The sequence below is a fragment of the Maylandia zebra genome, linkage group LG10 (genome assembly GCF_041146795.1).
Source record: "Maylandia zebra isolate NMK-2024a linkage group LG10, Mzebra_GT3a, whole genome shotgun sequence".
NCBI lineage: Eukaryota > Metazoa > Chordata > Actinopteri > Cichliformes > Cichlidae > Maylandia > Maylandia zebra.
Genome location: NC_135176.1, coordinates 22,874,136 through 23,133,992, shown reverse-complemented (window position 1 = coordinate 23,133,992; position 259,857 = coordinate 22,874,136). Strand labels below are relative to the sequence as shown.

Below are 259,857 nucleotides of genomic sequence, written 5' to 3'. Positions count from 1 at the left end.
ACCCTGAGAGACGAGAAACTGAAGCAGAACTGCAAGAACCCAGAGACTGATGAAAGCTGTACAAAACAAAGAGTACTGAGCAATTTTGAGTGTTCTGACTTAGAATGTAATGAGGAAAATGATAGAAACTAAATAATAAGCAACATGTCAATCTCTGAATAATGTGGATAAGTTGGTTGCAAAGTGGCCCATAAACAAAAACACAAATTTAAGCAACCAGAGCATTTTCACCTGTTTGACACATGTAAAACAAGTTAGCTTTTGTTTAATCAAGCTGAAATAGAAAGGACTCTGATTGCTATATGTGGTAATCAGTACGTTATATGCAGTGAGGTGTAAGGAATGTCAACATTAGATTGAGACAAAAGATTGAGAATAAATGGCGGAAATTATTGACAGTTGTGGGATTGCATTAACAACTTGTTTTTTTTCTTTGATAAAGAGTTCTGGAGGACGTCCATTTTTTCAGCTGCTTATCCAATGAAGTGTTGCAGGAGGTGTAACCTATATCTGACTTTGGGAAAGAGGCAGCATACACGTATCCGTCACAGCAGAATAACAGATAGACAGAGACACACACAGCCTGCCCTATGCCGTATGGTTTCCCCACTCAGAAGTTTCCCCTGAGAGTTTCACATTAAAAGCTACAGATGAGACAGTGATGGAAACAGAAAAAGAGCTGTGGTTTTTAACTGTCAGTCTCACACTTGGCTTAATTTGTTATTGCCTTTGTTGTCGGTGAGAAACTTGAACAATTATATGAGTGATGTTTTTTTGTCTTTTGCTGGCAAGCCCCGAACACTCACACTGCCTTTTGGAGAAGAAGAGGAAAACTGTAATGCCCACACTCCACAATTTTTATCAAACATTTTGAATCCAGAGGGGATTTTAATATAATAAAGGTCACAATAATAGCATCAATAAGCAAGCTGTTCTTTAGAAACAAATATGGTCATCAGAAATGCCAGCCCTTATGAAAATTAAAAGGTAAAACAAAAATACACCAGTGTCACCAAAGAAAATACATAACATTGTATAACTTCACTAATCTAGTATCACAATTTGTGAAAATAAATAAATAAATGAAAGAAATATCTATAAAATAAAATAAAACTGTAGCTTTCTGGATCCTTTTAGATTGTGTGAAAGCTAAAAATAATTTCATGCATAAAAATACAGCATTCACAAAAAGTCAAATAATTTATATGTTTGTGTTGTTCTTAGATCAAGATTGTCACAATAACCGTCTATATCTTGTTTCTCCTAAGGACCTGAATTGTTGAACTACTAGTTAAAGCTACCTGGCTTAGAACAATATCGGTCCCCCTGACCGCAGACAAAAAAAAAGAATAGATAAAAAAAACCTCCAACAACAAGAACAGAACAAATAAACAAAACAAAAGGAGCATAAAACTTTTGAAAACCCTGTTAGTATAATTAACCAAATGTGAAGCCATACTTTTGGTCTGATAATGGCAGAAAACACCAGCACCACAAACATGATTGAGTGAGGTTCGGCTTTGCAGCTTTCCTAAATAGACACATAGCAAATATAGCCACCTTTTGTGGTCTGACAAAAGGGGCTAAAAACTAAAGCATGTATGACCAATTTGTACTGTACAGTTGTGGGAACCAGTGCAAAAGCTCCTTCCTTAATTCTTATCAGAGAAGAAGAAAAGAGGATAACTTTAAATTTTGGTATCGATCAGATACCAACTAAATGTGGGGCCAGTATTCCCCACACAATGCCAAAAACAACACTTTTAACTTAGAAAAAAAGTTAATGTAGAGGAGAGCAGTGTGTTATGACCTATGAGTTGATTCATGATCGATTAGCAAATTCTGAACACATTTTAATGATCACTAAATCACAGTGACTTTTACTATTCACAATAATTGGTTATACTTTTGAAACTGGGTTTTGTGGAAACCTAAAATATAAATGTGCCTATTTCTAAACAACTCTTCTATAAATCAAATTGAGATCACATTCAGTACAACGAGGTTTACACATACAATATTTCTTTGTATTTCCCCATAAATAATTTACGCAGTTAGGTTGGCAACATACTGAACTTAGAGGATAGAAACAAAGTATTGATTCTATCATGCTACTATCAATCCAATACCAATACCAGCATTGGTATCAATACTATTGATATTTAGATTGATCCGCCCATCTGTAATGATCAGCCTTCTGCTTGTAAAACATTCACAGTGCAGTCTTACACTGCCATATAGAAAACATCCCCTTTTGAATGCGGTAAGTGAAAGCTTATAATTTTAATCCATGCAGTCTGATCTTGATTAAAACTAACTAAAAATCTGTAAAAATTTATTTAATTAAATTATAAATAATAATCCATGTATACTATTTCATAGAGACTGTATAACTTTTAATTTGTGAAATCAACCTTTTATGCAGTGTGGCAAATGTTTAAATAATACAAAGAACAATTAGGGCATTTGTTAAGAATAAACTAATATTATTGATCATTTTGAGAATAAAGTTGAATTTCAAGATCAAAGTTGAAATTCTATTTTGAGAAAAAAAGTCAAATTTGGTGATTACAGGTGTTTCAGGACAAAATGCCATGACTGCTATATACATTCTACAAAATGCCTTGTGCAGATGAATTAGTGAAACAAATTGATCAGCCGTCTTATAGTGTATTGTGATACAACGTACATCCTCTTCGTTGCATGAGGTTGCAGTCATCGATATTCCTGCATCTGTCCATTGGGAGGCATTTAATTTGTTATAAATTCATTCAACTCTTCCACGTTTGTGTGTTTTTTCCTCTTTCTGTCATACTTATCACCACACTTTGGTTATGTGCTAAAAGAGAAATAATTTTATGACCAAAAACAGATTATGAAGTAGGATTTTACTAACTCATCTACACAAGGCATTTTATAGAGGGTATAGCAGGCGTAGCAGTTTGTCTTAGTCTCCACATTTTATCTTTTTTCTCAAAATAGAATTTTGACTTTAATCTAGAAATTTTCACTTTATTCTCAAAGTGATCAATAGAATAAGTTGAAGTAGAATCTGTAGAATAAACTAGGGCAGGCATACCTTCCAAAAAAATGTGACATGATTCTAAAAGTTTACCTCTGTGTTACAGAAACAATGATTTTCATTTACATCAACATCGCAATTCTGGCAACAACAGCCCTGGCAAAAGGTATATTGTACTCTGTTTTCAATACAGAAATACTGATTGAATTTGTAAATTTGTACCAGGTTTTTTTTTATAGAATCAGTTTCATTTTAATCCATACAATCCTTACATAGAAAATTTTTTGTGTTTTTGTTTCTTTTAGGATCAGTTGAATGCATTTTCTCGGAATCTCCTGGAACCCATTGTTGTTTTGGAGCCGTAGGACAGTCGCTAATTTTTCATGTGTCATATAAAACTGATACTTCAATTGTAATCGTGAAGGATAACAAACACAGGGTTTTAAAAACTGACAATCATGAGACTGTGTTTTTAGATCATGAATATGTAAATCAACCAAATGGGATCAATAATGGAACACTGAAACTGGTCAAAGCCATGAAGAAACACTCTGGATATTACCAGTTGGAAGAACATGACTCTAATGGAAAGTTACTGAAAAAAGCGAATCTATGTCTAAAAATACATGGTAGGTTTTTATTTTATTCCTTTGTTTGCTTCAAACTCAAGTTAATCATTATTATTAATTTACATGAATGGCTTTGTTTTATTAAAAGATAAAAAAGCAGATATTGTAAACCTAGTACATTAATTGTATAGTCATTTTTAATTTTTTAATTGAATATATATATATATATATATATATATATATATATATATATATATATATATATGTGCGTGTGTGTGTGTGTGTGAATATATATATATATGACTAGATTAAATCTTAATTCGATTAAAATTCGTTATTGCTTTAATCTTCAAATCTGCAAAAGCAAAAATACTTTACTGCTTTACACTTCACTGCACAGATTTAAAAAGTAACCTAAATATATATGCAGGATACAGTAAAACAATATTTGAGAGAAAACCTGAATACTAAATCAAAATTTGAGAATGGTCTGTTATACTGAATATGGGGGGAGCAAAGGCTGCAGGTTCATATTTGAGTTCTGTCTTTTAGAGAGTATTAGTTCATGTTATTGACAAGAAATGTAAATCTTAATTAATTCTTGATGCAAAAAAGTGTCAATGCCAGAGGCAAGAGAGAATACTACTGGTATTCTTTTGGCATTTGATCCCTGTCAAGGAATAAAAAAGGGGGTATTTTATGTGATTAAATCAAACTGTCGAAATCCTTTGTCTTTTTACTGTCAACAAATTCAATAAACTTGAACTTTAAAGATTAATGAAGTTTAGGTAAAAAATCTATGCATGCTTCCAACCGAAACAAACAATAGCAAATAATGCATTTTATTTTGTGAATTGGTGAACAAGAAACCCTTGAAACTTTTTAAAGGTTTTAAGACTTTAAACTTGTCATGATCTGCGGAAACACAGATTGTGAGTAGTGAAATAAACGACCCAAAATGCAGACTCACAAACCAAATTTATTAAGGCTGATGTCCAGAACGAAACTTAGGCAATCAAACAAAAGCAAAGGGAGCTAGAAAACCACTAAGAAAAATAAACTGGAAAACTATAACTAGAGCTGCTAGAAAACAGGAAGACAGATGCTAGAAGACAGGGAGAAAGTGACTTAATGATCCGACAAGACACAAGGGAGACTGAGCCATTATAATACAGAGAAGGGTGATACAGAGAAGTGAAGACACATGGGAACACAATTGGAGCAAACTAGACATAACAAGAAATAACAAGACAGAGGAAGCAAAATTAAACATAACACACACCGGACAAGAGACTGTCATAGCCACACCGAACGTGACATTCATAAACAGACATGATAGACAACACACTGGGAACTCACAGGGAGGACACAACGTGAGTTCCCAGGAAAGCCTAAGAGAACTAAATTAAACAAGAACTAAAAACTAGAACTTAAGTAACAAAATACAGAGTCCCTCTCAACTGAACATCAGAATCTCGATATTCTGCAAAAATGAAGTCAAGACAAAACCCTTATGGCACTAATTGTAACATATCTTTGCATTATTATATTATTGTCTTTACCTTACAATATAAAGCACCTTGAGGCAACTGCTATTGTGATTTGATGCTGTATACATATAACTAAATTAAATCTGGAAATTCAAATTTTCAACCCTAGAATGTTATTCATATTTGCTTATTGTTATTATTATTATTATTATTATTATTATTATTATTATTATTATTATTATTATTATAACTTACATTGCTGTTTTAAAAAAAGATTTCCCCAAATGTGAGATAAATTAAATGTATATTTTTCTTAATACTTGATATTTTCCTATAAACCTTTTTTGTGACTTAAAAAATACAGTGCACATTAACTTATACGATATGCGTTATGTTTGTGTTGTACACTGCTTACAAAATATGATTACATGTCTTCCAGCTCCAGTGTCAAAGCCAACATTGTCTCAGACATGTTTGTCACCAGAACAGATGAAGATCAGCTGCTTCTCTGAGGGAGATGGAGTACAATTAATTTTGAGTTTGGATGGTCAGATACTTATACAAAGCAATGACCACAACCAGTCCCTAACCATTTGGACAGCCGAGTTTCCAAATGTTACCATCATCTTAGATGGAAAGCTGACTGGAAACTTTATGTGCGAAGTTTGGAATAATGTCAGCAGAGATGAAACCGTTATTCCCCTGGCAGCCTGCAGTGGTAGAGTATTTAAACGTAAGATTTTCTGGGACAACACTACATATTTTCTTTCAAAGGGAAATTGGATTTGAATTTATATGGAGTAAAATAAATAATTTACCATATGGTTTTGGTTGTCGCCTGTGAATTCTTGTGGGAAAAATTAGTACACATCTCCTGTGACTTCAGATGTTACTGTATGTTGAAGAAATGGATGGCAAATGGAACTATTTGGAAGCATTTTAGTATTTTGGAATTTGTCATGATATTCAATATTGTTTGACATTTGCTTTTGCATTCTAGGTTCTGTTACAACCTTGACAGTACCTTTGGTAACCAATGTCATCATGCTGTTTGTGGTTCTGATTCTGGTTATAGAACATTTTTGTAAGAAAGCAAGACCGACAACTGTTAATGAAGGTAAGTGAAGTATCTAAAACCTTGCTTTGAAAAATGTGGTTTTTTTTAAACAACATAGCTTCATCCAAAGCACAATACACTTTTTGTTTATTTTCCTCCGCAGGTAACTTTGGCACTGATGTTATCTAGAGTGATTGCAAATAACAAATGAAATAAAACCAACTGAGGAAAATCAGCTGGGAAATGATCCAGCTCTGACCCTGAAGTGGTTAAGTAGTTGTATGGATGGGTTTGTTTTTTTTTCGAAATTTTGTTTTGTTATTGGTAATTACTCTAAAATTTAGCAATTTAAACAACTAAAACGGGTAACAAGGATGAATAATGTTTATTGTTGTGGACATGTATTACAATATTACCATCAATTTACAATATTCATTTGCAACAAACACAAATGTTAGCACGATAGGAAATATCAAATGAAATAAACCCAACTCAGGAAAATCAGCTGGGAGAGGATCCAGCCCTGACCTTGAAGTGGTTATGTAGTTAAGATGTATGGGTGGGTTTTTTCAAATTTTGTTTTGTTATTGGTAATTACTCACAAAATTTGCTGTGGACATGGTCTGAAAGTGTTGTCATACTGTGACATTAGAGTTTTCAAGAAAATCAGTGCTCGTGTATTAATCAATACTATCAATGTACAATATTCATTTGCAACAAACAGTGTAATCTTTTGCCACCTCCACCGTTTGTCACCGTTGTAGAGAGACACACAGCTCCTCTCCTCACTAACAGCTGAAATAGTTAACGTTCATAACAGTTAATGTTCCTGTAAAGCTTCTGTTTCAACAACACTGAAGTATTAAACAGTTATCATGAATGTCAACCTGGCGGCAACATTAACATTAGCTATTAGCAGTTATCGGATAGCCACATGGGCCAAATGTTATGGACTGGAGGTCATGGAAAGAATATTGAGCAATGGCAGTGCAGATTATGCTATGTCCAGAGCAGATTATGCTCTGCCACAGCATGCTCAGCTGGTTCTAATACATGGAAAACTGGCTAGCTGCTGGTTGCTGGCTGTGCAGAGTAGCACTGTAGCCGATCTGAGCAGACAGTCCAGACTGTGCCGAACTATTCCAAGCAAATAAATGGTAAGCTCTGGAGCAGTGCAGTGGCATTTCTTATCTTGTTTTGGACAGCTGTGTGGTCCATTTCAAAATAGCGCTTTTCAAGGCACCCAAAGCGCTTTACAATACCACTATTCATTCACTCTCACATTCACACACTGGTGGAGGCAGCTACAGTTGTAGCCACAGCTGCCCTGGGGCAGACTGACAGAAGCGAGGCTGCCATATCGCGCCATCGGCTCCTCTGGCCAACACCAGTAGGCAAGTAGGGTAAAGTGTCTTGCCCAGGGACACAACAACCAGGACAGAGAGCCCAGGGATCGAACCGGCGACCTTCCGGTTACAGTGACAGAATGAGTGCTTATTTTTTTCAAACATATGTTGTTTTTAAATTTTAATTCATTTTAACAAGTAACACCACACTTTATCCAAATTTTATTTAAAAATTTTCCATAATGTTCTCCTTCATTAATAAATGATTTAGATATTAGATATTGTGTTATTTGTTACACCCTTTGTTTATTAGTAGGCTCTAAAGTATATTTTCTTTCACTAGCTCTAATAAAATAATCTAAATAATTTGTAAAAAGAACTAAAAAAAAACCTCTTAAACTTTATCCCAAATACTTATTTGGTTGAATCTAACTTGTAAACTGAAAATTAATAACTTTTAAGAAATTAGTTTTTTGTTATAAGTTTTATTTTTGCAGAATGGGATACAGATCTTCAGTATCACTATTCTACTATTGTCTCTACAGATGTATCTACAAATGCATGCTTTTCTTCCCCATATATACACATATACATGTATGTATCTTCTATAATATTACTAAACCTTTATTTTTTATCTTTGAAACAAAAAGATGAAAGAGTTTTTATACATGAAAAACAGGGGATCCTACATGTTGCTAGATGACAGGCTGATCTTGTATTACTAAAAGGCATTTTTGTGAATTTACAGCATTTTGCCTCATTTTACTGTGGTGTTATTTTGTTTGCGTCTCTAGTCTGTCCGTAACATGAGGAGCTTTAATGTTCAAAAGTAAACTCTGCATATGCTTTTTAATTTTTTTAATCATTCAGTCAATCTTAGTGTAAACAGCAAAATCTCCAGTGTTAAATTAACACTAGAGAGTGTCTATATGGGTCCACACCTCTGAGTGTAAAATACAACACTGTTGAGTGTTAAATTAACACTTTTGACAGTGTTATATGTTTAAAAGTAACCTAGTCAGTTTTGAAGATTAACAATGGCTAACACTGAGCAGTGCTGATTTTCTAACACTGGAATATTTCTAACGTTTTGAGTTATTTTCCAGTGTTAGAAAACCAGCACTGCTCAGTGTTAGCCATTGTTAATCTTCAAAACTGACTAGGTTACTTTTAAACATATAACACTGTCAAAAGTGTTAATTTAACACTCAACAGTGTTGTATTTAACACTCAGAGGTGTGGACCCATATAGACACTCTCTAGTGTTAATTTAACACTGGAGATTTTGCTGTAACCACATCTCTTTCTCTTACATTCTATCAGTAGATCTGTGTTGTATTGTTTCATCGTAGATCAAAATAAACACCTGAAGCAGAGATAGTGTGAATGGAACAAGTTGTGGTTTAAGCACACATCGCACACAAACACGTCTTTGGTTTTCATGTCTAATGTGAAACTTCCTGTTGGCATCTTCTACCAAACTTTGGTACACTAGCTGGTACAGCATGCCACATAGCTTTGTTATGTTTTCAGGATTTTGCAATTTTTTGATTCACAAGTAATGACATTACTGTAAAGGTCTGTAAAGAAACAATTTTAGGGTCAAATCTGACTGACAAATTAACAAAACTCATAATTATAGTGTTTTATATCCGATTGCCTCAAAGCCTTACGACATCCTCCAAACTGTGCACTTGAACATATAAAAGTGATGAGCACCTCTTTCGTTGAATTTTGAGTGTTTCACTCAACTTTGTTACATCTGTGGTGTTTCCGGTTCAACATGACCGCCATAAGAAATGAATGGGCCCACTTTTACAACCTGCTGAACAACCCACTGAATGACCCATAGGAACCCTGGCCACTGAATAGAGGGAGTCACATAATTAGGAAGGGAGAGATTCAAGGATTCAGGTAAAATGGATGGCTACTTGGTCCATGAGCCACGTCAAACAGCTAAAGGGTAGCTTTAAAAAAAACAAACACCTTTTTCATTGGATTTTGTATTCATATACATTCCATGGCACATATGGCAGGATAAAAGCAATAAAAACACAAGACACTCAAAAAACAAACAAACAAAAAAACCAAAAACAGTACAGGTTACTGCGTACATTCCCAAATTTAGTTACATAGTTTTCATTACCTCACTCTATCTCCACTTCGTCAACTTCCCCATTTTTTAATAGTTCCAAAAAACATCTTCCAAATGTCAAAAAATTCTGAAGGTCTTTTCCTAATCACCTGTGCCCAGACTGAACTGTTGCTGAAGAACTCATTCTTCTCCCTTAAGAGAGGCATCAAAGTGGTAACACACAAATCACAAAACCAAGGAAAAAAAAGAACTGGACTAATAAGGAATCCTGACCTGAATAATGACCAAAAAAGGACAACTGAAATATTGAGCTCAATAGGACTGTTTTTGGGGTTATTTTTGTTATGTTATGACGCTGGATGCAGTGGATTGCGAGTCTGGCAGCTCAGATCCGGTCCTGGCCGACACCGCCACCACTCTCACTGGCGTGCGGAAACAAAGAAGTGGAGAGCACAAAACACGGACTTTTGGCAGAAGACACAACACAGGAGTTGAGGGAACGCACTGGGATTTATTGTATTAACATTCTCCACATTGCCATGGCCTGCCACGGAGACCATGACAGGGTGGAAGTGCCTGGTGCCCAGCAGGAGCCCACACCCATTCCGGCTCCCTGGGGGAGGGCCGTGGAGCAACCACCGTGTCCTTGACTTGCACAGCTGGCTGGAGAAGGAGGTCGAGATGAGAAAATTTGCTGTCCATACAGACAATATTGATTTGTAAATGATTAACTAACAACCTTTCAACACAAAGCTCTTTATTTGTAGCAAAGTTCTACAAGAAAGATAACTTTAAATGTGCTTGTGCTTAAAGTGCTTCACTGAGCTGAAATTTAAACTTAAAACATCGCAAGATATATTCAATTGAAAAAAAAAAATCAAAAGTCCCTCAAAGTGTCAAAGGCTTCACACTGAACATTTCAATATCTGAACAGCTTGATATCTTATGGACTGTCTTCCATTGCAGCCACATGCCCCTCAGATGGCCAACTCCTGTAATTTGACCTTCTTGATCTTTCGCCTTGGGTGAACCAGCTTGCCACACTCTCTCTAGCTTCAAAATCTTTCAGACTTGGCCCCTCCACACTTATTCTTATCAGGTCATCCACTGTCTCTGAATGAAGGGATGTTCTTGTGTCTGATTTAATTCTTCTGTGCAGAGAACCCTCTTTCACATACCGAAGCTGAGACAGGTAGGGCCAGCATAATGTTTACAAGATGCAGGATCAGAGAGAAAAATAAATTCAAGAGATTTATTTAAGCAGTGTGTTACACAGCAAAACTCACACAATCTTAGGAAAGAACACCAACAAAAACTGACCTTGTACTCTGAGCAGTACGGCTCTCTGCTCAACATGAGCTCCCAAAACATCCTGGCAATTAACAGCTTCAAACTTATAAACTCTTCTTTTGCAAGCTCTGTGTTTACACCATTTCTGAAAATGATGTGGATTACACAGCTAATCAGTGTTCACATGAACAAAATATCTACAACCAGCACACATGATATTGTAGTAATCCACCAGCTACCTTTTCTTGACTGTGGAGAAGTGATCCAGGAGAAATGCAAGGTCATCAGCACCATGGTCCACTAAATCTCTTGGTTCTCTGGGCAGCTATCATGATTGAAAATGTTGAAGCAAGTGACAGCTTTGGTTGTGGCTGACTCAGAAGCACTCTCTGTTGTCAGAACGAATACATTTTAGTAAATGAAAATAACAACATAACAATCCTGTTAACAATAATAACAACATTTCTTATCTACATGTATTTAATACACTTGCCTAGGAGACTACTGAATCTTGCTTTGAGATTTTTCACAGTGGATTAGATTGTTGCATCCATTACTTTTTTAAGTTTAGTGGAAGTAACACCATCTTTTGCCACCTTTGAGTGTTATTGTCTGTGCAATGCATAAACCATGAATAGGGATTGTGAGTTTGATATTAGAAATATTTGTACAAATAGACAAAAATAATAATAAAGTAATAAATAGTGTTCTCTGTTTATATAAAAGACACAGCCACATGTAGGCCTACCTGGAATTTGTAGATTGCCATTTCACCCTCTTCATGCTGCTGCCTCTATAAAAAAAAATCAACAACGTAAGAACAAATTAATCAACAGCTTTTCTATATAAAAATGTCTTCAGCTGTTTTTAAAAGAACCAATGGAGTTTGTACAGCGTAGAGACAGTGGAAGAGAATTCCACAACCGTAGTACCACTGTCTATAAGCACTTTGAATCACCTTGTTGTTGAATTGTGCTATACAAATAAACTTGCCTTGCCTTGCCTTGTCTGAAAGGCCCAATCACCACGAGTTTTAAAACGAGTGCGCGACCATAAAGCTCAGGAAAATGAATGCGATTTCAGTAGGTCAGATAAATATTGGGGAGCTTGACCATGTACGGCCCTAAAGGTTAGAACTAAAATTTTAAAATTAAACCTAAAACTTACAGGCAACCAGTGAAATGAGGCTAAAACTGGAGTAATATGAGACCTTCTCTTGGTGCTTGATTAAGAGACGTGCTGCAGCATTCTGCACAGTCTGAAGACGATTTAAGGATGATTTGTTAAAACAAGTAAAAAGACTATTACAGTAGTCTAAACGGGAAGAAATAAAAGCATGAATAAGTTCAGACTTTGACACCATTAGTCTGAGTTTTGAAATATTAAATGATAAAAACAGTTCCCGACAGACAGTCTTGTTCTTGCAACCATCTCCTCTGTGGTCACCAGCAGTTGTTCCAGGTTGCAAACAGCCAGTTTAGGTATAACAGTGCAGTATTATTAAAACAGTTGAAGATGACCACAAACACAATTCTAATTTACACATCCTACTTCATCTCCCTTACCTGTGGTAGGATAATATCATTCCTCTGAAGTAGGAGGCTAAACTTACTAATGCCACTGAACACATTTACAATAAAATAGCAAAAGGCCACAGAAGTGGCATCTTCCATTGATTTCTTAACCTGTATGATACAACAATAAAATTTAGTCACCTAGAACATTGATGATCAAGATTCTTAAAAAATATAAAGTCAATAAAAATTGCGTAAGTGGCTGTAATGAAAAGAATATTCTGAAATAATGCACTGAACATTGTAGCTCGGCCTGCAATGTCTGCATTGGCAGAGGAACCTGCCAAATAGTCCATGTGGTGGTACACAGCAAGATGATGTCATCATTTTAAAAGGAAACAATTCTTTGTTCTTTTGTTCTGGATTGACTCGCTGCAATCCTTTTAGACTCAGGACTTCTCATGTGATCAGTGTCCCATATAAGTGAATTTCTCCCAAGCCCATTATAATCATGGAGAAACACACTTTGCAACTGTTTTCTGTAAGAATATTTCATAGCGCTTTAAATTTCAATCTTCCAGGCCTGGTTTAAAGAGCTGATTGTTAAATCATGGACTCACAAAATATCAACATTTATCACCGGTGGATCACACCTCTCAGATTTTCTTATCTCAGTGCACTGTAACAAAAACGAAAACAGACGTAACCAACAAAATACTATTAAAATAACACATACTAGGGCCATGCTTGGACATGTCCCGTCTCTTAGAGAACGGGACATGTCTCTCTCTTAGAGAAAGAACACAACCCAAAGCTCACTGATAAAATCAAGCTAGCGCCAAGCAAAAACCCAAAAATCAACCAGAAATTCACAGAAAATTTTTTGCTTCTCCTGGGACAATATGGGAACAAGAACCTCAGGTGCCGTAACACCTTTCGTTCCTCCTTGAATTAAATCTCAATCACAGAAAATGCCGTACTCCGACCTAAAACTTACTCTATTAATTCATCATTTTCACTCTGTGCCACTGTTCCTCCCCAGGGCTATGTGAAGCACAATAAACAATTCAATCAAGGCCTTGAGCCATAAACAGACACCACGCACAGACACTGTTTTCATAACCAAACTGTTTTAGACCTTATTCCTTAAATCTACATAAATGTCCTCTGGGTGTCATAAAACACATTCTAAGTAATCAATGGCTCCTCATAAAAATTATGTATTGGGATGTTTGTGTGCAGCATTTTGCATATCAGCATAAGCATTTGTTAGCAAAGCATTCTTCATTGCATCAGCATGTGTGTGTGTGTGTGTGTGTGTGTGTGTGTGTGTGTGTGTGTGTGTGTGTGTGTGTGTGTGTGTGTGTGTGTGTGTGCATCACTCTTCATTGCACAAGCGTGTGCATGTATATGTGTGTGCATCACTTCTCAGTGACTCAGCATTTCAATTTAGGTGTGTGTGTGTGTGTGTCATTTCTCACTCAATCAACGAGTGCACATGTGTTCATGTGTGTATTTCACTTCATTCTGAATCGGTGTGTGTGTAGACGTGTGTGTGTGTGTTCATCACTTCCCTGTTCTGGTGTCTTGGGTAAAACAAGACACCAGAAGCGTGCCCTGGGGTGCCCTGGGGTCCTGCCCTCCTCCTTTTCAGTCTGTTTGCGACCATTGCTGCTGCTGCTGCTCAAAGTTCTGTCCATCCTGGTTCTGACCCCAATTGGGGCAGTCCTTTCTCCAGTGTCCATGCTCACCGCAGGTGAAACCTGCATCTTCTTCTGTGTTTTTGTTCATTCTGAGGTGCCTTCTGACCTCAGTTGCTCCTCCTGTCTCGGTCACGCCCTTTTTGCTGCCCGATCATCCGTGTTGGTCCATCACTGTCCTGCACCATGTTAAGGTAGAGTTGTTAAGGTCAGCATTCCTTTGCTCGGCCTTACTTTTCATTCGGGCTTGGCGGGCGTCTCGTCACAGCTCTGTCAGCTGAAGCTGTCTGAGAATTTTCCCCCGTGTAGTGAAATGGGCCTTGGTTTTAACGCTCTCCGTCTCTGCTGCATGAGATCGCTTTCCTGCAGCATTGTTGACATTTTCAGGTTGTTGTGGTGTGTCTAGCTGCTGCGGCATTTGGTCAGGGTCACGTCGAAGATGGTAGAGGGGAGAGCAGGAGTCCAGGTAAGCCTCGGCTTCCAGGGCTGGCAAAGCAGCCTGTAATTAAACATAAAGAGAAAGAACAAAAAACAAAACAAAAACAAACGAACAGGAAAATGATGTTGTGTTGGCTGTGTTACAAAGAGAGGGGAGAAACACCGGGACAGGCCCTGTGTCAGCCTTCTCTCTTCCCCCCCCCCCCCCCCCCCCACCTTTTTTTTTTTTCTTCAAACAAGGCATTACCTTACAAGGAGCCTTTCTCTTACATTTCTCTGCTTGTGTGTGTTTTTGTTTCACCTTTTGTTGTGATGCTCCGGACGCCTTCCCAACCTCCACAAGTCTGTTGGCCCCAATTTTATGTGTTAAAACTTCTCTTAATTTCTCCTCTAATTCTCTCCTCGCTGCTGTCTTTTCCACAGCTGCTGATTCTTGCTGGGTGTGGTTACCACTACTATACTTTTGCTTCAGCCGCTGTGCTTGTGGGGGCAGTTGGTCCAGGCCCGTAGCCACCTGTATTAACACACTAAGAGATTTATTTAATATCATTTTCATCACTGTTAAATAGACCAGCAGGCAACACGCCCAGCTTTTCAGTGCAGACTGCATGCCAGTCTCCCAACACACTCCTCTCTCTGCTTCTCAATAATTCTCCACTCTCCCTCCATTTCACCTTTCTCTACGTCAGATTTAAAACCCAACATATTTCACACCACTACTCACCTCTTACTGCTTTGACTCCTCTTTTTCTTTTTTTTTTAAATTACACCACAGAGTAATACACCCAATTCTGCCCGTCTATCTCTATGTGGCTCCAAATTCCCTCTTTATTTAATTTCACACTCGTCAGGGGACAGGCAAACAGCAATTTCAACCACTGAAGCGAGGAATTCAACCTTTTTATATTTCACCTATGATAGAACTCAACCTTAGATGTGAAAGCATTTTCTTGTTCTATTCCAGAATAAATGTGAACCTGTGATTACACGGCCGTTCCAGTGTTATTCTGTAGCTATGCGGGGGTTCTCACATCCCCAAGTCACCACCTCGGCACCCAGGGGGGTTGCCACACCATGAACAAACTTAATTTCCACAGGTACACTAGGCGTCAACCTTTGATCTTAAAGCATTTTCTTCGCACTAATGTCCCCCTATTCACACATCAACCGTCACTGTGACTGTGTTCACGCTTCACACACAGAAACACACCCAAAGCGCGCCTCCCACACACAGCGCGTTTCACCAACAGTGAGACCCACAGAGAGCGCTTTTCATCGGCGGAAAGTTACACAGAAACCTCTAAGCTCAACTGTTAGAACTCTTCCGAAGCACAACCATACACCAGGTACCCTTTTCACTGCGCTTATGACCGCCACAACGGGGCAAAGTCGCATCGTAAAAGTGATGCACGTCCCCGATGCTCAAAACTGACACCATAAGCCAGCGTCTGCTTTACTTTTATTTCATACCAAGTAAAAATTTTTACTTATTAATTTCATGACCGCAGCCCTCGATGCACAAACCGACACCATAAATCACCGTCAAACCTCTATTCAATGTGCTGAACTCAGCAACCCCTCACTGCTGCACTTACGGCCGCATCACCAGAACACGGCCGTATCATAAACCAAAACCTACGGACGTGTTTCGCTTTACGCGTTGCCAGCGCTTAACCGCACCGTAAGCCAGCATCTGCTTTTCCTTAATTCTATACTTATTTTATGACCGCATCAACGAAGACTCAACCGACGCCATAAACCAACTTCAAAACCTCTATTCAATGTACTGGACTTATGACCGCATCTCCAAAAGAGATTCTAATGTATTATTGCTACAGAAGCCAGTCTTAGACAAAGTTAAATGTGGAAGGTAAAGTGGGCTGCAACTAGCTCAACGTAGTGTATTATTAGTATTCTTGGTAGAAGCAGTTTATCTTAACACACTGGAATTCAGCCTCAACTTATGTTGTTAGTATCTTGCGCCAAAAACCAGACACCGACAAATTTAATGTGAAAATACGTGTAACTCAGCGAACAGATTAATTTGGAAAGCCCAATATGCACATTTGGTATTTATAATACAACAGGCTGTGCTTACCTTTTTATATTTGGACCGGTCCTCTGTTCGTCTCGCCTCACGATCTCACCGCAGGCCAAATCTGCCCCTCCTCAGCACACCAAAGATCCGGGTCACCAGGCACCAAGTTGTTGAAATCTCCCAATTCTTTTAATCTTTGGGCTGAAGGAAGGACAATACTCGGTGTATAAATGCTCAATCAACAATCATTTATTTCCATACAATTCAACACAAAGAGCATTAAAACGTCCAGACGGGAGAGATGCTGACAGAGGGTTAGCCGCATTTCTCAACATGGTGGCAGATTTCACAGCTTCTTATACCCTCTATCAGAATCAGAATCAGAATACTTTATTGATCCCTGGGGGAAATTATTTTTTGTTACAGTGCTCCATTTTAAACCAACATTAAGACAAGACAGACAATACGCTAACTAAGAATAGTACAATATATACATATATATACATACATACATACATAAGTCACTTATAAATAAATATTTGGAAAAGAAACATGTGTAGTTGTAGCAGCAAACATTGTGTTAAGTGGATGCGTTGTACAGGGAGATGGCCACAGGCAGGAATGATTTCCTGTGTCGTTCAGTGGTGCTTTTCGGTAATCTCAGTCTCTCACTGAACGAGCTCCTGTGACTGACCAGCATGTCATGGAGTGGGTGGGAGGTGTTATCCAACATTGTCTTTATCTTGGACAGCATCCGCCTCTCCGACACCACCTTGAGGGAGTCCAGCTCCATCCCCACAACATTGCTGGCCTTACGGATCAGTTTATTAAGTCTGTTGGCATCTGCGACCCTCAGCCTGCTCCCCCAGCATGCAACAGCATAGAGGATCGCACTGGCCACCACAGACTCATAGAAAATCCTCAGCATTTTCTGGCAGATGTTGAAGGACCTCAGTCGCCTCAAAAAATAGAGACGACTCTGGCCCTTCCTGTAAAGTGCTGTGGTGTTTTTAGCCCAGTCCAGTTTATTGTCAATGTGTACTCCAAGGTATTTATAGTCCTCCACAATGTCAACACTGACCCCCTGGATTGAAACAGGGGTCAAGTGTTTCCTGGTCTTCCTGAAGTCCACGATCAGTTCCTTGGTCTTTGCCACGTTGAGCTGCAGATGATTCTGCTCACACCACGTGACAAAGGAGTCGACCACAGCCTCTAGTGGCCCCCACCTAGTCGTAAAAGCCTAAACATTCACATTCTTTCTCTGTTACGGCGCCTAAGTTATGACCTCGGCTCCCTGTCTTTCTGCTCTCTGTAAAGGTGGGGGTATGGAATGTGGTCTGTCTCTTCTATTATCGGCACAAGGTCCTCTGCACACAACATTCTCTTCATGATTCAGCAGTATGAAATGTCAAGAAACAGTGTAACACATTCAACAGTGTCAAATAATACAGGTCAATCCAATAGATATAATGATTTTCACACTCTTTTAAGTCAGAACATAATTCAACTACTTTAACTACAGATATAAGATAGCATATGATAACAGAATAATCTCACACTACCCTGGTTTCAGAACAGTCTCCACGGCCCTTGAAACATGTGGGAGCCACCTCATCCCCTTCACCCCACTGGGCATCAGCACATTTACTCCCAAGTCAACCCCAATGACCCTGAGCTCTCTCGTATCGTTTTAGCCCAAAATCAGTGTCTTTCAAATCAAATGGAGAAGGTCATACAACTGCCTGATCATTGAAATGTCCCTCTGAATTGACAACATATTATAACCCCTCAGCAAATATGTCATTGGCTCATAATCCCCATGATAACCAATTCTAGCGGATACTGACGGACATTCAAGAAGTCATCAGTTCACCTTGTGATACCGCTACACTCTTTAATCCTTGGACAAACTTCTCAGCCTCTGCTGTGGTTTCAAACTCACGTATTTGTCCATCAGACAGCACTCTGAGTTTAGCTGGATAAGTTATTCTGTAGCGTATGTTCATCGAACTCAGCTGTTGTTTTACCCTGTCAAAAAACCTCCTTCTGTGGTGTAGCTCTGCCGATAGATCACAGAAAAACAAAATCTCCCGCCTGTCATGCATAACTTTGCCTATGGGCCTGGCTGCTCGCATCATTCGGACTTTATCCCAGTGTTGGGTCGATTAGAATGTGTCCAGTCAGGCAACCTATGTGCTCTTTCAATGTAGAGTGGTGTCGGAAATGTTTCAGGTCCCAGAACCTCAGGGAGCCACTTCTCCAGGAAAGCCACCGCATCATGTCCTTGCATTTTCGCCGGCACTTTGGATCAGCGAGAGCGGTTTTCGAGCTTGTCAAGTTTATTTGTGTGTTTAACTAGCGCATCAGACTTGTTTTTCTCTGAGTTAATTGTGTCTACTGCGTTGCTAATTTGCACTTCAGCTTCATCCATGCGTGCCGAGAAGTCCTGCACATCCCTCTTAACATCTTGAATTGCTTTCAAGACCACATCAATTGGAAAAGTCATTTCTGATCTAGTCGAGTGGCAGAGTAACATTGGGACTAGCATCATCTGCTGAGTTAGCTTGGCTGCTAGCATACAAGACGCCGTCTTCCTCATTTGGAGAAAAGTTAGTTTAACTTTGTTATGTGCCTTCTTCGCCAGCATATTCTCGCAGGTTACAATAATAAATCTCCACAGGTGTTAAATTTCTACTCTTTCTGGAGTTAGAGTAGAGATTTTCAGGAGCTCACAAAAAGTGAATTTTCTCATTTTACTCATTGTTGCTAAACACTACATAAAACCTATTATTTGTCCTGACAATTGCCCTAGTACTAGTGAATGGACTGATTTCTTAATACTCTTAACACAAAACAAAAGAGACCAGAAACACCCACATCTAAATGCTAAATTCAAAAGCCAGCCAGTAACCTTGTTAAACGTGGTAAATGACTTTTACATTTTTACATGAGGAGGAAATTGTGTTTATTTATTTATTTTTTTTCTAAAAATAACCTTTATAAATTCCTATTCCCAATTCTATGTGTCTCCTCCCTTTGTCTCCCCAGTCTGTCTTGTTCCACCAAGCATGTCTTTCTCCCGGATTGTTAATGGATTATCCATTAACTATCAAACCAATTTATATCAACTACATGCATAACATGTACAGTAGTTGATATAATTTCCTTTTAGCATAGTACCTAAATGTTGCTTTACCCATGTTGGCTGAGTAAGACTAGACTTCATATTAATCAGTGTACTTAGCTAACACCTCTACTAATAGCCAAAATGCAGTTTATTGTTGTTGTCGCTGATGCTGTTAATGAGTAATGAGCGATTTTTAGTGTCTGCATCGATTTTATCATTAATCATAGTGCTAATGTACTAAAACAAAGCTTTGAAGGAAACTTGCTGTGGCTAATAAAAAAATGGAGATGAAAGTGAAAAACGAGAAGGATAATTTTTAATGAAAGGGTTAAAAATCATGTTTATTTCTCATATATAGCCACTTGGGGCGGTGGCTCAAGAGTTGGGAGTTCGCCTTGTAATCGGAAGGTTGCCGGTTCGAGCCCCGGCTTGGACAGTCTCGGTCGTTGTGTCCTTGGGCAAGACACTTCACCCGTTGCCTACTGGTGGTGGTCAGAGGGCCTGGTGGCGCCAGTGACCGGCAGCCTCGCCTCTATCAGTGCGCCCCAGGGTGGCTGTGGCTACAATGTAGCTTGCCATCACCAGTGTGTGAATGTGTGTGTGAATGGGTGGATGACTGGATATGTAAAGCGCTTTGGGGTCCTTAGGGACGAGTAAAGCGCTATATAAATACAGGCCATATATTACTACCTATCATAAAGCCTGATCTTGTAATAATAAATAATAATAAAACAAAGGCAGTTTTGTGAATTTACAGCCTGTTTCCCCTTTTATAATGGTGTTTTTTTCCTTTAGATACTAGACTTGTACATAGCACTGCTTCAAATCTAAAAGTCAGTATCGCTAATGCCTACCTTGACAGTCTAAATGAGTACATCTGAAAATGATGTCCAGCACATAAGGAACATACATGCTAAAAAGTATTCTATATAAGGGACTGTAACCACATCTCTTTCTCTGTCATCCTGTGTAGCGGTTCTGTTGTTTTTGTATCTATGTAGATAAAAATAAACACCGTCGTTTGTTACCGTTGTAGGACAGTAAGAATGGAACAAGTTGTGGCTTAAATAGATCCTATCATGCATTGTTTTTTCTACTGTCTACTTCCTGTTTGTTTGTTTTAGCAAACTTTGTTAATGTTGCTGAGTTCACATGCAGGACATGAACCCCCTCTTATACACCTAGAGCATAAGACAACTCTTACTGCACAACACACAGTTGATGCTTTGTTGTTATATTTAATATACTAATATGCAATCAAGCACAGACTCAGGGTAGCATGGTTTTGATCATCTTTTCTCTCCATACATTTTTCTTCTTCTAAGTTAATATTGGTTTCTGTCCCAATAATTTGTGTTAGTAAAACTATGTCCAGTTGGTTAGTGATCACCAATTTTTCTGTCTGTATCTGGAAGTCCCCAATCCCACAGGATCTTAGATGGGTATCCTCAACCACCCTAAGGGCGCATCCCATTTTGACCTTTGGTCTTCTAGGCCATACTCGCCATGGTATTTTTCCTGTATACCATGCCCGCCAGTTAGTTATGATGTTCCATGTATGCCATGCCTGCTACAATCTTGTATCCTGCTGTTATGTGCTGGATTGTTTCAGGGGCACCTTTGCATAGCCTGCACCTGGGGTCTTGTCTGTGTGGTAGACCCCAGACTGTATGGATCTTGTGCTTAGAAATGTTCCTGTACTACATTAGCCATGATCTTCTCTTTCAGGTCAGCTGATACTTTGATCAAGTAACACTTTGTCAGTTTCTCTTGTGAAGACAGGTAAAACTTTAAGTCTTGTCAAAGTCAAACTAAACAAAGTTTTGTTAAAAATGCTTGTTCATCCAGTCATTCCCTTGTCTCTGTTTTGTAAATACATGCTAGCAACATTATGTCAAGTTGAATTCCCAGTAAAAACAAGAATGGACATGATCTTGTTTCAAAAATATCTTTGATAACCATATCAGGAATATCTTACTATCTGATTTGGATATCTGTGTTTTTCTCATTTGCTCATGGCTCAGAGTCCTTCGGCTATTTTTCTTTGCAGAAAGAATAAAAGAAAACATAAAGATGCTGTTGGAAAATAACTTTAATAATAATTTTGCAAAACTGATAATAAAGAGAGAGAACCATTTCACAAGGCTTTTGTAAAGTTGTGATACTATAAAATGATTACCCACTGTTTCTGAATACTACATGAATATTACAACAGCCCACTGTCACCATAATGACAGTAACACATTCAGGACTTTAGTAGAACTGCACGAAAATAGCTGCTTCCTCAATTATCTCTACACAAGACAGTGAGAAGACATATATACCACCCAGCTGTCAGTGGGAAATTCACTGTCCGTTCTAGCAACAAAAAGGACCTCGTACTTTAAATATGGTGAGTACCTTTTACAGTTTTGACTGTTCCAATTACAACATCAATTAACAAACAAACAAAATTCTAGTATTTCAAAAATGCTAATTATGGAGATAATCCACAAATTATGAATAACATTATCCATATTTCTATATTATTATTGCAAATATGAAAGTGGTTTTTTAGACAAAAGTAAACCTGAATCTGGTTGACTGAGTATTAGGGCCACATTAAGAAAAAAAAATGTATTGATCATTTTAAGAATAAAGTCGAAATGTCAAGAAAAAAGTCCAAGTAGTATATTGAGAAAAAAAAAGTTGAATTACTAAGGGGGAAAAGGGAAAACATATACAAATGTGGAAGAGTTGGCTGGAAAATGACCAAGGATGTATGTTATATCACAAGACACAATATATCGGCTGATCAATTTGTTACAAACTCAAACTCATCTACACAAGATGTTTTGTAGAGGTATGGCAGCTGTAGCAATTTGTCTTGAAAAACAACTGTTTTCTCCACATTTTGATTTTTTTCTTGCAATAGTATTTCGACTCTTTAATCAAAATAGAATTGCAACTTATTCTCAAAATTATCAGTAATATATTTTTTTTAATGTGGTCCTAACGCTCGTAGTTTGTCCGATATACATGTCACTATTGATAAGAGTTTGATTCTGCCATGACAGAAAATGATATTGACCAGCATGATCATTGCAGCTCTGACAACTGCTCCTCTGGCACAAGGTATGCTTCAACAATTACAAACTACTATGTCATTCATCAAAATTACTATAAACATTAAAAAAAGATACCAATATTTAATACAGTGCTGTATTATGTAACGCCAGATAACTATGTCTTTAATACTGATACTCACGCAGCATTGCCTCAGGCATTTAAAATATAACGAACGAATGAATGCAAAAATTAATACATACATAAATAAATAACTTTCATTTGCAGTTGCTGTTATTCATTTTTTAAAAGTTATCCAAAGTATCTGGTTTTCAATTTAGTGAATAGTTGCTGGTATTCATAAAGTATATCACAAGTAACTAAAAACAACAGTTTTCCCTTTTTGTATTTTTAGGTTTTTACTTTTCTTTAATATTTTTCTTTTTTCTCTCTATAGGGTTTTCAGAGTGTAATCTAACTCAGCCTAGATCCCATAAGTGTTTTGGAATATTGGGACAACCACTCAGTTTTTACTTACCTACTAGTCTAAACACAATGACCGGATTGAAGAAGAATACGGATATTATTTTAAGCTTAAAAAATTACTCCTTACTAAATATAAATGAAGAATACAAGAGTCGTTCTACATTCTTCACAAATGGAACATTTATGCTCAGCAGTGCAACAAAAAATGATTCTGGAGAGTACACGATGGAAAAACACTCATCTAATGGTTTGTCATTGCACAAAATAATTGTAGAATTGGACATACTAGGTAAGACAACAATTCCCATTTTCTTCATATAATATATGTGTAACAGCAATAATGCATATGATATAGATTTACTGTAAAGGAGAAAATAAACAAATTTCATTACAAATGTCTTGATGCATGCTCACCGTTTTCAGTGGGAGAAACATTTGAAAACGTTCTGTCCAGATGAACAGACTCAACCCTTTGGGGTACATTACAAATCCCCATTCGTTTTAAATGTTTCCTGCCTAGATTAAAAATGTTTGTTTTCAAGCAGTTTGTCTAAAAGTTAAAATTTGCCACCTGCATTTTCTTTAGTGAGTTTTCAAAGTCCCTGGAAGCAGAGTTTCTATAGTATTTTTATATCAATTATTTTGATGTAATACTACTCTTTATTTTTTTATACACTTAATAACTAGTTGCATAGATGACATATACAACTGCTGTGTTGCATCTTTTACTGTAGACAGCTCTTAAACATACTTTGTAAACTACAGTTATGCAGTACATTTATCAACTAATGTCTCTAAAGAAGTAATTTGTTTAATAGTTTCTAGTTCTTCTAGGCAACAGTTTCCAGTTGGCATCACATTTTTAAGTGACTATATATATTTTTTTCAGCCCCTGTGTCAGAACCAGCTATATCACAGACATGTTTGTCACCAGAACAGAAGACAGTGAGCTGCTTCTCTGAAGGAGATGAAGTAGAGTTCACCTTGTCGTTGCATGATAACTCATTGATACAGACCAGACCCAAGAAAACAGACAAACACAACGTTTTAAACATTACCATCAGCTTACATGGTCAGCTGATGGGAAACTTGACATGTATTGTTCAAAACAATGTCAGCAGAGAACAAAGAGTCATCCGCCTTAGAAGCTGTACAGGTAGAGTCATGACATTTTATTTTATCTGAATATCTTTTAAAATATATATTTTTTTGGTTTGTGTATTTTGTTGTAGCTATTTGGTATAAGTGTGTGCTTTGATTCATTTTACAGAAAAAAAGAAAGAAAATGATCTAGCTTGCATTTTTAGTTTATAGATGTTTACAGTATTATGCACCAAATTCTTTTTTTTTTTTTTTTTGTTTATTTTAGTTTATTTTATTTTCACTTACTATGCACCAAATTCAAGTATGCATCTTGGGCTTGAGGTCGTGTAGCCCTCTAAATGAGAGTACATTATCTCAGTTCCTTATTAATGTTGTTTTTTATATCTTCTAGATACAGTTTCTCACCTCTCTGTTGTGAATGTGGTTGTGGTGACAAGCATTTCCATTCTACTTCTGGTTTTGGCCCTATTTCTTGGTATGAAATGTTTCAATAAGACAACTAACCCCATCACCGTTAATGAAGGTAAAATATACATGTTCACTTAATGTTCTTGTCTTTATAAACTAGTATAAAAACCTGGACAGTTTTCTTGACATTTCTGAAAACAATAATAATTAATACAAATATTTGAAAAAAAAAAATAGAAATTGGAAAGTGTGCATTTATGTATTGGGAATATGTACCTTATTTTACCATTCTGTATAATGTAAAAAACAACAAAACAATATTATTATTCTTTAACTATGCATAGTTAAAATGTCTTTTTTTTTTTTTTACTTCTTTCAGTTGATGCAGAAGAGGAGGTAGTCTACTCAGATGTCAGAGTTAAGCAACAAACAAAGAAAACAACAACCACTTCACATCAAAATGCAAATTAATTTTCTAATGAAACATGAGAAAATTAAATTACATATATTTTCTCTGTACATAGCAAATGCTTAAGGTTAAACCCTGGCTTCTCTCCTTTCCATGCAAAATATCACTGGGTGAAATGCTAACCCCAAGGTGCTCTGTGATGCATCGTAGTATGAATCTTGTGAATGGAAAGTGCTGTGTGTGAATGAGGCAACTTGTATAAAGTGATGTGATAGAGTAGAAAAGTGCTATATAAGAACCAGCACATTTACCTTGTTTTTGTTTGTTTGTTTTTGTTGTTGTTGTTTTTGTTTTTTCACTATTTTTCCCTATTTACAATAGAAATGTCTTTAACCCCCCCCCCCCCCCCCCCCCAAAAAAAAAAAAAAAAACAATGTGTCCACAGTAAAGTGAATAAATAAATAAATAACACAGGACATTTTTTCTTTTTTTGGTAACAAAAACTTTCTGCTTTATATTTATATATATACACAGGGGACGCAGTGTTAATGGAAGTTCATTCACTTACACCTTTCTACACATATATCCATGCATGTTTTTGCATTAACCAGGGTTTCTATAAATATAACAACAGAGGTTGTGCACACTGCACAAGCAAGATATGGCAGGAAACAAGTGACACTTGAATTCTGTGGTTACTGCAGAACGTGTTTCTGAACATGAAAGGATGGCACTGCAATGTGTTTTTTTAATTCAAAATTGAAATTTAAACACAAAATGATTATCGGTTGTTCCTGTCAGAGAACAGTGTATTTAAAACGAGATACAAAAGGCCAAGTCAGACAGAGAGCACCATGACTGCAACCCCCATATATGTCCTGTCTGCTCAAATCCAGATAAATGCAATCAAATCGATTCGCCAGCGTTTCATAATACAGATGAACAATGACTCAAAACATATAGTCAATGCAACCCAGGCCCTTATTAAAGCAACGAAGTAGAATATTCTTGTATAGCCAAGTCAGTCACCTGACCTTAACCCAATTGAGCATACATGTCACTTGTTGATGATGAAACTTCAGAAAGAAAGGCCCACAAACAAACAGCAACTGAAAGCAGCTGCAGGAAAGACCAGGCAGAGCGTTAAAAACGAGGGAACCGAGCATCTGGTGACGTCCACGAGTTCAAGACTTCAGGCAGTCATTGCCAGCAAAGGGTTTTCAGCAAGTATTAGAAATTAACTTTTTTTTCAGTTACTTAATTTTTGCAGTTGCTTTTGAGGCCCTTTAGTTCCTCACATGTTTATACAATATTTTTATTGCATCTGTAATGAGAGCTTGAACTTTGTAAAAAAAAAAAAAAAAAAAAAAAAAAAGGAAGAAGAAAAAGTTAAAAGGTAAAATCTCTCTCTGATTGTGTAATAAAAGTATGAACATGTATCACACATTTGATTTCCATGTGTGACAACTGCAAGTGTCCAGAGTGAGGACAGACTGAGGGACCCACTGCTGCACATCATCTGTGAGGCTTTGCACCCCTGATGATCCACCAGGACAAACTCAGCAGTGTGTGAGGAAGAGGAGGAGGAAGAGCCAGCAGCAGCTGACAGATGGAGAGAATAGACAGACTGTTCCCTGTCTGTGAAGGACTGCTAGGAAAGTTTAACTGTCTGTGCTGAATCAGTCTTATTAGGTAATGTTCAAATAATTTTGTCGTCCCAGTGTTTTCAGTGTGGGAGAAAGTACTCAGGACCTTCAAGTTACACACTATGAAAGGCAGCAACAAGTTTAATATTCAGAAACCTAAAGTATGTACCAGCAGCAGAATGGAGCTAAAAATAAATGTTTGTTTCAGTTCTATGAAGCTTTGAGTATTTTGGATTAGTAGCACTGCTGTGTTTGTTGCATCATATTGCTGTAATTGTTTATATGCTTTATATATTCTGAGGTAAATTGATCTATAGTGTTACATCATATTTTATAAGGATGTTATGTGTTTGTATACTTTCTGCCCAGTTTGACCCATTTAGCAGAAGTCAGCCTGTTTAAGGCTCTGATATCTATTCTGTATGACTTAAAGCAGTTATGACATGGTCTGATTTTCTCACCCAATAAAAGAATATTTCATATATCAGTCTACTCTTCATTCTATCAGACACAGTTATCACAGCTCGTACATTTGCTTTTTACACATATATGTAAGCATTGAGCCAAATTTAGTAATGCCAACATATTGAAGGAACATTTGTCTCATATATAATACATCTATATTATATATAGATACTTGAGTGTCTTTGAGTGAAGATTTAAGGTGATAGGACATATGAATAGCTGCAACTTGAATCTTTACTGAAGCTCAGTATTTGACACAGAGTTCACTCACATGAATTTCACTCACATGTGCTGTACCAGTGTACCTGCACATTTGATTTGAGAGTTCAAACTCACTGCTGTAATAACTAATAATGATTAATATAATAACTATAATATTGGTCATATCATATTTACACTGACTTTAGTCTCATGAACAACATTAACTATTTGTTATTTACTAGTACAGAAATGAAGCCCAACAATCATGTTTTACAGTCCTGTGGTCTCAGCCTCAGATACTTATTGAATCACACAAAGCCCATGTAGAAACAAACGAACAAAATATGTTCTCCTTCATTTCTGTCAACCACACGTTTCCCGCTATCATGGTTGCTAGGCAACCTGGGCAGCGAGACGGAGGCTAGACCGTCCCATTTCACAAGCCTCACACTTCCGGCCTTAGCGGTCTTTGAGTACGCGGCCCTTGAGGACCGTTGAGGCTGCGTACTTTAAGGCTGCAGACCCTGAATTGGGATACAGCCAATGAGACAATATTGATGGAGAAGTATAGAGATGGCCAGAAGGAGGTGCACTGCACCTTGGTGGATCAAGAGAAAACAGGGCACTGTATGAGGAAGAAGAGTGCCCAAGAACTACATGAGGGTGGTGCAGGACATGTACGAAGACAGTGAGACAGTAGTGCAGTGTGAGGAAGGAGGTCAAAGTGGGGGTGGGATTACATGAGGGATCTCTCTGAGCCTCTGAGGTGGAGGTATGCATCACTTATACTGTCATCAGGGTCTTTGGGATGCCATCTAACATCAGGGTTAAATAGATCCAACTCATAAAAAAGTTGATGCAACACTTTTGTTAAATCCCTTGAGTTTAAATCTAGACTTCAGTCATATTTTGATTGTTTTGTTAGAATCCATTGTGGTAGTGCACACAGCACAAACTGTTTGTCCAAAAGATTTTGAATCTGACAGTATCTTAACATTATTGTTAAGTCTTTCATATATAATTGTAAAATCTTTTGACTACCTAAAAAAATCAATTTCTGTTTCTATGTCTTTCAGATGATGCTGAAGATGACATCATCTACTCAGATGTTAAAGTGAAACAGCGTACAAGAAAAGCAACACCACGTTCAAATCAAGATGCAAGTTAGCTTGTCCCTAATGCATTCTGACCTAGCACCAGTCTTAAACCTGTTCATGCCAAGTTAGCAGTTTCAGTTAGAAGCTCTCACCAACATCTTACATATAACACTGGAGATTTAAAAAGCTGTGGTCATTATTGTTTGTGCTTTTCTTGTGCTGTGCTTTGTATATATAGCAGATAACAGCAAAGGTGAGCTGTGCCTCTCTAAGACAACAGCTGAGTCAAGCATCAACCATCATCTCATAGCTTGAGCATTTAAGCTAATATTCACTGTGTCTGTCATGACCGTAAAACAATGAAACCATGTGATACTAACTTAGTTGCACACGGTGAGAAAGTGCATACTATACACGTGTCTTGCATAACACTGGCTTGTTTTTTTTACTATTAAGAATCACAGCAGATGACAAAATGTCCACTTATTATATCTAACAATACAAAAAACATGAAAGATTTACTCTAGAAATAGTTGTAGTTGTGCTTCTATTACAGTTTGTTATTTAAGTCATGTATTTTCAGTGCATACAGCTTTTTGCTTGCAGCTTAGAGTCTCAGTATTGTATGTATCAGCCTGCAACTTGTGAATAAGAATGATTGTTTTCCTTTACTTATATTAGCTTCTGATTAGTGGTTCTGTCATATTCTGGAACAATCTGTAAACTTTAGTAGTAAATGTAAAAACAGTTTGAGAAGTTTGAGCTGCAAGAAATGCAGGGATCAGCACTCAACTCATGAATCCAGTGTTATGTACAAATAACTGGAAGCAATAAAATAAAATGGAAATTAATAATTTACTAGCTGACATGACATCAAAGCACTGAAAACACATGAAAACTCCTCAGTTACAGCTTCTTTCAACAGACTGTCTGTTAATATTAACCCTGGGATGAAGCATTACAGGCTCACCACCAGGTGGCGCCAGTACCAGTGACTTTAGCCACCAGCTGCCTAGTATGCACCAAGTGCTAGTTGCATACATACAAAGCAGACTTACATGGAGAGACTACACATGTATGCTGTAAGTACATGTTTATGTCATTTTTTAGTCTAAGTATAGTGTAGCTTTGTAAAAACTGGACTCTTATTGTTAATGCAACAACTGCTAGCTCAGTTTATGCTTCAGCTATCAAACACATATACAAAGTGACAGAAATGAGCTAACTGGTAGGTTCAGCACCTATCTAGCAGCCAGCGTGATGCACCTGAAACTGATAGTAAAACATTAAAGCAGTGTGTTGCAGATAATTTGATTCTATCCGTGTAAGACAGACAGAAAAAAATAGACTTTTTAACTAGTTTTTTTTTTTTTTTTTAACTCAATCCTGTAGAGTGAGAGGATGGCTGAGGAATGGAGAATTGCACTGGTACCGTCTTTTAATAAATCTAGTAACGTACAGAAGGATGAAGTCGATGAGCCATACCATGATGATAAAGGAAAGTTTTGAAGCTAGGTTAATAAGAGAGAAAATGACGAGTGAGCAACAGTTAAGCGCAATGCCAAGAAAGAGCACTACAGATACAGTTTGCATTCAGGGAGTTGATGTAAAAGTATAGAGACGATCGGAAGGAGCTTCACTGTGTCTTTGTGAAGTAATTTCCCAAAAAGTATAAACAACTCTAACTACACTAATATTATTCTATTACTTTTATACCCGCTCATTTAACTAACCTTAATATATTATAATCAGATCTCTCTCCTTGTAGTTTATATGATATTGTACCCCTCTCTTTCTCACTCTGTGTGGGTGTGCTAGTAGATTTTCTTTGTATTTTTAAACATAAACTTCAATCAGTCAGTGCATCTGCAACAAATATAAAATAGAAAGAGCTGTGGTTTTAACCTAACATAGTTTTAGCATCCCACATTAGGGTGTCAACCGATACTTGCTGTAGACCATGTTGATGAATTCAAATTGCAGGACGTGACAATAAAATCCCTTTAAAGGCATATAGTGCTTCATTGGTATGTTTACAGAGATTCAGAGAAGCATGCGGTATCACAGTCTGTCTAATGAGAATATAATATGGGATTATCTGGAACATATTCCATGATTTTCCATGATTTAAATGAACCCTCAATGCTGTCTTTTTGCATATATTTTAAAGCACACCTTAAAGCATTCTCTTCTGTTACCAACAGTTTAACCTTGAGATGATTTTCTGGGCTACAGTTAAAGTTATTCTTTTTAAATTCCATCCATATAGCAGCTCAAAAATGCTTGATATTAAGAACATGAGAAATAAAATGTCTGAATATCATCAAAAGTAATACTCTAATTTGTCTAATTACTATATTGACATGTTTGCATAATTAAAGACAAGTATGATGAGACACTAAATGCTTGACTAACATGACTTTAAATACATGCTTACTCATTTCTGTCCAAACCACAAGACAAAAACAGCAGCCCAAAGCCCATCATGCCTGCCGCCACAGAGAAGAACTCCAGGTGCTGGTAAGTAATGCTAAACTTAATTCTCATCGGTGAAATTACTGTACTATAAAAACAATTTTAAAAAGATTTCAAAGATCCATTGATTATGATTGTAAAAAATACTAGATGATACAAGAAGAAATGTTATGAAACCCTTTTGATTGGACACCATAGCTTTGGTGTCCACAGTTCAAACAATATGTCATAAATCTGTTGACCAGAACTACAAAATTTAAGCTTAAAGTAGCGATTTGAAAACAGACTAAGATTTTAAAAGTAGTAATATTTTGTTTGATAGGATAGCCCTAATATGGTGTTCAAAAAAAGAAATGTGGCCTCAACCAGCGAGCACAGAAAAAAACCAAAGTAAAGAATAAAAATGTTTTTCTAAGCTAGATATTTATAATTATCAGCCATATAACAATTAATATAACAATTATATTTGTTGACTTATTAAAATAATAGGAAGTTTTATACTGTGGGTGTCTGACATACAGGTACAACCCACACATATGCACACAGAACTTTAACTAAACGTTGTACTGTTGTACCGCTGGGTATTTACAGTTAGCACTTGATTCTAAACATGTCATGTTGTTCTTATTCTTCTGTTTTGTAACTACATATTTGCTAAATTACTTTATGTTGTGGAAATGTTTCAGGAAGATCTTTGATGAACATGTCAACTATATCTTATAATCTAATTTGGATATTTGCATTTTTAATCATCCAGTTCTCATCATCATGTTCATGTGCATTCTTGTCTTGGTACATGCAAATAAAAAGTGCACAAACAAAAGCAAGAAGCAGCATTGTTGATTAATGTCAGAGAGTGACTCCTGTTAATTCATTGTGGGCTAACATGAACACCCATTGAATCTGACATAAAGCTTGGTAACTGCTCTCACGGGATTAGCTGTAGCACAGGTCATCTCCTAATTGGAACATTGGTGAATGCTCCAGTCTGCAGAGTATCCTTGGACAAGATACCGAACCCCAAGTTTCTCCCAGTGTGTTTGTCAGAGTTGGAATGTGTGTGCAACTGTAAGATAGTAAGATCAAAAAATTGTGTGTGTATGAAACATGTTGTAAAGTTCTTTGAGTGCTCAAGTGGAAAAGTGCTATATAAAAACAAGTTTATTTAATATTTACGTTGAGTCTAATGCTCTGGTTGTGCTGAAGGCAAATAATGTCTTCCTCGATTTTCTTCATGAAAGGGAAAAAAGACCAGAAATATACCATCCAGGTGCCAGTGGTGAATTCACATGCCAGAGAGTAAGAAGTGATCTTCTTTTAAATGTGGTGAGTGACTGTTGTTATGGCGACATTAGTTAAAAAGCATGCAAATGTCTAGTATGTCAATAGTTGTTGCATTATTTTCCAAAGTAAGAATAGTTTCTATTTATCCATTATGTAGATAATCCACACGTTTGATAGTACACTACACATGCAAAATAATCTGATTCTGTCCAAACAGAAGAAGATTTTGATCTACATCATCATCGCAACTCCAGCAATGACCGCTGTGGCACAAGGTACACTTCAACTATTAAACAGTACATAGAAGAACAAAACAAATCTACAATGTTAAGTCATTATTAACCTCCTAAGAACTCTTTCATGGCATGCATTTTTAATTTCTCTTTGCTATTTGGGCTGATTGGGACCCGATGAATGTAAAAACAAAGAATTACCAGATTTTTATTTTTTACCTGATTTTTTTTTTTTTGACAAAAATGAGATCCACAGATGAGGACCTTCGTTTTAAATTTTAATAGTTCAGTGGCAGTCTAATGTCCTCGTAAGTGGATATCAGGCCTTGTAGAGTAAAATTCAGCATTTTGGTCTAGACAACCCAAATGTTGAATGATGTCCACATATGTCCTACGAGGTTAAAGCATTTAAATGTTTTGTCTGATGAGAGAACATTTCTCTTTGATATAGTGCTGTACAACAGTACATCAGACAACAGTGTCATTAATACTATTGCTCAAATTCCATACACATGGATTTTGTCAGTAACTATTAATCGGTTACATAGATACAAAGTTTATGGATTTCTGTTTAGTACAATTACATGATAGTTATTAATTTCCCTCTTTGTATACATTTGTTTATTCATTTTCTTACCAGGGTCTTCAGAATGCAATCTAACTGAACCTGGACCCCAGACGTGTTTTGGAGTTTTAGGAGAACCACTCGTTTTTTACATACCTACTAAACCACATATGAAGACAAGCTTGAAAAAGAGTACAGAAAAAATTTTAACCTTAATAAATGATACATTAATTAGTCTCAATGACAAATACAAGAATCGTACTACAGTCTCCACAAATGGAACATTGAAGCTCAACAAAGCAACAAAACATGACTCTGGAGAGTACAGCATGGAAACACACAGTTCTACTGACGGTGTGTTATTGCACACAGTTAACATCCATCTACATATACTCGGTAAGACCAACAACTTATTGACTTATTGAATAACATCTGTGTAATAACAATGTACATGTCAAAATGTGGTTTAGAGCTAAAACCAGAAATTTAAAAAGCAGGTAGTTACATGAACAGTTTATAGATTGCATTTATCGTTGTTCTTATTGCTGGTTATATATTAGTAAGTGAGTTATAAAATTATCATTCATTTTATGCACACATTTTATATAAGTAAGCTATGAGTAAGCACTTACATAAAGCCTGTATTGATATGTATTTACACTCCTTAGAGTAGCAGTGAATGTCATATTGCAGTTGATACTGTGTCTATATGTGACTATATGTTTGTTTTTGCAGCTCCTGTGTCAGAACCAGCTGTTACGCAGATGTGTTTGTCACCAAACCAGATGACAGTCAGCTGTTTCTCTGAAGGAGATGAAGTAGAGTTCATTTTGTCTTTGGATGATAAGTTGTTGATACAGACTACAGCCAACGGTACAGAAAACAACAGCGTTTCAAATGTTACCATTAACTTACCTGGTCAACTGATGAAAAACCTGACATGTGTTGCTCAAAACAATGTCAGCAGAAAACAAAATATCACCCACCTTACAAGCTGTACAGGTAATGTAAAATATATGTAATAGAAATGAACATGTTAAATGTGTTGTAAAGCTAAAATATATCTTTGGATAATCAAAGACATTAATAACCTGTAACATTTTTCAAAAGTAGCATAGATCTGTTTTTAAAAGTTATCTATGCTGACAAAGTCTCCCAAAGATAATTCTTTTTTTCGCAAAATTCAGTTTTGTAAAAACTAGAATAACTTACCAGGTACCACTAAAAACAGAGTTTCTGAAGACATATATGATAGTTTGCAGAGCTGGCAGTGGATGTTAAATTGCAATTCGTACTGCATACATATGTGACCACATGTTTGTCTTTCAGCTCCTGTGTCAAAACCAGCTGTATCTCAGGTGTGTTCGTCGCCAGAACAAAGGAAAGTCAGCTGCTCCTCTGAAGGAGATGACGTAGAGTTCATCTTCTTATTAGATGATAACTTGTTGATAAAAACCCAACCCAACATTTCAGAAAACCACAACATTTCAAATGTTACCATCAGCTTACATGGTCAACTGCTGGGAAAGCTAATGTGTATTGTCCAGAACAATATAAGCAGACAACAAACCATCATCCACCTTATAAGATGTACAGGTAATATAAAAAAATGTTCTACTTAGATATTCATTTATTTTATATTTTTAATTATTTTGTTTAGTTTATGTATTCATAGGCATTGTTCTAATTAAGTTATTTATTTGAGTTAAAAAAAATCAATCTTATATGTCTATAGACCAATTACCTTATAGATACTGAAGCATAAATTGCAAGTGACTTGAGGCCATTATATCCCCATTATCTCAGTACATTCTTCTTAATGTATTCAATTTCTAGGTAATATTTCTGACCACTGTGTCGTGACTGTGGCTGTGGTAGGAAGCATTGCCATTCTACTCATTCTGGCTGTGTTTCTTGGTGTCCGGAAATTCCAAAAGACTGGCACTATGACTGTTAATGAAGGTAATATTTTAAATTAACTATATTGCTGCTATCAATTTTATCTCAGTGAGTACCACACATGAATGTATGTCAAATTGTTATAAAACCTTTACAGTAAGCGCCATTATTTGTATTGCTTCTGTACAGGACCACAAAGGATTTTAGTAAAATTTTAGTAAAATAATCAATATTTTTTTTTTTTTTTTTTTTTTTTTTTTTTTTTTAACGGGGGCAGGGATAGCTCAGTAGGTAAAGTGGTCGCCCCATGATCGGAAGGTCGGCGGTTCGAATCCACTTAACGGCTACCCTGAGGTACCCCTGAGCAAGGTACCGTCCCTACACACTGCTCCCCGGGCGCCTGCTTAGTGGGCTGCCCACTGCTTCACTGAGTGAATGGGTCAAATGCAGAGAAAAACAAGTAATTTCCCCATGGGGATCAATAAAGTATCCATTATTATTATTATTATTATTATTATTATTATTATTAATATGTGATTGAAATGCTGATTTTCACCTTTAATTCAATGAGTTTTACAAAACTTTTTATTAAATGTTTAGTAATTACAGTCATTTTCTCCTCAGCTGTAAAAGGCTGATGGGTTATTGTTGTCATCCTGACAAGCAGTGGGCAGGTGGGTTTATCATTGTGATAACTCGAGAATAAAGCAATTGATATCTTTCGTGTATCTACAAAAAAAATCATAACTTTTGAGAACAAAGTGACGTGTTTGGAAAGTTAGAACATAGGTCTATCTACCTTGACGCTGAGGGTACCACTGGCCAGTGGAGGTTTTTTTTTTTTCCAGTCTCTCGTTTTCAGAGAACCAAAATTTACTAGAAAACTAAAATGATTTAAAGTGTAAGGATCAGTTTTATACTTCAGTCTTGCAGTAAGACTGCCTTCAACCCATGGCCTTTAGCTTAGCTCAGGAAAAGTGCATAGAGAGCTTCATGGAATGGGTTTCCAAGCCCCAGTGCAAAGTGTTGATGCAAAGTGTTGCAAGCAGTTGTGTAAAGCACACCACCATTGAACTCTAGAGCAGGGACGTGTTCTTTGGAGTGACACATCACAGATGGGATCAAGGTGGGGGTCAGAGAATATCTCTTGGATAGAAGAAGAATGGTATATTTGAGATGGCAACTGCAGCTCAACCTTGTACATTTTTAAGAATGTACAAAGTTGTTTGGCCACTCCTAAATGTTTTGCCATCTCTCTGGTTTATTTCTGTGCTTTTTCCACAGAATGATGGCCTCCTTTACTTATACTGACATCTACTTGAGCATTATATTTAAAATTACATCAAAAAGCTATAAAATACAAATTTAGAGCTTTGTTATGACTTTAGATATGATGTCTGCTTCATTTTTCCAGAAATAAAATAGAAACAGAACTTGGTCATGATGCTACTTTTCCATCTATTGTGTAATTCATTGATTAGAGGCTTTGTAATTAATCTTGATTAATCGCATTTAATTGCACAAGAAAATTTGCCCCAAGGCGGCATACTTTTTCATTTAAAGGGGTTTTATTAGGTGACCAAATCAAATAATAGACATGGACATTAACATTGTAAACTCCACCTCTTTTAATTTCTGGAAAGAAAAAATAGGGTTTAAACTGCATTTAAATTCAAAACAGAGAAACAAAAAATAATATCCCTGGCCAAAATTGGGCAGACTTAAAAAGAAAGTACTATTTTAAGTCCTTTACATACATTTTCAAAGTGGTATTGTCTTTAAATAATAATAATAATAAAAATTTCAAGATAAAGTGCAGTTTTTCTTCTTAAAAAAATAAGGTAGAAACGTGTGACCTGCAAGTGAGAACAGTCTCTCACATGGGACAGAAGTGGCAGGATACTTGTGGGCCAGGACAGACAGCTGTGGGTGGGTCCCTGCTTGACTGACCACCACTGCAGCAGGCAGTCTTTCTGTCGCTGATGGTGGATTCTGCTCTGTACAGACTCAGGGCCCTGTTACTCAGGGCTTCTTCATCTGAATCAGAGTCTAAAGACAATGAAGAGAGGAGGAGGCACTTTGTCTTTGCTGGCTCCTTTGTGGTGGCATCTTTACACTATTCCTGCAGCAGGGCCTCAAGGCTGGTTCAAACCTCTTCTCACTCTCCCCTCGCAACACACTTGAAATCCTTAAAGCGTGGGTCAAGCACAGTAGCTATCTTGAGCCACTGATGGTTGAGTGTAGCTACACGTTGGGATAGGTCCTTTGTGAAGGCAGTCTTAAATTTCACCATGTAGTTTGAGTCATAATTGGAGACCTCCACGGTGTGATGCAGGTGGCAGAAAGCAGGTAAAACCACTGAACATGAGACATATGTCTCACCTCCAAGAAGCTCAGTCACAAATCTGTAGTAGACAGCTCAAGAAAGTAATTATTAATCTACACAATAACTGTTAACTATGGATCTTTTTGAAGAAACAGTAACAATAAGTTAAAAAATAGTTTTATTTACCTGCATGGCTCAAGGACTGTGGTTTACCAGCTCTGATGGAGTTAAAATCACTAGCTTGTGCTTTTGTTTGTCCAAAGCAGCAAAAACAGCCTCTTGATTTTTTAGTAGACAAGAAACCATATCCACTGTTGAATTCCACCGTGTGGAAACATCCTGTATAAGTGGCTCTTTCTGTTGCCCCAGTCTTGTTTGCTCCTGGTGTAGTTCCTCCACATTAGCAGGGCTGTCTGTAATGCATCTAATTTTGTTTGATTTTCAGTGTCATGAAGCTGTTGAATTTTACTTGAAATAGTCTTCAAGTAAAAGTAGCTGGAAAGTTAGATCACCTGATGCTAACTGTAGCAAATTTTCTAACCCCCTATCTTCTACCACTGATAGTGGTCTACAGTCCAGAGCAAGCCATTTTGCGAGAGAACTTGTAAGTTTGTCTGATGTTGACTTGCACAGTTTCCGTGCTCGCTGCAACATATTTTGCATTTAGATGGTACCATAAGGTTTTTGCACAGTTTGCACAAAACCACGCTTTTTTCAAGGCTTCTGTCAGGTAGTCTTTTGAAATGAAATTTGCCTCCGATCAGTCCCAGCAACATGCTTTCTTCTGATTCCTCGCAGCTCTGATGTGTGCATCAGTGTAATTGGTATACCAGGAAATCCAACATTAACAAAAGTTCCTCTTTGCTTGAAATGCAAAGTGTGAATAAATACGTTTCCCCCCCTTTTTTTTCTAATTAATTAATCTCAATTATCGCGTTAATTTGCCACCCCTAATAATTATCCAATTTTGGGCCTAATGCCTTAAATTAAAGGTAATTAAAACTAAATGCTTTATTTCAATCACAGTTTTTTATTTGATTTAAAATCCACTGTGGTAATGTACAGAGCCAAAGCTACAAATATTGTGTCATGGTGAATGTTTGTGAAAACTTTCTTGCTACAAGTTTTTGATGTACAATATTAATCTCCCTTGATTACACAAGACACAGATTTCTCTTTCTACTTCATTCAGATGATGCTGAAGTGGATGTTGTCTACTCAGAGGTTAGACTGAAGCAGGATGGAAGAGAAACAAGAGAAACACCACCTATTTCAAATCAAGATGAAAGTTAACGTTGACTTTTGGTCAAGTAGCTAATAAAACTATGCCAGTTTAGCAGTTCCAGCTGTGCAGTTAATGTAAAGGTAAACATATTTTACAAGTACTCACTGGATTACTTTAATTTTGAAGAAAACATAAAGGGATAAAAAAGGAATTTAGAAGGCATTTAATATAATGAGATATTATATTAAATTAAATTAAATTAAATACTTAATACTTAATATTCGAACTACATTTTATTTCACATAATTTAAATAAACTACAACAACCCTGTAAAAGTTCCAACCAACATTTTACATTTAGCCTTGGAGATTGAATAAAAGGCTTTGGTCAGTGATGATGCTTTCCTTGTGTTGTGTTTAGCAGACGTGGGCTGTGCCTTTTGTTTGAGATAAAAACACAGTGAAGCACCATGGTTACTTTTTTCTGTGTTGTCATGACATTAAAACCACAAACTACATCCTGTATTCACTGAGCTGCTAAACCTCTAAACCATGTGACATTACCTAAACTGCACAGACGTCATCGAGAAAGGAAAACTGTATAATGCATAAAACACTGGCTTGTTTGTTCACAGCTGTTAATCAGAGACTTAAGAGATCTAAGATCATGAAAAGAAGCTTTAAATTTTTTTGAAGACGTTTTACCTCTCATCAGGTGGAAATTCCCAGTTATCTAACCCCTAGGAGGTGATCATTGACCCACTATTAATCATCTGCGACATGACATTAGCCATAGTGTGTAAAAAGGCGTGGGCCATTACCATCAGAGGTTTTGGATGAAACCACTGTAAGACCTTTACCCTATCATGTGACCTATTGAAGGATCTCAGGACTGCATTGTGGGTAGCTGACAGTTGGTATCATAAGCTGCTCGCTCTGTTGAAAAGGTGGTCGTTCACAGTGGACATAGATGGTCTCTTTTGCTCCTCTTTCAAACCAACCATCTGTCTTTTCTATGCGTTTTCTCCAGTGAAGAGCTCTCTGCACTGCACAGCATATGCTTTGTTGCTCGGCTTGTGTTTTGGATGACTGAGAACCAACAGAGACATCAAGCAACAATACAAAAACATGAAGGGCACAAACTCCCCTGCAGGCAGCTCTTCTAAGCAGTATTTTAATGAAAAGTGTGATTGATATGAATATCTTGTGTAAGGTGACATAAATCCATCAATAATTAATGTTATATGCTTGACATGTATGAAAAAGTCAGTAAGTGGACTTTGTGAGACACGTATAACTGTGTGCGTTTGGTCGGCAACCTGGTGATGCAATTAAAATTTTGCTGTATTTTCAAATGCAATGATAATAAATGCTTTGAAGCTTGTTGACCAACATTTAGATTTCCAGTAATATTTGTCAGGTCTTGTGATCCCATGCCAATTTTTAACTACAATAAAATCTGTGCTTTCCTCATGTTTTACATAAATCTGTCTCAAAGTGTTACATTTATTCTCTGTATGTATCTCAATCATACAAACCATTACGTTTAAGTCAAGCATAATGTAGAAAGGGACAACGCTATAATAACCCTTACATTAAACAAGAATCGGTGTTTTCCTTTACATGTATTATTTGGTGATTAGTGATAATTCTTGTGATGATCTAGTAAAAGCTGTAACCTTTAGTAGTAAATGTAAAAACGCATAGTATCAGCACTCATCACATGGTGGAGCCAAAGTTTTTATAGTTAACTAAAAGCAGGAAAATGCAGAGCACGTGATCTGCAAGATCTTGTGAAATTCACTCAGATTTAAAAGTAAATGATTTGTAAATGTGGAGACAAATCTGTAACTATGTGCACAGAAATGGCTGATTTTCTGAAGCTGCTGAGAAAAAAGACAAGCCATCAGTTGCAGCTGTCACATTTTACATGTGATTTTTGTTTCACTCCTGTGGTAGCAAATGTTTATACATAAATGTGTGTGAACAGACTTTTCTCTATCTTTTGACCTAAATCCTGAGATGAAGATCACAGGTTCGTGCTGTCTCCCACGCAGTACTTCAGAACATACATGTCAGTGTGTCTTTAGCCGACACACTAAAAAAAGAAAGAGTTGTGACTTTAATCTAATGTGGTTTTCACACCAGGCTGTTAACTGATACTTCCTTTTGCTTCTTTTCACAAACTTTTGTGATGCAGATTATATTGACAAATGTACATTGCAGGACATAAAAAAGCAAAATAAACAGTTGACATTAATCCTGTGATGAAGAGCACAGGTTCAGGCTGTCTGCCACGCTGTTCTTCAGTATATATCACCAGGTCGAGTAACAGTAACTTAAGCCTATTTTAAGACATCCACTACCCAGTGCAGTTGGTGTCAGGCAGACACAGACAGACATGCTACATGGGATAAATCATATGGTATTCAATTTTTAGGTGTGTTCATAAGTATCCAGTGGTATATCTTTGTTTAAAAAACAAACAAACAAATAAAAAGTCCTCAAAATAACATTCTTAACACAACTGGAACAGGAGCGTCTGGATTCAGTATCTAGCAGTCAGCTATAGTGATAGATAGTCTAAGGAGCTTGGAAAGAAAAGCTTCTGGACTTCTGTAAGTTGCTTGAAGACGTTTCACCTGGCATTCGAGAAGCTCCCAGATAAATGCAATAGTAACAGTATGTGACTACACCACATTTACATTCCTTGTGTTACTTCTTTCAGATGTTGCTGCAGATAACATTTTTAACTCTAAACTTCTATACAAAGAAAACATCACTCAAGTCACAGGAAAACTTTAACTTTTGCGCAAAACATTATATCTGACCTCAACTTAGCTGAAACTCTACAATGATGATTCCTATCAAAGTAAGACATCTGCAATTGATGTTACTTTCTTATTACATGAAGAGGTATTCTTCATGTAATAAGAAAGGTATTGCCTTCTTTTCTCTGGGCTCATCTTCATTCACCTTTTTTAAGCATACTGACATATATCAAGTAAATAACAACAACAATATTGACAATATTGTAAAAGCCCCAATCAAAATTTCGGATTAAACAAAGCCTTTTTTCAATAGTGTTGGTGCTTTGCTTACATTGTGTTTTGTTGAGAAGATGTGAGCTGTGCCTCAAGCATCATAGCTGGTCTTCACTGCGTTGATTGTCACAACCTTAGAAACCACAAGGTCGTGTGGTCACTGAGCTGCTAAACTGCTAAACAACTGCTGCCGTTGCACAGAGGTCAGTGTGCAACTACAGTATCGGTACCATGCATAACAATGGCTTGTTTGTTCACTATTACAAATCATAGTAGATGATCCATAATAGTAAATGCTCACATATTCTTATCAAGCAACAATACAAAAAACATGAAGGGCACATGAGGCAGCTTGTAATGACTTTACACATTAGCCTGTTTCATTGTGGAAATAGCTCTAATTGACTAAGTAACATTTTAAAATATTCTATGTGACACAAATGCAGCAGTAATAAGAATATTTGTTGATATGTATAAAAAAGACATTTGAAAAGTGACATTTGTCATTATGTCCCATTTTTGAAGTACAATAAAGATTTTGTTTTCCTCATGCTGTGTTTGTGTGTTTTACCATAAAAAACATTACAACAAAAGCAAGCACAAGAGATAAACAGAATAATGCTGCCTTTTCCTTAATACACAAGTTGATTTTTTCGTCTTCTTCTTCTTTATTTGTATTACTTTATTATTATCAATTTCTCTGTGTCAATATGTCGACATCTATAATGTTGGATAGTACAGGGAAAGAACAATTTGAGACAAGATGAAGCTTGATTTGCATTTAATGCAGTGATCAGCACTGACCACATGATGGGGCCAAAGGCATTTCTATTAACTAACAGTGTGAAGGTTTCATATTAGATACAAACAGTAATGATAAACTGACAGTGTGTTTTACATTTGCCTGTTTTTTCCATCTTTAGTGCAACATGGCCTTAAGTACATTTTGGTAAAGTGTGCTTTTCCTGTATAAAAATAGATATTCCAGTTGATAACTAATTCTTTAAAGACTTAAATGGCATCAACCATCAGTGACAGCTCTTCATGTCAGTTTTTGTTTATCAGTGGAATAAAAAAATTACCACATTTTTTTTCTTTCAAGTTCATGAAGGAAAACATCTGTCATCTGTCACTTGTTGGGTTGAAGGAAGTAACTGAGAAAGAAAAGAAATAGAACAGCAGAGTTTAATGGGTGAAGATTTTACTTGCACATAATTTCTTCAAACTCACTCTCACAACATTACTTAGACCACAGAACACTGTAGTTGAAACCACATCCTTTTATTCCCCAGAAGTTATGTAATCTCATCTATATTGAGCCAGCACTCTTTTTTTTAGTTGTTCATTTCTTTGTTTTGTCCAGGTTTTCTTAATATAGTTTTTCATTTTCTTCAATACACGTACATTTTCTCACTTCTCATGAATATCAGAGTATCCCTCAGCACTTTTCTGTTTTTTCATGTGTTTAAATGTAAAATACAATTTACAAAACTATTATATTTCATTCACACTCATCTGTACATTCCATGAAGGGACCTAGTCCGCAAAAAATCAGCATCTCCCTTAAATTCTTTGTACCTGTTGACTGAGAATTCAACCTATCTGCCATGGAAAAGGATTAGAAGATATAATTAAAATAATTTTTATTAAATTTTTCCAAAGACATTTTCTGAGGATAAGCAAAACATTGCAATGCATTGGGGGGTTCTCGTTCTCTCTAACGTCCAGCATGATTTCTACCAGCTTCCACTGGCTGAGACAGAGGTGAAGGATGGGTTTTTTTGTCACTTCTCAAGCTTCCACTGATTCAAGACGGGCTAATTGGACTGTAGCTTATAGGAAAAAACAAAACAAGCCAACAAATAAGCAAAAAAACAGGAGAAGACAAGCCCCCAGAAAAGCTCCTGCTCTGTAGGACGTAACAAAGCACTTTACCATATACAGATGACATGCACATTAATATAACCAAGCATGAGTGAGAGCAAAGTGAAATATGAAAAAAGTACTGAAGGAGAAAAAATAATCAAAAATGCAAAAATTAAAATAATAATGTAATTTTTAAAATTACATTATTATTAGAAATTTAAATACACTGCTCAAAAATTATTATGTTTTTAAATGAAAGATTATTTAATTTAAAAAAGAAAAAAAAATCACTTCCTGATCAGAGTATCATTTGTATGAGACACTGTCAGTGTGCTGTTATATAACTCAGGTATTTTTTAAGGCCTGACTTGTTGCATTGATGCCCATTGCTTTACTGTCCTGTTGGATGTGTAATGTCAGATCCCTTGTATCTGACATTTGATTGGGCATCACTGTGTTGCTATGGCATGATCCTGGTAGTTATTGTTGTTAAAACAATAAGAATAACAAATTCAAATTCAAACATTGCTGCATTCTTCTGTAACTGACAATTCCAAACCTGCACTCAGTCTCCTCATTACACTGGTTCTGAACAGACACAACATTGGAGTCTTTGCAAACTTTGTTCAAAAACTACAACTATTTGACACAAAACTGCGACAGCAAGCACAGAAACTTCAAACAAGTCACTGAAGTAAGGATTGAAAGATTTACTTTTAAACAATAATGATTAAGACCTGATCATAAGGTTGTTTTACCTTGATTGCCAGCTGTTCCTGTTTTTATCTTCATTTCTTTCGTATTTAATCACCTAAACAATGCTGTAATGATACAGTTTGATTGGATATACATTGTTGAAACTGACTTGAAAGTGTATGGCAACTGTCCTGTAATGTTACACAGAGAAACCAAATCCTGTGTGGATCTTTCTCCTGACAGACGCCTAAAATGGCTCGAGCTGTGGTAAGTTACTCTTCACTGTGTCTGTTTCTAAACATTAAATCATGTGAATTCTTAATGAAAAATACAACAACAATAATAATATGTAACTTTTTAAAGGAAAATCCACATCTTAAGAGGTTTAACTCACAAAGCAGCTCAGATGTCAGCAGTGACAGGTATGTTTGCTTTTCAATTTAAAAAAAAAAAAGGACATTAAAACATCTGTTTCCATCATATGTTGCAAAAATAATCAGCTGCTGACTTTTCTTGTTATGTGTGCAGCAAGTACTGCTTCCAGGATGTGGGGATCTTACCGCCTCCTAAACGTATGAGGCTGATGACGTGGGATCTTTCCCTGCCTCCAAGTCCTCCATCATCCCCTGTAAATGATGACAATACTGATCAAAAGTGTATCAGCGGGCTGCCTTATGATGTTCCATTGCCTCCGCGTCCTCCACCTTCTGAAAAGAAGTATGCTTCCCTTCGTTCCCTTGAACACGAGAGGTCTTATTTGATGCCTCTCAGTGTCCTGGCTAATATTCCACTGCCTCCAAGTCCTCCACCATCCCCTGTGTGTGCTGAATACATGAATCCAAAGTGTGTCAGCCCTTTGCCTCATGAGGTTCCACTCCCTCCAAGTCCTCCACCTGTTGAAGCATTTGGTCCCTGTGGAAAGAATCCAAGTTCAACAGTGTGGTCTGTAGGTGATGAAGAGGAAGAGTTAATGCTTAAGCTCATCAGGCTGACGCTTCATGATGTTCCACTGCTTCCACGTCCTCCACCGTTTGAAAAGAAATATGCTTCACCTCATTCTCTAAAACACAAGAGGTCTGATTTGATGCCTCTCAGCCTCCTGGCTAATATTCCACTGCTTCCAAGTCCTCCACCGTCCCCTGTGTTTGCTGAATACAGTGATTCAAGGTGTATCAGCCCACTGCCTCATGAGGTTCCACTGCCTCCAAGTCCTCCACCGTCCCCTGTGTTTTCTGAATACAGTGATTCAAGGTGTATCAGCCCACTGCCTCATGAGGTACCACTGCCTCCAAGTCCTCCACTGTCCCCTGTGTTTTCTGAATACAGTGATTCAAGGTGTATCAGCCCACTGCCTCATGAGGTACCACTGCCTCCAAGTCCTCCACCGTCCCCTGTGTTTTCTGAATACAGTGATTCAAGGTGTATCAGCCCACTGCCTCATGAGGTTCCACTGCCTCCAAGTCCTCCACCATCCCCTGTGTTTTCTGAATACACTGATTCAAGGTGTATCAGCCCACTGCCTCATGAGGTTCCACTGCCACCAAGTCCTCCACCTGCTGATGCCTTGCCTCAGTCAAAGGACACTCATAAGGTCCTGCATCCAGATCTAAAATATGACCGTTCTTCCCTGGACGATGAAGTGGCCTTTTTCATGTGTCCCACAGAAAAGCCTCCTGGTGTAACTGCTCTTGATGTTTCACCACGTCCACTTTATGAATTTCCACACCTTTCAGAGAAGAGATGCCTCAACTTATCTACTGTTGCTTTCCTTTGTCTGGATGATTAAAGATGTGTTTGTTGTAATAAAATAATTTTTGAGCAAATACATGTTGAGATGATTTGGTTACTTATGATGGTTATAATTATTCAAACAGCATTATTGCTGATAAACTTTTTCTACTCATTTTCTCCATGAGCTATTTAGATGTCTATTTTGAAGATCCACTCACATTATTATTAAATATGCTTATTCTCAGTAGAGTATATAGCTACATCTGAACAAGGAATAAATTAATTTCCACCAGATACTCATTAACAAGTTACCTCAACATGAACCACTTAAATAAAGCAGGCATTAGTGGAGTGCACAGATGGGAAAAAACGACTACATGCCAGCATTTACTTTCTCTCCTTGCTTCTCTACCCTCTGTGTTTTATGGGGTGACTGCAGGAGAAAAAAGGAGGGCTTTCCCTTCTGCCTTACACCCCTTCTTTGAAAACATGTGGCCTGGGAATAATTGGGTTACAACTGCAGCAGACCAATGAGTTGGCCTTGATTTGGAGAATGACTCCATTTACTTTTGTCTGACTGCCTGCTGCTCCCACAGCTGCACCTTTTATCCTCTATTCAGGATCAAGATTTTACTGAGCATTAATATACAGGACTAACCCACATTCAGGATATGAGGTGACAAAAAGTAACAGTTAAAAGTAATGGTGATTAAGAGTAACAATGTTACTAAAGGCTTTACTTTTTTTTAGTATCGAGTAATCTAACTAATTACTATTTCTATTGTTACAATGCTGTTAACATTACTAACAAGAAAATATGGTGCAGGTGTGTTACTATTTTTCAACACACAGACGGTTGAAGCTGTCTTCCTCTTACCTGTAAGAACTTTGAAGTACTTGGTTAAAGTCTTCAAAGTTCTGTCTAACTGATTTTAAGCCAGAGGTTAGACAAGTTTCTTATGGGCCTGTTAGTTTCACATTAATGCTGCAGATGAGACAGTGGCAGAAAAAGAAAGAAACTGTGGTTTTTAACTGTCAATCTCACTCTTGGCTTAATTCGTTATTATATTTGTTTGTAAGAAAGGCAAGCAACTGTATGATGCCCCAAACATTCCTACTGCCCCTTTATAGTAGAAGGTGAAAAATGTCATGCCTACAAGCCATAAATTTTTATCAACCATTAGGAATTCCATGGGGAGTTTTAATAAAATAATGGTCAGAACAGTGGCATCAAGAGGCAAGCTATTCACCAAGAATAACATGGTTATCATATACAAATACCAAACCTTAAAAAGAAGAAAACATACACCCTAACAATATCCCTTTAAATATCTGTGCCTCTGTGAATCTGCACATTGGGTCCATTTCCTGCCCGCCTGCACACAGACCAGGACAGAACGACATGACCACAACATGGACCCAGCAGACTCACGGTTTGCCTCGGAGGAGGAATAGGTTGCGCAGCTATGGGACTACTGCAGGAGCATAATCCATGCCGCAGACAATTGCAAGCAGCACATACAGGTGGTGCTCTTTGACAGCTTCCTGTCCTGCACTCCCTGTTTAGTGAGTTTTGTGAACATTAAAAAAGTGGCTCAGTCACCGGCCCAGTTTTCTGCACAGTCTGCAGTTCAGTTACCTGCTGTGATGCCTTCGGTTCAGTGTTATTGTTATTGTTGCTGAGTCACCAGCTCCTCTGACTCAGTCATCCATTTTGTTATCTGTTCAGTTATCTGCTCAGCCTGCAGTTTGGTCACCTACCCTGTCAGCAGCTCAGCTCAGCTCGTGGCACAGCCTGCAGCTCAACCGTTAGCCCACTCACTGGCTCAGCCTGTAGCCCACTCACCAGCTGCCATTAGCTCTGCCCGCAGCTCACTTATCTGTTCAGTCAAGGGTCTCCATACCTGCTGACCCTGTGTCTGCCTCTGCTGGAGGGTCCAAGGGGCCCGTCCAGCCTTCGTTTGTTCCCGCTGTGTGTTCTGGAGAACCGCATCAGCCTTCGTCTGTTCCTGCTGGGGGTTCTGGAGAACCGTGCCAGCCTTTGTCTAAATCTGCTGGATGGTCCGAGGGGCCCGTTCAGCCTTCTGCCTCCGCTGGAGGAGTCTTCCACGCAGCTGCCCTCAGGACCTGCTCAGGCCTCGATTGTAGGATTCTTTTTTTATGATATTTATGGCCCTTGGGAACCATCATTAGAAGGCATGGAATATCCTTCCACTGTTATGTCGACAACTGCCAGATTTATCTGCCTCTGAAGCAGAAAGATGCCTTCTGTATTAAATCGCTTCTGTCATGTCTAGAAGATATTGAAACTTGGATGTGCCCAAAACCTTTTAAAATGTAATTCAAGCAAAACAAAGGTGATCGTGTTTAGTCCAAGCAGACCTTGTGATTCTGCCTCTATTGATTTAGGAACCCAGCAGAGTATTTCAAACTTGTTGTTACTAACTTAGGTTTTAATTAACTGATTTTATTGTTTTAATTTAATTTCAATTATTAGTTTATTTTTAAAACGTAATTTAATGTATTGGTTTTATCTCATGTAAAGTGTATAGCACTTTGTTTTCAGCTGTGAGTTGTCTGAAAGTGCTATATAAATAAATTGCTTGCTTGCTAGCTAGACCAATTTGTACATCTGTGGGTGCAGTAGCTGCTTTCTTTAGAAGCAAAGAGGATGACCATAGGCCAACCTTCAGTCTATTAAAAATTCACAGTGCAGTCTCACGCTACCACATAGAACACATGCCCTCCTTAAATGGTGAGTGAAAGCTTTTAATTTGAATTTATGCAGGTTGATACTGATTAAAACAAGATAGAGCCTTTAAAGTTTTATTTCACAAAAGTATTAATAATCACACATGTATACTATTCTTTAGATATTATTTAACCTTTTTTTCATTTATATGGAAACAACTTTGTATGTAACCTTGTAAATGTTTGAATAAACTAGGGCGAGGACAACTTTAAATATAGTGTGACATGTTTCAAAATGTTGACGTCTGTGTTACAGAAACAATGATTATCATCTACATTAGCATTGCAGTTCTGGCAACAACAGCCCTGGCAAAAGGTACTCAGTTTAATAGTATGTTGTACTCAGCTTTCAATACAAAAATACTGATTGAATGACCTATAATTAAAAAATTATTTATTATAGTTAAAGATTTATATTTGAGGATTACGCATAGTACTTACAGTGCAGGTAGCAATTATACTGGATTAGCCTAATATTAAAATATATAATTTGTCAGTTTTATTTTATTTATATATTTGGTTTTCTTTCAATCTATATTTTACATAATATGTTTGTTTGTTTTTTCTTTTAGGTTCAGGTGAATGCATTTTCTCTGAATCTTCTGCAACTTGTTTTGGTGCTACAGGACAGCCGGTAATTTTTCATCTGTCATATAAACGTGGTACTTCGATTGTAACCACGAAGGATGACAAACACAGGATTTTGAAAATAAGCAATCAAGGGAAAGTTACATTAGATAAGGAATATGTAAATCAGTCAGACAGCATAGACACTGTAATACTCAAAGTAGGTGAAGCCTCGAAGAAACATTCTGGACATTACCAGTTGGAAGAACATGATCATGATGGAAAGTTACTGAAAAAAATTAATGTATATCTAAAAATACAAGGTAAGTTGTTTTTTGTTCGTTTGTTTGTTTGTTTTGTTTTAAACTCAAATTTTGTTGTTTTTGTTAAGATATACAAACTTTTACGTTTTATTAAAAGATTAATAAATGCAGACGTTGAAAACCTAATAAATGTTAAAAAGTCAATAAATGTTAGACATGTAATAGACAATATTTCAGACTTAACAATACATCTATCATAAGTTACATGAATTTTTGTTAATATCAGGAACTGCAGCAACGTGCTTGTGTATGCTAGTGGACTGTAAATTGGAAAGTTAACACTGAATAACAATTTAGAACCAGAACACCAGTGATGGAGTAGCTCACAGTCCATCACAATTCATGTTATTATCTGTAAAATGACAAATCTGATCTTGACATGGAGCACAATTTGGTGTCAACTTAGGTGATTTTTTATTTTATTTTATTTTTTTTGCAAATTTCACTTAAAGGCTGATTAGGTAATCACTATGTGGCGATCGTGATTCTGGGGGTTGGGAAGCTCATCTTGTAATCGGAAGGTTCCCGGTTCGATCCCCAGCTCTGTCTGTCTGTCCTGGTCCTTGTGTCCTTGGGCAAGACACTTCACCTACCGCCTACTGGTGTTGGCCAGAGGGGCCGATGGCGAGTCTGTCAGTCTGCCCCAGGGCAGCTGTGGCTACAACTGTACCAGTGAGTGAATGTGAGAGTGAATGAATAGTGGAATTGTAATGTAAAGCGCTTTGAGGGTCTCGAAAAGCGCTATATAAATGCAATCCATTATGTGCAAGTTTGATTCAATTCTCACCAATATTGTAGAAGGATGATGGGCACCTAGCCGTACCATAAGCTCATTGAGTGTTAGGCTTGATGGGCTAATAATTGATTTTAATTTTTAACCTTCAAATCTGCAAATGCAAGTATACTTTTAGTATGTTTGCTTTCCAGATTTTAAAATTATGCACATATGCAGTGTACAGTTAAACAGATATTTAAGGGAAAAGCTAAAAACTGAATTGAAGTTTGAGAATTGTCAGTTACACTGAATATCATCAACATCATAATGCGGATACCTCCTCGGCGCCAGCTGTGGGCTCAAGGCTGGAGCCGAACGAAAACTCCCTGATAAAGACTGTGTGTTTACGGTTCTTCCCATTCCATGCAAGGCCACCTGGGTTGGCTGGCAGACTGTTTACTTAGCCTGATAGGGCAGAGGACACCGTCTCAGCTGAACTAAGGATACGCACTCACTCATCCCCCCTCCCTCTCCAAACGCCTTCGATGCTTGTCCCCTCCTGGAGACCACGGCGGGTCTGGGCCCACGATGGAATAATAGTGCAGGGCAGGATGACTGCTGTGCTTCCTTCAGATTACTCCTCACCCCCTACCCAACCCTATGGCTTGTCACGTGCTCCATAATGTTGTGTTGTGCTCGCCGTGCAGAGGAGTTTTTTTGTTTCCTGTTCTCATGCTGTCCTGCCATAGGAGCCCAGCATGAGTAGAGATCTCTTTTTCCTCTTCTACTTTCCCATTGTTGTGTACTTTTTCAGTGTTTTTCTGTAACGCTGCCGATCTCCGACCTGTATTCCCATGTGATGTCTATGTTGTGTGTGTAAGTCGGGGGGGGGGGGGGGGGGGGGGGGGGGGGGGGGTCTATTCCACTGCGGGGCAACCTGCATGTGGCCAATAAAGCCTTGATTCATTCATTCATATGGGAAAAAACTAAATGCAAACACGGAAGGTTCATGTTTGAAATCTTATTTTTCTTTCAGTAATTTAATTGACACGAACTTTGAATTACTTCCTGATAAGGAAAACATGTACAAGCATAAACACTAATGGTATTTTATCTCAGTCAAGAAAATTAAAACAGGTTTATTTTTTAGTCAAGCTAACAAAATGTGTTTTCTCATTGCTCTGAAATTTGTCACGTCTATGTTTCTTTTCTTTTTTTTTTCTTTGTCCTTTTCATTGTCTCTTCTAGCTCGAGTGTCAAAGCCAGGACTGTCTCAGAAATGCTTGTCATCAGAACAGATGGAGGTCAGCTGCTTCTCTGAAGGAGATGGAGTACAATTTATTTTGACTTTGGATGGTCAGATACTTTCACAAAGCAACAATCACAACCAGTCTCTAAACATCAGTACATCCCAGTTTTCATATCTTACTGTCGACTTACATGGGAAGCTGAATGGAAACCTTAGTTGCCAAGTTTGGAATAATATTAGCAGAAATGAAACAGTTATTCACCTGGCAGCCTGCAAAGGTAGAGTATTTAAAAACTATTGTTTAACAGTTCAATAACATTATCTGATACAGTACTGTAAACCTATTCAAATGGTGGCCCGTGGGCCACATGTTCCCAGAAGTAACCTGCGAGTGGCCCTGCCTGTGGTCATGGCAGAAACGCAGAGAAAACGCAATACATAAATTAATTAATTAATTTAAAAAAAGAAAAAAATGAAATTGTGCAAATATCATTTTTCGATAGGAAATTGTTCGGCTTACTACCGAAACACAGCTGGCGAAATAATGTTAGAGAAGATTTCAGCTTTTTTGAGGAAAGTGGTCTGCATATGAAGCGTGTCTGTATGCATGTGACGGATGGGGCTCCATCCATGGCGGGTAAAGTGAGTGGTTTGGCAGCGTGGTGGTTGGCTGTTGCACCTCAGTTGAGAACCTTACACTTCATTGTGCATCAGACGGTGTTGTGCGCAAAACTAAGTACAGAGCTCAAAACGACAATGGACAGCGTCATGACTACAATTAATTTTATTCGCTCCACATCAAGCCTCCAGCACCGCTTATTCCGCATGCTGCTCTCAGAAAAGTCTGCTGAGCACCATGACCTGCTATTGCATAGTGTCAGGTGGCTGTCCAAAGGCAGGACACTGGAGCATTTCTGTGATCTCAAAGAAGAGATCACATTTTCCTCTGCAACAGCAGGCAAAAAAACCTCCAGAAACAGCAGATGTGACCATTGTCCTTTAAAATGTGTCTGGGTGAGCAAATTATTTATTTTGTTTTGAAAAGGAATTATGAAAACGTTTATTATTTTAAATGTGCTAAAAAGTTTAGTTATAGCTACCTTTTTTAAAATGGACCATTTGGTGTGCATTTGTGAGAAGTCACCAGATTTACAGGGAAAAAAGAATATATCATGATCTGCTGCTTGCTGGCTGCAAAAACATACCTGGCCCAGATAAATTCCTCAGTTTGAAAATCTGGCCCAACTAACTTTTTAATTGAATAGCCGTGCAGTACTGTATATCATTACATATTTTACTTTAAAGGAATTTAAATATATATGTGATAAAATTGTCATTGTGCTGGGTCTGTAACCCAGCGTTTATGTTTTTGGGCTTTTTGACTTTGTGTTCTTATGATGGTAGTAATTGTTTCTTAGTCTTTTTCTGTTATTGTTTAATTTCCTCGTTTAATCACTATAATTTCTGGTTCTTAGTCACTTGTTCTTTTAGTAAGTTCCCTTTCACGCCCAGTTGCCTGGTCTTGCCTTTGTATCTCCTGTGTTACTGATTTTTGCTTCTCTGTGTTTTCTATCATGTATAGTTCTGTCTCTATGTTTATTCATCTGTTTCCAAGTCGTGTCCCTCGGTCAGTCTCTTCCCGATATTAAGTCAGTGTACGTGTCAGTGTGTGCTTTCTGTTGGATTCTGACAGTCTCTGTTTGTGTGTAAATCGCATTCAGTTTTCCTTTTCAGTCTCGCTTTTCTGTATTAGTTCCAGCTGTGTTCCCTAGTGTTTCCCATGGCATCATCATCAGGTGTGTATTTAGGCCCACTGTCTTCCTCTGCTCATTGTTGCATTGTCCTGGTTCCTGTGTGTTTCCCTGAGGTACTTCGTTATTCCTGGTTAGCTCCCAGTTCCAAGTTCTTAGTTTCCTGTTTCGGTTTCGTTTTCTTGTATTTAGTGTTCCTGAGTTTTTGGTGTTACAGCAAAAAAGCCGCCCCCTTTAGTTCATCCTTAAGTATTTGATTCCTACAATTGGTGTCCCAACCTCTGCCTGCCACGCAGACGGTTATGACAAAAACAGTTTCAGCCTCAGTGTCTTCAAATTGCGGTATTGGATGTCACTTATGAATTCTTGTGGGTACAAGTTATTATACATGCCCTAGGATCTTACTGTATGTTCAACATCAGGTGGATGGAACCATGGAACAAAATATAAATAAATATCTGAGAAGCATTTTGGTATCTTTCATTTTGTCAAGATATTCAATATTGTCTAACATTTGCTTTTCAATTTCAGATTCTGTTAAAACCTTGACAGTGATAGCAACTGTCATCACGCTCTTTATCGTTGTGGCTTTGAGTTCGGCTGTAAAACAGTTTTGTAAAAAAACAAGACCAACAACTGTTGATGAGGGTAAGTTAAATAGTTAAACATTACTTGGGAAAAAAGATTTTTAAAACAATATACCTTCCTCTAAAACGCAATACACTGTTTTGTTTAATTTTCCCCCTCAGATGATGTCGACAGTGACATAATCTACAGAGATGTTAAAGTGACAAATGATAACAAATTAAACATAATTAACTCAAGAGAATCAGCTGGGATAGGTTACAGCACTAATGTTGTCTACGAAGTGGATCAGCCATGAAGAAGATGGATTGATGAATTTTTTTGCTTGTATTCCAAAAATGTTTGTTATTGATTATTTGTTATTATGTTTTTCACTGTCGAGTTATCCTAATTACTCAATGATTCAGCAATCAAAAGGACTAACATGAATGACAAGCAAAACTATTTTGTTATTGCTGTGAGTAACATGTTAACAGAGGACAAACTGAAAGCCCCTGATCATTTTTAAACACAAGATGGAGACCTATCTGCATCACTATTTTTGTTGAATAGATTTTTTTGTAACTGGGTTCCGGAGGCAGTTTATAATTTTCGCGAGGATAGGGAGATTAATCAATTACGCTGCATTTTTGACGTCTGCAGTCGGGTGCTCTCATGTTCGCTCTGTTTACGTAGCTCTGTTAGCTCTGTAATTTAGACCAGCGGTTCCCAACCCCCGGGGCCATGGACCGGTACTGGTCTGTGAGTTGTTTGGTACCGGGCCGCGAGTGTTGAGGTTCGGGTGTGAAATTTATGGTTTTCAGGGTTTTTATTCGTTTTTATTGTTAATATTTATTGTTTTTATCGTTACCTCAGTTTCCCTGTGTCTTTTCCTGTGTGTTATGAATACATTTTTTATTTTTTTTTGGTACCGGTACTGGTTTTACTTTGTTGTATTTATCCGCGACAGCTTAAAGGCCGGTCCGTAAAAATATTGTCTGACATAAACCGGTCCGTGGCGCAAAAAAGATTGGGGACCGGATTTAGACAATAGGCTGTTGACAGACTAACGTTAAAGTTCGGTTCAAAAGGATAAAACAATGCTTGTGTAGTTGTGTCGAATTGTATGCACTTGTGGGAGTTATACGGTACATATAGGTTGCTCTGTCTTTTGCAGACAGCAAGATATAGGCTATAGGCTAGTTAACCTTAGCAGAGCTTCCCGTTGTCCATTTAATCATTAGCTTAGCTGAAACTCCCCACATGGATTTGGCCAACCAAATGGAAAAGAGTGCTCCTGCTGCAACCTCTTGATCAAGTTCTGTGTGAAAGCATTTTACACTCAGCGCTGCAGATGAAACCAAACTGATATGTAACGTGTGCAAAAGTCAGATCAGCAGAGGCAGAGATATCAAACATCTGTCAACATCTGTTATGCATAATCATATGCACTTAAAGCATTTTATTCCTGGTACTGTCTGCCAACAACCCCCACCAGCACCAATTCATCATCACAGCTATGTTCTGCCCCTGCGAGTCAGTTTCACTGTCTGTTCAGCATCCTCCAACAAGGACAGTCGGTGGTTGGGGTTCATGATGTTCACAATGGTATTTTATTAGTTGTTGGTTTAACCATGGATGAGTCAGTGGCTGGTGTTATTTTCTTTTCAATGACGTTCCTTGTTACATGTTCATTGCTGGATTTATGCAAAAACATCAGCTAATATAGCATATCCATAATTAATATAATGGATATAATTAAAGAATACTTACACTATAACATTAATTAGGAGTGTAATGCAAAAAACTGGATTTTTATGCCTATTTTGAATTTTACTCGATAACAAATACAAATACTTTCCCCCCATCAACAAATACACATACAAATACTGGCTGCTTTGCACATCTCTGATATATATATATGTATGCGTGTATATCTGTGTGTGTGTGTGTGTGTGTGTGTGTGTCTATATACATATATATATATATATATATATATATATATATATATATATATATATATATATATATATATATATATATTAGGGGTGCAACGATACACAAAATTCACGGTTCGGTTCGATACTTTGGTGTCACGGTTCGATATTTTTTCGATACAAAAAAAGTGTTCATGCCTTTTTAATTTGTCATTTATTAAATTTTCACGGCACATTCTGCACCACATCTCTGTGCGTTCATCATTTGTTTGAAGCCAGCTCATCTCCTGCAACTACTTTTCCGAGAATACGTGCTTCTTTTGTGGTTCGGACTCCTGACATTTCTTTGGAGGTGGAGGAACATCACAGTAATTGCTTAAAGGAGCTTGCTTCTTCAACATCTTTAAGAGTTCTAAACAAATGTCTGTCCTCCTCCAGAAAATCTTATGTATGCAAACACGCGTTGCAACTTCTTATCTTGTGCGCTTTTTGTATTTTGACAGCGAATGCGCACCTGCGGACCACTTATGTGCAGCCGTGGTTATTTAGCTTGTCATATTGCAGCCACAGAAATTCTTTTGTCCATGAAACCATAAAGCTGCACTTTCTTTTTGCCTTATAGTCTGATTTGTCATAACTTTTCCGTTTTGTGGTAAGCTTTTCTTTGGCTGTCACTTCTTCACCCTGACCTGTCTTATTTGGCTCAGAAGAACTAAAATATATATCCTGCTGCTTTTACACACGCACTCACATAAGCTCAGCGATTCTCTGCGCGATCAACCTCTCACATGTTTAAGCTTGCTGCGGGAGATTTCACTTGTCATGTTTGCATAGTAAGCTAACGATTGATAAGACGATGTCAGAGGAATTGGTGCACAAATTATCATCACTCACCAATCAGTGCTGTCGCTCTCTATACACAATTCGTGCGATTGCAAAGTGAAAGCAAAAAACAAGAGCAAATTCAAACGCGATTTCAATATGTCACATATTGACAGTGGCTCACCGATGCCAATGACATAATTACCCAGCTACATTTCCGAAAGAATGCAAAAGCATTGACATATATTTTTCCTTCCTACGATAGCCTACGGGCAGGGCAGAGATAGATTTTGGTAGCCCGACTGGAAAAATTTTGCGAGCCCTGTATCCGATTGAGGAATCATTCATCTTTGGAAAAGAGAGTTTATTACAGAAAAATGGCTCTTTCCAAAATAAAAGCTATACTATACGCTTCTTCTGGGCTATATTCTCAGCAGCATATTAAACATATCAGGTCCCCATAAGGAGAATCATGTGCTAACGGCTGTCTAAATGACTCGGGTAAAGTTTGTAGCATGCGCGCTTGTTGTTTTTGTCTGCTTCCACTTGTCTTTGCACTAGGATGATGTCACAGTGAATGTGCAGTCATATTCGTTGTGTTCCCACTAGTGCCGGCCAACACGCTAACGAGCAAACTGCGCTAACACACTAGTTCCCACCAATGCAATTGAGCATTGCGTGGCACATCTGACATACTGCTTTACTTTTGTCCATGACGCGCTTACCTTCAGGGTCATACTTCACATGAAAACCAAAATAGTTCCAAACGCCAGATCTGAATGAGGGTGGGGGAGGTTCAATTTGCCATGTTGCAAGGAGAGCTTAACTTCTGTCTCGCTAGCTTGCCCTGCGCTCAGTAAATCTGCGTTCGACTACTCCGCCTAGGCTGCACTGTCGAGTGCAGATCCACTGAGTGCTCAACACAGACAGCATCGTCAGAAGAAAAGTTGATAAAATAAATTAAAAATTTTGTATTATTCGATACATATGCGTACCGAACCGGGCGGTTTGTCCTTCAAGCTCGGGTCCTCTACCAGAGGCCTGGGAGCTTGAGGGTCCTGCGCAGTATCTTAGCTGTTCCCAGGACTGCGCTCTTCTGGACAGAGATCTCCGATGTTATTCCCGGGATCTGCTGGAGCCACTCGCCTAGCTTGGGAGTCACCGCACCTAGTGCTCCGATTACCACGGGGACCACCCTTACCTTCACCCTCCACATCCTCTCGAGCTCTTCTCTGAGCCCTTGGTATTTCTCCAGCTTCTCGTGTTCCTTCTTCCTGATATTGCTGTCATTCGGAACCGCTACATCGATCACTACGGCCGTCTTCTTCTGTTTGTCTACCACCACTAAATATATATATATATATATATGTATATGTGTATATATATATATATATATATATATATATATATATATATATATATATATATATATATATATATGTGTATGGACAGATATATATATATATATATGTATGGACAGATATATATATATCTGTCCATATATACAGTGGGGCAAAAAAGTATTTAGTCAGCCACCGATTGTGCAAGTTCCCCCACCTAAAATGATGACAGAGGTCAGTAATTTGCACCAGAGGTACACTTCAACTGTGAGAGACAGAATGTGAAAAAAAAAAATCCATGAATCCACATGGTAGGATTTGTAAAGAATTTATTCGTAAATCGGGGTGGAAAATAAGTATTTGGTCAATAACAAAAATACAACTCAATACTTTGTAACATAACCTTTGTTGGCAATAACAGAGGTCAAACGTTTACTATAGGTCTTTACCAGGTTTGCACACACAGTAGCTGGTATTTTGGCCCATTCCTCCATGCAGATCTTCTCGAGAGCAGTGATGTTTTGGGGCTGTCGCCGAGCAACACGGACTTTCAACTCCCGCCACAGATTTTCTATGGGGTTGAGGTCTGGAGACTGGCTAGGCCACTCCAGGACTTTCAAATGCTTCTTACGGAGCCACTCCTTTGTTGCCCGGGCGGTGTGTTTTGGATCATTGTCATGTTGGAAGACCCAGCCTCTTTTCATCTTCAAAGTTCTCACTGATGGAAGGAGGTTTTGGCTCAAAATCTCACGATACATGGCCCCATTCATTCTGTCCTTAACACGGATCAGTCGTCCTGTCCCCTTGGCAGAAAAACAGCCCCATAGCATGATGTTTCCACCCCCATGCTTCACAGTAGGTATGGTGTTCTTGGGATGCAACTCAGTATTCTTCTTCCTCCAAACACGACGAGTTGAGTTTATACCAAAAAGTTCTACTTTGGTTTCATCTGACCACATGACATTCTCCCAATCCTCTGCTGTATCATCCATGTGCTCTCTGGCAAACGTCAGACGGGCCTGGACATGCACTGGCTTCAGCAGCGGAACACGTCTGGCACTGCGGGATTTGATTCCCTGCCGTTGTAGTGTGTTACTGATGGTGACCTTTGTTACTTTGGTCCCAGCTCTCTGCAGGTCATTCACCAGGTCCCCCCGTGTGGTTCTGGGATCTTTGCTCACCGTTCTCATGATCATTTTGACCCCACGGGATGAGATCTTGCGTGGAGCCCCAGATCGAGGGAGATTATCAGTGGTCTTGTATGTCTTCCATTTTCTGATGATTGCTCCCACAGTTGATTTTTTCACACCAAGCTGCTTGCCTATTGTAGATTCACTCTTCCCAGTCTGGTGCAGGCCTACAATACTTTTCCTGGTGTCCTTCAAAAGCTCTTTGGTCTTGGCCATGGCGGAGTTTGGAGTCTGACTGTTTGAGGCTGTGGACAGGTGTCTTTTGTACAGATGATGAGTTCAAACAGGTGCCATTCATACAGGTAACGAGTGGGGGACAGAAAAGCGTCTTACAGAAGACGTTACAGGTCTGTGAGAGCCAGAGATTTTCCTTGTTTGAGGTGACCAAATACTTATTTTCCAACCTAATTTACGAATAAATTCTTTACAAATCCTACCATGTGAATTCATGGATTTTTTTTTCACATTCTGTCTCTCACAGTTGAAGTGTACCTCTGGTGCAAATTACTGACCTCTGTCATCATTTTAAGTGGGGGAACTTGCACAATCGGTGGCTGACTAAATACTTTTTTGCCCCACTGTATATATGGACAGAAGCAAAAAAAATGCTTCTGTCCATCACATAAGGAAGTAATATTCAAAAGTAATATTCAAAAGTAAACTCTACATTTTTTTTTTAATTAGTCTAATTTCGTGTACTGTAACCACATCTCTTTCTCTTTCATTAGATTACTGTCTCACTGTTTTATTGTATCTTTGTAGATAAAAATAAACACCCTAGTCGTTACTTGTCTGAAGCAGAGACTGTTAGAATGGAAAAAGGTGTGGTCTAAACACACTAGCGCATGTTTGATTCTTATGTCTTATTTGAAACTTCCTGTTAGCGTCTTAACAAAGTTTGGTATACCATACAAGACATGGAAAAAAAAGTGCTTCAATCGTATGTCCACCACAATTCTGAGAAGCACAGTTCAATAACAGGAAATGAGCTCTTACTGCACCCTACATATCTCATGTTCTGTTACTATAATTTCATGATTTTGCTATCACCAATAAATGTATCACAGTGCATTAACGTATGCTTTAAAAATATAATTCACAGTTAATGAGATGACTGTCAGTGTAAAGGTCTGTAAACACCCGATAAGTATATGGTTTCATTTAATTTAGGAATTTCTCACCATGGACATACTGCAGGTGCTACTCGCACATGTTATATAACCAAGGGCCTGAGGGATGAGCCTCACCACCAACATGTGTTTAACTACTGTCAGTGGGATCATAACTGGCAAGAAAATGTCAGGAATGGGAAATAAAGTGGTTATTGGAAGGTCTAAATGTCTTAACCACCTGATCACATGCAATAAGGTGATTCTACATCAGGGATGTCAAACTACAGTCCTCAAGGGCTGGTTTACTGAAACCTTTAAATGTGTCCGTGCTGCAACACACCTGAATAAAATTAGTAGGCCATTAGCTAGACTCAATAGAACTTGACTGCATGTTGAGGTGGCAATTCAGCCAGTTGCTCCATGTTACAGCAGCTCATGAGTGAATGAACATGGTGCAATAAAAGTACTTTTAGAAGTAAATTAAAAAAAATACTTACTTTATTTAAATTTACTTGAGTAGGGTTAGGAACTGCATCTTTTACTTTAATTGGGTGTCACCCATGATGAAATCAAAACTCAATAATAATGATACAAAAATCAAAATGATAGCATTTTTTTCTGTAAAAGATAATTTAATTTTGTTTCAATTCTCATACAAAGCAAAGATCACAACCAATCATCAAGCAACTGGACAGTGGAGAAATCCAGTGTTTCAAATGTTCCCATAAACATAAGCTAACTTCAAATTTTATGTACTAATTTTGGCACCTGGCTGCAGAGGTAACGTTTTTACAAGATTTTGTTTACTAGATTAATAATGTTTTCTGACATATAACTGCATATTTTATTTCAGGGAATATACATATATAGTAAACTAAATTAGTTTTCAGTTATACATACAGCACTGTTTTCGGTCCTATATGTAAGTGTTCAAAGATATAGTGTAACACTACATATGTATTGAAACTTTTTGGGGGAATAATTCAATCAAACTGAGGGTACTGTAACTACATTTGTTTTTCTTCCATTTTATCAGTGTATCTCTGTGTTGTATTTTATCTTTGTAGATAAAAATAATCAACCTAGTGAGACAGTGAGAATGGAACAACTTGTGGTGTAAATACACTCTATTGTTCATTTGGTTTTCATATCTAATGTGAAACTTCCTGTTAGCTTCATCGAACAAGCTTTGATAATTCACACTATGTTGCTGAGTGTCATATGCAGGGCATGAAAAAAAAATCAATACCATGAAAAGACGTCTGACTGCATGGCAGAGGGCAGATACTTCATTGTAATATTTTGAGATTCTATTATTTATACTGCTACTTTGGTCTGAATAATAAATACATGATTGTACCATTAATGTAGGTTTTAAAAATACAGTCCACACTTGATGACATTAAAAAAACAGATTGCCTTTAATTAATGAAAGTCTTTTTCAAGCTTTTTTTAATTTATAATAAATGTAATTATTATTATTATTATCATCATCATCATCATCATCATCATCATCATCATCATCATCATCATCATTATTATTATTATTGACTGTCCCATTTGGCACTGTAGAAATCAGACTTATTGTCTGAATTACTGTTGTTTTAAAAGCCTGTAAAATAAAACTTTAAATAGCACTATAACTTTATGTTTATATTTAGTAATCCCTCACCATACAGGTTCTATATGTAAAAAAAAAAGACAAAATTTTTATATGACCGCTGTACACCACTGGTGATCTTAACCCTTGCTTGCTGTGTCAGGTACTATCTTACTCTAGAGCTGAATTGTCCAGCGCTGGGTGTCAGGGCTCCTGGGTCGTTGACCCAATGTTTTCAGTTTGTTCACGTTCTCTGTTTATGTTCCTTCTCTAACCCCAACCGGTCGCAGCAGATGGCCGCCCCTCCCTGAGCCTGGTTCTGCCGGAGGTTTCTTCCTGTTAAAAGGGAGTTTTTCTTTCCCACTGTCCCAAAGTGCTTGCTCACAGGGGGTCATATGATTGTTGGGTTTTTCTCTGTATCTATGAAGCGCCTTGAGGCGACTTTTGTTGTGATTTGGTGCTATATAAATAAAATTGAATTGAATTGTTCCACATGTTCATGTTTCCAGTTTTATTGTGTTTGTCATCTGTCTCCGTGCCTTATGTTCCGTTCTATTTCCTGTGTGTCTTTTTTTTTTTTTTTTTTTTTTTTGCCTGTCCCGTTTGGCTCTTTTGCCATCAGAATTGTTGTCTAAAGGCAAAGAAAGATGCCCAACGGATTTACAAATTGACCATCCCAGCCTTGCCGTAATGGTCCATTTGATTCACCTTTTATTGTTTATTTTATTTTCACTTACTGAATATGGGACAGACTTGACTGGGGGAAAGAAGGGGAGAAAGAAAGAGGGAAAGAGAAACAGCTGAGAAGAGGGACGGGGGAGAAGGGCAAAAACCAAAAACCAACAGAATGAGCAGAAAAAAAAGAAGAAAAAAAGAAAAAAAAATGCATATATCAATCACCTGGGTCACCTGCTGAGAAAGAAAAAAGAAAACAAGCAGAAGAGAACAAGAGTAATAGAATAAACAACATCACGATGATATATGGGAATATGACAGTAAATACTAAATATTAAACATTATTGTGCAGCACATAAGATCAACAGAACACAGTGTGCTATGAGGTAGGAGCCAAAAAGGGTGTAGTTTGTGGGTGTGATCACCCGTGTGTACACCTGTGAGCATGGACGCTCTTGTTTTTTTGTTTTTTTTAAAAGGTTCCTTCATGTAATGATCTGCTAGAGGGTGTGGGGGGGCCACAGCCCCGTCCTCCAGGGCATGAAGCAGGTATGGAGGAGATCAAAACTCCAGACATCCAGAGGCCCCCAGAACACAAGAGACCAAGGAAGACCAACAGAGGGGCAGCTGCGCCACTGTCCCAGAGAGAGCTGAGGAGAGTCCCAGATGAGGGCTCACTCAGCAGCCGCGGAGCAGAAGCCAGGGGGAGTTGCAGTGACGCGCCCGTGAGCCGTGCCTGAGTGACCAAGCCCCAGGCCGAGAGGCCGGGGGCACCCCACCTCCGAAGTGGCCCGAGCAAGCCCCAGGCTCCAGGCCCCGATAAGCGGCCGCCAAGGAGTGAGCCGGTGTGTACCTGGACGCCCATCCCCAGACACAAAGAACCACCAACGCACCGATGTCTGAGGGAGTCCGCCACTGGCAGGGGAAGTGGTGGTAGGGGGAGATAGGCCTCCATACCTTGGAGGGCCTAAGATGTCCCCAGAGAGGTGGCGCCTGACACCCAACCTGACATATAGACACAGACATACAGGCACACACAGATACAAACATCCATTCCCCCCCTCATGCTCTCATATGCACTTACTCCACACTCAACCAACGTGGAGACAGACATAAAGAGACGCTGTACACACGATCACACTCCCCAAGCGTACTCTAAGCCCCGGGTCTAGGTACCCTTGCCCCTGGAGGGGGGGAACTGCACCCAGACCCAGGTGGTGTTACCCTTTTCCCTGCGGTGGGGGGAGGCAGACCGCCCCGACTCCGCAGCAGCAGGGAGGCCCCACACTCCAGACCGCAGTCGGACGGCCAACTCCTCCTCCTAGCCCCCCCGCTCCAGCAGGTCGCAGAGAATGGGGGTGAGAGAAGACTCCAAACCTCCCTCCACCCGCTCATTGTAATGTTGATGCATGTGTGTTCTAAGGTGCATTTAAAACCCAGGAGGGCATGGAGCTACCTGCCAGAGAGCAGCAGGTAAGCGCATGGTCCCTCCTGCTGGCCCTCAATGTCTACGTGTATTTAACATTGAGAGGTGGGCAACGACGCCAGGGGTGGGGTGTACACCCTGATGGTACTTTGGATTCCGTGTATCGTGCCCACCCCCAAGATCCTATATGTATGTGTAATGAGAGTGTGAGTAATGTGAATGTCTGTTTCCTGTGTGTCTTTAGTTAGATTCAGTTCAGCTGTGTTCTTACCTGTGTCTAATCATCATTGTTATCCATTGTATTTAAGCCCTCAGTTTCCCTCAGTTCCTTGTCTTGTCATCGCCTAATCCGCGTTTGTGTTTTTCAGTTCAGTTAGCCAGCAATTTAGTGTTTCAGTCAGCATTAGTCTATCTTTTAAATTCTGGTCACCCTGCCTGTCCACATCCTACACCAGCCTGCGAGTCCTGCATTTGGGTCCTGTCTTCCTCTTCTCCACATTCACACAGTGATCGCCTGGGACACTCTCCATAAATGAAGGATGAATAGTTTAATATGAATAATCTTTCATATTCTGTGGAGCATACTACTAAATAATTTAAATACTAAACACCTTGCTATTTCCCTCCTGAATAGTTGAACTGTCACATTGCTTCACACTGCCAAACTGCAACTGCACTTTATGTACATTCTGTGGTATTCATATTTGTAATCCTGTATTTTTTCTATATAAGGATTTCGATTGTTTGTTTTTATTGTGGTTTATGTATATTGTTCATTGTCTCACTTATATATTGCGTGTTTTACATCGTTGTGCTTGAAAGACATTATCGTTTACTTGGCCAATAAATGCAATTCTGATTCAACTAAATAATTTAACAAAAACAGCAACAACACTAACAATAATAATACTTATTTATGTAGCACTTTTAAAAGATGGGCTATTGAAGTTAAAAAGTCCTTTCAAGATAAGATAGAAAAAACCCCATAAGAAACATTTTGGAGGAGATAAAGGTGAAACAATGTTAGTTATTGGAGAAGGTGGTGAAACACTTTTTAAAGAGAAATAACTATAATGGAGACAAAGAAAAAGGCTACACACATGCCTTTAAGAGCGATTGAAAGGATAAACGTGAGCTCACCAATCTGATCTCCTCAGGGAAATTATTCAAGAGAATGGGTTCCCCGACAGAAAAAGTCTTTTCCACTTCAGTTTAATCATCTCAGATCATTTTCTTTGTTATAATTTAAGTTGTTAGTGCAACTGAAAAGTTAATAGTAAAATTAAATTAAGGACATTACAGCTCACATAATTTATACTTATCATATCTCACAGTACAATAATATTGAATGGGTTGCATTGTTGTATTTTGTCATGTTTCTCAGGTCTTTGTCTGAATTTCTACGAACATTATTGCTAAGGATTGTCTTATTGCATTGGAGTCACACTGGGTTAAATATGTACACTTGGGTTTTAAGGGGTATTTATTATTTTCTTCTTTTTTTGGGGTTGTATGGAAGCCCCAAACGCAATTTCATTGTTCTTGACAATGACAATAAATAAATAAATACTAAATACTTAGAACTTTAAACTCAAACATCTACACAGTTTGAAAAATTATTCTAACTTACACCAGCAGTCTTTATCCAACTAATATATGACATATTTAGTTGGCAACTTGTATTGTCGTTAAAATGAGAACAAATAAAATAACGCCCCAAGTTTCTGAGTAGTTCAATGATTCTACATACTTCCTACATTCTAAGAAAACCACAAGACAAATAGAGTAGATTGCTCAAACTATCCTGCTGCCACTAAGAGGAAGGTGCATGTGAGTAATCCTACGCTTATGATTTTAAAAAATGCACAACAGCTACGATACTTTTAATTTTAAAATGATCCAAAACAGAAGAGATAATAAGAAATAATGCAAAAGACAGCACAGGTTTACTAAATTATCTTTTTAATCTGAAGTTAAATCTTGCTATTTATGTGCCACTCTGCAAACATTTTATGTTGAATGCCCAGTAGAATACAACCATGTACAAGAGTATGTATCTTTGATATCTTTGATATACATATCAACCATATCTTACTATGCCATCTGGATATTTGTGCTTTCCAGATTCTAATTCTAATCTGCCTGTAGTTTGGAATATTTTAGCTCTTCTTCTTGGTTTGATGGAAAAGAATACAAAAAAAGGAAGAAAAGGCTGTGCTTTTAATAAAAGCATTTGCCAAAGGTACTGGTGGTAGCATAGAATATATACCTGTTGTTTCTGAATACTACATGCAGCCTAGTATTTGACCCGATAATGACTACAGTACTAGTGTAACTGCCTCCTCAATTCTCTCCACACAAGACAAAAAGACCAGAAACAAGCCAATCGATGAACTACAAAAGAAGAGCCTGTATTGTAAATGTGGTGAGTGACATTTTTTTGTTTTTTTACAATTTTGAAAGGTATAACCTTTTTAAATATGTATATTTGTATCTCTAAAACTGTCTTCCAATTATATAGATAATCATCATATATCTATATTATCTGAGTGTAACATTTATGAAATTTATTTTTATTTTTTTCTTCTTCATTTTAAAATAAAACTGAATTTTGTTGTTTACTTCGCAAGGTCAATACTGAGCTGTACATCTGCACCTAAAGGATAAAGTTCCCTCTTTTGAAGATGCCAGTGTTCAGATTTTGACTGAGAAGATATTTGGTTTAAAAGAGGAATAAAAGAGGCCATTTATGTCCACTGTTAACAGTTGGTAATACTTTAATTCTATCACCACAGAAAATGATTTTGGTATACATGATCATCACAGCTCTGGCGTGGACTGCTCTGGCGCAAGGTACATTTTAGCAATTGCTGTATAGAGTTGAACAAAATTGCTATGTTTATAATTTTGATATTAAGATTCACAGCAAGTATTTTACAATAATATTTATTAACTTTATTACAGTGTTGCATTATATAATATGATGTAAATTTGTAAATTGTCTTAGACACAGAGAGGCAGGGTTTTGAAGCAACTATTTTCTAGAATTCTTAATTAGTTACTGTATTCATAAGGGTACATCACATGTAAGATTTTTACTTTAAAAAAAACAAAACAAAAAAACCCACTTCTTTTTTCCCTTTTAGGAGCTTTGGAATGCAATTTAACTCAACCTGGACCACAAAAGTGTTTTGGAGTACTTGACGAACCGCTCATGTTTTACCTACCTACTAATACACACACAAAGATAAGTTTGAAAAAGAATGCATGTAACATTTTAACATTGTCAAGTTATCCATTAAATGTAATAAATAAAAAATACAAGAATCATATTACAGTCTTCAAAAATGGGACATTTAAGATCAACAAGTCAACAAAAAATGACTCTGGAGAGTATATGGTGGAAATACACAGCTCTACTAATGGTTCATTATTGCACACCAAAAACATCTATCTGGATATACAAGGTAGGATTGAATAATTATTTTTTTTTCAAATAACATTTAACAGCAATGTACACTTTAGAAATGTGGTGTAAAGATAAATAGAAATGATCAAAGTCTTTTAATTTTTACCTGACTTGTTACCTGAAATTACAAGTAATCACAGGGTAGTTATGCCTTAGTCGCAGGTTGTATTATAAAGTTTGCTTTAAAAATAAATAACTTAAATTGAATTATTTATAAAAATGTTGTGTTTTTAGTTGCATACTCCCATTTTCACTTTCAAACTGAAAAAAAAAAAACTTACACAAGCATAATGATGATAGTTTGCAGGAATGGCACTGGATCTTTTGAATTTCAAACAGCACTGCATCTACATGCATGACTATATTTGCAAATATATCTATGTCTTTCAGCTCCTGTGTTAGAGCCAGCTACATCTCAGTTGTGTTTGTCACCAGAAGAGAAGATAATCAGCTGCTCTTCTGAGGGAGATGAAGTAGAGTTTATGTTGTTTTTGGACGATAACCTATTGTTACAGACCACAACTAAGAGTACAGAAAAACACAGCATTTCAAAGGTTACCGTCACCTTACATGCTCAACTGATGGGAAAACTGGCATGTATTGTTCAAAACAATGTCAGCAGACGCCAAAAGATCATCCTCATTACAAGCTGCACGGGTAATTAATTACATTAAATTATTTAATTCTATTTTATATCACAATTTTTAAAAAAATCTATTAATTTGATTATTGTAATTATGTCATAGCTATCTTGTGTATGAGTGTGTTTTCATTCCCTTTACTGAAAAAAATGTTCTGGAAATATGCAGTCTGATGTATCAATATTAAATACATATCTAAAGACTATGACTTCAGGTCATGTAACCCTTAAATAACATACAATATATACAAAACTTTTAAATATATACAATATATTTATATATTTATATATTTTCTAGGTACTGTTGTGACTGTGGCTGTGGTAGGAAGCATTGGCACTCTACTTCTTGTTTTGGCTGTTTTTCTTGGTGTAAAGCATTTCAATAAGAAAACTGACCCCATGACTGTCAATAAAGGTAAAAGAAACACCGCACTTAATTTTCACTTAATTTTTTTTCATTCAGTTTACAAAAAAAGAAAAAAAATCAGTTTACTTGATAATCATAAAAATACTTTTGCAAATCATAAATATGTGCGGTGGGAATATTTACCTTATTTCACCATCTTTTTTTGTTTTTTAAATTTTTCAGATCATAGTGAAGACAATATCATCTACTCAGATGTTAGAGTCAAACAGCATGCAAGAAAAACAGCATCCGATTAACACGCAAATGAATGTTGTCATCAAATATTTTTTCTGACCTTGCCTCAGCATTATGCTCTCTCTGTTTAAATGCAAGACTGCCTTTATTGTGCTCTGTTTTCCGTGATAATCTTTGTCCCATTTCTTTTAACCTACTGACCTGAATCATAAACTTTAATTCTGTTAGAATTTTGACCAGAATCTAAACCTGTCTAATCTTGGAGACTCAATAAAGTTTACTGGTCAGTAATACTTTCATACATGTGCTCAAATTGCTGATTTGCTTGTGATTTGGGGTATGGGTGCTCACAGCAAATGTGAGTTGTGGTTCTTGTTTTAGGTCAGTAATCTTCACTGCGTGGATTGTCGCGACTTTTAGATCCACAAACTATACAGTGATCCCTTTTTTTGTGCAATTTTCCATGTATTTTTTTTTCTTTTTTGAACAGCGCATTGTGTTCTGCGTCCTTATTGGCTGTAGGCCATTGTCAATCAATTTCGTGCCCTGTCTCCTGTCCAGTACAGAATGCGTTCAGGTTGTCAAATTTACATAAATCTTCAATCCCTAGCAGTGTGACTCTGAAGTGCTGTACTGTATGTTTGTAAGTTTTCTCCCCGACAAACACAACAATGTCGACAAAACGCTTTGCACCGTCAAAGGCAAACCAAAACCAAAGTGCCTTTGGCTTAATTCTATAATACTAGACTTATTCTTCTAAGAAGGTTTAAACTTTGAGAGTGTTTAAACAAGAAAGAAAAGTGTGAAAATGTTCATGCCTGTCTGAGAAAAGTGTATAAAGTGTATGTAGTGAGGGGTTTTACAGCCTAAAACATCTATAACAATTGTAAAAGTTGGCTACTTCGCGGATTTCACCTATTGTGGGTTATTTTTCGAATGTAACAATAAACGAGGGACCATTGTCACTACCTGATCTGTACTGGAAACCCGATCCGTACCACACATGTGCGAAAGGCGTCTACTTCCGCTTGAAGCATTTTATGATAGTTATGGGTCAGAGTATCTGTTAAGATGTTAACAATAATAAATATCTCTTAAAATGTTTGCAATAATGAAACATTTCAATATAATGTAGACATAAATGAAAAATAAAAAGCTAGTTATGGATCAGGACTCCCCGATCCTTACTGCGCATGTGCAGATGTTCTCTTCTTCTGTTTTGTTTAAGTCTGTAATTAGGTGCCATTCTTCTTATTTTACAGCGCTGTTGTTCAATCGGGGGAAGCTCTCCGTTGAGAGAAGGGGGACGGATCGGTACGGTACGGATCGGGTTTCTGGTACGGATCCGGTTGTGACAACCACTGTATCCCGCTTTCAGTGACCTGCTAAACCATATGATACTGCCAAAATGACAAAGAAGTTAATAGAAAGTGGTATACTATACTTTAGATGTTGTTAAAATCATGACATACATATAGCTCAGTAATCATTTGTCAAGGTTTGTGATCATGTGGCATTTTGGAAATATAATAAAAAAGTCTGTTCTAATCTTTGACACATATCTTTTGCACTGTCTTGTATATAGTAATAACTGTTTGGCTATACAAAGCTTTCAAACAAAGAACAAAGATAGTCACAATGTAGAAAGTGCTAAATTTGGACTAATCTTACCATAAAACTTGTAAATGAAAATAAGTGTTTTCCTTTACATTCATCAGTTTGTGATTACTCATTGTTCTGTGATAATCTTGAATATCTGGTAACATTTAGAAACTGTAAAAACAATTGGTATGAGAGACAATTTGAGTTGCAAGTAATGCAGTGATCAGCACTCACCACATGGTGGGGAAAACGTCTTTACAAGTAACCAAAAGCAACAGTGCAAAACTAAAGTGTTTTCTATTAGTCTAGATTATCCTTAATCCTGACATAGGCTTGTGTCTGCTATGCTGTGCCTCAAGATATACCACCAGGTGTCATGGTAGTATCCATATAATATTTAGCATGATTTAAGATGGTCGCTGTCCAGATACAATGCAAGCAAGAGTGTATGATATAGATGCTTTAAGTACTTGTTTACGTTACTTTTAGGAGTAATAAAGATTCAACGATTCTTTTATTGTCAATTTTCTACATGTACAGGACATACAGGAGAATCAAAATGCTCTAGGTGATGTATAAAAATCAAACCTGTGTAGAAGATATGTGCAAGATATGAATAAAATAAATGAATAGAGCAGCTTGTGACATGTACAAGAACATTAGTGCAAATGACCAAAAGCAACAGGTATGACCATGGTGCAAATTGCCTGGTGGATAAAGCTACTCAGCAGTCTATTGGACTGAGCCTAGATGTTGTCCTTCCCTCAGGGAAGCTGAAGAGGGAGGGTGAAAGGTGGGAGTGGTCACCAGCGATGCTTAAGGTGAAGTCTCAGGCCTTTTCCTTATATCTTGTGGGAATTAAAATGTCCATGAGGGAGGGCAGAGTGGCAGAAATGATAAGTACATAGTACATTGAATTTAAAAACTTTAACTAATAAGCTAAACCAATAGGTACAATAGCACTGAGAGAACTCCCCACAACAGGCAGGGTGTCATTGTAAAGCCATATAATGTTCTGAAAAAATATTTTTTAAATGCTTGAAGATGATCTAATGGAAACTTTTCCTAATTTGTGTGACTCTGCCCTTTGACCTTAAAGCATTATGAACTAAAATCGAGTATTTTATTATGTTTACTCATAGGATTGCAGCAGAACTGGCTGAAATTTGTGGTCAAAGATGGTCAAAGAAGATATCTGAACATTTTTCATATTATTTATTACGAGGCCGGATGTCAGAAATCTTCTAAATGTGTATATTTAATACAGTGCTGTATAACATTGCAACAGATAAATATGTCATTAATACTACTACTCAAGCTAAATTGACAGAATCTTTAAAAATCATTCATGTCAGGTATACATCAGTAATTTTAAAAATAAACAAGTTCAAATATATACAAAATATATGAATTTTGATTTTGTGCAAAAATACATGACTTTCCCCCTAATTTCCTGCTGCGTAAGGGGAGGGGAGGTCTGGAAACAGGGGCTCTTCACACACAAGGAAATCGTCACACAATTCCAAAAACACAACACACCAGCAACTCAGCTTGCCCAGGGCGCCAAGGGAAAGACAATCCTGCACACAGGAACAAGCGGTTAATCCAGCGAGAAAAAACAAACTTACTACCGAGGTTACTCAATAGTCCAGCGATGACATGTTTCCAGCCACTGCCTTAAGTAGTGGACACTGGTGAAGAGATGAGCCACAGGTGCGTGATGATTCACAGGTGCAAGGGCCGGGGGCGGGAGCCCGCGATGAGCTCCACCCAGGCGACACACGGTGAGCGCGAAGGAGAAGGAGAGGGAAAGGGAAAGGAAAACAAGAAACATATGTAGCCAACCTGGGTCAGCTGGGCAGACACGGGGACCATGACAACTTAGATACTGACTTGGCCATTGAAATGATCTCATCTCTGTACCACGCAAAAATCTTTGCCCATGTAGACGTCAGTTTACGTCCTTCTGCTTCTACTACAAGAAAAATTGTTTTTCATTACATCTATTGTTTTGTGATGAGTGATTGTTCTGGAATAATCTAACCTTTATGTAACCTGTAGAAGCAACTGTAAAAATACTTGGTATGAGAGATACATTTGACTTGCAAGTAATACAGTGATCAGCACATGGAGGGTGTGACAAGAAGCAATACAATGCTAACTACTTAATCTACAAGATATTGTAAAAATATATGTACAGGCTATTATTGTAGCATTCTTGTTTAAAACATGAATGCAGAGCTGTATACTTGTACCTCAGTCGATGTCTGTATATTCAGAACCATGTAGGAGGGAGCTCTAATTTCAAATATGTAAATGTGTAGAGAAATCTGTAAATATGAGTTTTACTACACCCGTGCTCTCTACCATGCTGTAGAGAGCAAGTAGTATTTAACACAGAACATACCACCAGGTCGCAGCAGTACCGGTGATTTAACCCACCAGCTGCTTACATGGTGGTGGTGGTGGTGGTGGTGGGGTTGTCGATGCAGTTTATAACAGAGGACAGGAGTCACAGGCCTGGGATCATTTGCTAAGGTAAATGATCTGGTTCCTACATTAAATTGTGCTTTTCTCCTCAAACACTGTCCACTCAAAGTGCTTTTATACATATTTATATTGGAGAATGTTTCTCTGACAAACCTGCTACATAACAAATGACAAATTTGTCCATTTTTTACATTTTGTTTCTCCCTAGTTTATTTCTGACCTTCTTTCCTGTACAGTTTCACTGATTTGATGAAGGTCCCACTGGGATTTTCACATATTTTGAGAGCTTACTTCATGTGTGTGTGTGTGTGTTTTTCCTTTTTGTCTAATGGCAGAGTGCCATGAGAGGAACTGTGGTACTGGATGAGGAAGTCAGAAGTATGTGATGGTGGTGCAGGAGATGTAAGAGAACAGCAAAACAGTGATAAGGTGTGCAGTAGGAGTGACAGATGAGTCCAAGGTCTATGTGGACTTTGGTGTTCAGGGTGCATGAGGGTCGATGAGTTTAAATACCTGGAGTCAACCAAAGCACTGGACAGTACACGAGTGGTGAAGAGACTGTAGGCAGGCTGGAGTGGGTGGAGACGAGTATCAAGCATGATTTATGTCAGGGTAAAAATACAAGTTGGTAGTGAGATAGTTCATTGGTGGCACTGACAAAAAGACTGGCTAATGGTAGCAAAGCTAAAGAATTTTCATTGGGAGTGAACAAGATGAACAAGATTAGAATATATAAAACAAATTACACAAGGTGTGAGTTTGAGATGCATTGGAGGAGGGATGCTGGATACACTGGACAACGGATTTTGAATATGGAGCTGCCAGGTAGGGATACTGTAAGGACAGGGATGAATAATAATTCCTGTTATATTCTTGATAAACAAATCCGTTTTCTGATAAAAAAAAATCATTAAAATCATTTATTCACCTTTACATCAAACTTGTGAACTAGAATTAGTGTTATCATTCCATGCAAGCCTTTTGAGTGACTAAATAATGCAGTAATCAGCACTTGCCACATGATGGCGCCAATGCTTTTCACAAGTAATTAGAAGCAATAAAATACAGACCATATGGTCTGTACGATATTATGGGCAATAAATGTATGCACAATTGCAATATCTGCACTTATAAGTTAAAAGCTGTATATGCGTAACTCAGTCCATGTGTAAGTAATTAGATTTGTCACACTCTGAACAATGCTCAATGTTCTCATGTGTATGAGTCTGCAAATACATATCTCAAATCTGTTTATATAAAGAATTTAGTACATTTGTAAGAATTAATGAAATTCACCATCAGTGTTTAAAGGTATATGGGGTGTTTAGATAAATATGCCCCTAGCAAGAAAAACATCTTTTCCGGCAAAGTTGTTGTTTATTTTAACAAGAAACCGAGGTTCTCAAGTGATCAATCAAGATATTAAGGAATTTAATTCTTATTATTTCTGTCTTTGTTTAATTTTTTATTTTTAGTTTGTATCAGTAATTATCCATAATTTGATGCATTGACCTGTAAATAACTATTTTTTAAGGAGAAATGTTTGTAAAATAAAGTTGCTGAATATAGCTGTATCTCAATTGCTTTTTACACAAATTTGTGAATGTAAATTTTAAATGTGTTTCATTTTCAGTTTTCTCTCTTTAGTTACGTTTCAGTACATGCAAACGTTGCCTCGTTTAAAGAGAAAAAAAGTGTAAAGTAAGTGTAATTCTTCCCAAATCTTTTTGTTAACAATTAAATAATAATAATGAGAACATAAACTTATTGTGCCTTTTAACTTGTTACATTGCATACTTGCCAGATGTAAGATGAACTAACCAAAATAGTTTACAGAACGTAAAGTAGAAGAACAGAGCTCTTAGTAAGAATAGAGTTCTTAGTAAACTGGGTTTGAATATAACTGCTTCCGTTCTTATCATAAGAGAAGGCAAACAGCAAGGAAGACCATAAAACCAACCCTCTGCCAGTGAAAAATCAGTCACTGAGTCTTACACAGCAGCGAACAATACGTGACCAACTTTTAAATGTGGTGAGTGACAGCCTGGAATTTGAATCTATGTAAGCTGATAATTAATTTAGCATTTTGGATCAATAATCCATATATGCTATTTCACTTTGATTGCCCATATCTTTTTTAATTTATTATGAATATTATGATTATTACTATTGTGTTATTTTTTATCAAATGCATTTTTTTAACTTAGCCTCACAATTACTTGAGTAAGATTAGCTAAACATAACCTTTTAACCTTATATATATTTTCTTCTAGCATTAAAAGTAATACGTTATTATAATCAAAATTTTTACTGCTGTGTTATAGAAACAATGATTTCCTTCTACATGAGTATTGCAGTTCTGGCAACAACGGCTTTGGCAAAAGGTATTTACTGTAAAGTAAGATATTTTACCTGGGTTTCAATAAAGACACACTGAATGAGAGAGTAACGCAGAAGGCAATCATTCGCACATTCAAAAAAATTGACTTAAAACAAAAGATAGAAATCATCTTGGATCAACTTTAATGTTAAATTTACATGAATTTTTTTTTAATATAAGAAATTAAGGATGTATCTCACCCCGTGGTACTTCAGATAGGCTCCTCCTCCCCCCCCCCCCCCCGCTACCCTGAATTATACATTCCATAGAAAACGGATGTGAAAGGCAATAAATTAATATAATAAATAATGTTTTCCAGTCGGTGTAAATGTTTTAAAAATGTGTTCTTTTTTGTTGTTTTAGATTCAATTGTGTGCCATTTTTCAGAATCTCCTGGAAGTCATCATTGTTTCGGAGCTGCAGGACAGCTGCTAATTTTTCATCTGCCATTTAAACCTAACTCTTCACTTTTAATCATGAAGGATGACAAACACTGGATTTTATCAAAAAAATATCAGGGGAAAATAAAATTAAATGAGGAATATGCAGATCAGTCACAAAGCATAAGCAATGAAATGCTTAAGTTAGGTAAAGCTATGAAGAAACACTCAGGATATTACGTGTTGGAGGAATTCGATCATCATGGAATATTACTGAAAAATGTGAAAGTGTATTTGAAAGTACAAGGTAAGTTTATTATCATTATTATTATTTATTTGTTTATTTATTTTTTTAAATCAAGATTTTGTTCAATCTCAGGTTTTTTAGGTTATGTTATTAACAAAACACTGAATGCACAAATTGTAAAAAAAAAACAAAACAAAAAAAGGTGAAAAAGTATTGGTGGCGAATGACTTAAGATAAACAAATGTCAGAAATGAAACTTAATGATGTCTACGCTTTAATTTGTATCAACAACTACAGCAGCGTACTTGCAGTTACTACTGAAGAATAATTTGAAAAATAACTAATTTTTAGGTTAAAACTACTGATTACCACTTTAACCTTTCAAATGATTTGCAATATTTATTTTGTTGTTTCAGAAGATATTGAAACATCCATGTACAATGTACTGTGAATTAATATTTAAACAGAAAAGTGGAAAATTGAATAAAAATTCAAAAATAAGATACACTGACCAAACAGGATTCATGATTACATTATAATTTTCATCTTAGACTTTCAACTAGTATGACAAAACAAATTAATAGTTTTACATTTTAACAGGATTTAATAATAATGTAATTAGCTATGAGACAACTTAAATTATTAAATAATTCTCATTGTTTTTCTGATTAACAAAAAAGAATAGTTCCTCTGGAACATGTTTTCTTTCTTTCTTTCTTTCTTTCTTTCTTTCTTTCTTTCTTTCTTTCTTTCTTTCTTTCTTACTTACTTACTTACTTACTTACTTACTTACTTACTTACTTACTTACTTACTTACTTACTTACTTACTGACTTACTTACTTACTTACTTACTTACTTACTTACTTACTTACTTACTTACTTACGAATCTTTCAGCTCCAGTGTCAAAGCCAACACTGTCTCAAACATGCTGGGCACCAGAACAGATGAATGTCAGCTGCTTCTCTGAGGGAGATGTACAATTAATTTTGACTCTGGACAATCACTTTCTGATACAAAGCAAAGACCAATCAATGAGCAACTGGACAGCTGAGAAATCCATTGTTTCAAAGGTTACCATCAACTTGCATGGGATGCTGACAGGAAACCTTATGTGTCGAGTTTGGAACAATGTCAGCAGAGATGAAACAACTATTCACCTGGTAGCCTGCAAAGGTAGTACATTTGGTTAACAGATTAATAAAATTTTTTGACATATCACTACACACTTTCTTTTCAAGGAATTTAAACAGGTTAAATTAAAGCAGCGGTCCCCAACCTTTTTTGCGCCACGGACCGGTTTATGCCCGACAATATTTTTATGGACCGGCCTTTAAGGTGTCGCGGATAAATACAACAAAATAAAACTAGTACCGGTACCGAAAAAAAGAAGATTTATTCATAACACACGTGAAAAGACCCAGAAAAACCGAGTTAACGATAAAAACAATAACAAAATAATGCTGAAAACCGATAAAAACCCTGAAAACCATACATTTCACACCTGAGCCTCAACTCTTGCGGCCCGATACCAAACGACTCACGGACTCAGGGATTGGGGACCGCTGAATTAAAGTATTAAAGCAAATTAAATTAAACACGTCAGCTTTCAAACAGAGTCCTGATATTCAATATTGTTTGACATTTGCTTTTGCATTCTAGGTTCTGTTACAACTTTGACAGTGGCTGTGATCACAAATGTCATCATGCTCTTTGTCATTGTGATTTTGAGTATGGTTATAAAAAAGTTTTGCAAAAAAAGAAGTCCCGCAAAGGCTAATGAGGGTAAGTAAAATAAAATAAAGAAAAAATAAAATAGGAAATATAGTCAGGAAAACGATTATTTAAAGAACATAGTTTCCTTCAAATCACAAAACACTCTTTTTGCTTGCTTTTCTCCCACAGGTAATTTGGATGATGAAATTATCTACACAGATGTTAGAGTGATAAGAGAGGCCAATTGAAACTGCATTTTCTGCACTGAAACCCAATGCAGAAAAATCAACATGATAAAAGTTCCAGCCCTGAACTTGATCTTTAGGCGGATAAGCAGCTATTAAGATAGATGGATGGATCAGTAAATACATACTAAAATCAGCATCGAACTCCAGGAAACTATGTCATATATGATTGTTCTAACCTGGGTTTTTTTATTTTTATTTATTTGTTTTGCTTTAATGTTGAATTTTGCTTTGTAGTTGATTAAAAAAAGTTCAAATTTTAGCAACCATACACAAACACACACACAGAAGATCACTTTTTAAAATCACAATATAATTGATATTAGGGCTAACGTTATAGCACTTGAGAGTTTTTGCGATTTACGTTGAATTGTGCAGCTATATGACATTTTTACTAAACCTGTATTTGAATGTTTGAAACTATTTTAGAACTTTTTAAATACTTGGAAAAGGGAGAAAATAATTTTCTTTACCCTAGATCCTGGTTTCTAATTCAATGGCCATTAAAAATGAAGTATGAGTGATGTTTTTATTGAAGGTGTGTAGGATCATTTATTTCTTTATTATTATTTCCTAGATGCTATGTAATGATTCTCAATGACTGTTCAATTTTGTGATTTTACTGCATTTTCCTGTAGTTTTTTTTTTGTCTTTTTCTTTACTGTAGTCACCAGACTTGTACATTGCACTGTTTTCAACCTAAAAGTCAATGTCTCCTGTGCAAATGACTAAACTCCCCAGTGACAGCAATTCTTATGAATGTGAAAATGCTACTTCCCACCACTTAAGGAACTTAAACGCTAAATACTCTGTATATGTGGCCACATCTCATTCTCTTTGATTCTGTCAATGTATCTCATTGCTGTATTTCATCTTTGTAGATGAAAATAAACACCCTAGGTTGTTACTATGGCTTAAGCAGAGAATAGAACAAGCTGTGGTTTGAACACACTCTGGTTTTCATGTCTTATGTGAAACTTCCTGTTTGTTTCTTTAAAAAAAAAAACCTTTGGTAATACTGACTATGTTGATGAGTGTACCAAGTGGATGGAAGAAAAAAAAAAACTATAATGGTATGTTCACTGCTTTTCTGAGAAGCACTTTACAGAAAAGACGTCTTACTGCATGGCAGACAGCTGATGCTTTGTCGTTATATTTTTAGGATTTTGTTATCAGTATCAGTAGAATAATAAATATATGAAATTTTTATATGATGTTTTAAAACATCATTTACACTTCATGATGTTACTCTCAGTGTAAAAGTCTGCAAAGCAACAAGTGAAAAGGTACAATAAGTGTATATTCTCATTTCATTCAGTATTCCCCAAATGCAGGAGTAGTTTATGAAACTGGAAAATGTACTGCAGTCGTACTGTGAGGTCCATTTTCTCCGCAATACTGGAGAACACCGGAGAAGGTATAAATCATGTTGCTGATCCAGAATCCTTCCCTTATTTTTTTATTCTTATTATTTTATTATTATAGCACTAACAATAAACAATAAGTAATAACTATAAAATAATTTATTTATGATGATTCAGTATTTCAGAATATCCACTGTGCAAGGCAGAAAGCTTATTAAATGTTTAAACTCTGGCGATACAATAATTTTGCTACTGTAAAAGCAGCATTTTTGTCGTATTTGAAATATAAATCTAACATAATCTGTGTCTTAATGTATTTTTTTTAAAATACATGTGTGTGGGTTTTTTTAATATCGTAATTATAACAATCCATAATTATGTGGATATGCATATTAGATAGTTTATAGTTACTAGGTTTTACGTGGCCTAGGACACAATTTAAAAACTGGTATATAGTTTGACGTCCACGCGTTTCACCCAAGTTGAAATGGGGACTCTGAGTCGCTGCATCTTGTAGCTGTGTCGTCTTAAATTGGTCATGTGATTTTGACGCGCCGGCGCATCTGAGGGTTAAGTGAAATACAAGCCCACCAGAAAGGCAGGGGAAAAGCCCTGTAACTTACTTTAAAACAAAATATGTTCCCCAAAATGGTGGGCAGAGCTACAGACTCACGGCACCCTCACCCAGTTAGTTAGCGTCTAATAACCATCACTACTTAAGCAGTTAGTAAAAGTACAGGTAACGTTTTGTTGCGCTGTTACACACACACAGCATTTGTTTTGTTTTAATTCTTCAGTTGCAACAAGACAACTTAACAATGTGTAGTTAACTGTTATTGTTCAGGAGCACAGGCAGGACTGCCTGATTGTAAAAACCCTTGATGATGTGAAACACAAGAGTTGAATTGCAAATAATGTAATGATCCGTACTAGCCACATGATGGGGCCAAAGTCCCAAACTGGAACTTGGGCCTGGGGCCAAAATCAGACCGCAAAGACTCCAGCCCCACTCTACTGACATGGTATGCAAATTTATAAGAACTCCCTGAACTACCAGAGCTTTTTCTCTCAAGTTTTACTTCTTTTACTTTTCTTTTTTGTTCTTTCTTTGTGTCTTAACACCTAGATGCACACATGGGGTCAAAAATGACCCCATGGGTTGTTTTTCTTCAAAATCTTTAAAATGAAAAATTGTAATATATTCATATTCCTATATCTTAGAGTGATATAATGGGACACTTGTTCCTGTATCACCATTATAACACTGGTCCGGGATCAACTTTGCAACTGACAAATCATGAAGTTGTGATGTCATAGCTTTGCAATGTGGGGAAAAAGAAAAAAAAATAGTCTTGTTTATTTAAAACTGTCTTCCGAAACAAATAGTAAGCATTTCAATTGTTTTGGTTTATTTAATAATTTATGCAATATAATAATCATGTTATCAAGTTACGTTTTCATGTTGATTTTCTAGTGATAGTTTTTAATTATTTATTATATAATGCTAAATTAAATGCTCAGACAACACTGACAGCACTGGTCAGTTGCAATGCTGATCTTGGACCAATCTTGTTATGAAGACGTAGGAACAATACTAACACAAGATATCAGATCTTGCTTTGTACGTAGTGTAAAACGTACCTTTGAACAGTCTTTCCTATACATTATTATCAACAGTTTAATCCTGAGATGATTTTCGGTGCCTCTATACTTGTACTCAATACAGCAGCTTGGAAATGCATATTTAAAAAACGTATAGGTCTAAATTAGCCAGCTACTACAGTATATGTACATATTTGTACAAGTAAAGAAAAGTATGATACAGCACTAAGTGCCTTAATATGACATCAGTGACTTTAAATAGATGCTTCCTCATTTCTGTCCAAACCAAAACACCATAGCTTGTCCCGCCCTGCTGCCACAGAGAAGGACTACTTCTGCAGGTATTATTTATTGTGAGGTCTGATGTCATAGAACCATACATAACCAGTGATGGGAATAACAGAGTTACAAGTAACAGCGTTACTAACGGCGTTACGTTTTTCAGTAGCAACTAAGAAATTACTAATTACTATATTGTTACAACGCCTTTACCATTACTAACAAGAGAATGCGGTTACTATTCTTCAACAAACAGACAGTCTTTAATTATAGTTCACTCATTTTAAAACTACTCATATAAACTCATATATTCTGTAAAACTAACAGCTCTCAACTGTTCACCTGTCATCTGCTTATCATTATTTGCAGGCCTGTTTCTATAACATTAGGCTGCCTTTACATTTTTTCTCTCTCTGTCATCACTTTTTCTTTTGTGTTTCAGTCAATACACTTGAGAGGCTCCAGTTTTACCAGTCTATTGTTTACTGCAAAAGATCTGCCATTGATGGTTTGATTAAGAGAAGTAGTTCTAAAAATGTGTATGAGCCATTGATCTTCTTTTTTGTGTGTTTTGGCTTATTATTTTCCATCCAGCAACTGACATACAGTATTTTCCTAGTTTGAATCCCTTGAGCATGAATAACTGAGCATTGTCAGTTAAACACTGAATAATTTATGTCAGTTCTTCTGAGAGAGGATCTTTTTAAGAGCATTCCTGGGCACAGTGTGCTACTCCTTAAGCAAATTCTGAAAGTTAAAATTAAATGTGTGATCCTCACATTTGAAAAAATGGAAAGAATTAAGTCTAAACCCTCAGTGAGGTCATGTTAGGAAATGTCCGACAGGAAACTACTGGTGTCACATTTTCCTGAAAAAATACCCTTTGTTATTTCAGTTGCACGGGTTTTAGTTGTTTGCTGCTTTTCCTCTAATTGGTCTCCTTTTCCACATTCTTTCAGTGGTCTTTTTTGATATATATTTGTTTTTCTTAAACCTCATTGGTAACCTGCTGTGGTATCCCATACCAGACACTAAAAAACAAAAAACAACTGAAAAAACAAATAACGCGCACCTGTTCAGGTGCCGCTGGTTTGCTGTCTTGTACCTCCTCTTCTGCTTTCTGCTACTGCATTCTCTCATCTTTCCTCTCCATTTCTTACTGGAAGGCGATTACAGGGATTGGGGTACCAGCCATTATGATTATATTCATTGCAACATTTAACATTTTTCAGGTACGCAGACCTGACAGTTTGCCCTTTGACCAACAAACATGACTGGATGACCTCATCACCAGAATGACTTTGTAGTACAAGGGAACACAAATATATCTGCAACTACTATCATCGTACTATCATCTCAACTATATTACTTTCAGTTGCAGCCAATTCTTCAATGTGTATGTTAACATTTTTTTCTGTCCTTAGTTTTTGCTTCAAGGCTGCTTTTTAAAAGTAATGATAGTCATCATTGGAGAGAATTACAGAAAACCCTGAGAGACGAGATAAACTGAAGCAGAACTGCAAGAACCCAGAGACTGATGAAAGCTGTACAAAACAAAGAGGATTGAGCAATTTTGAGTGTTTTGACTTGTAATGAATGTAATGAGGCAAACAATACAAACAAAATAATAAGCAACATGTCAGTGGAAAGCCAAACAACATTCTCTCTCTCTCTCTACCTCTCTCTCTCTCTCTCTCTCTCTCACACACACACACACACACACACACACACACACACACACACACACACACACACATGCACACGCGCACACTAAATCCAATGTAACCCAATGGATGCACGGTATCATTTGTAACTTAGGGATCAGTATTTGCTCAAAGATACCACAACATGCTAACTGAAGGATGCAGGGATCGAGTCAAACATTTGGTATATTGTCTTTGTTGCATTTCCAATTAAATATGATAGGCTTTAAATTTGCACTTTTAAATTTTCCATTTTATGACAAAGAGTATTCCATATTTTGTTATATTTTTTAAACTCTTAATTCTCAAAATTAGAGCCAACAACATTGTTTGGACCTATATTCACTAAGCTGTTTGGAGACCAACTTGAATTTAAGGCACCTGGTGTGCTTGCAAAGTAAATGGCAATAGCTAATAAATAACGCTTTTATGTAAATCAAATCAAAAATCAAATCACTTTTATTGTCACATCACATGTGCAGGTACATTGGTACAGCACATGTGAGTGAAATTCTTGTGTGCGAGCTTCACAAGCAACAGAGTTGTGCAAAATACAATAATGTAAACAAGGAAAATACAAGAATGGCTACATCTGAAACTAATAAATATATGTACAATATATAATAGTATATGCATTTCTGGATGTGTATACTAAATATTTTTCTACGTGTGTGTGTGTGTGTGTGTGTGTGTGTGTGTGTGTGTACACATATTTTACAAATTAAATAGAGTAAACAATAAATAAAATATATAAAATAAAATATACAGAGTGAGACATGTGCAAAACAGTGGCGTTACTGTACAGTATGGAGTGCATAATGTTAAAGTTCCAGTAGTGAAGCTGAGGTGTCTATGAAGTGTTCAGCAGTCTGATGGCCTGATGGAAAAAGCTGTCTCTCAGTCTGCTAGTACGGGACCGGATGCTGCAGAACCTCCTTCCTGATGGAAGTAGTCTGAACAGTTTATGGCTGGGGTGACTGGAGTCCTTGATGATCCTCCTCGCTTTCCTCAGGCACCGCTTCCTGTAGATGTCTTGGAGGGAGGGAAGCTCACCTCCAATTATCCGTTCAGAGCACCGCACTACTCGCTGGAGAGCTTTGCAGTTGTAGGCGGTGCTGTTGCCATACCAGGTGGTGATGCATCCAGTGAGGATGCTCTCAATGGCACAGTGATAGAAGGTCCTGAGGATGCGGGGGCTCATTGTAACCCACATAAAATGGGGGTACCACTTTAAGGACTGATATGAGGAGAGATGGACAGCCTGCCCAACCAATCGAAATGCACAGGTCCCAGTATGTTTTGACCAATGGGAGAGCAGTCTGCCGCTGTATGTCCCACCTACGTGCTCTGTGTTTGCTGCTATGTGTGGAGGTAGTCGCGTGCTGGCAGGAGAAAAGAGAGACTGAAGCTTTTGAGCTGGAAAAAAAGTATTAGATATAAGTTGCAACCAACTGTGTTGCACATAAGTTCACTGGTTATCAGCTACCTTTCATGTTAAAAGTAGCCACAGTGAGTAAGCAGGCAAATGCTGCATTTTTCTGGTGACTTTAAAAAGTACCGCGTGGAGCTAAACTGTTAGCCTTTGTTAGCTCTGGTTGCTATCAACTGCCTGGAAGTTCATCTCAATCTGCTTCCAGAAGTAAGGTAACACTTGAAGCGCAACTTATGTTTATTTTTCCTTCATGTCGTATTACGGTTATTAAAGAGAAAACATGTCCTGTTACGTTATTTAGAGCCCTGCATTTTCTGACCGAGAGACACTATGCCATTGTCTTCGGCCGTGATGCGCTGAGATCGGTGAGCACATGTTGTATGTCTCAGTTAGTTCATGTCTGTTTCACATTTTATCGTTGAGAAACTGAATTAATCTCAATTGTTTGATTAATAATTGTCGCATATGCGACATATATGCATATGCACTGACTTTACTTGGTTTAATGCATAGTTTATGTAAGAGAGATGTTTTATTTTTGCAAAATTGAGTATTTTTATTGCAAATTTATGTTGAATGTGATTTAAACAAAATCCTAAGTTGTGAATTATAGCTAGAACAGCATAATTAATATTTGAATTGCTCTTCTGACCCTGTCTGTTGACAGGTCAGGTTTTTTTTTGTATGCTGAATTGTTCCTGAGGTGGATTCCTCCGGTGAAATAGATGGCGAGCCTTCCCACCTGGACTTAGAGAGACTGAGATTCGCTTCTTTTCCACTTGATGATCTGCTGCACCTTGCGGTGTGGTAGGACTGTATCACTCACACTTTCACGCACAGCTGGTTATACATAAGACCACTGACTGACATTCTCTCATCCCTATTTTCTTTCACACCCTGGGAATTTTTTGGACTTTACCCCTTGGACATTTTTTATTTGGGACTTTAAATAATGAGCTGTTGTGTAGAGCATTCTCCACATGTGAAAAGAGTGTGAGATTTTCATTTGAATGTACATTGGATTTGTGTAATCTGTTCTATAAGAGTTAAGGAGTCAGGTTACTAGGGTGCACCCGAGCATTGAAACCCGAACATTGAAAACCAAAAATAACACTTGGCCAAGTCATTGCTTTAGTAGTTTGTGTTTTACTTTTCTTTTAATTTTTGTAAGTTTCCTTTCTACCATTGTAAAGTGTCTTTAACCTGTGCTTGTCAACCTTATGGTTTATGTCACTAAAGTTGGCTGGTTCTTTTGAGTTACATTCTTGTCTCTGTGTCTCATTTGAATACACCCCTGTGCTCCTATAGTCGAGCCTATTGGCCCATTGATATATTCTTTTCAACAATTCCCCTTACTGTGTTACATCATGCCGAATCTTTTCAGTCTCCTGAGAAAGAAGAGGCGCTGCTGCGCCTTCTTCACTGTTTTGTTTGTGTGTACTGACCACGTAAGATCCTCAGCCAGATGTACACCAAGGAACCGGAAGCTGCTCACTCTCTCCACAGCAGCGCCGTTGATGGTGATGGGGGTGTGTACTTCTCTGCACCTCCGGAAGTCCACTATCAACTCCTTTGTCTTTGCGACGTTGAGGGTGAGATGGTTGTCTTGACACCAGTGGGTCAGGGCGCTGACCTCCTCCCTGTAAGCTGTCTCATCACTGTTGGTGATAAGACCCACCACTGTAGTGTCGTCCGCAAACTTCACAATGATGTTGGAGTTGTTAGTGGCCGTGCAGTCGTAGGTGTAGAGTGAGTACAGGAGAGGGCTCAGTACACACCCCTGTGGAGCACCAGTGTTCAGTGTGACGGGGGATGAGGTGATGCTGCCCAGTCTGACCACTTGGCGTCTGTCAGACAGGAAGCTAAGGATCCAGCTCCAGAGGGAGCTGCTCAGTCCTAGATCCTGCAGTTTCCTGTCCAGCTTCGAGGGAACGATGGTATTGAATGCTGAGCTGTAATCTACAAACAGCATTCTCACATACGTGTCTCTCTTCTCCAGGTGTGACAAGGCAGTATGTAGTGTCAGGGCTATGGCATCATCAGTGGACCTGTTGTGGCGGTATGCGAACTGTAGAGGGTCCAGTGAGTCGGGTAGTGCAGAGCAGATGAAGTCCCTGACCAGCTTCTCGAAGCATTTGCTTACGATGGGGGTCAGGGCTACAGGTCGCCAGTCGTTCAATGAGGAGATGGTGGAGGATTTGGGTACAGGGACGACGGTGGCCATTTTGAAGCAGGCTGGGACTACAGACAGAGAGAGGGAAAGGTTGAAGATGTGCGTGAACACTCCAGCCAGCTGAGCCGCGCATGACTTGAGGACGCGGCCGGGAATCTCGTCCGGACCAGTAGCTTTGCGTGCGTTCACCTTCCTGAAGCACCTCCGCACATCCTCCTCAGACACAGTGTGCGCACTGACGTCATCCGCGGTGCGCACACTGTCCGGTCTCATGGTGTTCGCTGTGTCGAATCTAGCGTAGAATACGTTTAGATCCTCACACAGAGAGGCCGTGGTCTGCGGTGTGCTGGTTTTCCCTCTAAAGTCTACGATCGTGTTTAGTCCCTGCCACATACTCCGAGGGTTGTCAAACTGTTGCTCCACCCTGTCCCTGTACTCACGTTTGGCTGCTTTGATCGTCTTCCGGAGTTGGTAATGTGCGTGTTTGTAGTCCGATGTGTTCGCGGAGGCAAAGGCCGTGCTCCGTGCCGCCAGTGCCGCCCGAACATCTCCGTTAATCCAGGGTTTTTGATTTGGGAAGGATTTAACTGTTCTGGATGGGACGACATCTTCCACGCATTTCCTGATAAATCCGCAGACTGAGTCTGTGTACTCATCAATGTCTCTAGCAGCCACGTGAAACATTTCCCAGTCCGCGTGATCAAAACAGTCCCGCAGCGCAGACTCCGATTGGTCCGTCCAACAGTGCACCGCCCTCCGGGTTGGAGCTTCCTGTTTCAGCTTCTGCCTGTAGGCGGGCAGGAGCAGGATGGAGCGGTGATCTGATTGGCCGAATGGGGCGCGGGGGAGGGCTTTGTACGCATCCCGGAAAGAGGTGTAGCAGTGGTCGAGTAGCCAATCTCCACGAGTGTTAAAATGGATGTGTTGGTGGAGTTTGGGTGAGACTTTCTTCAGGTTTCCCTTATTAAAGTCTCCGGCTGTGATAAACGCCGCCTCTGGGTGTGCGGTTTCCTCGCTGCTGATCGCGCTGTACAGTTCCCTGAGTGCTCGGTCAGTGTCGGCTTGTGGGGGAATGTAAACAGCCATAATAATCACTGCTGTAAATTCCCTCGGTAGCCAGAATGGCCGGCACTTAATCATCAGGTACTCCAGGTCCGGTGAGCAGAAGGATTTGACCGGGTGCACGTTCGCATAATCACACCAGCTGTTGTTGATCATGAAACACACACCACCGCCTCTGCTTTTCCCAGTAAGATCCTGTGACCTGTCCGCGCGATGCACGGAGAACCCCGGTAGTTGTATTGCGGAGTCCGGTACCTTGTCCGATAGCCAGGTTTCTGTGAGGTAGATCACGCAGCAGTCCCGCATCTCTCGCTGGAATGAGATCCGTGCCCGAAGCTCGTACAGCTTGTTCTCCAGAGACTGCACATTAGCCAGTAATAAACTGGGTAACGGTGGTCTGTTAGTGCGCCGTCTCAGTCGAACCAGAACGCCAGATCTTCTCCCTGTGCGTCGGCGTTTGCGGCCTCCAGGGCCAGAGAACAAAGGCGTCTCAGGTGAGATGAATGGGGGGTCTGCAAACGGAGCGTCCGTGTTGCAAAACTTGAACTCCGGAAAGTTATAAGAAAGACTGTCTTTTATGTCCAGTAAGGTTTGTCGGTTGTACACAAGGAGACATGTGCTACTCGCGAAAAAATGAAGGAAAAGTAAAATTAAACACAGAAAAAAGCTGTTGCTTGGGGGAGCTCGCGACAAGGCTGCCATACTCGGCACCATCTTGTTCATTCAGCTAAATAAGCTAAAGTAAAAAGTACTGTACATTGTGTAGAGTGAGGTATGAAGAATATCCATCACAATAGAGTAACAGATAGACAGAGACATACACAGACCTTGCCCCAATTTAGAATCTGGAGTTAACCAAACAACCATGAATTCGGACTGTTGTCCAAAGACATTACCTATAGAAAATCTGTCCTCTGATTTTATAACGCAGTGCTACAGTGCAAGAATATCAAAAACAGTAATGTTGGTTCACCTAATGTGTGTAGCAGTTGTTGTTATTGTTGTTTTATTTAATGACCAAATTAATCTCAAAAGTAATCCAAGTTTCCACCATTCTGCTTTGTTGTGAGATCAAATGTAAAGTACTTGGTTAAATTCTTCAAAGTTCTGTCTAACTGATTTTAAGCCAGAGGTTAGACAAGTTTCTTATGGGCCTGTTAGTTTCACATTAATGCTGCAGATGAGACAGTGACAGAAAAAGAAAGAAACTGTGGTTTGTAACTGTCAGTCTCACTTTTGGCTTAATTTGTTATTATATTAGTTGTCTCTAAAAAGGCAAGCAACTGTATGAGTGATGGTTTTAAAACTTTTTTCTGGCATTTTATCAACCATTAGGAATTAATAAAATAATGGTCAGAACAGTGGCATCAAGAGGCAAGCTATTCACCAAGAATAACATGGTTATCATATACAAATACCAAACCTTAAAAAGAAGAAAACATACACCCTAACAATATCCCTTTAAATATCCCCTTAACATGCACCAGTTTCTGAATACACTGTGCAAATATGAAAAAAGGAAAATGGTTGTTAATTTCATCCATCCATCCATCTATTCACTTATCCTTTTCAAAGTTGCAGGGGGTGCTGGAGCCTATCCCAGCTATCATAGAGCAAGAGGTGGGGTACACTGTGGACAGGTCACCAGTCTGTCACAGGGCTAACACACAGAGACAGACAACCATTCGTGCTCACATGTCACTCCCGCATTCACACCTGTGGGCAGTTTAGACTAATCAATTAACCCAACCCCACAAGCTGCATGTCTTTGGACAGTGGGAGGAAGTCGGAGTACCCAGAGGGAAGACATGGAAAGACGAGGAGAACATGCAAACTCCACACAGAAAGACCCCAGCTTGGTGGTGGAATTGAACGCATATAAATTCTTGCTGTGCGGCAACAGTGGTAACCACAGGGCCATCGTGCTTCTTTGAGGGATAGCTCAGTAGATGCTACCTACTGAGCTATCCCTCAAAGAAGCACGTTGCCACATGATCAGATCAAATCCACTGAACAGCTACCCTGAGGTACCCCTGAGCAAGATATCGTCCTTACACACTGCTCCCCGGGCACCTGATTTGTGGCTGCCCACTGCTTCACTGAGTGACTTTGTTAAATTCAGAGAGAGTAATTTCCCCATGGGGAGCAATAAAGTAAACATTACATTATCGGGATTGTCAATTTTTGTAAATTAATTTTGTAAATGGAAAATTATGTGGTTTCTAACAATTCACAGCTGATCATTGGGTTTTAAGATGGACAGTGATTTTAAATTAGACACTCAAATTAGGGCTACTGTCAAGTCCAGTTTTTATCATTTAAGACGCTTTGCAAAGGTAAGACCTATTTTATCCAGGCCGCATTTTGAAAGTGTAATTCATGCTTTTATTTCATCTCATTTGGATTACTGTAATGCACTGTAATACACTGTATTTTGGAGTTAGTGTCTTCTCTCTTGTCTGCAGCTGGTTCAAAAGGCCTCTGCACGGAAGTCATAGAATGCATTTTTATTCCTTTATGACACAGTTTGACCCTGATATTACTTTTTAATTTAATCTAATGCACTGATTTTATTGTTTTAATTTAATTTCAATTATTAGAGTTTATTTTTTAAATTTAATTTAATGTATTGTTGTTGTTTTTTCTCACGTCAACTGTACAGCACTTTGTTTTCAGCTGGGAGTTGTCTGAAAGTGCTATATAAATAAATTGCTTGCTTGCTAGCTAGACCAATTTGTACAGCTGTGGGTGCAGTAGCTGCTTTCTTTAGCAGCAAGGAGGATGACCATAAGACAACCTTCAGTCTATTAAAAATTCACAGTGCAGTCTCACGCTACCACATAGAACACATGCCCTCCTTAAATGGTGAGTGAAAGCTTTTAATTTGAATTTATGCAGGTTGATACTGATTAAAACAAGATAGAGCCTTTAAAGTTTTATTTCACAAAAGTATTAATAATCACACATGTATGCTATTCTTTAGATATTATTTAACCTTTTTTTCATTTATACAAAAAGAGCTTTGTATGTAACCTTGTAAATGTTTGAATAAACTAGGGCGAGCACAACTTTAAATATAGTGTGACATGTTTCAAAATGTTGACGTCTGTGTTACAGAAACAATGATTATCATCTACATTAGCATTGCAGTTCTGGCAACAACAGCCCTGGCAAAAGGTACTCAGTTTAATAGTATGTTGTACTCAGCTTTCAATACACAAATACTGATTGAATGACCTATAATTAAAAAATTATTTATTATAGTTAAAGATTTATATTTGAGGATTACTTATAGTACTTACAGTGCAGGTAGTAATTATACTGGATGAGCCTAAAATTAAAATATATAATTTGTCAGTTTTATTTTATTTATATATTTGGTTTCATTTCAATATATATTTTACATAATATGTTTTTTTTTCTTTTAGGTTCAGGTGAATGCATTTTCTCTGAATCTTCTGCAACTTGTTTTGGCGCTACAGGACAGCCGGTAATTTTTCATCTGTCATATAAACGTGGTACTTCGATTGTAATAACGAAGGATGACAAACACAGGATTTTGAAAATAAGCAATCAAGGGAAAGTTACATTAGATAAGGAATATGTAAATCAATCAGACAGCATAGACACTGTAATACTCAAAGTAGGTGAAGCCTCGAAGAAACATTCTGGACATTACCAGTTGGAAGAACATGATCATGATGGAAAGTTACTGAAAAAAATGAATGTATATCTAAAAATACAAGGTAAGTTGTTTTTTTGTTTGTTTGTTTGTTTTGTTTTAAACTCAAAATTATGTTTAATGTTAAGATATACAAACTGTTATGTTTTATTAAAAGATTTATAAATGCACACATTGCAAACCTAGTAAATTAAAAACATGTCTGAGTAGTACTTAAAAATCATAATAAATGTTAGACATGTAATAGACAATATTTCAGCCTTAAATAGACATCTTTCATAAGTTGTATGAATTTTAGTTAATTTTAGGAACTGCAGCAATGTGCTTGTGTTTGATGATGGACTGTAAATTGGAAAGTTAACACTGATTAACAATTTAGAACCAGAATGCCAGTGATGGAGTAGCTCACAGTTCATCAAAGTTATTATCTGTAAAATGACAAATCTGATTTTGACATAGAGGACAATTTGGTGTCTACTTAGGTGGTAGTTTTGGGCAAATTTCACTAAAAGGCAGATTAGGTAATCACTATGAGCAAGTTTGATTCAATTCTCACCAATATTGTAGAAGGATGATAGTCAACTAGCCATGCCATAAGCTCACTGGGTGTTAGGGCTAATAATTAATTTTAATTTTTAACCTTTAAATCTGCAAATGCAAGAATGTTTTGGTACGTTTGCTTGCAGATGCAAAAATGCATAAATACATAAACTCTACTAGTATGCATTTGCTCTCAGTCAAGAAAATTAAAAAACTTTTTTTTAAAGAAAAGTTTGATTAAGTCAAGCAAAATGTGCTGTTTCGTTACTGTCGACAAATTCAGTGAACTTACCTTTTTTAATATTAATGAAGATGTTCAGGTCACAAATATGTACTTCAGTTAAAAAACAAACAGTTTAATTTATTTTATGACTTGGCAAACAAGAATATCTTGAGGTATAATCTGTTTAAGGCTTAGCGATTTGGATTGCATTATTATTATCAGTTATGGATTTGATTCCCTATAGATTCTCATTGCGTTCTCATTGGCGCCACTTTGTGAGTGACCACCATCACTAAGCAGCTTATCAAATATATTACATTTGTACAAATTAATTGCATGCTGTTGGTCAAATGTTTGTCCATGTTGTCTTTTTGCGATCAGTGTTGGGGTCATTACTCAAAAAAGTAATAATTACACATATTACACAAAACACCTTACTGTTTGACTTTTTACATTATTATATGAATTTTGACTTTTTTTTTTCAAAATGATCCAAAAAAAATGTTCTTAATGTGGCGCTAATACTTCTTCATATAAAGCCAAAATCACAACGCAAAAATGAAAACCAGTACAAAAAGACTTCAGAGCACAGTGATTCTACTTTAAAAACATGAAGAGGTATGAACAGAGTGCAGCCTAAATGCTCATCAGTTTGTTATTTGTTGAAGTTCAGGGTCTGGCTGGGCTGGGGTCAGCATTTCACTCAGATTTCACTCTAGATATACCCGCTGTAGACTGCACCGCTATTTTCCTCCTCCACACAAAAACTGAAATCAGCTGACTGAAGCACAAGTGCAACTGGAACCAATAATTCAGATCAATAGACATTCCAAGGAATTTGAGTACTGGGAACCGGTTCTCTACAAGAATGAGTTCTCGATTCCCATGCCGAATCCTGACAAAGGCTGAATTGGACCAAATACAGTAACATATCATATCTGATGGGATTTAAAAGTATATAGCTCTCAAACAGATATAAATTACCTAGACAAACAAAAACGAATGCTTACTCTGAAATTTGTTACCTATATTTCTTTTCTTTTTTCTTTGTCCTTTTTTTTTGTCTCTTCTAGCTCCAGTGTCAAAGCCAGGCCTGTCTCAGAAATGCTTGTCATCAGAACATATGAAGATCAGCTGCTTCTCTGAAGGAGATGGAGTACAATTCATTTTGAATTTGGATGGTCAGATACTTACACAAAGCAAAGACAACAACCAATCTCCATACATCGGGACATCCCAGTTTTCATATCTTACTGTTGACTTACATGTGAAGCAGATTGGAAACCTTAGTTGCCAAGTTTGGAATAATATTAGCAGAAATGAAACAGTTATTCACCTGGCAGCCTGCAAAGGTAGAGTATTTTAAAATCTATTGCTTACCATTTCAATAATATTTTCTGATATATCATTACATATTTTACTTTAAAGGAATTTAAATATATATGTGATAAAATTGTCATTGTGCTGGGTCTGTAACCCAGCATTTATGTTTTTTTGGACTTTTTGACCTTTTGTTCTTATGATGGTAGAAATTGTTTCTTAGTCTTTTTTTTTCAGTTTCCTCGTTTAATCACTTGTATTTCTGGTTCTTAGTCACTTGTTCTTTTAGTAAGTTCCCTTTCACGCCCAGTTGCCTGGTCTTGAGTTTGTATCTCCTGTGTTACTGATTTTTGCTTCTCTGTGTTTTCTATCATGTATAGTTTTGTCTCCATTTTTATTCATCTGTTTTCAAGTCGTGTCCCTCGGTCATTCTGTTTCTGATATTTATACAGTGTACGTCTCAGTGTATTGTATTAGTTCCAGCTGTGTTCCCTAGTCTTTCCCATGGCCTTGTGATACGGTGTGTATTTAGGCCCACTGTCTTCCTCTGCTCTTTGTTGCGTCGCCCTAGTTGCTGTGTGTTTCCCCGAGGTACTTCATTATTTCTGGTTACTCTTAGTTCCAAGTTCCAAGTTCTTATTTTCCTGTTTCAGTTTTGTTTACTTGTATTTAGTGTTCCTGAGTTTTTGGTGTTACAGCAAAAAAGCTGCCCCCTTTAGTTCATCCTTTTGTATTTAAGTCCTGCAATTTGCTGGACAACCTCTGCCTGCCACACAGGTGGTTATGACAAAAACAGATTACATTTCAGCCTCAGTGTCTTCAAATTGTGGTATTGGATGTCACTTATGAATTCTTGTGGTTACAAATTATTTTACATACTATACATACTTGCCTACTGGTGGCGCCAGTGTCCGGCAGCCTCGCCTCTGTCAGTGCGCCCCAGGGCAGCTGTGGCTACAATGTAGCTTGCCATCACCTGTGTGAATGTGTTTGTGAATGGGTGGATGACTGGATGTGTAAAGCGCTTTGGGGTTCTTAGGGACTAGTAAAGCGCTATACAAATACAGGCCATTTACCTTTTACATGCCCTATGATCTTACTGTATATTCAACATCAGGTGGATGGAACAATGGAATAAAATATAAATAAATATCTGAGAAGCATTTTGGTATCTTTCATTTTGTCAAGATATTCAATATTGTCTGACATTTGCTTTTTAATTTCAGATTCTGTTAAAACCTTGACAGTGGCTGTGATAGCAACTGTCATCACGCTCTTTATCGTTGTGGCTTTGAGTTTGGCTGTAAAACAGTTTTGTAAAAAAACAAGACCAACAACTGTTGATGAGGGTAAGTGAAATACTTACACATTGCTTGAAAAAAAAAAGACTTTTAAAACAATATAGCTTCCTCCAAAACACAATACACTTTTTTTGTATATTTTTCCCTCCACAGATGATGTTGACAGTGACATTATCTACACAGATGTTAGAGTGATAAGTCCTAACAAATTAAACAAAATCAACTCAGGAGAATCAGCTGGGATAGGTTCCAGCACTGACGTTGACTCTGAAGTGGATCAGCCATGAAGAAGATGAATGGATGAATTTTTTTGCTTGTGTACATTTTTTTTGTTATTGATTATTTGTTATTATTATTTGTTATTAGTTTTTTTTTTTTCATTATTGAGTTATCCTAATTACTCAAAGATTCAGCAATCAAAAGGACTAACATGAATGATAACCAAAAAACAATTTTGTTATTGCTGTGAGGAACATGTTAGAAGAGGACAAACTGAAAGACCCTGATCATTTTTAAACTCAAGATGGAGACAAAGGTAACCACACTGAACGATACAGTATGTTCTGTGTTTAAAGTAGCTCCTTTTAGGAAAATGGCAAGTTTGTGTACTTTGTCATACACATTGACAACACACACATTTATTTACAGCTATATATATATATATATATATATATATATATATATATATATATATATATAAATAATGACTACATTAAAAAAATCTCTTTCCCTTTCAGTATATTAGTGTGTCTCTCTGTTTTATTGTATCTTTGTAGATAAAAATAAACATCCTAGTCGTTACTTGCCTGAAGCAGAGACTGTTAGAATGGAAAAAGTTGTGGTCTAAACACACTAGTGCATGTTTGGTTCTTATGTCTTATTTTAAACTTCCTGTTAGAGTCTTAACAGAGTTTGGTATACCATACAAGACATGGAAAAAGTGCTTCAATCGTATGTCCACCACAATTCTGAGAACACAGTTCAATAACAGGAAATGAGCTCTTACTGCACACCACATATCTCATGTTCTCAAAACTCAAAATGTTCACAAAACTCGAACTAGAACACGGCCACAGGGGCAGGAATGACATGAGACACAACTGACTGGGGGAACAAAACAAAAGACATGAAGACTGTGCTAAACACCAAGGCACATGAAAAAAACTTAAGAACTAGACTTCAAAGTAAGAGAATTACTACCAGTAAACAAATTTTTACTGCTGTGTTATAGAAACTAGGGCTGGGCGATATGGCCTAAAATCCATATCGCGGTATAATTGAAGTCAAATGAACACTGAGAGTTAAAAACGGTCTAAATTCTTTCATCTATAATAAAATCATTAGCGTTGCTGCTTTACCAGGTGTAACAATTAAGTTTAACATCCAGGCATCCATGAAAACAGAATTTATTAAATTTAATGGAGTTAGAAGTTAACAGGAAGTTAGCTCGCTAGTTTCCACCTAAACATGATATAGCATGTTCTGACTGAGAGATTTTTGAAACTAATTCAAACGTACAGCTCTGCTACCACTTCCAACATAAATGAAGACAGAAAACTAAACAGCAGTGACGTTTGCAGGGTTACTGAAGTTGGACTACCTGGTATATAATGTTGTGCTACGTGATTGCTAGTGACACAGCAATGTTGCATAACATTAGCACAGTGAAGCTGGAGGATGAACGCCAACTTTTTTTCCACTCGATAAAAGTTAATGTGAGGGATTCTGGTGGTTAGGGACAAATGCAATCGCATAGCCGAATGCTATACATGGGCCAAACTTCAATAAGGAGAACAACTAAGATTATTCATCCACAATATGAGGTTAGTTATTAATATACTGCAACAACATGGGAATAGAGAATTCAACATTAATGAATCAATGTTACGGAAGTGGAGGAAGCGCAGTTTTTGGCTTTCCCCATATTTCAAAAGTGCTTCATCTCTTTGCTATGACTGTCGCACGCAATCATTTGCAGATGATAATGGTTGTAGCTGCTAGTGATGTGCGGATCGATCCTGAAATATCGATTCCTCCGATACCAATCATTTATGTTCTAGAATCGATTCTCACATTAAAATATCGATATTTTAGTAATTTAGAGTAAATTTGTAGTTTATCATTAACAGGAACACAGTGGAAAGAAACTATAACATTCGGATTGCCTACATTCAAAGGAACTACTTCCTCTTCCGCCTTTCATAGTCATGTGCGAAATACGGCTGTATAAATGTCTCGCAGCCCCTTGGCGTGCGCACTCACAACAATGGCTGAGCGTAATTGTGCGGATGTATTTTACCTCCACAAACAGCTGAGCCGTGGTTTGCAATAAATGTGGCAAAAAAAGTGAGGTGTTGTGGCCATACTTGCCAACCTTGAGACCTCAGAATTAGGGAGACATTCAAAAGGGCTGTTTGGGCGGATAAATATATTTTACAGGGTTTATTTATCGGATAAAATACGTTAAATGTCACCGTTATTATTGGCCGGCCCGGAAACAGCGGGGGTGTCCAAATTCAGAGGCTGCTTCCACCTGAGGACCGGCCTTCGCGGTCTAAAGAAAGCCGGGTAGTACGTCACGAGCTCCCTCGGTGGAGTGAAACTCTGCCGTCTGCTCCTTGCTGTCTAAAATATAACCGGACACTGACGTAAACTCTTCTGTTTAATCAGTTTTCTGTTTGACGTTTATTCAGCTGTGTGAAAACCCCGGAGGAACCCTCCCGAGGGAATAATAAAGTTTAATTTAATTTAATCTAATCTAATAACTTTAATCTCAGCCAAACCGATTTACTCACGAACAAATAAAACACTGAAAAAGCCAAACAAGAACATTTTTAAGTTATCAAAGTGACTTGTACATCATGTTTAACCCGAGTGGTGAAAGACCGCGGGGGTTTGAAGACGATGTGTCGGTCGGCTCAGATATTTGAAGTTTACACAGCTACATTCTCACCTGAAAATATGTTAAAAGTTTTTTTGCGACCCAGAAAGAGAAATAAGAGTGATATTAAAACTAAGTCGCTGCCATCATTGTTGGAAACTGGAATTGGCTGGGCCGCGCTATGAATTCTGCGATATGGTTTTTCAACTTTGTTGTCCGGGTGGAAAATCTAGAGAAAGGTGGGATTCTCCCGGAAAAATCGGGAGGGTTGGCATGTATGGTTGTGGCAACATCACTAACCTTGTCAAACACCTCAGAGTAAATCATATCACAAAATATGACGAGCGTATGTTGAGGCGAACTGAAGAGGAGGAGAGGGACAGGTGCTGCTAGGGTGAGAGTCTCTCACGGAGTCCTTTAGTCCTCCAGGCAGGCAAGGTGTTCAAATAGCACACAACTTTAGTTTTTTTATTTCTATATGATGAACTCTGCATTATTAAGTGATAAGAAGAAGGTATTCTGATGTCCTGTAATCATTATGACGCTATAATTTGAGATACAATAAATAAAATCCGTTTTGTACAAAGTATCGGTATCGGATCAGTATCGTCGATACCACCCTGAATATTACTTGGTATCGGATCGGAAAGGAAATCAGTGGTATCGCACATCACTAGTAGCCGCTGCAATGCTTTCGACCAAAACAGGCGCAGCTTGATGACATCATCAACATGCGCTATTGCGGTAGAGCGGTATAGTCAAAATCTCTATCGTTGGCCAAATTTATATGGTTTCTATCGTATATTGTTTATATCGCCCACCCCTAATAGAAACAATGAATTCCTTCTACATGAGTATTGCAGTTCTGACAACAACGGCTTTGGCAAAAGGTATTCACTGTAAAGTAAGATATATTACCTGGGTTTCAATAAAGACACACTGATTGAGACTGCGGCAGAAGGCAATCATTTGCACTAATAAAAATAAAATTTAAAACATTGACTTTTAAAATATAAATTACAGTAAAGATAGAAATCATCTTGGAGAAACTTTAATTTTAAATTTACATGAATTTTGTTTTTTATATATAGAAAATTAAGGATGTATCTTGCCCCTTGGCACCTGAAGTAGGCTCCTGTCCTCACTGCTACCCTGAATTATACAAGCCAAAGAAAATGGATGGGATGGAAAATAATTTAATATAATGAATAATGTTTTCCAGTTGGTGTAAATGTTTTAAAAAATATTAAAAATTTCTTTTTTGTTGCTTTTAGATTCAATTGTATGCCTTTTTTGAAAAATCTCCTGGAAACCATCATTGTGTCGGAGCTGCAGGACAGCTGCTAATTTTTCATCTGCCATTCAAAGCTAACTCTTCACTTTTAATCATGAAGGATGACAAACACAGGATTTTAACCACAAATCATCAGGGGAAAATAAAATTAAATAAGGAATTTGCGGATCAGTCACAAAGCATAAACAACGGAACACTTAAGTTAGGTAAAGCTATGAAGAAACACTCAGGATATTAGCTCTTAGAGGAATTCGATCCTTATGGAAGATTGCTGAAAAATGTTAAAGTATATTTAAAAGTACACAGTAACTTATTATATATTTATTTATTTATTTATTTATTTGCTTGTTTATTTTTTAAAATCAATATTTTGTTCTAGCTCAGGTTTTTTTTTAGGTTATGCTATTAACAAAACACAGAATGCACACATTGTAAAAAAGGTCAAAAAGTATGACTTAAGATAAACAAATTTCAGGAATGAAACCTAATGATGTCTAAGCTTTAAAATGTATCAGCAACTACAGCAGCGTACTTGCAGTTACTACTGAAGAATAATTTGTAAAATAATTAATTATTAGGTTAAAAATAATTATTTTGTTGTTTTAGAAGTATTGAAAACATGCATGTACAATGTACTGTGAATTAATATTTAAACAGAAAAGTGGAAAATTGAATAAAAATTCAAGAATAAGACAAACAAATTAATGGTTTTACATTTAACAGGATTTAATAACAATGTAAATAGCTAAGAGACAACTTAAATTATTAAATAATTCTCATTGTTTTTCTGATTTAAAAAAAGAATAGTTCCTCAGGAACTTGTTTTATTTATTTATTTATTTATTCAGCATCTTTTATATAAATCTTTCAGCTCCAGTGTCAAAGCCAGCACTGTCTCAAACATGCTGGCCACCAGAACAGATGAATGTCAGCTGCTTCTCTGAGGGGGATGAAGTACAATTAATTTTGACTCTGGACAATCACTTTCTGATACAAAGCAAAGACCAATCAATGAGCAACTGGACAGCTGAGAAATCCATTGTTTGAAAGGTTACCATCAGGTTTAGGCTTGCTAAATAAACCTTTATATAATCATCTAATATGTAACACACTTATTCTTTATAAATGATGGAAATAACATAAACACAAAGGGATACAGAATATCCATGCATTTTCTTCTGGTTAATATGGCCCAGGTCATGGGGGCAGTAGCCTAAGCAGGGAAGCAGGGAAGCCCAGACCTCCTTCAACCAAGCCACCTCCTCCAGCTAATCTGGGGGAACACCGAGAGGTTCCCAGGCCAGCTCAGAGATATAATCTCTCCAGCATGTCCTGGATCTGCCCCAGGGCCTCCTCCTGATGGGGCATACCTGGAAAACCTCACCCAGTAGGCCAGCCACATTGCAGCCACAGCTCAGTGCAGCAGCCTCCGCAATAGAGTTGCTGAACATGGTCAAATCAGAAGCTCTGCTGGAAATGGAAGTTGAAGCTCTTGCGAACCAGGGCCTCTACTACAGGTTCACAGCATACCCTCACTATTTAGCATCCTACCCCACCACCTGATTCAACTCACCACCAGGTGTTGATCAGTTGACAGTGTTACGGGTTCAGATATTGAGGGTGAGCACAAAAACAATAATGGTCCAGAAGAGCTTCGGTCAAACAATGATTTTAATGAACACACGCGTGGGGAGATGAACATTGCACACAGACAGCATCGATCTCCAAATGGTGGAGCATTACTCAAACTCTTATAGCCACTGTTGACCCACCTAGTCGTAAAAGCCTAAACATTCACATTTTCCTAACTCCTAGCGAGCCTGACTTATGGCGTTGACTCCCTATTTTGTCTGCCTTTAACAACGGCGGGAGTGAAGCTCCCGTGGAATGTGCTCTGTCTCCTCTACTATCAGAAAAAACAGGGTCCTGACTCTCTGAAAACAGTATTTCTTATAACTCAGCAGTATAATGCATCATAAAACAATATCATTCATTCACAATAAATCAGCAGTCTAATGTAATGCAAATCAGTTTAACAAATGTAATCGTTATCACCTTTTTCTAATTCAGGAGAATAATGCAAACTAAAACTACATAATAGCTTCACAATCCTTAATTAGGGGCATAACATGGCATACGATAATATTATAATCTCACAATCGCTCACCCCTTCTCTTTACCCAAGTGTCCAGAACATATGGTCGTAGATCATGGATACGATTAAAAAAATCGAGCAACAACCTGTGACCTAGGGTGTCCTGGTGCCACATGCACTTATTCAGTTCAATTCATTTACCGGTAAGTTTTTATATATAATTTATATAGTGCCAAATCACAACAACAGTTGCCTTAAGGCACTTTATATGGTAAGGTAAATATCCTACAATAATAGAAAGAAATCAGAGAAAACCCCAAAGCTTCCTTTTAACAGGAAGAAACCTCCAGCAGAACCAGGCTTCAGGGAGGGGCGGCTATCTGCCATGAGCGTTTGGAGTGAAAATGTGAGTTAAAAAGGTGACTTAAGAAGAAACACTCAGCACATCATAAGAATCCCCCAGCAGCCTAGACCTATGGCAGTTAACAGTTCAGAATACTCAGCCTTCTTGGAGTTCTTGGGAGGGGTGCTCAAGGGTGCTGCACCTGGATACTCTTACTGGGGGACTTCAACACTCACGTGGACAACGACAGTGAGACATGGAGAGGCATGATTAGGACCACCTGATCTGAACCCGAATGGTGTTCCCTTACTGGACTGCAGAAAACAACAGTTTGGCCAAAGTGAACAGGTTCAAACATAAGGGTGTTTTGTTGCTCCACATGAAAGCCAGTGCTTAGGGTACTTGTCTTGTTGAAATATCCAGCCCCAGAGCAACTTCAACTTGGTCACTGATTCTTGAACATTGTTCTCAAGAATCTCCTGATATTGACTGGAATCCATGAACCTTCAACTTTAACAAGATTCCCAGTACCTGCACTGGCCACACAGCCCCACAGCATGATGGAACTGTCACCAGATTTTACTGTGGGTAGCGTGTGTTTTTCTTAGAATGCATACTGTCTGTTGTTATGTCCAAATAACTCAATTTTAGTTTCATCAGTCCACAGCACCTTATTTCAAAATGAAGCTGGCTTGTCCAAATGTGCTTAATCACACCTCAAGCGACTCTGTTTGTGGCATGTGTGCAGAAAAGGCTTCTTCTGCATTACTCTCCCATACAGCATCTCCTTCTGCAAAGTGCGCTGAATAGTTGAATGATGCACAGTGACACCATCTGCAGTAAGATTATGTTGTAGATTATGAGCTGGTCTGTGGGTTGAGTATTTTTCTTGACCTGCCACTTTGGGCTTTAACTAGAACTGTGCCTGTCGTCTTCCATTTCCTCACTATGTTCCTCACAGTGGAAACTGACAGCTGAAATCTCAGAGATAGCTTTTTGTATCCTTCCCCTAAACCGTGATCTTGAAAAAACTTTGTTTTCAGGTCATTTTAGAGTTTTTTTGAAGCTCCCATGTTGCCACTCTTCAGAAAAGATACAAATAGGAGAATCACTTGCAATTGGCCACCTTAAATAACCTTTCTCATGTTTGGATTTACCTGTGTATGTAGGTCAAGGGTCAATGAGCTTACCAAACAAATTTTGTGTTCCAATAATTAGTGCTAAAAGTATTCAAATCAATAAAATGACAAGGGTGCAGGTGCCTAGTTTAGTTATTTAAACTAAACTAGGCACCTGCCTAAAACATCTGTAACCTTTAGCAGTAATTGTAACAGATTTTTGAAGTAAATCATATCAAATCATATCACTGTCACCAGGTGGGGACAGTGCAATGCACCTGATGGGGTACAAAGTGCTGGAGGACAGGGCTGTGTTGACTGTAGACATTTAAAAAGTCCATATGGTAGATGAAAAAAACTGTGGGAACTAAACTGAAACCGGAATATTAGAAAGGCAAAAGAAAGGGGTTGTCATGGTAGGGTAGGAATGTAAGAAAAGAATCTATACACATAAAACATGCGCACACAGACACACACACACACACACAGTGAAATTTTATAACTTCTCCAAAATACTGTATATACTATGGAGAAAGGTTTGCATCATAGAATAGAATGGAATGCCTTTATTGTCAGTATATAGTTGTACAGTGAGATACAGAGCAAGGCAGAAAGCTTATTAAATGTTTTAACTCTAGTGATACAATAATTTCGCAACTGTAAAATCAGCATTTTTGTCATATTTAAAAGGTAAATCGAATATAATCTGTTTTGTAAGCTATTTTCCTTTAAAATACAGTGTGTGTGGTTTTTTTAACATCATAATTATAACAATCCATGATTATGTGGATATGCATATTAGATAGTTTAAGTGAAATACAAGCCCACCAGAAAGGCAGGGGAAAAGCCCTGTAACTTACTTTAAAACAAAATATGTTCCCCAAAATGGTGGGCAGAGCTACAGACTCATGACACCCTTACCCAGTTAGCTAGCGGCTAAAAACCATCACTACTTAAGCAGTTAGTAAAAGGACAGGTAACGTTTTGTTGCGCTGTTACACACACACAGCATTTGTTTTGTTTTAATTCTTCAGTTGCAGCAAGACAACTTAACAATGTGTAGTTAACTGTTATTGTTCAGGAGCACAGGCAGGACTGCCTGATTGTAAAAACCCTTGATGTGAAACACAAGAGTTGAATTGCAAATAATGTAATGATCCGTACTAGCCACATGATGGGGCCAAAGTCCCAAACTGGAACTTGGGCCTGGGGCCAAAATCAGACCGCAAAGACTCCAGTCCCACTCTACTGACATGGTATGCAAATTTATAAGAACTCCCTGAACTACCAGAGCTTTTTCTCTCAAGTTTTACTTCTTTTACTTTTCTTTTTTGTTCTTTCTTTGTGTCTTAAAATATACACGAGTCAGTTAGTGTATCTTCAGCTGAGACACTTAAAATAGAAAGCGCTGTGGTTTTAGCGTAATCTGGTTTTAACATCCCACATTAAGGAGTTAACTCTTTTCACAAACTCTCATAATGCGGTGCATGTTGACATCATCTACATTGCAAGAGCGTAAATGAAAAAGAAAAATGGATAAGTAATTTAATGGTATGTCTACAAAGATCCAGACTTTGTGGACCATTCTGACTTTTTAGCCTGCAATGTCAGACAGACAAATTTATATTGTTTGGAGGAGCAGCATTATATAATGCTAAATAAATGCTCAGACAACACTGACAGCACTGGTCAGTTGCAATGCTGATCTTGGACCAATCTTGTTATGAAGACGTAGGAACAATACTAACACAGGATATCAGATCTTGCTTTGTACGTACTGTAAAACATACCGTTGAACAGTCTTTCCTGTGAATTATTATTAACAGTTTAATCTGGAGATAATTTCTGTGCCTCTATACTTGTACTCAATACAGCAGCTTGAAAATGCATATTTAAAAAATGTATAGCTCTAAATTAGCCAGCTACTACAGTATATGTACATATTTGTACAAGTACAGAAAAAAATATGATACAACACTAAGTGCCTTAATATGACATCAGTGACTTTAAATAGATGCTTACTTATTTCTGTCCAAACCAAAACACCATAGCTTGTCCCACCCTGCTGCCACAGAGAAGGACTTCTGCTGCAGGTCAGTTGTGCTAAACTTATGTCTCAAGAAATGTAGTGAAACAACTGTACTTCGAAAAAACAACAAAGAATTCTAAAATATATTTTTTTAAAAAACAACCTTGAAAATTCATGCAAGAAATCTTTTTACAACTTCTTATGTCCTCATGTTATTTCCTTCTATTTTGGAAACACATATTAGTTGTGTTATGTCATATGTGCAGTAGAAACAATATTCTAATTGTATCTCAACAGAAAATGATTTTGATCTACATGATTGTCACAGCTCCAGCAATCATTGCTGTGGCACAAGGTACGCTTCAATTATTTATGTAGATAAAAAATTCATACAGCTTTTCAATTAATTCACAAAAGCATTTAAATATTTGATTGTATTATTCATTGTGTGGTCTGATGTCATAAAAGCATACATAACTATATATATATATATATATATATATAAATGCTGTATAACATTACATTAGATAATGGTTTCATTAGTTGTTGCATTGAAATAGTCATTAACAAGTCATTTCAGGGATATGAGATGTGTTAGTAACTGTAAAAATAAACCATTTGAAATGTATAATATTCAAAGTATATGGTTTTCACTGTTGTAAAAATGAATGACAATGGTTAATTTCTCCTTTTCTTAATTTTCTCATTAGGGTTATTGAAATGCAATCTAACTGAACCTCGACCCCCGACGTGTTTTGGATTTTTAGGAGAACCACTCATTTTTTACTTACCTACTATTCCGTATACAAGGACAAGCTTGACAAAGAATAAAGATGTCATTTTAAGATTAAAAAATAATTCATTAGTTAATATAAATGAAAACTTCAAGAGTCGTACATTCTTTGGAAATGGAATATTCAATCTAACAAAAGCAACAAAAAATGACTCTGGAGAGTACACGATGGAACAATACAATTCTACTGATGGTGTGTTATTGCACACAGTTCACATCTATCTGGCTATACTAGGTAAAACCAAACAATCACTGTCTTCAAATAACGTATGTGCAATACTAAAGTAAATGTCAGAATGTGTTATGAAGCTAAAAACAGAGGGAAAAATAACTTTTTCAAACTGAGGACTTTATGTCTGAAATGTCACAAAATTCAAAACCTGCAGGTTTTTTTTAGTCAGTTTTGCAGGTACATACGAGTTTCAGGATTATAATTATAGTATTTAATACATGTTATTTTATTTTATTATAATTGGCAGTTATATATTATAAAAGACTTCCAATTATAATCAAATCAAATTATTGTTCATATTCATACATATTTCAAACATAAGTATGTATATAAAGGCTTTAGAAACAGATAACAGGTTGTAGAGCTGTCAATGACATATTATAATTGTTGTTGCATCTATATGTGACTGTGTGTTTGTGTTGTCACCAGACCGCCTGACAGTCAGCTGCTCCTCTGAACAATATGACCTGGAGTTCATTTTCTCTTTGGACACTAACGTGCTGATACAGACACGAGCAAATAGTCCAGAAAAACAGAGCATTTCAAATGCTACCATGAGCTTACATGGGCAACTGATGGGAAAGCTGATGTGTATGATTGTCCAAAACAATGTCAGCAGAGAACAAACCACCATTCATCTTACAGGCTGTTCAGGTATTACAGTTGTTGTTTTTTTTAAGTTCTTTTGTTTAGTGTTTACTACTACTACTACTAATAATAATAATAAATATCATTGCTAAAGAGGTTTTAGAGTTTGAAGCATAAATAGAAGTAAACCCTAACCCCACAATGAATTTTAAATTAAACAGCTCTGATGCAGTTAAAGTGCAGACTTTCAGCTTTAATTCAGTGGGTTGAACAAATCTGCCAAACTGTAGATTTTGCCTCTGTAGTGATTTCTTGGATGTTTTTTTTTCTCTTTTCTCAGCTGGCAGCTTTTGAGCTGCATGGAGAGCTTATTTTGTTGTCTGTTTACAGTGAAATCTTCCAAATGCAAGTACCACACCTCAGATCAACTTCAGTCCTTTTATCTTCTTAATTGATAATGACATAACGAAGGAATTGCCCACACTTGCCCAAGAAATAATCTTCGAGTCAGTTGTCCAATTACTTTTGGTCCCTTTTAAAAAAAGGTGGTACATGTTAAGGAGCTGAAACTCTTAAACCTTCCATCCAATTTGTATGTGGATAACCTCAAATACAAGCTGAGTGTCTACAAATTCTGTCTATGTCCATCATATAACTCTAATTGGAAGTGTTTTAGTAAACAGGTAAAAAAACAAAACTTGTGTCAATGTCCAAATATATATGGACCTAACTGTATGTGTGACTTGAGGTAATTGTAGCCCTTTAAACTATATCTTCATCTACAAGAATGTATTATCTCAATATATTCTTCTTAATGATTTTATTTTCTAGGTACTAAGTCTTCCCTCTGCGTTGTGACTGTGGCTGTAGTAGGAGGTGTTGCCATTCTGCTTATTTTGGCTATGTTCTTTGGTACTCGGCATTTCAAAAACACAACTGGTATCATGACTGTTAATGAAGGTAAGATTTGCTGTACATGTTAAATTAACTCTACTGCCTTTGTCAGTTCAGTCTCATTGAGTACCACACTAAAATTACACAATCACTTCCCAAATTAATATAAAACAATGCAGGTGTCTCGACATTCCTGAAAATAATTTTGGAAAATATGAAATTCATCTAGTTAAGTAAGTTATTCACCTTACAGTTAGAGCCATGGCTTGTTGCCCAAAGACACAGTTTTTGTTGTTTTGTCTCTGTATACCACAACAATGTATTTTAAATAAAGTAATCAATATGTGATTGAAATACAGTCTGTGATGGTGAAGAAGACTGCCAAGATGGTATTTGGTTTAATTAATGAACAGAGGGAAGAAGACAAGGAGATTTGGTGTTGGAATGAGTAAGCACCAGAAAGTACAAGGCTGGGAAAGAAAAAGTCAAAAGGTCAGGAGCACTTGGCATCTAGTGTACAGCGAAGAGAGAGGTGACAAAGGAAAAAGGGTCAAACTGACGTGTATGTGAGGCTGGATACTGAAGAAGGAGGAAGTGCCTTGTATTGACTTGTTATTTTAAAAAAAATGAGCTGGAAAGGATGTGCAGTAAGTTACAGTGAGTATTTTAAGGACCATCTTCAGAGAGGAAGGCCTCAAATGGAGTGAAGATAGTGAAGAAGGAAGTGCAAAGGATCTGTACGGAAGCGTTGAACTCCAGATTACATACCTGTGAAGATATGATACAAGATACAGGGAAGATACTTGCAAAACAGACTGAACCATTCCCTGAAGCTGTGGGAAGGTTTTTTTAACATTAGGTTAAGGAGGGATGAGAGAGTCATATGTTAATGAGACAGTTTTGATAGAGAAGTATAGAGAAGGCCAGAAGGAGTTGCACTGTGCCTGGGTGGAGAAGAGAAAACAGGGCACTATATGAGAAAGAAGAGTGTCCAAGAACTATATGAGGGTGGTGCAGGACATGTATGAAGACAGTGAGACAGTAGTGTAGTGTGAGGAAGGAGGTCAAGGTGGGGGTGGGATTACATGAGGGATCTCAAAGAGCCTCTGAGGTGGAGGTTTGCATGGCAAGAAGAAGAATGGCATTGCTGAGCCAGCCAGTGAAATCCTTTTTTAAAAGAATGTACCAGTTTACTGACTTCTAAAGTTCTCCTAAAGTTTTGATGGTCTGCATCAATTTGGGTCTTTGGGATGCAATCTAACATCAGGGTTCAATAGATCCAACTCATAAACAGCTAATGCAACACTTTTGTTAAATTCCCTAAGTCTGGAATTCAATCATATTTTGGTTGTTTCTTTCAAAATCCATTGCAGTGGTGCACATAGCACAAACTACCTGAATCTGACAGTATCCTAACATTATTGTTACAAGTCTTTCATATATAATTGTAAAATCTTTTGACTACCTAAAAATCAATTTCTGTTTCTATGTCTTTCAGATGATGCTGAAGATGACATCATCTACTCAGATGTTAAAGTGAAACAGCGTACAAGAAAAGCAACACCACGTTCAAATCAAGATGCAAGTTAGCTTTCCCCTAATACATTCTGACCTAGCACCAGTCTTAAACCTGTTCATGCCAAGTTAGCAGTTTCAGTTAGAAGCTCTCACCAACATCTTACATATAACACTGGAGATTTAAAAAGCTGTGGTCATTAGTGTTTGTGCGTTTCTTGTGCTCTTCTTTGTATATATAGCAAATAACAGCAAAGGTGAGCTGTGCCTCTCTAAGACAACAGCTGAGTCAAGCATCAACCATCATCTCATAGCTTAAACATTTTAGCTAATATTCACTGTGTCTGTCATGACTGTAAAACAATGAAACCCAACTTAGTTGCACAGCACACGCTGAGAAAGTGTATACTATACATGTATCTTGCGTAACACTGGCCTGATATTACTATTAGGAATCATAGCAGATATCAAAATGCCCACTTATTCTATGTAACAATACAAAAAACATGAAAGGCTCACTCTAGAAATACTTCTCCTGTTACAGTTTGTTATTTTAGTCATGTATTCTCAGTGCATACAGCTTTTTGCCTGCGGCTTAGAGTCTCAGTATTATATGTCATGTTTTGTGGTCATGTGACATTTTGAAAGTATAATAAAACGTGTTTTCCTCGTGTTCCACACAATTCCTTCTCAATCAGCATACTTTATTAATCCCAGTATTAATCCCAACATTCTCAAAATGTTGCATTTATTTTCTGTGTTTTGCAGTACAAACTATAAACCAAAGCCAGACATAAAGTGGAAAGAGACAAGGGTGTAATAAACTCACTCTGTAACTTGTGAACAAGAATTATTGTTTTCTTTTATAATCAAATCAAATCACTTTTATTGTCACAACACATTATTGGCACACTGGTACAGCACATGCGAGAGAAATTCTTGTGTCAAAGCTTCACAAGCAACATGTCATGGTCCTTGAAGGTAACGGTGGTCCCCGTGGTAATCGGAGCACTAGGTGCGGTGACTCCCAAGCTAGGCGAGTGGCTCCAGCAGATCCCGGGAATAACATCGGAGATCTCTGTCCAGAAGAGCGCAGTCCTGGGAACAGCTAAGATACTGCGCAGGACCCTCAATCTCCCAGGCCTCTGGTAGAGGACCTGAGCTTGAAGGATAAACCGCCCGCAGGGGCGTGCTGGGTGTTTATATATATATATATATATATATATATATATAACATATAGAGAAGTCAGCAGTATGAATATTGTGCAAAAGAAATGGCATTTATGTGCAATATGGAGTGCATAAGTGTCGAAGTTTCGGTAAGTGACAGTGAAGTGTCTATGTTAGTGGTCAATGTTGAGCAGTCTGATGCCCTGATAGAAAAAGCTGTCCCTCAGTCTGCTGGTTCAGGACCGGACACTATCATACATCCTGCTGGACTGAAGTAGTTTGAACAGTGTGTGACTGGGGTGACTGGAGTCTTTGAGGATCCTCCCCGCTTTCCTCAGGCACCGCTTCCTGTAGATGTGCTGGAGGGAGGGAAGCTCACCTCCAATTACTGTATCTTTGCTCCACTCTCTGGAGAGCTTTGAAGTTGTAGGCAGTGCTGTTGCCATACCAGGTGGTGATGGATCCAGTGCAATAAAATGCAGAACACCTGCAAGATCTTGTTTAATTGTGATTGTAAAGGCTATTACTGCAGTAATTGTTTTGTAAATTTGAGTGGATAGTTGTATATTTGTACCTCAATCCATGTTTTCCTATTTACAACCATATGTGAGAGATCAGATTTGTAAATGTGTAAACAAATATCGAAATTTAAACAGAGATTTGTGAAAGCTTTGTAAATGTGTAAAATGTTCTCAAATATAAACGTAAATGTGTTGACTCTGATGCATGCATAGAAATGAATGATTTACAACTGACATGTGTTCTTCTCAAAGCACTGAAAAGACCGAAAACTCCTGAGTTACAGCTTCTTTTAACAGACTGTCTGTTAATATTAACCCTGGGATGAAGCATTACAGGCTCACCACCAGGTGGCGCCAGTACCAGTGATTTTAGCCACCAGCTGCCTAGTATACTGCAAGTGCTAGTTGCATACATATAAAGCAGACTTACATGGAGAGACTACACATGTATGCTGTAAGTACATGTTTATGTCATTTTTTAGTCTAAGTATAGTGTAGCTTTGTAAAAACTGAAATGTTATTGTTAATACAACAACTATGCTAGCTCGGTTTATGCTTCAGCTATCAAACCCATACACCAAGTGACAGAAATGAGCTAACTGGTGGGTTCAGCACCAGAGTGATGCACCTGAAACTAATAGTAACCTTACAGCAGTGTGTTGGAGATAATTTGAGTTAGTTTTGAGCCAAGCTGGCTTTGGCTTATCATAAAACTACATCACCATCTATCTGTCTGTCTAAGATAGATTAAAAAAAAAAATAGAGTTGGCTTTTTAACTTGATTTATTTTAACTCAGTCTTGGAGAGTGAGATGGCTGAGGAATGGGGAATTGCACTGGTACTAGTTTTTACGAACATGAGTGATTTACAGTGGATGAGCCATACCATGAAGAGAAAGGAAAGTGTTGAAGCTAGGTTAATAAGAGAGAAAGTGACGAGTGAGCAGCAGTATAGCTTAATGCCAAGAAAGAGTGCTACTGATACAGTGTTTGTTTTCAGGGTGTTGATGGACAAGTATAGAGACGATCAGAAGGAGCTTCACTGTGTCTTTGTGAAGTAATGTCTCCAAAGTATAAACCACTCTTAATACACGAACATTATTCTATTACTTTTATACCAGATCATTTAACTAACCTTAATATATTATAATCACATTTCTCTCCCTGCAGTTTATATGATATTGTACCCCTCTCTCTCACACTTTGTGTGGGTGTACTTTCTTTGTATCTTTAAATATAAACTTCAATCAGTCAGTGCATCTGCAACAAATTTAAAATGGAAAGAGCTGTGGTTTTAACCTAACATAGTTTTAGCATCCCACATTAGGGTGTCAACCGATACTTGCTGTAGACCATGTTGATGAGTTCACAGGACGTGAGAATAAAATCCTTTTAAAGGCATATAGTGCTTCATTGGTATGTTTACAGAGATTCAGAGAAGCATGCGGTATCACAGTCAGTCTAGTGAGAGTAGAACATGGGATTATCTGTGTTGGGTGTCTTGATGAATTAACTTATCTAAACTTTTGTGATGCTATAGTAATATAATGGGACATTTCCATGATTTAAAGGAACCCTCAATGCTGTCTTTTTGCATATATTGCAAAACACACCTTAAAAGATTCTCTTCTATTATCAACAGTTTAACCCCGAGATGATTTTCTGGGCTACACTTAGTAACTGTAAGTAAAGATACTCTTTCCATCCACATAGCAGCTCAAACATGACTAGTGATACTCTAATTTGTCTAACTACTGCATTTACATGTTTGTATAAGTAAAGACAAGTATAATGAGACACTTAATTGCTTGAGTAAGACTAACATGACTTTAAATACATGCTTACTCATTTCTGTCCAAACCACAAGACAAACACAGCAGCCCAAAGCCCGTCATAACTGCCGCCACAGAGAAGAACTGCAGTTGCTGGTAAGTAATGCTAAACTTAATTCTAATCGGTGAAATTACTGTACTATAAAAACAATCTAAAAAATGTAAACATTGATTGATTGATTATGATTGTAAAAAATACTAGATAACACAAAAAATGTTATGAAACCCTTTTGATTGGTCACCATAGCTTTGGTGTCCACAGTTCAGACAAATATGTCATAAATAGTGCTGATGTGTTGACGACAACAGTAAAATTTAAGCTTAAAGTAGCAATTTGAAAACTGTTTTCACATGTAATTATTGCTGGAAAATATTCATTGATAGTTATAATTTGTTTGATCAGCCATATAACAATTAATATAACAATTAAAATGAGAGTTACTAGACTTGTTAAAGTAATGGGAAGTCTTATACTGTGAGTGCTTCCAACAAAAAAATGGTATTTTTAGAAAATATCTGACATACAGGTACAACCCACACATATGCACACAGAACTTTAACTAAACGTCGTACATCGTCTTGATGCATGCTCAATCATCCAAGTAAGTAAATCCCCAAAAGTTGATTCTGTTCATCTGGACGTAGTGTTTTCAGTGGGAGAAACGTTTGTCACTCATCCAAGTGACTTCTTTAGTCTCAGCTGACTGTAGGTTGCCCCAATCTTATAAACAGTACATTAGTATAATGACTGAAACCGGCACCACTGAAGGAAATTTCCACTGGGAGGTCATTGCCACTCTCAGCTTCGACCAAGTGTGTTTGCTTTTGGAACTGTATCTTAATTCCACCTATTTCACATACAAGGGTCAGTACTACAGGCAGAAACATGGGTGGGTCATGGGTTCCCCAGTTTCACCCATCGTGGCCAATTTGTACATGGAAGAAGTGGAAAAGAGGGCTTTGGTATCCTACCCTGGAATGTCCCAGGACATACCACAATTCATGGATAACATTAACTCGGTGGACCGACACATCAAATTCACCAGGGAGGATATGAAAATTGGCAGGTTAGCCTTCTTAGACTGTGAGATTTCCATCAGTAATGGGGGACATCTAAAAGCTGATGTGTACCGTAAACCTACACATACGGATCAGTATTTAAGGTTTGACTCTCATCATCCACTGGAGCATAAAGTGGGTGTCATCAGGACGCTACAACATAGAGCCAACACCATCCCCACAGACACAGCGGCCAGGGAGGCAGAAGAACATCACATCAAGAAGGCCCTTAGTAAATGTGGTCATCCCACCTGGACATTTGTCAAAGCTGGTAAGACACCTAAAGAAAGCTCTAGCCAATCCAGGAGAGAAGGACAACTGCTGCCTAAGCAAAAACCCATAGTGATCCCGTATGTGTCAGGAGCATCAGAACAGCTGAGACGCATTTTTTCTAAACACCGTGCCTTGGTGGCTTTTAAACCCCACACACAAAAAATTGGTCCACCCCAAGGATCGGGTCCCCCGACCCAAACAGAGTAATGTAGTGTACCAAATGATTTTATATTTACAGTGAGTCTCGTGCTCTGGTTGTGATGAAGGCAAATAATGTCTTCCTCCATTTTCTTCATGAAAGGGAAAAAAGACCAGAAATATACCATCCAGGTGCCAGTGGTGAATTCACATGCCAGAGAGTAAGAAGACATCTTATTTTAAATATGGTGAGTGACTGTTGTCATGGCGACATTAGTTAAAAAGGAAAAAATGTCTAGTATGTCAGTAGTTGTTGCATTATTTTCCAAAGTAAGAACAGTTTCTATTGATTCATTGTGTAGATAATTCACACATTTGATAGTACACTACACATGCAAAATAATCTGATTCTGTCCAAACAGAAGATGATTTTGATCTACATCATCATCGCAACTCCAGCAATGACCGCTGTGCCACAAGGTACGCTTCAGCCAGTAAACAGTACCTAGAAGAACAAAATGAATCCATATTGTTAATCCACATTAAACATTTTAATGTTTTATCTTATTATTTGTTATTACTTAGATGATTTATTGTTTAGTCTGGTGAGAGAACATTTCTGTTTGATATAGTGCTGTACAACAGATAACGGTGCCATTAATAGTATTACTCAAGTTTCATACACATGAATTTTGTCAGTAACAATTAATTGGTTACATAGATACAAAGTTTATGGATTTCTGTTTAGTACAATTACATGATAGTTATTAATTTCCCTCTTTGTATACATTTGTTTATTCATTTTCTTACCAGGGTCTTCAGAATGCAATCTAACTGAACCTGGACCCCAGACGTGTTTTGGAGTTTTAGGAGAACCACTCGTTTTTTACATACCTACTAAACCACATATGAAGACAAGCTTGAAAAAGAGTACAGAAAAAATTTTAACCTTAATAAATGATACATTAATTAGTCTCAATGAAAAATACAAGAATCGTACTATATTTTTCCCAAATGGAACATTGAAACTCGAAAAAGCAACAAAACATGACTCTGGAGAGTACAGCATGGAAACACACAGTTCTACTGACGGTGTGTTATTGCACACAGTTAACATCCATCTACATATACTTGGTAAGACCAACAACTTATTGACTTATTGAATAACATCTGTGTAATAACAATGTACATGTCAAAATGTGCTAAAAAAAATGCTAAAACTGGAAATTTAAAAAGCAGGTAGTTACATGAACAGTTTGTATTTATCGTTGTTCGTATTGCTGGTTATATATTATAAGAGAGTTATCAAATTATCATTCATTTTGTGCACACATTTCATATAAGTAAGCTATGAGTAAGCACTTACATAAAGCCTGTATTGATATGTATTTACACTCCTTAGAGTAGCAGTGAATGTCTTATTGCAGTTGATACTGTGTCTATATGTGACTATGCGTTTGTTTTTTTCAGCTCCTGTGTCAGAACCAGCTGTTATGCAGATGTGTTTGTCACCAAAACAGATGACAGTCAACTGTTTCTCTGAAGGAGATGAAGTAGAGCTCATTTTGTCTTTGGATGATAAGTTGCTGATACAGCCTACAGCCAACGGTACAGAAAACAACAGCGTTTCAAATGTTACCATCAACTTACCTGGTCAGCTAATGGGAAACCTGACATGTGTTGCTCAAAACAATGCCAGCAGAAAACAAACTATCACCCACCTTACAAGCTGCACAGGTAGTGTGAAATATATGTAACAGAAATGAACATGTTAAATGTGTTGTAAAGCTAAAATATATCTTTGGATAATCAAAAACATTACTAACTTGTAAGTTGTTTTTTTTTTTAAAAGCAGTATAGATCTGTTTTAGGATTTTGTTTTAAAAAAATATCTATGTTGACAAACTCTCCCAAAGATCACAAAAATTGCAAGATGCAGTTTTTTTTAACAATAATAATTTAGCAGGTACAAAGAGAAACAGAGTGTCTGTAGATATCGACCACTGCAGAGCTGACAGTGGATGTTAAATTGCAGTTTGTATTGCATCCATATGTGACTATATGTTGACTATATGTTTGTCTTTCAGCTCCTGTGTCAGAACCAGCTGTTTTGCAGATGTGTTTGTCACCACAACAGATGACAGTCAGCTGCTCCTCTGAAGGAGATGAAGTAGAGTTCACCTTGTTTTTGGATGATAACTTGTTGATAAAAACCCAACCCAGCATTGCAGAAAACCGCAACATTTCAAATGTTTCTATCAGTTTACATGGTCAGCTGCTGGGAAAGCTGATGTGTATCGTCCAAAACAATATAAGCAGAGAACAAACCATCATCCACCTTATAAGCTGCACAGGTAATATAAAAAAAATATTATGTTCTGTTATATTTAAATAGTGATTTATTTTATTATTTTATTTAGTATAGGTATTTATAGGAGTTTTTCTCATTTTAAATGATTTATTTTATTTATTTTAAATGCTGAAGCATAAATTGGAAGTACGTATGACTTGAAGACTCTTGGCTCTTGACGGAGCCGGTCGCACTTTCTCCTTCTCCCTCTCCCTTATCTTTCCTGCTTGGCTTCTCATGTCTGAGGTGTTTTTTCTGTTCTCAATCTGATCTCCCTGTTGGAGCGCAGTCTGGGGTTCTTTTTTCTCCTTGTCTTTCTCATGTTGTGCATTTTGCATTGTTATACCCCTCTGACCTGTCTTCCCCATGTGATGTAGTGTAATGTATGTATGGTCGGAAGGGTAAGATGGCCCTGGCAAAGGTCGGCAGCCTTAACCCAATTTCCTTTGGGGTCAACCTTCGGGATCAATAAAGTTTTATTGAATTGAATTGAACATTGTAGCCCAGTAAACTATATTTACATTATTTCAGTAATTTCTTCTTAATGGTTTTAATTTCTAGGTAATATTTCTGACCACTGCATTGTGACTGTGGCTGTGGTAGTAAGCGCTGTTGCCATTCTACTCATTCTGGCTGTGTTTCTTGGTATCCGGAAATTCAAAAACACAACTGGCATTATGACTGTTAATGAAGGTATGATTTTTATATTAAATGTGTTGTCTTTATCAATTTTGTCTCAATGATCACCACACAGAAGTATATGCTAAATTGTTATAAAACAGTTAGTGGCAATAATTTGTTGGACAAAAGGATATTTTTGTAGCGTTGTAGCAACTTCTGTACAGGACCACAATTGATTTCAACACAAACAGTCAATATGTGATTGAAATGCTGACTTTCACCTTTAATTCAAAGAATTTTATAAAAGTTTTTCATTAAATATTTAGTAATATTTACCCCTCATTTGTAAAAGGCTGATGGGTTATTGTCTTCACCCTGTTAAGCAGATGGGCAGGCGGGACACCCAAGTTTGTGAATGTGATAATTTGAGAATAAAGAAACGTAGCAAATGTATCAAAAGTTAATTAAAGTCATATCTACAAAAAATCTTGGGTGAGTTCGAATCTCAGTGAAATAGACCTCAAAATCAGAGATCAAGTTTTCTGAAAATCTTGTGAATGTGCTTGTGAGAACAAAGCGACGTGGGATTTTGAAAGTGATATGATAGGCTTTTTTCTACGTGGACACTGAGGGTAACACTGGCCACCACCAGTATTTTTTTTATTTCAGTCTCCAGTTTTCAAAGGAATAAAATTTTACTGGAGAAACTAACATGATCTAATTCAATCTTGCAGTATGACTGCCTACAACCCATAGAGCTTACAATGCTACTTTTTCTTTCCTTGTGTTGCCACAAGCCACGTGTTGCTAGTTTGCAGCTTATCAATTTAATTATGTATTTAATAGTTGAATCCCGGCAGAGATGGGGTTGCTTCATGATCATTCTACTTCTATCAGCAGTCACATCATCAGCAAGCATGATTGACCCATTTGCCCATAACATTACTTTCTTTTCTTTTTTTTCTTTTTCTTTTTTTTCTTTTTTTTGCCTGTCCCGTTTGGCTCTTTTGCCATCAGAATTATTGTCTAAAGGCAAAGAAAGATGCCCAACGGATTTACTTTACCAAATTGACCATCCCAGCCTTGCTGTAATGGTCCATTTGATTCACCTTTTATTGTTTATTTTATTTTCACTTGCTGAATACGGGACAGACTTGGCTGGGGGAAAGAAAGAGGGAAAGAGAAACAGCTGAGAAGAGGGACGGGGGAGAAGGGCAAAAAACAAAAACCAACAGAATGGGCAGAAAAAGAAAATGCATATATCGATCACCTGGATCACCTGTTGAGAAAGAAAAAAGAAAACAAGCAGAAGTAAACAAGAGTAATAGAATAAATAACATCACAATGATATATGGGAATATGACAGTAAATACTAAATATTAAACATTATTGTGCAGCACGTAAGATCAACAGCACACAGTGTGCTTTGGGGTAGGAGCCAAAAAGGGTGTAGTTTGTGCACATAACATTACTTTCACCTAGTAATACAGTCTGGTATCCTTGGGCTCATGAGCGATTTCACTCCTTTTCCATACTTTTCTCCTCCCTTCTGATACAAGTTAATATTGGTTTCATCTGTCCAGAAAATTTATTTCAGAAATGTGCAGGCTCTTTTTAGATCAAGCCTCACCTTACTCTGCTGGAGTGTAACTATTGGTTTGCAGCTTGTAATGAACTTGTTATGTTGTCCATTTCCACCCCGAAAGGTACTTTACTTTTTGGGCACTCTTCCTTATACTCACATTTAAAATGTACAGCAAAAAGCTTCAATTACAAATTTAGAGCTTTTGTATGATTTTAGATATGATGTCGGCTTCATTTTTCAGGAAATAAAAAGGAAACAGAACTTGGCCTTAATGCAGCTTGTTAATCAATTGTCTAAATATCCAGTTTTGAGCCTCTGAAATTGAGGGTCTATTTTTTTAAGCCTTGAATTAAAGCCAATTAAAACTGAAGTCTTTCCTTCAATCACACGTATTTGTTTTATTTGAAATCCACTGTGGTGATGTACAGAGCAAAAAATACAAATATTGTGTCATTGTGAATCTTTGTGAAAACTTTCTTGTTTTCAATGTACAACATCAGCGTCTTTTGATTACACAAGACACAGTTTTCTGTTTCTACTTCTTTCAGATGAAGCTGAAGAGGACGTTGTCTACTCAGATATTAGACTGAAGCAGCTTGCAAGAGAATCAAGAGAAACACCGCCTATTTCAAATCAAGATGAAAGTTAACGTTCTCCTAAACAGTCTGACATTCTGAAACCTAAACCCTAACATGTTGACTTTCAGTCAACTGTCTAATAAAACTATGGCACTTTAGCAATTCCATCTTTGCAGTGAACGTGAAGGTAAACATATTTAACAAGTACTCACTGGATTATTAATTTTGAAGGAAACATAAAGGGGGGGAAAGTTATTTAGAAGGCATTTGATATACATGAAATACTTATTTATACTTATTTATAAATGCTTTATATTTGAACTACATTTTATTTGACATAATTTAAATAAACTACATCAACCTTGTAAAGGTTCTAACCAACATTTAACCTTGGAGATTAAATAAAAGGCTTTGATCAGTGATGGTGCTTTCCTTGTGTTGTGTTAAGCAGACGTGGGCTGTTCATTTTGTTTGAGATAAAAACATCAGGGCTACTTTTTCCTGTGTTGTCATGACATTAAAACCACAAACTATATCCTGTTTTCACTGAGCTGCTAAACCTCTAAACCATGTGACATTACCTAAGCTTCACAGTTGTCAGTGAGAAAGGGGAAAAAACTGTATAATGCATAAAACACTGGCTTGTTTGTTCACAGCTGTTGATCATAGTAGAGAATTAAGAGATCAATTTTTTTGAAGACGTTTTACCTCTCATCAGGTGGAAAGTCCCAGTCCCTAGTAGGGGCTATCCCTTAGGAGGTGATCATTGACCCACTATTAATCATCTGCGACATGACATTAGCCATAGTGTGTAAAAAGGCGTGGGCCATTACCATCAGAGGTTTTGGATGAAACCACTGTAAGACCTTTACCCTATCATGTGACCTATTGAGGGATCTCAGGACTGCATTGTGGGTAGCTGACAGTTGGTGTCATAAGCTGCTCACTCTGTTCAAAGGTGGCCGTTCACAGTGGACATAGATGGTCTATTTAGCTCCTCTTTCAAACCAACCATCTGTCTTTTCAGTCCAAAATATGAACATTGGTATCCCTGAAAGAGTGACTTTGTCCTTTAGGTGCAGAGGTACAGCTGAGTCTTGACCTGTCGTGGTGGCTCTTCTATGTTGTGTCACGTATTTGTCGAGTGGCTATGCGGCTTCTCCAATGTAGAGCTCTCTGTACTGCACAGCATATGCTTTGTTGCTCGGCTTGTGTTTTGGATGACTGAGAACCAACAGAGACATCAAGCAATACAAAAACATGAAGGGCACAAACTCCCCTGCAGGCAGTTCTTCTAAGCAGTATTTTAATATAGTTTCAGTATATTGTGTAAGGTGACATAAATCCATCAATAATTTATGTTATATGCTTGACATGTATGAAAAAGTCAGTAAGTGGACTTTGTGAGACACGTATAACTGTGTGCGTTTGGTCGGCAACCTGGTGATGCAATTAAAATTTTGTTGTATTTTCAAATGCAATGATAATAAATGCTTTGAAGCTTGTTGACCAACATTTAGATTTCCAGTAATATTTGTACAATAGTACAATAAAATCTGTGCTCTCCTCATGTTTTACATAAATCTGTCTCAAAGTGTTACATTTATTCTCTGTATGTATCTCAATCATACAAACCATTACGTTTAAGCCAAGCATAATGTAGAAAGGGACAACGCTGTAATAACCTTGCATTCCTTTACGTGTATTAGTTGGTGATTAGTGATAATTCTTGTGATGATCTAGTAAAAGCTGTAGCCTTTAGTAGTAAATGTAAAAACGCATAGTATCAGCACTCATCACATGGTGGAGCCAAAGTTTTTACAGTTAACTAAAAGCAATAAAATGCAGAGCACGTGATCTGCAAGATCTTGTGAAATTCACTAAGATTTAAAAGTTTGATTTGTAAACGTGGAGACAAATCTGTAACTATGTGCACAGAAAGGTGTTATTTATAAGACAATGAATGTTTTTCTGAAGCTGCTGAGAATAAAGACAAGCCATCAGTTGCAACTTGCCCATTCATTATACTGGCTCTCAGTTTTACATATGAGTTTTGCTTCACTCAAATGTTTATACATAAATGTGTGTGAACAGACTTTTCTTAATCTCTTGACATAAATCCGGTTCGTGCTGTCTGCCACGCAGTACTTCAGAACATTCAGACATTAGTGTGTCTGTAGCAGAGTCACTGAAAAAGGAAAGAGTTGTGGCTTTAATGTAATGTGGTTTTCACACCAGGATGTTAACTGATACTTCCTTTTGCTTCTTTTCCACAAACTTTTGTGATGCAGACTATAGTGATAAATGTACATTGCAGGACATAAAAAAACAAAGTAAACAGTTGACATTAATCTTGTGAGTGATGAAGAGCACAGGTTCAGGCTGTCTGCCACGCTGTGGCAGTGACTTAAGCCTATTTTAAAACATCAGCTACCTTGTGCAGTTGGTGTCAGGCAGTCACAGGCACACATACTACATGGGATAAATGATATGATATGCAATTTTTGTGTTTTCATAAGTATCTATTACAGTATCTTTGTTTAAAAACAATAAACAAAATTCTCCATCATCATATTCTTAACAGAACTGAAGCAGGAGTATCTAGAGGGTTCAGTATCTAACAGGCAGCCATAGTGATTACCTGACAGCTGCTTACTGGGTGAACAGGTCTGCTGGTAATGCAGTTAATATGAGACTTGGCCTGCATCATTTTGACCAACCGTCGATGGACCAACTGTTCGTGGACTTTAGCTCAACTTTCAACACTGTCATGCCAGACACCCTTTACTAGAAGTTCACCCAAGTTAGTGTGTCCACCTCCACACATCATCATTACTTGCCGCCAGGGGTTTTTTTTTCCCCCGCTGCTCCTCTTCCTCTACACTAATGACTGCACCTCAGGACAACCATCTGTGAAACTCCTGTAGTTGACGGATGATACCACCATCATCGATCTGATCCAGAACAGCAACGAGTCTGCATACAGGCAGGAGGTGCAGTCAGAACCACCGGAAGCTTAACCTGTACAAGACTGTGGAGATAATATTATATTATTATTATTATTATCCTAGGTTGCAGTTATGGCTGTTAAGGTCTTAGTTCTTAGGTTTTGTCAAAAGGTGTTCCATGTTGTGTCCACTCTGTGCCTTTCTGTCCCACGTTTCAGGTCTCTGTGTTCTGTCTCCCTGGTCTCTATCAAGTTTACATGTCTAGAGTTCAATCAGTGTGTTTCCTGTTTTACTTTGAAGGTCCATGTCTCATGTCAGTGTTTCTAGTTTTGCTTCCCTTGTCTCGTCCAGTCTAATTACTCCCAGCTGTGCTTTCCTTCTGTGTCTCATTTTCCTCGTTATACCTCGGTGTATTTAAGCCCCATGTTTCTGTTTGTCAGTGCCTGCCAAGTTTGTTTTGTATATTCAAGTTTAGTTTTTCTTGTGTCCAGCATTAAAGCTGCCATTTTGAGTTTAAGTTTTGCCTCTGTGTTGAGTCTGTATTTTGGGTCCTTTTCTGCCTCCCTGCACACAGACCTTGACAGATCCACCTTTTCACTGAGTTTCAAGTGGTCTTCATATACTGTATACCCTAGGCCCAGCAGAGTTTGTACTTCTAGCAAGTTCAACCTGCCACAAGAGCTGTTGGCCATCTTGTACACTGCCATCATCCAGTCTGTCCTGTGCACATTAATCATTGTCTGGTTCAGTTAAGTCCTGACACAGGACAGGGCCAGACTGCAACAGACAACCAGGTCTGCAGAGAGATCACCAGTCCTGATCTGTACACGTCCAGGGTTAGGAAACAGGAAGAAAACATCTGCAGACCTCTCACATCCTGGACATAAACTGTTCAAATTCTTCAAGCTGCCACTCTGTGAAATAACCCACTGTTATCATTCACGTCCTACTCACATACAAGTTGCACTACTCAATTTGTACTATTAAGATGAATATCTAAGGTTCATCCAAAGTTGCACTATTTGTCATTTATGCCCAATTTATAGTTTGTTATAGTTTGTCAATATCCTGGCATCTGGTAGGAGATATTAGTTCATGAAATCAATAATAGTGTGAAACAGCTTTGTTCCAGAGGCAATAAGGCTGCTAAACTCACTGTAACATTCACAAAATAAGCCATCTTTTATACATATTTATTTTTAATCTTTCCTTGTGTTTATTTCTTTGTGTTGTGTGGTCTCCATGTTGCTCAGATCCTGGCCCTGAGAAACACAATTTTGTCCCAGTGTATTTGAAATATGATTGGAATTGGAAAGGCAACATGCAACTCCAACAATCTCCATGAGTGTACGTGAAAATCTTCAGCAAAGTATTGATTAGTAGCTTTAACACTCAAAAGTGCAACAGAAATGCTCCTTGGAATGTTAGCCTTTTGAAGTGACATGGTTTTTTTTCTTTTTAGATAGAATTGTATTAATCCCTTGGGTCAGTTCCTCTGGGAAATTTAGTAATTTTGTACCAGATCATTTAGCTAGTTTTAAGGTGCTGTAATCACATTGCTTTTGAATTTATTTCATCTAATATATCTGTGTGTGTGTTCTTTCTTTGTGTCTTAAAATAAACATGTTAGTCCCTCAAATGTTTATACATAAATGTGTTTGAACAGACTTTTCTCTATCTCTTGACATAAATCCTGAGATGAAGATCACAGATTTGTGCTGTCTGCCTTGGAACATACATGTTTGTGTGTCTGTAGCAGAGAAACTGAAAAAGGAAAGAGTTGTGACTTTAAACTAATGTGGTTTTTACACCAGGGTGTTAACTGATTTAACTGATACTTCCTTTTGCTTCTTTTCATAAATGTTTGTAATGCAGACTATAGTGATAAATGTACATTGCACGATATAGAAAAACTAAAAACATAAAATAAACAGTTGACATTAATCCTGAGATAAAGAGCACAGGTTCAGGCTGTCTGCCACGCTGTTCTTTAGTATATAGCACCAGGTCGTGGCATCAACAGTAAGTTAAGCCTATTTTAAGACATCTGCTACTCAGTGCAGTTTGTGTCAGGCAGGCACAGACAGACATACTTGATGAGATAAATGATATGATATTCAACTTTTAGGGGTTTACATAAGTATCTAGTGCTATATCTTTGTTTTAAAAGAACAAACAAACAAATAAAAAATCCTCAAAATAATATTCTTAACACAACTTGGAAAAGGAGTATCTGGACAGTTCAGAATATAACAGGGAGCTATAGTGATAGATAGTTACACATTTCCATGATAAATAAGAAAGTGCACATAGTATGTTCATAGTGTCAATGCAGAGCTACACACCAGGGCCACTGCTTCATCCACGAATCTGTTTTGGTGTTTGGTTCAAACTGTATAAGGTCAGAGCAGCCTTTATGGACCTGAGAATCACCAAACGCTGCAACTCTGAAGTAATTTGTTGTGATTGTGTTTCTTTTTTGAGGAACTGATATAACAAGGGATGATTTAGTTGTACTTGCTGTTGAAGAGTTGAAAAACTCTGGAGGCTTTCAGGACTCTTAGTGTCAATTTGTCTGGTCCAGCCGCACGTGACACACACACACAAATGTTGGCATGCACCACCAGCTGTTCATAGCGAGCACTACAGGCTAATCGGATATTAAGTGGTTTATCTGCATTTTTTACATCCAGTTCTCATCTATTGCTCAGGTTATTGTGGCTCCTTGTCCTGGTACATGTAAATGAAAAGTACACAAAAAATAAGAATGAACATTTTTTAATAATATGAGAGAAAGGGTATAGCAAAGCATATTGTTAAATCAACATAAATATCAATTGAAATCAATGTAATGCTCAGTAACTGCATTCACAATAAGTCTAGTACTTCTAGTACTTTAGTTAAGTAAAGAGAGATTCTAACAATGAATTCAACATGATTCTTTTGATCAACATAGTTCAATTGGCAATTTGACTCTGATTGCCAATTATAAATGAATTCCCAGTGTCATAGGAATTACGCACGACTCCTCTGAGCTTGGATAGAGCTCTGAGTAACGTGAAAGAGGCGAAGATTGGGAGGAAGTGTTTTGAGTAAAGGAGTCTGGAAGGGAGTATGACAAATATGGAGTGAGATTTAAAACACGTAGACTGGAGGCTGATTGGCTTAAAGATGGAGGGCAGAGAGATTATTGGTACAGACCAGTGATGTCAGCAATGAGCTTGATAGTGTGACAAAGTGGAAGTGGTGAAAAGCAAATACTAGCCAGTGAACACTCAGGTAGTAGACAGATGTATAGTTACAGATCTTCCTTATTACGCATAAGCTTCATTAATACTCAATGCAAATAACTTCTTCCATCATTCTCGCCGCACAACTGAAAAACACAAGAGCGTATCACCCAGGTGCCAGTGAGGAATTCACAGGCAATAAACTGCAAAAGAGACATATTTTAAATGTGGTGAGTGACTTCTTTGACTGTTGTCATGGCATGTAAACAGTTGGCCTATATGCATGTATAAACTCCTGTTGATCTACTATGTAGATAATCCATACACACATAATCTATATTATCCAAGTGAAGTGTTTATTAAAGTGTCTATTTCTAGATACAACTGAATTTGGCTGTACACTACACATGCACAACACGAAATAATAAATGTCTTTGTTGTTTCTGATATTCTGATTCTGTCTCAACAGAAAATGATTTCGATCTACGTGATCACAGTAGCTTTGGCAGTGACTGCTGTGGGACAAAGTACGCATCAACCTTTTAATAAACTAAGCGCATATTTTGAAGTCATTCATAAAACAATTTTATTAAACAATGGAACAATGGAATTTTTGTCATTTTAGCTTATTATTTAATATGTGGTCTGGTGTTTTTAGGGATATAAGTTTTGTCAATAATGAGAAACACAAATGTTTTATATACAGCAATTTCTATTTATTAAACAAATGACATTATTAATTTCTATTTTTGCATGTCTTTATTTATTCATTTTCTTACCAGGGTCTTCAGAATGCAATCTAACTGAACCTGGACCCCAGACGTGTTTTGGAGTTTTAGGAGAACCACTCGTTTTTTACATACCTACTAAACCACATATGAAGACAAGCTTGAAAAAGAGTACAGAAAAAATTTTAACCTTAATAAGTGATACATTAATTAGTCTCAATGAAAAATACAAGAATCGTACTATAGTTTTCCCAAATGGTACATTGAAGCTCGAAAAAGCAACAAAACATGACTCTGGAGAGTACAGCATGGAAACACACAGTTCTACTGACGGTGTGTTATTTCACACAGTTAACATCCATCTACATATACTCGGTAAGACTAAAAACATATTCTCTTCAAATTTATGTGCAGTAACATAAAAACAAAATGTGTTACAGATCTAAAACCAGAAATTAAAAAAAAGAAAAATACATTTTATTCATCTTGAAAAAGGATGAAGGTGTTAAGCAGTGTGTGTCAGGTCCAAAATTCAAAACCTGTAGTTTGTTAGACAGTTTTTGCAAATACGTACATGAACAGAGTTTTCAGATTATGCTGATCATTGTTATTGCTGGTGGCTGTACATTATATGAGTTGTCAAATATTGATTTTTGTGCACACATTTCAAACACATGTGTACGCACTTATAAAGATTATATAGCAAGAGATGATCTGGCAGTTGATCTTGTGTTGCAACTGGTACTGCCTCTGTAAGTGACTATATGTTTGTCTTTCAGCTCCTGTGTCAGAACCAGCTGTATCTCAGGTGTGTTTGTCACGCAAACAGATGACAGTCAGCTGCTCCTCTGAAGGAGATGAAGCAGAATTAATTTTGTCTGTGGACAATAAGACAAAATTACAGCCTACAGCCAACGGTAAAGAAAACAACAACATTTCAAATGTCACCATCAACTTACCTGGTCAGCTGATGGGAAACCTGACATGTGTTGCTCAAAACATTGTCAGCAGAGAACAAACAATCATCCACCTTACAAGCTGTGCAGGTAGTGTTCTTTAATGTATTTTATCAAATTAAAAGTTAAGAAAGAAAATATCTTCAAAATTGAAAAACACGCTATATTTATTTTGTCATTTTGTTGAGCAAAATGTCTGAAGATTTTGCAAAATTTGCAATCTGCATTTTTTAAATACATTTTGTGGAGACCTATATGAACAAACTTCCTGGATTATATTCATAATGGATCTTGATATATATTCTTTCATGCAGTATTGCTGGTTATTTATTGTATTTTTTCAGACACATACATAATACCTAGTATCTACATGTATCTCTCATTTAGGTGTACATAGGCCTTACAGTTTGCAGTGCTGTCAGTGAATGTTATATTGCAACTGACACTGCTGACTATATTTGTCTTTCAGCTCTTGTGTCAAAACCTGCTGTATCTCAGGTCTGTTTGTCACCAGAACAAAAGACAGTCAGTTTTTCCTCTGAAGGAGATGAAGTAGAGTTCATCTTGCTTTTAGATGATAACCTGTTGATAAAAACCCAACCCAAGATTGCAGAAAACCACAGCATTTCAAATGTTACCATCAGCTTACATGGTGAACTGATGGGAAAGCTGATGTGTATCGTTCAAAACAATATAAGCAGAGAACAAACCATCATCCACCTTATAAGATGTGCAGGTAATATAAAAAATGTTATACTTAAATATTCATTTATTTTATATTTTTAAATTTTTTTTGTTTAGTTTATGTATTTATAGGCATTGTTCTAAATTAAGTTATTTATGTAATTAGAACAATGTTCTATAGACCAGTTACTTTACAGATACTGAAACATAAATTGCAAGTGGCTTGAGGCCTTGAGGCATTGAACAAACCGTCATCCACCTTATAAGCTGTACAGGTTTGTATTTCATGGAAATATAAAAAGTTTTTATCTATAGCTTCCACCTGTATGGATAGGTTGGCTTTCAGAAATTTAACAGTCTGCTGTATTAAAAGCAAGGACAAATCTAGTACAGCGAATTGTTGTAACTCTTTATGTACCATCCAGCATTTACATGATCTCAACTCTTAAAGCATTCATATTTGATTTTTCTAGGTACAAATTCTCCAGTTTCTGTGGTGATTGTGGTTGTACTAACAAGTGTTGCCGCTCTACTTCTCACTTTACTTTTTACTGTTAATAAAGGTAAGAGATGTTATCTCATGTCTTTATTTGTCTCTCTGAATTCTGAAAATTAACAAAAACTTTGTCAAATCAGTATGTATGCACATATACAGTATATTAAACATTAAAGAAAGTAATATAGTAAAGCAGGAAAATTATGTTTGATGAATTATTTCTGTTACATCACTACTGTGCGGTATGATACTTTAACACTTGGACTGTTTTTACAAGCTTTTAATGCATCATTAACACGATGTGACGAAACCACATTTACATTTCTGTTGTTACTTCTTTCAGATGTTGCTGTAAATAACATTTTTTACTCCAAAATTGTATATGAAGAAAACATCACTCACACAAAGGCCACAGCCAGATGAGGGAGTCAGTCTGAGGGCTTTCTTATTTGGAGGAAACAGTGCGAACCACCACGCCACCATGCTGCGTCCCCATATGGAAAAGAAATAGTAAAAATTAAATGTGATTACTCATGAAAGTGGCCACTTTCATGAGTAAATCATATAAGGCTTACATGATTTACTCATGAAAGTGGCCACTTTCTCATTACTTTCATACATTGTTTTAGTAAGTATCCAAAACATACAAGTTTCATTATATAAATTTTCAAGGGATCTTATATCTGTTTTCTCTCTTATATGCTTTTCATACAAGTTTCACACAAGACAGATACAAACTTTATAAGATTTATATATATCTTTTCCATATGGGTCTGCCCATACATTATTACTTATTTACAAGTCTGCACATTTATAATTTTTATTCTTTTAATAATGTTTTACAATTTTGCTTGGTAGTGTATGTTTTGATGTGTATGATAAAATATAGTTCATATGAGATATCCTTGGATATTAAAACAAGGCTCTGGTCAGCAGTGTTGGTGCTTTGCTTACATTGTGTTTTGTTTAGGAAATGTGAGCCGTGCCTCAAGCATCACAGCTACTCTTCACAATGTGACCTTAGAAACCACAAACTATATCCTGTTTTCACTGAGCTGCTAAACCACCACTGCTGTAGCTGCACAGAGGTCAGTGTGCAACTACAGAATCGGTATCATGCATAACAATGGCTTGTTTGTTCATTATTACAAATCATAGTAGATGATCCATAATAATAAATGCTCACTCATTCTTATGAAGCAACAATAAGAAAAACATGAAGGGCACACGAGGCAGCTGGCAATGAATTTACATATTATCCTGTTTCATTGTAGAAAGAACTCTAATTGACTAAGTAACATTTTAATTAAAATATTTTATGTGACACAAATGCAGCACTGATAGGAATGTTTGTTGGTTGTTTTATCCATAAACGTTATTACAACAAAAGCAAGCATAACAGATAAGAGAAATAATGCTGCATTTTACTTAATGCACAAGTTGATTTTTCTTTCTTTTTTACATTTTCTTTATTTGTATTACTTTATCATTATCAATTGGTCTGTGACAATCTGTAATGTTGGCTAGTACAGGGAAAGAACAGAAATCGAAAAGCTCCCGGCCCAGACGGTGTGTCTCCTGCCACCCTCAGACACTGTGCAAACGAGCTGGCCCCAGTGTTTTCTGGCATTTTCAACTCCTCACTGCAGGCACGTCATGTGCCTGCCTGCTTCAAGTCCTCTACCATAATCCCTGTCCCCAAGAAACCTAGGATCACTGGACTAAATGACTACAGACCCGTGGCTCTGACATCTGTGGTCATGAAGTCTTTTGAGCGCCTGGTTCTCTCCTATCTCAAGACCCTCACGGCCCCCCTCCTGGACCCCCTGCAGTTTGCATACAGAGCCAACAGGTCTGTAGATGACGCCATCAACATGGCCCTACACTTCATCCTGCAGCATCTGGACCCTTCTCACCCTGGACACAGTCTGTTTGACCTGCTCCCCTCAGGCAGGAGGCTCCGGTCCATTCGCACCAGAACCGCTCGCCATAAGAACAGTTTCTTCCCCTCTGCTGTTGGACACACGAACAATAACCGTATGACTGTTCCCACCACTAACACATGACCCTACGCTGTGTTCACTGCATCATTCCATGTTTGGCACTGATCACCACCTGCACTCATGTATATATCATGTATATATCTATCTATCTACTTAGCACTTTTAATTCTTATTCTCATTTTTATTTTCATGTCTATTTAAGCTTAATTTATAACAGCATGTTTGCACTGAAGCACCGCAGCAATTTCCTAATGTTGTAAACCCGCTCAACATTTGGCAATAAAACCCTTTCTGATTCTGATTCTGAGACAAGACGAAGCTTGATTTGCATTTAATGCAGTGATCAGCACTGACCACATGATGGGGCCAAAAGCATTTCTATTAACTAACAGTGTGAAAGTTTCATATTAGATACAAACAGTAATGATAAACTGACAGTGTGATTTACATTTGCCTGTTTTTTCCATCTTTAGTGCAACATGGCCTTAAATACATTTGGGTAAAGTGTGCTGTTCCTGTAAAAAATAGATATTCTAGTTGATAACTATTTTTTTAAAGGCTTAAATGGCATCAACCATCAGTGACAGCTCTTCATGTCAGTTTTTTTTTTCCAGTGGAGTAAAATATTTACCACATTTTTTTTTTCTTTCAAGTTCATGAAGGAAAACTGTCATCTGTCACTTGTCGGGTTGAAGGAAGTAACTGAGAAAGAAAATGGACAGGACGGCAGAGTTTAATGGGTGAAAATTTAGCGTACATAATTTCTTCAAACTCACTCTCACATCATTATTTACACCACAGAACACTACAGTTGAAACCACATCCTTTTATTCCCCAGATGTTAAGTCATCTTGTCTATATTGAGCCAGCACTCTCTTTTTTTTTGGTTGTTCATTTCTTTGTTTTGTCCAGGTTTTCTTAATATAGTTTTTCATTTTCTTCAATACATGTACATTTTCTCACTTCTCATGTATATCAGAGTATCCCTCAGTACTTTTCTGTTTTTTCATGTGTTTAAATGTAAAATACAATTTACAAAACTATTATATTTCATTCACACTCATCTGTACATTCCATGAAGTGACCTAGTCTGCAAAAAATCAGCATCTCCCTTAAATTCTTTGTACCTGTTGACTGAGAATTCAACATATCTGCCATGGAAAAGGATTAGAAGATTGAATTAGAAGATTTTTTATTTACTTTTTACAAAGACATTTTCTGAGGATAAGCAAAACATTGCAATGCATTGGGGGGTTCTCGTTCTCGCTAACGTCCAGCATGATTTCTACCAGCTTCCACTGGCTGAGACAGAGGTGAAGGATGGGGTTTTGTCACTTCTCAAGCTTCCACTGATTCAAGACCGGCTAATTGGACTGTAGCTTATAGAAAAAAACAAAACAAGCCAACAAATAAGCAAAAAAACAGGAGAAGACAAGCCCCCAGAAAAGCTCCTGCTCTGTAGGACGTAACAAAGCACTTTACCATATACAGATGACATGCACATTAATATAACCAAGCATGAGTGAGAGCAAAGTGAAATATGAAAACAGTACTGAAGGAGAAAAAATAATCAAAAATGCAAAAATTAAATAATAATGTAATTTTTTGAAATTACATTATTATTAGAAATTTAAATACACTGCTCAAAAATTATTATGTTTTTAAATGAAAGATTATTTAATTTAAAAAAGAAAAAAAATCACTTCCTGATCAGAGTATAGCATCAAGTCAGTTAAATTGCTGGGATATTGCTCTGGACAGATCTGCCCATCTAATTAAAATTAAATTGAAGTGAATATCATGTTTATGAGACACTGTCAGTGTGCTGTTATATAACTCAGGTATTTTTTAAGGCCTGACTTGTTGCATTGATGCCCATTGCTTTACTGTCCTGTTGGATGTGTAATGTCAGATCCCTTGTATCTGACATTTGATTGGGCATCACTGTGTTGCTATGGCATGATCCTGGTAGTTATTGTTGTTAAAACAATAAGAATAACAAATTCAAATTCAAACATTGCTGCATTCTTCTGTAACTGACAATTCCAAACCTGCACTCAGTCTCCTCATTACACTGGTTCTGAACAGACACAACATTGGAGTCTTTGCAAACTTTGTTCAAAAACTACAACTATTTGACACAAAACCACGACTGACAGCAAGCACAGACAAACAAGTCACTGAAGTAAGGATTGAAAGATTTACTTTTAAACAATAATGATTAAGACCTGATCATAAGGTTGTTTTACCTTGATTGCCAGCTGTTACTGTTTTTATCTTCATTTCTTTTGTATTTAATCACCTAAACAATGCTGTAATGATACAGTTTGATTGGATATACATTGTTGAAACTGACTTGAAAATGTATGACAACTGTCCTGTAATGTTACACAGAGAAACCAAATCCTGCGTGGATCTTTCTCCTGACAGACGCCTAAAATGGCTCGAGCTGTGGTAAGTTACTCTTCACTGTGTCTGTTTCTAAACATTAAATCATGTGAATTCTTAATGAAAAATACAACAACAATAATAATATGTAACTTTTTAAAGGAAAATCCACATCTTAAGAGGTTTAACTCACAAAGCAGCTCAGATGTCAGCAGTGACAGGTATGTTTGCTTTTCAATTTAAAAACAAAAGGACATTAAAACATCTGTTTCCATCATATGTTGCAAAAATAATCAGCTGCTGAATTTTCTTGTTATGTGTGCAGCAAGTACTGCTTCCAGGATGTGGGGATCTTACCGCCTCCTAAACGTATGAGGCTGATGACGTGGGATCTTTCCCTGCCTCCAAGTCCTCCATCATCCCCTGTAAATGATGACAATACTGATCAAAAGTGTATCAGCGCGCTGCCTTATGATGTTCCATTGCCTCCGCGTCCTCCACCTTCTGAAAAGAAGTATGCTTCCCTTCGTTCCCTTGAACACGAGAGGTCTTATTTGATGCCTCTCAGTGTCCTGGCTAATATTCCACTGCCTCCAAGTCCTCCACCATCCCCTGTGTGTGCTGAATACATGAATCCAAAGTGTGTCAGCCCTCTGCCTCATGAGGTTCCACTCCCTCCAAGTCCTCCACCTGTTGAAGCTTTTGGTCCCAGTGGAAAGAATCCAAGTTCAACAGTGTGGTCTGTAGGTGATGAAGAGGAAGAGTTAATGCTTAAGCTCATCAGGCTGACGCTTCATGATGTTCCACTGCCTCCATGTCCTCCACCGTTTGAAAAGAAATACGCTTCACCTCTTTCTCTAAAACACAAGAGGTCTGATTTGATGCCTCTCAGCCTCCTGGCTAATATTCCACTGCCTCCAAGTCCTCCACCGTCCCCTGTGTTTGCTGAATACAGTGATTCAAGGTGTATCAGCCCACTGCCTCATGAGGTTCCACTGCCTCCAAGTCCTCCACTGTCCCCTGTGTTTGCTGAATACAGTGATTCAAGGTGTATCAGCCCACTGCCTCATGAGGTTCCACTGCCTCCAAGTCCTCCACTGTCCCCTGTGTTTTCTGAATACAGTGATTCAAGGTGTATCAGCCCACTGCCTCATGAGGTACCACTGCCTCCAAGTCCTCCACCGTCCCCTGTGTTTTCTGAATACAGTGATTCAAGGTGTATCAGCCCACTGCCTCATGAGGTTCCACTGCCTCCAAGTCCTCCACCATCCCCTGTGTTTTCTGAATACACTGATTCAAGGTGTATCAGCCCACTGCCTCATGAGGTTCCACTGCCACCAAGTCCTCCACCGTCCCCTGTGTTTTCTGAATACACTGATTCAAGGTGTATCAGCCCACTGCCTCATGAGGTTCCACTGCCACCAAGTCCTCCACCTGCTGATGCCTGGCCTCAGTCAAAGGACACTCATAAGGTCCTGCATCCAGATCTAAAATATGACCGTTCTTCCCTGGACGATGAAGTGGCCTTTTTCATGTGTCCCACAGAAAAGCCTCCTGGTGTAACCGCTCTTGACGTTTCACCACGTCCACTTTATGAATTTCCACACCTTTCAGAGAAGAGATGCCTCAACTTATCTACTGTTGCTTTCCTTTGTCTGGATGATTAAAGATGTGTTTGTTGTAATAAAATAATTTTTGAGCAAATACATGTTGAGATGATTTGGTTACTTATGATGGTTATAATTATTCAAACAGCATTATTGCTGATAAACTTTTTCTACTCATTTTCTCCATGAGCTATTTAGATGTCTATTTTGAAGATCCATTCACATTATTATTAAATATGCTTATTCTCAGTAGAGTATATAGCTACATCTGAACAAGGAATAAATCCATTTCTACCAGATACTCATTAACAAGTTACCTCAACATGAACCACTTAAATAAAGCAGGCATTAGTGGAGTGCACAGATGGGAAAAAATGACTACATGCCAGCATTTACCCACAGACAATATCGGATACCGACTTTTTCCTTAGGTCATGTGGAATAATGTTTAAGATGTCCCAACTTTCTCTCCTTGCTTCTCTACCCTCTGTGTTTTATGGGGTGACTGCAGGAGAAAAAAGGAGGGCTTTCCCCTCTGCCTTACACCCCTTCTTTGAAAACATGTGGCCTGGGAATAATTGGGTTACAACTGCAGCAGACCAACGAGTTGGCCTTGATTTGGAGAATGACTCCATTTACTTTTGTCTGACTGCCTGCTGCTCCCACAGCTGCACCTTTTATCCTCTATTCAGGATCAAGATTTTACTGTATATGCCTGGCAGGCAGCCAGATGTGAGAGTGGAACACAGACTGAGCATTAGTATACAGGACTACCCTATTTCTAAATATTTTACATGTATTCAATTATTAAAGCATCACTTTGTCTCAATTCCATTTTTAAAGTTCAAACATCATCTTTTCACACCTGTAGTTATTTTAGTGCCCCTGAAGTCCAAGAAGGTCTTACAAAGTGACTTCTTTCTACTCTACAACAAAACAAAAGAACAGTGTTCTGATGGTCACCAGTGATGAAGTTTTTAAATTTTTAAAAATGTGACTCACTAAACACTAAATCACACTACATTTAGACTAAAATATGATGAATTAGATTAGAGTTAGATTAGACATGAGTCTCATTTAACCCTTCATGATTCATGAATATGCCCAGGACTGCCATAATGAAAGAACTGGACTTGAATGTGTGTTTATGACAGGGAGAAAACGTTCATTAACAACATGTTCTGTCTGCTGTTTAAACAATAGCTAATGCATTAGTAAACCTTCCCTCCAGGGCATTAAAAAGGAACATTATTTTGTTTTCATGGTCACCTGGCAACAAACTTTGTCTGCTGATTGGACCGTTCCATATAAGGACCATCAGAGGCCAAGGTGCAGAAACCGGTCAGCAGATATTATCAGATCCTTTCTGCGTGTCTGTTACCACAAGTTGAACCTTATGAACTGTGGCAAGGTTTCCTCATGCCATCTGTCTTCTTTATCCAAAACTTTTCCACCAATCAAAACAGACCAAACCTTTTCCAGCCCTCCTCCCATTTCCCATTTAGAACCCAGTAGCTGTTGGTTTCTTTTCAGCTGGGAATAGGATAAAGGAAGGTCAAGGTCTCTGAGCAGTGTAATTAATGTGAACTCATTCATTTTTGGAATAAGCAGCAGCTGGGCCTGCTTAGTCTCAGTCAAATTCTCAGGGTCAGTCAAACAATGAAGGCTCTTATCTTCAAACAAAGCCTCCTTAGTTAATGAAGTAAGTAAACACAATGAGACACACAGCTAAAGCTACTTCAAGATTCAAATCTAAAATATAACTGAATTAAATGAATTATACAAAAATAGCTTTAGGGAAATACTCAGTGAAATAAGGTTGCTTTAAGTTTGTCAGAAACACTGCACAGCTTTGCAGCTTTGATAACTTTTCGTGGTCACTATCCATCCTGAATAGCAAATTAATTAACTGGTCAAGTAAGCATTCATGCCAGTGTGGAACACAATAAATCCAGTGTAATCTCTGTCCAAAAATGGAACCCTGTTTTAGTGCACAAGCAGACCCTTCCAGAAAGTGTCATCTGGAATTTCACAGTAATGAACCAGCGCTTGAACCCATGTTCCAAATCGTTGGCACAGTAGGCCAGATGAAATAGTCAGTTGGATAAGCCCACACAAGCACAGTGCATGCACAGACTCGCAAATGCACACAGGAGAAACAAAACACATGTACATGCTTATATACATGCGTGATATGAATATAGGCCCCAAATCCAGTTTCAGTCATTTTGTACACTATCAATCTCACTCACTCACTCACTCACACACACACACAAATACACACAAAGACCTCCTTTCTGACCATGGAAACCATGGAGATGCCAAGCAAACAAGCGCTCTCATTTGGCTGCCCAGCGGCTGGCAGGCAGCTTGTTGGCCTGTGTCTGCACCAAGTCACTGTGTCAGATGTGTGATGGGACACCATACAAGCCCAATTCAACCATTAAAATTCATTACTTCATTCATGGGCGCAAAGTTAACTTAAATTGATCCACTTACCTTATAGGTACTTTATTAAATGAAAAATTGAGATGGGGAGATCTGTATTTTTGTCAAGGCAAGTATTAAACGTAAGTGTTTTGGGTATCTAACATTGTCCTTGATGCAAGTTTGTTGGGTCTGTCGACGAGGAATGCATGTGCTTACAATTAACTACATTTCTGAGCTGGGTTGAGCTGATCGCTCACATCCATGCACTGTTATGTTGTGTTTAAGGGTCACAGGGTTTAATTGGGCTATTTTCATACTTTGTTGTCTAGTTTTAGCATGCTCTCTTATTCTATAACATCACAAACCAAATTTCTTAGTGTCTGCTGCAAAATTACAACATCATTGTTGGAGGGAGGCTATTTGAAGCATTTTAATTTCTATTATTGTTGTCAGCTGTTGATTGTTTTTGGTTATATAAGATGACTTGAGGCAAAGCTTGACATGATGATTGTGGATGAGAAATGTGGCGGTATAATAATTATGGTATAATTCTTGGTAATAGGACTAATGTTGGCTTTTAGGAAAGAGCATGGTCTTGAAATTAGTGCTTATTTTCTCTCTCTCTCTTGTTTTTTCTCTTTGACTGCTGCAGATGGTCACATCTTTTTTTGTTGTTGGTGTTTTTGTTTTTTTGTTTGCAGATGATCACATCTAAATAGCCAGGTTACTTGTACCACATATGAAGAATGATTGGAAAAATGTTGGACTCTGGGCCCTGGAAACCTGAATTGGTTGAGCAGCTGGACCCCAGTACAACACACACATACAATGCTGGGTAGGTGTAGGTGGATATTTTTTTTCAGCAATAATTCACGCTTGTTGTTTTAGAAGTTACAGTTTCGTAAACTGCCCGAGAGCTCCCTCTACTGGCTGCTTTGTATTATTGTTTGATTACTTTGAAAAAAGCAAAATAGAGAAAGCGAAAATTCCGACATGGCTGAACGTAATGGCGAAGTATTATTGTTCTAAGCGGATATGGACCTTAAAATGTTGTTGCTTTGTTGTCTCTTTCTTTTGTTTAAAATGGTATGATAATTTGTACATTTAATTGAGTATGAACGTGTTATTTTGCAAGCTTGCTGTAAGCGTGTATCAAGCTAGTTTACAATGTTAGTTAGCTATTACAATATTTTATATGATTTCAGTTTAACAATCGTCAAATAGAAGGTCAGAGGCCATTCTTCAAAAACACAAAAAAGAAAAATACCTTATCTCGCTTGTCTTGCTATCTAGCTGGTGAAAACTAGGAAGCTCAGGGCGATGACAGCATACTTGTGCTTTGCAGCTTTTCAGCCATATTGCCTCTGGCTCAGTTCTCACCTCTTCTCTGGTCCCAGCAGGCCAGTAAAAACAGGGAAAGCACGATTAGTTGATCGATCCCAGGTGTCCTGCCAGCATCCTTGGCAGTGCCCCCAACCCCAGCACACTATCTCTTCCCTGTTGTGGAGCTGCAGACCACACCTCACCCATGTGTGCCCATGTGTCCAAAGACCCTGATGACAGAAACCTGAGATATTGATAGCCCAACTGGGGAGAGCTGAACCCCTTCACCAGCAGGTGAACAGTGAATACCAATCTTAGAGCAATGGGGGTGTATTTGGAAAGGCTTCTACAGCGCTACAGTATATTCTGTGTGCTGCTCCTCGGCCTACTTTAATGGATACCACTTTATTCAATAACTCGAGTTAGTTCAAGAAATCCTGCACATAAATCTTCCCTCTGGTAACGTAATGTTGTGTTTGATGTATAAATCACCTTTGAAGTGAATATGACTTGAAAAGAAAAGGCAGCAATATGCTGTGTGTTTCTGTTCTTCTTCTTTAGGGCATCAATCAGTCAGCAGAGCGCTTCAGTGCATCTGGGCAACAGATCCTTTTCCCATTCACACTCAGTACATTTATAACCAAGGATGAAACTGGTCGGCAGTTGTAGTAAAACTTTGTGCCACTTTCATGGTAGGCATTAAAGTGGGAACTGTACAATTTATTACACCTGTGTATTTTTTGCAGGATTATTCATATAAAATCTTTATATCTTTTTTTCACAGCAAATGTCTTTTAATGTATCTTTCCTGTGAGCTTCTCTACCCGTGCACTGGACAATACCCATCTTTTAGTACTCTTCTCATCTAGTATCACAAATATCCTAGTTTACAGAAGAGTTCCACATGAACCCTCTTTCCCTTCAGTTACATTGCATCCATTGTGTGTCCATTGTAACCTTTCACCAGAGAACATTAAAATGAAGTTTTGAGGGCTGTGCTCCCTATGTAGGATGACCTCCAAATAACATTTAGATGAGGTAACATTAACCTTTGTCCTGAAACTAATCAATATTAATGCCATTCTTTTGCCTGGGTGGCTGCCAGCTCCTCAGGGCAGGGCCCACATTGGCAATGCAATAATAGCTGGAAAACCTGGCGATTTTTATTCTTTCACCAAAAGATTCCTTACTGACTTCAGGTAACAAGGTTAAAACATGTCTTTATATTTGTTTTATCATATTGCAAATGAGAAAGCTCATCAAGTTAATTAGTTCCATTTCTGTCCGTATCTTTTTGTGAGTCTCATACACATTATTCCCAGTAGGTTAATAGAGTTTCCCACTGCAAATCTTTATTTAATGTGCTGAAGTGAACTGGAAGTCCGGCATGAAATATTCACTCTTGAATGCACATGAATCAAACTTTGTGGTAAGTTTGAGTCATAAGTCTGAACGTGGGGATGAGCTCATGTTTGTTAGCGACATGGTCTAACTCATTGGTTTCATCAAGGCAGTCTGCAGAAAACCTCTGCACATCTGTGGATCTATCAAACATTATGTCATATTAGCACAACTATAATTACACAATCCCAGTCATTGGCATTGGAATGGAGTAAACTCAGTGTGTGAGAGCGGGTGGTTTTGGAGTTTCTCAGTGTAATTCTTCGATAAGCTGTTCACAGTGTGGCCTTTAACTTTGAAAAAACATTTTTTTGTCAGTCTTTATAGAAATATTGCCCAAAGGCTCCTGTTTCTGGTTAAGGAAAAAAAGTTTTGAAATTAAGTAAAATCGGATGAATATCATTGTTTGATTGACTCCTATAGTCAAAACGTAACCATATGTTGTACTAAAAGTTCTTCTTTTTATGAAGATACAATACAGCCATATCTCCAAAATTGTCTTTTGGGAAATAAAGCCATTTTTTGGGGGGGATGATAGAGTGAATGCAAATTTATTCCAAGTCAAATGAGGCACAGAGTACACTATTATAAGATTTTTTTTCTAAATAGATAAGGATTCTTGCGAGGCTGGATGACCTCATTTTACCACATTCACCTTGATCCATTCATCAGATTTCCATTTTTTTTCTAGTCTACCTTCTCAGGTACGTGATGTATTATTTTGAGTTGCTGAACTTGTGTATCTACTTTGTCTCTCTTCCATCTCTGCTCAGACTTGCCCTTTCCACCCATATCATTGCCAATCACCTCTTTGTGCAGTCTTTTGTTCATAGTTTTTATTTATAATTCTTTTTTTTTTTTCTTGATTTTTGAAATTCATATTCTCACATTTCGTTCGAAATATGAAATCCCTGATACATTGATGGCATGGACCAGTATGTAACCTGAAAGCATCTTTGTCTTTTTAACTCAGAGGGATAAGAAAAAAAGATGCAATCACACTGCAAGCATGGCAAGTGATCAAAAGATTAAACAAATAAAGTGAGAGGCTGTATGCACCTTGAACCAGTCTGAAATTAAGTAGAATCTGATGAATATCATTGCATACCAGTCTATCACAAGACAGTTATTGCTAAATTCACATGTATACAGCTCATTTTAACACATGTTAACGTGACATTTTTGGATTGCAAGTGATGGTTTCAGCTTAGTTTCATCCATAAAAAAAAGTCAGAAGACAAAATACAAATTTAGGCAATCCTGATATCTGAAAAAATCCCCGACTCTCTTTTAATGAAGAAAGACTCTTGATGTGGAAACCGATCCACTGCCTCCATCTGTCGTAAATACACCTCATCCAGAGTCAGGTTTTGGTGAGAGTATCCAAAACATAGAGCCATCTGTTTGCTTTTTATGTTCACTTTTTTTTTAAACAGACTCAACAGGGCAGATATTTTTGCACTTTTCTGAAAAACAAAAGATCTTCTAGCAAAGCCCTCTTGGCAACTGCATGACAGCTCCTCTGGCCATTTATATTCTTCAGAATAAACAAAAACCTCACAGGGTATTCGTTACATGTAGCATATGGCCTGCATATCTTTAACACTATGAACAAATATCGGCTAATTCCCGATCTGTCTTCGAATGCCACCTTATGTCATCTGTTTGCGGTACACTGTGGATTCTGTTACCCTCCAGTCAAGTTAGTCCAAATCTTTAAACACAAATGACATGCTGTTGACACGATTTCCAAGTACCTTATGTTTCTTTGCTGCAAAATTAATTTGTCACTCTTGTTTTGTTTAAATGTGAAGTGTTAGCTCAGTTCAGTATAAGCAGTTTAGTTCAGGGCGGGGTGACATATGATTAGGCAATTTAGCTTAAGTAACTATAAGTCAGAGAGCACATAAGGTACATCTGACAAAGGCTACACAAATGACCAAACTTGATACATTTAATCTATTTCAAATCAGAAACATCCATGAAACACATGCCAAACTTTTTTATTTGAGTGAGTTCATGTGAAAAAAACAAGTGTTCAAAAGTGAAGCATGTGTTACTTGGTTACTTTCTACCACGTTTTACTAAGAGCTATCAAAACAGTTTACATTATTTTGCTAAGCTGTATGACTGAAAAGATCCTCCTGAGGTTTGGTTCAGGAGGATCTTTTCAGTCTCACTTGAGTGTGAAGTCCAGACTTATTTCTCATCTAGTAGCTAAGTGACAGTGAGGTCATGGTGTTGCTGTCTCAAGATCAGTGACTGTCTCTTTCTAAATCCCATTTTAATGAGAATCAAAGCAAAGCGTAATCCAAGCTTCAATATCTTTTCAGGGCCAACTTAAACATTAAGAGGATTGAGAGGCTTCCATGCACAAGAATCTCTGCAAACAAACCATGGGTGTACACAAACTGTGTGGCTTTTTCATGCTTTTGTGAAGATTTTTATCACTACTATCCTTCTATTCTTTTTATACCCTATTAAAAAAAAAACAACCCTCAAATACCTTCACGAGTAACAAAATTGGTCCTGAAGTCTATCCATACTGAGGCACACAGTTTTCTCCAAGTCTGAATTAAAACAACTACATTCAAAGAAGTTTGCAAGTTACTAGTAATTACTTTGTGCAAACAAACATGGAAGTCTAGAAACTGGTGTAAAAACTGCTTTTTCACAGAGCAGCAGATTTTCTTCTAAAAGAATTGTGTGCGCTATACAGACAGTAACGCAACGTGTGCAATGTGGCCAGCAAGTGGTCGGACATCAAAATAAAAGAAATGCTGCAGAGTCCCAGCTCTGACTGTAAAGTTCTCCTCACGTTTTAAAGTGGTCAACAGTAAACCTTTCTGTTGCAGTGCAAAAACAGTCATGTGTCTTAATATCGCTGCATCAGCTTCAGTAACAAAGCTTTGAGTGCTTTATTAGACACCAAAGTGCATATGTTTTCATAAAGTTACCGACTCCTTCATCACACTCTAGTCTTCCACCAAAGCCAAACTTTAATAAATTAAGTTATTGTGTGCTCTTTGTATGCGTTTTTGAATTATGGAACATCTTCAGTTTCTCTGTGAAAAGGAATGGCTAGAATGCTGTTCTGCTGCATGTGCAGTCACTTAAAGCCAAATGCAGCTTGGGTACTCGTCCAGAGAGACTCTGCAAATCCTGGCTGGCACAAGCAACAGAGTCATATTTGTGGAGCACAAACCTGGAATGAACACTGTGCTCAATAAAAAGGGAATGAAGTGCACAGATTATAAAAGAGAAGATAAAGCAAACAGATGTTGTCTGTAAACACAAAGGATGCACTGTATTATTAACTTTCTGAAACCTAATGTAAAACCTAATCATCTGTAGGTAAGCGTGTGATGGAAATTCATTGATATCTCTAACATAGTATAGAAAACAACAGGGTAGAATGGATCTATATGAGAACGAGTAAAGAATGAAAATTGGCAACTTGATGTATGACGTAGATCCTGCATAATGATTAGCTTCTCTATATATACAGAAAGAGCTGTCAAGCAAGTACTTCTACCAGAGGGCTCCAGAATGACATAGCCCCTAACTATTGCAGCCAAGGATTAAATATATTGCATTGGGCGTGTCATTAAACTCTGATTTATTGTTCCACCATAAAAAAGTACACCGAGTCTATTCTGATTTATCCACAAACTTATTGTAAGATGTCTATACTGTATGTGGAAGCGTTTTCCATGAAGTTCAACACAATAAACTTGGCCAACACTGGCTAGATTGCTGATCTGGTAAGTAATAAAATTACTTAGTCAGCTTTCACAGTCTTAGTTGCTTAGTTTGCGATGCTGCAGCCTGCAGAGCAAAGCAAGCTGTGTTTCTGAGCAACTTGAAATGTTTATCTTTAAGAATGTTTATTGCTGAAGCAGAACTCTTAGCACGCAACAGCTGTATATCTCACTGCCTGTTTTCATTACACCTCACTGTGTGGGTCTGGGAAGTTTTTTAGTGTGAAGGGAATCTGCACCAAAATTGAGGTCATTTTAATTTTTATTTCATAAATTTCTCTGTGTCTGAACCCTTGCAGTGGCACAAATATATTTGTATAGTATATTTGTAGTATAGTAGTAAAATAAAAAAAGATAAGGATAAAGTAAACATGAGTGTTACGGGTGTCTGAAGCATTAGCAGCTGTGAAGTAGGAGTGAACTTAGCCCTTTGCTTCACCTTCTATCATTCTTTTAGATTCGTACTGTCCTTCAAATATTGATTTCTCTTTCACTTACTGAAGTTTAACTAATTCTAATAACCAATTATATATATATATAATATATATATTATACACATATATTAGGTTTTAGCTGTTCTTATTCTGCTGGGTGGAGACCCCTGTTGTTGTACCTGGAATCTACTGGATCCACTCTCATTGTTTGGGGGTTCCTAATGTTCCTACCACTGGGACCACTTTGGACTTCCAGATCTGCTCCAGCTGTTCCTTCAGCCCTGGGACTATTTTCTCACATTGCTGTCTAATGGTATTGCCACAGCTATCCCAACTGTGATCTTCTGCTCTTTGTCAACCACCAGTGTCTGGTTTGTTGGCCATCATCAGCTTGTCTGTTTAGAACTGTGTTGTTCTCACTGACCTTTATTGATGTCTCCTATTGGGACTTGGGGACTTTTAGTCCATATGTGGCACAAATGTTCCTGTCCCACTTGGTTGTGCTTTAAAGTGTACGCCGTCCCAACTTTCATCCTACATCCTGCTATGTGTTGACATTCTCTGGGCACTTTTGCACAGTCTGCAACTGGGGTCCTGCTGGCTGTGGTAGATCTCTGCCTGTATGGATATGCTGGTTAAGGTCTGTTTTTGTGACATGTTCAGATCCGCTCTACTGCCCTTTTTCTACCCAGGGATAGGATCTCTTGATGTCCATCACTTCCCCTATTTGTTTATGGTATAGCCCATGAGGGGTTGGTCTTCCATGATAGTTCTGCTTCCCGTTCCTCATCACTGTCTGTCTTCAGCTGCTTGAGGCACCCTGGGAGCCATTATGTATACATATAAAGGGGCTTCATTAATCTGTTTAGCTACATGCTTGTGCTTTAAGTACACTGATCAGCCGCAACATTAGAACCACCTGCCTTACATTCTGTAGGTCTCCCTTATGACACCAAAATTGACCACTGAGCTATGGACACAGGACACAGTCAGGCACCTGTTGGGGATTTAGGAGGGTTTTGAGAAAGTATTTTCCACATGAATGCTAACAGCCAAAGTTTCTCTGCAGTATCAGCACTGTAATGAAATGACCAATGCTATTCATATTAGGTGTCAATGATGGAGGCTTACTAAAGCAACGAACTAGGCATATAACCACAGGAAATATCCTCTTAGGTGTGTCCAGTCAGCAAGTGTAGTTCATCCTTGCAAAATATCCATTTGAAATTATATTAAGAAGTTGCTTCTCTTACCAAATTTCTCAGAAAATCACACAAAAGTAAAAGTGCCTTTCTAAATCAAGACTTTCTTCTTCTTTTTATTCAATTTAAGGGTTTTGTAATGTGGTCTTTGTTAGAAAGCACACATATTGCAGTCTTGTGGTCTAACATGCAATATGAAGAAAGGACCATGCCAGAGCTAGGGTGTAAAATTAAGACAAATTGAGTCTCTTGTGTTTTTGTACATTTTTGTGGTAAAATCCAGCAGTTAAGCCCAGGAAAGAATGTGAAAGATCATGCCATCATAAAGCACTTTTCATTTTATTTAGAACCTAGAAAAAAAAAAGAGCAAATAAGAAGATCCAGAACAAAAACATGTGTTGGTAGAACAATAAGTTAAATACAAGGAGAGGATTCGTGTCTCAGAAATTATTTAAAGACTAGACACAGGGTTTGCGAAGGCACGCAAGTGACATGATCTATACTGTGTGTTAAAGCAATCACAATGAAACAAATATGTACAATACCAAAGACACAATGTGGTAGCAATATATTTTTCTCATAATTTACACGTAACTAGCTTGGGTAGATACCAGCAGCTAAACATCACTGCTACTATCTGGAAAACAGAATGGAAATCAGCGATGCAAAAATTTATTCCCATTTCAAATTACAGAAGTATTTTTGTTAGCAATATTTCTAAAATTAAGGACATCATCGCTCCTCTGCACCACGTTGACTCCACCACACATTACATTATTTCACAATAAGCTAAGACTGATTGCTACACGTTTCTTACAGAAAGTTTTTCTGTCAAGAAAACAAAATACATGTCGTCCCCTCATTTCTCTTTCTCACCCTACCTCAGTCCCTAAATTTATTTCCCCCCCTTCCCTCTGAGGAAACGTAGAAATATATTTCATTAGCCTTAAGGGCTTGGCTGTAGAAATCTGAAGCCACTGCGGGAACTTCTGTCTTTTGCTCTCTTCCAAAAAGTAACTGTGTGAATTTACAGTATATAGTGGGGTCACAAAAAAAATGAAGAAAGAAATAAAGTGAGTATTGTTCCCACATGTTGTAGGTTGTGAAGTCCCAGTTTACACGGTCCTAACAGATTTCTGTGGCTATGTCTCCAGTCTCAAATGCACACAATCGTTTTTAAAAGCTGTCATGAGAGGTGGAGAGAATTCTGATGTCAACCTGAAGGCTCAGCGCCCAGTGAACTCTGTGCTCTTGTGAACAGGAATTCTTCAGTGTGAGAAGTGAAATTCCTCTCGTAGTCAGGTGCATAAGCCAGAAGCACCACCTACCTACACTGTATTCGCAGATGTGCATCACACCCGCTTAAAATGTCCAAATGGATGCACTGCATTCAACTAATTTACTTTAGCATTTAAGTCGCATTTCTTCACATCTGGGGGGAATCATTTTTTGAAGTTGACTCCCAACAAGTTCTAGAGTTTCTCACAGAGTTTTCAGGATGTTTCCAGCAGGGATTTGTTTACCTTTCAGAAGGTGGTGCTTGCATAGCTGCAAACGGAGGCATTTATTACAAGCAGAGGTTCAGCAAACCCAGTCACCAAAACATACTGACACATTCCAGACATTGTTAGAGATATGCTTCAAGTGAACTATTGCTTATTTTGTTTGCATAACTGACAAGTGAGCAGAAGAAAAACGTGGAAACTAAACAGAAATGTTCCCCGGTTTTGCAACAGAAAAGGTAAATTGCATAAATGTGAGTTAGAAATGCTAAAATCCATCCAAAAATAAGTATATTATTGAATTATAGCGAAGGAGAAAAAAAAAAGCCTTTTAACCCATAACCAGGACTTGAACAATATATCAGAATACCTTACAGGACTTGGAATATTATGTGGTGAGAAGAGAACTGTGAAAATTAGTCCTCAAAGCTAATAACCACATCCTCGGCACAGCTCATCACATCACATCCCAGCAAATCAGCTCAAAAATATTTTGTGATAATGCACATGGTGTCTTAAAGTTAGTGTAAGGCTTAAGTGGGAGATTACATTTGTAATAACCTGATCAGTAAAAAAGCAAGAGTAGTCATATCTGTTTTCTTATGAGTTTTGCCATGTGTTTCGAGCTTAGGGCTGCCAGTTTAAATACTATAACATACAACGCTAACCTTTTAATAGTCTGGAGATTTGCGATGCTTATCTTACCAAAGCTGTATTCTGTCAACAGATTTCGATATGCTCAATATAAAAAGCATTCATCAAGTCTGTCAGTGTGGAAGCACTGATCTGGGATCACTCAACTGCAAATTTCACTCTCCTAAAGTCAAAACTGACCCAAGATAAGCATTCCTGCTTGACAGACCCTGATTAGTTTAGGCGAGTAAACTCAGTAGCCGCATTCTACAATATTTTGGTTACCAGTTGTATTACAGTATAGCCCCCCCTCTTTTATCTCAGACCAGCTCCACCTTGGAGTTGGGGTACACAGCAACAACATCGTAGCCCTCGGGAGGCTGGACGCGGGCCTTTGCGTGGGTCTCGCAGTACAGATTGTCTTCGATAAAGAAGTAGCCTCTCTGCTTTAGGTTGATGCTGCAGTCGTCGCAAATGAAGCAGTCAGGATGGTAGAGCTTGTCCCGGGCCTTCACGATGGTGCCACTACATGTAGAGACAAAAGAGGACAAAAAAAAAAAAAAAGAGTTTACTATACTGTAAATAAATGTAACAAGTTATAAAATCCTGCAGCTGCAGAAGTGAATTACTGCAAATATTACTGCAGCTTCTACTGGATCATGATAAACACTGATTACGTAGTTTGGTTAAGCCTGTTATTCAGTCCTGCTCTTTAACATTTATTAATGTGATAAATAAGAGTGCACACTGTGTTCAAGGCTTATATTTCACCTTTTTAGCAATAGAGGAAGAGATGAATACATAAAAACGTGATCGGAAACTGGACAGATAAGCAAATTGCAAAATGCAGTTTTCCTTTAAAGGCTGTCTGACTTTTTGAAGGCCAGTTTAAAAAAAAGATGTCCTCATCACAGTAGACGTTAAGCAAAAATGAATGACTCACAGTTGTTCATCAAATGTTGCATTATCTATGCAAATCAGGAATTATACTTTATAGCCACTGTACCTATGCAAGCATTTGAATACAGCTCATCACATGTCGTGTGTCAGCTTCAGGTGGCAGAAAGGTTACACGCTGTTAAACAGTACACATTTATTCCGCTGCATGGCTACTTACTGGCACCAGTGAATTTAGAAGAACTTTGGTCAGCTGCACGGTGACAAGAGTGTTAGGGACGTTGTTCATTCATAGTTTCCAATTAGATTTTCCTGTCTGGCCTTGAGATTGGGGCCAACAACCATTAAATCATAAACTTGGTGCTTTGCTTTTCCAAAGTGGCCGCATGACTCGCAGGATAAACTCCTGACACAGTGTTCAATACATCTTTAAAGACTGTAAAAAGCCTTTAGGTCACAGCAGCCGTATTATACTGCACAAGCTTCCACAATGTTCTCTTGTTAACACTGAAAATAAGCTTATGACATCATTTTTTTAACATTTCTTTAACCTCCGCTGCTTTTTTAGAGGGGATTACCGGTGTATGTGGTTAGTTTGTCAAAAGGTGTGTTCAATTCACAATACGTGTATGAAGAATGTGTGCGTGGGAAAGGGTGTGGAGGATGGCTTGGTTTAATCATTAAAATGATAAATGTGAGCAGAGCTTTCTGAGGACTTATTGAAAGGCCTGTCTGTGCATGTCGACCAGTGAAAGATCACTTCTTTGTTTTCAAAATCGGGGGAAGAACCTTGACTCACCTCGCATACTCTTAAACTTTATGGCAGCAGACAGAATGATAAAATAAGTGGGAGATGTATAACTTCCTGCTGACCCTCACAAGCATTTCAACAGAAAATCGATTATATCTCCAATGTCATGTTTATTTTGTCTGTACTGTACCGCACCAAATTTTCAAGTTAATCACTTTTATGGCTTCTTGAAATGTAAAAGTACATTTTTTTATATTTTATGCACATGTTTTTATATTACACACAGCCCAAAGAGTCCCTCGCCAATATGACCCCATTATTTACATATTATTGTCATCTTAGGATATACAAGTCAGAATTTGCACAATACTTACACAATACCGTTACAGCACCGTGTGCACTGGGGTAGTTTCTGAAGACCAGACATAGGGCTGGGGATGGGGCTTCCCAACTTGGGGATTGGAGATCTGACGGGAGACTTTAAGTTTCTCATTCTCTCCGTTGGTGACACACCTATGAAAAACGATATGTCGTTAAGAGACATACTTGGAAAAAAAAAAAAAAAAAAAAAGGCAAGTACATCATGCTCCAGGGATTCTAGACACTGAGATATCACAACACTTCCTCTGTATCCCTCTGGTAAGCGTATTTTATATATGTCTCCATGTGTTTGTAGGTTCTCACTCATTCAGGTCATGGTAGTTTTGGGAGCTTGAAAAAGAAAGCGATTGAACTTCTTTAAGTTCAAGTTTAAGAAAGTCCAGTTGCCATCTTTTTTATCTCTTCAGACTGTATGTCTCCATATTTCTCTCAATTAAAGTTAAGTTAGCGCTACTCTGTTAAATGAAGGTGAAAAGTCACATAGGTTCCTGAAAGGGAATGCTACATGAGTTGTCTGTAGTTTCTGTTCACCACTCAACCATTTTTCACTTTGTGTGACTCTCAAGCGCCTTTGTGAGATACACTTGGAAGAAGTGTGACTGAGATGGTTTCTTTTTCTCAGCTGTTAGCACAACAAGCACACTGTTACTAATCAATGGTTGTGTTATTATATTATTAGCAACACATATGAAATACACATAGTGTCTGTTGGATATGAAGATGTTTCTGCTGGTTTGTCCAAGTACATGCAAGTGAGGACTTCAAGCAAAACATCCAACTAATATTATTACACTTTAACACTGAAATGAACAACATTCACTGCATTAACCAAACAGCAAAGACCCAGCAACTGCCCTGAACTCCTGGTTCATGGTTGCAGGAACCAGGGGACAAGTCATGGTAAAGCTTTAATTAAAAAATAACAGTAACATTCTTGCTCTTCTTCAGCCTCGTTCTATTGAAACTGCAAAAACTGTAGTACCGATGTACACAGTAATCCTACAAGACATACTGATAGGAACATTTGCCAGTTTTTCTATGGTTTTTTTTTTTCCTAATATGGGCTCTGCTTGTCTGTTCTCCTTAAATCACATTCACAGAATTCCTTCTTTTCTTTCCATTTTGTGTGCCTCTTCTGTGTCTCTGGCACCTTCCCGTGATCCCTATTCAAGTGTCACATTCTGTAGTGCCTTTCCTGGGAGGAATGCATCAGTCAGCCTGGCTCGACACCAAGCAAGGAAAGTACCTCATGGAACCTCATCACATCACATCGATATGCTACAATCACACGACGCATGTGAAAGACGCAAAATGGTTTGTAAAGAGATTCATCATACTGCTTACAAACGGCTTAACAAATTTATCAAACCATCTGTTACAGAAAAAACAAAACCTGCAAATCTTTCTAAAAATACTGTTAAAAATTGTTTAAAATTACTGTTATTTATTATGCAAGTAACAAACTGAATTTGTCTTTTTATACAAAAAAGTTATTTAAGAACAACATTTTTAACTACTAAAACTACTTTTCCTGTTCAGGAGTGCAAGTAAATACTGTAAAACAGTGAATTTTAAGAATCATGGACAATCACAATAATTATATTTTAGCATTAAAAAAAAAATATTATTTTGATCAAAGAGCATTTGCACGCTGGTGAATAAGTAAAGAAACATAATAAAATATTTTTTGTTAATCAACAATACAGTCATTTAGGGCAGCTCTGGCATAATTGGTATTGATATTAAAAAATACTGAGATTCAGAAATCTTCCATGGATGCATGCTTTGAATTGTCTTCTTTCAAGATAAAGCTTAATGCTAATTTATGTTATGATTTTTTAAAACAGATTTTAGGTTGTTTAAATGGTGGTACTGTGGTAGATGCGTGTTACTACCTTCCCATGGTTGTCATTTCTTATTAGAAGTGAATTCTAAGACAATCAGGTATTTAGTCATGCCTGACTGGAACGCATTAAAGGGGATATTTTATAGTGGGTATCTGGAGCCAGTACAATGCATCCAAGCGCAGCCGAGTAAATCAGTAGAGCACAGCCACTACATGACTTCCCTTTGCTGATGATGTGCCAGCAGAGGCCGTTCAGCCAAACAGGCCACCTATGACTACCAGTAACCACAGTGTAATTACCGTACATCTGGCACCTTCCTCAAAGTGATTTCTGTCCCTCAGTGTCAGTTAGCCTCTGACTGCTCCATAGTGTGTTTAAGAGATGATATTATCAGACCATGTTATTTCTGGGATGAATGCCTCAGTTGCCCATTAAGGCACTCTAATGGAACCATGACTTTCTAACAAACGGGAAAGCTAATGCATTTTTTGTACCACAGTCATAAATAAGTGCAAAAGGGGGCTTTTCAGCTCTTGCTTTACCTAAAAAAAAAAAAAAAAAAAAAAGCCATTCCACACAGGCCTGCTATATTTTGCTGCCAAACACACGAATGTATCGTTTGATTGACAGTGACAAGTTGTCCATTTGCAGCACATATCTCACCCCATGTAACATTCACACTATAATCTGTGACTAATGTCAAGCAGACGCACTGTAAAACAGACAGGCACACTTGTGCACACCATCCATGTCAAACGCAGAGTGCGAAGCTTCACAGAATTTAAGGCAGTGGAAATCAGTGTCGTTTTCGACAGCTACTGAGAGGTACTGTTTCTACAACTCTTCAAGGACATCTTGATTTGTTCCTGAAACATGTGTTGTGTTGGTTTGGTTCCATCCAAGATGTTTAAAAGGAAGGATTCTATCAAAAATAATCTGTCAAAAATAATGCCAAGAAAAATATGACGAGAAAGATCTGATGAAATGTTTTAGAAAGATTTGCTGTTTTTAATATGGGGCCACACATGCAGATGAAAAAAAAAGTATAATTAAATGTAAGCCAACTGACAGAAGCATAACAAATTACAACGGGCTGTTAACACCAAATATCAATTACGTCTTTTTTCATGTCACATCACCGTGAAATCGCTTCACACTGCTAGAATCACATGTTAGACACCTAGAAACCCTCTTTTTTAGATGCATTTTGCTTCTCTTTCACCCCCATTTTGGAGAGATCCTTTAAATATCCCACATGTTAAGTAAAAGTATTAGTGGTGTAACCCAAGAGGCAATCAGAAATGTGATGAATGTTATACTTTGAAAGTAAAACAGTCCTGCTGATTGATGTGCTCTTTAGAGGTCTTTTCTGAGAAAGGACACAGCCTGAACCCATCTTGGAAATTTCTTTAAACAAACAACATTTGAGTCTGGAGTATTTTTCAGGGGTCACTGGCACTGTGTTTATTTCTTTTTCCAACTGTTAAAGAAACAAAACACTCCCCGGTCTGTGTTCCTTCAAAATTTGCCTCAAACGATCAGCAGTAAAGGTGAAAATTATAAAATTCAATCTGCAACAGTGCAGATTGAATTTTGGTTTGTGGCACAGCTTAGCATTTGAGTGTTCTTATCTTTAATTCTTCATGTTGCTGTTTTCCTTGCTTTTACCTTTTCACATTTCACATCTTTGTGTTTGTATGTGTCCTTGCTGCTAAAACAATGTCCTCTTGTGGAAAACAGGATATGTACTCAAGTGTAATGTTGTTGCAGTATTTCCTAAAACACCCCAACTTTCCTATTTAACAGTCACACCACCGCTCCATCCACATTGCAACCAAACCATGGAAGACTCTGTGGAATTCTTGGTAAACTGACACTTTTGTTTGCTTTAACTTTAAAAGCCCTTAAAAGTCAACACGACCTCTACACTGGCTTTAGCCTCCAAAAAGGAACCACCTCCAGCAATTTAAGACATTCATTCAAATGCAGTATTTTTTTTTACTTGTTTCACAATAAAAAAAAGAAATGGAAACAAGCAGCATCTGGAGAAGGATTTAATTCTCTAACACAGGTAGCTTTTGAATCAACAAAGGCACAGATAGCTTGATGAAACTTAGAGTCTCTGTTTCATCGAGGATTTAGTCTGTCAATCAACCTGTCAGTCACTCAAGCTGAAAGGCAGATGAGAGCAGACAAAAGAGGTCCCTTTAATCTCTTTAATCCATCAGTCCTAAAATCTGCATTTTCATCCAACCTCTTTCATCTGTTGTTAGCATCTTATTGCTTTAACTGCTATAAGAAGTGACAAATTATGAAAACAGTCTGGTTTGGCTCTGATCCAGGTCTCCCCACAGAAGAAGTTTACATTGTTCCCTGTGCTGTTAATTATCCTGTCAGCTCTCACATCAAAGGCTGATCCTGAGATGTAATAACCAGACAACGGAGTATTCTACAGGGAAAGAAAACCTTTAAATCATGCTACTCTAAATTATCTAAAACTCTTAAACATTATATAATGCCAGTTCAGAGACTTGATTTTTTTAAAAACTATTTTGTGTTTTATTTGTAGTAAATATGCAGTGCATACTGCTGTCCTGATAAGTTTTACTTCGGATTTGGTGCCCTTTTGTGCTAGCCCTGGCATTAAGGTGAGATAATCTTCTTTTAAAGATTAAAAACGTCCACATTTGGAAGTTGGAGGATTGGCAAATGAATAAGTCACGAGTTTGCACGCCAGCTAAAAGAGGTTTGTGTCTCATTCAGGAGTTTTGTGTTTTGCTCATTAGTTTACTTTTTCATTCTTATTTGATTACACTTCCTGTATAAATTCAGGCACCAAAAACTACTTAGGTGGAAATGATCCTGTTTTGGTTAGAACACGGCCCTCAACATCATTTACCCTGCACATTAAAGGCAGCAGTTGTGAGTTATGTAATCTTGTGTAGTAAACATGGAGTTACATTTGATGAAAAACACAAAAAAACCTGCCAAAAAAAACCCAAACAGAAGACATTTTCATGGTACAAATGAATTGAAATCTATATCCATACAGATTTTTTTCAGTTTGTTGAATAAAAATATTAACATAACAATTAAATAATACTCCATACTTACCTCAAGCAATAACTCTCTACAACCCAGCACATCTGATTAGCAGAGAATTGTTTGTTCTTTTATTTTAACGTTTCATTGCCATTTTAATTTCTGTTTTGATTTGTAGATCCTGAAAAAATACAATTATTTATTTATGTACATATATATTTACTATAACAAAAACAATAACAACACTACTACTACTACTACTACTACTAATATATTAACTGTGATAACAAATAAATTTCCCAAATCTTGGATAACTGGCGTATATCAAAAGCTGATGTAATAGTAAGTATAGTCAGTATGTAGTATATGTATTGTCAGTTTGTATACCCTCTTTGGATGGGGGACGGATATTTGAGTAAGAATTAGCATTACAAAGATTACGTACTTACTCATTAGAGCCTTTTTATAGCAGTGGAGAAGTTTATATAGTGTTTTTTGGGGTTTTTTTGGTTTGTTTTACATGCAATTAGGGTTAAAGGACTTTTTTTTTTTTAAAGATGTGTCAATTTTAGTATCTGAGGTTTAGAAAATCTTTAGTCACTGGTGACAGATCATTTTCTCTGAGGCCCATGCTATTTGTGTTTGAACATACCAACGGGCTTGCGCTGCGTTAACAGTAAACATGGAACGTGAAGAGAAGGTTTTAGTTCCAGGGATTAGCTTTTCCCTGCTGCTGTCAGCATCATATGACTCCCTTCTTAAAAGCTGGAATTCCAGGCGGTCAGAAGGCAGACGGGAAAACCATATTTCTCACTTTATTGTCCTTTGTAAAGTTGTTTTTGCAGTAAATTGCCCTACAAAAACTCCCCCTGCCAATCTGCATGCAAGCTATTTAAAACACTTAATCTTTCTCCTGCTTCCTTTGTCTTGTGTTTGTTTTGTTTTTTTTTTTTACTTTCTATCTCGCTTTCCTCCCCATGTCTTCCTATCTGTCCCCTAACCTTGCTGTCTGTGTATTTCTATAAAAGGAAAACTATGCTACTTAGACAGAGGAGTTCATAACAGTCAGTGAACGAATGCCTGTGCAAGAAGTCCCTTTAACTGGAATCACAAGACTCATCTGCATTAGAGGAAATAGTTACTCAGAAATTTCCACCGTTTACATTTATATTTGTGCAGATGTGCAGATACTTTGTGCATTATACCTGTTTGGTATGTGGCACCGACAATTATTCTGACAGCTGATATTATCATTGTTGTAAAGTATAAATATAGTGTTGTTTGTTTGGTTTCTTTATGACAGCTTGTCATAAATAGAGAAAATATACACAAACTTATAACTTAAAACAAATTTAAAACTGGCAGTTTTAAAGCTTAATTTCTTCTCTAACATAAAATTATCTACTCTTTTTCAAGCTTTTAAAAGCAATATATATGTATAGTTTTTTTGCTTTGAAGTGTTGAACAACAAGTCTAACTGAATTGCTTGGGCTATTTTTGGAAATTTAGTGGGCAAAATGGTTAATCAGCAAGATAAAATGACTTTACTTTCACAATAAAGTTAATTGGTGCAATAATGTCAACAAGAATCTTTAGCAGCAATGGGTGATCTCTCCAAATAAAGTTTAAAAGGTTCAGTGAGTGAACTCTCACATGCTTTTTTCTGCCTAATTTTTGCACACATGATAAGCAGACACACAAATATGCAAACACATGAATCCATACCTCCATCCTCAGCCTCCAGGATTCCCTGGAGGTATTTGAAGGAGCCAGACTGTTTGGGTTCTGAGACAGGTTCCTCATAGTCCTGCAGCATCTTGTAGACGTCTGACTCCATGTCAAATCCGTTACGGCTCACAGGAGACTGTATGGGAGGCTCTGGGCTGAAAGATTCAATGAAACCAATATTCAGTATAACCCATTTTAAATTCAACCGTGACAAGACATGAAACATAAATTTATTTTAGTGATCCATCAAGACTGTAGACTATACATAAAAATAGGACATCGCCACCATGACGTCACCTACTGTTTTGTTGGCTTTTGTTTTGAAGCCCTCTGCATGGTGCATTAGCATGATTTCTCTTTGAAACCAAACATAATGAGTAAGGTAAGGAATCGGATGAAAAAAAAAAAACCAAGGATACTACACACTTATAATTTATTTATAAGTTATCCAATAATGAAATTATACCCTAATAATTTTTTTTTTTTTCAGAATGCAACATCAGAAGAGAATGTACAATAAAAAAAACGAGCTGAAATAACAGATTGCTGTTTATTGAGGTGACAAATGAAGTGAGAAGTAGCATTTTTCTTGATTTTCCCCAGGCCACTACTGCTTTGGCTTAAATTTACAGATATGGAGATTCCATCTTCTAAATAAGAGGATAAAACAAAAAAACAAAAAAAAAAAGCCAATAAGTATTCCCTAAAGGACAAAGTTGTGAATCCTGGGAATACTATTTTTGTTTTTAAGCAGATGTCAAATATAGCCACTTCATATTTTTGTAATGTCAAAATGTGTTTTGGGACCAAGGGAGGAATAAAAGTTTCAGATGGCTGCAGCCATATGAGGTAAGGAGAAAGAGTAAGGAAGAACTACAGTATTTTTCTTTTCTAATTAAAACTGCATATATAGAGCGCATCGGTGCATCATTTTTTTGTATTTCTGTCTCAACGCATGAAGTCTTAATCAAAACAGCTTTGTATTATACTTCTATTCCTTATGTCATCTATCAAATTATTCCCAGTGCTTCCCTTCATTTGGAAAAGTTTAAACATTCTAACTTCTGGAAGATGACTAGGACTGCTGACAGATGTGTGCAAGTCCAGACACACTTAAATACAAGTCTGTCTCCAGATGCCCTTTCAGGAGTCTGACTGTGTGTCTGAGAGGAAAAGCCTGAGCTGTCATGAAAGTGAGAGTGATTGAGAGAAAGCGAGAGCAGACAGAATTGTGTAATACGTGTGTAAGAGAAACTGACTGACAGCAGGCAACAAAGATAGTGTTAAAACACTTGAGTGCAACTTTGTGTGCGTATGTGGGGGCTGTGTCTAGGAGTGCTCAAAAGCATCTTCACTGGGAGACTGAACATGCACATTTATTGCCCACTTGAGGGGATACAAGACAGCAAATGCCTTTTACAGTCCACAAGGCTATCTGTGCAGCTGTATCAAAAGACATCCAGTGTGTTTGTTTCTGTGTCTCTGTGTTAAGTGTCTGCACAGGGACCTGCAAGGAAACTGGTGAGGCTTTAATAATAGAGAGGATGATTGTTTTTAGAAGCAGTGGAGGGAAAGGTAAAGCTATTTCCTCGTGTGATTTTCCCACAGATATAATGTGTGTAAAAAGGTCCATGAAAACTCATGAGGGGGATATTTTGAAATCTGATATAAACAGCTATTACATACACGTGGTTCATTGATTTCTTTTTTTTTGGTTAAGGTAAACACAACAACAAATTGGATTTCTAGCTAGCGAAGTAACCAGAAACTTGGGATAAGTGCACAAGATAAGTAAAAGAAAATGTTGTTGCATTAAAATAATAGACTTTAAACTATATTTGAAGATTTTTTTATACTTATTTACTTATACTTATTGGATTTTAGAACATTCAGAATAAAAACTGGTGTTGCTTCTGCATTTCTTTTAAAGAGGAGGGTAAATATTTGAAAATAACAAGCGCTACAGTAACTGTAGATTAACCTGTCAAAAGTGCAAGTAAGGTGTGGCTGGATGCTTATGATTTACAGTCCTGGAAAGCACACGGTATTGCTGTCTCACCTGTGTGTGGCACTGATGCTGAGACCTCCCATCTTGCTCGGCAGTGATCTGTCCCCATTGCTTCCATTGTGAGCATATAGTCCTGCAGGGTTGTTGTACTGAGAGTGCCCGGTTCCATTGCCATACCCATAGCTGTGTCCGTTGTTGGGTCTGGAGTGTCCGTTATTCAGGTTAGCGGGCTGAGGAACCTGAGGTGACTGGGGTTCAGCGGTATATGAAGGTTTACGGGTGTAACTGGCATATCCGCTAGTGATCGGACGAAAATTCTAAAACCAAGGAAAGAAAAGAGGAGACACGTTTACCAAACAGGAAGAGCAGATGCCAGCATCACAGGAAAACATCACAATTTTATGGTTGAAAATGTATGCAGTTACAGAGAAACTTTGATTCTTTGGTAAGTTTCCTACATTAAGGGAGAATTGCTAATGTAATAAGGAAGGAAAAAAGGATAATGAGCTTTTATAGCTCATACAACATTATGTTCTGGTTCAGGAAATGAGAATAAAAAGAGAACATGAAAGAGAAAACAAACCCGGTGGTGTCCTGACTAGAAAACCACAAGCCGTCAGAGAGAAAATGAACAGTTGTTTGCGAATGAGGCTTTGCAGCAATGAGGTTTAAATGAAAAACTTTTTCCACTTCATTTGTGTTGTTCCCTGTTTAATACCAAGGCTTATTAAGAAGGAGCTCGCATTAGATTTCCTGCAGATGTTTCTGTCAAAACAGATTAACTTGTGTATTTTAAGTACTGCTTTTTGGCTACTTCTGTGAGCTGAAGCCTTCATGGTTGATGACAGAGCTGAGATACTGCAGAAGATTAAATTATTATCTTTCTGACATGCTGCAGCAGACTTTCTAGACTCTTGCCATATAATTTCTGTGTTCAACGTGTTTGGAAGAATGTGCCGGACTAATGCAGGGCAGATGCAGAGACAATTACAATCTACAATTACACCACTGTATGCGCAGTAAGTGTGTTTATGGCTGGGTCAACGGCCTTATCATGAATTTGCACCAACACAACACTGACAACAGTGAGACACTCTGTGTTTATCAGCACGCTTCAGTGATAACACCCACTGCCAGCTTGGCTCATCCATATCAGACAGTGAACTTTACAGATAAGGTTTTATTTCAACATTTGCAATGATGTCACCACTTCTCATGGTGTTTTAGTGCTTTGAATATGAGAGCTAAATAGCAAGCTTGAATTACTAAAGACGAGGCCCACGCATACGCATGAATTTAGACTATACACATTTCAGTTAAGCAATGCACCAGTAAGGGAGACAGTCAGATCATTGTTGACTGTGAGACACTAGAAGGAGTTTGAGTGCGTGCAAGTGTGGCTATGTCTGGCCTAGTTTAAAGGGCCTTAGCCACAGGTGGTGGAGGTTCACCGCCTCTGCAGATAGGACACCTGTCATTTCAACAGAAGGGTCCTGCTGGATGTCATCCTGTTCTCTGCCCTCGCCTGGACCACACACACACACACACACACACACACACACACACACACACACACACACACACACACACACACACACACACACACACACACACACACTTTTTAATTACTACTTCATAGCGCCTCTTCAACACCAACAACCCCACATCCTGGTCTTGGAAAAACACTTCGTCATTCCCTCCTGCAGTCAAGACTGATGACTTTCAAGAAATTTAAAACATCTCATCTGACTCCCCCAACAACCATGGACAATAAAGACAAATATAACTCTCACAGTAACTCTCTGGGCAAAGTGCTAGCAGATAGCCATTCATGGTAAAGTTGAGACAAGCAGACAGGAGATTCAGCACTCTTAGAAACCAAGAGCCAAACCCTCTTTGGTCAGGATGTCAGAAACACCCAGTTCTCTGCGGCTCTCTCTTCAAGCAAACGAGACAAGCCGAAGCCTGATTCTTACCACTGAGTGGAATAGCCAAACCAGATTCCAGTCGTTATCTTTAGCCCTGTTTGTACAGATGGGGGACTTCATGGGAATTTAATCAAAGTTACCCTCATTCGCCTTAGCTCAAACTAAAAGGTTCCTTCAGATCGTTGGTTGTCTGTCTATCCACAGTGGTCTAAAAAAAACTGCGAAGAGGAGGCAAACTCCACATCATTTTTGAAGTGCTCAAACCCTAACCCTAACCGTAGACCAGTCCAATCCAGTAGGTAGAGATGACTGTCAACAGACAGGCGACAGTGCAAGTAAGCATGGAGAAGAGTCCTACACTTGTGCTCTTTACCATACTTTATTACTTAAATAATGTGGCTGCTGGTAAACAGTCAACTGAAAGCAAAGGGATTTCAAAACACAAAAAAGGCTAAACTTATGGTGAGCAAACCATTTTTACGAGGTCATCTGAGGAATGACCATGATATAGATAAACCCTTGTTGACACTCAACCAATCAGAAATGTACAGTGCTGCAAGCCCCATCGTCATCCAAAAGGAATGGGGGTGCGGGGGTACAGTAACACACTTTCTCCAAAGGTTCTGTATTTCTGACAAAAATGAAGACTCCCTTGGAAAAAAAATTACTATTTGCAGTACTTACACTCAGTTCTATTTACAGTATGGCAAGAGAGAGGTCAGCTAAAAATATAGTCATAACACTGGTTTCGATGACTGCAAATATTGTTTAATGGTTTACAGTATCACACGGCTGCTCGAATCACTTCCTTCCTTCCACTTTGACAGGTTTTCTTTTTAATTTCCAATACGATGATTTACTGCCGGCTTTCTTTTTATTTCAACCCTTCGAGAACTTACTGTTCCTTAAGAACATACCAAGCACTACAAAGGTGAAGTTCTTCAGAAGTCACTGTTGCTACATGTCTTTTTTAGCACTCATTATTCATTTCTCATATTTATTCAGGGGCTAAATCTGTAGATAAAAATCAGAACAATAACTTTCAACAAGCAAGCTCATTCATGTAGGTGATTCAGGAAATTAAAAAACACGTAAAGGAAAATCCCTGAGAGTGTATTACGTTACATGCCCCTGCAGTAGAATGACAGTAAAGGCATTACAGTTATGACACTAATGTATAACGTTATCTCTTCTATCAGAATGAGAGAGAGAGAGATATATATATATTTTTAACTGACTTCAGATATCAATCTTGTCACAGATAAGTAATCTGTGCAGCACAAAACAACCTCTGGACTAAGGACAAGAAATACTCAACTGCTTTTTCACATCTGAGAACGTAACAGGTTTTGGGAAGTACGACTGCAAATTCTGATAAAGCCAACTGAGTCAAAATCGGCAGATCTAATGTTCCGAAAAAATGTGAATATGGAGTTAGCAAATATCTTTTAATTATCAGAAATTATCAGCAGTCGAGTTGCATGGTGCGTGCTTCGTGCACTGCATTTTGACACAAAATAACAATACTGGAGATTAAAAGAATCACCTTCTTCAAATGGTATCAGCCCATTAAAGACCCATTGTCAGTCATCGCCACCCCTATAATTATCTTCAAATTAAGCACAGCACACCTAGTAATAGGCCAGAAGGTGTGTATAATCCATTCCAAACATTAATAAATAGGACAGATGAGATATATAATCTCTCATGCAGGTTGTGACTCTACCCTGGGGTCTCCTCCCAGTTGGGTGTGCCCAGAAAAACTCCAAAGGGAGGTGCCCAGGAGACATCTTAACAGATGCCCGAAACTCTTCACATCATGCAAATGTGTGGATGTAAAATGAGCTGGTTTTGTCCAGCTCAGTATCAAGCTAAGATGTATAATTTCCAAGAGAATACTATCTCAGTGAAAAGGGGGATCAGAAACTTAAAACCAGTCCCACATGGGTCATAACATTTCCGCGGTGAAAAGAAATGAGTAAAACCAATGCCAAAGTTCTTAAAAAGTCTTGTTTAGTTAGATTTCTTTCTTGTCAGAAGCAAGTACAGATTTACCCATTTTCACCCTAACACCCTGTATGATATGGTCTGCTTCCTTTTGTTTCAAAGGGAACTGAACCACATACTCCAGCCATTCCTTTTGTCTTTTTTTGTTCTCCTCATAACACTCTTTCCTCTCTGGTTGTGCACGTCTGTTACACAGATATTTCCTTTGGATGGATGGTAGATTTATAAGGCTGCACATCTGGGACTTGCCTTATAAAAATGCCAGTTTGGTAACATTCAGAACCTTTTAGTGCTTTCATGTTGCTCTAAAAGTATAGTGCCTTGATTTTCATTTTTATTACAAATATCAGATTTAAGCCAACTTCCCCATTACAGCGATTTATTCTTCTATTTCAAAGGTGTACTAGAGGTTTAATGGAGATTTTGCCTTAAAGTGATAGCTGCATTAATCTTCTGAATGCCTAATCACCCCAGTTCTGCTCATTCTCCATTCTTACTTTTCAAATATAGTCATAACAATTTAAAATTAATATGAGCAACTTTCTTCTTCATCTTTAGACCTCAACAACATACATTTACTGAATGAAATTTTTCTCTCTTGAGAGTAGCCACACTTTCTCCTAAGGCTTGACTACATTCCTCTTGCCTAAGAGGAAGAGAAATCACAGGAACACAGAATGCAGATAAGGAACAAATAGCAGTAACTATTTGTAAGAACCAATATCATCTATCGCTGTATGCTCATAAATTTAGGGTGCCATCTGATTTTACTGACCTGTTTTTCAGTGGTAACCAAGCATGGCTAATGCTTCAGGAAGGCTGGCCATGTAAGAGCATATGTGCCAAAAAAGTAAAGAAAGCATAAAGATAGCAGAACCCAGCAGTGTTCTGCTATTTGTTACTGCTATTAAAAGTTACTGTGATTAATAAGAAACTGAATGGGAGATGATAGAGGTTTTACCTCCTGTCCCAACCATATATTAGCTAGAAAGTGGTAGACACACGAGAGGGGGATGGGTCGAGGAAGAGAAAAAGGTTGTGGGCCTTAATTGAAATCATATGTCTTTAACTGAGGGCCGAGGCCAGTCACACATGCTCAAATTCCTGATAATACACACACACACACACACACACACAGGCGTACTGCTTCCCTCCTGCAAGGTTTAATCCCCCTGGACATTTAAAATTAAGCTTTTCACATGGCGCTCTGCACCACTAGTCAGACACAAACCAGCCCTTTAATGGCTCCCTTGTCCTGGTTGTGGGTGCCTCACTGGGAGGGGAGGAAGGCAAGCCCGAGAGGAGGTATCAGGGAGCAGGAGGTGAGTGGGAGAGCATGGAGAAAGATTTTAAAAGATGGTGGAATGTAAGGCTCTAATCACAAAAATGTGATTTATTATTTTATTTTTTTTACCAATTTTGTGCTATTAAATTAAACTATTAAGATAATGTCATGTCCACGTTAACTTCTGTGCAGTGCACACTGGGTTGAAATTAAATTTGTTATGAAGTAGCTATCTTTAGCATTGTAATGCATGACAGAAATATCAGCTTATTTCAAATGTGAGCATTTAGGGGAACATTACTATTTGGTTTGGAATAAGTTTATCTCGTAGAGAAAGTCAAATGATTTAAGTAAGGAAACTAACTTTGTTGCGTAACGCGCAGGCAGCTGTGAAGGCAGTAAGCTGTAAGAGACTTGTTCCATACAACAAAATGCTTTACAGAAGATATACTTGGTTTGTTTGTTTGTTTGTTTTTTAATCATTAAAATAGTTGATGTTATTTTAAAAGATGTTATTTTTGGACTTCATATGATCACATGATCAAACTAATTTAAAAAAAAAAAAAAGGACCAACAGGTTTATCACTGTTGATTGTTTTGCTCATTTTGGTTGCCATTTGGAGTTTAGTACTTTTCATGGCTAACTAATTACAGATCAAAGTTCATCAAATGACCTCAATATAAAAGCTACGTACTTATCCTGATATCAGTTTGAGGCCTTGAAAAAGCAGCAGAAAATTGAAAAACTAAAAATAAACACACACAGGTACGTTGCTCTATTCCCTGACAAAGTTGATACAGTTTCAATTTTCTAAATATGAATGAGCCCAGACTCCTGCAGTCTCTCTGGACCATAAGCAAAGAGGGCTTAACGACTTCACTCCCTCAATATGATGGCAGCCAAGCGGGGCAGGAAAGGCTCCATTAAGAAAACCTGGAGGCTGATTTGACATTTCTGGGGATGACTGGTTGATTAGTGAACACAAACAACCAAATAGGTGGGGTCACAGGTCTGACATCTAAAATGCCTGTAGAGCTGCTAAAATGACTTTCTCTTAATGCTTTACTGGTCTGCTGATCTGAGTTTTTCCGACAGGGGATCAAGTAAAACCTGACCCATTCAACATGCTTTGGTAACTCATGAGAATAGCTGAAATCAAGTAATAACTCCATGTTGTTAAAACACAATCAGAATGTTTATGCGGTAAATGCCAATCTACTTTGTGTTAACAAAATATATCAATCTAGTAGCTCACCATCTGTTTTACCGGAGTACAAATGTGAAGAGTTTAACATTTAAACTATATTTGGGTTTTTAAAAAGGCAAATTGTTCTTAATGCTTCTTAATTGGAGAACAGTAGCCTTGTGCCATTCATTAGAAAAAAAAAATATTCATATACTTTTGTTTTAAGAGTAAAATCAGATCCAAACCAAGAAGGAATTAGTCATACAAGGTCTCTATCTGTCAGCCACTGTTAATGTTAACTTGGAGACTTCAATTTCAGCAGCCAGCTCCTGGGCTGAGACTGGAAGCTCGAGTGACGTGTGATCCAGACCTCTCAGCTTCCGCATTGTGGAGCCTCATTCTTTCCACAGGGCCACAGCACTCAGCCACAATAGCCATCGCTATAATAATAGGCCAGTTGCCATGAATGGCATTTACATACTGCCATGCCAAATAATACTGTTAGACGAACATTGAGTGCGAGCCATTCCCACCTACTTGAAGCTGCCACTGTGTAATTTAAGGCATGGAATTTTGAAAACCCAAAATGTCAGTAACCCATGGTATTGCATTACTCCTCCACTAAACCATTCCAACAGTAAAACTGGCAATCAAGTGCTAAAATTCAGACGTACGGTTAGATAACCATTTACAAGAGGCATTTTTTCTTTTGGAAAAGGTGATTGAATTTTTGTATGTAAATCTGTTATTATATTGCTTTTACATCAAATTTGGCTTCATTAATTATCTTACTTGCCATCAAATCAAATTGTCTTCAGTTCAGTTGGATTAAAAGTAAAGCTGGGCTTGAGCCAGACAATAAATACCTGCACTACTGAAGATACATTGGATATTGGATGGACTGTTTACTCTGAATTCAGGTGTTTTTAGTCCAATTGCCACAGGTGGACAAAATAAAGTCTCCAGCTACGCAGTCTGCCTGTACAAACACATGTGAAATATGGGTCGTTCTTAAGAGGTCGCTGATTTTAAGCGGATGCCATCATTGCAACCAGTTTGTGAAATTTCTTCTCTCCTAGATATTTCATGATCAGCTGTAAATGGTACCATTGCAAAGTGGAAGCATTTAGCAACCACAGCAACTCAGCCACGAAATGGCAGCCCACATAAAGTTACAGAGCGTGGTCGCCAAGTGCTGAGACAGATGGTGCATAAAAGTCGCCAACTCTCCGCTGACTCATAAACTGCAGGGTTCAAAATCTCCTCTGGCATTAACATCAGCACCAACACCATGCTCCAGGAGCTTCATGGTACAGGTTTCCATGGTCGAGCACCTCCTCTGGCTGCAATGTGTGGCAATATTTATTTTAGATTTATAGTGGGGGTTTTGTGTCTTTATTTAATAGTTCAGGAGTGAAGACTAGACAGGAGGCTGGACTCAAACCTAAGTGCTCAATTTTAGCCACAGGGCATATAGGTGCCTGCTCAAACAGTGAGCTAAATTGGTGCCCTGTACCTGAGTACTTTTGTACTCAATATTGTACATGAAGAAGAAATAATCAAAGTGGTTCTGGGCTATCAAGATCTGGGGCAGGAAATAATGTTAATTAGAGATTTATGGGTTTCTGACAAGAAAAAAAGATGCTATAAGACATCTTGGCTAAAGTGCTGGTAGGCTTTTGATAGTGAGGGTATAGGGTATAAAATATCTGGCACTTGGTTAGCTTTTAGAATTGAAGAAGCCTCTTGGATGAGAAGTGAAATATTGTAAAGCACTTAAGACTACCTTGACATGGAGGACTGAGATTCTTCTGGCACCTTGAAGATGAATTAAAAAGGTATTTTTTATTACTTTTTCCATGTATGGAGCTTGATTTGTATCCAGATTATTATATTAATCCTTTTGTTTTGCATGAAATTTGGAAGTTGTGCCAAATATCTGATTATAGTTCACTAACCTTCCCAGAACTGTACAGTAAAAGCTTAGGTAAAAACTGGTTGTCATAGTTACTCGTGTTATTTCTTCTGTTATGACAGTTACCTCATCACTGCTTTATCTTTCTCTCCACTCTTTATCACAATCATTTCTATTTCAGGAAGTTGTGTATGGTATCCGGTAGTTTGTAGACACTCTTGCAAAGACATGAGCACTCCCTGGAAACACTCCCCTGTCCCACTGAAACTAGTAAAAGAAACCCTCCAAAATTCCCAAAACAGTCCCATCATACAACAGTATTAAGTCATATGCTTGCTTAGCGCATATCCAAAAATACATCATTTGCACACCGACTTTTATGACAATCTCCCGTGTTCCCAAGGTGAAAGGAAACACTTCATTCCTTCCATGTGTCACTTCCTGCTCAGCAGAAAATTCCCACTGGTGGGACTGGAGTTTCCAACAAAGCCAGTTGGTCAAGGAGTTCATGAATGAAAAGGAAAATGTTCAATTTCAAAAGGCCTGAAGGATGCCATCACTGGATTTGGTGAACTTAACTGGGTTAAAGTTATAGCGCTTCTTTTGAAACATTCTTAGTTAACTGAGGCATGTGGTGATTTTTCTTTCTTTTTTTTTTATTACAATATGTGAGCCTAAGTGTTCTTCTTTGGTTTCATTTTTCACCCCAAAACATACTGCTTCAGCATAAAATATGCTGCAAGTTAAGTGTCATGCTGTAAGGTAGGTTTTGAATGATGGATTCACTGCTTCAAGCCTTAAGCAACACAATCTGAAACAGTGACTTTCAGCTTGCTGTCCACACTAGCTCAAGCATCACGTCACAGAAGCTGGATCTGTCAGGACAGAAAGAGTGGTATATACACTGTTTCTAAAGTATCTTGTGAACAATCAGCAATGTCACGTGGGCAAACTGAATCAGAATACAGAAAGAAGGAAACAAAGAAAGAGTGAGTTCTTTATGTGACTCTAGGGAGTGGATGTTTCCTCTTGTAAAGCACAGAAGGTTCCACCTGAGCGTGACAATAACGTGGCCCTCACTTGGAGGTTTCCAGCTGTCCGCGTTTACTTCATAAAATGAGATGCCAGAGAACATTTTTAGACTTCAGTAAGGAAGAAAAGAAGGACTGGAAAAGATGTAAAGAGAGATGGAGAGAAGAGATAAACAGAGAGAAAAAGCATGAGGAAGACAGATTTGCCGCTCTCATATTACCCTCACGCAAAGCCCTCCTGTCATTCATGTCTGTGTTTGTAGAAATTCCTGTAGCTGTTGGTTCCTCTCACTCCAACTTCGTATTTTCTTATTTTAATCATAGCAAGACCTGAGCTAATAGCCACACTGTTAAAAGGTTGCCACAGAGTTCTACCTGTGGTGCTGAAAACATGAAATTTGATCTGTCTATGAATTTAAATGTACAACAAGCCACAATCTCTGGTTAGTTTTTCAGATATACAAAATAACAGAATGTAGACACAAGGACAATATGGACCTAATGCTTTTCTAAGATATCTTAAAGCCTCAGGTGGTAGAGCAGGTCATCCACTGATCGGAAGGTTGGTGGTTCGATTCCTGGCTTCCCCTAGTCTACATGCCAAATATCCTTGGGCAAGATACTAACCCCAAATTGCTCTCCGATGCATCCATCGGAGTATGAATGTGTGTGAATGTTAGCTATGAAGCACTTAGAAAGATGTGCTGTGTGAATGGGTGAATGCACAAGTTGTGTAAAGCGCTTTGAGTGCTCAGATGAGTAGAAAAGCGCTATATAAGAACTAGAGATGGACCGATCCGATATTACGTATCGGTATCGGTCCGATACTGACCTAAATTACTGGATCGGATATCGGAGAAAAATAAAAAATGTAATCCGATCCATTAAATATCACGAAAGCACCTCGCAAAACTTGCAACATGCCGTAACTCACCTCAGAACGTTAGCAGTCGGAGCAGTATGCATCACGTGATAGAGCAGCTGTGGCATGCCGGACCTGTCGGTGGTCTGGATAGCATGTGGAGCTTCGCTAGCAACCTGGCATTTCATCTCCGACAAAGTTATCCCCGAGAGAAGTAAAGCAAGTGTGTAAGTCCATCTCTGAATGTTTGTAAAGCATTCCCACGTTAAGCTTAACAAGCGACTGCCTCTCGCTCTCCGGCTGCTACTTCAATCGTGAAACTGCTTAAATGATCAGCTGATCGGCTTTTCTGTCGCGAGTCCGTCTCTCTTGTTTGTTTTTGGCCCACTTTGCACCAGAAAGAGGAAACCAGCGGCTGAACAACAGCAGAACGTTTAAGCTTGATAAGCTGTTGTTAGAATTTATTTAATATTTCTTTCTACACCAGGATCTTTTTCTACGTAGCTGACGGCTGTAACTGTGCAGGGGCGGATCTAGCAAAGTTTAGCCAGGGGGGCCGATAGGGCATGAACAGGGAAAAGGGGGCACAAAGACATACTTTTCTTTCTTATTCTCATTTAAAATGTCGAGCTTTTAATAAATAATTATCTGACACCCAAAGTTTTAATTTGATGTAAAATGAATAGAAGTCAATTACTGTATATAGTGACTATTAAGTCTAATATATACCCTAGTAAGCTATAGTACTTTTTACTTTGGGAAGGTACCATCTGTGCAGTCTGCAATTTTGTTAAAGAAAGATGTTGAATCTATTTAATATTTCTTGAAAAATAATTGATTTCTGTGCATTTTTTTTTTTTTTTTCACACTGCATCAAATTAAGGTTGATTACGTCGATTAAGCATCATGAGGTGGCGCGTGAGGGGTGGTTCCTTATTTTTTATTTATTTATGTTTGTTGTTGCTGGGAGTTGGAACCCTATTAGTTAGGTTGCTTAATATTTACGCTAAGTACTCTTTAAAATACCAGAATAGGGAGGATGGTGTAGGTCTAAGTTTATTAGATTGATCAGTATTGCTGAACTATGAAATATTTTTTTTGTATACAGGTATAACAGAATAGCTTTAGTGTAGTTGTTGTTTTAAACTTGAGTATGAACTTGCAGACTTGCAAAATGCAGCAAGATATTTTAAAAAACAGTTTTGTTGATTAAAAAACACTATATCGGATTCATATCGGTATCGGCAGATATCCAAATTTATGATATCGGTATCGGTATCGGACATAAAAAAAGTGGTATCGTGCCATCTCTAATAAGAACCAGTCCATTTACCATTTACCATATTAGGCTGTGCTTTCAAACATCAGCCAACTTTTTCTGAAGCCAGTATGACTTGCTCTGATTCAGCTGGATGACTTCTTTCCTTTGCAGTATCAAGTATTGCAGCATCATTTTTCCATGTGGGAGTTTTCTTTTTGAACTTTTGTATCCTGCATGGGAGTGCTTTGATTCAGTATGGAGTTTTTATTTGGTTAGTTTAAGGCATTAAAACTACTTGCTTGAGTTGAATATAATGGTTTGGATTAAAAGCTATGACACTTTGAGTAGGAGGGTGCGCTCCAACGTGATGTCAGGGAGGTTCTGACTAACACCATACATATAAAACCTTCTGAGTTGCCTTATCTCAGATCTTTCAAGATGGATGGAATTAAAGTGGAAAATTGTTCTTTGGTGACAAATTAAAATCAACAATTAAAATGTTAGAAAAATTAGCGTATCAGTGCAGTTCTAAAGCCTCATTCATGATAGTATGGAGGTGCATGATCACATTTGTGAAAGCACATATGGCATAGGGCAACATGCCCTGCCATTCAGGCAACATCTTCAAGGAAAGACTGCTTATTTGAGCAAGAGAATGCCAAACCAAATTCTGGGTGTATTCCAACAATGTGGCTCATTAGTAAAACAGTCTGGGCGTTTCATTGGCCCGCCTGCAGTCCAGAACGGTCACTCACCGAAAACATTTAACACATTAGGAAATGTAACTGAGAAATTATTTAATTCGGTTTTAGGTTAGACTTACCAAGCAAACCAGCCTTTTGGAAAGTCTATTTCCAATAAACTATCAAAATCCTAGATAAAGAAATTAGAATAGAACCAAAACCCAAGCTGATAAATTGCATCCGTAACTACTGGCTCTTACCCAAAAAAACAACACTTTTTTTGTAATAAACGAGACACTCCATCATGAGGGGGCAGATAGATTTCACTTCGACTCTTTGTATGCCTGTCCCACCCTTTTAAGCACGGATATGCTGCCACAACAAGGGCTGAGACAGATCAATCGCAACTCCATAAATACAACAACACAATACTTGACGAATGGACATCTCTCACATATCCGAAGCACAATATTCCCATTGTCTGTCTGCCTCAGTCCCACAATATCCATACTCACAGCTTATGTGCGCACACACTCACACACCTCCTGTTTCCTCCATGCTCAGAAACCTGCTAGCCTGCCAGCAATGGAAAACTTGGAAAAGATCATCTGCTAGAGTTCATCATGCCTTGAATGTCCTTTTGGCAGCTCATACATTTGGAGAACAATCAAGATACTATTTCAAAACTATTCCAGTGAACAGTGGGATGCATTATCTCATTTATAATCATGTGAATGATAGCACACATGCAATTTCAAGATTGATTGTTGTGCCTGTTTCCATGGATTCTGTCACTGAGGAGAATTGCGTCTCACACCCAGGAAACTGTACTTCAAAGTCATGATGCAGTTATAGCCATCGCTCTGGTTGGCAGCATGACAAATTCAACGAGAAACCTGACCGCATCCCACCTCATGTGAATTCAAATCTTAAGAAATGCATGTGACTTGTGCTTGGGGAAATCCACTGTAAACAGTGGTTACCTGTGAGTCGGGCTCCATGTAAGGGCTTGTCTTGCCATCTTCACTAACTGTTGGTGACCACACTCCGTCTCCCGATCCTGATCTGAAAGACAATACCCATGAGAGAGAGAAAAAAAGAGAGTCTCAGATAAATCCAATGCCATCTGACACCCAAGCTGAAGCAATGATTTCTGCTGAGAGTATGGATTTTTCTTTGCTGACATCTTTTTATTTTTCCCCCCAAGGAACCTATAAAGTATTTGTGAATGTCTGAAAATGAACCCAGAAAAATGAAAGTAGCCTGTATGCTCTAATCGTTTTAGAACTGATGTAAACTGGGAAAGATGTCAGCTTTAGGATCACGCAAAATCCCATAACTGTTACTGAATATTAGCAGTGCAAGATGCCTCTGTGCCAAAACACTCACAGTACTCAAGGTAAAGTCTGGGCATGAACATGCATGTATATGTGGATTTTTATGTATAGTTGGCAGCTTTCACATTTTTAATGGGATGAAGCTACTTTCCTCCCACTGATACCAAGATAATGTCATCATCATTATATCATAAATCCACTGTTTGAACTATCACTAGAAGAGCACATTGTATCTTGGGCTGTGGATTTGTCATAAGTAGCGATAGCTGAATTACTGGAATCTGAGGCTTACCCCTCTCATGTTTAGATTGTCAGTAATTGACTCCAGTTGCATATTCTTACATAAAAGTAAAAGGACTTACAGTCTGACAGCAATGATAAAACACATTACTTATAGCATTGCTGAATGAGCCTCTATGAAAGCACACGGTAAGCAGGGGCACAGAGCAATTTTTCTTTTTTTGAAAGACCCAAAATAAAATACCCTGGTGAAAATAAGGGCGTGTAACTTATCTTTCCAGCTGATAAACTGGTGCTATTCATTTCCAACGGCATTAGTAATGGTTCACTAGGAATGCTATTTAACTTTCAAGTTTCACATTCAACTAGAGGAAGTTTTCCGGTCACATAAAAGAATCAAGGGGAATGCTTTGGTTCATCTGGCTTTTGTTGCTATAGTGTTGGCCGTCAAGTGGGAAAACACCCGGACATGACGCTGAAGGACAGCAGTGTGTGTGTGTGTGCTTTTCTTCACTTTCCTATTCATCTGCAAAGACATAAAAACCATTAACAGAAGTAGTGCGAGTGCATGAATGCATTGTTGACCCCCACATGGGGGAGGGTTGACGTCTAAAGAGGTGAGGTCATTGGGCTGGCAGCTGGCACATCAATGTATGAGCTGAGCCAGTGCTTCAGATATGAACCATGGAGGTGTTGCTATCAAGGACGCTCTTATAAGGCGCCGAGTGTCTGCAGATGGACAAGCGCTACTGCGTAGGATGAACCCTGCACCCCCCTCCTCCGCCAATTCCTCCACGTTTCAGAAATTGAAAGCCTTCATGTATCCAGAATGTTTGGTTGCGATGGCTACCATACAAACACCCTATTGAAAGGAGTTCAGTCTGAAGTGGCCCATTTAAATTGGTATTTGGTGAAAACCAAAGACAAGGAATTTACCGAACATCCATCTTAACAGTTTTGAATGCAGAGGCGTAAGTGGAAAGTATGAGAGGCAGACAGTGGTCATTATACTAGGAGGTCACTCTGAAGAGGGATGTCAAAATCATGTAACCATCTAGTTAAAAAATATGCACTGCACTTGAAACAAAACTGTGCCACAGCTGTCGTTTTGTCGTCTGGAAACAATTTTGGCAATGTCAAATGCAACATAATGTATGTTATGTAATATAAAAAAAAAATAGCCACACAATCTGTTGCAAACAAGTGTGATGTGATGAGGACACCCAGATTACCCAGGGCCATGAGGATCCTACATCCAAAAAACTTCTGCTAAACATTCATTAATTAGTCGATTGTCTCTCTAACTCTCCACTTGATTGTGCGCATGCGTCTGTCTGATCCAGGCCTGGATAGTAAAATGTGTCTGGAAATATTCTTTGAAATAAACTCATCGTCACAACAGCACCATGATGTCAAAGCATAGGGGTGAATACTCCTACCTCTAATATATCAACTTCAATACAAAGGCAAAGAATTTTTAGATCCCATGGATTTATTTTCATAGGATTAGAATTTAAAAAGAAAACATGAAACCCATGAAATCCCCCTAAAAATGAAGATTTAGATGTTAGATAAAAATTCATGATAAAAAGAGATAAAAGTGAAAGAGAAAAAAAAATGAAAGAAAGGCAGAAATGGAAACACACAGAAACCAGAAAAAAAAAAAAAAAAAAAAAAAGTCATCACAATGATTTTCCTATTCTTTCCTATGATCATATTTTCCCTTGCCTGACCTCCCCCTGCCAGGTTTAATTTCCTGATTGGAGAGATCTGGATCTTGGAACAGCAGATGAGTTTACTTTGGCTGCACATGACCACAATGTTCAAAAAGGAGCATGGGGCAGACGGCTGCAAACCCTCAAATTAAGACAAGGCTGATAACTGATCATTTCAGGGTTCACTTAGAGTCTTACTCCATTATCAAAGCCATCTGAAAAAGGACAATTTTAAGTTGTTTTGGTCATCACTGGACCTGCCCGTATGTCCTTTTTCTGTGCAAGGACTTAAGTGGGGGTTGTTTCTGTAGCATTTAAGACGAGGCAATAACTGTCTAAAGTGCAGCTTTAGAGGTCTCATTGGCAGATCTCAAAGGGACACTTCAAAAAAATCTCCATCTGTGCGCCGACAAGATCAATGGAAGAGAGGGAAAGGGAGGAACAATCGTCCCTTCGACCTCTTGTGCAACACAGTCTCCCAAACTCCACTGATGTTACAGTTGTAACCACAAAAAAGGAGACCTTTGGAGAGTGTGAGAGGAATGAGGAGATGAAGAAACAGGAGAAAACAGCCCTGGTAGTGGAGGGGTGTAGACAAGTTGGTTCCTTTGGAGGTTTCTTTTTGTTTTTGTCCCTGCTGGAGTCCTGTGCTTCTTTGGTCCCATGCAGCCTTGTGCATAATTCTTCATCTGTGAATCACGGGTCATTAAGTCAAAGTGAGAAGCAAGAGGCAAATTCTACACCAAAGGGACCTCACTCTCTGTCTTTTCTCTGCCTGATTTCTCTGTTTGAATTCAAATACTCTTTCTTGTTTTGGTTTTACTCTTCAGATCATGATCAGAATTACATATATATACACATCTAATTGCATCTGTAGGGCTGAGATATGCACTCATACTACATGCGTTACCCATCTTATTCCCCTAATCATAGCCTTATATGACACCATTGCATGTCTAACCACATCCAAAAGCATCAAAGCATGAGTGGAAGTCATTGATGGTGCATGTCTAGTGTGCCTGTAAGCTTTTAAAAACCCAGTAAGTGAATCCTGGACCTATTTAATCAACCATCACTCGCTACAACTCTTTTTCTGACAAGTGTATGCGAACCAAAGTATTGACAAGATTTAAAAAAAAAAAAAAACCCTTTGTAACTTGGCCCTGGAATTTTCTGCAGCTATGTCAATAAAAAGAAGATCAACATAATGTATTTATGATTCTCTGTATAAAGTATTTTCTCAGTAACCAGGATATTTTTCTTTCAGCTGGTGCTGCAACTTTTCTGTCACAAGTGAAACTGAATTGACCACAATTGTTGGAAGTGGAAGCCAAACCCCAGAGATGAACGAGCTGAAACTATATACACATTTGGAAATGCTGCTTTTATGTTATTTGGAAGAACTGACTTTTAAAGGTCTAAACCATCAGTGGTGCAACTTTTCTTTGCACCCGGACCCATTTCTAACACTGACAGTTCAAAATAAGTGCAACAGGCCATATATATTTCAGATGTTTTACAATAGCAAAACAAGAATTACACGTGCAGCCCAGGAATCATGACTCATTTTTCAGCACATTTAACTTGCCATCCCAGCATGACTCTTTCCGAATAGCCTGACCAATAGTGGAAAACACAAATCCCAACCACCATCATCTGTCTCCCAGGCATCTGAAGAGAAAGTGTTCTCTCCAATAAGCTCTGGCAAAAAGAGGGAAACTGCAGGGAGAAGGCGGCTCCGTGGAAGCGACAGAGAAGGAAAAACCAAAGTGAAGAAATAAAAAGAAAAGTGGTTTAGTTGAATGGGATTTAGGTTTGGAGAGGGAGATAACAGCATGGTAACAAGAGGTCATGGACAAGGATGGTAAGACGTGGAGAGGTTAGAAGAAGAATGAGCATGATTTTCTCATGCTCATTTTTCCAGGAGAAGCTTTCTTCCACAGCTGGTTCATGTATTCGCAGATTCTATTTATGTCTGGTCAAAGCAGACATGACAAACTCCAAAATGGGCCTCATGAGTCAGCCAGGTCCTCTGACGTTACATGAACTTGGACACTGCGTGTCTGTGGAGGCGATATAAGCCATTTTTCCTCTACCCTGAGATGACACGACTCCATATGAACACAAGGAACTGAGAAAAACTTGCAAGGGTGTTTTGCCTCACAGCAGAGCGTTGACAGGCCTGCTGGAAAATGGAAAGCTGTGTGTAAGTGTTGACCTCGAATTACCTTCCTTGCTTCCTCGTCCACGTATTACCTTTTTTTAAATTCCTAATTTTCCCTCTGTTCTTTTTTCTTCTCACCACTTTGTCCACTTCATTCAATCTCAATAATCTTTCCTCCTGTTTAACTGATAGTTCTTCCAATATGATGCCAGAAATACACACAAGAGCACACATTCATTTTAGGCTACATTCCAATGCAGTGTAATTCTTTTCTTCAGTGGGTAGATGGCTCAAAACATCTCAGTAAAATATTGCAGTGATGTAATAAATGTGGACACATCCAGAATATGGGAGGTGAATGAAAGTTTCGATAAGTATGAAAATTATGTAAAACATCCGCTTGCTACAGCCTTCATGGCAATCATCTTGATGCAGCTCGACAACAGTGAGAGATTTGTCTGAGCCGGTGCTTTCCACCACCATCCAGGCAAAGTAAGGTCTGGGTTTAAATCTGCCACTTTAAAACATTAATCTTGTATGCTCGAAAGTTACACTTAACCAGTAGCCATTTTAAGGAGTCTCTTACAAGAATTCTTTAAGAATGAGAAACTAAGTAACTAGTACCATGAACCAAGTGCATATTTATGACATGAGCAGGTTTGACCAAACTGTAGTACTTGACACCCTTGGAATATACAGACAAGCAGCCACAAGTGAAACTCTTTTGAAATTAATTTTTACACATATGTTAAAATCTACATAAAATTTTGTTTTTTAAGAACACATCCTTTCTAAGAGAACAGAGCTGCAGCACCCACTTGCTGTATGAAGAGAAAATAATGTAGACTATGCCAGTAAAACCACAGTGAAGCACGGTTAAACCTGTTAACATGCAAGAGTTGATGGTTTAGCCCAAAGTAACTGATAAATATATCAGTGCTGAAAGGCTAAAACACAACTAAGCTATAAAATTTGCATGGCTTGCTTTTATTTGTCAAGATTTTCAACTGAAACCCCCCTTCAAGTTGGATTTCCAACTTGGAAAGTCGGAGTAACCTCAGCAATCCTGTCTTAACAATCGAAAGTGGCAGCTGTGAACGGAAATCATCACAAAACCGTCAAACTTTTCATCAGTATTGCCAGTATTGCATATTTGTGATTCGCTAAACAAGCTATATGCAATGCACTGACCAGGTTCTAGCCATGAACATGCTACATTTGTGTGCAAAAAAACCATTGTGCTGTATTGCTAGTGATATATGAATGGTTCTACCTTGCCAAGAAGGAAAACTCACCCTGCTTTTTTCCGCTTTTCTGAGTCTTATTACTCTAACAAGCTCAACTCAGAAGTAATGCCACTCCCAACTCATTTGACTTCCGAGGTAAATGCAAAAGCATTAGTTGACATTAAGAATTACATGATAATGACACTAAATGAAATCAGGAGATGTCCAAGGTTACCTGTAGCACATTTAGTTATACTTAAGGGAAACTTAGATAGATAGCTAGATAGATATATCTATCAAATTACTATCTGCATTAAAAGTAGATATTAATCAAGATAAAAGCACAAATTCAAACATTTAATTTACCACAAACTGTAAAGAAATTCTGCACAACCAGAGCTTCTAATCTCTTTTCTATAATCACCCTTTAAATCTTATTTAGCTTTTCTGAGTCCCCAGAGGCACCTACCAAGAAACTCCCTGAAGCTGAGTGCTTTTAAAAAGGCTCCATAATAGAAATTGTGATAAATGGGGGTTAAGAAAGTTATAAACGTGAACACATTAGAAGGAAACGTTCTTGTGTTACACGAGACCTCAAGCTCAGATGCGCGCAGCGTACTGTAATTTTGGTTCACAGCAGACGTGTAGACTCATACATTTGTCCATCGGCAGCAGCACAAAATTACAGGTCTCCTGTTTCTCGTGACTGTTTGGAGTATTTTATGGAGAAGTCTTTTAATGAGGGCTAAGAATTGCTGTCCTCTAAAAAATATTATTTTCTAGTGAGTCAGCATGGGTTCTTTGAGTCACTCCCATTTGCAGCTATTGACTCCAAAATGAATGGTTACAATTAAATAATCCCTAGTTATTTCTGTAGCCCACAACTGAGGAGTGTTTCCAATAAACAGAAAAGGTCCATATTTCAAATCTCTTGCAATAAATGACAGACATCTTTTACATATGAACATTACACCCCCATTGAAGGATACATTTTGACTAACCACTTTGACCTTCTTCACCAGCCAGAAAACAGGCTACCATGTGGCTGATTTTTATAGCTCACTAAATCTGGGAATTTTTTCAGTCCAATATTTGTGATTTGTTCTGTATTGTTTACTTTGATTGGTTTCTTAGTAGTTTTGGCAAAATCTCTCATTTTTGCCTGTTGATTTTTTTGGTTTATTTTTTTAAAGGCATGGCTATTTTGTTTGTTGCCATAGTGACAGATGCTGCTTATTAACATGACGCCTTTTACAAAATTTTTCATGGGAAACAGTGGTGATGCACAAGCTCAGCACACATGAATAATTCATGCAATTATAGGTCTACTTTGAGGGAAATGAATAACGTAATAATAATCAGCTACCTCTCCAATGAGCCCCTCATCTTGTATTGAAACTGCAGCTTCATGAAGCAGTTGAATGATATTGTGGACCACCACGAGAGCCACCTTTTTAACCTACCAGTAGAGAAATGCATGGTGGGAAATGACAGCTTTCAGATAAAGATAAAAATAAAGAAAAAGAAAAAAAAAGAATTGCCAACTAAATAACTGATTGCAGTGTCATTCTCTCAGATGAAAAGAACAAAAGAAAAAAAATCGGAAGTATAATTCTGGTTTTAGGTTCTCTGAGCTAAACTGCGTTTAAACTGCGTTTACCAGAAATACATGAAGCAAAAAGTACTGGTTGTCAAACAGCATCCTTGGAAGCGTAGAGGCAGTTCTCTCTTGTTCTCACTGATTCACTGCTCTTCTTTTTGGCTTTAACCTCCAAGCTTATTGTTGCATCGTCTCTTTCTGTTTTTCAAATTCTCACTATCTTTTCCAGCAATCTTAACTTTTAACACCGCTTCTCGTCTCTTATCAAGTCCCTATCTCACAATCCTAAACTTTCACATGATTTTTTACAGTATTTGTTCTTCTGCTGGAACCCCTAATGCCTCCACTTCACCAGCAGCTCATTTCAGCTCTGTGCACCGCAGCCAAGGGTGCATGCCTATCTCTCATACTTGCTTTGCCCTCCTCCTGTTCACCAAAGTGCAGCTTACATTGTAATTATTTAACCAATAACAGCACAAAGGTCACATTCCAGCAGCTAGTCTCGTCCAGCCTCTTATTATATTGCTCTGAGTCCAAATGCTATCTTATCAGTTCAAAGGGGTATTAAGGAGGAATGATGAGCAAACATGGCTGTATCTTGTGGTTCACTTGTGGGTTTAGTTTAAAAGTAAGTTAGTTAAAAACAGTCAAACAAAAAAAAAAAAAAAAATCTTGTCGCTCAAACCTTTTGCTTTTATAATAGATCTACAAAACTAAACTGAATTTAAGTTAAATTGATTCTGATACTCTTAAAACGACAATGCGACACATTCATTTCAAATAATTTTAACCTCAATCCAACCCATTACAATGTTTAAGCACTACACCTATTTAAATTATGGCTAAATGCATTCTACAAAACATTGGGAATGTGTACAAAAAAAAAAAAAAAAAAAAAAATTCTCTTATTTACTGCCACAAAAAAATGACACCTAAAATTTGATAGCCACTGTAAACATCCTGTAGCTGGGCCAATGTGGTAAAACAAACAGAAAAAAGAAGGAGCATGAGGCAAAGATTCAACTAATAGAATCTATTCTTCCTTATGCTGGGTCTCAGTCATCACTCTCAAATGCTCCTGCTGTTTATCAAGCTAAATGACTAAATTACTTCTTACTTCCTTAATTTGTTAAACACGTTTGGCTACTTTAGGGCAAGTTTAAGCTGAATTTAGGAACATTAGGGTGCCAGTAAAACAGCGAGAGTGGCCTGTTTTTGCTCCCACACCTACAGATGATCTCTGTTAGTCTTTGTGCAGTATGCTATTTCATGTATCCTCAAATAAATTTACAATCCCTTTGTGGACAAACCACTTAACGCTCAGTTGCTCAGCTTGATATATGGGTAGATGGTTCCTACTACAGGCTGTGGGGGTGGAGGAGGAGTTGTTATGCTAGAGTGGATACTGTAAAACACAAATACAGAAACAGAACAAAAAAAATCTGAATTTAGAGTTCCTTTGTGTCTTTTTTGATCTGATGAGTCTTACTACTTCAGAAATAATTCTTGTTCACACTCCAATCTGCGAGTAACCATCATGTTTCTAACCAGACAAAGGGAAAGAGAGGGAGAGAGACTGCGTTGTCTTCTGCCCTAAAAGGAGAACGCTGAAGCACCAGTTGGCAGTTGTCACTTGTAACTGAGGCTGAAACCACACAGTGTTCTCCATCTGAGGGGATGGGATTTAGAGATTGCCAAATTCGCTCTGCACTTTCCAGTACTCTGGCAACCCAAAGCAACCATCTAACAGAAATGTGGGAAGTGACTGACATTTCAGATTTTCCTTGGTTTTAACCTCCAACCACCCCTGACCTACCCGTCTCCCACCCCACTCCTTCATTAAATGTTTAGATGGATGATCTTTTTTCTGCTATGTTGACAGAAACTTGTTGTTCCTGACCTTCACTTGAGGTCAGTTCATACATCTTCACATACCAGGTCGAAAACGATGATCATTTTCCAACTCATGAAGCGCACCAATGCACAATATCGACCCGGGAATACCATTTGACTACAGTTTGACTCACTGTATGTACAAGCCTCATTGATTTTGACAGCGCTTTGTAGGTGAAGTGACTCGATCATTTTAACTCTTGTAAACTCGTCACTTGTCACTGTAACTCGACGGTGCCAGGCAGAACAGACGAATCACCAACATGTTTTTCTGGATGAGAGGCAATAAATGACCCGAGTCATACAAAAAAAAAAAAAAAAAAAAATCTGTCAAGGTTTTCAACTCAATTTTCTTAATGAGCCTCAGAGCAAAACTCATAAGCTGACGACTGATTAGAAAGCTCAGCATTTCCTGATATCCAATTATTCTGAACCTTAAAATTTCAGTGAGGTCACCCTTCATGGAAAATATGGTTAATCTACAGTGTGTCACATGAATACAACTCACAGATGCCACACAGCTAGCTGGCTAATAGTAAACTACTATTCAGCTGGTACAACAGCTGTGTACATAGTGTTTCTTCAAAGATTCGCTTTCTTTTCTTTTCTGCAATGTTTTGCGGCGCTAAATATAACCATTCCCTCAACTGAAAGAGTGTGATTACAGGTCAATTTATGGTTTAAACACACCAGTTTTCCAGTGAGGGTAGTCTCATGTTTCCATACCTGCTGATGCTGAGCGTAAGCTGCTGAGTGCAGGTTTTGATCTTGTTCTGAGCCTCCATGTGAGTCATGTGTTCTGTCGCGTCACCGTTGATAGCCAGAATGGTGTCGCCTGGACACAGGTCACCTTGGGCTGCCTTGCTGCCAGGTGTCACCTAACAATATTCACACATACCGGATATGCACAGACACACACAACAATCCAAGCACACCCAAGAAAAGAAAAGAGAAAATAAAGAGCCATTATAAGTGGTTTCAAAATGTTGGTGAGAAAAAGAGAATTAGCCTGGGAGCGTCATCACAGAGAAGCCAGTCTTTGATTTATGTCACAGCACCTGGGGCAGCACTCCAGGTTTACACTGTCAAAAGCCTTCAACAATGACCCAGGTGAATCGTCTTCTCACTTTTAAAGGTGGTGAAATACCTGGAAGGAAGGGTAACACTTTATATACCCGGTCTTTTCAAATTCAGTAAATCCATATCAGGGGTTTTCATCAGAAAAGTTGCTAAGCCGTGTGTGTGGGTTGGGGGAATTTAATGAACTCCAGTTATGTAGCACCATCCATGCAATATAACCATCTATGTGCACAAGATGAAACAAATGGCTAAGAGTATTTGATTTGGTTCTTTATTCCCCCTCTTTTCATATGTGTAGAATGGTTAAACAGCAGGCCAATAAGCAGATAATTCGGTGTATGCTACATTAACTAACCTAATGGTTGTAGCTTTTGCCAAAAAAAAAAAAAAAAAAAAAAAAAAAAAAAAGAAATTTCCAATACCTCACTGAGGCTATGCATGTGTAATTTTATAATCAGCTCAAGTTGAAACAGTGAAGTTTCAAGTCTGGGGAGTATGTTACTTTTGAACCAGGCATGCACATGAACCTTGAACAACAATGTATCTGTGTAATGTTAGACTCGTTTCCAGGCATCTGTGCAATAAGTTCTTTATATAATTAATGCATTTCCTTTTGTCTTTTTTATTTCTGCACAGCATGTCCCCACCTCTTTAATGTGGATTTTCTTTCAAGAGTTAGAGAGAGCAGGTTCTTCTCTGTGATCTCTCTTTCCGAAAAACTCTCCTGGCCAGTGGATATTTGAGCCCCAACGGAGAGTAAGGGGGAGGGCAGTCACATGTGATATCAATTTTGCATTATTACACATACACAAACATGTGCCTCTGACTGATCATATGGTTTTGTCTGACATTAATAAGAAGAAACTGCAGCTTATTTCCTCCGCAGTAAAACAAGTCGCTGTCATCTGGCAGGCTGCAGAGCAAAAAAAGTCTTTTATAGCAGTGAAACAAAAATCATGATGCTAAGTGAACAGTTGTCATCATGTCTCTAGTCTTTTTTGCATGTGTAATGTGCTGTGAACAGTGACCTGCATGGCTATTAGTTTGTCTGTATTTTCCCAGCCATTAAATGTGAGATTCCTGCAGCTCGATGATGATTTGTGTAGTTGCACCATTTTGGGGGGAATATTAAGCAATAATATGTTACATTTTTATATCATCTGGACTTGCTTTTTCCAGTTGGTCACAAGGGCTGTACTCAACCAATCAAAATCTTGGTTGACTGAAATCATTATTTCTCTTAAACCAAAAGATTGGTCCCTGGGGTGGTGGGGGGGTGGAGAAATGGTCTGTTTCCTCTAAATTAACTAAAAGAAAAAAGCTACAGCGCATGACTGCACACTAGCCTGCTAGCCCTATTATCCTAAAGAAATTATGAGGCAACCTAAAAAGCAGAAACCTGCTTTTCATTTATCAGGATAAGAAGATAAGGAAACTGATGGTTTTGGAGAGCATCCTGTTATTACTCCTGTACATCAAGGGTCTGTGACTAATCTTTGTTTCATCATGCGAGCTGGTAAGTGCATCACTCTTTGAGCTCATTCATCTTCATACCAGACTACTCTCTGCCAAACTCCACACCCTCTTATAATGTCTACTGCAATGACAGCTAAACCTTAAGATATACTGTCTCTGGAGGCTGAAAAACCATGATCTAACACATTTTCACAAGCACTTTTCAGTAATCTAATTAAAGCTAAATAAAGATATGATTGGTTGAAAGTCTGGAAAAATAAACAGAATCCAAAGACAGTTGCATGTAAAAGAGAAGCAGACTCACTAACTGGGAGGAGCCTTTCAAGAGCAAAGGCATACAAGTTCACGCTCCACGAAGCACTAATAGCCGAGTCGTGTGGTTCAAATGTGGAATTCCTAATTTACAGCCTCTGACCGCCCAATGTCCCTGACTCAGTTCCGGTAAACTGTGGGGAGTATGAGTAGGTTTGTGTGTTTCGGTGAGTCCCTGGGAAATGCAAACCCACCTAAGCTTGCACTGTTTATAAGCTGCTTCTTGTAGAAGCCTGGCATAAACAACTGAGCAAGTGTAATCTAAGTTCTGTAAATTCAAGATAGATCCTTTCAAAGGAGCAGAGGCACAAACAAAGCTTTTCTTGGAGTTGGAAACATAGTGGATTCTTGTTTGTCAGTGCCTGTTTTCACAGACACTAACTGGAGGTTATAGTTTGCCCCTGTCATTTAGCACAACCTCCCCTGTGAGAATGCATGTCAGATGTCTGTGTGTGTCTTTGCTTTATGTCTGGATTGTGTCAAAGTGGAATGAAGGACATGCAATAGCAACAGAGTAAGATCACCTCAGCGTCAGGCCATGCAGCATAGCGAATTATTCCAATACATTTACTAGTACACCTAAAAACAAATACATATAGTAGTATGCCAAGCACCACAATAGCATGACTATGGAGTGACTAACAGAAAAAGATTCCCATCTGCAAGGAAATGTAAGGATGATGTAGAGCTACACAGTTCACGCATACGCATAATGTGCTATATTAACTCTGTGTGTGATGTAATTACTTAGATCTACAGAGCGTTAAAGTTTACACGATTGCGAAACAGCTTTTAAATAACAAATGGATATTTTGTTTATCTATGTCATATCATTGTGGTCTTTTTACTCACAACAGCATACCACAAGTTAGGTGATCCATTTCCTATTGCTTCATATGTTGGCAAAAATAATAATAAAAAAATGTAACTCAAGGATGAAAAGCATCAATCTCCTCAAAAATGATGTGACTAAATTTGTTGTCAACAATGAAACGGGGTTTCCTGTACAATCTGGAGGGGGAGAAAAGACATTTAAACAAAATGACCTGACTTAGAGGCTTTATATCATTCGGTGTGAATTCAAATCTAACTTTCACCCAGTAAACCTACTTTCCTGTCCCACAGATATCTAAGGATTTAATTAAAAACAACAGCAATCGTGTTGTTTTTCTGGCTGCTAGAGTTTAGTTTCCGTAGATTATGCTAAATGTATCAATTAACGGTCATATAGGCTTTAGAAAGTTGGGTGAAGCCATTAGGAAGTGGAGTGTGTGACATATGGATCAAATGCAGGATATTCACCCAGGAGACTGAGGTTTATATTGCAAGTGAGACCAAAAATCAGTGTTGACATAACATGATCAGGACTTCTTTTTTATTATAATTTTTCCTTTTCTTTCACAGGTTTGTAACTTACAGGCAACAAAACCACTTGGTTACATTTAGAAAGAAACCATAACACTAACCAACTGTTAGAACCTTTCTGGTAGAGAATAATGTCACAGTCACATGAGTTATCTACAATGCTATCATCCTTAAAGGGGAAAGCTGAGCTAAGAAAAAACTGTTATGACCTCAATGGATTACTTTGACATATGTTGCTGCAATGAGGCTAGTGCTAAAACCAAGTCTACAAAAATCTGCATTATCTTAACAAAACCCTTCCTGCGTGGGGCTGTTAATGATGCATGGTTACCCACTACCAATGTTCCCTCTAATTTTTCATGTGTCTGAGCAAACACACAAACTCCCTGAGCGATCCCATGGACCACTGTGAGCGACATCAGACGTGGGCACTGTGGTCACGCCAGCATCTAATACATCCAAGTTACATGGTTTATTAAAATAATCAAATTACAGCATTTACATTTATGTTAGACTACTTTTAATTAACTGCTTTAGCCCACTAACAATGAAAATTTAAAAAAAAAAAAAAAATCTAGTCATTGACCTGTGTAGTATGGTAACACTATTGGAAGTAAAGTCCTGTAGCTCTCTGTCTGCAAAATACAGTATATAATGACCAATGCTGGGCAATTAATTATATAGTTACTTCTTCAAAAAAGTAACTCAGTTTGCCAAACAACAAAGTTTTTTGCAGCTATTTTTTTTTTTAAAAATGCAGCCAACGCATTTTTAAATAAACATTTCAAACTATTTACAGAACAATCAGCTGTTCTGCGTCAAATTTGATGCCACACAAATTATTTGTGCCACTCCAAAAAATAATTTCTGTCCACTATGAGATAAAGGAGAACAACAGCCTGATACCTGCAGGCCTGACAACAGGAGATGTATCACTCCTGTAACATTCAGCAGTCGCCTCATTGTTCTGACACACACAACAAAACTACACTACACACTAACTACACAAGATTTGCGCTAAAAGTCGCAAATCTCTCACATCTCAAAACACCGCCGTCACTCCTAAAACTTCCCCCCGTTTCTTAACAACTAGATGCCACGTTGCCATATCATTTTTTGATTGGTTGACATGGTACTTTTTTGGAGGAAAGGGAGAGGGGGGTGGAGTTTGTTTTTGCTCACAGGCGGAGAGCGCTTTCGAGCCTTTTTTCTTATAAAACGCAGTTTTTACCGTTTATTCCGCAGTAAATATAAACAACGACAGTATTCAGGAAGAAAACCAAACATTGCATTTTTTTTTTTTTTTAAATCACAACTCTGGTTTTACGTGGCCAATCAACACAATTTACTGACGTCAGTTCCGTCTGTCCTGCTCACATCTCCGATGGTTGTACACGTTGTCATTAACGTGGCTTCACTCCACATCAGCCACGCCGCTTTGCTAGTTAAAACACTGGTGTCGGCACATAAGGACGCTGTCATAGCCTGTCAACGACGTTGATTAGCTGCGTATACGAATGTGAATCGCATCATTGGCTGGACTATGGGATAAGGTGGCATCGTTCTAATCCCATACTGGAGCAGCCAGTCACTTACTGACTAACACTGCAAAACAGAATTGTTAAAGTATTCATTTTAATTTCAATGCAGGTTAGATTTTTTTCTTTTGTGCGCAACACAGATTTTCTGTGCGCAGAGACCGTGCCAGCAGTGCGCAATTGCGCACGTGCGCAGCTTAGAGGGAACATTGCCCACTACCCAGGTAGTGAGTGAACTGGAAATACATCAAATTGCTATTTGATTGAATCACAATCAAGTCATCGTATTTTTTTTTCCTCAGTATGTTTTTATTTATCATCTGTAAAGAAGAACTTAGATTTAACCTAAAAAGAGTGGTACGATATATGTCAAGTAGAGAGAAACCTGGCACTTGTTATTGCGGCAAGGTCACTTAAGGTGTTCAAGCATAAGATAGGCAGTCATGATGGCAGGGAAGCATCAACAGTGCATAAAGAAACTTTAGCAACTGGTTATTAGGCAATCCAAACATTCATCCCCATTCCCGTAAGAAGCTACTCCACAAACAGTGACACAGTTAAATGCTAACAGATACAGCGGTTAGCAAATGACAGCCTCATGTCACACAGAGTCATCATGTGGCACGCTGAGGTTTGGTGAGTATGCTGGAGTGCGGTTTCGCTGTGGACGTGTACTCGAGAGAAGCAACGAGGCTGAGAACACAGGAAAGAAAAGAGTAAATGTGTAAATGTTTGATTATGTGTGTTTGCACATTACGCGCTGCATGTGCTGCATCAAAACTCATTCAAGTGTGACATCATCTTCACGATGAAGTAATCTGACAGGTTATACGTTATTTTTGTATTTTGTTTTTTCAAGGTAACACAGGGACTTTAAAATGTCCTTTGGTGTTTGTCTTAGTTCCTGAAAAGTTCCTATTTGCTCTGCAGTGATACTTAAAGCTGCAGTACGCAAAACTGTTTGGAGTGAGTGGGTGTCACAAATAATACCCTTTTATCATATTCTCATTCAAGTTCAGTCTTTGGAAAACTTACTTGGGCCAATCACAAGTCTTTTCAGACCAGGTAGTAGAATAAAGAAGTAGAATAAAGATTCACAGATAATAAGGAGTGGTGGCCTACAGGAACCTACAGGATTACTGATCAGAGAGCTAGTACACAGACAATAGTTTACACAAGACTGCTGTATTGTTCCACCAACTTTTAAAAAGCCGTGTAATTAAGATGTGACTCACAATGAATTACAGCTATTTAAAAACTGCTAAAGCAACAGTTGTTTATTCTGGGAAGTTTCAACCAGAGCTTTCTATCTAAATGTCTCCTCACCTGCAAATCACAAGATCGACACTTAAATGAGAAGAGCCTGTCATTTTCAGATGTTGTACTCGTGTATAAAGTCCACAGAGAGACTTTGAGCTGGGTGGGAGCGCCGAGTTGCACATCTTAGCAACAGAGAGAATAATTTTCTGGCAATGTCTCAGGCCTTTGTTTTCTTGTTGGACCTGAGATAAGAACCATGGTTATGACCTTGAAAACCCAATACATCGCCTGGAGTGTGAGGCTCCAACTGGTTTGTGTTATTCACGCTCAAACAAAGAGGCTCAATCTGCCAAGACCAATAAGCAACACTGAAGTTGATGATTAAAGATGCAAGGTCAGACATAAATGAGAACCCAAGTAAATGGGAGTGCCCTGTTGAAGTAATTACAGTTGCATTCAAGTGCATCTAGAATGGCAGAGATGTTCCAGTCAATCTGATTTGTAATCAGATTAGCAGAATAACTGACTGTTTTGTCTTCTGTTTTTTTTGCACATGTGCTGTGCTTTCCCTGAAATTTCCTTTCACCATGTGATGCTTGAACATGTTGTACAAGATCATGAGACCACCAGAAGATTCTTTTGCAAGTTTCGCAGCAAATATACTGAAACAAACATGTTTTCTGAGAATATGAGCAGTCGCCCAATTCTTTCCCCCTAGAGAACACTTGAAGTCTAACTGCAGCATGGATATCATAATAACAACAATCACTGAAATCCACTTTCATACATCAGATAACCAGATGAACAGGAAAAACTTAGAAACCACCCAAGGACTTTCATTGTTCCCTCTGCCCTGTACTGTTTCAAGAGCTCAGCAGCTTCACTGACAACAGGAAGTTCTTCAAGGGTACCCATCTGTTATATTTTGCTCAGTTTGTTGTGGAAATGCAGCATCTGTAATTCTAGCCTAGAGAGAAAAAAAGGCTCCCAGACAGCAACTTGAAGCTGATTATTATACACAGCAGTGTCTGAGAAATAACCCATGTGGCTGTAGGTTGAATATCCTGTCTCTGCTATATGACAGATGTACAGTGGTGTTGAGGTTCTGTGATATATACCTGCAATGCACCGAAATTGCATTTGCTCTTAATTCATTTTCAGTAATTCCAGTGTCCTAATACAAGCAGAATAACAATTGTGGGATGACATGACTTGGTTGAGTCATTTAGTCCACTGAGACTAAAGATGTATTCGATCATATTCCATGAAAAACAGCTGATTAAAGGATTGTGATAGTGTTGCAGAACGTGAGCAATGACGCATGGTATAACTGATTTTCTCTTTGTGCTCCTTATCTTGTAAAGTCCTGCAAACACCAGCCACAAAGACAGAAAGTGACTAGCTGCAGTTCATATTAGTTTTCCTGCGAGTGGACTATGATTTAACACCAACTCTAACCCATCTTTGACAGTCAGAATATGTCATTTTTATTGGTATTATAATCTTATCCCAGTCAGGAACAAATAATGATCACAAACTTTGCCTTTTTCCAAAAATAGAGTTTAAGGCTGGATTAGGGTTATGGTTGCCTAACTTTAACCTATAAAGGCTTAGACATTAGAAGATTAAAGAGTCTTAACTTGGAGATCTGTATTTTTGTGACAACTAAAAGAAGAATTTGATGTGTGAATAACTGGCCTTTACATTCATAAACAAAAACTAAATCCCTACTGTGACTTGTCTGAAAACTTCATCTTGCAGAGGCCATGCAGCAGGTTGAGCGAAAAAGAAGGAACGCAGAGACACTGTGCACTGCTTGGATCATTATTCACCCAACGCTCGGTTGTGAATTCCTGTCCAGGAAGGTGACTGTTTTCCAGCTGGCAAATCTGACAAGTGTCCTGCATCACCTTCTGTCTGGAAGTAACTTTAACAAAATGGCTAATATCACAGCTTTCACATTCAACATGTTCTCTTTAAATGCTTCTACAGAGATATCAAGGAATGTTTTTTTCAGCTATTTAATGTCTCTCATCCACACCAAGCCATTTGACAACCAGACCCACCATGCCTACACATGCCATCTGGGCAAATGTTTCTAGTGTCAAATAAACATATCCCATTAACGAGCTGAAGTCCTAAAGGGCTGGCAGGGGACTAATCAGCTTATCCAGGAAGATTATCACCTTACGCAAAGACCCAGCTGCTGCCATCATAACTTGCTTTCTGGTATTTACAACTTTCAGTGTGCAGGTGTTGCATGACATTCACTTTTATGCTTGCTGAAAGACATTAGATGAGGGGAGGGCTGTGTAAAATAATCTAACACTCAAAAACTCCTAATATTTAGTTCTCATCTTCAGCCTTCTCTTCTTTTCTTGGATAAGCCAACATACTAAGAACTATCTGAATAGTCCAGCCTGTGTAATGCTTACATGGTGCTTAAATACCCTCTGAGGAGGCATTCTAGTTACTGTACTACATGAAGTATCTTTCTCTGACACACACAAACATGCTCTTCCTCTATAACTCTTTCTGCGTCACCATTCAGTGCATTCAAACTGCTGTCTTGGGCATGCACCGTACAGCAAGAATGCAACAAGTATGTGATGAACTGCAGGTTTACGAGATACTCCTGCACTTCAGCAACAATAAATCACTTCACACACTTCCGCACCAGAGAATCAGTGTCACATATTTTCTGGTTTTTACATCACTCTGAATTTGAAGGATCAAGTTCTGTTATTAAAACACTTTTTTTTCCTTATGTTTAAAGCCAGTGTCAATTGGACATTGAAGGAGTTTGTAATGACCGGCAAGAAGCAAATAAAGGTCTTTAAGTGGCAGTGTAATGACGAGACTTTCAGCCAAATCACTTTGTATTTAGGCCTCTGATATTACATATTTGGCTAAATATGCTTACATCTCAGCAGCTGCTTCCTTGTCTAAATATCAAGCCAAGTTTTTGGAGTTACTCAAAAATCCCCTATTGCTGTTGCTGCAGCTCTTCCATGTGAGCACAGTTTTTTATTGCCATCTCTTTCTGTAAAATATAACCTGCAATTAATTTTACTGATGCCATCACCGCAGAGTTATGAAACTCTTTCACAATGCATGCCATGCTTTTAACACTGGCACCCACATATACACGCACAGATTAATCTGGTGAGAAATTGTGTGATTAATTACCCTGAAACCACAACTTGCTTGCTGAACAAATTATTTAAGAAGTTAGGCATGCATCGGAAAGCCTGAGATGCCATTGAAATATTCTAAACAACTCAAGGAGGTTGCAACAGGCTTGTTAACTCTCATTCTTCCCAAAACAATTATTGCCTTGGCCACTACACTAGTTTGAAAAGAGACAAAGAGACAGTAAACTTGATGATTCCTGAAGATATTATATATTTGATATATAGGCTGATATCATGACTGATGTCTATTTTTTGTTTAAGCTGCAGAGTTCAACTACCTTTTAAGGTTGTTTGCAGAGTCAAAAGCGTCAAGTTAGCAAGTAAACCTCTCGAGGTTTTACGACACCCTCTGAGTCGAAGCATGCCACATCATTGTATTACAACTTTTTTTTAAAAAACATAATATTTTATTAGGTTTAAAAAGAGCGCTTTGGGTCACCTTCGGGAGTTCATCTTCTTCTCTCAAAGTTGTTTATCAGCCGTCATAAATCTAAAAGGTGAACCTCTTGTCTGAGGTGCTGCAGGTCTGTAGTTAAAGGGTAGTTTTAGGCCTGGTGGTACAGCTGAGCACAACACCTGGAATCCCTCAGCAACACCAATGAGCTCTGATGAAAAACAAATGTCAGCGCCTCCCCTCCGTCCCTTCTGTAAGGCCTGCAGCAGGACCGGGCTGTGTTTATCCTGGCCGAGAAGAACCTTTGGCTACTGCCAGATCAAACTGCCAGCACACTGACTCCTGACCCATATTGTGAAGGTCAGGAAAGTTCAGGAGGTTTTGTGATTACTATCAACAATACATCTACTGGTTCTGGTACTACCATAAATAATATTAATAGTGATTAATTAAGATTTATTAATATAGTGTAATATTATATATTTTAAAACTAACACAAATGCCATTTCTTTAAAAAAAAAAAAAAAAAAGTTAATAAAAGAAAAAAAAAAAAAACTAAAACCAGTTGAGTTGTTGCCAGGTTATCCAAATGTAGAATAGTTTATAATTATTTATAAGTATTAAGTATTTAAGTCACAGAGTTTATATTACTATGAAGGATAGGTTCACTGGCATTAGTTAGCCTTAGTTTCATTCAAATTATAAAACACTTTTTCTAAACTATATAAATATATCCCTGTGTTGTGTCGTTCTGTTTATGTTGAGACTGATGATTTTGAACGTCGATAAGTGTTGTTCGGCCAACTGCAATGACTCACTAAACCGTACTGGCAATTTCAGTTGCCAGAAATTAGACGCCCCCATCTGTCTGCTTTGAGAGTAAAGCTCCCGTTTATACACTGGCGTTAGGGCTAGCAGACATCTGAGACCTGTTAAGATTAATTCATTGAGCAACTTCCAACCTGACTCAGTTTATATATATTTATTTATTTATTTTCCTACTTCACTTAAAGCAGCCAAATATCCCCTGTCTGTTCCCACAGCTCAATGAATGGATAAACACGCAGACGCAAGAGACGACAAAATTACTACCTACCCTGGAGACAGTTAACGGGGTGCTGAAATCCCGTCCTCCAACCAGCCGAAAACCCCACGGTGAGGGTCCCTTGAGTGTCACGGTCTGGGTCATGATTGCCAAAAAGACTGTGAGAGAATATCAGATAAATGACAGGCAGGCTGAGACGGGGAAGTGTCCGTGGTTCCTCGATAAACGGATGAAAACAGGGAACGTGAACTAGCCACAGTCCTATGCCTAGCTGCTAGGCAACGCTGCCCCGGCTCTGAAAACTTTCCTCTTCGCTTGATTCAGGTTTAAATAACAAAGCCGCTTCTGACGTAGGACGACGGGCTGCCGTGCCCGCCTTCGCCCGGTCCATAGCAGAGAGAGTGGGAGGGGACGATGCTGGGTGTCGTGGCTGCTGCGTGTGGAGACTTCCAGTGGTGATATGTCACATACGAGGCAGTGTTTGTGCAAATGTTAATGGAGTGAATATAGTGTGCATGCCATTATCAGCTAAATGTGTTTGACTTGTCATTCATTCACTTCTACTCCCTCTACCTCAATGAAAGTAACAAAAGGTAAGTCTTTATTCATCTGCCACTTTCTGTTCTCAACTGCTTCTTTAGTAGGGACTCTTTTCCATTTGTATGAGTTACAGTTATACATGCCATTCTTAGTACACTAGTTTAAGGCATAATTTGTTGGACAAAGACACATTTTGTATTGCCTCTATATCCCACCACAGAGGATTTTAAATCAGTCAATATGTGTGCAAACTTTCAGCTTCAAGTTAGGGGGTTTAACAAACATTTTCCACTAACTGTTTAGGAATTACAGCCCTTTTTATACACAGGCTCCAATTGTCAGATTAACTGAACAAACTAACGTCATTTTTAATTTAAGGATTGTTTTTCATTCTTAGTTTTAGTTTCTTCATTTGCAGTCTTTGCGTTGTGACTACCTGAATCCTACAACCTACCAAGGCTTTACTGTTTCTTTTACTTGTTTGTGGGTCTCTCAGCATTCAGTTTTGGATTTAATAACTAAAAGCATGCTCTGCTGAGTTGAGATCAGGTGACTGACTTGACCATTGAAGAATATCCCATTTCTTTGCCTTGAGAAATTTTTGGGTTGCGTTTACGCTCTCCGTCATTATCCTTTAACACTGTGAAGCATCGTCTGATCAGTCGTGCAGCATGTGGCTGAATCTGAGTGGAGAGGAAGGCATGCCTTACATGCACATGCCCGTAACATTGTCTCCACCATGTTTGGCAGACTGTTTCTCTCCTCCAAACTTTTATATCAGTCTGGTACAAGGTCTGGGCTTCATTTACAGAAAGAGAGAGACTGTGCAGACTCTTTCATATGTTTTCTGGCTTGGTCTAATCTGGTGTTGTTATTCTTGAGTGTAAACAGTGGTTTCTACCTCGTTGTAAACTCTCTGTATTTACATTTTCTTAACCACTTGAATAGGATTATGCACTTTGGTTGTCTTCTGTGGCCTTTCGGGGCTTTTGATGTTACTGAGCTGGTCACTGCAATCCTTCTTTTTACAAATATACCATATTTCATTTAACCACTCCTAAATATTTTGCTGTTTCTCTGATAGGTTTACTTTGTAATATTTTAATGGCCTCCCTAATTTGCATTGACATCACTTGAAATTAAAAGCTATAAAATGCAAATTCAGCAGTTTCAATAAACTTCTGATATTATGTCTTCTTCATTTGCCATTGAAATAAAAAGGGATTGAGCCTCACCTGGTCGTGCTGTCACGCAGTCAGTCAATTGTCCAATTCATTTTGAGCCCCTGAAAAGGACACTGTGTGTGTAAAAATGGCTGTAATTCCTTAACAATTAAAGGACTTTTTAAAAAATAAAACCCCTCGAATTTAAGCTGAAAGTCTGCTCTTTGATCACATATAGACATCTTTGATTTAAAATCTTCTGTGTTGGTTCACAGAGACACAAACAAACAAAAATGTATCTTTGTCCAACAAATTATAGTTATAACTGTACCAAGCTTTAACGTTAGCATTGCTCTAAGTAATTGCTACTGTAAATGATTTGCTTTTTCATGCATATAATCTTTCAGTTACTTTGAACATACATGCTTAAAAATACACAATAACCAAGTCAGTCTAGAAACTCTGTTTAAAATGTCTAAACCTGTGAGAAGCTATCTATTAGGATACGCTTGAGCTTAACATATCAGAGTGTAACTGTAATTTTCACAGTTATTAAAAACCAAATTCTTAACAGGTAACATGTTAACCAAAATATTGGATAGACTGATGTTTGGATCTGATGCCAAGGAAAAGATTTTTAAGATAATCCATCCAAGAGCTGTTTGATTTGATATGGTTGAGGTAGGCATCTGTTGATATTTGCTGGCAAAACAAAACAGCTTTTGGGGAAGTTCACAAAATATCCTTGCCTTTAGGTCGTTGAAGGATAATCTGTGCATGCACCTAAAACTAAGACCAGCCAATAACTTGCTTATCTGGGTCCTCCAAAAAATTCTGTGTAGCCTGAGTGTCATAGAGTAGCAAGAAAAGATGTTATGCTGTAACTTGAATGCCTCACTAGCAGAAAGGATCTCTCCCATCTGTCAATGGATATACTAGTATCCTCTCTGCCCCACTTTCTGATTTGTTCATGTCCCCAGCCAATTACAAAGTGAGTCACTGAGCTAGACTATGATTTTTCTGCTGCAGAGGGGATGATCTCATAGACATTCCTGGGAATGTGTGTTTTAGACAACTGTAGACATGTGGAGCTCTGTCTGAAAATCTGAGTCACCTTGAATCAGACACCAGCCTATCCTGGTTACTGTGTAACAAAGTGGCACTGATGTCAGCACAAATGCAGCTCAGCATCAGGTATTTTGTGACTGTTTCTGCAAGCCTGTGTAAACTTTGCACAATGAGCTGCTGTGATGTAACAGAGTTGTGAAAACCTGAATGTATGCAGATCGTAATGATGCAAGGTGTGTGATTGTTTTAACAAGAGAGAACAGGAGAACGCGTGAGAGCGCGTGAGAGGAACGTTAAAGAAACATGAATTCATTGGACTTCCTTGAGAAAAGGAAGGTATTTTGATTGATTGCTATTATGTTTCACAGAACATTTGAATATATTATTCTATTGAGATTTAAAGAATTATTTAAGAAACTTTTGAGCATAACTAACATGCAAATTATTTAAGGCCAAACATCTTAGTCAAAATAATTACTTCATTATTGAGTCCCGTCAGACATTTGTCCCACACACAATTTCCTACAATAATGTCTGACATTCTCAGGAGAGGCACAGATCTAAGGTCACAGTGACCTAGTAACTGTATAACATATGGATTTTGAGTTAAAGCTATAAACACATTTTGTGAACCTTTACTTTTAGTTACAGTTAACTGATAAATAAATAATTTAAACATCTGAAAACTGTCTGGAGTTTGTCAACATGGAAAAAACAAAAAAACTAAAAATTGTAAATACAGGAAATAGTTTTACTATATGGTAATTTGGTAAAAATGTATCATCTTAAATTGCCTGATGAGGCTTTGTTCACATGTTTACTGAGAGTTTGGATGTCTATAAGTCTGCAAGTCAACTGCTCTTAAGAACTTCTGTGTTTTTAATGGAGTATTTATACTGATTTTCCTAAATCTTGCATCTGGCATATGCCCCAAATACAGTAAAACTTCAAAAGTTCTAAACTCAGACTGAAACAAATTAAAAAGAAAACTAAAAGTAAAAAGTAAAAGTAGAAACAAAAAGTCAGAATGAGTCAAAACAAAACCTAATTACAAAATACTGCTTTTAACAAAATTCTGACCAGTTCATTCCTGAATCCAGGCGGATATTAGAGCCAGACAGTATTTCCTGCAGGTTCACCTTATATGACAGATTCAAAAGACAAGAGCAGATATGAGATCATAATAACCTTCTGCTTCTTTATTATAATGATGAGAGAATTTTTGAGTTAAGGCCACAGTGTGTTTTGTGAAGTGATAACAACCTTGAATTTTGACCCTTGAACCACCGAGTTTGAATCAGTTCATCCATCATTTTATGGCAAATCTGAATCAAGGTATTCCTAAGATATTGTACTCATTGGTTTCACAAAAAAAATCAAACCATGTATTGGTGATAGCCATTCATGGTTATCACCAATACATGTCCATACATTTGTAAACAGAGTACTGATATTCTGAAATGTTTGACCAAACAGCATTCACAGACTGCTCTTTACTTGCTATCAAGGGCACATCAAAGGATGACTAACCAAAAACCAAGAAAGGCCGAGACGGCTGTAGATTTATTGAGCAAATCAGCAGGCTGACATCTTCTTCAAAGCCCGTCTGCAGTAAATCTGAGTCAAACTACAAAGACCTGCCATCTCTCTGTTCTTTCCTCCCTGGATGGTCATCATTTTGATGTACCCACTGCAGAGTCAAAGAAGCCTTTTCAAATCACTGCAAATCTATTTACTCTCTTATTTTCTTTACAAAGCTAAGAAGTACCTGAGGGGAAGCAGGTAAGATGAGCAGTGATGCAATCATGAGCTGTTTTCCTCCACCTGTTTTTTTTCTCTGCAGTCTGGGAGATTTTTGTCATCTGTGCTATTACACAATCACACAGCTCCTTCATTATTAATAGTTAGAGCATAATAATTATGATTATTATCAGAAAATATCTACAGATGTCCAGTAAATATGTTCTTCTGAAGTGATAAATACATCTAGTAAACAAGGGTTTTTTTGCCCTAGGTGTTGTTATTCTTATCATTGTTGTTTTTTTAACAGAACACATCTTAGAATGTTTTCACTGGTGTGAATGTCCAAAGAAAATAACTCTGTGAATTGTATTTAAACTTTAAAACACAACAAAACCAGAGGTTGGATTAATGATATCTGATATTATGTCCTCAACTAGCAGCTATTATAATAACTCAATCTAAGATCAGACTTTAAGTAATGTGAGACAAGTCATGCATAAGACAAATCATCAACCAAATTAGTTGTTTTCTTTAAATCTAGGGACTATTTTATTCCTCTTTGGCTCAATCTCACTATTTTCCTAAATGCAGCATCCACAGCACAGCTGATTTTGGCAATGAAAAGCTTGAGAAACCAAAAGAACATAACCTGCCCAACACCACACAGTAAAAGGACAGTTAATATGTAACTGGTGGACATAGTGGAGCAATTAGCGGCTAAAGAGCCAGATGTTTTCCCCAGGAGCTGATGGACAACAAACAGGGCTAACATGAAAACAAATGTTAGATTTTGTTAGAAAAGTGGATCAAAGTGAAAATCAAAGCTAATAATAGGCCTTTCCCCCCCAGATGAGCAAGGGCACATCCTAATAAGTCGAGGCTGACTTTGAATTCAAGCTCAGCTCTCCCAAGGGGAAAGTCCTTGGTTTAAACCATTGCGCCACAAAATCTTACGCTCTGTGAGTGGCCAAAATCTTACGTCATGGCCTCGATTTTCTATACCCTGAATAAAGTGCCTAGGGGAGGAGGTGCAGGAGTCTAGTTTCCTGTTAGACCACTTGAATTACATACACTGAAAGGCTGGAGGGTTCTTTTTTTCCCCAAGATTGCCAAAAAAACGTCACCTACACCCAGCCCTTCCCACCATGGAGAAGGTGAATGAGAGCTAGAAAAATAAAAGCAATCACTGTCAGTGAATGACGGTTCGTGTTACCCATATTATCCTTTCCTTTCTACAGGAGGAGGAGTATTCTTTCTCTTTTGGTGGTTTTTCTTGTCTTTGTCTTCGCATTGTTTAGGGAACCCTTAACTATCTGCCCTCTACTTTCACCCCATATTCTTCAGCATTCATTACTTTGATTTGTTCTCTATTTTTTTAGGAGTTACTTAGCACTCATTAAAAAAATCCTACATGTATCATTTTAATACCAGAATCTCATGAGGCAAGCTTTAAAAGAAAAACCACAATTTTAAAAATTCCTGCAAGCAAATCTTGCAGCAGATGTAGCTCCTGATTGGTAACAGATTTAACGCATTCACGGGAAAAAGTTTGACCCTGCTTTTCAGATTACACCACATTTGGTAGCTGTATGTCCCTGCATTGAAAATGGTTAGAGCTTTGTAATGGCAAATGCTGGAAACAATGGTGACACGTACAGTGCTGGAGCACCTCATGGGGAAGCAAAAAGCTGCAAGGAAATCATGAAGCTTAATTCATGTGGCAACAATATTGCTGAGTCAGAAATGAAAAACAGATGACGCTATAACAAAAGACCACCGTGGCCCCATGGCTGCCTCAAAAGAATGCTGCAGACCTATACACCTAAGATGATATGAACATACAGAAAATACATTTATGTTTACCTATATCTGAAGATGTACATACATGCCTATTCCACGAGTACTCCTACATCAAAATTTTAAACCCTATATGTTCGGATTGAGAGGCTAATTGTGAGCAGGTGTTAGCGTTTATATAAAATGCTGCTAAAATGTGATATGATGGATATCAGATTGAACTCAAATTCATGCAACTTCATTTTGGAAAAGCATTTCGGTATTGAGGTTTTAATTTGCCGAGCTCGTGAGAAAGTTGTTAAAGGATATGTTACAAAGTAATTCATCATCAAACTGGCTACATTTACTGGACACACACATGCACACTGACCAGATGCTGGCAATGAATAATTGATCTGGTGCATTGCTGTTGTTGGAAATAACAAACAGATGCGAATGGATCTTTGAAAGGATTGTCCAAAATTCTGAGTTACAAGTGAACAAGGATCGTACATCCGCCAATGTGCTGGCACGAAAGCAAGAGAGGCCAAGTTTGACAAACGACCTTTCAGTTAAACAATAAATTATAATTCTGTAATGTTTTATTCTAACATTTATTATAATATTTGTATTGCGGTATAATAGTTTGATTCCTTTATATCTAATCCTGTAGCATTTATTTGTCTTGCTCAGCATTTGACAATCAAATGAAAAGTTCTTGGTAACTAATTCCATGCTTTTTCCTTTACAGGCGGGGTGCAACAGCTGGGTGTAAAGCAGTCAAAGGAATATGGAAGATCAGGACCTGAGCCACTAATTGTGGGTAGTCAGATACTTTAAGCTTATTACAAAACCAAGCATAAATATTAACAGTATGGCAGCGTGTTAATGGGGTGTTCACATGTGGATTAGTTTATGTTATTGTTTAGTTTTAGTTGGATGAAAAACAATAACCATGATTTTAGATGATACTAAAGCTGGCTATTAGAAAAGTTTGATGAGATGGGGGCGTTTACCTTATGTAGACAGGAGGAAAAATTGTTACCCTTTTTAAGCATTTGCAAACACCAGACCATTTTGCATTTTTCCATACAGTTTTGTTCCCCTTCTTTAATCATGTTGTTATTACTTAGCTCGACAGTAAATAAATAACTTTAATCCAAATCATTGTTATATTTGTATTGGAGCTGTCCATGAATCATGTGGCAACTCATTGAACTGTTTTGTTTTTTCAGTGATGATTTGCAAATGTGGACGGCACAGACTTTCTTTTTCTCACATACAGAGTATCTGATGAACATACACATGTATATGCTTACAGTCAACTATCCACTGAAATGAGTTTCAGATAACTTACCTACAAAGTCACAAAGAAAAAAACACAAATTGACACCAAGACGACTCTTTGTACCTAAATGAGCCAATCTAAACTACTCATCAGACAGTGCTATAAATTCCTGTGCACAGTTAGCACAGCTGGTATAGTTGAGCCCGACAGCAAATTATTTCACAAAAATCAAAATTAGTCAAAATTATTAGCGCTCCTGATGCTAATAATCAATTTTGTATCCTTTTAGCTGTTTGTTGTTGTAGTTTTTAACAAGTCTCACACGTGTCTCCTCTGAATAATACCAGCCCATTCTTCTTTGGCAGATCTTTTGAGCTCCTCCACCTGTATTGGTCTTCAGGCCTGGGCCTTGGTCTTAAATTCACCCCTCACATTTTCAATGAGATTCGAGTCAGGGCTTTGTGCAGGCCATTCAGTAATGGTCATTTAAGTCTTCTGGAGGTAGGTTTTCACCAGAAGTGAAGTAAGCGTGCTCTGTCATGTCGAAAGAAGGTTCTTGAGGTTTCCTTGAGGTTTCCTTCAAGATCACAATGTTGCAGCACATCATTGCATAGAAATGATTTGTGCTGTGGCTCAATTTAAAAAAAAAAAGAGTCATTTTCTCCCTTGTGCTGTTAAAAACTTTTACATTTCAGCTAGCACTACTTAATTTAATTTTAATTTTCAGGAGTATGCGTGCTGTCTGTAAATGTCAATTCACACATATTTGTGTGTAGTTTGGCTGTTTATTAGACTTAAACCAGAGTTCTGTTTATACAACCAGCCCCAGTTTATGAGTAAAGTTTATCTGAGTAGTCTTGAAAAGACATTAAGGAAAACAAACTACCTACAGAGATAAACAGTTTGCATCTCAATGTCAGATTTTATTTACTACACAAATAATTGAATGCAGTTGTGGTTCCATGTGGAAGATGGCTTTCTCCGGAACAAAGTAAAATTCACTTAAAACCAGGAACTAGACCCCTGCTGGTTGAGATAAAGATAAATTAAATGAAGGGAAACTCTGCTCCGGGCCTCTAGTTAGCCTTTTAAATCATCTGATCCTGGTTCCGCTCTAAATGAATCATTAGCAAATGCCCCACATGCAGATATTAGATCCGATCAACACTCTAACAATGCCTTCTTTGTCCTGTGCTGGACGTTTCTGATCTGGGAAAGGCAAACACATGTTTTCCATGTGTGCACGTGCCAGCTGTTGACAACTGAGTTCAGCACATTCACGGCTTTGTTTGTACTTCCAGTAGGACAATACTGCAGAGTGAGCTATTGATCCCAGCTGGCAAACCTGCTTTTTTGACTGTCCGTCTGTCTATGTACATATTTAGCGTGACTTCTAATGTTGTATATGAGCATGTATACCAACTGCATACTAAGATGAATATATGACACACATATAATGCATAACATAACACTACATACAACATTTTGACTCATTAAATAATCAACATAAATTAATGCAATCAAATAATGATACAGTTGTCTGATGCAAAGTGTGTGTACATGTGTGGATCTTTATAATTACTTTATGATAACTTTATAATTCAAAATAAAGATATACCTTTGTATTATTAAGCATTAAACAGTGCAATAGTAAAGTTTAAATAATACAGAAAGTTACTGATTTATCTTAAATATGCTTCATTCTACTGCTGTTTGTTCCCTGGTAATAAATTTTACAAACAAAAATTTTACAACCTCAAAGCTCCAATCACTCTTTAATCACTTGGTTAGCTGTGGAAGTGAATTGGAAATTTTGGTGTGCGGGTGGGAATGATGCCAAACTCACTCTTTAACTGTGCACAAGAGATATTGGTTTGACTGTTTGTATTCCTAAGACAGTGTTTTGTAATAATTCTGAAAATGTTCTTTAGATTAGATGAAACTTTATTAATCCCTCGGGTGGGTTCCGCCGGGAAATTCAGTTTCCAGTAGCACAGCACCGACAGAAGTTGCATGTTACAGATACAATAAGGAGAATGAGAGTAAGGATATAAGCATAAATATACCATATATATACATATACACATATATAAATAAAGAATATATAATAGGGATAAATAGGATTGCACATTTGAGTGAGTACGCATTATAAAGTAGGATGAAAAGGAAAAACATGAATCAAAGATAAGCTCTCTGAAGACACTCCTATAGAGAGAGAGCTTAGTCTGTGTCACCTGTGTTGCAGCTGAATACAGCTTAGCTTTTATGAAGTCACTTGTCAAAGATTTCTCACGAGGGCTGCTATAGTTCCATTTAGAAACTGGACAGTTCATTGTCTTGGAAATGTGGTATATGAATGATCAACACTGTAATATGAGTCTGGAACCTCGACACCTTAAACATTCATCCTTCTTTTAAAGGTTAAACCAAACGTCCTCTGTAATTCTCATTTGACGAGTTTTATGTAGGAGTTGATATTTTTGATGTTAATGATCTAGCAGCCCACTCAGCAAGCAGAGCGCTTCTAAACACCAGGGTCTGATTTCATCACAACACTAGTGCAACTCAACAGTGCGTGACCACCCACACAAACAAATCTGCGCACACACACGCCTCCACTTTTCTCAGCAAGTCGGGTCAGGAATATCAGATAAGCAATTGTATGGTAGACTTTACAACAAGACCTGGATGCCGGAGCAACTTTCACATGGATAGATCTGCGCGCGCGCGCGCACACACACACACACACACACACACACACACACACACACAATTTGTTTTTCCCACGAGGCACTGACACCAACAGTCAGTTATTTATAGCAGTTCCTGTTCTACCTCTTTCGAGACTGTGTTATGAGGATTTGGTCCTGCTGGGTATAAAACTATATATATATTTTGCACCAGAAAGGTGATTCTGTAAGAGCTATTAGCTATTATATTTTAGGATAGTGTGCAGTGTGTCCTTAAAAACTTTGAGGAAACTGGGCAAATGGAGGATAGCAGAAGATATGACAGACCTAAAAAGAAAACTGCAGCAGATCAACAGCATCTAAAAATCATGTCCACAAGAAATCGGGAGCAAAAATCCAGCGAAGATGAGACACAGAACATGAAAGATGCTGGGCCTGGTCTTGGCCTTCAGGTGATCCATCTACTTTTCGCTGAAACATGATCATAAATGGAGTCAGTGGAAGGGCAGCTGTCAAGAGGCTGTAAAGGGAAACGTGGAAAAAACATTGAGGTCTGCCAAATACACAGAAATTGGACTAGAATTCAGTAGCAACGGGTCTTATGGGGTGATGATTTTGGTTGAAATGATCGTCAGTATATACAGAGGACGTCAGGAGAGAGGGTCAAGATTAAGCAAAACACTATGAGTAGATAGAACTGTAAATGCAGAAAAGTACAGTTAGATTTTTCTTCTTGAAAGCATCTGATTAGCAATGAAAGTGATTCCAAACACATGCCAGTACAGTCAAAGCATACCTGGAAAGAAAAACACACATAGGAACACCATCAGTCATGGACTGGTCTCCCAACTCAACATTAATGAAGCAGTGTGGGATGATCTTGACAGAAAGCAGAACAAAAGGTTGGCAATATCAAAAGAAGAGATTTGAAACTCCTTCAAGGAGACCGGAGAAGTATTCCCAAAGACTATTCAAAAAAATTACGATTTGTTTAGGAGAGTTCAGACTGTGTTGAAGAATAAAGTTGGCCATGCAAAATATTATTTTTTAAGCTCTGTTTTTGCCTTATTTACTGTTAGTTTGTGTTTGTACCTATTTCCCAGTTTCCTAGAAAAATATAAAGAAGAGAGAGTGGCTCAATGCTTTTGCACAGTAGTGTAAGTTCAAACAGAATCCTCCACAGACTCTTAACAATCTAGAGAAAGTGTGTAATGAGTAAAAATTAAATTGTTACAAAGGCAAAAAAAGAGAGAAAAAATCTGTTTTGATTTAAACAACTGGCCATACATATATATTTGAATAAAACATACATGATATAACGTATTTAATTTGTTGTGCAGAATAAAAGTGTTCCTTTGTTGAACTTTTGTGACTGAACTCTAGCTAAACCTTTTCTGGTCACGTTGTGGAAAATGAGCATGCCCTAAAAGACCAGTTAATGACTCATATTTTAACAAATGTATACATTCAACATGTAAGTGAGGGGAACAGCCCAGTCAGTGCTGTAGTTTATGAGGAATGCTTGTCTGTGGGATGAATTACAGCTACTGGTCAGCAGCTGCTTTTTAAAACCCACCTTCATCACCCACACACTACACACAAACACACAATAACAAGACCTACTAACAAGCAGACCATAGTGGTACACTGAGTGAGTTCTTGTTTAGATGAGCCGCCTGGCTTCCCAAAAGCATCCAGGCAAAAACACGCTAAAACAAAAAGAAAGGATCTGTGTGGTCTATGATTAAAACCCTGGAAACTAAATTGTTGATATAAATGTGACTGCATAAACAATGTACCTCCTAGCCTTCCTACTATATGTGTTCTTCCCTTTTTTTGACTACTTTAGCCTAACTCTTTGCAGGAAATCCAAATAGCGGTAGTGAGAAAGAAACATGAAAGAGATGACCAAACAGTGCACAGACATCTAAAGCCATATACCCACAAACTCTCAGGAAATTAACCAGTCTTGCTTTTGTTTCAGTTTATGTCCTAAAAGCTTCTTTATCTGCATTCATCTCTTTGCACTTAATCCATTACCTGTGCTGAACCAGGCTGTAGAATGGAAAGGGAGCTCTTCCAATATATTTACAAGGTACCATAGCAAACGTTTCATTCACTATGCAGGTAAAAGTGTATGTTTAAAGCTTCCGCACATGTTTGCGGGATGTGTGAATTGTTTAGATGAGGGGGGAGCTGAACAGACATCCCTGAAGAATGCTCTTAGAACCTGTTTATAGTCTTCTGGGGGCTTCAGGGACTTTGGTGGCTTTAGGAAGACTGAAAGAGGGAGAGTTAAACTCCTTTGCATAATGACTTCCAGACTATCGCGTGTTGCTTCTCTTTTATGCTGCATACCCCTGTCAGGGTCCATCAACAAGTTTATCCCTCTGTGAGACAAACGTTTTATGGCACAGATTTGGGGTTTGACTGATTTATGTCTCAGACAAAACTGCTTGGCTTACTAGAAAAGAAAGAGCAAGACCGTACAGATACATCGGATACATTCAGAAAATGTTATTGTTAAAGCTTTTCATGGTGGATCAAGAAAACAGAGAATTCATGTATGTATTTTAATTTCTTCATGCTTGAAGATCATGCACAGCTAACTTTATTTTTCCAGGAGATGGGAACAAACCACGCTTTTTGCCCTGTGGCAGCTGGGATAGGCTCCAGCCAGCCTGCAACGCTGAATCAGATAAAACCTCAAGAAAATGGATAGATAAATGAGATAAGATGAGGTTGTGCTATTACAAAAATTGTTATTTTGTGAACATTACCCCATCTTCCTCCCGTAGTTCAAAAAACTTATTGTGTAGAGTAAAACACTCTCCAGTGCTCACATTTTCCAAATACATATTCGTTTTTTTCCTATAATCTGATAATAATGATGTTTCTCCGGCTTACACGCAGAGTGTACAGAACCTGCTTCCTTTCTGATGAGTAAGTCAGCATTTTGTCAGTCAAAGTCAGCACTTACGAGTAAAAAGGGCCAGCTGAGTTTTGGGTATTGTGGCGGATCAGCCCCTGCCAAGAGTAACAACCCATTCTTTTTGCACCATTCCCCGGGAGGGATAAAACTTTAAAATTTAAGTAAGTTCCAGTAAAGTCAAATATATTTCCCAAACGACCCCTCACCCCCACCCCCCCCCAAAAAAGGGCTTCATACATAAATGCAAAAATGGAAAATGCTCACACTGACTGAAAATTTTTGGAAATCACTCAATAGCTAGATCCCAACACTCGGGCCACTTTAGGTCCATTGCAGGCTTCTAGTGAGATGTAATGATATAACTGAATCTCCACTCTCTCTATGTTGAAAAGCTAACTCATTTACAGGTGCGCTGTTTGCCCTCTGGGTTGTTAGCTCTTTCAGATGGTTCTGCTGATTTTGGTGACATCATGTCTGCCCTGGTTTAAAACTCTGAAAGAAAGAAAAAATCAGGACTGCAGACAGACACAATAATTTCAGTTCTGCTTCTAAGGGTTTATTCATAGAGAAACACTAGAAAGTACCTAAATATAACTGGCTGAATGAGATATCTGATTGGGACAATTCAAACATTTTTCTTTCTCTTTCACTTCTGCCTAACTCTATCGCTGTCATTCTCCCAGAAATCTGCCGTACTTTCTTCAACTGGCTGTAGTTTTAGGCACACGCAGTTTTTTGGACTCAAGTGAGCAGTTTGGTTTTGCATGAAATCTGAAGAACACCTAGGGGCCTGCTGTCTTACTCTCTGCGCAAGCTACTCTTTGAAAGGTTGCCATCCTCCCTCTGCTCCTTGATTACTTGAGCACATGTTTGAGGGAGTGTATTTTTCTATGATTCTCTGTGCTGTTACCAGTCAAGCACCCTTTTCTAAATGAGAACAAAGTGCTCTGGATGTCAGTATAACCTGACAGCCAGCAGCAGTGCTACAAATCCAGGGTCATGCAAAACTATGCTTTTGTGGATTTAGTGGTCTCATAATTTACACATTGGAGATGATCTGACCACCTTGTTCACTCGGAACATTTTAAATGCCAAGCTGTGAGTCAAGTTTAATTGTGTAGTCTTGAGCCACAAAGATGATCTCGTAAGACTGTATATTACTCACGTTCTGAGTGTAATGTATCCTTTTTTTAAATTAATGGAACTTGAAAAATGAGATAAAGACAATAAACATGTTAATAACAAATGAAACAAATACTCAAACACAGGAGAGGCAACACAGCCAACTGGGTCATGGAACACCAGTACAAGAAGGAAAGTTAAAAAAAAAAAAAAAAGAAGAGCCAGCCAGCGTCTGTTAATCTGCCTTTCTCATTTGTGTCTTTTATTGCTGTGGGAACTTATGAAACAGCAGACAGAAGTGAGGTTTCCAATCCTTGTGCGGTATTAAGTGTGCAACCAACGGCCCTCTGTGGACTAAGAGTTGTTCTCTCTGGAGAAACAACCTCTTGGGTCATGTTTGTAAAGGTTTACTTGGTCTTCCCCCAGACGATGACTGCTTTGTTTATGTAATAAAGTAACTTACACAGTAAAAAGAATTTAAATATTAAAAATAAAATAACAGAACAGTGCATCATTTTAAAATGGAAGAATTTACCATGTAATGTTTTGTGGATATAAGCTTTTTAACCACAAATTCACTTTTATAATTTTTTTTCATTAACAGAAACTTTATTTTAATGAAAAAAGGAGCAGATTATTTACTGGCAGAAACATGATCTGTTTTGTTTGACTTTTTTCTTGCTTATTTCTTTCTTTCTTTTTTTCATGTTTTCTTTACAGTGTGGGTCCAGACCATGATCCTAGGCACACAAAAAATACAGTTTACATGAAAGATTTATACTAAAAATAGATGCAGCCGAGCGTTAAAGACTTTTTATGTTATTTTAATGTTGATCATTCTTCTTACTTTTGAGTATAAATGATTAGCTAAATAGCCTAAAATACTTCTAAAAAGTAGTTGCCTTGCTCTGCAAATATCCTCTGGCCTTTGGAAAAGTTTGCTCTTCATTTGGCCAACTGGTAAAATTTGAAATTGTTTAATTTTTTTAAATATTAAAATTATAGCCATATTTTCTTTATGGTTTCTAAAGCCATAAAAAGATCAATTAAAATAAGAGCTAATGTGTTTTATTGCACATCCATGCCATTAAAAAGGTCTCTTTTTATTTTTCCCAACAAAATATAAGTTTGAGTCAAATTTCCCATTAATGTCAGTGCAATATATATTGAGTCATATAACATGCATCTTGAAGGAAGTCTCTTTAAAATAAATTATCCACTAGAGCCTGGTAGGTCAAGGAAGGCCTAACCCACGTGCCCTTCCTCTTGTATTTCACAATAAGTTACAACCTGTTGGTGCATCTGCCTAAGCTGCCTGTTCTTTCATTAGAAAGAGCTGTGTCAATATTAGTGAAGTTGTAATTCACTGTTATGCTGAATGGTTAGATAATGCTTCCATAACAGGAGGATTTGAGGAGTCAAATGAGGTGTGTGCTGACGCATATGCTTCAGTGCACTCACTGGCAAACCACTTACGTGCTTGTACAGTACCCACAATAAAGGAGGGGGAAGGACAGAGAAAGACAGAAACACAAATGTACAGAAAGTTATACAGGAACGAAACACTATGTGTGTTTAACGTGTGACCTCTGTGGTTTCTCGGGATTATTCCTAAATTTGTATTATTGAAAGATAGATAGATAGATAATCAGCAATTAAAACATCATTGTTAAAAGTAAAAGTACCACAGGTTTGCAGGACCCACTGCACCAGCATAAGGTCAGACAGTGGGTTCAAGGATGTCATCCCGATAGTCAATGACAGTCAGGGTGCTGCTGCCTAGCCTGTAAAGGTCCATCCGTTTCTGATTATTTGATAGAGAAGTTTACACCAGTGCCCTGCAGGATATCATTTTGTTATGCTTTGACGGTGCTCATCCTGTTCCTCCTTGCACAAAGGAGCAGATATCCGTCCTGCTGATGCGTTAAGGACCTTCTACAGCCCCTTCCAGCTCTCCTAGAGTAACTGCCTGTCTCCTGTAATCTCCTCCACACTCTTGAGACTGTGCTGGGAGACACACCAAACTTTCTGGGGTTGATTTCATTAACACAAAAGCAGCTAATTGACAACTGATTAACAACCTCCTCTGCTACTTAACTGACCTTATAAAAAAACCCCAGAAGTTTAACTGACTTCATGCTATACAATGAATAAAAAGTGTTCCTTTATTTCATTTTATTTGTATGATTTACCAGAATGCTGCCCATTCCCAAATTTCTAGGGTTATTTCCAGTTTTTCCTGTTATCCTCAAGTGTATTGGTTAATTTAGGGTTGTCTGAATTAATATGAGTTCTTCTAACTGCTTCTTCTGATGTATTTTATTGACTAATCACTGATTCTCATGCTGAACAGTATTTAGTCTGGCACTCCCTTTAACCTTTATTGATTTATTGCTGTTCTTTTCAGTAAAACACCTTGAGGCCACTTTTTGTTTTGATTGGTATTATTTGCAGACTTGGACAGAATGGTCTTCACAGTTAAAAGACACCCACCCCTAATGGGTCTGACTTGTTTTTGACCTTAAATGACCCATAGTTGTAAAAATTATGTTTGTCTGCCAGATAGCCAGGCCTGTCCAGGGTGTAACTCTCATGCGACCTTTGCTGACCTGGACAAGATAAGTGGGTATCAAAGAGGAAAAAGGTCCACATTGTGTCAGAGAAGCTGTCAATAACACACCAGTCAAGCCAACTTTGCAATGGATTCCTGTGATTTTTTTTTTAAGGGTATCTGGTATCAAACGCCACCCATTTGGGAATCCTAGCTCCTAAAAACAAATGTTAGGGATTACTTCCAAATACTATTTGACATTTACGCATTACCCCTCATGTCCTGAGGGGGCTCATTTAGTTTGTGTTGATAGACAGCTTGTGTAATCCAATCCTCAGGTACTGCAACCTGTCCAGAGTCATTACTTTGTGCTGAAGTACACACAATGCTGCTTTTTAATGTAAATTGGTAGTGATTTGCCAGACATCATTGGTTGTAAAAAAAAAAATTAAAAAATCTCATTACCAGATAGAGGAAAAAAATACAAGGAAGACACTTTTTTTTCTGTTTCTTACAGGATTGTTCACTGTTGAGCTCTTGAACTCTGCTGATGATGAGTGATTGCAGCTGCTGAAACCCAAAACTTACTCTCTGTGTGTTCGCTTTCAAACACTCTGCCACACACGTACGTACCAGAGATAAGGCGTACAGCACATACAAAGAGCTCACACACACTCAAGTGCTATGCTTTCTTTCAATGTGTTTCCTTTCTAAATCACCCATACACAATAAGGGAGCTTCTTGTGGCCTTTCTGATGCACAACTTACCAGCTTGAGCCTAGTAGAGGATGAACTTTGATGTTAAGAAACATGTGGAAAACCTTGATCTCAAATAAATGAATAGATCAGAGTAGATGATTGGCTTGTTGTGGTTATTTTGTCATCAGGTGACATATTGGCATTGGCATTGATCTAGAAAACATATTTTGAGGAAATGTTTCCACATAGTGTCTTCAAGAACGTAAATCAAAAAGGAATGACATAATCTTCATACTCTCAGATGGGTTTCTGTTGGACAATATGACATGCCAAGCATTCACTTCCTCTCGTGTAATTGCTGAATCAGTTTCACAGTCTGTTTTTTTCAGGAACAAACTGTATGTTGAGGTATGAAAATGACTGGTTTGTTTGTCATTGCTGAAGCATGACAGCATGGGTAAATTGCTGTCATTATTTCCTAGCAATAAAAGAGTCCTGTTATGTCATCGGCAAGTTTCAATCTGTATTATTATCCTGTAAACAGTCAGATAAGCTGTTTCATGTGTATTTTAATTGGAAATGTAATAGAGAGCATCTTCTGTGTGCTAAAACCAGCACAATGCGAAGCAGGTGAAGACCAACACCTGTTGACCAAACAAGAAAACAGTTTTATTGGTTGCACAAATCTTGTTTAACCTGTGCCCAGGACACAGGTTAGATATTTCTACTAGCTGTGACTGGCTCAACTAATTAACCATTACTCCTTCAAAGAATTCAAAATATGTTGCAACGGATAAGGCTGTATTAGCATGAAAACATAAACAGTCAAACTCATGTGTCATTTAATGACAATGATAGTCTAATATATTTTATATTTCTTATTCATTACTTTTTACTTTTTTTTTAATACTAACACTTTTTTTTTTCAAAATGTGCCACTGTTTGTTGTTCAATGTTAGCACAGCATGTGAGGCTGGCATGACTGCAATATTATTACGCTTGCACAAGAAAACAAAATAACAATTAAAGTTTTGACTCTTGAATCTTGCATAAAGGGTTTCTGGGAGACAGTCTGCACTAATTCCTGCTATGCAGGCAGAAAATAACTTGGTGAAGGGGCCTGAGGCTGTGAAAGCAGGTTTGTTTATCCATCCACTGAACACTGCTGACACCAAGTGGATCTTAGTGAACAGTGCATCAATGTTGTTAAAAAGCTGAGGTTGAAAGTTTACACACACTCATTTTCCTTCCCAGGGAGTGATTTACAGCATACACCTTTAATGACTTAAAAAAAATAAATCCAACTTGTGAAGCAAGTGGTACCTCACCCAGATGATTTTGGTAGCTATTAAGAAGCCAGGATTGGGTATTTGACTAACTTTTTTGGCAGAATTGGCAAAGTTCTTTAAATTAGTTGGTGTCAGACCTGGGTTGAGGCTGGTGCTGGGGATCATTGTCCTGTTTGAACTGTGTCCAAGTTTCAACCATCTAGCTCTTCAATTTGGATGTAGTTCTACTTCTTCTCATTTTGCAATATACCAGGACCACTGGCAGCCCAAGATCATGAAGCTACTATCACCATCCTTAAAAGCTGCTAAAGTATTCTTAGATTTAAAAGCCTCACCTTTACGCCTCCAAACTCTTGTCACTGTGGCCCGATAGTTTAATCTTTGTCTCATTTGACTCTAAAACTTTTGTCCAAAAGTTGGTCTGCACAGCCATGAAGGCAGCTGCAAATTTCAGTCATGCTTGAATGTGCTGATTTTGGAGCAGAGGCTTTATTGGTCATCCCATTTCAGTTCGTGGTGATTCCCCAGCAACTCATTCACAAACTGGATCTGATGGGGATCAGCACCTCACTGTGTAACTGGCTGCTGGATTTCCTGACAGGAAGAAAGCAGACAGTACGGGTTGGCAGCAACACTTCCAGCACAAGAACACTGAATACAGCGGCTCCCCAAGGATGTGTGTTGAGCCCCCTTCTCTTCACTCTGCTGATGCACGACTGCACACCATCACACAGCTTCAGCCTTTTCATAAAGTTTGCAGACAACTGTGGGAGGTCACATCAGCAACAACGATGAGACCTACTACAGGAGTGAAGTTAAACATCTGGCCGAGCGGTGCAGCAACAACACCTTGTACCTGAATGTGGAGAAGACTAAGAAGATCATCATAGACTTTAGGAGACCCTGCACGCCCCACTAACCATCAATGGTGCTGCTGTGGAGAGGGTAAGCAGCACCAAGTTCCTGGGTGTGCACATCTCAGAAGATCTCTCCTGGTCAAAACAAAAAAACCAAAACACTGCATCACTGGTCAGCAAAGCCCAACAGTGACTCTACTTTCCCTGCAAACTGAGGAGATCAAGAGCCTCAACCCCCATTATGAGCACCTTTTACAGAGGCACCATTGAAAGTATCCTCACCAGCTGCATCACTGTGTGGTATGGCTCCTGCACTGGGTCCTGCCGAAAAAAGTTACAACAGTAGTGAGAGCAACGGAGAGGATCGTGGGTACTTCTCTTCCCTCCCTCCAGGACATCTACTGCACCCGCCTCTGCATTACAGGGGACTCCACTCATCCGTCCAACAGCTTCTTCAGTTTGCTGCCATCAGGAAGGAGACTGAAGAGCCTCCAGGCTAGAACCACCTAGCAGACTGAGAGACAGCTTCGTCCATCAGGCTGTCAGGATGCTGAATTCACTCCATGCTCTCACACACACGAATTTCAGACCTGCATTCATCTCTTCCCTCTGAACCCTCGACCCCCCCAAAAATACAAATTCCGACCCACCACCATTCAACTGGACTTTCCCATTGTTCTGAGTATTGGTCAATCCAATGAGTGCTGTCAAACAAATCCTTTTTATGCTGCCGATGAAAAATAACCAGATGTATGCAATCATGATCAACTAATCAACTAATGAGTAGTTAATCGGTTTTGGCCTTGTGAAGCTAAAAGACATCATAGAGTCTTCAGCATCATTATTAAAAGATTTTGGCGAGTTCAAACATGTGTATCCAATTCTTGCTTCTTAAAGTCATTAAACATGTAAGCTGTAAAATCATTAATTTAAGACCACATCTCTGTAATTCTTTCTTCACATTTAAATGTTAAAAAACACAACTTTAAAAAGTTAACTGTTAACAGTTTGGATTTTTTTCACTTCTTTGCAGTTTTTACCGTGGAAATTGTGTAGAAATTAAAAATAATCTCTGTTTGTTTGGGGGGGTTTTTTTACATAAAGTACAAAGAGACGGATGCGGAACACGTTAGTTTTGTCTTCCTTCGGTTAAAAGACCCTATTCGTATGAGTAATGATGAGTCATGATGTGTAGAAACAAGATTTGTTGAAGACCTGGAGAAAATAGGTCACATAGCAGAAAGAGGTAGCTTTGCTTTCTATCTACACATTGTAGTGTAGTATATTGTATTAAAAAAAACACTACACTGATACAGTTGAGCTAAGCTATATTTTTCTCATACAAGCAGCCAAAGCACATTAAAGCATCTTATTCACTGCAGAAACAACACTAGTGCTAGTGCCTGCTGCAATTTCAGCAAGTCTTTCATCACATAGGTCTTCCACGTGTTACAGTATATTCCTCTGCAATCCCATTGCTTGCCTTGTAATTATACAAGTTTTTATTACAAGGTAGGCCTATTAAATGTTATTGAAGAGAATTTCTCTTGCACATAATACACAAACATAATGTTCGAGGGAAAATGAAAAATACAGGCAAAGACTTCAAGAATAGCAGGTAATTGAAAAGCAATGTGCTAAAATACTCCAGATGGTTTTTAGTCCACCCAGCGAACAAGCTGTGGAAACCCAGACCCAACTGTAAACGTGCAGAATTGCAGGGATCACATTACCGTAAATATTCTAAAAGAGTTGATTGTAATTGGATTCCTTGGGGAAGAAAATGTCTTCATTTCCTTTTCCTTCATATATATATATACATATATATGTATATGTATATATATATATATATATATATATATATATATATATATATATATATATAGCATTGAAAAATGTTTCCTTCATGGGGAGCTTCCAGTGAATTGTGAATGCAGGTGTTACTGTTGCTGTCCTTTGAACTGAAGTGCAGTTGTCGATGACGTATCTTGGTGCTCTTATTTTGAGACAGTTGTATAACACAACTATTTAGTATGTTCAGTATGTGTGTTTAGTTCTTTAGTGTAACATTACCCTGTTACTTTGGATGAGGTGACCTTTGTATTTACAGCTAGTCAAACGTTCACATACTGTACACTTCCACAGTATGGGCATGAATGTCATGGCAATTTGGGGCTTTTAATGATTTCTCAGTTCTGTTGCTGGAACACCAGTGAAGGAACCTTTACATCAACCAAGAAAGAAGCTCCTGTTCCAAGCTCGACTGACGTTTGCATCTACCCATGTGGACAAGCCAAATAAAGTTTTATTATAAGATGAGATAAAGATTGAGCACAGTTGGATGCTCCAACAAGATAATGATCCAAAACACACATCAAAGGTAGTTTTTGAATGGATAGAGCAGGCAAACATTAAGCTTCCAGAATAGCCTTCCCAATGTCTTGACGTCAACCCTATTGAAAACATATGGACCATACTTAAAAGCTGGATCAGTGCCTGGAAACAAATTCAGATGAACTCTAGCAATTCTGCTAAGGTGAGCAGTCAAATATCCAGCCGGAATTATGCCAGAAGCTTGTTGATGGCTACCAAAAGCACTGAGGTGTAATTTACAAAAGGTCATTTTACCAAATATTAGTTGGCGTGTATGTATATATCTAAGCCAGTATGTATATTTTTAACCCTGAATTATTGTGACAAATGACCTGGATAATCTAGCCATAAAAATGCACTTTACTGCAGTAAAATAAAATTAACAAGACAATCTTACATCTTCCAGTTCATTAACAATAACCAGTCTAATTGTGCTTTTGTAGTTTCATCCACTAACAAACTACTTAACCCCTCCAAAACCATACCCTCTAAATTTCTCATCAATGTTATCAATAACCTAAAGATCAGTAGTGACGCACAAAGAATTGTAGCTTTTCTGGATCTCACTCCTGAATTCAACACTGTTTATCCTGACATTTTAATTCAAAGGCTGCATGGCACAGTTGGTTTAATAGAACAGGTTCTTGATTGGCTTTCATTTTATCTAAAGGGTGGAAATTTTTATGTTTCAAATGGCAATTTACAACTTGAACAACTCAAAATTTAACTAGGGGCTCAAGGGTCTGTCCTTATTCCATTGCTGTTTAACCTTTACATGCTCCTATTTAGTACTGCCATAAAGAATAACAATATGTCCTACCAATCTTATGCAGATGACACACAGTTGTACTTATTTTTTTCCTCTGATGAGCTATCCTCTGTTCACAAACTAATGATTTGCATTGATGACATTAACTACTGAATGCCATATTACTCGGCATCATTCTGCACAGTGATCACAGTTTTGATCATTTTTGATAATTACATCAATACGAGAATTACGAGAATTGCTTTCACTCACTTAAAAAGACATATCCATGGTTAGAAAATTTCTATCTCAAACTGACTCTGAGAAACTGGTCCATGCATTCACATCAAGAAGGTTAGATTATTTTAAGGCAAAATTATCCAAACCATCAACACTTTAGCTGATTCAAAATGCAGCAGCCAAAATCATTACATATATGTGGAAAGTTGAGCACAAACCAAGCATTGAAGGCACTTCATTGGCTCCAAGTGCAATACAGAACCTTTAAAATCATTTTAGTAGTTCATAAGCCCCCCAGGGAATCTCTGACTTGCTCACTGTTTACAGTCCAGTCAGCCCTCAAAGGTCACCAGGTGCAAATCCTTTAGCTGTTCCTAGAATTAGATCTCAGTGTACTGAGGGTGCTTTCACTTACTGGGGTCCTTTTCTTTGGAACAAGCTGCCTGCTGACCTGAGAACAATTGCATATGTGCATTTAAAAACAAACTAAAAAACTTTTTTTTTTTTTTTAAATTGAAACAGGCTCAATAAGAGTTTTTTGGTTTTATTGACTTTATTTTGCTCATATATATATATATATATATATATATATATATATATATATATATATATATATATATATATATATATATATATATATATATATATATCGTTGCCTTTAGCCTTTATTCTAAACCTACACAGGTTTTTATGTTCTTCTGTACTGAGCACACTGAGTTTGCAGGTAATTAAATGGACTACAAAAATACAGTTGCCATTGCAAAATGTAAAATAAAACGGAGTTGTATATAATATGACATTGACCGCAGCAATTTCCTAATGTTGTAAACCCGCTCAACATTTGGCAATAAAACCCTTTCTGATTCTGATTCTGATTGAAATAAAACAAAAAATCGTAATCATGTAAAGTTAAAAATGCGCATATATGTATATACACGCTCACTATTTTTTTTTATTAAAAAATAAGACTGTGGTCTTACTTTCTAAATAAGAAGAGCCAATTCTCCACCCTACAGCTTAGAAGCCGCAGGAATGTCTCTGCGCATCTATTCAAAGGATTAGGGTGAGCCTTTCGGGAGGTTCTGTACGTGGCAGCGCTTTCCTCCCCTCTCCGTACTTTTCATAACCCCTGGGTGCCAAGTGGATTTGCGTCCACATTCTCAAACGTGACTATCCCGTTTGAAAGCCACGAGAATGAAGGTAAGCTGACATTAAATGCTGTCTCGGATTAGCTATCGCACAAAATGCTGTGTAGCATTACATCACGGCTGAGTCCTTGAGCTCGCATGCCTCCCGAACATGCTGGGATGGTTGTCAATCGTGGGTCCAACAGGCTTCTGTTGTTTTTTTAGTGCACCAGATTGTACAGACTATCAGATTCCCAAGGTTAAAGAAAACACAACATGTTATTCAGTGAGGTTTGTGTTCATTCCCGGTTACATTATAATGCGAGACACAGCTGAGTAGCAAATGTTCCACAGCGGACAAGGAGAAAGTTTTGAAAGTTTGCGCGAAACTTCGTGACCGAGCATCTCACGCGTGGATGACATTCTGTGTTTTACACACACTCACACACACACAAGTGTTGGGAATTTCTAGAAACAGCCGTCCCGGGCTGACGTCACTGGGACGGCTCCTCTACTCTGGAGATGGTCTGCACACTCGGTCGCGGGGGAAGAGTGAGTTTTGCTCATCTTTACCTAATTTCTGCTCTCACGCAGACACGTAAGCAGCGTAAGATTGGTCTGATGTTAGCAGTTATCGACACATATTCCAGCCTCGCGGAGTTACATTGTTTCTATTTCATGTACCGCAAACAAATCACCTCTAGCTCTGCACCTAACGATTATTTTGATCGCTATTGGCTTTTAATATGCCAAATAACCATGTAAAACGAATGGGATAGCAGTGGCAGTTAAAGTACTTATACAAAATCCAAAAATATTAGTTTCATCTAATGTTAGAGTAATAAAAAAGATCAATTTACGACACTAAGGAACGTGCAGCTATCAGATATATATGTGTCTTTGAAAATTACGAAAAATTGTTAGTTATCAAAACTTAAATAACTTTAGTTATCCGAATAAATCATGTAAAACCGCTGAATGCTTATTATACTCACATTAGATTCGTAGAAATAGGTCACACAGGGCTGTTATATGTAATTGCAATATAAATTAACTCCCTTTAAAGGGGGTGAATTCACTGTGGCTGCCTACTGTTCACTGGGTTCAAAAGATTAGGTCTTGCATAGCTCCAAAAAAGGGCTTTGTTCTCCCTTAACAAATGGCACAGCGTCACTAAATACACTGGCCTGGTAGCGTGATGCCCTGCAGTGATTTATGCATGGTAGAATGCAAATAATTGTCTCTGGCTGTTATGGGAGTGTGTAAAAATGGAAGGTAACAAATAAATACATCTGCCAGCTGCATAAACCCAGAAGACAGGTGACTCTTACTAAATAAGCTGCAGCCACTGTCCTGATCCAACTGTTTTCAACTAAACTGAATGCTACAACTGTCTTGCTGTCAAGTAGGTAAAATCCCCAAATAAATGCAAAGATAAAATATATTTTGTTTTATTTAATAACTTATTAAATTAGGGTGATTTGGGTTATTATTGAGCTCCAGCAAACTTGCCTTAATATAAACCACAGTAGAAGTCAGTAGTTTTCCATGCTTTTCCTCTGGATAATGTTTCCATGGTCAGCAGAACATGATTGGGATCTTGGATGAGGAATGCTCTCTTTCCATATCAAAGTAGGGGATGTGTCATAAGTAGTATTTCCATTGATTTGCTGACCACACAAAACCACAAAATTGCTCCACTTTGCTGACCTCATCCTGTGACGTTTAGTGGAAGTGAAAGTGCGAGTGGCTATAGATGAAAATGAATGAAGGGGTTGCCCGCTTATACTAAAAGCCCTGAAGAATTGAGCAAATTGTTAGTACTTTGTCAGTAAGGATCTTAAAAAACACAAACCGTAACCAACCTAAGCTGGGTGTTAAAGAGGGAAATCTCTTTTTTTTTTCCTGCCCACAGTGTAATTTGAACTGCACAGATTAGCAACGATCACCAGGTTGACTCTGGAATTTTTGTTCATTGCTGGAGGATAGTTCTGTGTCTTAAGACTGATGGCCATTGATTGCCTGGGCACGTTCACCTGTTCTGGGTATGGTACGTGCAGATGCTGTATGCGGTGCACCGTGTAACATGCATGTGACGTGGTTATGTGTCTGTCTGCGTGTGGCCGTTGAGTTTGATCCTATTTACTGATTACATCAGTCGTTAAAATATCTGTTAAACATCAACTGCTTGCTTTTCTTCTTAGTGCACCAGAGTGGAAAAAATTGGCAAGTACCAGGCCTTTTTTTTCTTCTTCTCTCTTTTCAGATTTTAGTTTTCTGGCATGCAACTTCCATTTTTTTGCTTACATGCAAAGATAGCTGCATTTACTCCCATCTAGGTTTATCAAACACTGGAATTTGGTGTTTGGGGCCAAAAATCTACTCAGAAATGAATTTCTTTTGGGCTCTTCAACTTCTTTCTTCCTCATCCATAATTCTATTTAAACTATTCTGTTATGTTTGGGTGGGCGATGTCACTGTTTTCAACATTGTGGAATATAATTTTCCAGAGGAATTGTACAGATGTCATCATTAAATAAATAACAACACGTGATCTACCTTGCGTGACCCAATTAAATGTGTGACTGATTACAAAATGGTTGGGGTGCTCATTGGACACACTTTCCATCTTGGAGTTATAACAGATTTAGCGTACCAGACTTGAAGTAGCTGTGAGTGGACAAACATTCACAACATTCACACAACAGTCAGAGTGAAAAACAGGGTGCAGAGATTAATAAGTGGCACTTTTTGCCTTTTAAAGTGATCCAAACATATGGGCTTTTGGCTAGAATGTCCACCCGTGCTGTCATGGAGCATATGTCCTGCAAACATGAGCCATTCAGATTCAAGGTTAGGCTTCAGGGGAAAAACTAAACAAAATTTGGTAGAAGTATTTTGCAGCAGTGTTGAAATATTGCATCATTCAGACTGCTCCGTCCTCTTTGCACAAGCCCGAGGTCATAAATGCTTAATTTTTTTCCCCCTTGTTTGTATTTCTTAGAAATGAAATGTTTATATAAACATATATTAAATGAAAGATATTTTATCTTTGCACATTGATATGTTTAATCTTCTTCCTCTTAAAACTCTAATTTATTTTAGTGTTTTCACCAGTCGGACAGATGTTGCATAGACCAGCCATGCTTGTTGTGTTTAGTTTTTCTCAAGTATGTAAAGTCCCATAGAAGAGTAGAACAAGATGACCACAGAAGTTGAACGTTTTACTCTAAGTGCAAACATTTGCTCCTAATAGGAACCCCTGCCCCACTGCAGACCTTGCATCCTGATGTCTTTGCCAGAGACTGTGTTGCTTTGGTTCCTTATCTCACTTACAGAGCCACTCCTCCATGTAAAGCAGGAAAGTCTGAACAAACTCAACCTCAGTATGAACTGGCAGAGATACTTTTAGGCTATTATCATTGAGTTCAGGCCAGTTTTTCAAATGCTCAACATTAAAACTGATGCTCCTTAATGCAATGGCAAAATGTTGAAGATCTGCCTGCTTTCTCCTACCTACCTCGGTCTGAGATGCATGCACACAACTTTGGCCTGTGTACAAAGTGCAGCTGTGCATACCTGCACTCTCGGGACCTCTCTGGACATCCTAGCCTGTCCTCTCCCCCTCATTTTACTTTCTAGAAAAACCCGACACCACTCGAGTAGTAAGTGTACCAGTCCTCTTTTTCAGGAATGTTGCCACCTGCAGAAACAGGCCAGACTCTGTTTGAGCTGAGCAATGATACTGGCTGTAAATTACAAGGCGAGAGAAGCAATCGTTTACTTTTTAGTTTGAGACTTTGGGGATGATTATCTAGCCAGTGTTTAAGCCAACTCAAAATGCTTAAACGTAACACACAAGAAGCTGAATTTATACTGCAAGGAATATATTTATTAATATATATAGTCTTAGTAATGCACACAAAGTTGCATTAAAGAATGTCTTAGCCTTCTTTCTGAGTTCAGCATAAAGGTTTTCAGCCAATATACATCTGTCAGCTCAGCATAAGGCTTGTGCTTTTTGTCAGTCGTGTCACTCAAATGCAAATATATTTATTCTGCATACAATGCAAATTTAGTCACATTCTTTGTGAACTGATTTAAAGCTCTCATACATTCAGGAAGAGACAGTGAAAGTTTTTTTTTTTTCTGTGTTTCAAAAACGTGGAACTTTTTCTTTTAATCCCAAAATGAACAGTGCGGCTAAATGTGTGCTGCTTCGTCTCTCCTGAATCTTGGTCCAGTCATATCATTTTTTTGATCATTTGGCTACAAAGTTACACCCTCTGTGGTACATTCCAGTGTAATAGCTGTAATTGTAAATGTTAAAAGAGAAGATGAGGAAAAATAGTTCTTTCCTATACACGTTAAGGAGATTTCACAGCCTTTCTTCAGTCGCGCCTGCTGTAGATTAGCATCGGCATGTCTGTGTCAGATGTTTACCCCATCAGAAGAATCAGGATGTCACATATGAGCCACATTCCACCTGTGTTTGCGTCACACCATCACTGGCAGACAGATATGGTGCTTACACACTGACATTTATTTCCTGTAAATTTGTTATACTTGTTCCTTTTGGACATCATGTTGCTTTCTTATTGTCACTGTAGAAAATCACTGAATTTGCCCAGAAGGTGTCAGTCAAATAGTTTCTCTTTCCAGGAGGTTATTAAGCTATTTCTTTACTCAAATTTATTCAAACATCAATGTGTCTGTGCTTGCAGTTAGAATTATAGATGTGTACGTTTTAAACATACTGTAGTAAACAGTCATCAGTGCCAAGTGATGTTTTAAAAACAGAAGGAAAGGAGAAAGTAGCACACAGTTGCTTTTTACAGTCTTGGACTGATGTTACTTCTACTTTTTCTGCTCAGCCCTGTAGCTGGCTCCGATACTTAATCCTCATAACACTACTAATGCATTGTGGCAAAGTCTGCCATTAATAAACACTGAGGTTTTGTGCCTTATTGTGTTTTATTTAGTGTGTCAAATGCATCTAATTGCATGGAAATGTAGGTTATATTTTTAAAAGCAAGGCACGTAAGTAAGTAAATAGGTACATAAGATTATCTTCAGTGCATGAGCTCATTTCCAAAATAAATTTTCTGGTTGTCATGTTGAATTGTAGAGCAGGAGACTGAAAATGAACTTATGCCGACCTGGCGCGACCCTGATGGAAAGAGAAATGAGAAAATTACACACATAAACATATTAAAAATATACTGTTCAGTTACAGCTGTGTCCCCTATTTTTCCCTTCTCAGTGAGAACTGGGAACAATAGACCATGACTCATTTGTAGGAAACGTGCTGGAAACTTTTGAGAATTGTTTGGCGATCTGCAAATTTAGTCTGGAAACACAGAGTCAGACTTGGTGTAACACAAACTGAAAGTTTGAAACTTTTTATATATGATACGCTTACAAATTGTGTTAAACGGCTTTAAGGAGGAATACTTCAAAAAAGACACTTTATTCATAGAGATTTATAGAAAACGGTGGATAAAAAAAATCGTTTTATATGCTTTATAATGTTCAGCATAACTAGTTTATTTTGCGTGCCACTGTGACATGATGTGATTATGGTTTTTTTTTTTAATGTAATTGCAGGTTACTGAACAAGGCAGAATGAGCAAAGTCCTGCTTTTTGTCTCCTCGGTCCTGCTCTGTTGCTGCCGGACCACACGGGCAGAGATCTTTACATCCATTGGTAGGTTTACTGGTTGTCAGGGCAGCTAGTCCACTTATCACAGTGTCGCTGCCTCCTTCACATACTGAAGTGTCCTTGGGCCTGACTCTTAAAAATGAGTCAGGCCGATCGGTGTCCTGTGTGTGAGAGAGAGAGAGAGAGAGAGAGAGAGAGACTGGTAGAATTTGACAGACATTGCTGCTAACCTGTATTGCCTCCTTTTTGTCCTATTATAAGTCAATGGGTAATAAAATTGTGGGGAAAATCCCATCTTTTGGAAGGCATCAAAATAAAATGAATATGTTCTATAAAAGGTCAAGAGAACAAATAGAAAATAAAATATTAGTATCTGTTCCAACAATTATCCTCAAGCAGATTTGCAAACTTTGTCAGTTCTTTAAACATTTAGTGTTAGAATCCAGAAACTCTAGAAAGCATTGGTGAGTGAGCCTTTAATCTGTCATCAGGTGTTTGGAATTACTTGGGACTCATTTACAGGACTTGCATGAATAGTCAATCATTCATTCAATTGATTAATCAAACCAAGCCCACGGGTCAAGAGCTCAGTGCTACTCTGGATTTTAAAAAAAAAACAATCTTGATTGATGCCTTACTAATTACCTGTGTTGTTTTTAATCAAATCGGCCACGTTTGACCACAATAATAGGATGCTGAATTGCTCAAGAATGTACATCTGTGCTTTTCACTTTGTATTAAATGGAGGATGTGGCCAGAAGAGGACTAATAATAACTTTATAGAGAAATAGTTGTGGTACATAGATTCCTCTTTCTTTCTTTCAAATCAGTGCTCAGATATTCAACATGATTTCCGTAGAAATTAATCTCTTGAACCACTTTAAAAGGGAAAAAAAGCTTTTCTTACACAATGCCCTTGATTTGTGCAATCACAGAGACATTGCTGGCATACAGAAAATGCTTTTTGTATACAATATGTGTCACATCGCTCAACTGGTTAGTTCTTATTGCTTGGAAAGGTATACTGATGTGCTGTTCTGTTGATTTAATGCACTTAGGTGGTCAGATATGCTGTTTGCATGCAAAAACAATGCAGACTTGTCATCCTCTGTCTTTTAAAACTTCTGTTAAGCTAAGCAATCCAATGAGGATGTTTACTAAGCACACTACACCCCATCTATCTCTTCCAAGGCTCATGGGTGGGTGCTTAACTGTAATTTTGCTGAGTAATTCTATAGTATTAAAGCCCCGCAGTTTTTGGCTGAAGAGTTATTTTCAGCCTAAGTCTGAGGGGAGTGGTGGGGAGAAAGTGTTACCAGAAATAGACTCATTTTTTTCTTTGGCTTTTAAAGCAAAATACAACAGAAAAACATTTCTATAGCTTTTTGGGTTGTTTTTTTTACTGACTCCTCAAACCAAAGTACCTGACAACACGTATTCACATATTTCCACGCACACTAATACAGCTTTTTATAATACAGTCTAACCAATGTGCCTGTCTTACAGCTAATATTTATTTACCCATTAACCTAATATCCCTGTGTTCATTGTGGGAGCAAACAAGAGTGCCCAGAGGAAAATCCCACATGGAGAACATGCTGAACAAACAGAAAGGTCTCTCGACCGTCTGATCAGCAGGCTAAGCGCTGCACCGACATGTCATCAAGTATCGCTTGATGGAGTTTTAATGTGAAATGAGTCATTTTGTCTCAGAAACACTAAACCTGCAAATTGCTTGAAATTGTAATAATAAACAAGCTGATGTTGACTTTATCCTCAGTGAAACGTCTAATTTACCTTCATATCTGTGTGTGTGCCTACAGGCCAAATGACAGACCTGATCTACACAGAAAAGGAGCTGGTTCAGTCTCTGAGGGAGTACATCAAAGCAGAGGAGTCCAAGCTGGCCGCTGTAAAAAGGTACATTCTGAACTCTCAGATATCACCCCATATTAGTCTGTTTATGTGTGTTACTTTTCCTTTAATCCGTTCTCACATTTATAGGGTAAGTTGATATGAAGTGTATTGTCTCTCTATAAAATGTGTAGTAGAATCACCCTGTATCCGTTTCTTAGCTGGGCCAATAAACTTGATGCCCTGACCCGAGTGTCCACCGCTGACCCAGAAGGCTACCTGGCTCACCCAGTGAATGCCTATAAACTGATGAAGAGACTCAACACTGAGTGGTCTGAACTGGAGAGCCTGGTACTTCAGAATCCCGCTGATGGTAAGGATATATCTCCAAAGCAGTATTTTACTAAAGGAGCACTCGTGAAGTGCCCTGATTTGAACTCTGCTTGGAAAAATTAGGATGTTTTCTGTGTGGTCTGTGAGATCTTGCAGATCATCACGTGCATGCTACAATCAGACAAAGGGGAAATGTTTTTTAAATAGTGCCTACCTCTGTGTCTAGAGCAGTTCATTTGCCACTTTACTTATTGCATGTTGCAAAATATAGAGAAATACCTCAGTGTATGTTTTCTTGGCCAAATCTGTATGTTACCCTTTATTAATCCCAAATCAATAGCATTCTTTTAATGGCTTTTAAAGCAAAACCCAACAGGAAAAACTTTTCTAGTTTTTTGTAATTTTACTGACTAATCAAACCACTCTACCTGGCAACCCGTATTCACCTATTCTATGTATTGTCACCATGACACAATATATACAGTAATATATATCTCTCAGCATAACCAAAAGGCAAGCAGCACAGAGCAAATATAAGCTCCAGAATGGATGTGAGGAGAATGAATGCAGCTTTTGCTGGGGAGTGGAAATGTTTACTGTGCTGCTTTGTCCACATGCTGTGATCAAGAACAGAGCTTGTCATGTTTTAGCTGCAGCTGTTCTTCATATCTGCATATTTTGGCAATGAAGAGTGTGTGTGTCTTTGTCTCTGTGCACTTGGACCTGAAAGTGTGTACGTGTTTAGACACAGGACCATATCTGTGTAAGGCAGATAAACTTAGCATATGTGTACAGAATTCAGTAACTGTGTATTGCACGGTTGTGATGCTATTGTGTAGTACAGTCTGTGAAGAAACGCAAACACACAGAGACTGACTAAAAAGGCGAAGACACATTCCAGCTACACCTTTAGAGCTGGTACATCTAGATCAATATGATGTTGCTGTTCTGCATGTGTAAGTAAACGATTAAGTACCAACAAGTTAAAAATGACCCAAATTTGAATTATATGTGAGTGTTGTGAGTGTCATGTGATACATGCAAATGAGATGTACAGAAAGACATTCTCACTTTCTGTCCAGGGTTCGTCTCCAACATGTCCGTACACAGACAATATTTCCCAGACGAGGAAGATGAGACGGGTGCAGCCAAGGCGTTGATGCGCCTGCAGGACACGTACCAACTGGATTCTGAAGCCTTCTCCAAAGGAAAGCTGCCAGGTAAGCAAGAAGTGTGTGTGTGTTGAATATAAAAAAGCATGAAAATATCACAAAGGGCAGAGTAAGTTAAGCATGTCATGGAAAAGTAATTAATATTAAGTTAATAAATAACTTAATAATTATTATGTTATTTATTAATAACTTAATAAATGGTGCACATTTAAAAAAAAAAGTGGTATGTCTTAAGTACATTTTGTTCAGTCATTTAGTCTTACTGAGTGGTTTCCATCAGGTGTGCACTCGAATGCTGTACTGACCGTGGATGACTGCTTCGACATGGGAAAGACGGCTTACAACGATGCAGACTATTACCATGCCGTGCTGTGGCTGCAGCAGGCCTTGAAACAGCTGGACGATGGCGAGGAAGCTGTGGTTTCCAAGGCAGACATTTTGGACTACCTCAGCTACTCTGTTTACCAAATGGGTGACCTCCCTCGAGCCATTGAACTGACGCGACGGCTTGTAGCTATTGGTAAGACACAACATAGGCAAATGAAGCGTTCTTCCTGCACACCAACGCTCATTACACACACACACACACACACACACACACACACACACACACACACACACTCTATTTCCAGCCTGAGTCGGACAGAGATGTAGTCTTCCTTGTAAATATAAAAACTGGATGAATGGAGTTCATGGGACACATGTTTAGATCAAATGTTTTATGTAAATATGTTTAAAGATTTAAGTCTTTTTCATTTGTTTCTAATTACACCTTCTTCTACAACTCAATTTCTCTACTGTGCTGTAATTAATAGTTTGCTTTCTTCTGGTTTCACTAGTTACTACAGTTCACTCTCCTCTCTGACTGTTGTGGTGCTCTGTGCTCACCACAGTAGCTGGGAGTTGTCCATTCGAGAAAAAAAAAGTGGCCTGTGGGTTTAAACTGTTATTTTAGCCTCTGTATCACAGGCTCTGACAGCTATAGGTCACAGGCTACAGCTGCATTTTTAAGTTGTGGTATACTTGTTTACTTGTCAAGTGAAATGAATCGAGCTGTTGTAGAGGTGAAACGGTATGCCATCAAGTGCGGCAAAAATATCCTGCAAATAGCACCTCATACAGAAATACTCCAGTATGTGACTCGCCCGTAAAAGTGGGACGCAAATGTACAGCATGAAAACACATTTCTCGGACATTTTCCAGCACATACCTGGCTATTTATATACAAGACAGCACATCTGAAATGGAGGAGAGAAACATGATATTCTCACTGTCTCATAACCTGCAGTAATATTAATTCTATCAGGAGATCCTGAGGTTGTAGTCATTCTGGAAATTTCCTAACTAAATGTGTAATGCTGTAAGCGCACATGCTTACAGTCCTGTGTAAAACTACACCCAGCAAACTGCAAACACATTAACACCCTAGAAGAACCACAACAAAATCAACATGTAGGATAAACAATAACTAAAATACACTTAAAGTTTCTTTGTTTCTGTAAATGAGCTGACTTTGCTGCTAAATTAATTAGGCTTCAATGAAGAGGCACTACCTGCAAATTCCACAAGAGGGTGCACTTTTTCCATTATTTAACTCAGTTACTTTAGTAACTCAACAACAAATAACAAGAAGAAGACACAAAGGAGAAGTTTTTTGATAATAGTAGGTTTTCTTAGTGTTGTATTCACTAAGAAAATCTTCAAGATTAAAAAAATTTGAAGTTAAAAATACTCATAATTGTTCTGTTGCTGGCAAATGAGTAAATGCAGTTATATCACAAAGTCTTAACAAAATAAAATAGAAAACAGCCAGATTTCAGGGTTATTTATTTGTTTGTTTGTTTGTTTTCAGTGTCTACCTACTATGACTACTGTTTGAAATGTGTTATTAGCACACACGGGATACGGCTCCAAAGTGTTTCATATCATCACGTTCTTCTACCTCTGCTAATCACTTTTGTTGTATTGACAGATCCCAGCCACCAGAGGGCAGGAGGAAACCTCCGTTATTTTGAGCAGCTACTGATGAAGCAGCTCCGTGAGATGAACCAAGACTACCAGCCTCCATCTGAGGAGCCCATTCAGCTGGGAACCTACAGTAGACCCAAAGACCATCTCCCTGAGAGAGAGTCCTATGAGGCTCTGTGCAGAGGAGAGGGGATCCAAATGGCGAGTCATCCTGCAGACTCTATTTTGAGTCGCTATTTTGTGAAACCAAATCCTAAATTGAATATTTATGTGTTTTCATTGATTTTTATGGACATTCATTGTTAGGCTGTTTTTCTGATGCTATGTAAAATCAGCACTAGCCAAGCCAAAAACGTCAGCCCTGATTTAAGATGTATTTAATCCTGAAAAGCAATACATAAGAAACTAATTTTGACTCTGTTGCAGATTTTTCTATGTGCAAACTATAACCAAACTATAAAGGAGGATTAAAGTATAATTGTCCAAACATGGTGATTATTTGTGCACAATAAGAGCACAGAAACTTTTATAGACAACAACTGGAAACCTATTGCATAATTAGATGTGTTTATTGTCAGCAGGCTGAATCAAAAGAAACTGGATTCCATTAGTGTTTTTACTAGTGTATGATTTAGTAACCCTTTTGGTACCTAAGCTACAACTCTTGCTTTAAACAACAAAATTAGGCCGCTCTCTGTATAAACAAACAGGAACACAGGAAAAACCACACGCACGGAGTACAGAGTCATTTACAACAGAGATAGTTCTGTAGTCTATTTAAGTTTAGACGCTTAAAATGATGAAGAGGTCAGTCAACCCTGCTACCAAGCTCAGATACCTGTGCTACTATGAGGCTGCATTATAAATGCATGGCACTGCACATTGTTTCCATTAAAGTTAGTTATAAAATTGAAAAGAATGGCAAAATTAAAAATTTTCTTTGTTATTTTTACTAGACTGAAGCAAGGAGGAGCCGTTTGTTTTGTCGCTACCATGACGGGAAAAGAAACCCTCGTCTTCTGCTGAAGCCTGTTAAAGAAGAGGACGAGTGGGACAGCCCCCACATTGTGCGCTACCTGGATTCGTTGTCAGATGAGGAGGTTGAGAAGATCAAAGAACTGGCAAAACCCAGGGTAAGACAAGAAGCATTTAATAAAATGGAAACAGAATATTTTCTTGCTGACCACCATTAAAATATTTAATTACTTTAAAGGTTAATGAGACTAATGCACAGGAGGAAAGCTTTTGAACATTACCTTCTTACAGCTGCTGATCGAGTGCACGTTCTTTGTGTTTAAAAACTCATTCAGGCTAAGCTGTACAGAGCAGAACGTGGACTTTAAAAAAAAAAAACAACTTTTATTGCTCGGCATATATAAATAAGAAATAGTTGTAAAGTATTTAAGATTAACAGTTAAGAGGGGATGAGAAGAGTGGTACCACAACGTAGAACTGGAATGGTTGGATTAACTCTTCTGTTTAATGTTTTATTTCTTTCTGTTCTTATGTTTTATTTATTTTTTTCAAGCTTGCAAGAGCCACTGTCCGTGATCCCAAAACAGGTGTCCTGACCACAGCCAACTACAGAGTCTCGAAAAGGTAACGCATCCAGGAAAAAAGGATCCTTTGGTTTTGTTTTGTTGTTTTTAGTTTCTTTAGTTATGACGGATTCCAGGAATACAGTAGCTTGTATCCTCCTGAGGCTGGATTTGGGTCTCTTGCTGGTCTTGAACCAGCGATACTGCATGTGTCAAGTGAATGATGCTGATGGTCCAAACATATTTTAATAGGACAAAATCTTAATAGCTTCACTAAATGGACTGGTTCTTATATAGTGCTTTTCTACTCTACTCGTGTACTCAGAGTACTTTATACAACAAGGTCAGAATAAAACTGTATCATCATTTGTTGTATATCCTGTCTTGTTTCTCTAAATTGCGAATTGTTTTTAAGTGTGTGTGTGTGGGCCACATTTAATACTTGTTTGTTTATTCAGTGCGTGGTTAGAAGGAGAGGAGGACCCCGTCATTGACAGAGTCAATCAGAGAATAGAAGACATCACCGGTCTCACAGTAGAAACTGCAGAGTTATTGCAGGTAATGGAGTTTATTTCACACATTTGATATTTAGCCTAACCTGTGTAACTAGTGAGTGTTGACTCAGTAAGTCAAAAATCCTACTCAGACACTTAAAAATACTGTTTTTACCCTTTAACTTCAATAGATGAATGATTGGTGCATTCACTTGACAGAATATGTTTTTGTTTTGTTTGTTTTGTTTATTTATTTATTTTTTTAAATTACAGCATTTCTCTTAACCAGATTTCAATAACCCAAAGTAGAGTTAATGATATATGAATAGCCTCTAAATAATTAAGTCTTCACTTCAGATGTGCCTGTGCACCATCACTTCTTTGGATCCATTTTTCCAGCTGAAACCGAGATTATCGAAACTACAAAGAAATAGTCCAACGGGAGACTTCGGTTATGTCTTTTATTTCTAACATCTCTGTCTCTTTGAGAGCTAGTTTTTACATTTACTCCAATTCTACACACACAGGAGCATTTAGTTTCTGCGAGCCTTAAAGTGACTGCATGTAATATGTGGATGGGCGTGATTAGTTGTCCCCATGTGCAGAAAATTAATCACAGATGAATAATATGAAGTAATTTTATAATGAAATGTCACTTTCTTTCAAGAGGAACAGGTAAGCATGCCTATCCAGTTCAGATGTTCTTATCTCATCATATAGTTTTTCATATCAGTGTGCAGTCCCATATGAAATCAGAGATAACTGTACTCCTAAAGGTTCCACTAAGACTGGTGACTTTGCCAAATCGAGGCATTAACCCCAGATAATCACTTACAGCTTTGACCATGTTTACATTGTACATCTGCTTTATCTCACAGCAGCCTGTGGGCTCACTCTATGGGGTTCCTTTTGAGTTGCTCATACATTTTACATATACTTACTGTACTTTATTTTAAACTTGTAAATTAAATACTAACTCTTAAATAATGGAAGAAAAAATAATGATGCTGTTACTTTTACGTGATTTGATCTGGTTTATTTAAGAGTGTCTTTAGATGATTAGACGAATCCAAACCATCGCTATTCCATAAGTTGGATATTTTCTGTTTTCATAGTTTCTAAGGGAGGTATAGCAATTCTGATTGAAGTGCCAAATTCACTAGAGGACAGTGGTCAGAGCTTACTCATGAAACCATCAAACCGATACTGAAAACATGCAACAGCTTCACACACAGACATGTACTTTTAAAAGTAAAATTCATATTTATACAAGCTATAAATATGTTCTATATGAATTAATAATAACCTTTACATGGCTTTAAATACAAACAAACAAACAAACAAACAATAATAAAAACCCCTCTGGCACATAATGTGAATATAACCAAACAAATGAATCAAGTAAAAAATAAAGACAACCTTTGACAAGGTTGCATGAATAAAAGTTTCTTACTCACTAAAAGTATTGTAAAGGAGTTTGCAATGTTAAAAGATGAAATATAAATAATTGATAAAAAATATTTTCAAAAGTCTGTTAGAAATAATGATGCAGAATTAGCTGGGATAATTTCCCTTTATCAATTAATTATTTTTGCCATTACTGAGATTTGTGGCTTCTTGATTTGTAGTCTTATGTAGTGTAGCTTAGTTGTTTTGCACAAGTTCAATGATACACAGAGCAACAGCATGAGTTAATAATTCAGTTTTCAGTGGACAGGAGAGTTTATTTATCACCTCTATCTAAGGGTCATTTTTGTCATTGGCTGACCAGGTTGCAAACTATGGCGTGGGAGGACAGTATGAGCCACATTTTGACTTCTCCAGGGTAAGTTCACTTTTTATGTGAAAGTTTGTGTGCACTGTGGATGTGAAAACTGCTGTGGTTTGTCTTGGCATGCTTCCCACATTCCAAAGCTTAACTTAAATATGTCTTACTTGTGAACAGAATTACTTGTGTTGCAGAATGACTAATACATGAGTGTGTATATATGTGTGTGTATACTAGGGGTGCAACGATACACAAAATTCACGGTTCGGTTCGGTTTGATACTTTGGTGTCACGGTTCAATATTTTTTCGAAACAAAAAAATTTTCATGCTTTTTTAATTTGTCATTTATTTAAAATTATAAATATATATTTTAACTCAAACCTACAGTTTTTTTTTTTATTTAATGTTGCTGAAACAACAAAGGCATAAAATAATAAATCTATCTGATCGAGAAATCCCTCATCTTTGGAAAAGAGAGTTTATTACAGAGAAATGGCTCTTTCCAAAATAAAAGCTATACTATACGCTTCTTCTGGGCTATATTCTCAGCAGCATATTAAACATATCAGGTCCCCATAAGGAGAATCATGTGCTAACGGCTGTCTAAATGACTCGGGTAAAGTTTGTAGCATGCGTGCTAGTTGGGTTTTGTCTGCTTCCTCTTGTCTTTGCACTAGGATGATAGGATGATGTCGGAGTAAATGTGCAGTCATATTCATTGTGTTCCCACTAGTGCTGTCAGCGTTAATCTGAAATGACGTTAACGCCACCACATGGCAAATCTCCGTTAACGAGCTACCATGGATCGCCCCGTGCATGGGGCTGGACAGCATCAACACGTTAACGAGCAAACTGCGCTAACGCAGTAGTTCCCACCCATGTAATTGAGCATTGAGTGGCACATCCGACATACTGTTTTACTTTAGTCCATGATGCGCTTACCTTCAGGGTCATACTTCACATGAAGACCAAAATAGTTCCAAAGGCCAGATCTGAATGAGGGTGGGGGAGGTTAAATTTGCCATGTTGCAACGAGCTTAGCTTCTGTCTTGCTAACTTGCGCTGCGCTCGGTGGATCTGCGCTCGGCAGTGCAGCCTAGGCGAAGTAGTCGAACGCAAATCCACTAAGCGCTCAACACAGACAGCATCATCAGAAAAGTTGATAAAATAAATTTTGTATTGTTCAATACATATGCGTACCGAACCGAAAGCACTGTATCGAACGGTTCAATATCGATACGAGTATAGTTGCACCCCTACCATATGCATATATACCTTTTTATTTTTCCAATTATGTAGTTGAGGGTAATAATGCGCTAAATAATAAGAGTGATTCTCTTCTATTCACTTGAAGACATAATGCAATAAATATATAAAAAGGTGTCTTTAACTCAAATTAACGCAAAAAACATAAACGTCTGACAAATAACAGATAAATAATACATTTTATTTGAATGTAGTTTGTGCCCTTAATGGCAGGCTCTAATTTTGAGTCTATTTGGTGATCGGTTAAATAAACATCTGTTGCAGCGTCCTTTTGACAGCAACCTCCACGTCGATGGAAATAGACTTGCTACCTTCCTAAACTACGTAAGTAATGTGCGTGCAGTTTGTTATTATGTATCTTCACTCTTAAATTTTATCTTTATAGAAAGATGAGCCAGATGCTTTCAAAAGATTAGGCACTGGAAATCGTGTGGCGACTTATTTAAACTACGTAAGTATACGTATCTGTTCACTGCTGATTGAAGGCAGTGGTGGCCGTCTCCTGGCATCCACTCTCCATCGTTTCATTCCGGCTTCATGGGCATAAGCAAAAGCTCTGGCTCAATGTTGGACTTGGATTGATTGACTTTCATAGATTAATTCACCTGCAGTGTGTTGTCATAATTTTTAAGTTCACAATCAAGAATTAGTGCAAAAGGTTGTAACATTTCTTTGGCAATAATACTGAATAATATCAATACATAGCAAAATTATGTTTACCTGTCAATCAGTTCTGGTACATATTGTAGAGAGTTTTGTTGTCCGTGCGCCATTAACAGGCCGACAAAGAACCTTGTTTTGTTTTTTTGTTTTTTCTTTTGCCTTTGCTAACACTGAGCTGTCTATGAGACAAGATTTTAATTTTGAATGATGTAGAGCATGTAGTGTATGGATTGCTGCACCCCACCTCCGTTCACGGTTTAAATTCATACATCATACATGTACATGGGGTGGGCGATATAAACGATATACGATAGAAACGATATAAATTTGGCCAACGGTAGAGATTTTGACTATACCGCTCTATCGCGATAGCGCACGTTGATGATGTCATCAAGCTGCGCCTGTTTTGGTCGAAAGCATCGCAACGGCTACAACCATTATCATCTGCAAATTATGCCGACAGTCATAGCAAAGAGATGAAGCACTTTTGAAATATGGGGAAAGCCAAAAACTGTGCTTCCTCCACTTCCGTAACATTGATTCATTAATGTTGAATTCTCTCGCAGCTGCTCTATTCCCATGTTGTCGCAGTATATTAATAACTAACCTTGTACTGTGGATGAATAATCTCAGTTGTTCTCCTGATTGAAGTTTGGCCCGTGTATAGCATCCTGCTATGCGATTGCATTTGTCCCTAACCACCAGAATCCCTCACGTTAACTTTTATCGAGTGGAAAAAAAGTTGGCGTTCATCCTCCAGCTTCACTGTGCTAATATTATGCTAACATAACTGTGTCGCTAGCAATCACGTAGCACAACATTATATACCGGGTAGTCCAACTTCAGTAACCCTGCAAATGCCACTGCTGTTTAGTTTCCTGTCTTCATTTATGTTGGAAGTGGTAGCAGATCTGTACGTTTGAATTAGTTTCAAAAATCTCTCAGCCAGAACATGGTGTCATGTTTAGGTTGAAACTAGCGAGCTAACTTCCTGTTAACTTCTAACTCCGTTAAATTTAATAACTTCTGTTTTCATGGATGCCTGGATGTTAAACTTACTTGTTACACCTGGTAAAGCAGCATCGCTGATGATTTTATTAAAGATGAAAGAATTTAGACCATTTTTAACTCTCAGTGTTCGTTTGACTTTGGGACCTGAAGCGGACGGAGTTTTGGACCCAGATTACTCCGAAGCTCCTCACTACGGCAGCCATAATGCTCTGACAATCCATCAAGCAGTGCAGCTTACCAAAGTTGTACTAAAACATTTTTTAACAGATTTCTCCTAGCCCAAATCGGTTCGAGGTCAGTAAGCACAACCAGAATTCATACATAAGGAACACTCTCAATTTTTGAGAAAATTAAAGGATTTTAAGTGTGCCTTATAGTGTGGAAAATACGTTATACAGAAGAAAAGAATATATCGCGATATATATCGTTACTGCACATGCTTCAAATTATATCGCGATATGAATTTTAGGCCATATCGCCCAGCCCTAATCTATACCGTAAATTGGTAACAATTGGTAAACAAGTTTAAGGATGAAAGAAAACTAACAGCATTGAGGGAAGAACTTCACAACATGAACAATCACACTTTTTATTTTTTACGTAACTTATTGAGACATGGCGTAGTATGGAATAGCGTCTTACGAGAAGCCAGTGACCACTAGTGATTATAAATGATCTTGTCTTTTTTCAGATGAGTGATGTTGAGGCAGGAGGTGCCACAGTCTTCCCTGACTTTGGAGCAGTAATCTGGCCAAGAAAGGTGATGATATTTTTATGTTTCTTTGATTGTGAGCGAGCTTGTGTGAAGACTGGCATTATTATTCCCTTTGTATTGTCTTTTTATTTTATACTACTGCTATCATCAGGCTATTAGCGTTTACTTTATAGTTAAACAGTTTTTTAACAAAATCAGAAATAGTCACGATCTCACAAAGACAGCTGAACAAACACAAAAAAAAAAAAGATTTTATAATTTTTTTTTTTTTTTAAAGCTAATTCAAGTCCAGAATTATTTTGGTGCCCTTGACTTTTTACCCTACCATGAGCAGTAAGCCATTTTTACTCAAAGTACTTTTAAACCTCCTATTTACTGGACACTCAACTTTATCGTCATATTTGCTTTCTAATTATTTTTCCACAGGGAACATCAGTGTTCTGGTATAATTTGTTCAGGAGCGGCGAGGGAGACTATAGGACCAGACATGCAGCCTGTCCTGTCCTAGTAGGAAGCAAATGGGGTAAACTGTAGTTCAGATTTATAAAGCCACATTTGTGATTCATCAAATAGGTTTGGAAACGGCCACGTTCTCATTATACATAAAGACAAGAAAACAGAAAACAGGAGGTCAATGACAATTACAGCTGCACAATAAATAAAATATTTGATATCTAATATTTAATCCAGTTGGTCCTGGTGTGTTCTTTGGTTTGTACAGAATTTTTAAGTGCTCTACTCTGCAACCACTATCACTTCAAGTATGTGAATTAACAGGTTCACAATTCAAGATGTTATTGCAAAACATGAGGCAGCATTAGAGAGGAAATGAAACTAATAATGATAAAACAGCACTATAATAAGCAAAACTAATTCCCTAATACAATGTAAAAATAACATTTTATCATTTCTAGCTTTTCCATTTGTACAAGTATAAATATTGAATTAATTATAAATAAGAGAAGAATCCAGCAGGCTTAAATGTGGTTTACGTTAGGTACTTGAGATGTGCAAGCTTATTTACAAAAAAGTATGATTTAAAATGTCAAAAGCTATTAGACAGCATGTTCAAGCTGCTTTACTTGGTTAATTTTATTTGTCTTGTCTTTTTATCAGTCTCAAATAAGTGGATTCATGAGCGAGGTCAAGAGTTCAGAAGACCCTGTGGCCTGACAGAAGTGGACTGAAACTGACTCTACTCCTACACAGCACCCATGCTATCTTGCATAGATAGAGCGCTTTAGGTTGAAGTTGTAAAATGTTGCTTTTTTTGTTTCTTTCTTTGTTTTGTTTTTTTGTGTGTGTGCTTTGTGTGTTTGTTTGTTTGTTCTATACATGGATTGCATTTTGTGAACTGACTCACCCACTCACTTGCTGGTCAGTCCAGTCTGTGTGTCCACTGCTCTGTTTATCATCCAGTCCCAGAAGATGATTTTTACAAGTCTGAGTGGGAGGTTTGAGATTTTTTTGGTTTTGTTCGTATTTGTTGTTTGTTTTTGTTTTTTTAAACTGAAAAATAACTCAGAACTTTGTTGTGCATGGTCATGCCACCCACACATCATTAAATGGGCAATTTAAATTAAGAATGAGAAACTGTGTCCTGAAATGGAATTAACAAATAAACACTGAAAAAACACAAAGCTGTATTTTATGTACGATTTTTTTTGGGTGGTTTTTCCAGTATATGTACTTCACATATATATTTTATAGTGTTTAAATTAAGAATTGCTTTAAAACCTGCATAGGTTGGCCGTGATTCTTGCCGACCTCAGGACCGTGGCCACCTAGTGCACACGGCCACCAGGTGTTACTGTGGATGATCAGGTCATCCAAGAAGGCAGGATATGCAGCATGTGGAGGCCATGATGCGTTTCAAAATCGTGATCTATAAGATTTGTACGTTGGGCACCTCTAGCCCCAGTCCATCTCTTTCATTCACCAGGCTCACCAGAGAAGTGGTTTCAGGGATAACTGGACCACTCGAGATCTCCAGAAGAGCACAGTCCTACGAACAGCAAAGATACAGTGCAGGACCCTCAACTTCCCAGGCCTTGGGTAGAGAACCTGAGCTTAAAGGGTAATGACTGCCTACAGGGATGAGTCGGGAATTTATATATAGAAATAGATAAAGTATTGAACACATCACCAGTTTTCTAAGTAAATGTATATTTCAAAAGGTGCTTTTGACATGGAATTCTCACTAGATTCTCACCAGATGTCAGTAATAATCCATCTAATCCACGCATTAGAAAGCAATCCTGCCACTAAGTGTAAATCATTATCAGCTGGTTCAGTCCAACTGATGGGCTATGAAAATTACCAATGTTTCACACACAAGAAGCATCTAATGATGGGTTAAACCAGTGAGTTCTCTCAAGACCTTGGCACCCTCATGGTAGCAAAACATACTGATGGTGTTGGTTATTGGTTAATTTCTCAGCTACTGAAGGTTCCAGTGAGCACTGTTGGGGCCATAATCCTGGAAGTGAAAAGAACATCAGTTCACCAAACACACCCAAGGAAACTCTCATTTGGTTTCAGAGAAGGAATTAAAGCTGGTGGAAGCTGGCCAGTCACCTGAATCCACAGAACAGTCAGGATTTAGAATAGAATAGAGTAGCCCTTTATTGTCATTTTATATGTACAACAAAATTATGGGTGGTCCACGCCCACTGTGCAGGAGTGGGAAAAAGTATAAATAGTTTGTGTGAAAGATAATTTCGTGTCAATAGCACCTTTAGAAATATAGTTACTTTGAAAACTGGTGACGTGTCCAACACTTATTTTACCAACAGACACACACTTTGTAATTATTTATATTTATATATATATATATATATATATATATATATATATAAAAATTATAGTTTGGTTCACTAAGTGGAAAATATTTATTTTCTCTTCAAATACATTTTAATTAAATAATTAAATAATCTGCTTTACTGCACAAAAAAATATATAGGGTTAATTTTTTTATTCAAGAAATTGCGAAACAGAAATAGCCACTCCTCATTTCTTCATATTTTGCTTCCTATTCTTTATATTGCTGCCGTAACACAACAATTTCCATTGTCATGTCATGATTCGGCCGTGTGGCAGGCAGGATGAGGACCCAAATTGCAAACTCACAGACACGGGGGATAAACTCAAAATGCAGCTTTATTGCTGACAGGTGATAAACAATAACGATGATACAAAAGCAATGCAAAACTACACTAAACTGGGAAAAGCTAAAGTAACATATACCGGAAGACACGGGGAGAACCACACACGGCATGAGGGAGAACGCGACGCCGAACAGAGGGAGACTCAGACAGAAATACACAGAGGGTTAACGAGGAAAGTGGGCACACACGGGGAACACAGGTGACACTGATAATCATAACGAGACAGGGCGGGGTGAACTGAACATGACGTACAGGCACAGAGGTTCAGACAGGAGGAGAGAGAGCACGGGGAAAACACAGACATAACGGGCTGGGGAAACATGAAACAACCACAAAGGGAGACGAGGGCTCATAAATACATAGAGGGCACACGGGGGAGCGAGAGCACGGGGAGAACTTAGACATAAAGGGCAGGGGAAACATGGAATAAAACATAAGGAGAGACGAGGGCTCACAGATACACAGAGGGGCACACAGGGGGTAAAAGCCATGAAGGGAAAACACTTAGGGAACAACACAACAGGGCAACTCAGAAAACATGGTCTAAATAAGGAACGAAATACAAAAATACAAGGAACTAAGACTACTGGGCCCACATGGCCCAGGACCATGACATGTCAGATCAATACAGTTACCTACCCTACAAGGAGCAAAATATTCTTGTAGAATTTTTAAGTGGTCTTCAGCCTTTCTGTAGATTTTGGCTGCTTTTTACACTTTTCATATCGTATCTAAGCTAAAATAATAATATACAGAACATTTCTTCAGCTTTAGTCTGTCCCTTTGGTCAAAATTATCAACACAACACCACAAGAAGAATGTGTTTTTTGAGACTGGGACGTCATTATTGCAAATCACATTCTGAATTTAATACAAAACCCTCCATGTTATGGAAAAAATGAAGAAGCAAACACTTTTAAATATTTGAAACTGAAATGAAATGAACAAAGTGACTAAGCAAAACAAACAATACCGATACAAACTAATAAAAAAATAATAATTGAATTAATAGTAACAATTGTCTGGACAGATTTGGTAAACGGTCTAGATACAGTTACAAGAATTAACAGATGAGTTCAAAACTACGCCTGAGTTTACAGATGGGTACTACATGAGTACTTTAGTCATGGAATAATGTAGTACTGACTACAGAGTTGCCTTCTCATGGATCAGAATGCCAGCATTTTGATCCCATCACTGCATGGGATTTATTTATTCATATGAAATGGTAACGCAGCTTAAAATTATATGAGTGTCTGTGTGTGTGTGTGTGTGTGTGTGTGTGTGTGTGTGTGTGTGTGTGTGTGTGTGTGTGTGTAGTTCTATTATTCAGCTCGCTTAAGACAAACTATATAAACAGTATATAAGCTTGTTCTAATATATTTTGATAATATATGTTTATTGCTATTGAAGATATTAAAGCTTAAAGATGAAATATAATTAGATAAAGGTAAACTAAGGTAAGGTACAAATGTGAAAGCTGTAGGTAAAAATTTCAGGGCATGCTTGTTCTTTTCAAAGCACTCTTTAAGTTTCATTAGATGGATAAAAGCTCAGAAAAGCAGAGAGTAATTTACAATGTCCGTTATGTTATTGTGTTCATTGAGTGTTTTCCCCATTGCATGATAAAGGAGCGAGGTCTGTGTGGTCTGCTGTACCATCTCGTCCCAAAGCAAGATGGAGGTTTTGATCAAACAGCGGTTCGTCTACAGGCTGGCAGAGCTCTAAGAAACGCTGAGGAAAGAAAGGATAAATTGTAGATTGTAATTGTTTTGAGGATTTAAAAAAAGCCATCTTTAAATAGATTTTTGATTAACATTTTTGGAAGATATGAGGCGCAATTAAATACAATCTTGAAACTTTACAACCAATGAAAGAATTGCATTCAGTTTTCCTGTAAAAGAACAATTCAGTATTACAATATTATAATTTGACATTTCATGAAGATGTAATAAAAACACAAAAAAGGTGAAATACGTTTAGTGTGCTGATAAGTATTTGCAGCAGTAGAACAGAACTGACTTAACATGAAACTCAGAGGCCACGGTCACATTATGGTGGAGTAAGGCTCGCTAATTAAACAGAAAAAAAGAGTCCATTGTTTTCCCTGTATTAATTCTAAAAGTGTTTTCCATAAACCCATTCTTATGTAAGATGATTTGAGATCTCCTGCTGATACTCCTGGTGAAAGGCCAGGGATTCAGTGTATGCAGTCCAAAACTCTTTAAAAATGTTCAAACACTGAATTTAACAATGTGGGAAAATCCAAGCACTTTTCTCAGACCCAGGGGCCAGAATCAGCCAACCAAAGTCTCCAACTCAGACTGGACTGCTTTGGAAAATGTGAACAGGGCCATAGGTTTTGGACTTTTAACTGCATTTTCATGCATTTAACAGCTTTTCCCACTGATAAAAACTATTCTATGTCTATTAATACACCAAAATAACTAAGCATAGATAAACAATAAAAACAGTGAACGCTCAATGTCATAAGTTATTGTTTTTCTTTGTCAGTGATGGTTCTTAAAAGTGAATCCATTCCCCATCAAATATAAGCTATCTCATACTGATTCCACAATTTTTGAGAGAAAAAAGGCTCACCTGTCGAAGAGTGCCCTTTCCCTGGATTATTTTATATAATAGAAACAGTGGAATGAGGGAGAGGGAGACTGTGGCAATGAACCAGCCCAAGATGTTGGCCCAGAGTGGATAAACATAAGTGCTACTGAACTTCAGTGGGGAATATCTGACAATGGAGAAGACAAAGGTGCCCTGTGATGAAATAAGACAAAGTGGATTATTCTTCAGTGTGAAACTGAAAAGTGTGAATACTCTGCGGTGCCAAAACTGTGGAAAGGGAAACACAAATTATACATTATTATATGACATGACTTACAAAACAGGTGAAAGGAGTGATGTAGCGCCAACAGTACTTCATGAATGGGTGTGGACGATAGCCAATCATGTCTGAGATGTTACCATAAAAACGATCAGCACCTTTAGGTAAAAGAGAGCTATTAGAAAGACCAACCATTTATTTCAAACTAATCTATACCAAACAAGCAGACGCTGGTCTTTGTCTCAATGAAAATTGTTCTGAATCTGAGCAGCGTCTTTTTTTTTTGTCACAACACAGTCTGTAATTGGTTGGCTATTTGTCTGACTTACCATACACCCAGCCAATGCTCACAGACTGGCAAAAAGAGAGAAGCAGCAGAGTGGTGCCACTACAGACATGATGATCTAACAGCTGGAACAGATACATTCCTCCCTAAAAAAACAAAAAAGGACAGGGGGAATAATACACAGTGGTTCAAATCCAATGATAAAAAGAAAGTTAGGAAATAAAGCTAATCACAGACATACTCAGTCTCACTCACAACAGTTGACACAAGCATGCTTGGTCATGTCCCTTGGCATGACTTTATAATGCATTTTTTTTCCTTAGGGTTTACTGGAGCAATTTACATTTTAATAGAGTAATTAAAAATTTACTAAAGCAGTTTGATGGTTTTATACCAATTAGATGCAAACTTATAAAACTTATATAAAAATTCTGATGTTTATTCTAATTGTGGTTGCCATGGTAATACTGTAAAATTGTATATTACACCAGAAAACAGTAAGTTGTTGTAGCTCCCGTGTATGTTGCCTAATTATGTCTTTGCCATTTTGAGACTTAACCAGAGTGATCTCAGATCTGTTATCTAAAAACTTTTGCAGTGCAAAGTTTTTAAAATTAAAAGTGTTTTCCAAGAAAAGGGTAACTATTATAGGCCTTTTGCCAGAATCTTGAAATCCACCTTATCAAACGAAATCTCTTCTGATCAGTGTCTTTTTCTTTCTGTTAAAATTTAGGAAATCAGAGCGTCATTACAGTTATATATTAGGGGTGCAATGATACACAAAATTCACGGTTCGGTTCGATACTTTGGTGTCACAGTTCGATATTTTTTCGATACAAAAAAGTGTTCATGCTTTTTTAATTTGTCATTTATTAAAATTATAAATATATATTTTAACTCAAAAGTACAGTTTTTAAATTTAATGTTGCTGAAACAAAAAAGTAAGAAAAAAATAAATCTATCTGATCGAGAAATCACTCATCTTTGGAAAAGAGAGTTTATTACAGAGAAATGGCTCTTTCCAAAATAAAAGCTATACTATACGCTTCTTCTGGGCTATATTCTCAGCAGCATATTATTAAACATATCAGGTCCCCATAAGGAGAATCATGTGCTAACGGCTGTCTAAATGACTTGGGTAAAGTTTGTAGCATGCGTGCTTGTTGTTTTGTCTGTTTCCACTTGTCTTTGCACTAGGATGATGTCGGAGTAAATGTGCAGTCATATTTGTTGTGTTCCCACTAGTGCTGTCAGCGTTAATCTGAAGTGATGTTTACGCCACAACACGGCAAATCTCCGTTAACGAGCTACCGCGGATCGCCCCATGTGTGGGGCTGGACGGCCAACACGTTAACGAGCTAACTGCGCTAACCACTAGTTCCCACCCATGTAATTGAGCATTGTGTGGCACATCCGACATACTGTTTTACTTTAGTCCATGACACGCTTACCTTCAGGGTCATACTTCACATGAAGACCAAAATAGTTCCAAAGGCCAGGGGCCCGTTCTTCGTACCTCGCTAAGTAAGTTAGCTGGATTAGATTGTTGACGATTTCGCGTGATCTTGGATCGTTCGGTTCCCCGAAGCTCATCCGGGACTTGCTGCCATAGCAACAGAGCCGTAAGCGTAAACCTGCTCGGGAGCAGGTTTACTTTATGCAAACAGGATTAGATCGCGGCCACGCAGGTATGTCCGCTTCATTTATACGAAAGCAACAGCGATATTCCACCACTGTTTCACCATAAATAAATAACATCAATGTAACTAAAGATAATGCAGCACTTGATCCTTCTATTGATTTCACACAGATACACACAGGTCATTTCCTAAAAAAGGGAAATGTACTATTATTACAGATGTAAGTCATATTTCAGAGTAGTAATTGCAAATTACTTTGTGTAATCAAGATGAGAGACCACGGCTATAAAAGCGAAGGTGGATTTGGGAAGCCTGTCGCAGCCATGTCCTGTCCGTATACGCGAGCCACCCATTGCGGAAGGTGCAAGATTGATAAGGAGAGTCCTCAGAATTCAGCGTATATTGCGGGATAGACAGGATCCTTTAGCTCAGCGCGACAGTGTGCTCATAGAGAGATATCGATATTCCCGTGAGGGTATTATTCACTTAACCAACTTGTTGACGAGGGGGTGCAGGACCACCACCTGTCTTTTTTTTTGCTCTGCCCTTTTCTTGGTTGCTGTTATGAACAAACAAACAGATTATTTCAGGGTCTCTTTTCAAGAGACGAAAAGCAATATAAGTGATAAATATTACCATTCTGTAGAATATTCCTATATTTCACTTTTACTTGTTCCCATGTTCTAGTGGGTCCTGTTGTGGCTCTAATGTGTAAGGGGATATAATATAACATAATATAATATAATGTAATATAATATTGGATAATATAGTGCAATATAATAAATCTACCCTACCGCCTACTGGTGTTGGCCAGAGGGGCCGATGGTGCGATATGGCAGCCTCGCTTCTGTCAGTCTGCCCCAGGGCAGCTGTGGCTACAACCGTAGCTGCCTCCACCAGTGTGTGAATGTGAGAGTGACTGAATAGTGGCATTGTAAAGCGCTTTGGGTGCCTTGAAAAGCGCTATATAAATCCAATCCATTATTATTGTTATTATTAAATCACTTACGAGTTTAATTTGTCAGCAACTTCCTGCCAGCCCTCTCTCCTTGCTTTTGCAGCCTTTGCAGTGTTCCCTTGTGTTCTGATTAAACTCTGAAACTCCTGAAATCCCTCACTCAAGAGTTCTTGCTCTGCTGCCGAAAAATACCGAGCGCGCTCCTTCGACATTTTCGCCGACCAATCAGAGGGTTGCCGATCAATGTTTCTACTATCGATGCGTAGCCCCTTTTACGACACCCAGTGATCTCACATTACTTCATCCAGCTGTACTAATCGTCAACAGCAGGTGTGTTCGGAGAACCGGATTAGCGAGCTCACGGTTAGCGCGATGATTTGGTCTTGGATGTGTCATTTGATCTTGGATGAAGTAAACGACGTACGAAGAACGGGCCCCAGATCTGAATGAGGGTGGGGGAGGTTCAATTTTCCATGTTGCAACTTCTGTCTCGCTAGCTTGCGCTGCGCTCAGTGAATCTGTGTTGCACTGTCGAGCACAGATCCACTGAGCGCTCAACACAGACAGCAGAAGGAAACTTGATAAAATAAATTAAAAATTTTGTATTGTTTGATACATATGCGTACCAAACCGAAAGCACGGTATCGAACGGTTCAATATCGATACGAGTATCGTTGCACCCTATTATATATATATATATATATATATGTATATATATATATATATATATATATATAAAAAAAGAATAAATAATACACCCAGCACGCCCCTGCGGGCGGTTTATCCTTCAAGCTCGGGTCCTCTACCAGAGGCCTGGGAGCTTGAGGGTCCTGCGCAGTATCTTAGCTGTTCCCAGGACTGCGCTCTTCTGGACAGAGATCTCCGATGTTATTCCCGGGATCTGCTGGAGCCACTCAGCTAGCTTGGGAGTCACCGCACCTAGTGCTCCGATTACCACGGGGACCACCGTGGTAATATATATATATATATATATATATATATATATATATATATATATACATATATACAAACTAACTGTAATGACACTCTGATTTCCTAATATATATATATATATCTAGTAAAGCTGGTGGTTTTAACTACCAGATTTTGCATTGTGCTTCATCATAGAAACTTCTCTTCTGTGGTGTTTTTAAAGAGATTTTTGAGATAAAAGACATCTCTTTTAATGTTTTTCTACATTCATTCCAGGTATGGTACTCTAATTACATTATGCTTGTGTTGGAGCTCCGTTTGGCCAGTTTAGTTGCCCTACACTTATAAAGGTTCCTTTGTAAGTGCAGATCCGCCATTAGCATGCTGCCTGCTGTAACCCATAATTTCCTTCGGGATTAATAAAGTATTCTGATTCTGATTCTAAAAGACCGGATCCTCCAGCTAAAAAACATTTTCACTTCTCCAATATGCAGCGATTCAACAAGAAAATTTGGGACACAGGTGACTTCATCTTCACTTTTCCAACCGTTCCATCTCACAATTTCAAATTGTAAATTGTAAAATTGTGAAGACTGTAAACAACTTATCATCTATGTGTACATAACATGTTGTCTGTCAACAAGACTGAATATGGACAAGGCTGATTCTTAATATTAGATGCCTGAGATCCCTAAGCTCTCAAACAGCACTTCATTAAAAACAGGCATGATTCTGTCATGGAAATCACTGCACTACTAGTCTAAGGATCACTTCCAGAAATCATTGTCTGCCACGTCACCCACAAATGCAGATGAAGGCAAAGAAAAAGCCTTATGTGGACACAATCCAGAAACACTGCTCTTACAGTATCTCTGTGCCAGAGCTCATTCAACATGGACATGGAGTAAAAAACTGCTCTGTGGTCATGAATTGACATTTTTGGAACACACAGACACCACATGCTCCAGGCTAAAGAAGAAATGAATCATCTGGCTTGTTATGAGTGCTCAATCCAAAAGCCTGCACCTCCATGATATAACACCTTATAAAACCCCCTTTCGCAGCAATAACTTCTTTATTGGTTTCTAATGTCATTGTGGAAGAATTTTAGCCCAGTCTTCCCCAATTACTAATAAAATATTCTGATTCTGAGAAACTTTAGCCAAGTCTTCCCTACAACAATTTATTTATGCATAGCTCTGTTAAGGCTCCACTGCAGCATTTCATTCTGTTTGAGGTCTGGGCCATTGCAGCGTCTTGATTTTTATTTTTCTTTGTCAGCCATTCTGTTTTGGATTTGTTGTTGTGCTTGGAATCATTATCCTGTTGCACGGCCCAGTTTCAGCCAAGCTTTAGTTTCAAGTTGGTCTCACATTTGACTCTAAAATACTACGGCATGTTCTGCTCAATGACTGCAAGCTGCATAGCAAGCCTGATTCATCACCCCTCCTCCAGCAAGTAATGTAAACTTCATGAGTTGCTTGACATCTGTGACTCTGTGCATTATGGCTAATCATCTCCACGTTGATCTTGTCTGTCCAAAGGACATTGTTCCAGCATACTTGTGGTTTCTTCAGATGCTGCTTTGCAAAGCTAAACCAAATCTGTCATACTCTTTTTAGAGGAAAAAATGTTTTCTCTTAGTAAGCCTTCCAGGCAAGCCCTACTTATTCAGTTTTTTTTTCTATTATAAACTTCAACATGCTAACTGAGGCTTAGAGGTTTTTTTTCCCGGGCATTGTATGGCCTAATCTTAAAAATGTCCACTCCCAGAATAGCATGGCATAGTGTTAACACTCACCTGAGTGCTCCAGACCAGCAAACTGCCAAAACATCCACTATTATAGACGTGGTCACACTTGCTGATAATTAGTTAATTAAGTGCACATGATTTTAACCTTAATAAAATAACCACATAGATATTTTGAAAGTGTTAAAACTTGAAAATTCAATCGAGGTGCATTATTGTGAATTTTATTTTACTTCAGGTGACTGATATGGGGTAAATAAACTTAAATTTGTCTTTTCTTATTAATAGTAATTTGGAATCAAATAAATTATTATATCTTGGTTGGAACTTCAATAATTAAATGGTATCCAATCACAAAATTTTGTGTATATTATTTTGCCAGTTAAAATAATTAAAAACCATATGTATGTCAGCCATATATATTTAACTGTCACCTTAAATTTAACTTTAGCTTGTGTTAAATAGGTTAAATATTACAGCAAAGCCATTAATTCATTTAAAGAACACAACAAAGCATTGATTAATGCACAAGCTTACACTGAAACATGAGCAAGAGAAATATTGCTGTAGCGTCAAACCACAATCTTTGCATTGAATGTCAGGCAAGCAGGACATGCTGATTAAAGTGCATTACTAGAACAAGACACATATGAGCAAGTACTGAGAAGCTACAGCAACATATTCAAGAACCTTAGATGAGCAGAAGACCCAAATACATAATTAAAATGCAGCTGTTTTCTAGAGCTGGAACGTCAAAAGAAGGAAGCGTCAGTCACAGCTGGAGCTATAGAGGCTCTAGTGCAGTGGGAACCATGCTAAGATACTAAGTTGGAACCAGTATAAAAAGGCAGTGTTACAAAGGTAAGTGATACCCAACCACCAGTCATGACAGCTGCATCCGCTCTACTTAGCATGGAAACCGTGGCCAAATGCAACCCACGCAATCCCCAGATACAACTCCCCCAACTCAAAGGCATCATTCATAAAGTATACACCACAGTAGCAGTAATCCTGGAGATAAAAGAGCAAGAATGCAACATGCAATACTTGTTTTGCACAGTGACAAGAGTAAAGGATTTCAGTTGCGGGTTATAGTGTTACACCAAAACCAAAATTGATCAAACTCACATCTGGAGCACATACGTGTTCTTGCTATGTAAAAGAATTTTTCCATACTTGGAAATTGGATCCTTGGGGAAAAAACTCCTAAATATGAACTGTATTCTAGTTAGCACACCATAGCGGTCTCATTTTTAGGTAAAACTAAATGTTTAGATATAAGATTTATAGTATAAGTTTATTCTGTTCGTTTATTTTTCATTAGATCTGTCTTAGCCCCCCAGAATACATGGATTTAACCCCACTGTTTCATCCCTATTTTTTAAATGTGTTCCAGTAGAGGCCACTTCCTTTGATTCTACCTGTACACTAAAACATGTAGTGTCAATAACTAAGGTTTAGTTAGTAGTTGACTACATACCTTATATAGTTCTTTCAGTCTCACTACAAATCACATTAAGAGCTATATCGGTCAAACAGTATCAAAAACGTCCTTAATGTTTTCTTATCGTGTAGCTCCGTCTGTACTGAATACGTACCTCAGTGACCAAGGAGAGTCCCAGCAAACAGCAGGTACAGCATACAGCCAGCAGAAGCAGCTCACGTCTATAGCCTTGATGCAGGCAAGGAAAAAGATCAACCAGTGATGTCATCACACACTCCAGACCAACAAACTGTAAGGAACCAATTGCAACACACGGTTTGTTCATTAGTCACACAGTATTCCATTTCTTCATTCATACATACTCTAACGTGGATTAGTACCTGACTATCCAACCCAAGCAGAATGATCATGAGGAAGAAACACACCGACCACACTTGGGGCACTGGCATCATGGCTACAGCACGGGGGTAAACAATGAATGCCAACCCTGGACCTAAAAACAAATAATGTAAAGACAGATCAAAGATGTCAATTATAGGACACAGACAGGAATCGTTATGTGTGGATACTTCAGTATACTGTCTTATTGCTTTTATCTCTATTATGGTGCTAAAGGAGAGGCCAAGGGATCCATCAATTTCTTTACAAAAACATCCTTTTTTGTTGTTATTGTTTTGTCAGCCACAGCAGTTTGCCTTGCGGTCTGCAGTACAATCCATTTAAAGTTCCTGTTTTCGCTTGTTATTGTAGTTCAGCTGCTCAACCATGTTTCTAGCGTCATAGACTTTTATTGCCTAGCCATAGTGGTGTACTAGCTGTGGAAACTAATTTGCCATTATTGTCTTACTGATTCCCTCAAAAAGAAAAATTTAAAGGTTTAATGAGCCAGATTATTACTTTATATATATGTATATTAGGGGTGCAACGATACACAAAATTCACGGTTCGGTTCGGTTCGATACTTTGGTGTCACGGTTCGATATTTTTTCGATACAAAAAAAATGTTCATGCATTTTTAATTTGTCATTTATTAAAATTATAAATATATATTTTAACTCAAAAGTACAGTTTTTAAATTTAACCCTAACCCTTGTGCGTGTTTTTTATTTTGACAGCGAATGCGCACCTGCGGACCACTTATGTGCAGCCCTGGTTATTTAGCTCATCATATTGCAGCCACAGAAATTCTTTTGTCCATGAAACCATAAAGCTGCACTTTCTTTTTGCCTTATAGTCTGATTTGTCATAACTTCTCCGTTTTGTGGTAAGCTTTTCTTTGGCTGTCACTTCTTCACCCTGACCTGTCTTATTTGGCTCAGCAGAACTGAAATGCTTTTACACACTCACTCACATAAGCTCAGCGATTCTCTGCGCGACCAACCTCTCACATGTTTAAGCTGCGGGAGATTTCACTTGTCATGTTTGCATAGTAAGCTAACGATTGATAAGACGATGTCAGAGGAATTGGTGCACAAATTATCATCACTCACAGATCAGTACTGTCGCTCTCTATACACAGTTCGCATGATTGCAAAGTGAAAGCAAAAAAACAAGCGCAAATTCAAACGCGACTTCAATATGTCACATATTGACAGTGGCTCACCGATGCCAATGACATAATTACCCAGCTACATTTCTGAAAGAATGCAAAAGCATTGACATATATTTTTCGTACAATAGCCCGACGGGCAGGGCAGAGATAGATTTTGGTAGCCAGACTGAAAAAATCGCTAGCCCCGGGACGTCGGGCTAGCGATATTGCGAGCCCTGTATCTGATTGAGGAATCACTCATCTTTGGAAAAGAGAGTTTATTACAGAGAAATGTCTCTTTCCAAAATAAAAGCTATACTATCCGCTTCTTCTGGGCTATATTCTCAGCAGCATAAGGAGAATCATGTGCTAACAGCTGTCTAAATGACTCGGCTAAAGTTAGTAGCATGCTTGTTGTTTTTGTCTTTGCACTAGGATGATGTCGGCGTAAATGTGCAGTCATATTCGTTGTGTTCCCACTAGTGCTTTCAGGTTAATCTCGTTGAAATGACCTTAACGCCACAACACGGCAAATCTCCGTTAACGAGCTACCGCCGATTGCTCTGTGCATGGGGCTAGACGGCCAACACGTTAACGAGCTAACTGCGCTAACACACTAGTTCACACCAATGTAATTGAGCATTGCATGGCACATCCAACATACTGTTTTACTTTAGTCCATGACTCGCTTACCTTCAGGGTCATACATCACATGAAAACCAAAATAATTCCAAACGCCAGATCTGAATGAGGTTCAATTTGCTTGTTGCAAGCAGAGCTTAACTTCTGTCTCGCTAGCTTGCCCTGCGCTCTTCCTTCTGACTATGCTGTCTGTGTTGAGCGCTCAGTGGATCTGCGCTGGACAGTGCAGCCTAGGCGGAGTAGTCGAACACAGATTCACTGAGCGCTCAACACAGACAGCATCGTCAGAAGGAAAATTGATAAAATAAATTACAAATGTTGTATTGTTCGATACATATGCATACCGAACCGAAAGCACTGTATCGAACGGTTCAATATCGATACGAATATCGTTGCACCCCTAATGTATATATACCAAAAATGAATTAATACCAATTAATTGCCTGTAATAAATATAGTTACATATCTCAACTATTAGCCACCTTCCCAAAAGGCCTGAAAGTTGGCAATCCTGTATTATTATCTGCTGATAATAATACAGGGTTGCCAACTTTAGCCTCTGCATTCCTAGTATCCACTGGGCCCTGTGCTTCGTACGTCGCTTACTACATCCAAGATCAAATGAAACATCCAAGACCAAACCATCGCGCTAACCGTGAGCGCGCTAATCCGGTTCCCCGAACACACCTGCTGTTGACGATTAGTACAGCTGGACGAAGTAATGTGACATCACTGGGTGTCGTAAAAGGGGCTACGCATTGATAGTAGAAACATTGATCGGCAACCCTCTGATTGGTCGGCGAAAATGTCGACGGAGCGCGCTCGGCTCGGTATTTTTCGGCAGCAGAGCAAGAACTCTTGAGTGAGGGATTTCAGGAGTTTCAGAGTTTAATCAGAACGCAAGGGAACACTGCAAAGGCTGCAAAAGCAAGGAGCGAGGGCTGGCAGGAAGTTGCTGACAAATTAAACTCGTAAGTAATTTAATAATAACAATAATAATGGAGTGGATTGATATAGCGCTTTTCAAGGCACCCAAAGCGCTTTACAATGCCACTATTCAGTCACTCTCACATTCACACACTGGTGGAGGCAGCTACAGTTGTAGCCACAGCTGCCCTGGGGCAGACTGACAGAAGCCAGGCTGCCATATCGCGCCATCAGCCCCTCTGGCCAACACCAGTAGGCGGTAGGGTAGATTTATTATATTACACTATATTATCCAATATTATATTACATTATATTATAATATGTTATATTTTATCCTCTTTCACATTAGAGCCACGACAGGACCCACTAGAACATGGGAACAGGTAAAAGTGAAATATAAGAATATTCTACAGAATGGTAATATTTATCACTTATATTGCTTTTAGTCTCTTGGAAAGAGACCCTGGAATAATCTGTTTGTTTATAACAGCAACCAAGAAAAGGGCAGAGCAACAAAAGACAGGTGGTGGTCCTGCACCCCCTCGTCAACAAGTTGGTTAAGTAAATAATACCCTCACGGGAAAATCGATATCTCTCTATGAGCACACTGTCGCGCTGAGCTAAAGGATCCTGTCTGTCCCGCAATATACGCTGAATTCTGAGGACTCTCCTTATCAATCTTGCACCTTCCGCAATGGGTGGCTCGCGTATACGGACAGGATATGACTGCGACAGACTTCCCAAATCCACCTTCGCTTTTATAGCCGTGGTCTCTCATCTTGATTACACGAAGTAATTTACAATTGCTACTCTGAAATATGAATTAAATCTGTAATAATCACATACATGTAATAGAATGTTAATAGTACATTTCCCTTTTTTAGGAAATGACCTGTGTGAAATCAATAAATGGATCAGGTGCTGCATTGTCTTTAGTTACATTGATGTTATTTATTTATGGTGAAACAGTGGTGGAATATCGCTGTTGCTTTCGTATAAATGACGCGGACATACCTGCGTGGCCGCGATTTAATCCTGTTTACATAAAGTAAACCTGCTCCCCAGCAGGTTTACGCTTACGGCTCTGTTGCTATGACAGCAAGTCCCGGATGGGCTTCGGGGAACCGAACGATCCAGGATCACGCGAAATCGTCAACAATCTCATCCAGCTAACTCACTTAGCGCGGTACGAAGAACAGGCCCCTGGTTAGCTTTAATCAGACTCACCTTAACTAAGATGATTCAAGTTTAAGCCAAAACATCAAAAGAAAAATAAAATGGCAGAGCAACATATGAGCTCTGCCAGAAAGCTTCTTATGATTGAAAGAAAGAAAAGAAGAATCACAAGATCTTCCCAAAGGGTGAAAAGTTTGCTGCCATGCAGGTTTCCTGAATATTTTTACAACACCAGAAAGCCTCAAAGAAAATGTATGAAACTGCCACTCTCATGTCCAGTATATAGTTGAACTGAAGCGAGACAGTACATGCCTGATTCTGCTACTTCAGAAATATCCACTCCTTGTTCATATGTCATGAAACCCAACACAGAGAAAATGGCAAAGCCTGCCACAATGCTCGTGGCACTGTTCAGCAGACACAAGTAGAAACAGTCCCTGCAATAAAATGAATATGGTAAGTAGAAATACTTAGACACAGATGTTGTAGATGCTGATGCTCAACTTAAAAGATGATCATAATGATCTTTATGACAGTTAGTACTGGACTTACTTATAACAGTTGTTGTTGTAAGTGTTATAACTCCCAAGAGAAGTGAGGAAACCAAGGCCAATGGCATAAGAGAAGAAGATTTGAGTGCCAGCATCCATCCACACCTGGAAAGGTCAAACAAAATCATCGTGTGTGTGTCTGTAGTGCATGAATGTCACTGTAAAACATCTAGCTTTTTTGATCTCGGGTCTCTATGTGCTTTCTTTACCTGGGCATCTAACAGGCGAGAAATGTCAGGGTAGAGGTAATAAATGATCCCATCCTTTGCCCCTGGGAGGGTAACACCACGTATAAGCAAAACAAATAGCATGACATAGGGGAAGGTTGCTGTAAAGTAGGCTGCCTGAAAAAAAAAAAAAAAAAAACAGAGAAAAGAGATGGTAAAGAAAGTTATAGTTTGTTTTGACCTGTCATTTCATTATTTTATTCATATTTTTTTCTTTAGTTTTACTGTATTGCACGCTTGCTTTCCTAAATCCAGCTTTGGTGTGGCACATTAGTAGCATCTTGGGTGTATTACTCTTGAAATAAACAGTTCCCACAACGTTAATCAGATCACTATAACTTCCAGTGTAATGTTTAGCTTAAACGTGAATATTACTTACCTTTTGAAATGATAAAAATCACACCAACAGCTTTTCTTTATAGCTGCTCTTCTGATATTACTAATCAGTGCTTTAAAACATGGTGTAAAGCTTACTAAATACTTTGCCAAAACTGTTCTTTGGAAAGTTGAAAGAAACTTCAACTAATCCCAGCCAAGTTATGCTTTGCATCGATTTTGCACCATTTAGATCTTACAATAAGAAACCTGTCACACACTGCACACATACAGTGGGGCAAAAAAGTATTTAGTCAGCCACCAATTGTGCAAGTTCCCCCACCTAAAATGATGACAGAGGTCAGTAATTTGCACCAGAGGTACACTTCAACTGTGAGAGACAGAATGTGAAAAGAAAATCCATGAATTCACATGGTAGGATTTGTAAAGAATTTATTCGTAAATTAGGGTGGAAAATAAGTATTTGGTCACCTCAAACATGGAAAATCTCTGGCTCTCACAGACCTGTAACGTCTTCTGTAAGAAGCTTTTCTGTCCCCCACTCGTTACCTGTATGAATGGCACCTGTTTGAACCCATCATCTGTATAAAAGACACCTGTCCACAGCCTCAAACAGTCAGACTCCAAACTCCGCCATGGCCAAGACCAAAGAGCTTTCGAAGGACACCAGGAAAAGTATTGTAGACCTGCACCAGACTGGGAAGAGTGAATCTACAATAGGCAAGCAGCTTGGTGTGAAAAAATCAACTGTGGGAGCAATCATCAGAAAATGGAAGACATACAAGACCACTGATAATCTCCCACGATCTGGGGCTCCACGCAAGATCTCATCCCGTGGGGTCAAAATGATCATGAGAACGGTGAGCAAAGATCCCAGAACCACACGGGGGGACCTGGTGAATGACCTGCAGAGAGCTGGGACCAAAGTAACAAAGGTCACCATCAGTAACACACTACAATGGCAGGGAATCAAATCCCGCAGTGCCAGACGTGTTCCCCTGCTGAAGCCAGTGCATGTCCAGGCCCGTCTGAAGTTTGCCAGAGAGCACATGGATGATACAGCAGAGGATTGGGAGAATGTCATGTGGTCAGATGAAACCAAAGTAGAACTTTTTGGTATAAACTCAACTCGTTGTGTTTGGAGGACGAAGAATACTGAGTTGCATCCCAAGAACACCATACCTACTGTGAAGCATGGGGGTGGAAACATCATGCTATGGGGCTGTTTTTCTGCCAAGGGGACAGGACGACTGATCCGTGTTAAGGACAGAATGAATGGGGCCATGTATCGTGAGATTTTGAGCCAAAACCTCCTTCCATCAGTGAGAACTTTGAAAATGAAACGAGGCTGGGTCTTCCAACATGACAATGATCCAAAACACACCGCCCGGGCAACAAAGGAGTGGCTCCGTAAGAAGCATTTGAAAGTCCTGGAGTGGCCTAGCCAGTCTCCAGACCTCAACCCCATAGAAAATCTGTGGCGGGAGTTGAAAGTCCGTGTTGCTCGGCGACAGCCCAAAAACATGACTGCTCTCCAGAAGATCTGCATGGAGGAATGGGCCAAAATACCAGCTACTGTGTGTGCAAACCTGGTAAAGACCTATAGTAAACGTTTGACCTCTGTTATTGCCAACAAAGGTTATGTTACAAAGTATTGAGTTGTATTTTTGTTATTGACCAAATACTTATTTTCCACCCTGATTTACGAATAAATTCTTTACAAATCCTACCATGTGGATTCATGGATTTTTTTTTCACATTCTGTCTCTCACAGTTGAAGTGTACCTCTGGTGCAAATTACTGACCTCTGTCATCATTTTAGGTGGGGGAACTTGCACAATCGGTGGCTGACTAAATACTTTTTTGCCCCACTGTAACATTGAATCTTGTCCCCTTTACTCATAAATTTCATGAATGACAAGTTTGAAAACCATACACTTCAGTATCAGATTAATTCAAATGAGTTCATAGATGGTTTTCATGCAAGCATCTGAAATGTAAACTGAATAGAGGATGGAGACATAGCTGCTGCATGTTCAGCAGTGTCCTAAAAGAACATAGGAAGAGACTATTTCATTTGACTATTTGGAGACTGAGTATATTCATTTATGTAGCCAGAAAAAGACTTCCTTCATCTTCTTCATAAAAAAGGACAACAGCACATGTCACAACAAGCATTGCTAGCAACAAAATTCAAGATAAATGGCATGAGATGGGTAGCTATGACAGACAATTACATCAGGCAGTAATGACACTTATAATACAGGTATACAGGAAAACTGGGAGCAGGAGACGGACCAGTGCTTGGACATATAAGTGGGTTAGGAAACAGCTGCAGATGTCACATCTGTCACATTCAATTTTGGATGAATGTGCAAAGTGCTTTTCCCTGCTGTATCATGTATACTGAGCAACTCCTATTGAGCAACATTTATCAAATTGTACTGTACATTGAAAAAATGTGGATAACGGGGTAGCAGTATAGATCAAAATATGAAAACAAGTCCTGATCAAGCATGGGTATGTAAGACTGGGTAATGACACACTGACTTAATGTGCTGTGCCCTCCAGTAGCTACTGTGTTTGTGTGCCTTTATTCTAGTGTTTCTAATGCATGCATTAACATAGAGAATTGTAGGATGTGAGTTTGCAGACGTCAGTTTGTGTCATGGGGCAATACTCACCCCGTGCACCATGCAAGCTACAGCAGCCACTAGCCAAAAGTTTCAACAATCAGAAGAAAAAAAAATTTTTTTTTCAATGGTTGCTTGTACCTCCTGTGTTAGTGTCTTAACAGTGCAACAGTGCAGTTATTTGCTTTATAACTATGTGAAAATGTCTTCAAAAATACATGAATCAATGGTTCTAATTGCCAATTATACAGCTGATACTTACTGTGTAATTTGACCAGATGTTAAAGCATGAGTAAAACAGAGAATAAAACTATGCTTTTCTGATGTTGGAGTTTTACCCAAGCTAACACAATACCCATTTAGCACAGAGTTATTATAGTTTTGCATTTTCTATTTTTTTTTATATATAGCATTTCAAGGATAAAAGATCTGATGTCTCAACAGGACCTGGAAAAACTAGTCCATGCATTCATCTTTAGTAGGCTTGATTACTGTAACAGCATCTTTACAGGTCTACCTAAAAAATCAGTCAGACAACTACAGCTCATTCAGAACTCTGCTGCTCGAGTCCTCACTAAGACCAAAAAAGTGGACCACATCAGTCCAGCTCTGAGGTCTTTACACTGGCTGCCTGTCCGTCAGAGGATAGACGTTAAAGTCCTGATGCTGGTCTATAAAGCTGTGAATGGTTTAGGACCAAAATACATCAATGACCTCCTGACCCAGTATGAACCTTCCAGATCCCTCAGGTCATCTGGATCCGGTCTTTTATCAGTTCCCAGAGTCAGAACCAGACACGGAGAAGCTGCATTCAGCTTTTATGCTCCTTATATCTGGAACAAACTCCCAGAAAGCCTCAGATCAGCTGAAACACTCAGTTTATTTAAATCCAGGTTGAAGACTCACCTGTTCTCAGCTGCATTTGAATAAAGCACCAAATCCACACTTTTAAGCTTAAGTTTCAAAACTTACATTTAACTACTGATTTTATCTACTGTTCTGATTTTATCTGTTTTGATTTTATATACTGTTGTTTGTTTGTTTGTTAATTAGTTAGTTAGTTTATTTGCTTGTTTTAATCAATTTTAAATCATGCTTTTTATTTGTTTTTGTTTCTGATGTCTCTGTAAAGCACTTTGAATCACCTTGTTGTTGAATTGTGCTATACAAATAAACTTGCCTTGCCTTGCCTTTTATTTGGTTTTTAGAATGGGTTTGATGATTTCAGTTTAGTCTTTATTGTTTGAAAATGTTGAAAATGTTCTGTTTGTTTCAGTTTATTTGTATTTGTTTAGTGTTAGTTTTAGTCTTTTTAAGATTATATAGAAAGCATAGGTCACAAGCAAGATTTCAGAAAGTCAGTCTTAGACATCCAAAGTCTCAATAAAAACGCACATCAAATCCTTATTATGCTAGTTTGAAATTTTAAAATGAACAAATACTAAAAGTGAGTCCCTCAATATTTTATTATATTTTTATTTCCAATTTCACAAAACATTTTACTTTGTTTTCTTTTTTTTTTTTCAAAAGCCTAGTACCGGTATTTATTTTTATTTTAGTTAACTAAGCTGCCTCATGTTAGTTTTTAGTTTAGTTTGAGTTAGCTCTAATAACCTTGGTTTAGCCTTCAAATATAAAACAACCCAATGATGTATACATATTTTATGTGGAAATACATACATTCTGCAACCCTCTAATAAAAATTGATTAGATTTTTAATAAAGGCTCTTTTATTGCTAATTCAGACATCTTGGATTTTTGTACTGAGTCACTGTTTTTTGTTGTTTGTTTGCTGTCAACAAGCACGGTGTTCCACAAGGCTCTAGATTAAATCCTCTGTTATTTTTTTTAATGTACATTCTTTCACAAGGCCACATTATCAGGACTTTTAAAATCTTTTTAGAATGGTTTTATGATATACTATTACAACTTTTCTTGTTTGTTTTTTTAAAGGAAAAAAAAATATATAAGATGTTCAGTTTTTAAATTACTAACCTTTCCTGTCGACTTGATACCCTTCCAAACACAAAAGTAGCAGATAATCCAGCTGAGGATGAGACAAAGGACCAGTTCCCATCGCAAGCCCCCAACTTCCTCAATACCACCAGAGACCTTTAAAACCCGACGCCTGGTCAAATGAAGGGAGCAGTAATGTGGGTGAGAGGGAGACCAGGAGACCACAAATGAATGGCAGGTGAAAGGGAAGGACATGTGGAAATTGGGAGGGAGGAAAACTGAGTGCTAGATTGGATGACTGACGAATGAGGAAAAAAAAAAAGTGTGGGAGGAAGTGGAGAGTTAAAAGAAAACATCTGAAAATGATCATAAAGAAAGGAGGAGAGAGGGAACGAGACAAGTGAGGGAGGGGAGTGAAAAAGGGGAGGAGGGGGGAGCATTCTGTTTAACTTGTGTGAGTTGACTATATGCTTACTGCCAGAACTCCACAACAGGAAGAGTAGTGTTCAGTCTGGACGTCATACTCAGATTCAGATGGCTTAAGTCCAAGCATGAGTCTGGTATAGGGAAGGCAAGGCAAGTTTATTTGTATAGCACAATTCAACAACAAGGTGATTCAAAGTGCTTTACAGAGACATTAGAAACAAGAACAAATAAAAAGCATGATTTAAAATTGATTAAAACAAGCAAATAAACTAACTAACTAATTAACAAACAAACAAACAAACAACAGTATATAAAATCAAAACAGATAAAATCAGAACAGTAGATAAAATCAGTAGTTAAATGTAAGTTTTGAAATTTAAGCTTAAAGTGTGGATTTGGTGCTTTATTCAAATGCAGCTGAGAACAGGTGAGTCTTCAACCTGGATTTAAATAAACTGAGTGTTTCAGCTGATCTGAGGCTTTCTGGGAGTTTGTTCCAGATATAAGGAGCATAAAAGCTGAATGCAGCTTCTCCGTGTCTGGTTCTGACTCTGGGAACTGATAAAAGACCGGATCCAGATGACCTGAGGGATCTGGAAGGTTCATACTGGGTCAGGAGGTCATTGATGTATTTTGGTCCTAAACCATTCACAGCTTTATAGGCCAGCATCAGAACTTTAAAGTCTATCCTCTGACGGACAGGCAGCCAGTGTAAGGACCTCAGAGCTGGACTGATGTGGAAATAAAACATCAGCAAAGTAAAAATGCCCATTTACAGTGTCAAAGGTGTTGCCTTCAAATTATATTTCATATATTCTATATTCAAAACTATTACAGCACACAACAAGCAATGCATACAATAGTCACTGCTTTTTAGAATATACCAGTACTGTAGTACCTGTGTTCCAGTAGTGTCCACATGTGGCCCAAGGCAAATCCCCACTGAAAGACTGGAACAGGTAAAAGAACGCCCATGCCAAGATTATAATATAAGATGTTGCACTGAATGCGATGATTAAGTGACTGGCATAGCCCATGCCTAAAATGAACAAACAAATAAATAAAATTGGTAATGGTCAATTATTGAAACTGTTCTGTTCTTGCACAGCACCTAAAGTCTAAGAGCTAAGAGGTGCGCAAAGGAAACACCGCAGACGTAAGCTATATACAAGTGCAATGTCAGTCGAAACACTGTGTAAACACTTTCTCTTTGCAGAGGTCTAATTATATAAATAAGGTCGTTGTGCGATGAAGCAGGAATATAAATGGAACGTAACCAACATATTTATGAAATGCATTCATGTGGTTCTTACACTTAACAATCATGCGTGTAATAATCTTTTACATGAGCATAAATAATTTATCATTCTTCCTCTTCCAGTAGCAGTGATTACTTTCCTACTGGAAGTGTAAACAACTTCCCTCTGGCACCTTGCCTCAACACTGTTTGTTGTTGGACCGAGACCATTTTTGGACACGGAGGCGGTCTCAGCTCTGTTTCTAGGGGAATAATCGAGCACGCATAAAAAATAGACTAGGATACAAGCCCGTTGGTAAATATAAGGACTCACTGAATATATATAAAGTATGACTGACATTTCGGAGAAAAATTTGGGGGAGTTTATTTTAATTACCTTGAAAGAGCGGACAAATCCTTCTCCAGCAAGTAATTCCCCCCTGGCTAGTGTACTGTCCCAAGGCAGTCTCAAGGAAAAAGAGGGGGATCCCGCACGTGAATATGAACAAGATGTATGGGATGAAAAACACACCTGTAAGAAAGGCGGAATTTTTCGTTCTAACGCACGGAGGAAAAAAATACTGGTGGACAAAATGTGCTTGACGACTAAGAGCGTTTCTTTCACCCACCTCCTCCGTTTCTGTAGCACAGGTAGGGGAACCTCCACACATTCCCGGGTCCAATGATCGCACCCATCACAGTCAATATGAACTCGGCTTTGGTTCCCCAGTGCCCCCTTCCTTCCACCTCTTCAGCCTTCTCTGGGTGACTGTTTGGCACACAAGCTGTGGAGGTGCCATTCTTGCCGTTTGTGGTCATCTGTTCCCCCATTTAAATAGTTTACTTGGTGCCAGATTTCCTTTGTTTCTGTGTAAAGTTCCCCGCGCACTGGACTAAAACTCACACGGGGTTGATCACACGAATATGAACTGCGGTAAAGTGAGCCGTCATTTGTGAGCCGCGGTCAAGCCAGCCGCCTCCTATCCGCCGCATAAATTTCCTTGCGCTTTTACACCAGTCTTTACGGTAGCGCCTTTTCGCTTTATATCCTGATTGAAAGCCTAGACTCGCGCACACATGCACGCGCGTGAACAGTCACACGCACGCGCGCACACAAATTACAATGGAACAGCCCAATACAGCCATCGTGACAGTCTGGTTGCATATTCAAAAATTCATTAAAAATCATTCTTAAAAGTTGATGCCAAGCTTTCAACACAATCCTCTTCTCGGACACCTACTTTACCTCTGGGCCAGTTTTTACCCAGATTTACTGTAATATTACTCAGAAATCACAGTAAACTCATATTCAGTGCAATACAGTCAATGCACTACAATTATGTTTATTTCAAAAATTCATTAAAAGTCATCCTGAATAGTTGAGGTCCAACTTTCAACACATCCCCCCTCTGGGACACCTACTGTACCTGTGTGCCAATTTTCATCCAGATTTACTGTAGAATTCCTCAGAAATTAAAGGGTACTTGTATTCAATGCAATACAGTCAATACAATAGAATTATGTCAATTTTCAGAAATTCATTAAAAATCATCCTGAGTAGTTGATGTCCAACTTTCAACACATCCCCCCTCTGGGACACCTACTGTACCTGTGTGCCAAGTTTCATCCAGATTTACTGTAGAATTCCTCAGAAATTAATGGAAACATTTATTCAATCTAATACAGCCAATGCACTACAATTGTGTCAATTTTCAAAAATTCATTAAAAATCATCCTGAGTAGTTGATGTACAACTTTCAACACATCCCTCCTCTGGGACACCTACTGTACCTGTGTGCCAATTTTCATCCAGATTTACTGTAGAATTCCTCAGAAATTAAAGGAAACTTATATTCAATTCAATACAGTCAATACAATAGAATTATGTCAATTTTCCAA

General features: G+C 38.0%; 7 protein-coding genes and 2 long non-coding RNA genes across 13 annotated transcripts; 7 read left to right on the top strand and 2 right to left on the bottom strand.

Moving 5' to 3' along the window:
- Positions 1–31,010: 31,010 nt before the first annotated feature.
- Positions 31,011–40,009, top strand: LOC143420687 (uncharacterized). Its single transcript, XM_076888801.1, has 8 exons — positions 31,011–31,067; positions 32,264–32,348; positions 32,524–32,581; positions 33,180–33,500; positions 33,840–34,106; positions 34,434–34,700; positions 34,941–35,066; positions 38,522–40,009. Exons 1-8 carry the CDS (start codon positions 31,033–31,035, stop codon positions 38,620–38,622), a joined length of 1,260 nt encoding a protein of 419 aa, XP_076744916.1. The 5' UTR covers positions 31,011–31,032; the 3' UTR covers positions 38,623–40,009.
- Positions 40,010–44,043: 4,034 nt separating this feature from the next.
- LOC101487780 (uncharacterized) lies at positions 44,044–45,982 on the top strand. Its single transcript, XM_024804095.2, has 4 exons — positions 44,044–44,157; positions 44,367–44,426; positions 44,523–44,581; positions 44,688–45,982. The coding sequence occupies exons 2-4, from the start codon at positions 44,412–44,414 to the stop codon at positions 45,943–45,945; spliced, it is 1,332 nt and encodes a 443-aa protein (XP_024659863.2). The 5' UTR covers positions 44,044–44,157; positions 44,367–44,411; the 3' UTR covers positions 45,946–45,982.
- A 37,859-nt stretch (positions 45,983–83,841) lies between these two features.
- LOC143420864 (uncharacterized) lies at positions 83,842–85,310 on the top strand. The gene is made up of 3 exons (XR_013100618.1): positions 83,842–84,273; positions 84,363–84,426; positions 84,729–85,310. It is a non-coding gene; the product is annotated as an uncharacterized LOC143420864 (long non-coding RNA).
- Positions 85,311–92,833: 7,523 nt separating this feature from the next.
- On the top strand, positions 92,834–95,025 carry LOC143420685 (uncharacterized). Its single transcript, XR_013100409.1, has 3 exons — positions 92,834–93,093; positions 94,288–94,410; positions 94,516–95,025. It is a non-coding gene; the product is annotated as an uncharacterized LOC143420685 (long non-coding RNA).
- A 15,189-nt stretch (positions 95,026–110,214) lies between these two features.
- On the top strand, positions 110,215–118,692 carry LOC101487966 (uncharacterized). The gene is made up of 10 exons (XM_004561736.5): positions 110,215–110,289; positions 111,477–111,516; positions 111,702–111,762; positions 113,300–113,384; positions 113,559–113,616; positions 113,950–114,270; positions 114,607–114,873; positions 115,224–115,490; positions 116,048–116,179; positions 118,241–118,692. The coding sequence occupies exons 1-10, from the start codon at positions 110,266–110,268 to the stop codon at positions 118,339–118,341; spliced, it is 1,356 nt and encodes a 451-aa protein (XP_004561793.4). The 5' UTR covers positions 110,215–110,265; the 3' UTR covers positions 118,342–118,692.
- Positions 118,693–131,369: 12,677 nt separating this feature from the next.
- Positions 131,370–133,407, top strand: LOC106676824 (uncharacterized). The gene is made up of 4 exons (XM_076888800.1): positions 131,370–131,500; positions 131,710–131,769; positions 131,866–131,924; positions 132,029–133,407. The coding sequence occupies exons 2-4, from the start codon at positions 131,755–131,757 to the stop codon at positions 133,368–133,370; spliced, it is 1,416 nt and encodes a 471-aa protein (XP_076744915.1). The 5' UTR covers positions 131,370–131,500; positions 131,710–131,754; the 3' UTR covers positions 133,371–133,407.
- Positions 133,408–144,184: 10,777 nt separating this feature from the next.
- pdlim4 (PDZ and LIM domain 4) lies at positions 144,185–190,947 on the bottom strand. The gene is made up of 7 exons (XM_004561735.6): positions 190,700–190,947; positions 179,711–179,862; positions 169,793–169,874; positions 156,702–156,967; positions 154,640–154,797; positions 148,019–148,157; positions 144,185–146,521 (listed from the first exon to the last, which is right to left on the bottom strand). The coding sequence occupies exons 1-7, from the start codon at positions 190,790–190,792 to the stop codon at positions 146,317–146,319; spliced, it is 1,095 nt and encodes a 364-aa protein (XP_004561792.3). The 5' UTR covers positions 190,793–190,947; the 3' UTR covers positions 144,185–146,316.
- Positions 190,948–191,070: 123 nt separating this feature from the next.
- On the top strand, positions 191,071–234,939 carry p4ha2 (procollagen-proline, 2-oxoglutarate 4-dioxygenase (proline 4-hydroxylase), alpha polypeptide 2). 5 transcript variants are annotated; one of them, XM_076889347.1, is made up of 16 exons: positions 191,087–191,241; positions 197,690–197,757; positions 220,462–220,561; positions 222,340–222,436; positions 222,592–222,743; positions 223,786–223,923; positions 224,156–224,395; positions 225,848–226,044; positions 226,800–226,976; positions 227,372–227,442; positions 227,840–227,939; positions 229,647–229,700; positions 231,175–231,234; positions 233,276–233,344; positions 233,726–233,822; positions 234,416–234,939. In XM_076889347.1, exons 1-16 carry the CDS (start codon positions 191,181–191,183, stop codon positions 234,484–234,486), a joined length of 1,752 nt encoding a protein of 583 aa, XP_076745462.1. In that variant the 5' UTR covers positions 191,087–191,180; the 3' UTR covers positions 234,487–234,939. The 5 variants fall into 5 exon arrangements, 4 of the variants coding, with proteins under 4 accessions (XP_076745462.1, XP_076745461.1, XP_014269698.3 ...); XM_076889346.1 differs by lacking the exon at positions 231,175–231,234 and adding an exon at positions 231,296–231,361 and having other exon boundaries at positions 191,089–191,241; XM_014414212.3 differs by lacking the exons at positions 191,087–191,241; positions 197,690–197,757; positions 231,175–231,234 and adding exons at positions 214,770–214,927; positions 231,296–231,361.
- A 1,453-nt stretch (positions 234,940–236,392) lies between these two features.
- On the bottom strand, positions 236,393–259,030 carry LOC101487491 (sodium- and chloride-dependent GABA transporter 2). The gene is made up of 14 exons (XM_024803973.2): positions 258,588–259,030; positions 258,356–258,490; positions 257,620–257,760; positions 256,771–256,852; positions 256,335–256,467; positions 251,353–251,487; positions 251,145–251,248; positions 250,905–251,029; positions 246,697–246,809; positions 246,471–246,605; positions 239,635–239,737; positions 239,363–239,463; positions 239,068–239,238; positions 236,393–238,200 (listed from the first exon to the last, which is right to left on the bottom strand). Exons 1-14 carry the CDS (start codon positions 258,787–258,789, stop codon positions 238,066–238,068), a joined length of 1,815 nt encoding a protein of 604 aa, XP_024659741.2. The 5' UTR covers positions 258,790–259,030; the 3' UTR covers positions 236,393–238,065.
- Positions 259,031–259,857: the final 827 nt, after the last annotated feature.

What these genes read in the sequence shown, in the direction of transcription:
- LOC143420687 (XM_076888801.1), top strand. Translation starts at nt 31,033, where the DNA reads ATGCCTGCCGCCACAGAGAAGAACTCCAGGTGCTG. An exon ending in CATCCATCTACATATACTCG is followed by an intron (nt 33,501 to 33,839) that starts GTAAGACCAACA and finishes TTGTTTTTGCAG; the next exon opens with CTCCTGTGTCAGAACCAGCT. An exon ending in CCACCTTATAAGATGTACAG is followed by an intron (nt 34,701 to 34,940) that starts GTAATATAAAAA and finishes TTCAATTTCTAG; the next exon opens with GTAATATTTCTGACCACTGT.
- LOC101487780 (XM_024804095.2), top strand. An exon ending in TCAGATGTCAGCAGTGACAG is followed by an intron (nt 44,582 to 44,687) that starts GTATGTTTGCTT and finishes TTATGTGTGCAG; the next exon opens with CAAGTACTGCTTCCAGGATG.
- LOC101487966 (XM_004561736.5), top strand. Translation starts at nt 110,266, where the DNA reads ATGGAGAGACTACACATGTATGCT. An exon ending in AGAGACTACACATGTATGCT is followed by an intron (nt 110,290 to 111,476) that starts GTAAGTACATGT and finishes TATTATCAACAG; the next exon opens with TTTAACCCCGAGATGATTTT. An exon ending in GACATCTTATTTTAAATATG is followed by an intron (nt 113,385 to 113,558) that starts GTGAGTGACTGT and finishes CTGTCCAAACAG; the next exon opens with AAGATGATTTTGATCTACAT.
- LOC106676824 (XM_076888800.1), top strand. An exon ending in TCAGATGTCAGCAGTGACAG is followed by an intron (nt 131,925 to 132,028) that starts GTATGTTTGCTT and finishes TTATGTGTGCAG; the next exon opens with CAAGTACTGCTTCCAGGATG.
- pdlim4 (XM_004561735.6), bottom strand. Translation starts at nt 190,792, where the DNA reads ATGACCCAGACCGTGACACTCAAGGGACCCTCACCGTGGGGTTTTCGG. An exon ending in AGCATCAGTGCCACACACAG is followed by an intron (nt 154,798 to 156,701) that starts GTGAGACAGCAA and finishes TGAATCTTTCAG; the next exon opens with CCCAGAGCCTCCCATACAGT. An exon ending in CGGTGCTGTAACGGTATTGT is followed by an intron (nt 146,522 to 148,018) that starts GTAAGTATTGTG and finishes CTCTACATGTAG; the next exon opens with TGGCACCATCGTGAAGGCCC.
- p4ha2 (XM_076889346.1), top strand. Translation starts at nt 191,181, where the DNA reads ATGTGTTTGACTTGTCATTCATTCACTTCTACTCCCTCTACCTCAATG. An exon ending in CTCCAAAGGAAAGCTGCCAG is followed by an intron (nt 223,924 to 224,155) that starts GTAAGCAAGAAG and finishes GGTTTCCATCAG; the next exon opens with GTGTGCACTCGAATGCTGTA. An exon ending in TGGCGACTTATTTAAACTAC is followed by an intron (nt 231,362 to 233,275) that starts GTAAGTATACGT and finishes GTCTTTTTTCAG; the next exon opens with ATGAGTGATGTTGAGGCAGG.
- LOC101487491 (XM_024803973.2), bottom strand. Translation starts at nt 258,789, where the DNA reads ATGGGGGAACAGATGACCACAAACGGCAAGAATGGCACCTCCACAGCT. An exon ending in GATTTGTCCGCTCTTTCAAG is followed by an intron (nt 257,761 to 258,355) that starts GTAATTAAAATA and finishes TGTTCATTTTAG; the next exon opens with GCATGGGCTATGCCAGTCAC. An exon ending in TGCTTGGGTTGGATAGTCAG is followed by an intron (nt 246,606 to 246,696) that starts GTACTAATCCAC and finishes GGTTCCTTACAG; the next exon opens with TTTGTTGGTCTGGAGTGTGT.